The sequence below is a fragment of the Schistocerca cancellata genome, chromosome 11 (assembly GCF_023864275.1).
Source record: "Schistocerca cancellata isolate TAMUIC-IGC-003103 chromosome 11, iqSchCanc2.1, whole genome shotgun sequence".
Classification (NCBI taxonomy): domain Eukaryota; kingdom Metazoa; phylum Arthropoda; class Insecta; order Orthoptera; family Acrididae; genus Schistocerca; species Schistocerca cancellata.
The window spans coordinates 17029158-17272642 of record NC_064636.1 but is presented as its reverse complement, the minus strand read 5'-3'; the positions used below and the strand labels follow the sequence as shown (position 1 = coordinate 17272642).

At 42.2% G+C, this 243485-nt stretch overlaps 1 protein-coding gene across 1 annotated transcript; it reads left to right on the top strand.

Annotated features, from left to right (window-relative positions):
* The first annotated feature begins 51891 nt into the window (after positions 1-51891).
* On the top strand, positions 51892-233181 carry LOC126108830 (uncharacterized). The gene is made up of 28 exons (XM_049914194.1): positions 51892-52001; positions 61214-61499; positions 64361-64420; positions 65982-66074; positions 69391-69428; positions 73447-73797; positions 89842-90023; positions 91960-92164; positions 101768-102124; positions 107455-107633; positions 112175-112337; positions 113590-113874; positions 121435-121592; positions 127538-127799; positions 137832-138009; positions 152001-152063; positions 159984-160076; positions 165916-165953; positions 177858-178214; positions 186722-186900; positions 190022-190211; positions 196168-196512; positions 206480-206637; positions 219364-219712; positions 225654-225831; positions 230000-230065; positions 230781-230873; positions 233140-233181. Exons 1-28 carry the CDS (start codon positions 51892-51894, stop codon positions 233179-233181), a joined length of 5058 nt encoding a protein of 1685 aa, XP_049770151.1.
* The last annotated feature ends 10304 nt before the right edge of the window (positions 233182-243485 follow it).

The window sequence follows — 243485 nt, the reverse complement described above, 5'->3', positions numbered from 1 at the left end:
TGGCGTCGGTACTTTAACTCCTGCGCCCGGTGTCACCGCTGACAGAAGTGGTGACGGCGGTACTGTTACCGACAGTGAGAGAATCGCCACGAGCAGCGGTGCCGACGGGGCGGGCGAGGAGCAGCTGCTCGGTGACGGTGGCACCGCGAGTACTGCCGACACTAGGCCACCGTACTCCTACAGGACTCTCATTTCTATGGCCATAGTGCAGTCTCCACTCAGGTTGGTAACATTTCTGCAAAGTGCGAAATATCTTCATTAAAATACATTACACCATCCTTAATATGTTCCATCGTAGTTCAGCACAGTGCTCGGTACCTCGCACATACGATAGATATAAATTAGTGTTGCTCCGGTCATTGACCGTAAGTTTAGTTTGGTGTATTTCTGGATTAGTTTCCCTCGCACCTAATCTCATAATACCAGTGCAACTGCTCTACCTAACTCTGCACGGTCTGAGGCGCCTCGTCACAGTTCGCGCGGCTCCCGCTGTCGGAGGTTCGAGTCCTCGCACGGGCGTGGGTGTGTGTGTTGTCCTTAGCGTAATTTAGTTTAAGTTAGAGTAAGTAGTGTGTAAGCTTAGGGACCTATGACCTCAGCAGTTTGGTCCCGTAAGACCTTACCACAAATTTCCAAATTTGAACTTTGTCGACAGTGATGAAGATTTTTTTAATTTTATTTTTTTAATTTTTTTCCCACCAGTCTTCTGACTGGTTTGTTGTGGCCCCCGTGACCAACTTCATCGTGTCAGTTGTCCTCAGTTATTTGTCAAAATATTTAAATTTCTGTCTTTCCATACAGTTTGTACCTTCTACAGCTCTCTCCGGTACTATGCAAGCTATTCCCTCACGTTTTAATACTTGCGTGGATGTCCCTTCTTCTTATCGAGGTTCGTATCGTATTTCTCTCCTCGCTGATTTTGCACAGAAAATTCCCATTTCTCATCCTCTCAATCTATCTAATTTTCAGAATCCTTCTACAGCTCCACATATCAGTTGCATCCAGTCTCTTCTTCTGTTCTGGTTTCCCCACATTCCGTGATTCACTTCCGTCCGTGCTCTGCTCCAACTTACATTCTCAGAAATTTCTACCTCAGATTAAAGTCTATGTTAGATATTACCAGACTCCTTCTGAGCAGGAATGACCTCTTTGCCTGTGCTAGTCTACTTTTTATATCCTCCTTCCCCTCTCGTGACATATTTTATTTCCAGTGTAGCTGAATTGCTTCACTTCTCCTATTGTGTGGTCACCAAGTTCAAGGTTAAATTAATCACTCTTTTTTTTTTTCCTCATCTGCTGCTACTCATTACTTTCTGTTTGTCTTATGTTCTCATATCTAGGCCTACCCATATGATAATTTTCATTTGTGATCCCATCAGATACAGTTTTCACCAATGGCCAATGTCTTGATATGTGCCCAGTGCATCCACATCCCCATGTCTTTCATTCTTTTTAGATGTTCCTTCTTGTTGACTTGTCAGGGCACATCACAATTCCTTACTTCAACATGGTATCTAGTCTTTGGCACTTACTGTAATATCCTATCATTTGCATTTCACATCTGTATACAGCATTTTGGTTAAACATAGCAGACTATTAAGCCTTTTATACATGTGTCTGCAGCTTTCTCCTTTTGTAGCAAAAATGGCTCTGAGTACTAAGGGACTTAACATCTGTGGTTATCAGTCCCCTAGAACTTAGAACTACTTAAACCTGACTAACCTAAGGACCTCACACACATCCATGCCCGTGGCAGGATTCGAACCCGTGACCGTAGCGGTCGTGCGGTTCCAGACTGTAGCGCCTAGAACGGCTCAGCCACCCCGGCCAGCTCTCCTCTTGTAGCAATTCCTGTTGCTTAATGCACTTTTTGCTAGAAGGTACCATGTTGGCACTGATTGCTTTAATATTTCTTTTCTTTTTATGTATGTATGAGGGACAGTCAATTGAAATCTGAACATTAGCCATGAAATGAAATGGTTCCTTTCAAGATTCCTTTCAAAATTAGCACCATAAGTGTTAAGACATTTATTCCTGTGCCATAGCTGTCGGATGGATGTGTCCTGATAACACCCTTCAGCGATTTGGGTTGAAAACACTTCCACATTTTCTGTACAGCCCATATCTATCACCTTATGAGTTGCACATATTTGGCAACATGGAGAAAGACATACATGGATGTCAGTCAGATGAGGAAGTGTAAGAGTGTGTATGATTGTGGATTTGTTAGTGGCTAGCCATGTTCCACAAAACAGGAATTGACCTCGTCATAAAATACATTTGCTGATTACTTTTGAATGAAACCAGTCCATGGTCCCATTGTAACAGAAGTTGTTGTTTTAATTTGATTGTCCCGTATAATTGAAATAAGTCACCTTCTGAAGTTACTTTACAACAGAATGAAATTTTCACACTGCAGCAGAGTGTGTGCTGATACGAAACTTCCTGGCAGATTTAAACTGTTTGCTGGACCAACACTCGAACTCGGGACCTTTGCCTTTCAGGGGCAAGTGCTCTACCATCCGAGCTACCCAGCCACGACTCTTGCCCCGTCCTCACAGTTTTACTTTCGCCAGTACCTCGTCTCCTACCTTCCAAACTTCACAGAAGCTCTTCTGCAAAACTTGCAGAACTAGCACTCCTCAAAGAAAGGACATTGCAGAGACATGGCTTAGCCACAGATTGGAGGGTGTTTCCAGAATGAGATTTTCACTCTGCAGCAGAGTGTGTGCAAGTTTCGCAGGATAGCTTCTGTGCAGTTGCGAAGGTAGGAGACGAGGTACTGGCGGAAGTAAAGGTGTGAGGATGGGGTGTGAGTCTTGCTTAGGTAGCTCAGATGGTAGAGCACTTGCTCGCGAAAGGCAAAGATCCCGAGTTTGAGTCTCGGTCCGGCACACAGTTTCAGTCTGCCAGGAAATTTCATATCAGCACACACTCCGGTGCAGAATGAAAATTTAATTCTGGAAACATCCCCCAGGCTGTGGCTAAGCCATGTCTCCGCAATATCCTTTCTTCCAGGAGTGCTAGTTTTGCAAGTTTAGCAGGAGAGCTTCTGTGAAGTTTGGAAGGTAGGAGACGAGATACTGACGAAAGTAAAACTGTGAGGACGGGGCAAGAGTCGTGCTTACGTTGCTCGGCTGGTAGAGCACTTGCCCGCGAAAGGCAAAGGTCCCGAGTTCGAGTGTTGGTCCAGCACACAGTTTTAATCTGCCAGGAAGTTCCTTTACAACAACTGCCAAATTTCTTTGCTATCAGTGATTTCCAAATCTTTTGTGAAATAATTATACAAAGGGCAGTGGACCATTCATTGCACATAATTCATTGTCAGAATCATAGTTGGGCTGAAGGAAATTCGGGAAAAAAAAAAAAAAAAAAAAAAAAAACAGTTACCTTTTTTTGGACTTGATACAATAGCAGGATTTTGACAGGTGCTTGTGAAAAGTTGTGTCTAGAAAGTGAGTTCTAAGCCTTACACAGTGAAAGGGATGTTTTTGACAAATTTGGCAGCACTGCATTTAAGGACAAGGTGTTGGCAGTGTAACACACACTCATCTGTTTCAGTTGACTGAAAACTAATATTGTAGTGCCATGTTGAACCAAATGTGTCTATTCTAAAGCATGTCAGCTACAAGCTGGGGAGTGTAATCTCGTTTCTTCTTGTAAAGGTAAACCCGCTATCCAGATATTTAACAAATCAGAACAGTTCATGGGGTTGGTGTGATGAATCACAATAATGTGTACAAGTTTGAGGCTGTGAGTTTAAAGCTGGCAAAACTAATGTTGATGATGAACAAAGGAGTTGGTGTTCCTCGATCATGACTGATGAGATGGTGACTGGGATAAAAAATACAATTTGTGGCAACCATCAGTTGATTTTGGATGAGATGAAAAGAATGTTTTCAGAATCTCCAGGTCTCTTCTGTTGAAAACATTATTGGCACACAAGATTTTCAAGAGTTGCACACTCTGTGGCTACCAAAACAGCTCACAGATCAACACACAGTCAAAAGAATCAGGAATTTCTTAAGCACTTTGATGTGGAATGCGATCAGTTTCTTGAGTCTGTTGTGATTAACAACAAAATGTGGGTTGCCCATACACACTTGAGATTAAAAGACAATCAATGCATTGGTGATGTTCTACCTCACCATCAACAAAAGAAGAAGAAAAAAATCAAAATCATAATTTTTACCATAAAAACCGTAGACTGTGTCTTTTTGGATTGTATTTGTATTCGTCTCATTGAATATTTCCCTGGGAAGAAACAATGGTGTGTGGCACTGGAACAAGCTAAAAAAAAGACAAATACTGAATGAAAGATGGGAATGTTTACGAAGGGTGAAGGGTGTGTGCTCGTCGCACGACAGTGCACATCCCCCGCTGAACCTGTGTCGGCTGAAGCAACTCTCGGGTTCATCGAGTTGGAACGAACTCTTGGGTTCATTGAGTTGGAACGCTATCAATCACCTTGTTCACAGTCCTTATATGTAACCTTCAGGTTTTATCTTTGCACCTCTCCGAAGTCAGTTGCGAGTCGAAAAAGAATTTGTACAGAAAACGAGCTTCCGAGTGCCATCGATCAAGCAGTGAGCCAAATAGAGGGTCGGAAAGTGTCTTTGTGGGTGCAACAGTTTAATGAATGCAGAACATCATGTGACAACAAACCGAAACAACCTAGGGCTCGCACAAGCCGGTCTGACGACACGATCGAGAAAGTGGAGAGAATTGTTTTGGGGGATCGCCGAATGACTGTCGAACAGATGCCTCCAGAGTTGGCATTTCTGTGCACACAATCCTGCATGACGACCCGAAAATGCGAAAAGTGTCATCCAGGTGGGTGCCACGAATGCCGATGGACGACCACACGGCTGCCCGTGTGGCATGTTGCTGAGCAATGTTGACGCGCAACGACAGCACGAATGGGACTTTCTTTTCGTCGGTTGTGACAATGGATGAGACGTGGATGCCATTTTTCAATCCAGAAACAAAGCGCCAGTCAGCTCAATGCAAGCACACAGATTCACCGCCACCAAAAAAATTTCGGGTAACCGGCAGTGCTGAAAAAATGGTGGTGTCCACGTTCTGGGACAGCGAGGGCGTAATCCTTACCCATTGCGTTCCAAAGGGCACTACGGTAACAGGTGCATCCTACGAAAATGTTTTGAAGAACAAATTCCTTCCTGCACTGCAACAAAAACGTCCGAGAAGGGCTGCGCGTGTGCTGTTTCACCGAGACAACGCACCCGCACATCGAGCTAACGTTACGCAACAGTTTCTTCGTGATAACAACTTTGAAGTGATTCCTCCTGCTCCCTACTCACCTGACATGGCTCCTAGTGACTTTTGGCTTTTTCCAACAATGAAAGACACTCTCCGTGGCCACACATTCACCAGCCTTGCTGCTATTGCCTCAGCGATTTTCCAGTGGTCAAAAGAGACTCCTAAAGAAGCCTTCGCCACTGCCATGGAATCATGGCGTCAACGTTGTGAATAAGTTTACGTCTGCAGGGCGATTACGTCGAGAAGTAACGCCAGCTTCATCGATTTCGGGTGAGTAGTTAATTAGAAAAAAAATTGGAGGCCTTAGAACTTGAATGCACCTCGTGTTTGTGTACACACAAAGTGATTCCATGATTATGTTACAAATTTCCAGGGATGATGGATGACGGATTTGAGGTGAGAGGCCTTGGTCCAGAATCAACCAAGGTGAAAGTTATAAGCAGATATAAATTTCGATATGCTTTCGGCAAATCTGAAAAGTTTGGGTGATAAACCAAAAGTGCACAAATTGATGTTGCAAAGTTTGCTCATATCACATTCCGTATATTCTGTACACGCGTTCCTCACAGTAATTCAGAACGTTTCTGTGTAGTATGTTGTTTATTCCTTCATTAACTCTATATTAGTTTTTTAAATTTTTGTTTGTGTGTTTTCTAATCAACATTCTATAAAATATGTACCAAGTTGTTCCACAGCCGAGCAGCTGTGGCTCTAATTGCTGCTCCTAACTTTTGTTTGTTGAATTGTCTGTTGTCTGCCTGGTTTGAAGTGGTTCACATCAAGTCATCTCCTGTGCAGACCTCTTCATCTCAGAATAGTACTTACACTTAGCGTTCTCAGTTATTTGCCGGACGTATTCCAGCATCTGTCTTCCCATACAGTTTTTACCTCTCCACCTATTCTGTAGCGAACCCGTCGTCAATTCTTATCGGTTGACCTAATTTTCGACGTCCTCCTATTGCAGCACGTCTCAAATGCTTTGTTTCTCCTCTTTAGAGTTTTACCAAAGTCCACAATTCACTATTGTACGATACTGTGCTCCAGATGTACACTCTCAGAAATTTCTTCCTCTGATTGAAGCCAATTTTGTGGCTAGCAGAATTGTTTTTGCTGGGAATGCCCGTTTGCCTGTACTAATCTGTTTTTGATATCCTCCTTGTTTTATCTGTCAAGTGCTGTTTTGATTTGTGATGTCAAATAGTATAAATAAATAAAGTTAACTCAATACAATATTGACAAAAGTGCTTCTCATCAACTTCAAAGCAGGGAAATCTATATTTCTCGAGTTGTACGAAGTTGAGAGAGATAAGAGGATTTGTCGGATACACGTAGCGAAAGTGCCAAAAGGTGTGCTCTGCCCCTAGTCCCGACTCGGGGTTTTTTCTTCGGACGATCCTAGTTCTGATGTGTGATTTTATTTGTCCGGCAGGAAGGTGACGCGGTCGGAGATCTACGCGTACATCGTAGGCCGTTTCCCCTACTTGAAACGCAAGGGGAAGATCGTGCAGCACTCACTTAGCTGCACCCTGTCATCCAGCAAGTGCTTCGTTAAAGTACCGCGGGAAGCTGACGACAAGGGCATCTACTGGACGCTTGGTGAGTCCCGTGACTAGTAACAGAGTGGCTGGACATCACATCACCCCCTTTTTTATACTCATTGCATAAAAAAAAATAGTATGTTCGTGGACTTCCATCCACATCGAGGTATTAAAATGCCGTGCACCTTTGACCGAGCACTTCTCGGCCACTGTCAAGTGGAATAACTGCTAGTGGCGTGCTGTTGTTCTCTTACACAGTCTGGTTGCTGGTCTTGACGTCACTGGTGGCTGTTGTATTGCAATATACGGGCATACATTAAATCCTTGTTTGGTGTGCCCATCCTCTCTGTCTGGCTGCTGTTTTATTGCTGTAGATCCTCAGTGGTGTGTCTCTGAGGTACTATTATCAAGAAATTTTTTCTCGAATCTTCATCCCCGAATCTGCTCTGACGTGGCGACATGAACTTACAGAAATGGAAACCGGTGCACCGTGATCACCTCCACTGCACACTGTCGGGCTGATCGTACAATTGTTCTGTACCTGTACTGTGTGTCGATTAAATTTTCATCATTATGATTGCTTATTTTCAGTACAGAAAAAAAGCTATTCTTGAAGATGAACAGTTGTAACGGTACTTTGACTACCGCGCCTCCGTGCAAAAATACGATTTACGATAGCGTATGCAGAAGAGCACTGTGCCAGTGATAGATTTTTATAAGTAATTTTGATCCTCTTTCTTTCTTTCTTTCTTGTTTTTTTCTTTTTTTCTGTAGGTGCTTGTTTTTAACAACTAGTTTATTACTCTCTTGTCTTCATACGTTCAAGACGTGTATTTTTTGGCGCTGTGTTAGATATGCTTTTAAGTGGAAATTAAAACTATATTACGAAACGAAGTTATTTCAGTAGTGATTTGCAATGGTTATCGCCAAATTTATAAATTAATCCTGACAGTGACAACTTCAAGAAATTTTCATCAGACGGAGAACAAGGGGACTAGTGAACAATGAAAACAGGTCATCCTACAAGAAAATTAAGAAGTGTTCCAGACACAGCCATGAAGACTATATTATAATAAATACTACGTTTCTAACAGAATTATAAGGTAAATTTCAACTTATTTCTGATGCTATTTCCTTACAGTCGCTTTTTGTAGTGTTGCCGAGCCGGTCTGCCATTCACGGTCAAATTACACCACTATCTCATTTAGTAATACGAAGTCCGCCTTATCCGTAACTTATTCCATCAAAATTCAAAACCCAATCAGATCTTTTATTTTGTACTTTCACGGCAGAACCCCGAGGAAAGGAAACACTACACAGTGTAACCAGTTGTCGGCTGTCGGGCGTGTGTAATGTTGTGGGAACTTCTGGGGTGGTGAGGACAACACGGCACGCCCAGTGGACGTGCGTGCGGACCTTACGACAATCTTTTGGACTTTGAGAAAAGTGAAGCATTGGGCACAAGGGACAGGGGAGCCTCGTACTGACAGGTCACACACACAGTTGGCCATAGTGCAATCACTGCAGAAGGAGTGATGACGAGATGGGCTCAGGACACGCAGTATAACAACAAGAGCAGGCACAGGTTCTTTGCAAAAGGACTACACCGCAAGAAGTCATAGAGTTGTTTGACTGGGTCTGAAGAGTAGGTGGAGGGGAGCAGCCAAGATCTGGGTGGAGGTCACAGGCAGGGGATCAACTACAACCATTAGAAACAGTTTACTGGAAGCTGGCTTCAGATCGCAACTGGTCAGTTGTCGTTTATTGCTCACACCGTACCAAAGACGACAGATTCACACGGTGTAGAGCCGAGGTGAACTAGGACACCGAGTGACATTCTGTAGTGTTCAGCAATGAGTCACACTTCTGTGTGTTGTGGCCGTATGAACACCCGTGTGTCTGTAGACTGTCAGATGAAAGGTCACAGGAAGCACCAGTTCTCGAGACCCATACTGCTCCAACTCGAGGAACTGTGGTGTGGGGAGTTATTGTATACAATAACAGGACTGTTCTAGTTATTGTTGAAGGGAGCCTCTTGCTCGACAGTATGTGGCAACAGCGGTGAACACTGTTACCACATCCTTCGTGACAAAGGTAACAAATGGCAGGATTCCAGAATGATATTTTCACGCTGCAGCGGAGTGTGCGCCGATACGAAACTTCCCGGCAGATTGAAACTGCGTGCCGCATCGAGACTCGAACTCGGCACAGGTCCCGATTTCGAGTCTCGGTCCGGCACACAGTTTTAATCTGCCACGTTGTTTCAAATGGCAGGATAATGTGAGATCCTAACTCTGTAGTTATCAGAATGAATGCCGTGAGGAATGTACAGATCCCTGACCAGATTGCTTGCTTCCCAAACTTGTCATCTGAAGAGTGTGCCTGGAATCCAGGTCGAACTTCATATTGATGTTGTCGTTGAACATCAGTTCAGAACAGAATGAAAGTAAAATTTTAGTGCCCGTTAAGTGGTGAACGTTCCAGAAAGCTTGATAAATATTGGACTGGTGCTTCACGGTGTGACACATTTAATTTTTTCAACGTAATTGCTCCTATTGTATTGCCACATCCGTAGAGTAGTTTCATTAAACTACTGTTTTATGTTATTTGTCATTAGAGCCTCAGCAAACAGAACACAGCTTGTGATTGTTAACGGAGGGAAATTTCAGAAACAGGGAACTTTGGTCATACGCAAGTGGAGTGTTACAGGATCCTTGCTGTTCACTGTGTGTATAAACAACCCAGTGATTGACACGGGAAGCACCACGCGGCTGTTCACCATCGATTCTATTGTGTACAGAGACACTGCTGTTCTAGAAAATTGTAGCAGAAAGGAGGAACACCTGCAGAGGACCAACACTTATTGCAGGGATGGGCAAATGACAGCCAGTAAAATAAATGTAATGTATAGTGCATAAATAGACATAAAGACTCATTAGTGAATGATTATATAATAGCCTGAGAATCACTGGAACAGTTAGTCATGAAATATCTGTTTGGTATGCATACAGAGTGATTTAAAGTGGAACAACTGCATACAAGTAGTCAGGTGAGTCAGATGCCACACTGTGATTCATTGGAAGAATTATCAGGAAATCGAGTCCAACCACAAGGATATACCTTAAAAACTCCTCGTTTGACCAGTACTTGAACATTGTTCGTGTTTCTTGGACCCTTACTGATAAGATTGGTAGAAGAAAGAGAGAAGTTCTAACAAGACTGGTGCATTTCATCACAGGTTCGTTAAGAAGACGCAAAAGCGTCACAGAGATGCTACCCGACTCCAGTGGCAGAAACTGCAAAAGAGGCATTCAGCACCAAAGTGTGGTTTGTTCATAATATTCAGTGTGCGTACATTCTGTGAGCGTTAGCCGACATATTGCTTCCTCGTTTTGTATATATCGTGAGAAGATCAAGAAGGTGACATTAATTGATTCGAGTTGACACGGAAGCCTACTGACAATCGTTCTTCCTGTGAACCATTCTTGACTGAAACAGACAAACAGGGGTATATAATGCAGTGTCCAAAGTACCCTCACCACATATAATACGGTTGCTTGTTGAGTAAAGTTGTAGATGAAGAATTCAGTAAATATACGTACTGTGAGATTGGCACCAAGTAATTAATTTCCTGATTATTCTATTGTTTTGGGTTATGTCAATCAGGTCTATCAATTTGACAGTGAGATAAGCTCACTGGACAAATTATTAATCACAATCTTAAAAAGAGTTCTCTGGCGACTTTGGAGCACTTACTGTGGTGTAGAGTTGTAGAGTTGTAGAACTGGTAGTCATGTGACCCCCCACTGCTGATGTGTAGTATCGGTCTGTAGTAATATTTTGATCAGTATTTTTCACAGGTGCTACCGGACGTTTGACGACAGCTGCTGAACCCTGCTCTTCTTTCGACAAATTCTGAACATTACCTGCATAGGGTTCCATATTCGAGACATATCTGCCAACTGCATCGGACATCATGCGTATAAGGATGCCATACTTGCCCGGTTTATCCTTCATAAATACTTTGAAGGGGCAGTTCCCTCTAAACAAGCCCAGCATCTCATCAGTGGTGAGGTGGACCCTTGGTTTATACAGTAGTGGAAACCTATCATTCACTTTGTTAAAAACATTGTAAACTGGCCGACCCACTAGGTCCGACCAAAGATCGTATACACTGACAGAATTGTCCTTATTTTCCCCCATAAGTATCATGATTCCTATAAAGGCATACAGTTCTTTCTCATTAGTCAAAGTAACATTTCGCCTAACTGCCTCTTCATTTGAATGTTACAAGATCCAAAAAGCAATTATAGGCTATCCTGGTTTTCTCATGTTCTCATCCATTCCTGCAGTGTAAACACTTGTTCACAGATAGAAACCGAGAACAGTGAACACTGACAAATTGTCTGCAAATGTTGATTTACTTGTGTTTGCACCTTTTCAGTCTAGTGTGAACCAGGTGTGAAGTATGTGTGACAGTCCAGTCACAAAATTTTATCCACATCAAAGAAAATGGTTCTAAGAGGTCTACTCTGCATAATTTTGAGCACGAATTTTATGTAATTTAGACTTAGAAGGGTCTATTTTACTTCCAAAGTTAATGAAAGAAAGCGTGCATGGATTTGGGTGAATCCCAGCACTAGTTTCATAAATAGTGATGAAACAGACTGTAATTTTGCATGGTTATAACTGAGAAAACCAAATGAACCTGCACTTGGTCATCAGTGTGTGGTAGTATGACATTTTACTTAATGTAAACACAGTTCATGTAGAAGAAAATGTACATACTCAGTTAATAAGAGATTTGTGCTGCAATACACAGGGTGTTTCAAAAGTGACCGGTATATTTGAAACGGCAATAAAACCTAAACGAGCAGCGATAGAAATACACCGTTTGTTGCAATATGCTTGGGACAACAGTACATTTTCAGGCGGACAAACTTTCGAAATTACAGTAGTTACAATTTTCAACAACAGATGGCGCTGCAAGTGATGTGAAAGATATAGAAGACAACGCAGTCTGTGGGTGCGCCATTCTGTACGTCGTCTTTCTGCTGTAAGCGTGTGCTGTTCACAACGTGCAAGTGTGCTGTAGACAACATGGTTTATTTCTTAGAACAGAGGATTTTTCTGGTGTTGGAATTCCACCGCCTAGAACACAGTGTTGTTGCAACAAGACGAAGTTTTCAACGGAGGTTTAATGTAACCAAAGGACCGAAAAGCGATACAATAAAGGATCTATTTGAAAAATTTCAACGGACTGAGAACGTGACGGACGAACGTGCCGGAAAGGTAGGGCGACCGCGTACGGCAACCACAGAGGGCAACGGGCAGCTAGTGCAGCAGGTGATCCGACAGCGGCCTCGGGTTTCCATTCGCCGTGTTGCAGCTGCGGTCCAAATGACGCCAACGTCCACGTATCGTTTCGTGCGCCAGAGTTTACACCTCTATCCGTACAAAATTCAAACGCGGCAACCCCTCAGCGCTGCTACCGTTGCTGCAGGAGAGACATTCGCTAACGATATAGTGCACAGGATTGATGACGGCGATATGCATGTGGGCAGAATTTGGTTTACTGACGAAACTTATTTTTACCTGGACGGCTTCGTCAATAAACAGAACTGGCGCATATGGGGAACCGAAAAGCCCCACGTTGCAGTCCCATCGTCCCTGCATCCTCAAAAAGTACTGGTCTGGGCCGCCATTTCTTCCAAAGGGATCATTGGCCCATTTTTCAGATCCGAAACGATTACTGCATCACGCTATCTGGACATTCTTCGTGAATTTGTGGCGGTACAAACTGCCTTAGACGACACTGCGAACACCTCGTGGTTTATGCAAGATGGTGCCCGGTCACATCGCACGGCAGACGTCTTTAATTTCCTGAATGAATATTTCGATGATCGTGTGATTGCTTTGGGCTATCTGAAACATACAGGAGGCGGCGTGGATTGGCCTCCCTATTCGCCAGATATGACCCCTTGTGACTTCTTTCTGTGGGGACACTTGAAAGACCAGGTGTACCGCCAGACTCCAGAAACAATTGAACAGCTGAAGCAGTACATCTCATCTGCATGTGAAGCCATTCCTCCAGACACGTTGTCAAAGGTTTCGGGTAATTTCATTCAGAGACTACGCCATATTATTGCTACGCACGGTGGATATGTGGAAAATATCGTACTATAGAGTTTCCCAGACCGCAGCGCCATCTGTTGTTGACAATTGTAACTACTGTAATTTCGAAAGTTTGTCTGCCTGAAAATGTACTGTTGTCCCAAGCATATTGCAACAAACGGTGTATTTCTATCACTGCTCGTTTATTTTTTATTGCCATTTCAAATATACTGGTCATTTTTGAAACACCCTGTAAATAAAGTAAGACACAAAACAAAAAATATTTTAGACCCTCAAAGGTACACGTATCTTCACACAGGCCTAAGAAGATACAGAAGAGGAGCACTGCGCCACCCACCAACCTGTCACACAGTATGCCGTCAATGAAATTTGCAGAGAAAGCCCGCAATACTCTCTGGCCATCAGCCAAGTCGTGGAATTGTGTTATCACGAGCGTTCGACAATTTTTCTATTCGTCGGCTGCAGCTGAAGTGCTGAGTTCATGTGCAGAAGCGTTCCCGTGTAGTTGCCAGACTGCGGACTCCTTTCCTGAGAGTCTAGTGTGTGAGCCAGTCGCGTGCCTCCAGAAGAGGAGTCGTGTGTGTGGAGTGGCTAGTGCTGGAGGTCCTCGTGTCGCCTATTCATTCCACTCACTGCCTCTGCGGGTTTCACACGAGTGTGCTCGACTTATTATTGCTAACAGCACATTACGTGCAGAACTCGGTTGCAAACATACATTCCAGTTGGCGAGATCATCACGTACTCGTGTTTCCGCTACCTCTCTGACGACGAATCCCAGAACACTGTCGACGAAACACGGCGCAATTGTCCGTTCGAGTCTATAGTGGCAGAGCTGAGCGTCAGTGAAGGTCGAGGGTTTGTTTTTGAGCACACAGAGGTCACGTGCTGTGCCTTCGGGTGGGGGGATTTGACCGTCGGAGGGGCACTAAATACGATTACAAATCGCTCTCGTCAAATGTGATGGCAGTTTCGAGCTGAGATCTCTACGGGATGCCGCTAAAATAAGTCGGGAATGCTCCGATAAGAAAGAGGTGGAGGCAGTGGGCAGAATAGGCGAGCTGCACTGGGCCGATGCCTCACCGGGGGCCTCCGGACCGTCGGCCGTAATCCCTTCCAGAAGCACACGTTTACCCCATCCACTGGGCCGTCAACAGAGGAGTTCAGTGTTACAAAGGAACGAACTGTACACGAACCCAAAACTTAACCTGAAGACAATGAGCAGGAAACTCTGTGAAATGTTGCAACGATAGTGTCACGGTGCAGCTGATAATTGAAGAAAAATTTTGTCATTCTTTAAGATTTTACATTCGACGAAGCTGAATGTCTTTGTGTGTAGCTGAACGATATGCCCACTTAACGATTACTGTGTATGTCGATTGCAGATCCACGGTACGACAACATGTCGGAGAACGGCAAATTCCACCGCCTGCACACGGAGTGGCCATTCCGGCAGGGCCTCGCAGCGGCCGTGCCTGCACACGAAGTGCTGCGGACTGCCGATGCCACCACTGTCGGTGGGAGTGGCGGTATGCCGCTCCCTGCCTACCCACCCTATACCAGGTATGACAACCTTGTAAAGTGGTCGTATCCTCACAAACTTTATATGTCACATCACATTTTTATTAATCTACTAGCTGTACCCGGCCACACTTTGCTGTGGTTCAGTCACGCAAAGAACACGAAAGAAAAAGTGTACTTTTCTAATTTTCTGATATGTATGGGAATTGGATGTGCATCCTAATCTCCTCCTCTCTCCTGCCTCTGTCCATCCTGTCCTCCCCGTTTCTTTGTCCTCCTTCTTCTCCTTCCCCTTCCCCCTCTGTCTCTCCATTTTCTCCTTCCACTCCTCTCTCTCTCTCTCTCTCTCTCTCTCTCTCTCTCTCTCTCTCTTTCTCTCTCTCTCTTTCCATCTCCTGCTGCCCCTCTTCTCCCCTCTCTCAGTTCATCACCTCATTTCTGCTTTATCACCACAGTGATTGTCACCTAACAGTAAGTGATATGTGTATCAAGTTTGCTTGTAATTGGTCCAGTTGTTTAGGAGTAGATGTGGAAAAAAATCCCCCCCCCCTCTCCCTCTCCACCCACAGCACATATTTGCTTTATGTAGCTGCAATCATCCCAGATACATGACATTTTTGATCCGTCGTCAAGTGTTGACGGAAAACATTGGTTTTTCCCTGTTACAGTGAAAATTATTTTTATAGTGGAATTTTATGTGCCCATTGAATAAAGTAGTCCCAGATTAGTCTAGTGCAATGTTTGTTGCATCGATGTGCATTAACAGGGACAGTAAAATGTTAAGGATAACCAGTAGTCCAGCACTGCCCTGGCCAGTATTGTCTACTACCATCGAGCTTGCAGCGCAACATTCACTTCCGGATTGCTGTTTATTCCTCGTGTTTTACTGTCTCTGTCAGTTCGTACAGATAACACGAATATCGGACTAGACTAATGTGGGTGCAATCTGTTGAGTGCGTGTGTAAAAGTCCAACTTAAATGTACTCTTATTTGTGATGGCAAACGAATTGACACTTTCTATTGCTACTGGGTGTCAAATGAAAGATACGGCAAGCAGTAATTGTTTGGGATGATCGAGTTACACAGTTACAAAGTTGCAAATATCTGCCGAAATGCGGAGAAAATGCACCTCGTGACTCATAAGGGAGATAGCCGGTATAAGCTGAAAATATGTGTAATTAAAAGCCACTGCTCAGGTGCAAAATGTCAAACATCATCAGTCAAAGACAGAATTAATTTAGCTTTCCTAATTCTGGTCCAGTTTACGTCTCGTTCGTATATCGACGTTTACTGTACATATATTTTTCCTCGGTATCGTGAACTCTCTGTGCGTGCATTAGTACAAATGAATCTTCACAAAGTTTGTACACGAATTTTGCTAAATCAGGCTAGGCAGACAATAGAAGATTAGTACACTATTTACATGGTAATTATGGTCCACATAAATCTTTGAAGCACCATAGATCAGTTTAAGGATTCATACATAAACTGCAGTCAGTCTCATAGTAAGTAATATGAAAACGAAAATAATCAGTTTTGTAGTATATAATGTAATTGGATAGATAAAAAAAAATCTACTCACCAAGTGGCGGCAGGAGAACAAACGTACCCAAAAAAAGTTTTACGTATGCAACCTTTTGGAGAAAGCGGCTCCTTCCAGCAGAAGGGTTGAAGGCAAAGGAAGAGGGCTGAAGGAAAAGGACTAGAGAGGTTCAGGAAAAGGGTAAGAGCTCGGAAAAGTCACCCTGAACCCTGATTGAGGGGAGACTTACTAGATGGGATGAGGAGGAAAGACCCATCCTGTCTGGTAAGTATCCCCTCAGTCGGGGTTCAGGGTGACTTTTCCGAGCTCTTACCCTTTTCCTGAACCTCTCTAGTCCTTTTCCTTCACTCCTCTTCCAACCCTTCTACCAGCCACTGGCTCCAAAGCCTTGCATACGTGAAGCCTTTTTTTTTATATGCGTTTTCTCCTGCCGCCGCTTCACAATAGGTAATGTAATTAATCAGTGACAAGACGAAGTGTACAGTATCAATGGTTAGGAAACTAGATAATTAGTTGCAAATAAAAAAAAAAGTTTATTGAGAATAGCAAGCAAAGTAACCAAGGAAATTAATGAAAAGGCTAGCACTTTAGCTGTTAGGTGAGAAATAACATTAATTGTCAGAGACAGATACATATGTGACAGTAAATGTAGTTAATTAATGACAAGTAACGTAATAAACTATAAGTTTAGCCAATGCAGATGTGTGCGTGGTTGCTTGTAGCGGTCGTGAGCCAAGCCAACATGAAATACAGATTGTATGCCTTTAAGCGATGTTTGTATATCAATGTAAATAAATATACCTAAAAACAAAGATGATGTGACTTACCAAATGAAAGTGCTGGCAGGTCGACAGACACACAAACGAACACAAACATACACACAAAATTCAACCTTTCGCAACAAACTGTTGCCTCATCAGGAAAGAGGGAAGGAGAGGGAAAGACGAAAGGATGTGGGTTTTAAGGGAGAGGGTAAGGAGTCATTCCAGTCCCGGGAGCGGAAAGACTTACCTTAGGGGGAAAAAGGGACGGGTATACACTCGCGCGCGCACACACACACATATACAGACACAAGCAGACATATTTAAAGACAAAGAGTTTGGTGTGTAGGAAAAGGGAGAGAAGGAAACGTAGTAGGTGAATATGGATTGGGGCTAAGAAATGAAAGAGGAAGCCTCCTGGTAGAGTTTTGCACAGAGCACAACTTAATCATAGCTAACACTTGGTTTAAGAATCATGATAGAAGGATGTATACATGGAAGAACCCTGGAGATACTAAAAGGTATCAGATAGATTATATAATGGTAAGACAGATTCAGGAATCAGGTTTTAAATTGTAAGACATTTCCAGGGGCAGATGTGGACTCTGACCACAATCTATTGGTTATGACCTGTAGATTAAAACTGAAGAAACTGCAAAAAGGTGGGAATTTAAGGAGATGGGACCTGGATAAACTGAAAGAACTAGAGGTTGTACAGAGTTTCAGGGAGAGCATAAGGGAACAATTGACAGGAATGAGGGAAAGAAATACAGTAGAAGAAGAATGGGTAGCTTTGAGGGATGAAGTAGTGAAGGCAGCAGAGGGTCAAGTAGGTAAAAAGACGAGGGCTAGTAGAAATCCTTGGGTAACAGAAGAAATATTGAATTTAATTGATGAAAGAAGGAAGTACAAAAACGCAGTAAATGAAGCAGGCAAAAAGGAATACAAACGTCTCAAAAATGAGATCGACAGGAAGTGCAAAATGGCTAAGCAGGGATGGCTAGAGGACAAACGTAAGGATGTAGAGGCTTATCTCATTAGGGGTAAGATAGATACTGCCTACAGGAAAATTAAAGAGACCTTTGGAGATAAATGAACCACTTGTATGAACATCAAGAGCTCAGATGGAAACCCAGTTCTAAGCAAAGAAGGGAAAGCAGAAAGGTGGAAGGAGTATATAGAGGGTCTATACAAGGGCGATGCACTTGAGGACAATATTATGGAAATGGAAGAGGATGTAGATGAAAATGAAATGGGAGATACGGTACTGCGTGAAGAGTTTGACAGAGCACTGAAAGACCCGAGTCGAAACAAGGCCCCCGGAGTAGACAACATTCCATTGGAACTACTGACGGCCTTGGGAGAGCCAGTCCTGACAAAACTCTACCATCTGGTGAGCAAGATGTATGAAACAGGCGAAATACCCTCAGACCTCAAGAAGAATATAATAATTCCAATCCCAAAGAAAGCAGGTGTTGACAGATGTGAAAATTACCGAACAATCAGTTTAATAAGCCACAGCTGCAAAATACTAACGTGAATTCTTTACAGGCGAATGGAAAAACTAGTAGAAGCCGACCTCGGGGAAGATCAGTTTGGATTCCGTAGAAATACTGGAACATGTGAGGCAATACTGACCTTACGACTTATCTTAGAAGAAAGATTAAGGAAAGGCAAACCTACGTTTCTAGCATTTGTAGACTTAGAGAAAGCTTTTGACAATGTTGACTGGAATACTCTCTTTCAAATTCTAAAGGTGGCAGGGGTAAAATACAGGGAGCGAATGGCTATTTACAATCTGTACAGAAACCAGATGGCAGTTATAAGAATCGAGGGACATGAAAGGGAAGCAGTGGTTGGGAAGGGAGTAAGACAGGGTTGTAGCCTCTCCCCAATTTTATTCAATCTGTATATTGAGCAAGCAGTAAAGGAAACAAAAGAAAAATTCTGAGTAGGTATTAAAATCCATGGAGAAGAAATAAAAACTTTGAGGTTAGCTGATGACATTGTCAGAGACAGCAAAGGACTTGGAAGAGCAGTGGAACGGAATGGACGGTGTCTTGAAGGGAAGATATAAGATGAACATCAACAAAAGCAAAACGAGGATAATGGAATGTAGTCGAATTAAGTCGGGTGATGTTGAGGGTATTAGATTAGGAAATGAGACACTTAAAGTAGTAAAGGAGTTTTGCTATTTGGGGAGCAAAATAACTGATGATGGTTGAACTAGAGAGGATATAAAATGTAGACTGGCAATGGCAAGGAAAGCGTTTCTGAAGAAGAGAAATTTGTTAACATCGAGTATAGATTTAAGTGTCAGGAAGTTATTTCTGAATGTATTTGTATGGAGTGTAGCCATGTATGGAAGTGAAACATGGACGATAAATAGTTTGGACACGAACAGAATAGAAGCTTTTGAAATGTGGTGCTACAGAAGAATGTTGAAGATTAGGTGGGTAGATCACGTAACTAATGAGGAGGTATTGAATAGGATTGGGGAGAAGAGAAGTTTGTGGCACAACTTGACCAGAAGAAGGGATCGGTTGGTAGGACATGTTCTGAGGCATCAAGGGATCACCAATTTAGTATTGGAGGGCAGTGTGGAGGGTAAAAATCGTAGGGGGAGACCAAGAGATGAATACACTAAGCAGATTCAGAATGATGTAGGTTGCAGTAGGTACTGGGAGATGAAGAAGCTTGCACAGGATAGAGTAGCATGGAGAGCTGCATCAAACCAGTCTCAGGACTGAAGACCACAACAACAGTCAGTTATACAGGTTTTCAGTCTCTTCTTCGTTATGCTCATGCAGCTACAATACGTGGGAGAAGTAGGGGGGGGCGTCCATTGTTCACAGCCTGTGCATTTTCTACAAAGTTATGTTGATCATTGCAACTGGGCTATCAATTCCACATACCAAGTGTTCAATTCCTATCCCATTGCTAGACGTTGCAATTCCACATATAGTCAAACTGCCAGTATCTCTGTCTGTGATCACCAAAATTTTAGTGAAAATCTTGTCTCAGTTGTCTCACGGGGTCTTAATTTTCATGTTCTAGTATTAACCGAATTCTTGCAAGGAAACTTGGATTGAGGTAGCATCTTCATGTTGTACCGAGCTATCGTAACCAATTTGGCAGTTTGGTCAGACAAATTAGAAAGCAGGCCTACAAATCTCGACACTGAAAAGAGAATACATGACAGATATCGTAGGTGCCCCCACATCATTGAATGAAGATTTTGGGAAATTAATAAAGTTAAAAAAATTAAATATCTCAGAGAGATCAATCGTACCGAATGACTGATCGGAGAAGCAAACAGTGCCGGAGCCCAGAAGATGGAAATGGCACGTAAGCCCTTGAGGACAAGTATTACAAACATCAATATTTATCATTGCGCTGTGTGGCAGCTATAAAACTCCAATGCTATATTCAACATAGTACATTGCCACACTTGAAGTAGGAGAAATAGAAAGAATGGAACAAAGAGAGGGAAATAGTTTGAAACATTCAGGGACACACTGTAGATGAAAATGGCAAATAGAAACGCAGAAGTAATAAAGAAGTCTACGTAAAGAATGTCCGACTAACAGACGACGTCTGCAGATTGCGGGTGTCAGTTTGTTTGACCATGTGAAAAGAATGTGGGATAATAGATTAACTAAAATAATCTTATAATGTTTTGGTGACAGTAGGAACAAAAAGAGTGGATCAAAAATACTTAAAATGACTTGAGGTGGAGGAATATAACTGAAGGGGACATTAAAAATAAAGGGAAAAATTCAGAATGGGGGGAGGGAGAAGAAGAAGAAATTGCACTAGGTTTCAGTGGAAACTGAGGAAGTGTGGAAGAATCTTCACCCGGGAACAGCAGCAGCAGAAAGAGAGTGATGAAATACTGCTGGGAAGATCAGCTGAAGAACCTTATTTGAAAGAACAATTCCTATGGGTAATTGTTTTGTGAGTTCCAAAGCTGCCTGGAGTTGACACCTGAAAGACAATGAGAAACAAAGCATGGCTGAGGGCTTTATGATTCCAAAACAAATACATCATCAGAATTAGAAAATAAAGCAGATAATCGTAAATCTTCAAAATTTATTTATTCATTCATTCTTCATAATTACAACCTGTTACCTGGAAAACTAACAAAAGCCATACAACTCAGATGTTTTATGTGATAAAATGTGTGTATAATAATTACTATACCTGGTATGTACAGACATTACAAAATTAGAAAAAATGTGATACTATGAAAAGACTGAAAAAGATGTAGTACTATAATCGGAAAAAAAGGTTGTTTTTACTGCTGTGAAACGCTTAACTAACTATCCAAATATATTGACCGAGGAAAACGGGTGAAATACCAAGAAGTGGAGATGCAAATGACATGAAACCTCCTGGATTCAGAGGAAATGTGACTTTATTTCAGTGATTACAAAAATGAGTCAACTCTTCATAAAATCTGGCAGCGTGAGCCCACTTATCAGAATGACGATGCACCCCGTCAGCCTGGACGCGTGCACTTTTTTTTTTTTTTTTTTGGAATGGGTGTGACAGAGCTGTTGTATCGTCTCCTGAGACAAGCTGGCCCACAATTGTTGTAACTGAGCCCTGACATGCTGGGTACTGGCAGCTGAAGTCCAGCCTGGACCCACGTGTGTTGTATTGTGGACAGACCATTGCATGTTGCTGGCTTTGGGAGGATCTCAACATCACACAGACAGTTTGTACGGACATGACTTGTGTGGACAAATACTGTCGTTTTGAAAATTTGCACTACTGTAATGTTTCATATGCAGTAACATGTGAGACAGTAGAATGTCTGTGGCATACTGTTGTGTCATCAGAGTTCCCTCAATTTCTTCCAGCCGTGACCTGAAAGCAATACTTTTGTGCCTCCCTAAAACAATGGAAGAGCAGCAAGGGTCGGATCTCTCCCTCGATTGCCACCGTACTTGCCGACGGTGGTCATTTGTGGTAGTTCGGAACTGCAGTCTGTCACCGAACGCTAGGTGACGACGACGTACGGGAAGGTATTTCCCTAATCTTTCTGGATATTGTGGCTGCTCTACTTTCAGATTTACCAGACCTACTGGTTCGTTAGAATTGTTTCGGGTGCCGGAGTCTGCAGTGCCCGGGGACCGGTACTCTCTGCGTCTCTGTGGAGTGCACGGTCCCACGCCGTCTGTTCCGGAGTGCCCACACTGTCACAGGCATTTAACTGTCATTCGTCAGCCTTCTGATTGTATATAGATACTTAGAATATGGTCTGATAATGTGTAACTTTGCTGAAATGGATGAGAAAATCTCATTTTTAGTCTCTCCGTGATCTTAGGGAGAACTACTTACATTCTACTCGAGTCTCCCATTCGTTTTACCATCTTGTATTAACATTATCATTTGGATTCAGTTCCGAGTATCCTTTGTACTTCAATTTGAATGTCTTTCTGTAACGAACACAGAAATCCACGAATCTTTAACTGTTGAATGCTGTCTTTGTCACACTGAAAACAGCAGTGTCCCGTCAACTTCAATAATTCTGTTGCTCTCCGGTGTCAGCAGCGCAGGTCAGGCTGCCCCCGACTCGTCCCAGCCCGGTGACGGACGCTGCGAGAATGACACTCTGGTGTCGGACACGACATCTGCTGGCGACGCTGCCGTTCTGACGTCCGACTCTGGTGGCACCGCCGACGGAGGGGAAACCGCCGCGGGCCGTGCTGCCGACGGGATAGGCGAGGAGCAGTGCCGTAGCGTCACTGGCTCGGCCTCTACTGCCAAAAAGAAGCCGCTGTTCTCCTACACGGAGCTCGGTGCTATGGCCATAGCACAGTCACCGCACAGGTTGGTAGCACTGCTGCAAAGTAATAAGTACTTTCACAAAAATACATCCCACTGTAGTTTTGCACTTTCCACTGTAACTTACGCATATGTTAGACGTAAGTTTGTGTTTTTTCGGTCAGTAGTCTTAAAATGGTTTGGTGTATCTCTCGCTTTGTTTCACTTGTCAGTTATGATAACTCCTTTTTTTGTGAGTCATCAGCTTTCTGACTTGATTGATGTGTGCACCACGATTTTCTCTCCTGTGCCAACTTCTCCATCTCGGAGTAGCACTTCCGCCCGACCACCTCAATTATGTGTTGGAAATATTCCAATCTCTGTCTTCCCCTACAGTTTTTACCATCTACAGTTCCCTATAGTACCGTGCAAGTTTTTCTGTGTCTTAAGACACGTCCTAACACTCTGTCCTTTCTTCTTGTCGAAGTTTTCTACACGATTCTCTCCTTTCTGAGTCTGCGAACCTTCTCATTCCTCATCTAATCAGTCAACCTCCTTTTCAATATACTTCTATAGCAGCTCATCTCCGATGCTTTGATTATCTTCTTTTTCAGATTTCACACAGGCCATAATAACTTACAAACAATGCTGTTCTGCAGCTTCCTTGTTTTTTGTTATAAATCAAAAGAATAAGGCAGTACAGTATTGGCAAAACTGCTTCTCGTCAACCTGAAAGTGTGGAAACGTATAAAACAGCTATTTATGTCTCCAACTGTACAGAGTCGAGAGGGTTACGGTGACGTCCTGAATACTCGCAGTAAATGCACCAGAAATTTCTCACCACCCCTGGCTTCAGCTGTGGTTGTTCTTAGAATGATCTTGCCCGAGTGTTGTGATTTTGTGTGTCTGACAGGAGGGCGAAGCTGTACGAGATCTTCACCTACGTCATGAGGCGCTTCCCCTACTTCAGACGCAATCGGAAGATCTGGCAGAAAGCGTTGAGCACCACCCTGTCGCGCAACAAGTGTTTCATCAACGTCCGGCAGGAGGCTGGCAAACTGAAGGGCAGCTACTGGATGTTCGGTGAGTACCGGGGCCAGCGGCAGGGTGGCCGGATGTGATATCACTTCCTTTTCCTACACCCGTCACTAATGAAAAGGATAAATGGATGTTGGGCACTCAGTTACTTCAAGTGTTTAAAACACCACAAGCTTTTGTCTGAGCACTTCTTGGCCACTGTCAGTGGCTTGTCAATATGCACCTTCATATTTCAGCCGCTGGCCGTGTCGCCACTTGTATCTCTTTCAGTGCCACGTATGGGCTTGCAGTGAGTCCACATTCAATATTTTCACTTCTACATTGTAGATTGGCTGTTGCTTTACAGCCTTAGCTTCACAGTTGTGTGTTTGTGACTTGCAGTTATTAGGAACTTTTTGCTCGAATTGACATCCCCGGCTCTGCTCTGATCCCTTATATGCACCAATAGAGGAGGAATCTGTTATACCGTGTACACATTTGCATCTACATCTACATCTACATACATATTCCGCAATCCACCATACGGTGCGTGGCGGAGGGTACCTCGTACCACAACTAGCACCTTCTCTCCCTGTTCCACTCCCAAACAGAACGAGGGAAAAATGACTTCCTATATGCCTCTGTATGAGTCCTAATCTCTCTTATCTTATCTCTGTGGTCTTTCTGCGAAATGCAAGTTAGCCGCAGTAAAATGGTACTGCAGTTAGCCTCAAATGCTGGTTCTCTAAATTTCCTCAGTAGCAATTCACGAAAAGAACGGCTCCTTTCCTCTAGAGACTCCCACCCGAGTTCCTGAAGCATTTCCGTAACACTCGTGTGATGATCAAACCTACCAGTAACAAATCTATTAGCCTGCCTCTGAGTTGCTTCTATGTCCTCCCTCAATCCGACCTGATAGGGATCCCAAACACTCGAGCAGTACTCAATAACAGGTCGTATTAGTGTTTTATAAGCGGTCTCCTTCACAGATGAACCACATCTTCCCAAAATTCTACCAACGAACCGAAGACGGCTGTCTGCCTTCCCCACACCTGCCGTTACATGCTTGTCCCACTTCATATCGCTCTGCAATGTTACGCCCAAATATTTAATCGACGTGACTGTGTTGAGCACTACACTACTAATGGAGTATTCAAACATTACGGGTTTCTTTTTCCTATTCTTCTTCATTAATTTACATTTATCTATATTTAGAGTTAGCTGCCATTCTTAACACCAATCACAAATCCTGTCCAAGTCATCTTGTATCCTCCTACAGTCACTCGACGACGACACCTTCCCGTACACCACAGCATCGTCAGCAAACAGCCGCACATTGCTATCCACCCTATCCAAAAGATCATTTATGTAGATAGAAAACAACAGCAGACCTACCACACTTCCCTGGGGCACTCCAGATGATACCCTCACCAAAAATTAACAGGTTTATACTTCAATATTTCTATACCTGTATTATATGATGATAAGTTTTTCCTTATGCACACTTATTTTCAGTAAAAGCCGTCCCTATAGATGAAGAATGCTGTAATTACTTTATAGATGAAGAATGCTGTAATTACTTGATGGCTGTTGGGAGGGTGTTACAGCACTGAAACTTTTCAGGCAGGGAGGACAACGCAATATGCCCACAAGACATGCCCGTACTGCTTCTCGCCATCTTTTGGAGTTTGAGAAAGGGCAAATCATTGGCACGAGGCACATGCGAGCCTCATACTGGCAGATCACACAGACAGCTGGCTGCAGTGCAGTGACTGCAGCATGAGTGGTGATGAGATGGACTGAGGGCAACAGTGTGGCAACAAGAATAGCCATGGGTCGCTCCAGAAAGACTAAACCACCAGAAGTCTTAGGATTGTTTGACTGGATCTCACACTTCCTCCTCCCCCCTCTCCCTCCTCCCTCCCTCCCCACACCACCCCTCTCCAAGGGTGGAGCTCGTCAGCGCCTGTACCGGCATGGTGACCGTCGCAAAAGTTCTACTGTCACCTCTATGTTTGTTAGTGTTTGATTGAGGAGTCCACAGAATGCAGTCAGTGATGTTATCCGTACATGTGTATGGGCCCGTCGGAAGATACAGTTGGTCAAAAACAAACAACGGGTTGCAGTTTTGAAGGACAGATGGGAAAAAGTGCCAAGGCAAATGCAAAGGGAAGAAAACCTCTGCGACAGATCGTGCGAGGGTCAGATTGTGTTAGTGGATGGATATTGTACGTCAGAACCCTAAGTCGAACTAGGTTTGTCGTACAGTGAATCAGTCCTGTCCAGCAGGAACAACAAGGCCCCTCTCCTTGATAGGACTCATTCATTATATAACAAACCTAGCTATGACTTCTGGCACCAATGTGTGACACACAACCACTAATACAATCCGACCCTTACACGACCTGTCGCAGATGGCAAGAGACTGCTACTGCTCTTACTACCCAACCTAACTGTCGCAAAGAATTTTTTTCCCTTTGCACTTGCCTCAGCACTTTTGTCTCCTCTGCCTTCAAAACCACAACCCTTTGTTTGCTTTTGACCAACTGCATCTCCCGATGGGCCCGTATTGATGGGTAATCCTACTCAGACAGACGGATAACATCGTAGACAGCATCCTCTTAACTCCTCAATTAAACACTACAGACACCGATGACAGTAGAACTTCTGTATGGTACCCGTCCCATTGTGGGCATGGAGGGGCTCCGCCCTTAGGGGGAAGAAGGAGTGAGATCCAGTTGAACAGTCCTGACAAATGACCACCAGGAATCCTTATCTGCAGCTAAACAGTAGTATTTTGATTAACATTTCTCCCTCATTCACTTCCTGTTGTTGATACATATCCAGTGATGGTGGTATACCAATAGTAACTGGGTGAGTTTCTCCCAACAACCCAATATCTTCAGAAACAATGTGGGAGACTTCCCTCTTACAAGTGAACATGACACAGGCCTCTGATAGTGTTTAGCCAACTGAAGACAGCAGAAGTTGCTGAACCCTTTCCAGTCCAATGGCCCATTTGGACTGTTTACACCCAACAGGCAAGAATTAACTGGTTAAATTGTAAATGATGTTTTCCAGAAAATCATTAAGTGGTTCTCTGCAAATGGGCTCTCATTAAACTTTGACAAAACACAGTATATACAGTTCCACACAATAAATGGAATGACACCATTAATAAATATAGACTTTGATCAGAAATCGGTAGCTAAGGTAGAATATTCAAAATTTCTGGGTGTAATCATTGATGAGGGGTTGAACTGGAAAAAACACGCGGAGGATCTGCTGAAATGTTTGAGTTCAGCTACTTACGCTATTAGGGTCATTGCAAATTTTGGCGATATACATCTGAGTAAATTAGCTTACCACGCCTATTTTCATTCTCTGCTTTCCTATGGCATCATATTCTGGGGTAATTCGTCATTGAGTAAAAGAGTGTCCATTGCACAAAAGCGTGTAATCAGAATAATTGCTGGAGCTCATCCAAGATCATCCTGCAGACACTTATTTAAAGAGCTAGAGATATTCACTGTAGCCTCACAGTATATATATTCACTTATGAAATTTGTTATTAACAATCCGAACGAATTCAAAAGTAATAGCAGTGTACATGGCTACAACACTAGGAGCAAGGATGATCTTCACTACTGAAGGTTAAATCTGACTTTGGCTCAGAAGGGGGTAAATTATGCTGCCACAAAAGTCTTTGGTCACTTACCTAATAGCATCAAAAGTCTGACGGGTGGCCGTATAGCATTTAAAAGGAAATTAAAAGAATTTCTTAATGGCAACTCCTTCTACTCATTAGATGAATTTTTGGATTAGTAAGTGGGTAATTTCCCCAACCTCGACCAAAAAAAAAAATTAAAATATTAAGTGTCATGTAATATTTTGTGTAATGTAATATCTTGTATAGACACCTTTTATTAACCTGACACGTTCCACATCATTACGAAGTGTCGTATTCATGATCTATGGAACAAGCACTAATCTAAAAAAAATCTAAAAGTCTTTAGATATTTCTGCAATGTCCATGAAAGACCACTGGCTTGACATGGCACCATTGTGTAAACTACATCACAGGATGGCAGCACCAATAAGATTATGAGCATGCACGACATAAGAAAATGCAAAGAGTTGTTACAGCAGCAATTCTGCCAATAAAATTTAATTATTTTTGAGCTAAGTTTTGATTTAAAAAAAAAAAAAAACATTATTAGGGTGTATGAAATGCTTCATAAGAATTGTGTTTTTACAGGGAATTATGCGTATTACTTTCAGTATTACAAGATTGTAAACAAATGAGCCAACTTGGACTCAGTGGAAACATTAGTGTCTACTGGTAGGTAAAAGTTATGTTATGTAAGAAAACATTTCTGTTTGAATTAACCAGTTTTCTTTCCCTTTCCTGATGTCTAAATTATCGGCACTAGAGATAATGGAGACTCTGACAAATGGTGATATCTCTGATATCAAAGAATTTCAGGAAGATTTGGATGATTAAGTGACTGAAAACAGTGTGGAAAGAACATATGGAATAATTGAAGACGTAGTTGCAGTGAGGAAAGAGCCTAGTATAGGTTTGCTAGTTGAATGTGTTTCTCACTTCTTTAAACTTGATAATAATAAAATAGAAATTACCGTTACATACTAGAGCTCTTTGTAGTGGTGTTCCATTAGCCCAAAGACTGGAAAAACTACCAAATAAAAAAAAGAAATTGATAATTTTATGAGAGAAACATAATACTGATTTGGCCTCCAAGGATACTTGCTGTTCATCCTGTGCCTGTTGTTGATGTTAGGTTCGACCAAATTGGACACTGGTCTGTGCATAACAGTAACATACAAAGAAGGAAATTGTGTATACAGGCTAAATCACACTTTAGGTTTGCAAAATGTTATGTGGCAATGTGACTGCATGACAAAAAGTACTGAACTTTGTAAAATGTCACAGTAATTTTAATTTTCTTCCACTGAGGTACATTGTTTGTATTGGTTATTGTCAGTTTTTCCTAGTAGTGAAGGAAAAGGTATTAAAGGACTTGTTTCAAGCTTTTGAAATTGTGGTATGAATATTATTGACTATATTCAGGTACCTTTTCACCTTTTCTGTGTTCCCATGTAGGGAAAAAATTGCACTAATTAAAAAAAATTGAAGTTGTTAGCAGGAAATGGAGTGAATTACATTGCATTTCATTTAATTAAAAAGGCAAAGCACAAGAAAATGTAATTGTTTCATTCCAAGTGTGAATATACACCTGCTGTGTCAATTAAAATTAAAAATCTTTGAAAGATCGTGTCATTATTGTTGCTTATGCCCATGGTATCTGTAATTACATGGAGATCTATTGCTGTTTTATTAGTGATTTTTTTACGATAAATAATTATGGTTTACCCAGGATTACACTATCTGCCCTCTTAGCAAACTTGTGTGTTTCAGATTTCATTAATCATATTTTATTGGTACTTTCTTTGTTATAGGCACTTTCATAGAATTGTTAAAGGGCTTCACATATGCCATTGAAACATCTTTAAAAATAGCAGCTGTAAAAATGAGAAGCTGTCATTAATATAAATATCTACAGGTGCTAATAACAAGAGTGCTATGTTGGTCATTATTAGTTAGTGTTCTGCTGCTAAATTTCCTCCTCAATTGTTATAAGAAGTCAACAAAAAACATCATTGAACATGTGTGCAAATTTTGGAATAATGCTAAGAAAATCGTAAGTTTTCATTCACACAGTCTGCATGCATTTCATGCTTACGTACAAATTCGAGACACCTAAATTCTTTTTTTCCTAAGCCATTTTCATTACATTATCAAAACCAGTGCATTTTCCCCTTGCAAAATAATCCTTTCTGAATATCAGTGTTGTGCTTCATCTCTCCAATTGTGTAGTGCTGTATCCTGTTGCTGATTATTGCCACTGAAGACAACAACAGAGTGGTCATAGGCTGTGCTTGTTATCTCCTTTCTGTCCCTTTTCCTGTAGTGTTAATTGTCTGTGTACACTCATTTCCTCGTGTTCCGCTATTCAGTCCAGTGTAAACAGTAACATTCTAGAGAATTTGATTGATGAAATCTCAGATCATCACCTGAATCCTGGAATTATTTTGTCACAATCTTTTCATGAGTTTCCTATTTATCATCTTCAAGTGAAGTGTTGGGTTCACGTCCAGTTTGCTCCTTTACAGCTGCTGGACTGCGGACTCCTGTGATCACAGTGTAAGTGGGTGGTTCCCGCTTGCTACCATATGAGATATCGTGACTGGGGGTGGGGGTCCAGGCATCGAGTGTTGGTGCCGCATATCTGTTTTGCCTGCTTCCTCCACTGCTTTCGCAATTGAGTGTTCCTGACTTATTTTTTCGTGACGCCACATCCCCTGCAGAGCTCAGTCGGATACGACTGTCCTGGTTGACAAGATTGTGGTGTACTCGTGGTCCGTGGCTCTTTGATGACCGAATACCGGGACAACGTTGTTTCGGCACAGCACTGTTGTCTGTTCAAGTCTTTAGTGGCCGGGTTCCGCGTCACTGAAGACTACATTTGCCTTTGAACGGACAAAGGTGCAGTGATACGCCTTAGGGTTCTGGGACTCGACCGTTGGAGAGGCAGTGGAAATGCGAGTACGATACATTCTTAGTAGCCAGGAGAGCAGGTTTCTGGGGCCAGCATTAACAAAACTATGTTAGGAACATTCCAGTGAGAGAGTGGTGGAGGCAGCAGGCAGAATAGACGGGCAGCACCAGCTCGATGCCTGGATTCGTTTCACACCACCGGGGCCTCTCCACCATTGGGTGCAAAAGCTTTCCCATCTGCTAGGCACTGGGCGGAGGAGTCTATTGTCCAGAGGCTATAAAGGTAGGATCTGGATGCAGCCGTGACACTTCGCCTGATGGTTACAACTAGAAAATTCATTTGGCTGATAACCTCAGAAGATTACATCAAGCTTCAAGCTCTTATGTTCAGGGAGGGTGAATGCCCTCACATGTGCTCAAATGATCTGCCCACCAACTAATTACTTTGTTTGCCGGTTGCAGACCCGCAGTATGAGGACATGCTAAAGAACGGCAAATTTAGCCTGTGGCGCAGGAAGCGACCATTCCGCAGTGGCCCCCGTGGCCTTCACCGCCAACAGCAGCAACACGTCACCGGCCTGTCGGAACAGCCCCAGCTGCCGGAGACAGGAGGCAGTGGCGGCGGAGGCGGCAGTGTGCTGCTCCCTGCTTACCCGCCCTGTACCAGGTATGACAACAATTCACTACCGTTTAATGTTGCCATATCCTCAGCAACCTCAGATGTCACTTTATATTTTTAGTAATCTAAGTTTCAGTGACACTCTTTATACAGTATGAGTCCAAAATGTTTGAAGACTGGATTAATAAAACGGATAAGACTTTAAGGGTGTTACAACACAGAATGTTCATATGACCATGTGAAACTGTCAGAAAAATCGTTCTTTGAGATGTTATTCAATTTGCATGTCCACTTGGCTTGGATGTCAGTTATGTTGTCGAAACATTGACCTTTCATGTGAATATCTGTACTTTGTCATTTTGTGTTAGGTTCTTAGGTTCGTATTGATACCACCAGTTTCATCATCCGTGATGGTCTTTCCAGGAAAAAAAAGTTGTCTGCATTTTTATCAAGGTCTGGCGGGTGTGCACATGTCATTGTTTGTGGTCGGGAGTCAAGGTGTCCAGGAAAAACTTTGGCACACTTTTCCCTTCTTCAAAATGTTCTGGAGAATGTGTTGATTACTTTGAGATGTTGCTCCATTGTGATTTGTAACACTAAAACACACTACAGAAGCACATCCATTGCTTAACACTGCCTGCTGACAACTGAGTAGTTGAATGCACATTGTAGCGGAACTTTGAATTTCACCACGCTACACCCGTTCCCTCAGATATAAATTATACCGTCACAGCTGTATGAGGGCTCGACAGCAGAGAAAATATTTATAAAAAAAAATGAATGTACAAAAATTGTAACTCATTTTGTTTTCTGCCCACTATTGTCTCTTGTGAATGAAAGCTTAATTTAACTTATTCGCTAGTCGTGATATGATTCAGACTTAAAAACCTATTCGTTAGTCTTTGTCTGATTAAGACGTGAAAACTTATTGATGTGCAGACATATAGTATTTTGGAAGCTTGTATGAAATTTGGAGGATGGAAGCAGCCGTAAAATACATTGCATTCAAGATCAAGATGGTTGTAATTTGTAGACATTAGTAATTCCTGGACGATAAAATTTACTGCAAGATTTTGTAGCAGCTACGACTTTTTCGTGCAGAAATGAAGCAGGAGATTGTTGGAGAACAAGACCTGAACGCCGCACGACAGAAGACATGTTAACATGGTAATGAATGTACTCTTATCTACACCATTTCCCCTGTTAATCACATTTTGTTATTCTCTGTTCTCTTTCAAATAATTTTTGTAGTGGAAATTGGTTTGACTTTTGCTCAGAAATGCCACAAGGACCACCCCAATAATAGCTTTTCCGAATCACGAAGTTCGATAGCTTTTCTGTAATACGAAGTCCGATTTGCATTTCATTCTTTCCCTTTTTCACGGTCATTAACGATTTTAAAACCCCTTTTTTATTCACCATTTCTTCCCACATTTTCAACCTTTTCTTTTCTTCTGTTTTTCTTTTTTATTATCCATTACATCGTCTGTTTTTTCAGTTGTTAGTTCATGCTGACACCGTAGTTACTACGCTGTGTGACATTCGCCTGTTTTATTTCTTCGTTGATGATCCGCAGTGTTGATGTACTATGGTGGTATACTGACTGAAAAATGGAGGGGGAGGTTAGAGGCGGAGTTCAACACTGACTACTTTAAATGAGGAAATGAGGTAGCCAACAGTTGCACGGTTGCATTTCGTAGTTCTGTACTTTCATTGTTCACAACCCCCCCCCTCCCCCCCCTCCCCAATAATACACAGTTAAATGGCCAGTGCACTATTGGTTAACTTTCAATAAGCCTCATTAATAGTTTGCAGGCATACATCAGCATACTGCTATCATTGTTCACTGCTGAATATCTATGAGCAGTAAAAGCCTAACCACACAGTTCACAGTTCTTGCAGAATAACATGGTACGTATTTAACAGACACTGTCATTGTTCTAACATATGGCCTATTTGTTTGTACTTATTTCATGGTTAAGTTGATGCATTGTTGTTGATCTAACCAAAAATTGGGCCCTTATATATCATCACAATGATAGGCCCTGATATTATACAATGTTCAATGTTTAAGTTACAGAAATTACAATTGGAACATACTTCATTCAATTAACTTAATACATAGAAAAATTGTTTAAATCATGAAATTAATAGATATAGTTACGCAAACAATACTTTTGACAAAACTAGTAATTACTTAGGAATTAATTAAGGCCTGGCTTTGCTAACATGTTTTCAAATAGAGTCAAATAAATACTTAAAGAATGCCAGTGTTTTGTCTTCCATCCATTAGGGAATGATGTGATAAAGCACCCGAGACGAGCTGGCCAACAACTGTCGTAACTGGTCCTCGTAAAACTGGATACTGGCGCTAGCGTGCAGTTGACGCCCGACACGGTTAGGATGGAGTTGACGTCCGACTTGATCCCACGTGTTATTTCTGAGAGAGATCTGGGGTTTTTGCTGGCCTTGGGAATACCTCAACTCACGTAGAAAACTGTAGAGACAGGTGCCAACAGTGGACAAGTGTCATCCTGTCGGACAACAAAACGACATATTGTCGCGCGAAAGATAATGCGTGAGGATGCGAAATGTCCACGACGTACTGTCGTGCTATCGAGATCCGTTCGGAAACGACCGTCCGCAACCCGATCTCTCCCCAAATCGCCACCGTATCGATCGGCGTCTGTCGTGTCGAGTAGTTCGGAGCGGCAATTCGTCACCGAGCGCATTTCGACGTCATTCTTTGGCAGTCTGTACTTGTCAGTTGTGGGAGCACTCCAAACACAGCCTTTTATGTCGTAGTGTGACCTGAAGCCTACACACGGACGGTAATCGCCTCGTCTGGCTGCTGCTAGTCTCCGACAGTGTTACAGGGAGTACGGGTGACAGACGCAAACGTGAAGAGCTGCGATGTGCTTTTTGCAGAGTGGCCATCTTCACGTGTGGCGGTCAGACGCGATCGACCGGAGCCTCGACGATGATCGTGCCTACTCTCCCGTTTCGTATTGCCCGACAACGGGCCACTGTCGTGACCGAATGCTCCACAGTTCCAAATATTGCGGGATTTGACCAGCTGACTGAATGGAGATGGGCAGTGAGACTCCTTTCAAACTGTGTCGGGCACCTGTAACGGTGTGTTACATGAGTCTGCAGTATCTCCACGATAACTCGACATTTGACACGATTCACAGCCCGTAATACCCTACTGGGTCCGATAACGACACTAAATGTGAACACCACTTGTGCAGTCTGGTGGCAGTGCTGTCTGTCATAGAGAATTGCGACTCTAATAATTCACATAACCACTAAAAGTGTGTTTGTGTAAAAAGTTACAGTGGCATTCACCCGTGTCTCCTAGGTCCTTAACTTTTCTTGCCAGGCAGTGTACTTGCGCTACTTTCAGTACTACAGATTCAGTGTGAGTAAAATTGGTGCACTGCTGATAATAAATAATAACAATAATAATAATAATAATAATAATAATATTTGTCATCATCATCACTGCAACTTCTTTGAATCCACATTTCTATAATGGCTCACACCAACAGATGGGCAGTCTTGAAAGCTGTTTCACTCAGTGGTGGCTGATCTCATTTGCCTCTTGTCCACCTATATGGCGTGTTGTCTTGCCACGATGTTTGCATGCTGACATACGGTTGAATTCCTTCTGAAACCGTCCTTAGCTTTCCTAGATACTGTGACTGAAACACTGTCAGACGCGGAAGGTCTACTCGTTCCGCAGCACTGCTTCGCGTCCCATTGTCTACAGTGTCTGGGAACCGTTACCCGTAGCATTTCTGTGGAGGGGACAGTCCCACGATATTTGTCCAGAATGCCCACACTCTCTCAGGCACAACTGTCTTTCATCTGCCTTCTGATTTTGTGCCGATGTGTAACGTACGGACTGGTAATGTATAACTTTGTTCTATGGGTGAGAAATTCTCATTTTTAGTCTCTCCGTGAACTTAGGGAAAACCTTTTATCTTCTCCAGTTTGTGCTGAAAGTGCCCATTCATTCTGCCATCTCGTATTAACATTTTCATGTCGGCTTCAGTTCCAAGTATCCTTTGTACTTTCAGTCGAATGTTTTTCTTTAACCGATATAGAGCTCCCCGAATCTCTAATCATCGAATGCCGTCTTTGTCGCACTGAAACAGCACCACCACCCAGATGTCAGCTGACCTCGTGGCATCTGAAGTCGGCAGCAGTGACCCGGCCGCGCCCGACTCGACTCCGACCTCTGCCGACAGACGCGGCGACGGCACCGGTACCGCCGGCAGAGGAACCGCTGCGGACGGTGGTGCCATTTGGGCAGGCGAGGAGCAGTGCTCCGGCAATGCTAGCTCGGCCCGTACTGCCAGAAAGAGGCCACAGTTCTCCTATACGGAGCTCAGCGCTATGGCCATAGCGCAGTCGCCGCACAGGTTGGTAGCACACCTGCAAAATGATAAATACTGTCCTGAAAATACACTACACTAACCTCAATACGACTTGCCGTAGTTTGGCATTGTTTTGGCCACAATCACTTCCAAACAATGTTGTTCCCTAAAAGTACATTGTCACAAGTTTCTTCTCAAAGTAAGGCCCATGTCTGATAGTAGTAGACTTCTTTAGGCAAGAAGTGTTCTCTTTGACTGTGCTAATTTGTTTCTTATGCGCTCTTTGCTTTGTCTTTCGAGTATTATTTGGTTTCCTCGGTAGAAGGAAATCAATTTCACTGTCCCCCAACCTTATAAATAAAAAAAGTAAGGCATTACATTATTGACAGCAGTGCTTCTCACTAGACTAAATGCAGAGGGTATTGTGAATTGTCTGTCACCCAGAGTAAATTTGCCAAAAAGTATGCTCCACCTCTAGATCCAGATCTGGTTCTTTTTTGAATTATCTGGACTGAGCTTTGTGCCTTTGTCTGTCTGACAGGAGGGCAAAGCTGTCCGAGATGTACGCCTACGTCACGAGCCGCTTCCCCTACTACAGGCGCAAGAAGGAGTGGCAGAAGGCATTCAGCAACAATCTGTCACGCAGCAAGTGCTTCGTCAATGTGCCGCTGGAGGGTGACAAGCAGAAGGGGAACTACTGGATGCTCAGTGAGTATCACGGCCAGTAGCAGGGTCAAACTCCTTCTCTTTCCTTACATAAAGTTGCACACCATCAGTTTCCTGACAATACACAAACTGGGCATTACCTCACTGTAGGTGTGTAGGGTCATTCAGTATGTTGCGATTATGCCTCTTCCCAAACGATACGATGCATCAAATATTCCGACAGCCCCACCGTGGCATACAACTCGGAGCATATGGAGGAGTGAATCTTCGAACACAGATGGTTCTGTGATGTATCAGTTTTGTCTTTAATAATACCGTTTCAGCCAGTTATTTAGATTACTGTAGACCTGGACAGTATAAAAGGTATTACGTATGTGAGCTTTTGGAGCCAGTAGCTCCTTCTTCTGGCAAAAGGTTGAAGGGGAAGGAAGAGAGGTGAAGGAAAATGGTTGGTGAAGTTTAGGAAAAGGGATAGACTTTGGGAAAGCCACTCAGAACCCTGGGTCTGGGGAGACTTAGCAGACAGGATGAGAAAGAAATTTTTTTAATCCATCCAATTACATTATGTTTTCAAAAATGGAGTATTTTTGTAAATTTACGAGTTTTGGAACTCTTTTCAGTGAGAGAGAAGGTACTAGAAAAAGTAAATCTGGGATGTCAGGTCTCGACTCGTGCCCAATTGTCCGGTCGATAATAGTACACTGTGTTGAGAAAACTTGTGGGATAGCGACGTGCGTGTATGCGGACGACAGTAGCATCACGTACACGAGGTATAAAAGGTAACTGGTGTGAAAAGGTTTCCGAAACGATTACGGCTGCGTGACGGAAGTTAGCAGACCTCGAACGAGTAACGGTAAATGGAGCTAGACCCGTGGGGCATTCCATTCTGAAAATTGTTGTTGTTGTTGTTGTCTTCAGTCCTGAGACTGGTTTGATGCAGCTCTCCATGCTACTCTATCCTGTGCAAGCTTCTTCATCTCCCAGTACCTACTGCAACCTACATCCTTCTGAATCTGCTTAGTGTATTCATCTCTTGGTCTCCCTCTACGATTTTTACCCTCCACGCTGCCCTCCAATGCTAAATTTGTGATCCCTTGATGCCTCAGAACATGTCCTACCAACCGATCCCTTCTTCTAGTCAAGTTGTGCCACAAACTTCTCTTCTCCCCAATCCTATTCAATACCTCCTCATTAGTTACGTGATCTACCCACCTTATCTTCAGCATTCTTCTGTAGCACCACATTTCGAAAGCTTCTATTCGATTCTTGTCCAAGCTGGTTATCGTCCACGTTTCACTTCCATACATGGCTACACTCCATACAAATACTTTCAGAAACGGCTTCCTGACACTTAAATCTATACTCGATGTTAACAAATTTCTCTTCTTCAGAAACGATTTCCTTGCCATTTCCAGTCTACATTTTATATCTTCTCTACTTCGACCATCATCAGTTATTTTACTCCCTAAATAGCAAAACTCCTTTACTACTTTAAGTGTCTCATTTCCTAATCTAATTCCCTCAGCATCACCCGACTTAATTTGACTACATTCCATTATCCTCGTTTTGCTTTTGTTGATGTTCATCTTATATCCTCCTTTCAAGACACTGTCCATTCCGTTCAACTGCTCTTCCAAGTCCTTTGCTGTCTCTGACAGAATTACAATGTCATTGGCGAACCTCAAAGTTTTTATTTCTTCTCCATGGATTTTAATACCTATTCCGAACTTTTCTTTTGTTTCCTTTATTGCTTGCTCAATATACAGATTGAATAACATCGGGGAGAGGCTACAACCCTGTCTCACTCCTTTCCCAACCACTGCTTCCCTTTCATGCCCCTCGAATCTGGTTTCTGTACAAATTGTAAATAGCCTTTCGCTCCCTGTATTTTACCCCTGCCACCTTCAGAATTTGAAAGAGAGTATTCCAGTTAACGTTGTCAAAAGCTTTTTTCTAAGTCTACAAATGCTAGAAATGTAGGTTTGCCTTTTCTTAATCTTTCTTCTAAGATAAGTCTTAAGGTTAGTATTGCCTCACGTGTTCCAACATTTCTACAGAATCCAAACTGATCTTCCCCGAGGTCCGCTTCTACCAGTTTTTCCATTCGTCTGTAAAGAATTCGCGTTAGTATTTTGCAGCTGTGACTTATTAAACTGATAGTTCGGTAATTTTCACATCTGTCAACACCTGCTTTCTTTGGGATTGGAATTATTATATTCTTCTTGAAGTCTGTGGGTATTTCGCCTGTCTCGTACATCTTGCTCACCAGATGGTAGAGATTTGTCATGACTGGTTCTCCCAAGGCCATGTGTAGTTCTAATGGAATGTTGTCTACTCCCGGGGCCTTGTTTCGACTCAGGTCTTTCAGTGCTCTGTCAAACTCTTCACAAAGTATCTTATCTCCCATTTCATCTTCATCTACATCCTCTTCCATTTCCAGAATATTGTCCTCAAGTACATCGCCCTTGTATAAACCCTCTATATACTCCTTCCACCTTTCTGCCTTCCCGTCTTTGCTTAGAACTGCGTTGCCATCTGAGCTCTTGATACCCATGCAAGTGGTCTCTTTAATTTTCCTGTAGGCAGTATCTATCTTACCCCTAGTGAGACAAGCCTCTACATCCTTACATTTGTCCTCTAGCCATCCCTGCTTAGCCATTTTGCACTTCCTGTCGATCTCATTTTTGAGACGTTTGTATTCCTTTTTGCCTGCTTCATTTACTGCATTTTTATATTTTGTCCTTTCATCAATTAAATTCAATATTTCTTCTGTTACCCAAGGATTTCTATTAGCCCTCGTCTTTTTACCTACTTGATCCTCTGCTGCCTTCAGTACTTCATCCCTCAAAGCTACCCATTCTTCTTCTACTGTATTTCTTTCCCCCATTCCTGTCAATTCTTCCCTTATGCTCTCCCTGAAACTCTGTAAAACCTCTGGTTCTTTCAGTTTATCCAGGTCCCATCTCCTTAAATTCCCCCCTTTTTGCAGTTTCTTCAGTTTCAATCTGCAGTTCATAACCAATAGATTGTGGTCAGAATCCACATCTGCCCCTGGAAATGTCTTACAATTTAAAACCTGGTTCCTAAATCTCTGTCTTACCATTATATAATCTATCTGATACCTTTTAGTATCTCCAGGATTCTTCCAGGTATACAACCTTCTTTTATGATTCTTGAACCAAGTGTTAGCTATGATTAAGTTATGCTCTGTGCAAAATTCTACAAGGTGGCTTCCTCTTTCATTTCTTCCCCCCTATCCATATTCACCTACTATGTTTCCTTCTCTCCCTTTTCCTACTGACGAATTCCAGTCACCCATTACTATTAAATTTTCGTCTCCCTTCACTACCTGAATAATTTCTTTTATCTCGTCATACATTTCATCAATTTCTTCATCATCTGCAGAGCTAGTTGGCATATAAACTTGTACTACTGTAGTAGGCACGGGCTTTGTGTCTATCTTGGCCACAATAATGCGTTCACTATGCTGTTTGTAGTAGCTAACCCGCACTCCTATTTTTTTATTCATTATTAAACCTACTCCTGCATTACCCCTATTTGATTTTGTATTTATAACCCTGTAATCACCTGACCAAAAGTCTTGTTCCTCCTGCCACCGAACTTCACTAATTCCCACTATATGTAACTTTAACCTATCCATTTCCCTTTTTAAATTTTCTAACCTACCTGCCCGATTAAGGGATCTGACATTCCACGCTCCGATCCGTAGAACGCCAGTTTTCTTTTTCCTGGTAACGACTTCCTCTTGAGTAGTCCCCGCCCGGAGATCCGAATGGGGGACTATTTTACCTCCGGAATATTTTACCCAAGAGGACGCCATCATCATTTAATCATACAGTAAAGCTGCATGCCCTCGGGAAAAATTACGGCTGTAGTTTCCCCTTGCTTTCAGCCGTTCGCAGTACCAGTACAGCAAGGCCGTTTTGGTTAATGTTACAAGGCCAGATCAGTCAATCATCCAGACTGTTGCCCCTGCAACTACTGAAAAGGCTGCTGCCCCTCTTCAGGAACCACACGTTTGTCTGGCCTCTCAACAGATACCCCTCCGTTGTGGTTGCACCTACGGTACGGCCATCTGTATCGCTGAGGCACGCAAGCCTCCCCACCAACGGCAAGGGAATGCAATATTCTGAGATCCACAGTGTCAAAAGTGCGCAAAATACCAAATTCCATTCACTTCTGCTCACCACGGACAATGCAGTGGCCGACAGCCTTCACTTAACGATTCAGAACAGTGGTGCTTGCGTAGCGGTGTCGGTGCTAACAGATGAGCGACACTGAGTGAAGTAACCGCAAAAATCAATGTGGGACATACAGTGAATGTTTCGATTACTATTAGTTCAGTGAAATTTGTCATTAATGGACTGTGGCAGCAGACGACAGACGTGAGTGCCTCTGTTAACAGCGTGACATCGCCTGCAGAACCTCTCCCGGCTCTGTGACCGTACCGATTCGACCCTAGACAACCTAAAATCGCGTTTCGGTCAGACGAGTTCAGATTTCAGTCGGTAAGACGTGACATTACCGTTTGAGTGTAGCGTAGGCCCCACGGAGCCGTGGATCCGAGTTGTCAACGAGTCACTGTGCAACCGGGTAGTGGCTCCGTAATGGTGTGGGCTGTGTTTACACAGAACGGACCGGGTTCTCCACTCCAACTTAACTGATTGCTGGGTGTAAATGGGTACGTTTGGTCACTCGGAGACCGTTTGCAGCCATTTGTGGACTTCACATTCCCAAACGGCGACGTCACGTCACCTGGCCACAGTTGTTCGCCATCGGTTTGAAGAATGTTCTGGACAATTTGAGGGAGTGATTTCGCCACCCGTGTCTCCCGACACGAATCCCACCGAACATTTACGGGACATAATCGAGAGGTCATTGCGTGCACAACGTCTGGCGCTGGCAACACTCCCGCAGTTACGGACAGCTATAGCAGCACCGTGGCTCAGTATGCCTACAGGGGGTTCGAGCACATCGAGCTGCTGCGAACGGAGGTCGGACATGATATTAGGAGGTATCCCGTGACTTTGGTCACCTTTGTGTGTTAATGCGTAGAAGTCCACGTTTCTGGTTTTGCGACCTAGTCTGGCACTCATTTCTGATCTGCAGAGTGAAAATTCATAATGAACAAGTTCGTGATGATTACGCTGTGGAAAACCCTGCTTTCCGAGGTGGCAGCAGCCACACGGACAGACTGACACGCCTACATTCTTGCTTCGTCGAACATTTATGCACCCTATCACAGCACGACTGCCCCACCAGGTCAGCCGATCTTAATCCTGCAGGAAGTACCTGGGAATTCTTGCAGCAGAGAATCAAATCTGGCAGTAAGCATCCCCACAATAAAGTGAGTGCAAGCAAACTAATCGTCAACGAGTGGCTTCATCTGGTTATGGCATATCTGAAGAACCTAACAGGCTTTTTCCCTTGCCAATAGTGGACCATTATCGAGGCCGAAGGTGGTGTTTCACAGTATTATCATGGCGTCGTGTAGGAGTGACATATTTTTTGGTCTGGTTTATGTATTTTATTTTGTTGAAATATTTCATTGATGATATAAGTTTGCAGGGTTTCACAGGCATTGTTTTCGAAGGTATAATCTTCTAGGTTAGTATGCAGAGCTATAATCCACATTTGTTTCTTCTTACACAATTGACAGTTCAACATCTCTGCTAGGATCCCCTTCAGGATCCTCTGGTTTCCACAATTTTCTGGACACAGTCGAAGATTAGTGTTGAATTTTCTTTTAAAGTGGGGTTTTCCTGCACTTATTCTCAAGTACAGTGGTTATAATTGTATACAGTATACATTTTCCAGTCAATGTAAAACAAATAGTTTTTTCCTGTGAAAGTGGAAGCATCTGGTCACCTCCACACAGCTAGAATCTATGAAGTCAGGTTTGTCTTCGGCAGTGTATATAGGCAAAACTGAGAGGCAGTAAAAACAGATCAAAGAGGATGAACCCCACAAACAGCTAATACAAACTGTGAAATTTACGCTAGTGGAACATCAGCAGTACTGCATTCGAGATGCATGTACCACCAACATGGGGGTGCTACACATGGAATGCAATGTTTACAGACAGTAAGTCCAATAAGTGTTTGAGATCTCTAAGAATGAAAATAATTTAATTCGAGATGACGGCAACAGGCTTTCAGTTTCGTGATTTCACCACCGTCAAAGTAGGAAACACTCACCCGTGGTGTGGGAAGAATACATACAGTGCCCAGGAAGCCACTGCTATGGCACGATGATAATATTAAGGAAAATAATATCTCCCACTTCCCTTACCTGCAGTCACAGCCTATCCGACGATGATGGCGCACCGATAGGAGCCAGATAAATTTCTCCCAACAATCCCATCTATTCAGTATAAACATGGTGGAACTCCTTTTTACAAGCGAACTTGACGCAGATCTCTGACAGGGTTCAGCCAGCTGAGGACCCCAGTATGTCATTAAGTAAATCACAGCATGTCACTTGTTACAAACCGTGCTCAACACTGGAGTGTATCATTGAACGGTAATTCTCTCCATCTTAAACAATAGACAAATGCAGGTGAAGTACATTCAGTCAGTCACAGTTGGTTCAGATTCACTGTGATCGTTTGTGTTCTGCAGGTTGTTTTCAGTCTCATAGTGAACCATCAAAGGAAGTTTGTGTCCCCTCCCCTCGGGTGCAACTAGTACAGAAAGCTTTTGTCGGCTATCTTGATTACTTCTGTTCTTGATGTGATTCGGTTGAATGATTCAGGCATCTGTAGTGGGTGTAATGCTGCTGATAGCAAAATGTACATATCACAGGTGTTATTTTGTTGTAAGAGATTCGAGGCACAAATGTTGAAGGAAAAGAAATATCATTGTTGAAAAATTTCTGAAGCAGTCCCAAGTGCAACTGGGGATGTGAAAAGACAATAAATTCATTAGAGGCTTGTATCAGAAGTAAATCAAGTGAATAAGCTATGTGGTTCATAGTATTAAAATGGAATAGCAAGTTAAATGTCCTTGGAAGTAAACTAGTCTGGATATGTATCTATTATGGTGATTAAAATTGAAAATTTTTGAAATTCCTGATCATTTTCGTGACTTATGCTCATGGCATCTGTAATTATATGGCTGTCGTGTCTGAGACTTACAGGTTTCTAACGATAAAAATACTTGACCTGGCATTGTGATATCTACGTCATATCAGTACTCTGCCAAGCACTGTGAAGTACATGGCAGAGGGTACACTCCATTCTACCAATGTTAGTATTTTTTCCCCGTTCCATTGACTTGTGGAGTGCAGGGAGATCGATTTTTAAAATGACACTGTACATGCTGTAGTCACCTAATCTTGTGCTCAAATTCCCTGTGGGAGTGATATTTAGGGAGTTACTATACACACATCAAAAAAAGTTTTGCATCATCCAGGTTCCCAGAACTCCTGAAGATAGACGTTGACTGTGGATATTGTATGTTGACTGTTCAGAGATGTCACTAAACCTGCCCAAAAATGTAAACAGCCATGCATGAGCAATGCCTATTAGACGGAGGGGGTCCGACAGCTGATCAGTTCCAGTCATTCCACCAGGAAGGAGGTACACGGCTCATGTTCAACCATGTCTAGAAGTCAATACCACAGTTCAATCGCATCTGCATTGTTACTTTGTGCCAGGAAGGGCTCTCAACAAGGGAAGTGGCCAGGCATCTTAGAGTGAACCAAAATGATGTTGTTTTGACATCGAGGAGTTACAGAGAGACAGGAACTGCCAATGGCATGCCTCGCTCAGGCCGACAGGGGGCTACTACTGCAGTGGAAGACCGCTACCCACGGATTATGGCTCGGAGGAACCCTGACAGCAACGCCACCATTTTGAATAATGCTTTTCGTGCAGCCACAGGACATCATGTTACGACTCAAACTGTGTGCAATAGGCTGCTGATGCACAACTTCACTCCTGACATCCATGGCGAAGCTCATCTTTGCAACCACGACAACATGCAGCGCAGTACAGATGGGCCCAGCAACATGCTGAATGGACTGCTCAGGATTGGCATCACGTTCTCTTCACCGATGAGTGTCGTATATGCCTTCAAGCAGACAATCGTCGGAGACGTGTTTGGAGGCAACCTGGTCAGGCTGAACGTTTTGAACACACTGTCAAGCAAGTGCAGCAAGGGGGAGGTTCCCTGCTGTTTTGGGGTGGCATTACGTGGGGCTGATGTATGCTGCTGGTGGTCACGGATGGTGCCATAACAGCTGTACGATACATGAATGCCATTCTCTGAGCGATAGTGTAGCTGTATCGGCAGCATATTATCAAGGCACTCGTCTTCCTGGTTGACAATTCGCGTCCCATCATGCACATCTTGCAAACGACTTCTTTCGGGATAATGACATCGCTCAACTAGAGTGGCCAACATGTTCTCCAGGCGTGAACCCTATCGAATATGCCTGGGATAAGAAACTTCCTGGCAGATTAAAACTGTGTGCCGGACCGAGACTCGAACTCGGGACCTTTGCCTTTCGTGGGCAAGTCTCTACCAACTGAGCTACCCAAGCACGACTCACGCCCCGTCCTCACAGCTTTACTTCTGCCAGTACCTCGTCTCCTACCTCCCAAACTTTACAGAAGCTCTCCTGCGAACCTGGCAGAACCAGCACTCCTGAAAGAAAGGACGGGGTGCGAGTCGTGCTTGGGTAGCTCAGGAAGTTTCATATCAGCACACACTCTGCTGCAGAGTGAAAATATCATTCTGGATGCCTGGGATAGATTGAAAAGGGCTGTTTATGGACAATGTGACCCACCAACCACTCAGGAATCTACACTGAATCGCTGTTGAAGAGTGGGACAATCTGGACCGACAGTGCCTTGCTGAACTTGTGGATAGTATTCCAAGAGGAATACAGGCATGCATCAGTGCAAGAGGACGTGCTACTGGGTATTAGAGGTACCGGTGTGTACACCAATTGGACCACCACCTCTGAAGGTCTGGCTATATGGTGGTACAACATGCAATATGCGGTTTCCATGAGCAATAAAAAGGCCAGAAATTGTGTTTATGTTCATCTCTATTCCAATTTTCTGTACAGGCTCCGGAGCTCTTGGAACCGAGGTGATGCAAAACTTTTTTTGATGTATGTATATTGCCAGTCATGTTTGTGCCTTGTGGCAAACTATGTAGCAGAGATATCAAGTATTCTGTGTTACAGGTCATATGTATATTTCAGATTTCGTTAATTGTTTCTATTGGCGTTATCTTCTTTATTCATAAGTTGACAAAATTTTTAGAGTGCTTCACATACGTCGCAGCAGACATGAGAAACAGACATTAATGTAAATGTCTCCAGTTGCTGATATTGAGCACGTAAATGGTATCCTACATGTTATGTTGATCATTGGTAATTAGTGTTTTGCTTGTAAATTTCCTCTTCAGTTTTAATAAATTTTGTCCAAGGTTTGCTTTGTGTCTCTAATTGTATACTTCAGTGCTGTACCTTGTATGGCAATTATTAGTGCCAAAAAGTAATGCAACATGTCGTGTGTTATGCTGGTTATCTCTTGTTCTCTTCTGTCGGTTCTAGTTTAAACGCTTGTTCACGGATAGAAGAGAATTGTCTGTGAGAGCTCGTTTGCTTGTATTTGCTTCCATTCAGTCCATTACAAGCAAGGCTTAAGAAGAAACTGAAGAGAAACATAATGCAAACTAAAAACCTGCAATGACGGAAAAAGCAGGCTCGCTCAATTTATTTCGTCGACGAAATCTTCTCCGGTCACGAGTTGAGTCTCAGTATTGTGTCGTTACAACCTGTACGTGAGTTTTGTACCTCTCACCTTCAGGATTATTGTGGGTTGCTGTCCACTTTATTCTTTTATAACTGCTAGACCACGGACGCCTGTTCCGAGGGGCCCAAAGGACGGGCCAGTCGTTCGCGTCCGGAAATAATGTTGCGACCGGTGCTCACGGCCGTTCCGGTGCCGGGAGTAGTCCGGGGATCGAGTACTGGTGCAGCCTTTTAATTCTGCCCAATGCCTCCACAGCTTCCGAACAGTCTGTGCCAGTTTTTGCTAACACCACAGTCCGCGTAGAGCTCCGTAAGAGGAAACTGCCTCCGATGACGAGAGTGTCGTGCACTCGTCTTTCTCCACCTCTTCCTTGGCCGACTGCTAGAACGACATTGTTGCAGCGTAGCCTGTTTGTCTGTTTTTAGATAGGTAGTGGCCGTCGACAGCACCGACAGGGGCCACGCGTTTGCTTTTGCACAGACAGTGGTGCTGTGCCACACCTAGGTGTTCCAGTATTTCTCCACAAAAGTCACAGTGGAAACACGAGTTCAGTAATCTCGTCCACTGGGACAGCAGTTTCCTACCGATGTCTGCACGGGGTGCGGTGTCGGCAAAAATAGGCCGGGAACACTCGTGAGAAAACAGCGGGTAGAATAGGCAGGCGGCACTGCCCCCATGCCTCAACTCCCTCCACCACACCTGTGGATACCCCACGACTGCTGTGAAATCTTTTCTGGGCACCCGATTAATCCAGCTGCTGTTCCTTCGGCACAGTGGTCGACGGTCCGATGCCCGTAAAGGAATGAACTGGACATGAACCTAACACTTTGTCTAGAGGTGACAAGTTGGAAATACTTACAAATATTGTGACCACGTGACACAGTGACTCTGCCAATAATCCTAAGATGTACCACTGACCTACACTATTTCGCATTCCACGACGGCAAACGAGCTGGCGCCTGCTTCGACGAACTGCGCACTGAGTGATTACTGTGATTTGTCCCTCGCAGACCCGAAGTACGAGGCCGTGCTGGAGAAAGGCAACTTCCGGCACCGACACGAGGACCGGCCGTTCCCCGGGAGCCCGGCAGTGTCAGTCCCTCTGTGCCTGTCGGAACACTCACAGGTGCCGGAGTCCGGCGGTCACGGTGTCGGAGACGCCACTGTGCCGCTCTCCACCTACCCGCACTGTGCGAGGTAAGTACCTTCTAATGTGACTCCGTCCCTTAGATATCGCTTCACATTTTTTTTAGATCTAAGATTCATTAAAATTCTTTATACACTATCAATCCGACAAGTTTTGAAGCTGCGTTAATAAAAAGTGGAGAAAAGTTAAGACGGTGCTTTTAATGCTTCAGGTATTCTACAGTTTTGTCCACCCTGTGCCTCCTCCTCACTCACTGATTACAGTCCACAGAATATCTGCACATCCGTGAGAAACTGTCAGAAATGCCCTCCTTATGGTGTCGATCAACTCACACGTCGCATCACACGCGATAGAATTTCGCTTATCTTTTCAAAATGTTGGCGTTTAACATCAATTTCTTTGCTTTGTCTCATTTTGATGATACTAATTTAGTCCCCCGCAATGGGTATTTCCAGAAAAGAATTGTCCAGATTTGGCTTTTAAATCGAGTTCTCTCAGGTGTCCACTCACCTTCTTTTACGTTTGAGAGGTTGAGTTGTGTGGGACGAGCTTGTCACACACCTTTTTCTTCTTCAAGTCAATTTGCAGAATGTCTCGAACAGCTGATTTAGAGATTTTGCTCCACTGTCATTTGTGACACGACGACAGCTGCACATCCACTGTGTATCCCTGCCTGTCACAGCTGACTGGGCGAATACGTGACACTCATTTAAAGTTGCTCGTTCGAGCTCCCTCTGTAGTCACGGTGGCAGTATGGCTTATGTGCCAGGAATGAAACTGGCCTCGGAATTTGTTGACGGACGGTGTACATTTATCCTCGGTGTATCGGTATGACAGCACGCGTACCTAATACGTTCCAAATTGCCACACATAAAAACAGGGTTTTCCGGGGCTCGTACCTCGGGTTCCATTGATGATAAAAGGGTTGGGTGAAGTGTTTTGGATAGCTCTCGGGTGAGAGGCTACTTGCATACCCGACAGAAGGATCAGCTTAGTGACACCATCCTACAGTGTTGGCTCAAAGTATGAACATTACACACTTCCTCCTGCTTAGACAAATTGAGCAAGTCAGGTTGGCTCTTTTTGCATTTGATGTGGCCTACAGTGGGCTTGATGTGAGTTAGGTAGCACCATTAGTTTATGGGCAGTTTCTCAGAAAACGTTTAAGAAAGGATTTTTTAGTGTATTTTTGCCATCACCAGCAGACCAAAACAAAGCCGATGATTCCAAAATGGCTACGCACAGGAAATGGCTGAAACTTTTGCCATATATTCCTAAGGCTCTGATCTCAAACAACCTTGGAAATTTTTTTGGTATCTTCATTTCCAAGATACAGAGGTTGAAGCTTACCATATTTCTACATATAAAGTCTGGTATGAGGAAAATTAAAGAAAGAGAAAGAGGGAGTTAGAGAGGGAGGAGAGAGAGAGAGAGAGAGAGAGAGAGAGAGAGAGAGAGAGAGAGAGAGAGAGAGAGAGGTAGCAAATTGCTCAAATTTTAATGATATATTCTCTAGGCATTTATCTAAAAGCACCATATACCCATTTTGAAAAGTCTTTGTTACTGAGAATCGGCCCAAAAACTTGTCTTTTCAGTAGTAAAATGCAGCCGCAGATTCCAAGATGATTATGGCTGTAATTTTTACTATGTGTTTCTAAGACCCCAATCTCAAACATCCTTGAAAATTTTCTTCAAATCTTTATCCATTTCCAAGAATGCAGAGGTTCAGAGTTATCCCACTCGGACGTGTAAAATAGCCCTGTAAAGTATGGTGTGAGGTGAAAACATTGTTTATAAAGTGATATGACGTGGAGAAATGTGCTGTGAAGTGACTCCATTATCATTTGAGACCCTGTATAAAAATACAGTTAATTTGGTGTGAGAGAAAGGTGTGACGATAGTGTCATAATCGACATTGCCTGTCAATTGGTAAAGTTTGTTTCTTACACAAACACTGTGCGGGACATGATGCTAGGTACTGCTTTCAAACTTGTGCAACATAAGCAGAAATAGTCAGTGTTGAAAGTTCTCTTCCTATTAATGATAATTACATCTTCTCTCTCACACTATGACAATGCTGATGAAGGTACATAGGTTGTTTTCGTGAGGATTATTCCTGTGCGTCCAGATTTGCTGCAGTGGTTCATGATACGCATAGAAATAAAACACTTTTGTCTCATTGTCTCGTGAGCTATGTAATTTTTTTTTTAATCGTTTGACACATAGAGAACAAAAATGGATCCATACACCATGCCTACATTAACAGAAGAGCTGTGTTTCAATACTTGAAACAAGAGAGTTGTTAAAAAATCTCAAGGTGTACTATTTTTAATTTTTCCACCACTCTCTCGTATTACATTAATGCAGAGTAGTACAAATTAATATATGTTTGGCACATTCGACTGGCACCTGTATGAATTAATATGTCTTATTCGTCTATACAGATCAACCTTACAAGTACCTGCAGAATCCTCAGCTTGTAGTACTGAAGCACATTCAGATTTTTTTTGCGTGTAAAATTAGTTTTGCATTGTTTCAGTTTCACGTAAGTAAACTACCGAAATTTTACTGACCGATAAATTTCTTTTCATATGAGCGACATGCCTTGCTGCAGTAGGGAAAAGGAGGGACATGGCAGAAAAAGTCTCCAATTGGAGCACAAAAAAGGCTAATATTCCCCTCTTTACTTAAAGACTCTGACTGAAAAGTAGGATACCAGCTGCCTCATTCTATCTTCAACTCTTTTAAAAAATTTCCCAAAAATTTTGGCATGCGAATTTTCCACACATTTTTGTGCTGAGAGCGGAGAAGACAGTGGCAGTGGCAAAGAGACAGGAAAGAAACAGATACTGGAAGATAGTAGACAGTGGTCGTGGAGTAGAAAGCGCGAAGGAGACAGTGGCAGTGTGAGAGAACTTGAGGGGACACAGTGGCAGTGAAACATAGTAGACAGTGACTGAACAGTGCTGGGAAAACAGTGAAGGAGACAGTGCTGTGGGAGGAGGAAAAAGAGAAAGTGGAAGCCAGTGAGAACCAGTGATAATGAGAGAGAGAATATATGGCAATGACAGCCTTGAAGAGAGAGAGAGAGCGACAGTGACAAGAGACAGAATCAGTTGGAAGGAATGAATGAGATAGACTATGTGATCAGAAGTATCCGGACCCCCAAAAACATTCACTTTTCATATTAGGCGCATTTTGCTGCTGCCTACAGCCAGGTACTCTATATTGGTGACCTCAGTAGTCAATAGACATCGTGAGAGAGCTTCGAACGTGGTCAGGTGATTGGATGTCACTTGTATCATACGTCTGTATGTGAGATTTCCACACTCCTAAACATCCCTAGGTCCACTGTTTCCGATGTGATAGTGAAGTGGAAACGTACGGCACAAAACCGTACAGCCCGACCTCGTGTGATGACCGAAAGAGAGCACCGGCAGCTGAAGAGGGTCATAATGTGTAATAGACAGACATCTACTCAGATCATAACACAGGAATTCCAAACTGCATCAGAATCCACTGCAAGCACTATGGCAGTTAGGCGGGAGGTGAGAAAACTTGGATTTCATAGTCGAGCGGATGCTCATAAGCCTCACATCACACTAGTAAATGCCAAACTACAGCTCGCTTGGTGTAAGGAGCATAAACATTGAACAATTGAACAGTGGAAAAACGTTGTGTGGAGTGACGAATCACGGTACACAATGTGGCAATCCGATGGCAGACTGCAAGTTTGGCGAATACCTGGTGATCGTCATCTGCCAGTGTGTGTAGTGCCGACAGTAAAATTGGGAGGCGGTGTTGTTACAGTGTGTTCATGTTTTCCGTGGAGGGGGCTTGCACCCCTTGTTGTTTTGCGTGGCACTGTCACAGCACAGGCCTAAATTGGTGTTTTAAGCACCTTTTTGCTTCCCACTGTTGAAGAGCGATTGCATCCTTCAACGTGGCTGAGTACGTGTTCGTAATGCACGGCCTGTGGCGGAGTCCTTGCTTGAATCCTTTGGGATGTTTTGAAATGCCGACTTCGTGTCGGGTCTCACCGACCGATAACGATACCTCTCCTCAGTGCAGCACTCCCTGAAGAATGGGCTGCCATTCCCCAAAAAACCTTCCAGCACGAGATTGAACGTATGCCTGCAAGAGTGGAAGCTGTCATGAAGGCTAAGGGTGGGTCAACACCATATCGAATTCCAGCATTACCGATGGAAGGCGCCACGAACTTGTAAGTCATTTTCAGCCAGGTGTCCGGATACTTTCGATCGCGTAGAATAGTAGCAGCAAGAGAGAGAAAGAAGGAAACAGTGACAGGGAGAGGAGACTGTAGTAGGAGGACAGAACGAAAGGGAGTGTGGGTGTGGCATGGGAGACAACGATAGTGACACAAAGAGATAATATTAATGGGTTGGACCGAATGAGTGAGTGAGAAAGGGCGACTAGAAGTGTACGGGTAGGAGCGACTTACAGTGATGGTCTAGCAGGTGTGAGTGAGTTACAGTTAGTGGAGCTTTTTGGAGTTTGAGGTGACTCACCCGTTAAATAAAGCACAAATATCTTTGAATCCCAAAATTTTTGGGAAGAGGCAGGTGGTACTCCACTTTTCAGATTCTTTTAAATAAACATGGAGCATATTCATATCTTTTGTGCTCCTATAAGAGCATTTTTCTGTTGGTCTGTGATATGGGAGATAGTTTTAAACTTTCATAACTTCCCTTTAAAGCAGACAAGTTATTAGAAAAGCAGCCAGTGGGAAGCTGTTGGAAACCCCATCATTGAACCAAAGGAATTGACATTTGATGGTCCTCAGTATAACATTTCTGTGAAAATTGTGGTATGGACCTACATTGCAATTTTGGTACTGTGCAAGAGTTATTGTAATTAAGAGAGCAGGGGAAGTTGTAAAAGTGTACATCTTCTATGCCCAAATAGGTATGAAGATAATTATCAAGGTACTGATATTGGTAAATTTATCTGGACCTGCCATCCTCAAAGACAGAGAACTAAATGAAGTGAAGTGTACTGTGGTTGCTGTAATGTTTCAAGCACGGATGTAAATATCGAAGACTGTGGTAGTGGTGGAGTAATTAACCAACACCTTGTGGAAAACACGGATGGTAAATCGTAAGAAAGGTTAGCTTTTATGAAGATGTACGGTAGTATTGGAATCATCTCAGTTATGTATGTCAACACATCTGCCCCTCCCGTGGGTGAGAATTTATCCGCACCAAAAGAAGGCAATGATGGAGAGAAACTTTTGTAATTGATGACGGAAATTTGTTGTTGTACTTTTCAGTGTGTTAAGATAGGGGGTGAGGCTCACTGCTTCATCCCTTTTTTATACTTCTTCTGAGAAGTGGAGATGGTGGGTCAGCATCATCTGCTTCATCCCTTTTTTATACTTCTGTTGAAAAATGGGGTTTTTTCTTTTGCTTAAAATGAAAGCCCTGAAATTTAATGAAGCTTTTCTGCACATAAAAGTATGACTAAGTGTGATAATGTGTGACAAGATGTGTTAGTACAGGGTGTCTACGACCCGGGACAACCGGGAGATCCGGGAAAAACCCGGGAATTTTTTCATCCGGGAGAAAACCGGTAAAAACCCGGGAATCTTTTTGAGTTCCGGGAATTTTTCATTGTTTTAGTTTTCAGTTAAATTTTTGTGATTTTTGACTGGTAAGAACCAATACTCCAACAAAAAAATTTACTGCATCCCGCTTCTGCAGAATAATACTGCAGCAACAAATCATGAAAGAGAGAAAAATAAACGAAAATAAAAGAAATTGCGCCATATACAACAACAAAACACAGTGCTCATACAAGCGTCTGCCAACAGCAAAGTGTGTCAAAGGCTTTAGGACGACTGTGCAGTGCTTCTTAACAACAAATTACCTCCAATGAGTGTGACGTGACAATTTTTTACATTAGATTCGTTTTAATGCAAGATCTTTTAATGTTTCACACGTACGAACATGCGGGCTTCCTGCGTCATCGTAGCTGCGCAAGTGCAGTGACGCCTGTTATCTGGCGCTCTGTGGCAACTGCTGAAACGTACCTTTGTAATAGGTCATGGAAAAATATTGCGAATATTGCTTTGAAAAGCGTTACTTTCAAAGTAAATTTCCATTTATGTAAGAAAAACTATGTGAGAGAGTGTACCACGAAGTTCTTAAATCACAGAGCGTTTGACTCTCATTTAAAAATCAACTCTTTGGGGAAGACCATATGAAGAATTTCGAGCCCAGAAGATCAGACATTTACGTTGTTATTAAAAAATTTTACTGGCACATTTATGTGATGTATGACACGCAAAAAAGATCAACAATATATGTGGAAGCTTAGCTTCTCTTGCAGCGTATTAATCTTAGAGACCAATATTATATGTGATAGCTTTGCTTTTCTTGTAGCAACAATTGTACATTAATTTAAGCCATTAATTTTTGTTATTTGTATGTTCGCGCTACTTAAGAGTGATCTTGCTATTGGCTGACTACATCACGTGTCAAATGCTGTCATCAGCTGGCGAGATCAGGTGACACGAGCTGTGACTGGCTTACAAAAAGCGCGTCGCAATCTCGATTTTAATGCTTCGCAAAGTAACATGCGGTGTTTGGTGGAATTAGAATTTATACCTTCGTAACATGGAAATATGCAGTGTATATGTTTCTGCACATCAAAGATCTTTCCAAAACGTGTTTTTCCCCTGAGTTTCATTTTCTAAAATGTCGGGAAATTCTACGCCGGTGTATAAAACCATAAACCATAGAAGGATTGATAGGTGCCGAGAAAAAGTATACTGTCACTTAACATGGAAAAAATGTATTTTCACCCGGGAGAAAGTGTATTTTCAACCGGGAAATCCGGGAATTATTTTTCCTTGTCCATGTAGACACCCTGTAGTAGCACGAAGGCTAGTCGCTTCAGTCACTGCGAGCAGTAAGTAGGTGCACGAAAATTGTGCATTAATGATAATTCGAAATTGGGGGTCTTAGCCACATACCGTAAAATCGGCAGATTTTATGAAATGTCCCAAACTTTGACATATTCCCCGATCCTATATAAAAAAGTTGTGAGTATGAAGGCAAGAGGTTAATAATATTGCTAACTCGTTTGTTATTGAATGTTGAAATCGAATTTTTAATTTTTCTTAAAGCTGGAATTCACATATAATCTTAAAATGATAGTCATTTCCTACATAAAGACATCTGGCTGTGTAACTTTCTTCCAATACATTCTATTCCAGTAACAGTTTCAATTACCGCCATTACATTTCCTAGCACTTTTGTACAACAGATCGTACAAAGACAAGCATTTTCAAAGATATTAATTGAATGCTTCAAGTGAATTGCATACTTTTATAGTACAAAGTTTTAAACGCAAAAGCATCAAATACGGCTTCGCAAACTCGTGGGCAACGGTGGTATCTGCTCTGTTTACTTCTACGAGCCAACAGCACGGGGTATGTGATACGAGGTGAATACCACTGTCGTCACACAGTTCAAAGAATTTAAATTCTACTGCACGAGCAGCACAGTTTGTAAATATTTTGCTTTCGGGTTTGCTCGCCAAATCGACTTTCGATCACCCAGAATCTTTCCTCGAGGCAACTACTCGACATAGTGCGGTGGTGGCTGTCCGTTACAGCTGGCGAGCAACTGCCAGTGTCCACGGTCTGTTACGGGGGCCCCGTTTGCAGTTCTCTGATGCGTGACAGAGTTTCTCGCAGACAGACGACAGTAGTGTGTCTGTAGCTCCCTGCCACGAGCTTCGCTTTGGCTTTCCGTGGCAGGTGACCTGTGCGGTGCTGCCGACTGCTGGCTGTATGGTTGGGAGCTGAGGCAAAATTGTTAACTGTGTGCATTCTAAACTTTGCTGCAGTATAACTGTTGGATATCCTCGCTTTCCTCTACTCGTAATGGCAGAAAGTGCGGGGTTCCGGGCTGTTCTTTTAGAATTTTAAATCTCCAGTAGTGACGAGACTGAAGATACGAACTTTATCTTCTCGTGTGTCGAGCAGTGTACTGTTCTACAGTGATGCTGTGCTAGTGCACATTTATACGGTTATGCCGATGTGTATGACGATGGTGTTCGTCACATTGGTGTTAAACTGAGTCCGCACTGCACACGGTGGCCAGTGCGCGATGACCAGTTTTCGTCTCGAGTGCCAAATGAGTTCGTTCATTTGTTTAAAAAGGGAGTCCGACATTGTTTGTTTGTTTTGGCTGTACTGACGGAATCTAGGCACGTGCAATGCAGTCATCCTTAAACAGTTTTACAGAAAATATTTAGTAAAAATTTCAGTTTTGCATTACTTATAGCTTTATTTGTAGCTTCACGAAAATGTGCCCATCGTTTTGTTAGTGGTCATAGTTACTGTGATATTTTCATTTAGGTAAGACACAGCACAACGTTTGAAAAACTTTGCAACAAGTATAAGGGGTCGCTATGATTTTGCATTTTGTTGCATACTACGTAATATGTTACTGTGTATAAAATTTATCTAACTTATTGAACATTACTTTAGATTTGGATGGAGATCTCTACCAGTCACCAACCTGGAGGAAATTGGTTTTATGTAATGTGTTCATTTATATTTGCACATGCTAGTAATAAAGTCAGATTGAAATAGTCATTACATTCCTCATATCTCATAAACAACTTGAAATACCAAAAAAAAGATATTGGTAAATAATAGCACACAAAGAGCAGAGTATTTTGCCATACAGTTATTAATGTGAAATTTCATTATCTACCATATTACTGAAGTAACTGCAGACTTTGCGATGAGACGTTTTAGTTTTTAAGGGCCATCTGTAGCTTGTGAAATGAGAAATGTTATGGGTTTTATAGCATCATAAATGGATACGTAACACGTTTATTTTTGCACTAAGCGTGTGCTTTTTCATAAGCTATTGGCCTTACTTGTCCTCAGTCCCCCACTTAATAAACTCAGCGAACTGCTGTTTCAGAATTCTGTTTCATGTGCCTCTGCAAAATATGTTAGTGAGGTGATATTGTGTAAATCCTGCTGTGTTTTGGTAAAAGAAGTAGCTTTTAATACATTAACAAGAGATGTGTAGGCTTTACTCAGAATTAGTCACCCCTGATGCTTCTATGAAAGTTACAATTGAGTAATAAGTCAGGTGAAAATAAATCAGTACTTTTGTCACATTTTCAGCAGAATTCTTTTTAGACGCTAACCAAAGTCGAGGTGACAGTAGGTCTTTTTGGACGGTCACCATACATTTGCATAGTGCGAGGGCTCCACTTAATGTTTACAAAAAATGTGAGTACAGGCTTCCAGCTCTCGGCATTTCCCCTGCAGCGCGCCTACTTCTGGCCCGCGGCCCCCACCACTACCTCTCTCCCCACGCTTGTTCAGCCGACTGTGTGCCTGGCCGCCTTATTCTGTGCCCACTCTGTGTCGTCTTTGACCAATACGTGTCATTCCAGTCTCTCAAGGAACCACATATACATCTGGTTTCCTGAGGGTGAGATAATGTTGGACAGGAGCTAACAAATGCCACAGTTTTTCTGAAGTCCAAAAGATGTATCTTTTGGTTTCTCATTTTGTTCACTCGACTGGACTTGTCTTTTGCTGGAAAGCATCATAAATTTGTCTCCCAGAATCACCATTAGGTAAGAAAATTATCCTGAAGTGTTAAAACTCAGATGGCAAGCTGTCGAAGATCGGGAAAGACGTACGCTTTGTGAAACGGGGTGCACAGTACACTGTCACATTATGCAGGGTGGTGACTGCTTGTAGTATCCAAATGTAAGTGAACTGTTATCTGAGCTATACCCCAGCATTCCGTCAACTTTCCTTTCTGCTGAAATGTCCGGTGCGATGTGCCACGTCTCTGCTCCTTCACCGTAAACTGAATATTTGTACTGAGGAAATTTAGACACTGAAAAATTATGGAAAACATTTTGGTTCCGTGGAGCTACACCACAAAGATATCATCCACGTGCCACCAAAAATAAGGTGGTTTTGAAGCAGTTGACTGTAGTACTTTATCTTAAAAATCCTAATTTTGTGTATTCTCGGTCACCGAGACAGGAGACGGGCTTTCCTCATTCAAAGTACTCGTATAAATCTTCAATTGCAGAGCATCGCCTCAGTACAGGGCACAGAATTATGTACGAGAAGACATAGATTGTGTGTTCGTCTCCGTGTGCGTGGGAGTGTGTCGTAAAAAAGGTAATACACATTTTCACGACAGCTGACCTAATAAATACAGACTCAAAATTTTGGTTGGGTGCAGCACGGAACCCGACACTTGCCACCGTCAGATATACGGAGAAACAGTTTGTGAAATAAGTTACACCCCAAAGTAACAGAGGATCCATCCAGCTACCAGTGTCGCCTAGGCTCCCGGCAGCAATGTCTGCGTCAGTGTGCCAAAGACCACAGCCCGGTTTCTGGTCAGGTGCTGTGGATACACTCGTGTCACCTGTCTACGAGCAATTCGATTGTACGTGCGCGACTGTCGAATGCGGCCTGTGAAACGACCAGTCACGATCGGACACTGGCAGTTTCTGCTTGTCAGCCGTAAGGACCGGTCACCACCTGATGGTGACAAGCTGTTGTTTCAATAAAATACTGTGGGATACTCAAAAGTTGATCCGGTGGCTGCTCCTAGAGCCATATATTGGATACATCTATTACAAAAGTGTGAAGAATCACGGTAGGAGTGATAGTTTCTAATGGAATTATATTCATTGGCAATGCCAGATTGTCACTTTTTGACCTAGACTTGAGGCTGTGCAGCAGTTGAGGTAGATTGGCAGTACAATGTTCCCAAGAAGTTTGATATTATGGCAATGCTTTATTTTGTAAAACTTGTCGTAATATGTGGTTACAGAAATACTTTTTCTTTAATTGAGCTTATCAGATGGGATTATAGTAAATAATTTCATTCCTTCCCTGTAATACAAAGAAATGTGATCTGTGGTATTAGTAAATATAACACAATTGATAGGTATATTTTCATTTTGAACTTGGCACTGACAAAAAAGAAATAAATACAAAAATAAGGAAAATAGGTTACTTCAGAAATAAACAAACCAAAACTAATACAAAACTTGGCAGAAAATAAAACCTGAATTGCAAAAAATAACACCAAATTTAACCAGAAAATAAAAGTTCAAAACACCCATTAATTGTAGAAAAACTCTTTATGAACATGTGTGGGGGGGGGGGGGGGGGAACTGTAGTTACATGTTACTGGTACCGTCCTTTCCATAGTTAAAGTCCTGCACCCCAAGTTACACACACACACACACACACACACACACACACACATACGTATATCGAGGCAAAAATTTTAACACTGTTTCTCCCTCGGATAGGGATTACCTCAATAACAGCACACATTTAGGAGACAAAAGTCGTGGGACACCTCCTAATATTGTGTCAGACCGCCTTTTACCTGGAATACTGTAGCAACTCGACACGGAACGGACACGAGAAGTAGTCGGAAATCCCCTGCAGAAGTATCGAGTCGTGCTGCTCTGTAGCCGTTGACAATTGCAAAAGTGCTGATCTTGCAGGATTTTGTACACAAACTGACCTCTCAATTAGGTCCCATAAATGTTCAATGGGTTTCGTGTTAGTTGGTGTGGGTGGTAAAATTGTTTGCTCAAATTGCCCACAATGTTCATCAAACCAGTTGTGGCTCAGAGACACGTTTCAGAACATGACGTCCGTGAATAGCTGCAGACGATCTCCGAGTAGCAAATATGACAATTTCCGGTCAACGATCCGTTCAATTGGACCAGAGGACCCAGTACATTGCGTGTAAACACAGCCCACACCAAATGGAGCCACCACAAGCTCGTGAAATGTGCTCTGTATTTGAACCCTGTCGTCAGCTCTTACCAGTGGAAACTGGGTTGCTTCTGACAAGGCACAGTTTTCCAGTCATTGAGCGTCCAGCCATTATGGTGATGAGCCTGGGAGGGGCACCGCAGGTGATGTCGTGCCGTTAGCAAAGGCACATGCATCGATCGTCTGTTGCCAAAGTCTATTGACACGAGATTTTGCTGCCTGTGCTAAAGGATACATTGGATATACATCTCACATTGATTTCTGCCTTTATTAGCAGTTACAACTTTATGCAAATTCTGCTGCTCTCAGTTTGCAAGTGAAGGCTGGCGGCCTCTGCAGTGTCCTCCGTGGTGAGAGGTAATGCCTGAAATTTGATATTCCCCGCTCACTCTTGACACGCAGATCTGGAAATGTTGGATTCCCGAGTGATTTCCGAAATGGAATATCCTACACGTCTAGTTTCAGCAACTGTCCCTCGTTCAAAGTCTGTTAATTGCCACCATGGTGGCCACAGTCGTGTGGGAAACCTTTTCACACGAATCACCCGAATACGAATGACAGCCCTACCGATGCACTGCCTTTTTATACCTCGCGTATTCGATACTACCGCCACCTGTATACGTGCACGTCGCTACCCCGCGACTTTTGTCGCCTCGGTGTATGACAAAACATGGGACTCGAACATTCGTCTGCCAGATACGGCAGGAAACCCCTCGGTAAAAGAAGTGTGGTAGTACGGTACACGGGCCCACCCGCGTGTTGCCGGGGTGATTTTGTGCGTGCTGCAGAGGTTTTGGTCGGAAGCCCTTACCCTAACAACAACAACAACAACAACAACAACGACTAACAAAAATACTGAAAACAGAATTGACAGCAAGAAACAAGACAAAAGCTATAAATACTTATGCTATACCAGTATTGACCTACTCATTTGGAGTAGTGAAATGGAGTGACACAGACCTAGAAGCACTCAATACGCTTACACGATCACAATGCCACAAATATAGAATACATCACATACATTCAGCAACAGAAAGATTCACATTAAGCAGAAAGGAAGGTGGAAGGGGATTTATAGATATAAAAAACCTACATTATGGACAGGTAGACAATTTAAGAAAATTCTTTCTAGAACGAGCAGAAAATAGCAAAATACACAAAGCAATCACTCATATAAATACATCAGCTACACCATTGCAATTTCATAACCACTTCTACAACCCTTTAGATCACATAACATCAACAGATACAAAGAAAGTAAATTGGAAAAAGAAAACACTACACGGCAAGCACCCGTATCATCTAACACAGCCACACATAGATCAAGACGCATCCAACACATGGCTATGAAAAGGCAATGTATACAGTGAGACGGAAGGATTCATGATTGCAATACTTGATCAAACAATAAACACCAGATATTACAGCAAGCATATTATTAAAGATCCCAATACCACATCAGATAAATGCAGACTTTGCAAACAACAAATAGAAACAGTAGATCACATCACAAGCGGATGTACAATACTAGCAAATACAGAATACCCCAGAAGACATGACAATGTAGCAAAAATAATACATCAACAGCTTGCCTTACAACATAAACTTATAAAACAACACCTTCCCACATACAAGTATGCACCACAAAATGTACTGGAGAATGATGAATACAAATGATACTCGAACAGAACCATTATAACAGATAAAACAACACCACATAGCAAACCTGACATCATACTCACCAATAAAAAGAAGAAATTAACACAACTAATCGAAATATCCATACTCAATACAACAAATATACAAAAGAAAACAGGAGAGAAAATTGAAAAATACTTCCAACTGGCTGAGGAAATCAAGGACATATGGCATCAGGATAAAGTTGACATTATACCAATTATACTATCAACTACAGGAGTCATACCACACAATATCCACCAGTACATCAATGCAATACAGCTTCATCCAAACTTATATATACAATTACAGAAATCCGTAATTATTGATACATGTTCAATCACCCGAAAGTTCCTAAATGCAATATAACATATACCGTACAGTTAAAAGGAAGTCACGCTTGATCAAGGTCCGCGTCACTTTCCATTTTTGACCAGACATAACGTCTGAGAAAAGAAAAAAATAACAATAATAATAAATACATGCATATTGAACTCACTACACTTAAGTCAAGCTTAGCTGTTGGTGGTGTGCATTCCTTGTTGCAAATTTGTCATTCACAACTTGTAGTCTTTGATGTTTTGTGTCTGAATTCACAGAGAGAATGACCAACATTTTACCCCAAATGCATCGACCATCTTGTCTCACAATGAGACAAATGTATTATGAATTATGGCAATTACTTCTGAAATAATAAATAGTTCATTTACATTTTTCCCCTTTGTCTCATTTTCATTTGATTATCCGTTTTACTATTCCGTAGTAAATCCACATCTAGTTTCTTCCATTGCTGCCCTTGCAATATTAGTTTTTCTTTGTAGAATTATGCTTTAGTTACATGTTATTAGTTTGGTGAAGTAACTAAATCATAATTTTTTTTATGTCTTCAGCAGGAAATCGAGAAGTCATTATTAATTTTAATATACCCTTGAGTGACCCTCATTTCATTATCTTGATGTTTCAGACCTGCTCAGATTTGTGATGGAAGTGACACTGCTTCATTTGAAGAAAGTAATCTTCAGAATGTGACCCGCGACGAGTTGCTGATGGCGCAACAGATGTCGACACACTTCATCAGTTGTAGTGATCCGACACGTGACAGTGCTTCATTTGAAGAAAGTAGTTTTCAGAATGTGACCCACAACGAGTTGGTGACGGCCCGAGAGATGTCGACACACTTTATCAGCTGTAGCGCACCGACACAAGGAATTATCACACGAGAGGATAATGCTTTCTGCAGTACAGATAAAGTAAGTGTGATGGATCATAACTTTTCTGTATTCACCTGCAGTTTATGCCGAGAGGGCTTTTTGTTGAAATACGACCTTGTAATGCATGTGTCAATTCGTGTTGACAGTGTAGAGCCACTGTGATATGGTTGAAGATACTTGTGGTAGTGTAGACATACTTTCAGGTGTAGTGATGTAGGTATAGGTGAAGTGTACCTTACTGATTTTCGCCTTAACAAGCATTGGAGGATGAAAAACTATGACTGGACCCTAACCACACAAACATTTGCTAACACAAGGAAGGTATGTAGGTCTATGATTTGTACAATGATCTATTCAGTTCAAGAACCCTCATGTCGATTTCTTTCAATGCAATCACTGGTAACAGATCGCACGAACAAGCCACTAACTTTGGTCGTATATCACAGGTACGTTATTGTCAAATAAATGACTGCGTTCACTGCCAAAAGAAATATACTTTCTGCATCACAAGCATGTATGAAGCCATACAAATGTAGTGCATGTAGCAACCCCTTTTCGTTTGCTTGTTATATCTGTACACATGCTACTGCACAGTCTGGCGTAAAGCGACACAATGTGAAGGTTTTGAACAATCATTTGCTAGAGTTTATGACCTCGAAACCCATTCAGTAGTTCATTTTGAGTTGAAGCCACTTAAGAGTGATGTTTGTGGTAAATTGTTTGCTAAAGTTAATGAATGAAGATCTCATTTGGTAGTGCAATTTGGGATAGAATCACACAAACTTTTCTTTTTGTGGCCAATTGTTTTCTACACATGTTTCTGTCTCAAATCCTCCGTTGTAGTGCATTTTGTAATGAAGGCTCACAAATGTGATGATTGTGTGCTGGAGTTCATTCTTGGGTTCAGCCACTCGCAAGCAGGTATGTAGGATATTATTTAAGAGTGCTCTTGCAATAAGTTTCATTATCCAGGGATTTTACGTTGCTTCCCTCCTCCAAATTTCATAACAACTTCCTCAATATGTCTACACATTAAAATCAGATCGACACTAGCTATTAAGTTTTTTACGTCAGCATCAGATCACGTCTGCATCAAGCTTCCGCTCTCAAGAGACAATATGAAATGGATAGAAAAACAAAAGAGAGTTACAATTTTAGTATTTTCTCTGCCGTCGAGCACTCGTACCGCTGCGACTGTATAATTTATGTCTGAGGGGAAAGAGTGTAGCGCGGCGAAATTCAAAGTCCTGCTACACCAGGATTCAGAGGCGCACGTGACGCGTGGTGGTCTTCGTGACAGCGACTGTTTTCCTATCGTTCTCTTTCTCTCCACTCACAGATGTCTAGAACATGTTCCACATTTGTCGCTTCGGGAAGCTGATTGGCAGACTTTCTCCTCTGCAGCTTCTTTTGCAGCCTGTCGTCTGACGGATATCGACAGATTGGTACGGGATACTAGTGATACTATCACTCGTACTGCAGCAGCAGTGATACCCTACTTCTCCGGCTCGTCCCCACGACTGCCAGTACGACGGCGGTCTATAGATACAGCCACAGCTATCGGGGAACGCCATGGGGCACTTCGACAGCACGAGTGCCTCTACAGATAATTTAGTAGCATTCGAGAGACTCCGGGCGAATGTGCGGCTTTTAATGAAGAAAAGGAAGCAGTGTGTCGGAAGTGATACGTCTCGACTGTGCAGCCCACACCCTGTCATACCGAGTGTGGACTGAGCTCCACCAGATTTGCGGCCGTCCGCCACCGACTGCAGTTACCGGCATCCCGGTCAGTGGTAATATCTGCACCGATGCCGTGGTACTTGCCGGATGTTTGCGACACACGCCACTGAAGTGTCTGCTCGCAGTAGTTAACGTCCAAAATTTCCGAGCCCGGAAACACCTTACCGAGCACTGCCTTCTATCTTTGTATGCGTACGGCTCTCTGTCGTACAATGTCCCTTTTAGCGAACGGGAGCTTCACGGCGCTGTGGCAGTGTGTCAAGGTACGGTCCCTGGACCCGGCAGAGACCACGACCGAATGCTCGGACACCTTCGTGCCGACAGCGCGAAACGTATCCTCTGGCTTTTTAATCGCATTTGCCTCTCAGTGGTGAGAAGGTATTATTATTCCTGTCCTGAAACCAGTGAAAGACCTACATATTTTAAATAGTTACCGGCTACTGTCTCTAACGAATGGGCTGTGGAAGCTACTCGAACGAATCGCCAACTACTGTCTTTTTCGGTGCCTCGAAGCCGGAGGGCATATATCACGATTTCAAAATGCCTTTCGGGGTTTGCGGTCCACCACAGATCACCTGGTTTGTTTGGAACCTGCAGTGAGCAATGCTTCTGTGCATGACCTACATCCGATTGTGCTGTTCTTTGACCTACAGAGGGTGCGCAATACCACCTGGCGACATCACATCCTCTCTACACTGCACAAGTAGGGTCTCTGGGGCAGTTTACCCACGTTTATCGAGAATTTCTATCTCTCCAATGTTTTCAGGTCCAGATGGGCCTGACTGTTAGCAACCGCTATGTACGGGAAAGTGGAGTCTCTCGGGGATCGATTGCTAGCGTAATGCTGCTTGCTATCGCCATCGGTGGCATCATAAATACAGTGGGCCCCACAGCCTCTCTGTCACCGTACATGGGTGATCTTTGCCTTTATAGCTTTGCAGGTCTGTGCTCTTGTTTCACCCACACACACAAAACACTATACAGTGAATAATGCAGTTCGATGAACTGAGCTGTGTGTGTGTGTGTGTGTGTGTGTGTGTGTGTGTGTGTGTGTGTGTGGTATGAATGTAGTTTCAATGTAGTTTCTACATATATGTTACCTGCAGAAACACAATGATTAAAATTAATTTTGTTTTATTTTTATTATTGGCTTGTTGCAGATTGATGGACCCTCTGATGATGCACATCCCATTTGTGATCTGCAGAATGTTAAAGTAGAGGTAAGCAGCTGCTACATGTCAAGTTAATTCCTTGCTTGTCTTAGTAATGTTGTTTCTAATGTACATCTGATTCCAAATTAAATTGAAAATATGAAAGATAATTGTGTTTTCTGGATAATCAAATCTCATGCCGGTCCCTGTTTCATTTCTATTTGTAAAAAAAATAAAAGACTGAATTATGTTGTTAGATTTATAATAAATACAAAGAAATAATTTTTAATCTCATTGCATTATGTCATGAATTTAATGTGAGTTTAGTATTCTATGGTGTGTGTCAAATATAAGAGCACTGGCCATTTCCATTACAAGGCCCACTGCCCTATATGCACATGTTTTATTTCCGTTTTTGTATTAAGTAGACAGTAATGTTTTGTAAATTACCTGATTATTGATGTTGCATATCAAATATTACAAGATATCAATATTGAACAGAAATGCAGACAGACAATCTCTCACATGTCCTGATCAATCCCAAAATTTCGTAGAACACAGAGATTTTCCTTCCAAAGCTGGCTCTGTTAATTTCAATAATGGCTTTTAAGGATGCACAGAGAACATACTGAACAACGTTTTGGAGACAACAGTGGATTCAAAAATGCTTATCACATTGAAGGGAGAGTTCCAAAAGTATTCAGTTTCCTCCCAGACAAAACATCATTTGACGAAATATTTCAACAAGCAATCAAAGTTTTCAACATTTGTGTATGGTTAAAGCTTTGTCTGTGTGGATACTGAATAAAAATCACTAAGTTTTGAAAGCAGTAATCTATCAAATTTCCTGTGTCTACACGTATCACAGAAGGTATTAATATTTGTTTATAACTTGTTTTGCTCTGCACATTCCACATCAGTCTCAAATAGGTTTTGTTTCCAAATAATCAACAGACAAGCACACAGATGTTTCTTGAATAGAACATCTGTAGAGGTTTATATTGTGTATGGTGGCATCTATTGACATTTTGGGTCACAAATGGGAAGATCTGTATATGTAAATGAATGTGTTAAAGCACTCATTTTTTCAAATTGTACAAAAGGAATGTATTCATCTTTTACATGTTTTATGTGACTGTGCCTGGAAACAACAGATCTGCATAGTTTTTTAAGTTTTCATGAAATGACTAGAAAAACTGGCTCTTCAGCCTAAATAGACTTTGTTTCAATGTGGAGTTGGTTTGTTTTGGCCCTTGACATAATGTGTTATCAGGGATCATTTTCATTCACATTTGGTAGTACGCTTCCAAAATTTGACAGGCCTTAGTGTGTTTTTTTATGTGTGTGAATGATTCACAAAGCGAATTTCATTAATGGGCTAATAAAACCTGTCCCATTCCGTACCCATTACCCTTCACATTATGTGTGAGAATGGCTTAAGAGTGCAGATAGGAACTTGTTCTCCAACTGAAATGAAGTAGTATCCCATTTAAAGTGTTAATAATGCGGGAATCAGTTTGTATTTTTTCTTGTGTATTTTTTCTTGTCTTGGCTTTGAAATGAGAGCTAATGCTATATGGGGACATGTGCTTTAATCTTCAATTAACACTAATTATTTCCCTGTTTTCAGGTTGTTGAAGATCCATTAACAGTCCCATGGTTCAATGGGTGTTTTAAGGAGGATCCAGATACATATTTAGGAGTGAATGTCACTGAGAGTGAGGTAAGTTTTCAGTATGCACCAGAATTACGGTTTCATTTTAGTTGTGGGAGGTAATGTTTACTGTACGCAGTTTCAAGTGGGGAGCGTGCCAGGTGACTCGGACTGTCTCAGCAGGGTACAGGGTTGGCAAACGTGGTGTTCTGAAGCTGTGGCCGGTGGGAGTCAGTAGCCCTTCATAACCGTAAGCTTCGGGTGTGCTTCGCTAGCAACTGTACGGAGCTGTCGAGCATCGTAATTCCCAGAAGTAGGGATTTTGTTCTCGAGCTCCAACGTGGTTCAGACTTGTACCTACAGCCTGAACGTGATGATAGACTGGGTGGGTGTCGAGACAAAACTTTGGTCTTTGGACAACCTCTGTGGCACCTGCCACATACCAGCTGTACGAAGCTTTCTTGAGTATTCAGGGCAGACGCGGAGTCAATTTGAATTTGTTTACCAGCACATTAGTACAAAAGATTCCTGATTGAATAGGTGCATTACCTGAGAGCTGCCAATTGAAGAAGAGTGCTTTAAGTAGTCCACCGAGAGCATCTGGCCAAAACAGACTCCCTGATACCCGCAAGACTCATTACTTCTCCTCAGAATATCTTTCTCATTGTTACAAGAAAGGAGGGATCACTCGAGAAGGTGTGTTTTACTTAGTTTACTTAGCCCTGTAGTGCAGTTGTACATTGCAATTGACAGCTATTAACTTGTAGTGGTTAATAAAAAAGAAAAAGAGAAGAAAATAAAACGAAAAGGATGAAAATGTGGGAAGAAATGGTGAATAAAAAAAAGGGTTTAAAATTGTTAATGACCATGAAAAAGGGGAAGAATGAAATACAAATCAGACTTCATATCACAGAAAAGTTATCGGACTTCGTGATTCAGAAAAGCTATTGTTAGGGTGGTCCTTGTGGCGTTTGTGAGCAAAAGTCAAACCAATTTTCACAACAAAAATTATTGAAAGAGAACAGGGAATAACAAAATGTAACTGACAGGGGGAAATGGCGTAGATAAGAGTTCGTCCTTTACCATGTTAACATGTCTTCTTTCGTGCGGCATTCAGATCTTCAAAAATCTCCTACTTCATTTCTGCGTGAAAAGTCTGCTCCGAAATATTGCAATCGACCAGGAATCACTAATTTATACAAATCAAAATCATCTTGATACTGAATGCAATTCAATTTACTTTGCTACTTCCATCCTCCGAATTTCATAACAACTTCTGGCTAGGCGCACTCAGGTAGTTAGATTGGGGGAGGGGGGGGGGGGGGGGGAGTGAAAAGACTGCGGGTGCTCTTGTGCAATAGAAGGCTGTGGAGTGGGAAGAGAGAAGAGGATAGGTGGGGTGAAGGAATAATATTTTCCATTGTTTGAAATTATATCACTAAAAATCAAAAACAGGCTGTAACAGATGTTATACCGTATTTTCTCGAATCTAAGCCGCACCTGAAAAATGAGGTTCTAAATCAAGGGAAAATAAAATTTCCCGAATCTAAGCCGCACCTGAAAAATGAGGTTCTAAATCAAGGGAAAATAAAATTTCCCGAATCTAAGCCGCACCTGAAATTTGAGACTCAAAATTCAAGGTGAGAGAAAAGTTTTAGGCCTCACCTCCAAATCGAAACAAAGTTGGTCCATTATAATATGAGACATAATTTAGGTCAAATGAAAGAAGATACAGCAACAGTAGTTTGGTTCGAGTCGTAAGCTTAGCAGTTAAGCTTTACCAGGTAGCCATTGCTATGCGTCGGGCTCTCCGTCCGTATTTATACGGGTACCCTTCCTTTTTCACGTGGTTCATCTGGTTTGAATTGATTGCTTATTTTACTTTGATCTGATAAGTGCCGTTCTCTTTGTTATAGGTGTTTTACATCACTCTAAGCTGAAAATGCATTACTGTACTGTGTCATGCACTGTTTGTCGCTTTCTGATAATGAGTGTTTACGGCCTGTCGCCGCTCGCCGGATGGCTTGCTTTTGTGCGCGCAACCGCCACTTATAATTAAAAAACAAGAGAGAGGAATTGTCTCATAAGCGAAACAATGGCGAGAGACTGCTATTTGTTGGTACTTACACAGCTGCTTTCTTTGATAATGATCAACAAGAACCAAATAATAGACTGTGTATGATATACGATGTTCAGGACGAGAGTTTAGCAAAAAATTTTCTCCGTTTGAAAATCTTCGCAGACGCCTCTTTTTAGTACATTACATTCTGCACTGAAATTAGAGTCATCTTAGATTTAAAAAGCTAGTCAATTGCCGTGCTTCATTTCTGACTGTATCATTATTAGGCATAAGAATAATATGAATATAAACATGACACGATATGTGTATTCTTCCACATTTGCTGTTGTCTCATTCTAGTTTCGTAGTTCATTAGGCAGACAGGATTTAAATGGGATAGCTGCAAACACGAAAGAATACATGACAAAATGTTCATATTCGTATTATTCTTATGGTGAAGAGAATACTGCATGTGATTCACAATTCATAAAAGTTTTTATTAGCAACCATCTCTTCTCACAGGTAGGAAAAACTCGGGGCAGAGAAAAAAAGCTCGTCTTCCACCTTTTTTTTTAATACTGATGCAGAGGTTTTGGCGCCAGTATTTATCTTTGTGCCTGCAAAGCATGCCTGTGTAGCGCTACATATATTCGACGGCAGAAGTTAGTTGTGGCGGCACCTACCAACATTTTTCAGAACTTCCGCTTACTTTGCACTCGATTCTAAGCCGCAGGCAGTTTTTTGGATTACAAAAACCGGAAAAAAAGTGCGGCTTAGATTCGAGTAAATACAGTATATATTGGGGGAACATCTTGTCACTTTTCTTGCTCTGTGCCTGAGCTACACCATGTATTATCCTATAGGTCTGTAGGGTGGAATGCCACAATATATCGCAGAACCAGTTAAAAACACCAAATTATGTTGTTATGAAATTAAATACTTACATATCTAAGAAGGAATGTTTACCACCTGACAAATAACTTTTGTTGGTTGTAGTGGTGGTGGTGGTGGTGGTGGTGGTGGTGGTGGTAGTAGTAGTAGTAGTAGTAGTAGTAGTAGTAGTGACATATAAAGGATTTTGAGAAAGAGTAAAAAAGTGTGTTAAATCAGTTAACATAAAGTGCAAGTCATGTATTATATTGTGAGCAGTTCACATAATTTTCACAGTTTAATGTACATGCTTTGCTACTTTTGATACATTTTGTGAGTAAGCAATCTTGAGGAATAATCAGTTACCTTCAAGTGTTATTATAGTTTCTTTATTTCCTGTGATTATTGTAATGTCTCACTTAATTTGTGCTCTAAAACCATCTCTAATTGTTCCAGGAGGAAGCCAGAGGACGACACACCCCAGATGTTACACGGTAAAAGCTTTATTATTTTATTGACGCATTTGTTTTACCTTTATGCTTTCTTCCACATGCATCCAAATTGTCCTTACAAAATTATCACCGATTGTGGTAGCACAATGGGGTAAATGCTGGGATGGTTACTGTGAAAAGAACACCGCCAGTTTCCTCCCCATCCGTGCCAAATCCGAAGTGTAGCTATTTCTGTTCTGGTGTAACATCGAGCGCTGGCACGACGATCGAGTATGGAAGAGCAGAGAGAGCTGCGAGACGACTTCAGCCAATAGTCCGCTGACAGACCCCTCTCTAGGACTACACCGAGACAGGGGCGGCATGTAGGCTTAGAAAATATAAGGCCACTCCGTCTGGCTGCGGCCCCAGTTGAAGTCGAGCCGACCTACAAATGCTACGGCAGTGACTTAGAAACTGTATTGGTTCACTTGTATTATGAATTGTACATACTGAAGAGCTTGCTTACTTTTGTCTGTTGCCCCTTGCTTGGGAGACGTCAATATATCACAAAGTTAAGTATTGTAATCATTTCCTTTTGTAGTAAACTCCATTAATACGGTTTGCTCGAGTTGTTGTCTAGCGATCCAAGAAAGCAGCTTTCCTAGGCACCCTATATTAGATGAATGGGCAGAACACAACTTCTTTAATGACGTTTTTATTGAGAGGTCATTGAATCCTAATTTTTCCTCCTTTAGATATTCACTTTGTGTACAACATTACTTTACGGATAGAAAAAATATATTCAGTAATGTTACAGATTCATTTTGTGGATCGACAAGCATATTCTTGCTGTCTCCGTATCGTGTGATCTGTTGCTCCCCTTTCCAGTTCACCGTGTATGTGAACTGCTTTGCGAACATCCACGAACTGAATCATTTTGTCTGTGCGGTCTCATTTCTCCTTCAAATATGCCCGCCAACCGAGGTGGTGCAATGGTCAGCACACTGGACTCTCATACTGATTTAAATCAATGCCCGCTCAAAGCCACTGTCTGTAAATCCGTTGTGTCTTAACAGTCTCGAGTTACGTGTGATAACAGGAAGTTGCATTTTTTCACTGAGAGCGTGACGTAAAGATGTTATCCTGATGGTAATATGTGACCAACTGGAAAATTGTAAGATACACAGATATTTATTATTAGGTTTGTACCTGGATCTCCACTCCTGTGACATTATATAATGACATTTGTAGGACGTATATATCCCTCCGTCCCTTCTCGTCACACGTGGTGATTGGAGTTCACTGTCTGGCAACTTGTCTGCAACAGTCAGTTGTCGACAGATGTCTTCTGAGGCAGACTCTTCAAAATAAAAGTTTGACAAGAGTCAATCATCTGCACTGACATATGACGAAACTTGAGGCAACAACGAGTCTTATGTAATTTCTAAACTCACTGCTGAAGGTATTTACCCTTACATGTGTCATCCCATTTCATTTTTGCCATTCTTCCCTATAGCGCAGAACAGAAGATTCCACACAGTACACATCAAAAATAGTTCTTTGATGATGAATTCAGTATTGAAGCCAAATATCCCATTATCCTTTGCAGATGTTTTGTTTCTGGTGTATCCCGGCAATATAACTGTTGCATATTTGTGTTGTTGAATGTATCCTGATACATTGCATTGATTTTTACACTAAATCTATTATCCAAAGACTGTAATGTTTGCAATATTTATTAAAGTTGTCTAAGATGACCCTGTTAACTGCAGAAATTTAATACCTCATCGTTTCTGACCCCAACATTTTCTGTTTAATACTCTGCTGGCAAATCTCTTGTAATGTTGAATTCTAGCACAGGGATGAAGTCAACATCCAATCTGGTCTCTCGTATCCTTTCAGGAGCAAAGCTGGGGATGTTTCTTGACACAAGATTACATCAACAGTTCACAGACACACGTGCCACGTATGGGCCAGTATCGTTCTGTCGATAAATGGCACTGCAATAGAGGAAACACGTGAAGATGCGGGATGTTCGTGGCGTACTGTTGAGCCGACAGAGATAGGCTAAGATAGTAGCTGTGCCCTTAAGTCATATCCTACGGTTCCTCACATCACGACACCAGCACTTACGCTGTCGTGCCAGTCCCCAGCTCGCTGCCACACTCGCTGACGGTGGTCACGGGGGAAGCTCCGAATAGCAGTTTGTCGCTAAAACGGTGCAATGTCATTCGTCGGCAGTGCGAGCTTGCCCGTCATTATACCCCTCCAGGTGCAGGTGTTTGTTTTGTGGTGTTACTTGCAGCCTATACATAGGACAGTAATTCCCCGGTCCAGTCTAGTGGTACGGGATGACGCAAAACGTTACCGGCAGTTCCACAACTCGATCACAGATGGGAGTCTCAGACGTGAAGTGTTGTGGTGTGCTAGGTTCACAGTTTGGTGATCCTCCCGTGTCTCGATCAGATTAGGTCGACCAGAACCTAGAGATGGCGATTGTTCCTACAGTCCTGTCCCCGTGCAGTGTAATATCGCTCCACTGTCACATCTGAATGCTCCACAAATCTGGATGCTGTACAAATCGACGAGAGGCCGAATGGAAACTTTCAAACTCCGACACGTGCCTATAACTCTCTCTTACGCGAGTCCGTATTGCCTCTGTGGTCACTCGACAATTTAGGCCCCTTATATGCACTACCAGGGTTGGTATCAACTCTTAACACTGACAACACCAGTGCACCCTGGTGACCGTTCGACCTGTTCTAGAGAATTGCAATTCTTTATCATTTACGTACCTGCCAATAATATGTTTGTTACTTTGATATCATACTTGTCTTTTGAGAGCAGTTGCCTCCACTGCAGGATCCGTCTTCAAAACTACACCAGTCGGCGACCGGTGCCTGTGGAGTCTTCGAGGGTCGGGAGCATTTCCTCTGTGGAGATTGATTCCACCATTCACTGTAACTTCAGATCCACATTTCTGTAATCACTAACACCGTCACAGTGGACAGTCTCGAAAACTGCCATTTGGCGGTCACTGATGTCAGTTGCCTCTCGTCCGCTTGTATGCCGTGCGGTCTTGCCAGAATGTCAGCATGCTGACACGTGCTCGAATTTCTCGTGAAGTCCTCAGTGGCCTTCTCGAATACCGTGGTGTCGCACCTCGAGACGTACCGGTTCGACCGGCCGCTCAGCGCCGCTTTGGGACCGAGCGTCGACAGTGGACGGGGACCGTTACCCACTGCATCTGTTTGGAGCAGACAGTCACAAGTGTTCCTTCCAGAGTGCGAACACTGCTGCAGGCACCACCATTATCATCCGTCTTCAGATTTTGTACGGATACGTAGCACACGATTCGTGACCTGTTAGTTAATGTATCATTCTGCGTAATGGGTGGAAAAATCTCATTTTAATGTTTCTGTTATCTTAAGAACAACTCCATATGATTCCAGAATGAGATTTTCACTCTGCAATGGAGTGTATGCTGATATGAAACTTGCTGGCAGATTAAAACTGTGTGCCCGACTGCGACTCGAACTCGGGACCTTTGCCTTTCGCAGGCAAGGGCTCTACCGACTGAGCTACCCGAGCACGACTCATGCCCCGTCCTCACTGCTCTACTTCTGCCACTACCTTCATATCAGCGCACACTCCACTGCAGACTGAAAATCTCCTTCTGGAAACATCCCCCAGGCTGTGGCTAAGCCACGTCTCCGCAATATCCTTTCTTTCAGGAGTGCTAGTTCTGCAAGGTTCGCAGGAGAGCTTCTGTAAAGTTTGGGAGGTAGGAGATGAGATACAGGCAGAAGTAAAGCTGTGAGGACGGGGCGTGAGTCGTGCTCGGGTAGCTCAGTCGGTGGAGCACTTGCCTGCTAAAGGCAAAGGTCCCGAGTTCGAGCCTCGGTCCGGCACACAGTTTTAATCTGCCAGGAAGTTTCAACTCCATGTGTTGTAATACTCATTCATTTTGTATCTTGTTTCTAGTTCCAAGTAGTCTTTGTAGCTCAGTTTGAATGTCTCTGCATAATCGGCATAGAGCTCCTCGAATGTTTAACCACTGATCGATGTCTTCGTCCCACAGAGAAAGTACCGACGCCCCGACCTCGACCGGCCTTTCGGTCACGGAGGTTGGCAGTACTGGCCGGACTGCCCCCGACTCGTCCCACCCTGGTGGCAGCCGCAGACGCGGACACGACGCGACACCGTGGATGAGTAATCTCGGTACTCCGACCTCCGCATCCTGTGACACCACTGACACTAGTGGTGATTGCACAGATGTCAACAGCAGGGAAGTCGGCACTGGCAGTGTTGCCGGTGTGGCGGCCGAGCAGCAGCGTCTCGGTAATACAGGTTCTGCCAGTGCTGCCCACACTGAGCCGCAATTCTCCTACAAGTCGGCCATTGCTAGTGCCATAGCGCAGTCACCGCACAGGTTAGTACCACTGCAGTAGAATGCTAATTCTGTTCATTAGAATACCCTGTACCGTGCATGTGTGATAGATAGAAGCGTCGGTTTGATTTATTCCTCCAGTTGTCTCACTTGCAGTTAACTTTGTAATACGAGCGTAACTGCTCTATTTAACATTATCGACAATGATAAATATTTTTTATTTGTCTTCAGTCTTGTGACTGGTTTGATGTAGCACACAAAACTTCCTCTCCTGTGCCGACCTCTTCGTACCAGAAGAACATTTTCAACCGATGTTCTCAATTATTTATTCAAAATATTCCAGTCTCTGTCTTCCTCGAGAGTTTTTACTCCTCTACAACTTGTAATACGTGCAAGTTTTTCCCTGATGTCTTTACACTTGACATGTCATCTTGTCCCTTCTTCTTTCCAATGTTTACACCGTATTTCTTTCCTCACCAATTCTGCGGAGAAACTCCTCATTTCTCCTGCTATCAGTCTACCTTATTTTCAGAATCCTTTTATAGCTTCACATCTCAGATGCACCCATTCTCTTCTTCTTTTGTAGTTTCTCTACAGTTTTTGATTCACTTCCATGCATGCTGTGCTCCAAATGTACATTCTGAGAATTTCCTACCACAAATTAAATTGCATGTTAGACTCTCTCAGACTTTGCCTGTGCTAAGCTGCATTTTAAGCCCTCCTTCCTTAGTCTTTTGTGTGTTATTTTGTTTGCAATGTAACAGAAGTGCATTACTTAATCTGCATTGTGGTCCCCAATGTCGATGTTAAATTTATCGCTGTTTTCACATCTGATACTTCTCATTACTTTCTGCCTACTTTACATTCTCTTATCCACACCTACCCGTATGATGTTTTTCGTGCACCATCCCATCAGTCGCAGTTTTCGCCATTGACTCACGTTTTAATACGTACCCACCATTTATCAGACTTTTTTTTCTCATTAACTTGCTACAGGATGTCATAATTCTCTACTTCATTAGTGGATCTGTTCTTCAGCACTCCAGGTAATACTGCATCATTCACATTTTGGCATTTGTATCGAGCAGTTTTCTAAACTTTGCACTTTATTAATCCTTTTATGCTATATGTTAGCAGCTGTTTCCTGTTATAGAAATCCCTCTAGCAGTACGTAATTCTTGGCAGAAAGTGTCACATTAGCATTTATTGTGTTAATATTCCTTTTCCCTTTATGTTCTGAGTGTTTATAATTAAAATAACAGTCTTCCAAGTCCTGTCGTGCAGGCTGTACACATCACAGGATGCTGAAACATTATAGGTATGGTCTGCTTAGGGTTCCACCATCTTACACACTTTTACCTTCAGCTGGCAGAACTCCCCATTTCTTCTAGAAGGTCTTCCTGAAAATCCTCTGTTAATTCTTTCAACACTTTTAGGGCACCATTGACCATCGTCAGGGAATTCCATCGTGGAGGGCTCCACGGTGCGACACACGGCACTGTAGACCCTGTGGCTATTTGCGATGATACGTTTTCATCATAAGACGGTCTTTTTCTGCCACCTGACACCACAGGAGTACCTCTAACAAAAAGTCCAAACACAACAAACCCCAAAGCAGTTTGATACTCGAACTAGCCCTCATAACATGACTTCATTTCCTACCAACTAGCCACGATTTCTCAGTCATATAAGGTATTATGGGGTCAGGTGTTTTACAAACTTTTGAATTATTAATTTATGTCTCTATACCCTCACAGTTGATTAAACCGTGTGCTACGGAGTACGCTGAAAAAATGGTAGTTCCACTTTCTGCCACTAGGTGAAAATATGCACTGTAAACAGTCGTCGGAGTGTGGTGTGGATGCAGGAAAAGGGAAGAAATGATGAAACACATGCTAGCAGTGGTTCTGGAGTGTTTATTACAACGTGTCACAAGTTACGACGTGTGTTCGATACGGTCTCCCAACTCGGCAAAATGCTGCGCCCGTAACACTGCACAGTCGGCAGCTGCTTGCGGCGTATCTGTAGTAATCGGAGCGGTATGTCGTCGTATGCTGTCCTTGAAATCAGGAAGAGTAGGGATATATCATTGATAGACATGGTATTTCAGATATCCCCACAACCAGAAGTCACATGGATTTATGTCAGGAGATCTGGAGGTCACACATTTTGAATTTGCCTAGAAATGATTCAGTCATTACTGAAGGTTTCTCAAGGCTTAACTTCCACCTGTCAAGCGACATGTGGTGTTGCCCCATCTCGCACAAAAATAAGGGTACAGACACGGTTGCAGTCTCGCAAAGCTGGGATCACCTGTCGCACGAGGTCCTTATAACGTGCAGACGCCACCGTACACCTAACAGTACTGCGAGGTATCGTCTCCTCGAAGAAAGACGGTCCAGGAATGAAGGAGCTTACCAAACCACACCACGTAGGTACGTACGCTGAGTGCATTGGATGTTCCTGCACGACATGTGGTGGAACAGAACCCTGTGTATGATACTGCTGTGCATTCACAGTGCTGTGCAGAGTGGAATTTGGATTGTCTGTCCGAGGAAATTACCCAGCCACGTATCATCCATTGCAACACGGGCTAAAGAACGAAGGGCAAAGTCACGATCTTGTAGCCTTCTTGGGATTTCATTTGGTGCAGTTTCTGAAAATTCCCATGACACTGCTCAAACTCTGGCTGCACGGCCGGACATAGCTATGGTAACTTTGTCATCTACTGCCGAGGGAATGGGGTGCCTCTCTCTCACTGCAGCACCCTCTCATACGCCTGTTCCTTCAAATTTCTTTGTAGTATTCTTTAGCCCGTTTATTGATGTGGCACCTGTTTCTGTCAGTGACGTTCCCACAATTCAGCGCTGCTATTGCCGCCATTCTGATAAAACAATTTTACAAGCAGTGATGGTCTTTCTTCAGAGTAGCCATTGTGTCTTGTACAGAAAACTTCAACATTCTTAACCCTTTGCACCAGCAGTCACTTCACAAAAGAAATCGACATATGTCACCGAGTGACAAACAGCATACTGAAGTCGGAACAGGAAGCATTTCACACTGTAGTGTTTCCTTTACTCGGGGTTCTGCCGTGAAAATATAAAATAGAAAATCTGATTGGGTTTTGAATTTTTGGTGGTTTCAGTTACGGATAAGGCGGACTTCGTATTATTGATTGAGATAGTGCTGTAATTTGACCGTGCATGGCAGACCGGGTCGGCAACACTACAAAAAGCGACTGTACGGAAATAGCATCAGAAACTAGTGGAAATTTATCTTATAATCTTGTTAGAAACGCAGTACTAATTACAATATAGTCTTCATGGCTGTCCTCCTAATTCCCTTGTAGGACGACGTCTTTCACTTTTCTCCGTCTGTTGAAAACTTCTTCAAGTTGTCACTGTCATGATCAATTCACAAATTTGGCAATAACCACCTCGAATCACTATTGAAACAACTTCGCTTTGTAATATAATTACAGATTGAAATATACATTTTATTTGTAAACTCATTCTTTTTTTGTTACACTTGCAACATTTTAATTGTGGCAACTCGCTAGAATATTCAACTTAAAATTCATCTGGCATCCTGGAATAAAATTTACATATATTTCAAGATTCAAGACAGCCCTCTGTAGGAGGATAGTTTCATGGGAAGGTTGCTAACAACTTCATAAATACTAGTAAAGTCATCTCCTACAGTGGACTACACAAAATAAAATATGATAGACAAAATACATGTTTACTTAATATAATGTAAAATTTCCTATACCTAATAACGTTTCTGAGTGTAGTGTCCCCACTATTGCTGTTTCTAAGAGTGGTACCCCTCTATTACCGATTCTAAGAGCGGTGCCCCTCTAAATATCTTAGGATCCTACAAGTATGTAAATCAGTGTGGTAAGTGTAATATATATATATATATATATATATAATAGAAGGAAACATTCCGCGAAGGAAAAATATACCTAAAAACAAAGATGATGTGACTTACGAAATGAAAGTGCTGGCAGGTCGACAGACACACAAACAAACACAAACACACACACAAAAATCAAGCTTTCGCAACAAACTGTTGCCTCATCAGGAAAGAGGGAAGGAGAGGGTGATCCTCATTACCAACAAACACTGTCTGCCTGTGGCCATTCATGTGAATGGACAGTTTGTTGCTGGTCATTCCCACATAGAATGCATCACAGTGTAGGCAGGTCAGTTGGTAGATCACGTAGGTGCTTTCACACGTGGCTCTGCCTTTGATTGTGTACACCTTCCGGGTTACAGGACTGGAGTAGGTGGTGGTGGGAGGGTGCATGGGACAGGTTTTACTCCGGGGGCGGTTACAAGGGTAGGAGCCAGAAGGTAGGGAAGGTGGTTTGGGGATTTCATAGGGATGAACTAAGAGGTTACGAAGGTTAGGTGGACGGCGGAAAGACACTCTTGATGGAGTGGGGAGGATTTCATGAAGGATGGATCTCATTTCAGGGCAGGATTTGAGGAAGTCGTATCCCTATATATATTATAATGAAAAATATATATAAGTTCTTCCCAGTGTTACACCGTCCGGGTTATCTGGATACTTCCTACTAACACCAACCTATCCGAACTCCGGAGATGGGAACTTGCTCTTCAATATATCCTCTCTTCCCGTTATCCACCAGGCCTCAATCTCCGCTAATTTCAAGTTGCCGCCACTCATACCTCTCCTGTCATTCAACAACATCTTTGCCTCTGCACTTCTGCCTCGACTGACATCTCTGCACAAACTCTTTGTCTTTAAATATGTCTGCTTGTGTCTGTATATGTGTGGTTGGGTATGTGTGTGTGTGCGCGAGTGTATACCCGTCCTTTTTTTCCCCCTAAGGTAAGTCTTTCCACTCCCGGGACTGGAATGACTCCTTACCCTCTCCCTTAAAACCCACATCCTTTCGTCTTTCCCTCTCCTTCCCTCTTTCCTGATGAGGCAACAGTTTGTTGCGAAAGCTTGAATTTTGTGTGTATGTTTGTGTTCGTTTGTGTGTCTGTCGACCTGCCAGCACTTTCATTTGGTAAGTCACATCATCTTTGTTTTTAGGTATATATATATATATAGTTCAAGTCAGTCATGTTCCTATAAAGTTTGTGTAGTTCATCTCCTTTCTTTCATGAGTATCAAGAAATGTAAATAAATGTTGTACTTAATAAATAAGTAAATCTTCTTAGTTCTTGTCAGATAATTGCTGCTGCGTTCCATGCTGTATATCCACTCTGTACCCAGCTTGTGGTACCTGTAAAATTCTATTCATAAATAAATATGTGTGTATGTCTCTCCATACTGTCAGATAATCATGAATTATATAATGTCAAATATTTCATCAACATGTATAAATTTTTCTAAGGGAGGGATGAGAGTATGAGCCTCAACAGAGGACTGACGTTTTGTTTTCTCCTTATTCTCCTTTCTATTTAATGGTGCATCAGTTCAGTTCAGTAGATGAGCTTTAATTATGTCATTAGATGACTGCTAAATATGTTCTCTTAAATAATTCTTCCAGTCTGAAGTGTCAAGCCTACATAACTCCAAAAATTCCATTACAAGTTACCATTAGATTAGTGTTAAAATGTTATAGATTTAAATCTACTGCTATATTTCCAACAGTGGCTGCTGTAAATAATTCTTTCCACATAAATCTATACGTTCACCTTTAGTTATAAGAATATATAAGACATCACATAAGTTACTATCTCAGGCTTACCAATCTTTCAATAAATAATATTCTTTCCACTACTTTCATTCTGTATTCCATCGGTACATGTGATATAGCGTTCAAATCTAGTTTCTCTCCTCTCAACATATTCTCAATTACTCATAACATTCTCACCTACCCGTTATTCATTCTTCACAAAATAACATATACTTATTCCTCAACATTATATATGTATATTTTCCTCTTATTCATCACCACTTACTTTTTACTTCAACAACAACAATAATAATACCCTTTTCTCATCTTATATTCCATTTACCTCTCTCCATATTACTATTTATCCTCTTATTAAACTAAAATTACATTCACTCATCTCATTCAGTCACTCACATCACTCATATCAACATTACTATTATCACATGCCTCCTAAAGAAAAATAATTCTGTTCAGTTCTCTGCCTCCTCTAATGTGTATATGCCTCCTCTAATGTGTATATGCCTCCTCTAATGTGTATATGCCTCAATAGCAACTCCTCTTGTAACCAAATATCTTATTAGCTGTTGGATGGTTCACATTGCTTTCTAGACTTACCTGCATTCATTAGATTGTAAGTATCTGTATAACTTAAATGTAGGCTCATCATAACTGTATATCATATTAATTATCTTCTCCTCAGTAGCTAACATTTTACTGTATGTATTTTTTCAAATGTCTGTGTGGATGTAGACCTCTGGGTTTATGTGTTAATGGATATTCTAATGAATAACAGCCAGGGTGTGGAATATTTGCAATTCGGTATGGTCCAGAGTATAAGATCTGCCATTTCCTGTTTAAATGTTTCAGTTTTGTGGGTTTAGGATGTGTTCTTAGTAAAACTAACTCATCAACTTGAAATGTTTGTGCTTTCCTGACACCTCTGTCATATTTCTGCTTTCTTTCCTTAGCTTTGTCACATAATGTTGTGTAAGCATGTCTTACCTTTTCTTCTAAACTAACATGATGATTGCTGTAAATTTAGGTAGAGGGTCTGTCCATTCATTTCTTTCTGTTTTATCCATAATTAATTCAGTTGGTGTGTATCCAGTAGAAATGTGAGTTAAATTGTTCACTATTTGTTCAAATGGTGCTAGGTATTCTACCCATTTTGTGTGCTTCTCTGGTGTGTGTGTGTGTGTGTGTGTGTGTGTGTGTGTGTGTGTGTTCTCATAAACTGTCCAAATTCTCGAAATGTTCTTTCTACTGGGTTTCCTGCCGCGTGAAATCTTGAAATTAAAATATGTTTAACATTCTGTTCTTCAATAAAAGTCTTCCATTTTAAACTGGTAAAATATGCTGCATTATCTGTGATCATAACTTCAGGTTTTCCTATTCTTACAAAATAATCTGTTAATAGACGTCTGGTAATAGCAGTGGTAGAAACTGAACGTAAAGCATATAATTTTAAATACTTTGTGAAAACGTCTAACACAGCAAGGATGTATTTCATTCCTCCACATGCTTGTGGATAGGGTCCTGCAATATCTAAAGAAATTAGCTGTAATGGCCTCTTAGGTATGATTGGATGCAATTCATTCATGCTTGTGCGATTAGAATATTTGGCTTTCTGACATATGATGCATTTCCTAATATTACTCAATACTCTTCGCCTTAAATTTGGAAAATAGCAATATTGTATAATCTTATGTGTACATTTGGTTACACCATAGTGTCCCCAAGTTCTGTGTGTAAATAAAATAAAATCATCAACATGAGCTTCAGGTAAGCAAACACACCAATGCTGTGATTCAGGGTTTCGTCGGTGAAATAAAACTTCTTTGCGTAATGTGTAATATTTTTCAAGATGTGGGTCTGTTCCTGCACTTAATTTATTCTTTATCTGGATCCACCTGGGATCATTGTCCTGCAATATGGCTAACTTCCGGCACATGTTTTTGTAGTAAGGTGCAAATGTACCTTCGTACATGAGTAAAATTTTGAAATCTGATGTTTGTTCTGTCACATCTGAAAATTCTTGTAGGCCTTGTGGCAAATGAGATAGAGCATCGGCTATAATGTTGGATTCTCCTTTTATGTATATAATATCAAAATCATACTCTTGTAGTGATGCACACCAGCATGTAAGACGTGAATGTAATAACTTGCATGATAGCAGGAAAGAAAGAGCTTGATGATCAGTATAAAGCTTAGTACGTTTTCCCCATAGAAAGTAGCAAAAGTTGCGAAATGCCCATACTATGGCAAGTGTTTCGCGCCCGGTCACTGAATATGACTTTTCGCATTCAGTGAGCGTGCGGCTAGCAAAACTGATAGGTTTGATGACTTTTTGTTCGTTTTCTACATTAATTTGGAATAAAAATGCTCCGAGCCCGTAGGAACTTGCGTCCGTTACCAGGCAAAAGTCTGACGTCATGTCAGAATGACATAACAACAGTACATTTACTAAAGTATTCTTAATCTCTCCAAAATCTGTCTGACAGAACTCTGTCCATTTCCAAATATTATTTCTTTTGAGTAAAGATAGAAGATGTGCACTGTTAAGAAGGTGGTAGGGTACAAATTTCCTGAAGAAAGGCTTTGAGTTGTTTACGATTCTGTGGGGATGGAAAATTCAATTTTTCTTGAGTCTGGAAAAATGCCTTCAGTTGATATGATGTGACCAAGGAATTTGATTTCTCTCCTCCCTAATTTAGTTTTTGATAAATTGATAGTGACACCTGCGTCACAAAATTTAGTCAGAAGTTGCTTCAAAAGATGAACATGTTCTTCCCAAGTAGTGGTGGCAATGACAATGTCGTCAACATTAAACTGTGATTTGCAATAACAATTGTGGTCCAAGAACAGCATCTAAGGCTTCAATAAACATTCCAGCACTCACTCGTAGACCAAAGGGTAGAACACAAAATTGATAACTACGTCCCTCACATAGAAATGCAGTGTATTTACAGCTGTTTTTATGGAGGTTCACGTGCCAAAACAATGAGCGGAGGTTGATATTGGTTAAATACTGCACATTATGAAATTTTAAAAGTTGTTCTTCCAAATTTATAGGTCGTGTGTTGATTGGGATTGTGACTTTGTTAATTTATCATGTGTCCAGCACTAACTTTACACTACCATCCTCTTTATTAACTGCTAGGATCGGACTGCAATATGGTGAATGTGACCTTTCAAAGATACTCTAAGCTTGCATTTTTTCAATCTCTTTCAAAACTGCGGGTTTCTTTGACCAAGGAATATTATAATATGTTCTACAGTATGTTTTGTGTGGTTTAACATCCATCTCATAAGTATAGCCTCTAATAATTCCAGGTTTCTCCACAAATACCTCAGCAAATTGCTGCAAAACTTCAAGTAATTCAAGTTGTTGTTCCTTCGTCAGATATTCAGATTCTGTGCATTTCTCATATAAATCATTAGGTTTAATTTCCTGAGATACAGCTTCATTAAAAGTTAAATCACATATGTTTGTTGCTGGTGGATACACAAAATGTAACTGTTCAAATTTACCTTGTTTACTGTTTAAGTTTTTACCCTGTGTTAACTCTATTGTCAGTTGTTGTTGGTTTACGGTTAAATGACATTTCCCTTTTCCTAAATCTATGATTGCTTGATATTCATTCAAAAAGTCAATTCCTAATATGCAGTGCATAACTAATTTGTCTACTACCAGGAAACTGTAATTGAGTGGTATATTTGAAAATGTGAAGTTAATGAGAGCTTGAAATTTCACGTTCTTTGATTTCGTACTTGTGGCACTTATAATGTGACAGTTCTGTACTGGCAATGTTTGTATGTTCATTATTTGTTTGAGTTCATTATATAAGGACATTGAAATGACAGTTGCTGCTGCTCCTGTATCTAACATTACTTCCACTTCGTAACTACCAATCATAACTCGTGTTATAGCCTGAATAATCTTCTTTGTTTTACTGGTACTATTAAAATCTACATCCTGATATAATTCTTTTTCTATTTTCTTACTGTCGTTATATCGGAGAAAACAAATCGTCGGTTCCGTTGCGCTCTGCTCCTTATCGACCGTAACTTGATCGCTTAGCTCGGTCGTCGTTTGTTTTCCGGCAAATTCGGCTGTTGCTGCGGGTTGGATTCCTTGCTCAACTCAATAATATTTACATTTCAGTTGCTCGTCACCCAAGTATCAGCTGTTTGTTTGTTGACATTACCTCGCGTCGCATTGGGAGTTCCGTTACGTAGGAATTGAGGGTTGCAGTATTGCATGTGTCGTGGCGGTGGTCCATTGTGATTTCCCCATACATTATTTCGCCCGGGACTGTAACTGGTATTGTCATTACTGTTGTTCCTGCAATACATAGTTGGACGTTGTTGTATGTTGTTTTTCTGAAAATATCCTGGATGGTACCTGTTATCCTCTCTTCTTTGATCTCTATGATTTCGGTTCCTTCTTCTGTTATTGTTATTTTGAATATAACTGTTATTGTTCTGATTGTAATTACTGTTCGGATAACCATTATAGTAATGATTACCATTTCCCTGCCAATGCTGCGAGTTGTTTCTCCTAATATTGAATGGATTTGTCCCAGTGTAGTGTGAATTGTTTCTTTGAGTGTTTTGTTGTGATGTTGGAGGCGGATTCCAATAGCCTCTGTCATTTCTGTTGTGGGTACGCGAATTGCTTGGATGGATCGGATACAATTGATTGAAATTCCTGATCTCATCTCTGTAAACATCTATCTCATCATCATAACTGAAAAAATTCTTTGTTGTCCTCGAACACTCCTATTAATTTATCGCGGTAAGGAAATGGTAAGTGGCTTTTAAGTGTTCTAATTACATCTGGTAAATCTGCTGGTTTTGTCCAATATAATGTTTTGTCTAGGTAGCGTTCAAAGTATTGACGTAAAGTGTCTTTCTTCGGGTTGTAAATTTCTGGATTGTATACTTCTCGTTTTAAACTTTGCTGTGCTGTGATTGACCAGAATTCCTCAAGAAATGCTTGTTCAAACTGTTCAAATGTTAAACATCGTCTTTTCATTGCTGCTCCCCACTTAGCTGCTCTTCCACATAACAAATTTGTAACATATCGAATTTTGTCGGCTTCTAACCAATGTCTCGGGAAAATACCATCAAAAGAGCGGATGAAAACAATCGGATGCACTTTGTCTTTCTCATCACATGAAAATGTCTGAAAGTATCCATGTCGTACTAATGTTTCATCAGCTACTCCCGATGGTATTATGGGTCCTGTATTTTGTGTCAAACTGTGCATAGTATGTGGTGATGTCTGATAGTAATTTTGATCTTGTGGTAGCATTGAAAATGGTTCATTGGGATTTGTATCACTCATTGGTAATTCTATTTTCGGCTGTGTGCTGGGTCTAGCATTATTATGTACAGATAGCTTTTGTTTTTTGTTCTTCAGTCTCATATTGAAAATGTAGCGTTAGATATACAGTTTTCAATCCAAAATTTTTTTCCTTCACGTCCATGCAAATTATTTTATGGAACGTTAACTTTTTCCTTATTTTTTTATTTTGTTTATTTTATTTTTTTAATTTTTTTAATTTTTATTTTTTATTGATTTTTTATTTATTTATTTATTTATTTTTTTGTTAGCAAATTAATTTCCTCAGCAAGAAAATGAAAATTAACACAAATTAATAACAGGGCAAACAATATTGTTGTAAATTTCATGCACGTAACATTACAATTGAAATGAATGAGAATTAGTCCAAATTCATTTTCTGATGCTATTACGTATTATTGATTGAGATTGTGCTGTAATTTGACCGTGCATGGCAGACCGGGTCGGCAACACTACAAAAAGCGACTGTACGGAAATAGCATCAGAAATTAGTTGAAATTTACCTTATAAGTCTGTTAGAAACATAGTATTAATTATAATATAGTCTTCGTGGCTGTCGTCCTAATTTCTCTTGTAGGACCGTCTTTCACTTTTCTCCGTCTGTTGAAAACTTCTTCAAGTTGTCACTGTCATGATCAATTTACAAATTTGGCGATAACCATTTCGAATCACTATTGAAATAACTTCGTTTTGTAATATAGTTTTAATTTCCAGTTAAAAGCATATTTAACACAGCGCCGAAAAATACACGTCTTTCGTATGAAGACAAGAGAGAGAAAGAGAGAGAGTGATCAATTAGTTGTTAAAAACAAACACCTACGCAAAAGTAGGAAAAAAAAAAGATCAAAATTATTTATAAAAATTGGTCGCCGGTGCAGCGCTCTTTCACGTGCGCGATCGTAAATCATATCTTTGTATTGGTGGAGGCGCGGTAGTCAAAGTACTGTTACAAGAGGATCAAGTAGGTAAAAAGACGAGGGCTAGTAGAAATACTTGGGTAACAGAAGAGATTTTGAATGTAATTGATGAAAGGAGAAAATACAAAAATGCAGTAAATGAAGCAGGCAAAAAGGAATACAAACGTCTCAAAAATGAGATCGAAAGGAAGTGCAAAATGGCTAAGCAGGGATGGCTAGAGGACAAATGTAAGGATGTAGAGGCTTATCTCACTAAGGGTAAGATAGATACTGCCTACAGGAAAATTAGAGAGACCTTTGGAGAAAAGTGGATGACTTGCATGAATATCAAGAGCTCAGATGGAAACCCAGTTCTAAGCAAAGAAGGGAAAGCAGAAAGGTGGAAGGAGTATATAGTGGGTCTATACAAGGGTAATGTACTTGAGGACAATATTAAGGAAATGGAAGAGAATGTACATGAAGATGAAATGGGAGATACGATACTGCGTGAAGAGTTTGACAGAGCACTGAAAGATCTAAGTTGAAACAAGGCCCTGGGAGTAGACAACATCCTATTAGAACTAATGACAGCCTTGGGAGAGCCAGGCCTAACAAAACTCTACCATCTGGTGAGCTAGATGTATGAGACAGGTGAAATACCCTCAGACTTCAAGAGAATATAATAATTCCAATCCCAAAGAAAGAAGGTGTTGACAGATGCGAAAATTACCGAACAATCAGTTTAATAAGCCACTGCTGCAAAATACTAACACGAATTCTTTACAGACGAATGGAGAAACTGGTAGAAGCCAACCTCGGGGAAGATCGGTTTGGATTCCGCAGAAATGTTGGAACACATGAGGCAATACTGACCCCACGACTTATCTTAGAAAATAGATTAAAGAAAGGCAGTGAAAGGCTATTTACAATTTGTACAGAAACCAGATGGCAGTTATATGAGCCGAGGGGCATGAAAGGGAAGCAGTGTTTGGAAATGGGAGTGTGACAGGATTGTAGCCTTTCCCCGATGTTATTCAATCTGTATATTGAGCAAGCAGTAAAGGAAACAAAAGAAAAGTTCAGAGTGGGTATTAAAATCCATGGAGAAGAAATAAAAACTTTGAGGTTCGCCGATGACATTGTAATTGTGTCAGAGACAGCAAAGGACTTGGAAGAGCAGTTGAATGGAATGGACAGTGTCTTGAAAGGAGGGTATAAGATGAACATCAACAAAAGCAAAACGAGGATAATGGAATGTCGTCAAATTAAGTCGGGTGATGCTGAGGGAATTAGATTAGGAAATGAGACACTTAACGTAGTAAAGGAGTTTTGCTATTTGGGGAGCAAAATAACTGATGATGGTCGAAGTAGAGAATATATAAAATGTAGGCTGGCAATGGCAAAGAAAGCGTTTCTGAAGAAGAGAAATTTGTTAACATCGAGTATAGATTTAAGTGTCAGAAGTCGTTTCTGAAAGTATTTGTATGGAGTGTAGCCATGTATGGAAGTGAAACATTGACAATAAATAGTTGAGACAAGAAGAGAATAGAAGCTTTCAAAATCTGGTGCTACAGAAGAATGCTGAAGATTAGATGGGTAGATCACATAAGTAATGATGTGGAATTGAATAGAATTGGAGAGAAGAGAAATTTGTGGCACAACTTGACTATAAGAAGGGATCTATTGGTAGGACATGTTATGAGGCATCAAGGGATCACCAATTTAGCATTGGAGGGCACCGTGGAGGGTAAAAATCGTAGAGGGAGACCAAGAGATGAATACAGTAAATAAACAGTTTCAGAAGGATGTAGGTTGCAGTAGGTACTGGGAGATGAAGAAGCTTGCACAGGATAGAGTAGCAGGGAGAGCTGCATCGAACCAGTCTCTGGACTGAAGGCCACAACAACAACAACAACAAGGTTCATACTGTTATCAAGCAGTGGGCCAAGGAAAGTGTGGGAGGCTTTTTTGATGAAGGTATTGGCGAGGTCATCTGTAAGGTCGCAAAGTGATCTTCTTAAACAAGTGAGTACTCTTTAATTTTTCGAAATGCCTCATATTATCCTCGATTTAATGAAAACAGTTGATTGTGTGGTCTATGTACTCGTAACACTTTTATTAATTTGAAAATTGTGGGATTAGAGAAAAGATTCAACAATGGTTCATTTCATATCTGGAATGTCGGAAGCAAAAGTTTGTGCTGCACTGTTGACGAACAGAGTAGAGGTTTGATGCTGATTGGGGTGAAGTAAAATGGTGGTGGTGGTGGTGGTGGTGGCGGTGGGGGTGGGGGTGGGGGTGGGGGTGGGGGGGGGTGTCCACAGGGTTGTGTTTTGGATCTGTTGTTGTTCTTGGCGTATATCAATGATCTACCACAGAATACAGCACATGAATTGTAATTTTTCCTGATGATGCAAGTGTTATATTCCGAGACGTTATGTAATGTAAACGATGTTCGTAGAGCAGCCAGTGCACGTGGCTTTCACAGATCTGATTAATGCTTAACTGTGTTGAAACACAGCTTCTGACACAGAACTATTGTAAAAGCAAAATTTTACTGTCCCAAGATGATGAAACAGTTGAGGAAATAAACTGTTTTTAATTATTAAAACTTATGGTAGAAAGAAGGCTTACTTGGAAGTATCACATTCCATTGGTTGCATATAGAAACATAATGCTACTATCTTCACTATAAGAATATTCCCCATTGTCTCTAACACTGAAAAACAATGGTTTCTTTACTGTGCCTCATTCTGTTTTCTTATGTGATTGTATATTTTGTGGGAACTCTTTTCATTCACCAAAAATATTCTCAGTGTGGTCGGAGAGGTGTGCAGCTTCAGGTCACAAACTTTCTGTAGGCCGTTGTTGAAGTGTCTCAGAATTGTGACTCTGCCACTACTGTACATCATATATACACCATTGTGGGGTTTGTCGCTGACTACGTCAACTTTTTCGAAGGAAACTGCAACATTCATTCGGTGATCACCGGACAGGAAAATGCTGTGCCCTCGGACAACACCTCCGTAAGCAATGTACAGAAAGGTGTTTACTCTTCAGCAGGTTTCAGTTTAATTGGGCTTTTAGCAGAATTGAAAATATTTGGCAATAAATGCCAAATGTACTAATTCAGGTTGCAATGTTTTCTTGTGGCACAATCCCACATTTTGTACAGAGGTTCTTCACAGTACTTGAGATACTTTCTGTAATTTGTGTTGTTTATTCCTATACACTCACAGATTTTCTTCACATCTCATTAACTTTTCAATTCTTTTCTTTGCAAAGTTTCTCACCAACATTTGTTTTGTTTATTCCTATACACTCTCACAGATTTTCTTCGTGTCTCATTAACTTTTCAATTCTTTTCTTTACAAAATTCCTAACCAACATTCTCTAAAATATGTACCGACATATTCCACAGATACCGGCCTTCCTACGTTCCTCTCTTGTGCCGACCTCTTCATCTTGGAATGGTGCTTGCAGCCAACCTCGTCAGTAATTTTAATTCTTTTCTTTTCTTGGTTGAATCCCAGTTTGTGTCTTGTTCTAACTCTTGTTACCCTCTTGCACTGTGACTTCTTACACATGCCCAGTCTTCGTGTCAGTCCTTGGGAAAAAATCTCTCGTTTCTTATCTGGTCAGTACATCTAATTTTGAATATCTTTCTATTGCACCACATCTCAAATGCTTTAATTCAATTCTTTTCTGGTTTTCTCACAGACCAATACCACTGCTATGCTCCAGATGTACATTCTCAGACATTTCTTTTTTCAAATAAAGTCAGTCATGATCCTAGGAGACTTCTTTGTGCCAGGAATGCCCTGTTTGCCTGTGCTAATCTACTTTTATGTTCTCCTTGTTTCATCCATCAAATCTTACTTAGCTTCCACAGTAGCAGAATGTCATAACTTCACGGGCCCCAGTATTATAAATAAATAAAACGAACTAATGCAACATTGACAGCAGTGCTTCTCATCAACTTCAAAGTGGGGTAATCTATAAAACAACTATTTATTTCTCCTAATGCACAGAAACGAAAGGGTACGAGGATTTGTCAGACACACGCAGTAAAGGTGCCAAATCGTACTCTCTGCCACAGTTTCCGACTCGACGTATTCTTCGTACTGTAGAGATTGTGACGTTTGGTTTTGTTTGTGCGGCAGGAGATTGATGCTGTCGGAGATCTACGCCTACATCGCGAGTCACTTCCCCTACTTCGGAGGCAAGAAGAATAAGATGTGGAAGAACTCGGTACGCTGCTGCCTGTGGTACCACAAGTGCTTTGTCAAAGTGCCACAGGAGGCTGGCGACGACAAGGCCAAATGCTGCAACTACTGGACACTCGGTGAGTCCTGTGGTCAGTGACAGACTGGCTGGAAATGACATCAGCTCCATCTCTTTTTCTATGCTCGTCTCTGATAAAATGTTTGTGGGCTCCCAGATGCGTCGAGTGTTTAAAACAACATATGTTTCAGCAGAGCACTCCTCAGTTATTGTCAAGTGGAATGACTGCCTGTGGCTTCTAGGTACACCCTTATGTACTCTAGTGGTAGGCTGTGTCATTATTTGTGCCCACTGCGACACTGTAAACGGGCCTAAACTGACTCCACGTTTGACATGCGCATTCCTGCTTTACCGATTGGCTGTCATTTAATGGCCGTATCTCCACAGTGGTTGATTTCTGACCTCCTGTCGCAGGGAAATTTTTGCTCGAGTCATCGGCCACTGTCGAGTCCACGGGTTGGGTACTGGTGGTGCCTTTCTGTTCCACCCACTGCCTCCATTGCTTTCGTGTGGGACTGTTTGTGACTTACTTTTTACAACACCACATTCCAGGGTGAGCTCTGTCGGAAACACCTGTCCCCGTTGGCGAGGGTGTCACTCGCGTGCGATTCCACTGGCTCGTCAGTGACCGAATTCCAGATCGACGTTGATGCAGCACGGCATTTTTGTCTCTCAAAGTCTGTAGTGGCAGGGCACTGCATCACTGAAGGCCACATGTTTGTTTTTCTACGTACAAAGTTGCTGGGCCACAGCTATGGGTTCAGGAATTTGACCATCAAAGAGGCAGTTGAAACAAGAGTACAGTACAGACTCGTCAACTGGAATGGCAGCTTCCAAGTGAGGTCAGCAAGGGATGTAGCATTAGAAAAAATATCTCAGGAATGCACTGACGAGAAAATGACGAGAGGTAATGTAGCGGCACTTTGAATTTCGCCACGCTACACTCGTTCCCTGAGATATAAATTATACCGTCGCAGTAGTATGAGGGCTCGTCGGCAGAGAAAATATATTAGAAAATGAAGGTACTAAAATTGTAACTCTTTTTGTTTTTCTATCCATCTTTTGCCTTGTTAAGAGCGGAAGCTTAACTTACTTCTTAGCTAGTCTTGGTCGGATTAAGACGAAAAAACTTATTAAGGTGCAGACGTATTGTGGAAGTTTGTGTGAAATTTGGAGGATGGAAGCAGCAACATAAAATACATTGCATTTAATATCAATACGATTTTGATTTGTATACATTAGTAATTCCTGGACAATGAAATTTATTGCAAAATTTCGGAGCAGCTAAGACTTTTCACGCAGAAATGAAGCAGGAGATTTTTGGAGAACAAGACCTGGACGCCGCACGAGAGAAGACGTGTTAACACGGTAAAGGATGAACTCTTATCTACGCCATTTCCCCCTGTTAATCACATTTTGTTATTCTCTGTTCTCTTTCAAATAATTTTTGTAGTTTGCTCAGAAATGCCACAAGGACCACCCGAACAATAGCTTTTCCGAATCACGAAGTCCGATAACTTTTCTGTAAGTCCGATTTGCATTTCATTCTTTCACTTTTTCACGGTCATTAATGATTTTAAAACCCCCTTTTTATTCACCATTTCTTCCCACATTTTCAACCTTTTCTTTTCTTTTCTTCTCTTCATGTTTTCTTTTTTATTAACCACTACAGTAGTGGGCAGAATAGGTGGGCAGCACCAGGGGGCATCCACACTGTCGGCTGTGAAATCTCTTTCAGATTATTCACTCACCTGTTACGCTTGTGACATACGACTTTACGGTCTAGTAGTTTTAAAGGAACGAACTGGACACGAACCCGACACTTCGCGTGAAGGTGACGAGTAGGTAACTCTTCGAAACTTCGTACGCCACGGCTCGGCCGATAACCCGAGAAGATTTCGTCGACCTTCGAGATCTTACGTCCGGTGAAGATAACTGTCGCCGTACGTGCTCAGATAACCTGCCCGCCAAACAGTTATCGTGTTCGTCTCTTTCAGACCCGCGATACGAGGAGGTGTCCGAGAACGGCAAATTCCGCCATCGCAGCGAGAAGTGGCTGTTCCGCAGGGGCCCGGCAGCGCCACCGTCCGTGCGCCGAGTTCACGCGCGCTACAGCCGGCTCAGACACCCCGGCGACCGCCCGCAGCGGCAGCCGCTCAGTGGCCCGTCGGCTCACCCCCAGCTGCCGGAGGCTGCCACCAGGTGAGTGTCCGGCCCCACGGAGCTCCAGGCTCCTGCCGCCGCCGCCGTCAGTGTCAGAAGTGACCACCTTGTAGGTGCTGCCACATCACTCTCTCTCTACCCTGTAATGGATCTGGGAGATGTGTTATTTTCTACTGGATTTGTCGATACCAAATCTAATGAGGGAAGTTGTAATTGTTTTCTTATATTTTTGTCAGATATTTTTTCTTTTTGTGAATTGTAATTTGCCTTAATTTATGAGAGTGACAGCAATTGATTAATATTAGTAGTTGTGACAAAGAATATCAAAGAGACTGCTTACAAGGGGAAGCTTGTGTGTTGTGTAAAATGTCTTTGACACTGGAGTCGTCTTTGACTGTAGTCAGTCGGCAGTGAAGTCTTGGTGTGCGTTGACGGTGGAACAACGTGCAGGCCGCCGTCATAATAATTTCCTAGTCATCATCATTATCATCATCATCATCATCATCATCATCATTTAAGACTGATTGTGCCTTTCAGCGTTCAGTCTGGAGCATAGCCCCCCTTACAAAATTCCTCCATGATCGCCTATTCAGTGCTAACATTGGTGCCTCTTCTGATGTTAAACCTATTACTTCGAAATCATTCTTCACCGAATCCAGGTACCTTCTCCTCGGTCTGCCCCGACTCCTCCTACCCTCTACTGCTGAACCCACAAGTCTCTTGGGTAACCTTGCTTCTCCCATGCGTCTAACATGACCCCACCATCTAAGCCTGTTCGCCCTGACTGCTACATCTATAGAGTTCATTCCCAGTTTTTCTTTGATTTCCTCATTGTGGACACCCTCCTGCCATTGTTCCCATCTACCAGTACCTGCAATCATCCTAGCTACTTTCACATCCATAGCGTCAACCTTGTTGATCCACCCAGCTTTCGCCCCCATACAACAAAGTTGGTCGAAAGATTGAACGGTGCACAGATAACTTAGTCTCGGTACTGACTTCCTTCTTGCAGAAGAGAGTAGATTGTAGCTGAGCGCTCACTGCATTAGCTTTGCTACACCTCGCTTCCAGTTCTTTCACTATGTTGCCATCCTGTGAGAATATGCATCCTAAGTACTTGAAACCGTCCACCTGTTCTAACTTTGTTCCTCCTATTTGGCACTCAATCCGTTTATATTTCTTTCCCACTGACATTACTTTCGTTTTGGAGATGCTAATCTTCATACCATAGTCCTTACGTTTCTGATCTAGCTCTGAAATTTCCTAGTGAACAGGAAAAATGAATAATGTTACTACTTTTTTTATATAAACTTTAAGAAGAAACCACATTCAAAGAAATGGTATTTCAAGCACCAAAAATGAGGCAAACTCATTGAACCAGGTCATTTCTGCAGCCGACGAAACTGCATTGTGGAATCATACTTCCACTAGACGACTGAAGCCAAGACAAATATCGTCTTGTAAACATTTCAAGGAAAAGGTACTGTCACGAAATATGCTAAATACAGTATATAAAAATAGTGAGCATATTTCAACCCGCACTGTACCAGGTGCAAGAACATGTCAGTATCTTGTGACTTGACCATATCCTCATATATCAATTCACAATTTTATTAATCTCAGATGCATTATAATTCTTTATAAACTGTCAGTCCAAAAAGTTTCAAGACCGGATTAATAAAAATATGGATAATAGTTAAGATGGTGTTAAACATAGCCCCCACACCCCCCTTCAACATAATTTACGTATCATTCACATAACCAGGTGGAAGTCTCAGAAAGGTACTTCTTTGGAACGCTTTTCAACTCGCATGTCACATTGGCTCGAATTTCAGGTATCTCGTCAAAGTATGAGGGTTGTAACTTTGATAGTGGCAACTCTTTATTTACAGCTCATACAGAATATATGCGTGTTTCAAAGTTTTACTGACCTTCGAAGTAGTCACCGGCATCGTGTATAACCCGTCGCCAGCAATGTGGAAGTCGTAGGATGCTCTTAGCGGTGCCAGCGGTGTTGACGGTTCGAGCAGCACGGTCCTGTGCCCGACAAATTTGCAGCAGTTCTGAAGCGAATGCAGTGAAGCGTTTCCTTCAGTTTAGAAATCAAGTTGAACCCACGAGGGCTTAAGTCAGGGGAGTGCAGCAGGCGGTATAGCACTTAGCAGCCCCATCAGTCAAACAAACCAGTAACAGCTTGCACTGTACGTGCTTGAGCATTGTCCTGCAAAATGATGGTTAGGTCCTGCAGCAAGTGTCATCACTTCTGTCTCTATACTGTTCATTTTTTAACACAACCTACGACCAGCTTAGAGACGGAAGTGACGACACTTTCTGCAGGACCTGACCAGCATTTTGCACAACATTGCTCAAGCACGTACAGTGCAAGCTGTTACTGGTTTGTTTGACTGATGGGGCTGCTAAGTGCTATACCGCCTGCTGCACTCCCCTGACTTAAGCCCTCGTGGGTTCAACTTGATTTCTAAACTTAAGGAAACGCTTCACTGCATTCGCTTCAGAACTGCTGCAAATTCGTCGGGCAATAGACCGCACCGCTCCAACTGTCAACACAACTGGCACTGCTAAGAGTATCCTACGACTTCAACATTGCTGGCAACGGGTTATACACGATGCCGGTGACTACTTCGAAGGTTAGTAAAACTTTGAAATAATTATCTATTTTGTAGGAGCTGTAAATAAATAGTTGCCGCTATTAAAGTTTCAACCCTCATATTAGCCTTTGTGTGAATTTCTGCACTTTGTCATTTTGTAGCAGATTTCTTCACACATGATGATTTTTTTTCTCTCTCCAGGAAATAATTGTTTCTGTTCGGCATTTCAATTGATTCGTGGCAGGCTGCCGAGCGTCATCATTTTTATTTGGGAGTAAAAGTGTGAAGAAAAACTTTTGCTCGCCTTTCTTTTCTTCAAAACATTTTGGCGAATGTCTCAAACACAACATTTTTTGATGTCACTCACTTATGATTCGTTACACGAGGACAGTGACACATTATTGACACACGTGCACTTCTTCACACTAGCCACTCACAGCTGAGTGCAACGATTGGCACATTTGTCTGATCTTTTCCACGAGTCACGAGTTAAAAAATCGAATTGTAACAAAATATTTACCACCAGTGTTTGCAGTTGGTATTTGTTGGTAGAATGCTTGTCCATTGATAACCCCTCAGTTTTATTGATACAGATACTTTTCTAGTTTAAAGTGCTTCCTTGAACCTTTATGTAACTTGTCTGATGTAATGCTGCTACAATAGCAGGACTTTTTCACAACAAATTTAAATTTGCAGTAATCTTGCCTGTGGCTTAAACAAATGTGTTTCAGATGATATGTGGCATTCGTGAGTACTTAAATAATGATATCAACTCTTTTTCAGTTTAAAACTTTTTGATATATTATATAAGTGGTTTTGCTAATATTATGTAATATTATAATTATAATTTACATGGATTTGTTCAAATTATTTGCATCATAAATTACAGGGTTACATAAACAATTTTGTCAGCTAATAATCTTATACATTGTACAAATGAATCATTTTGAATTGTTGCTTATTTACAGCATACATTAAAATGTTAACAGTAATTTGGAATTTTCATGCACAATGTATTTTACAGGATAAGTGACTTTTACTCCCAGACATTTTTAATATTTCATATCGGTACTATTTACATGTGACAGTAATAAGAATATTTATTTGACAACATGTCCCCCCCACCCCCCCTCCCCCCTCTGCCCTGAGTCCTTGCTGTAGTAGCCTCAGAGCTCCATCCCTGACACATATGCAGAAAGCGTCACCGTAGTGTGTCCCACATTTCATCATCCTAGTCAGGTAATTTATGGGTTGTCAGGATATACCTGGAATTACAAATGGTCATCATGGCAAAACTGTGCAGACAGAGCATGTGTATAAATAAGATGAAAAAGTGTTTAATAAACAATTGCTGCCCAGGTACAAAGTGTCAGACACCTTTAGCAAAAGATGAGGTTACTTTCGCAACAAACTGTGACTTTCGTCTTTCCCTCTCCTTCCCTCTTTCCTGATGAGGCAACAGTTTGTTGCGAAAGCTTGAATTTTGTGTGTATGCTTGTGTTTGTTTGTGTGTCTATCGACCTGCCAGCGCTTTCGTTCGGTAAGTCACCTTATATACCATATTTATTCAAATCTAAGGCTCACTTTTGTTTACCATATGCAGTATTAGAAATGGGGGTGCTCATAAAATTCGATGGTGCATTACATTAAGGTACAAATTTTAATCTGAAATTCACTGGCAGCATCATTGAAATTTAGGAATTGTTCCATACATCACAATACATGGTTTTAATTTTCACCTTCTTTACATTATTGTTGGCTTATTATTGCATAGCGTGTTCGGTTTAGGTGTCTCGAAATGGAAGGCAAGCAGATATGCTGCTACTTTCAGGTATAAAATAACTCTTTATGCTGAAAAATATGGTAAGATGAGGGTGGGATTGGAGTTCAGTGTAGCTGATAGTAATGTTTGCTTATGGAAGAAACAGAAATTGGCATTATTTGCAACTACTGCTAGTAGAGAGAAATTCAGTGGCCCTCACAGGAAGATATTCTGATGTTGAAATAAAAGTTTTGGAATTCATCCTTGAAAGGAAGAAGAATGAGCAACCTGTGACAAGGGACACCATAAGAAGTGAAACAAAAGAGATGGTTGCAGTTCTCAATATACCGAGGCAAGAGTTTAAGGCTATATACTATTATATACCACCTTATTTATTGTATGTTACAGCATGTTTTTGAGAATTATTGTTGCTGTTTGTGACATATTTTCTGTGCACTTTTTTTCTGTTGCCATTTTCACTTTGCGAACATCGTGTCATCTGGATTGGCACATTTACACGTAGGTCAAAAATGGATTTCGTAATTGTAGCGAGACAATAACAGTACCCAATGTTGTGTGTTGTGTGTCGTCTTGTCAGGCAAGGAAGTGTGAGGGTTAAACAAGGAAACCTAGGGTTTATGGTCAGTAATAAGGTAAATATTGGAGCCAAAAAAAAAAAAAAAAAAAAACATGAAGTTTCTGGAGTGCAGAGGCTCTTTTTCCACCTGAAAGTAACGTTGCTGGACCAGAGTGAGAGATTTGGAGGCAAAAGCAATGGGTCGTTCAGAGCCTTTGGCATATCTGTGCGCTAGGACCGTGCCGAGGCTGTGCTGTGTGCCGTCAGTTGCCAAAACTGTGGCTTCTCCAGAGAGACCGTAGCTAAGCGAGGGGCGGAGAGAAGTTTGGATTTCAACATTTCATAATCACGTTTGTCCATTCTTGCGTAACAAGGCACGCAACAAGTGAACCATCATGGCCGCCCCTGGAGGAATTTACGGCAGTAGGCTATCTTCCCTAGCATTGACAATTGAAGGAACACAGCAATTTCATGCATTCATTCCCAAAAATTATTGGTGCAACACTTTTCAAGTGATGTGTAGGGTTGAGAAAAGGAGGTAACTACACCACAAACAAACTGACGTTACAAGACAGACTATGTCAACACTGTGTACAACAAAAATTAGTGGATTGGGTATATTTTAGAAAAAAGTGAAGAACATAAGGAAGTGAAAGTAATTTTTCTTCATTCATGTGGACCAGCTACATCATTCTCCTACCCTACATATGCAGATGTCCTGTCGATGTCAGTCGGGATGTTCTCACAAAAGTAAATCTGTGTACTCAGACTTGGAGAACATAAACTTAATCTGTGAAGGTCCAAGGTAGTTTTTTAAGTAATTGGTTTCAACTCCAAACTCAATATTTCCTCGGGTTTGTGTTAATTTATTTTTATATATAGTTGTTTAAAAATTATCATTAGTATGTGTTGCACTACGTTCAGCATTGTATAGATACCTATTATTCAGAAACAATTTTGTTTTTGTTCAAGCATCATGGACCAGAACTACTAAATCAATACTTACACCTTTTTCAGATCTTATTTAAATTTGTGGTTATAGGTCCCATTTGAAAATTTTTGTTTTACCAATGAATGACTTATTAGTTTACATTGTATAAAAGTCAAGTATGCAATCAACTTAATTTAATTATGGTAGTTCTGATATTTTGTAGTTACTGTTTATATCTTTCCATGTATTTACAACAGTACTAAGTATTTATCAAAATATTTTGAAAATTTTAAATTGTGTACTTTTTGGAAAAACTTTGAATTAAAATGTTGCTGCACATCAAAGGTCTTTCAAAACTTTTTTTTTTTATTTTCTTCTGGGTTCCTTCCAAAAGGAAAGTTGTCTTGAGTCATGATATAAAATTTAAACCAGAGATAGTTTGTAGCTCCCACAGTGATCAGTGATCACATTACCTTAGACATTCCTCGGCAGTCTGCTTCTGGAAGAAGTCAAAAGTTAAGAAAACTTTAATGGACTTGAATCTGGAGGAAGTCAGGAATCAGATGGCAATAACAAAAAATCAGCAGAATTCCTGAAAGCATCAGAATCTTCTAACGTACATGAACTGGAGAACAGAAGACTACGAAGAAAACCAGCCTGGATAGAAAATGGTGAGTTCTTGATCTTTTCAAAACTTACTGCTGGCGAACAAAAAGATCCAAACTGTTTTTCTGATGTATTACAGTCGAATGAGAAAGAAAATTGGATGCAAGCTATCAATGAAGAACTAGAATCACTAAAGAGAAGCAATACTTGGGTGTTAGTTGAACATCCTATGAATGCCAAAGTATTACAAAATCGTTGGGTTCTACGTCAGGAAGTTTCAGCTGATGGGAACACTTGCTTCAAAGCCCGATTATTTGCTAAAGGATATATTCAGCAAGCAGGAATAGATTATGAAGATACATTTAGTCCTGTTGCTCATTATGAATCAGTAACAAAGTAAGAGCATATGGACTATCAGACCAATTGTGTGATTGGATTGAGGAGTTCCTAGATAACAGAATGCAGCATGTCATTCTCAATGGAGAGAAGTCTTCCGAAGTAAGAGTAATTTCAGGTGTGCTGCAGGGGAGTGTCATAGGACCGTTGCTATTCACAATATACATAAATGACCTTGTGGATGACATCGGAAGTTCACTGAGGCTTTTTGCAGATGATGCTGTGGTGTATGGAGACGTTGTAACAATGGAAAATTGTACTGAAATGCAGGAGTATCTGCAGCGAATTGACGCATGGTGCAGGGAATGGCAATTGAATCTCAATGTAGACAAGTGTAATGTGCTGTGAATACATAGAAAGATAGATCCCTTATCATTTAGCTACAATATAGCAGGTCAGCAACTGGAAGCAGTTAATTCCATAAATTATCTGGGAGTACGCATTAGGAGTGATTTAAAATGGAATGATCATATAAAGTTGATCATCGGTAAAGCAGATGCCAGACTGAGATTCATTGGAAGAATCCTAAGGAAATGTAATCCGAAAACAAAGGAAGTAGGTTACAGTACGCTTGTTCGCCCATTGCTCGAATACTGCTCAGCAGTGTGGGATCCGTACCAGATAGGGTTGATAGAAGAGATAGAGAAGATCAGATGGAGAGCAGCGCGCTTCGTTACAGGATCATTTAGTAATCGCAAGAGCGTTACAGAGATGATAGATAAACTCCAATGGAAGACTCTGCAGGAGAGACGCTCAGTAGCTCGGTACGGGCTTTTGTTGAAGTTTCGAGAACATACCTTCACCAAAGAGTCAAGCAGTATATTGCTCCCCGCTACGTATATCTCGCAAAGAGACCGTAAGGATAAAATCAGAGAGATTAGAACCCACACAGAAGCATACCGACAATCCTTCTTTCCACGAACAATACGAGACTGGAATAGAAGGGAGAACCGATAGAGGTACTCAGGGTACCCTCCGCCACAGGTGGCTTGCAGAGTATGGATGTAGATGTAGATGTAGACATTAAAGTTTTGCTAGCGGTAGCTGCTTCAAAAAAAAACTGGTGTTAAAACAATTTAATGTGAAGACGGCATTTTTGAATGTAATACTTCAAGATTAAGTATACATGGAACAACCACAAGACTTTAAAGATAGTACGCATCGAGTGTGTCTCCTGAAACGGAGTCTCTATGGACTAAAACAAGCACCACACTGCTGGAACAAACGGTTTATGGGAGTTATGGAGAAAGCAGGTCTTCAGAACAGTGCTGCAGATCCTTGTTTGTTTTATCGCAAATGCAATGAAAAAAGACTTTATGTAGCTATTTGCATTGATGACCGCCTAATTGTTGACAGTGACGAAGAAGAAATAACAGCATTTCTGAACACTTTACAATGTGAATTTGATATAACATTGGGAACTCTTGACAGTTTTCTTGGCATAAAAATAAAACAAAATGAAAATGGAGCAGTTGTGATAAGCCAAGAAAAGTACACGAAAGAAATACTAGTAATATTTTGAATGGCAGAATCTAACATGAATTCAACTCCCATTGGATATGAAGAAAATGATCAGAATGAAACAGAAGTAATTTCGTCCTCCTTTCCCTATAGCGAGGCAATTGGATGTCTTATGTATCTCTCAATAGCAACTCGTCCAGACATAAGTTTTGCCGTCAATAAAGCTGCTCGAGCTATGAAAAAACCAACTGCTTCAGACTGGAACCGAGTTAAACGCATATTTCAGTATCTGAAAGTTACATTAAATTATGACATTAGCTATGATAGAGAAGAAAATCTGAGAATTTACAGTAATGCTGATTTTGCTGGAGACAAACAGACAAGACGTTCAAAAACTGGTACTGTGGTAAAGTACCATGGAGGGGTGATATCATGGACAAGTCAGTTGCAGAAGGTAGTGGCTACATCTACCACTGAAGTAGAAATCATTTCAGCAAGTGAAGGAGTCAAAGAATTAATTTGGTTACGTCGTTTACTAAGTGACTCAGTTGAAATGCCGGAACAACCTCCAACACTTTATATTGTCAATGTCAGTGCATTAAAATTGGCAAAAAAACCCGAATATCATAGTCTGTCAAAACACATAGAGGCTACGTTCGTGAAAGATTTCTGAATGGTGGAATTTTGGTAGAACATATAGATGGAAAAAAACCAGTTAGCTGATCTGCTAACAAAGCCACTCGAGCGAGTTCGATTTTTGCTGCGTGCAGAGATTGGTGTGAAGGAAGTCAAACAGTAACTCTTTGTTTTCATATGACTGATTTATTTATCCTTTTGGAGGAAGTGTCGTAAAAAAAGGAAAAATGTTTTTAGCGTTCAATGTAGTATTCCTTGGTATTTTCATGAAGTATGTTTTGTGTATATAGGATCTCCTTGGAGTTTTATCAGTTTCGTGCCAAATCTGTATCCTAAGGAAATATACCATTTTAAATGAAACTGTTTTCTTCAGACTTGATAATTTGCAACAGAGATAAAAAAAATAAAATTTGATATATATTCTTTAGTCTCTGCACCCATTATGAGTTCACCAAATTTTAGCAAAGCCTTAAATGGTGAGGTAAATTGGGTGTGTTGATTTGGCAAGGAGTGACTCATTCATTTTGACACCTTGTATTAATTTGTTTGTTTTGACCTCAGTTCCAAGTACCTCTCATACTTCCATTTGAATGTCTTCTTTTAAACAAGATAGAGCTTCTCAAATGTTTAATGATCGAACACTGTCTCTGTCACACCGAAACAGCGCTGCCACCGCAACTTCGACCGGTCTCCTTGTCTCCGATGCCGACAGCACTGTCCGGGCTGCCCCAGACCCGTCCCACCCCGGCAGCAGCCACTTAGAGGGCAGCGTCCCGGTGTCGGACGCGACAGTGCCGACAGACTGTGCCGCTACTCCGAACTCTCCATCCGGTGGCACCGGCAACGGCCGCGTCGACGGTGCCGGCAGCGACAGGAGGGCAAGCACTGTGGGCGGTCCTGCCAGTGGAGCGGGCCAGAAGCGGTCCTCTGACGACACTGGCTCGGCGAGTATCGCCCGCAGCAAGCCACCGTTCCAATACGAGGAGCTAATTGCTATGGCCATACTGAAATCGCCGCACAGGTTGGTAGCACTGCTGCAGGCTCGTGAATTCCTTCACGAAAATACGCTACACCGTCCTTCACTCGTGCCTCTTTAGTTTGTCACTACCCACGGTATATCACACATTCCTGAAAATACATTTTACCGTCCTTAACAGGTGCCGACATAGTTTGGCTCTACCCGTAGTATACTGCACGTGTGGTAGATATTAACTGGTGTCGATTCGGTCGTCAGCCGTAAGTTTGGTTGAAGTATTTTTCCTTTTGCGTCACTTGTCAGTTATCCTTAGCATAACTGCTCTATTTAACACCGTCGTCAACAACCGGGCTTTTAAACCTTAAAAATGGTTTTGCGAATTTAAAACTGGTAGAATGAATGGTCACAGGGAACAAAGACGTGAGCTTTCCTCAGTCGTGAGTGATAAGAGGGTGAACAAGATCAAAGAAATTATTCACAGAGACTGTCAATTGCCATTGGACAAGATGAACACTGTTTTCAGTGTACGGTAATTGTAGAAGCACAAGCTAAGATCACTAAAACACATTTTATTAGATGACCGGTTTCCGCAACTGCGTATGTACACCCCACTAGCGTGAAGATCACAACACATTGGAATGTCTGATGCAAAATTATTATGTACAAACACAAACATAACTACGTGGTGCCAGTTGCAAGTAGATAACACTTTTACATTTGTCGTGTCAGAGTATCACGATCTTTGTGGTAGTGTGATGTACGTATGTAATGTGAAGTGAATAGTAACACTGATTGTACAGGATGGGCGTACGGGCAGGCGGTGGGCATTGTGGAATAATAGGGTAATTTTTAGAGAAAGGCTATTTATTGGCTAAAGCATGTTGAACGGGACTACATAGGCCTAGGGAGGTGAGGGTGAGCCAGATCTTATAATTTGGCGAACATTGTTCGCGAAGCTACCAAAAGTTGTCTGCCACAACCTAAGTCCACAGTGCCGCAGCACCGGGAGAAGCGGGAGGTGTTCAGTGCTACAGGGCGCCCATCCGACTCGCGGGTGAGCAAGAATACAAGAGAGGGAGCCCGGCGACGGGCGGCCGGGTATGTTCGACGCACCACGCGGCTTCCTCCGCCCTGATTGGTCAGGACCGAGCAAACCGTGCGGGCGGCACGGAACTTTCCAGAGCGTTGCCTGCTAAGCGACGCCTGGGGCGGCGTTACCTCGTCGGCAAAGGTGTGAGGCGCGTGTCCGAGGTGCCCTTCCTCGGTGCTGACTTCCTGTTACTAGACCGTGGGATGAAAGAATTTACAGGCAGCTAACACTGTCGGCCGTGGCTTGGCCGCAATGGAAAAATGAAGTTACTGTTTGGAGGCTCATATAATAAAGCAAAATCCCTTATTGTCTGGCTCATCCTGTACATGATGGATAATGTATTGTAAAACTTCAAAAGTATAAGATCCAATGGCGGCTGCATAGCTCTTTCAAAACCGGTCATCCAATAAAATCCTTGTTTAGGGGTCTTAGATCGTGACGGTTTCTTGAGCTATCGTTATATGGTTTCAGAAATGTCTACACTTCTCTTTCATTTAATCATTATTGACACACACAGTTTTCAAAAATTGTGTGTCGGATGAAGACCGAAACGGTTCACAGATCAACACAAAGTGAACAGTACTGCAGTTTTGTGGGAATTTCCCAAGCGCCTCGAACTGGAATTCCTCAACAGTATTGTGACTGGTGATGAAACGTGGGTGGCCCAGTACACTCCTGAGACGAAAAGGAGACAATTAGTGCAATGACGACATCCCTTCTCACCGTCGGCAAAAAAATTTGGAACTGTTGTTGCAGCTGAAAGAAGCATTGCCTCTGGCGTTTGGGACCACATAGGGATTATCCTCACGTAACTGTTGCCCCGTGGCAAAACTGTGCTGTGTGGTACTGGCAAACTCTTAAAAATATACAGAGGGTGATGGCGAACACAAGAAGAGGGATGATAAGAGAGTGAGTGTGGCTTGTCGCACCCCACACAGCCGACATCAGGAAGCAACACTCTGATTCATTACATTGGAACACAAACAACCACACCACTCACAGCTCTTGTCTGGCACCTTCGGTCAGTCATCTTTTCATCTCTCTGAAGTTGTTCGTGGGTGGAGAAGGATTTGTGCCAACAGTGAAACTGTAGAGTTCCATCAACCAATGGGCCAAAGAGAGGGCAGGAGGGCTTTCTGATGAAGAAATCAGAAGGCTTATCACTCAGCTCACAAAGTACATTGAGAATGTAGACCACTAAGTCAAATAATATTGTTTGAATTTCAAAATTTTCATAAATGTGTTATCTGTTTAACTTTTAAGCACTTGAGGTCTCTTAATTTCTGGACATGCCTCATATTTTCCTTTATTTAACAAAAGCAGTTGATTCTGTGGCCCATGCAATACTTGGTTAAGTTCAAACATTATGGGATTAGAAAACAAAGCACAGCAATGGTTCACTTGACACCTGGAATGTACGAAGCAAAAAGGTTTTCATTCAGTGTTGCCAAACGAGAAGGAGTTTTGGATCTGACAGGTGTTAGATAAGGAGATTGGGGTTCTGTTGTGAATCAATTCATTGCTTTTGTTGGTGTATATCAAGCACCTGCCACTGAACATGTAACATGACTCAAATTTTTATCTTCGCAGTTAGCACAAGTGTTACTGTGCAAGATGGCGGATGTGATGTAAATTATACTAGTTGAGAGGACAGTCGGAAGCACCAGCATGTGACATTCAGAGGACAGATTGATGCTTAGTTGTAATAAACACAATGCATATAGTTTCAGACGTGGAATGTTGTAAGAGTGAAAGGGTGCAGAAACAGAATCCTGCTATGTTCACTGTAAGAATAATCTCCACTGTCTCTTTGACGCTGAAACACAAAGGCTTCTTTACTTTTCTTCAGTCTGTTGCCTCGTACGGTGTTAGATTTTGGGGCAACTCTTTTCGCTCTCCAAAAATATTCCCAGTGGTGGTTGTAAACGTGTGCTGTGTCAGTTCACAGACATTTTGTGGGCCATTGTTTATGCATTTTGGTATTCTAATTGTGGCATCCCTCTACATACAGAGTGATGATGTTACAAACATTCTGGGATGATGACGAAGGGTAAATGTGTCAATTTAAGGTAAGGGACCTCGGTCCAGAAACAACTGCGTCAAAAGTTACGACCAAAAATCATTCAGATAGCACTGGGGAGGTATGGTCGGTATTCAGTGATATGACAGGAAGAATCATTCAGAGGAAAAGAATATCTTCTATTGAACAACTGCTATGCCTAAACATTGACCTTTCTTCCTGGGACACCACATATTCTAGTGTCATTGGCATCAGAGTGTTTCTCACTTATGCCTTTCGACTTGGTTGTTTCTGGACTAGTGTCCCTTATGTCAAATTGATACATTTAACTTTCTCCCCTGAAAGTTTGACGCGTGTTCACAGAATCACCCCAAATATACCCCAATCGTGTTGTTCGCTAATGACAAGACGAGGCGTGGTTGTAAAATAACGGGACTGATGCTGTCACACAGTAAGTACGCATGCCCAAAGATGAACAACAAATAGCTGTGATGTGTGAAGCCGCCTTAGGTGAATGTGGCATCTCTGGTGTCTATAGACAAACCATTGTGGCTGTGGCCTTCATTTGTGCAAGAGCTGTTACTTTATTTTGCCAGAAAAAGAAGTATAGTGATAGAGCAATGGATTGTTGAGAAGTTCCACATGAAACTTCGAAGAACTGCTACCGAAACCTATCTGTTAGTAAAAGAAGTGTATGGTGAAGACTGTTTGTCATGTGCATCAGTTTTTGTGTGGTTCAAGTGCTTCCAAGACGGCTGAGAAGAGTTGAAGATGACTCGTACCCGGGATGCTCCTCAACATCAAAAATGGATGAAAATATTGAAAAAGTACATAACTTAATTTGATCTGACTATCGGTTGAGTGTTTGATGGACTGCTGAAACAGCGGGAATTGACAGAGAATGTGTGAGGTATATTTTACACAACCACTTTAATGTGGAGAAAGTGTGTGTAAAGCTGGTGCCAAAAATTCTATGATGGAACAGAAAGCAGCTTGTGAAAACATTTGTACTGACACTTTGAATACTGCTGAAACTGATCCTAATTTTGTGGAATGTGTGATGAATCTTGAATTTTCACTTACGATCCAGAAAGTGAGCACCTCCTGTACATTGGCAGGGCCCAACTTCTTAGAGAACGAAAAAAGCTAAAATGGGGAAATGAAGATTCAGAGTGACAAGTTTGTTTTCGCTGATATTCGTGGAATTGCATATCTTCACTGGATTGCTGCAGGTCAAATTATTAACCAGCATTACTATCTTGAGGTTCTTGCTCAACTCTGTCAGAAAATAAGGAAAAAACAAACCAAATTGTGGAAGAACGAGTCACGGGTTCTGCATCGAGACAAGGCACTGGCTCGTAGCACATTATCTGTTAAGAGTTTCCTAGCAAAGTAGGGGACCCCAGTGTTAGATCACTCCCGTATTCACCTGACGTAGTAGCAAAAGAAAAAGCTGCATATATTATCGAGGATCTCACAGAGGAAAGCTTCCGGCACTGTTTCAGTTGATGGAAAAGTAGAATGGCCTGGTTTATCGGTTGATTCAGGTGAGGGGCCCAAACAGAGGGGTCATCGGTCCAAGCAGATTAGGGAAGGATGGGGAAGGAAGTCCGCTGTGCCCTCTCACAGGAACCATCCCGGTATTTGCGCAATTTAGGGAAATCACGGAAAACCAAAATCGGAACACGGGTTTGAACAATCGTCCTCCCAAATGTGAGCCTGTGTGCTAAACACAATGTCACCCTACTCGATCACTTGGAGTGTTGTAGGGATAGAAGAAGGAAGTATATTGTGGGTGACAATAACTAAATATGTTTGTTTTGAAATAAAATACTTTAGTAATTGAGAACTTTTATCTGTAATATATTTTTTTATTCCTATATTCTCTCACAAATTTATTTGTCTTTTATTAATTATATTATATATTTTGTAATTGACATTCTGTAAAATATGTACTGATTTTTTCCAGAACCAAATAGCCGTGGTTCAAATGTCTGCTCTGAATTTTACTTTTGTGAGTCACCAGTTTTCTGACCGGTTCGAAATGGCGTGCACAGAGTCATCTACTGTGCCGACTGCTTGGTCTCAGAGTAGAACCTAAATGTCCAATTTCCTCAGTTACTTGTCGGATGTATTGCAGTGTCTGTCTCCTACAATTTTTGCCCTCTGTCGATTCCTCTCATGTCGCGGTGTCTTAAAACGTGCCCTACCGTCCTGTCCCTTTTCTCGTCAGTCCTTCGGTATGTTCTTTTGTCTGTCTGGCAGGAGAGCGACACTGTCCGAGATCAAGGCCTACATCGCAAGCCGCTTCCCTTACTTTGAGCGCAGTGAGAAGAGGTGGCAGAAATCGGTGCACTGCAAACTGTTCTTCAGCGACTTCTTCGTCAAAGTGCCGCTGGCGGTCAGGTACCGCAGGGGCAAACAGTGCAACCTCTGGATGCTCGGTGAGTCGAATCGCCGTCGGCGGGGTGGCGCCGCCTTCTCTTCCCTACACTCGTCCCTGATAAAAAAATAAAACTTTTTTAGACTTTCAGCTGCATCAATTGGTTAAAATGCCATGTGTTTTGGACCGAACTTCCTTTGCCATTTTCAAGTGGAATGACTGCTGATGGGTTGCTGGTACTCCCTTACATCCTATAGCTGCCAAGTGTGATGTCATTTTGTAGCGTGGCGAAGTTCAAAGTCCCACTGAAAAAAAGGAGAAAAGAAAAGGTTCAAAATGTGGGAAGAAACGGTGAATAAAAAGGAAGTTTTAAAAACATTAATGACGGTGAAAAAGGGAAAGAATGAAATGCAAATCAGACTTTGAATTACAGAAAAACTATTCGACTTCGTGATTCGGAAAAGCTATTGTTGGGGTGGTCCTTGTGGCGTTTCTGAACGAAAGTCAAACCAATTTCCACTACAAAAATTATTTGAAAGAGAACAGAGAATAACAAAATGTGATTAACAGGGGAAATGGCGTAGATAAGAGTACATTCATTACCATGTTAACACGTCTTCTCTCGTGCGGCGTCCAGGTCTTGTTCCCCAAAAATCTCCTGCTTCATTTCTGCACGAAACACTTGTAGCTGCTCCAAAATCTTGCAGTAAATTTCATCGTCCAGGAATTACAAATGTCTACAAATTAAAACCATCTTGATCTTGATTGCAATGTATTTTACGGCTGCTTCCATCCTCCAAATTTCATACAAGCTTCCACAATACTATATGTCTGCACATCAATAAGTTTTTACATCTGAATCATAGCGAGACTAGGGAATAAGTTAAATTTTCGCTCTCAAGAGACAATAGCGGGTAGAAAACAAAAAGGGTTACAATTTTTGTACCTTCATTTTCTTATAAATATTTCTCTGCCACCGAGTGCTCATACAGCTGCGACGGTATAATTTATATCTGAGGGAACGAGTGTAGCGCGGTGAAATTCAAAGTCCCGCTACAATTTGTGCCTACTTTAGTGCCGTACGTGTACACGGGCATAAGTTGACTTTACATTTGATGCACCCGATTCAGCCTCACTGATTGGCTGATGTTTTATGGCTGTATCTCGACTAAGGTGTGGGGACGAATTGTATATGATAATAGCACTGAGTTCTTAATTGCTGAAAGAAGACTGATGCTCGCCATTACTTAGCAAGAATGGTAAACTCTCATCGTATCCTTTATGAGCAGGGTAACAAATGGCACTTTCTTCCGCAGTTCGTACGAAAAACACCTTTGGTATTGTATGGATCCTTCGACTGACCTCCCCATCTTCCTTGCCCCCCCCCCCCCCCCCTTTTCCTGACCCCTCCCCTCCTTCTCCCCATAGAGCATGTCTGGGTGCTGGTTGCACCTCATAGTGATGTTAATAATGAACATCAGTTCTGAATGGAATGTAAGTTCAACCATACAATACCTAGTATGTGGTGAACGTCCCCAAAAGATTTGATAAATATCAGACTGGTGCTTGATAATGTAACAATTCCATTCATATCAGAATAATTGTCCCTGTCACATCTCCACTACAATACTGTATTTTGATTCAATTTTATGTTATTTGTCATTAGATTGGAAACTTCCAGCAAAGAGAATCAGCATGTCACTGTTGATGGAGGGACATTTCAGACTTGAAGAACTTTGGCATACCCCGAGGGAGAGTTAAAGGATTGTTGCTTTTCACAGTAGCTGTGAATGGCCTGGTGCGTTATGTAGGAAGCTCTGTGATGTTATTGGCCAATCGTCGGAAGAATTCTCAGAGTGTACAGTCCCTCCAGAAAGAAGGTAACTTACGAGGCCCTCTAGTTTCTAGTGTTGCCGAACAGGGAGAGCACATTCCACGGGCTGTCGAAGAAGAGCCAGGTATCGGCACGAGACGAGGGGCCCCACTGTGTGGTCATCTCCGAGTTCACTATAGAGGACATTTCACAAGGAGCTCGTGTGCCCGTACCGTCTTCAAAGTGTGCAGTGCCCGATACCTGCCAGTCACCTGCCAGGAGAGAAGTTTTGCCGACTTTTTGTCGCACGACCTGCCGATCTGTTGTTTGTCTCTTCAGTTTTTGTTTAGAGGCAACATTTGGAAGAGATGGAATAACATATTTCCACAATCAGCACATATGGACTGATCAAAATTCCCATGCTACACTACAGGCTAGACATCAGCATTAGTTCAAGATTTGTGTGTGATGGGCTGAAATTGTAGGTTACTGTGTGGTAGGGCCATATGTTCTCCCAGCGCGTCTAACAGGTGCTGTCTGCGGGAGCTTTATTCAGAACACCGTCAAAGATCTACTGGAAGACGTGCCCTCGCACATCAGAAGAGACATGTGGCTCATGCGTGATGGAGCTCCAATACATTTGTCTTAGCGTTCAAGATACACTGGTTGGAATCAACCATGACAGATGGCTAAATGGAGGAGGGCTAGTTCCGTGGTTTGCACATTCCCCCAATCTCAGTCCTTTGGATTATCATTTTGGAGGGGGTGGGGGGATGGGTGTACAGTAAACAACTGATCACTGTAGCAGAACCCCCCCACCAGATGCAGAAACTCGTCATCGATGTATTGACAAAGCAGCTGAATTCCTTCCACCACCCCCCCACCACCCCGCTCTCTCTCTCTCTCTCTCTCTCTCTCTCCCTCTCCCTCTCCCTCTGTCCCCCCCTCCCCGCATCCCCAATACCTCAGTACCTGAGACGCCTTTGATATACCTAAAAATCTCAGACCCAGGACATATGCAACTTAATTTTATTATCTGTTATATTCCTTTGGTTATTAAGACTATAGATATTGGTATCATTGTCCGTACGTAATTATATTCCTGATTACTAAATTCGTCATTAAGTAGCTAGCTATAGAATTACGACACTTGTACAAGCAATAATGAAATAATATTAGCAGTTCCTGAACTCACTTAATTCCAGTGTAAATAACATCATTAGTTAAAACATTTTTACTCATATAGCATCCCATATTTAGGCAAAGTAGCCAGTGTAATTCAGTAGAAATTATTATTGTATCTGAAAGCCCATGTTAAAACAAATCTCTATCTGCTATTCAATTACTCAGAAAGGTAAATCCTTAATCGTAAATTGTGAAAATCTGGTCAACAATAATAGATAGCTTTAGTTTTAATAATTGATAACTTATGAAAGAGGCATGTTACGAGCTGTTTTTGTTCAACCTGCAATGACTTTGAATGGAGTAACGCCTATGGTTGCCAATATGGCGACATGAACTGCAGGCGATTTTCTACATATTACAACTGTGCAAATATCCCACATTATATCTAATTCTGCAGTTGCCGTGCAAAATAATCCTTTCTAGATATCAAAGTTTTGCTTCATGTATCTGATTGTGTAGTGCTGTATCCTGTGTGGCAGTTATATGCACGGAGAAACATTAATGCAGCGTTCATAGCCTCTGCTGATAATCTCGTGTTCTCTTCCATTGTCTCTAGTGTAAATGCTTGTTCACACATACAAGTGGAGGGTAGTGAATGCTGGTGAACTATCTGCAAACGCTCATTTGCTTGTGTTTGCTTCCATTCAGTCCAGTGAAACTAGGCTTAAGGAGAAACTGAAGAGGAATATAATGCCACCTAACAACCTATAAGATGGTAACACAGGCTTTCTCAGTGAATTGTATCGATGAAATCTTCCGTGGTCATCAGCTGAGCTTCGGTGTGGTGTTGTTGCAAACTTCTGGTGAGCTTCCTACTCGTCAGTTTCAGGTGGAGTGTCTGGTTTGTGTCCAAGTTGTTCCTTTATTAAAGCTAGATGGTAGACTCTTGCACTGTGGACCAAATGTGTGGACCAGTCGTCTGCCTCTGGCGGAGATGTGGGGCATCATACCTGACACATTTTAGCTAATGCCACATCCCTGTCCTCATCCTCTGACTCTTTGACATGTGAATCCTGCAACCCATTAACACGACTCGGCCTCTTTGTCTGTTCGAGAACCCAGTGTCGATAAAGGCCACACGTTTATTTTTCAACAGTAAATGGTATTGTGATGCACATGTAGCTTCTGGGGTTAGACCGTCAGTGATGCAGTGGCAATACCAATATATAATTATTTAGTCAGCCGGAACAGTTTTTCCAACTGAGGTCGGCACGAGATGTGGCGTTAGCAGAAATATGTAAGTAACACACTGTGAAGCTGGTGGAGGAAGCAGAAAGAATAAAGTGGCAGCACCAGGACTTGACCCCTTCACCTTAACAGAGGTTTACTGACCAACACCTTCCATAAGTACACAATTGTCTCACCCCTTTGGTCCAGCTGCTGTAAACAAATGAACTGTATGTGAACCTAACTCTGTCTGAAGGTGACGAGTAAGAAACTTGTCTAAACATTGCAACAGCACTACGCCGCAGCTCGAGTGATAACGATGGTAAGCCGAGGAGATTTCGTCGACGATTGAGATTTTGTGTTCACCGACGGTGAATGTCCTGACGTGTGCTCGGCCGACCGGCCCACCAAAAGATTGCTACGTTTGCCTTTTGCAGACCCACGATACGAGAACATGTTCAGGAATGGCAACTTACAGCGGTTCCGGCACGTGAAACAACCCTCCTCCCGGAGTCGGGGTATCCGGGGCAAAGGTGGACGCGTTGGAGTTCGTGCCGTGCCATCCTGTGCGCCCCCACACTCTGCCAGATATGAGCACAGGTCAGTATCTTGGAAGGTGACCGTATCCTCAGAGATCTCAGCTGTCACATCAAATTTTTGTTAATCTAAGAATGGTTAAAATTCTTTATACACTGACAGTCCAAAATGTTTTGACACTGAATTAATATAAAATATGGAGAAAAGTTAAAATGGTGGTTCTGATACTTCAGGTGTATTAATTTGTGCCCCACACTTGAGTACCACTCACAAAACATTCATATAAAAATGTGAAACTGTTAAAAAAAGTTGTTCGTTGGCACGTTGTTAACTTGTGTGTTGCATTGGCTTGAATGTTGGTTAATTCATCAAACCATTGACCATTTATGTTATGTTCTGCACTTTATTGTTTTGTGATAGGTGTGTATCGATAACAAAAAGTTGTCTCATGGGATGATTTTTTTTCCAGAAAAGAATTGTTCGCAGTTTACTTTTCAGTGAAGTTGTGGTGGGCTGCCGTGCATTTTCATTTTTGTTAGGGAGTTGAGGTGCACAGGATGGACTTTGCACACACTTTATTACCTTCAAAACTTTCTGGCCTTGTGTATCAGACCAGTTCCACTGTGGAAATTGATTCCACAATTCACAGTAACTTCTTTGAATCCACATTTGTGTAAGTACTCACACCTCTGCAAAGGACAGTCCCGAAAAGTATTTCATTCTGCGGTCACGTCCACCTGTAAGGCTCGTCGTCTGGCCAGGATGGCAGCACACTGACTTGCGGTCAAATTCGTCCCAAAGTCCTCCTCGTCGTTCCGGAATATGGTGGCTGCACTACTGTGAGATGTGGTACGTCTCCTCGTTTCTCAGCACTGCTTTTGGTCCGAATGTCTACAGTGCACGGGGTCTGTTACCTACCACATTTCTGTTGAGAGCACAGTTGCACAACATGTGCTTCAGATTGCCCACACTATTGCATGCACGGTAGTCATTTGTATGCCTTCCGTGAAGCGTGCGGTATACGGTCCAGTAATGTACGACTTTGCTCAGTGGGTGAAAAAATTCCACTTTGTCTCTCTGTGATATTAGGGAGAACGTTTTATCTTCTCCTGCTTCTATACTGAAGCCTCCCATTCATTTTGCCAGCTTGTATTAACGTTTTCATTTTGGCTTCAATTCCAAGTAGGCTTCGTGGTTCCATTTGAATGTCTTTCTTCAACCAACATAAAGCTCCATGAAAATTTAACCCCTGAACGCTGTCTTTGTCACACTGAAACTGCACTGCCACCGTGACCTCGGTGTCCGATGTTGACAGCACCGATCCGGCCACCCTCCACTCGTCCCGATCTCGCGACGGCCGCTGCAAGGATGACTCTCCGACGCCGGACACGGTGCCAACTCTGGGTGACGCCGCCGCTTCGACCTTCGCCGGCAGTGGCACTGATATCGACAGTGGGGGAACCGCCGTGGGAAAGGCTGCCGATGGGACGGGCGAGGAGCAGCACCCCAGTGTTGCCGGCTCAGCTGGCACTGCCGAAAAGAAGCCGCCGTTCTCGTACACGGAGCTCAGTGCTATGGCCATAGCAGACTCGCCACACAGGTTGGTAGCGCTGCTCTCGTGAAAACGCACTACACCACCCTCAATATACCTCACCGTAGTTTGGCATTGTGGCGGATTACCTTTGTAGTGAAGGATGTATTGAAACCAGCTTCAGGTATCGCATACTTACATTCGTATGCGATCGTGACATCCGTTACTCTTCTTTTTTTCCCAGTCGATGCAAAAGTATAATACCGAGGCCAAAACTGTGCCCCAAAACAAAAACGTAAGCTGAATTTTACATAACTGTTATAAAATATCCTGTTCAAACGAGGTAGTTATCCACAAGTGTCATTGATTAAACCAATGGCTGCACCAAGCGTCTACAGTTTTTATGTTATAATGATATACAACATTCTTGTACTTAACACTTTTGATGTAGTTTTTCAGGAGTGTCTTAATTGGATGTAGAAATATAAGATTTTTCGATGTTCCTCCCACTTTTTTGTACATTCTGATTCAATTTTGGTGGGCATGTTTTTGTTTCTGTGCGTTTATCTCACTATCCAATATCCTTGGAGTGTAAGTTATCTCGGCCACATCCGCCATTTTAATTGATATACGACATTCTTCCAGGACGGTCAAGTTTACAACTACAAATAGCTCGAACAAGTAAACAGAAGAAAGAGATCTGTTGCTGTGGTAACGTGTCTCGTATGATGCACCACTTCGTTCCATTGAAAACTCGACCTTGCCATAAATGTGGTACACAACCTTTTCTGAGGAAGGTCTTAAGTTACATCTCTCCACTTCTTTCTGTTCCTTATCGGGCATTCTTTCTTGTCGACTTGCTAGAGGACAGCGTAATTCTTTATTAGATCGGCGCACTGGGTCTTAAGTACTCCCAGTAACCCCCTAACATTCATGTTTCCCACACATGTGGACTAGTTCTCTAAATCTAGGAATTAATTAATTCCATCATACTATATGTTAACAACTCTGTTCTTTTGTAGAAAGTCCTCTTTTTTATGTAGTTCTTGCTGGGCAGTGTCATGTTGGCACTGATTTTGTTAATATTTCTTTTCCCCTCGTTATACAGGTACATACTAAATTAATACTGTTTGTAAAGTTCTTATACAATTAGTGGCCACTGTCTTTGCTACCAGTATACCAGAAAGCAGGCGAACATATCAGTGCAGATAATTTGTTGACGGAATCACAGTTTGGTTTCAGGAGAGGAGTAGCCACAAAAAAAGTCATTTTCTTCCTTTTGTATATTAGGTACGATAAGGATTTAATGGTAGGTTGAGGAGAGTATGAGCCATGTCCAGAAAGTAAGAGTACTGAACGTCCGGCATTAAAAGGATTATTTGTTTATTTTTGGTTTAGTTTGCAACACTGCATGTTAGGGCAAGGTGTCAGCAGCATAAATCATGATCTTTTTTCTTAGTTTGTGCTGTGTTCAAATGAGTGTTTCATTCCAAATCTCGCCAGCTGTAAGCTGAGGAGTGTAATCCAGTTTCTCTCTGGAAAGGTAAATACACATTTCCAGCTGTTTAATGAAATGAGAACCATTTAGGGGATAGTGTGATAAAACATTGTGAGGCATTCAAAAGTGGTGTTGGGAGCTTAAAGCTGGTAAAATGAATGTTCACAGTGATCAAAGGGGTGGGTGTCCCTCAGTTGTGACTGATGAGATGGCGAACGAGATCAGAGAAATGATCATTGGCATCTGTCAATAGATTTTGGACAATGTGAACACATTTCCAGAAATCTCAACACCTCTTGTGCGAGAAGTAATTACTTAAACACTCAGTTTTCAAAAATTGTGTGCCGGGTGAATACCAAAACAGCTCACAGATCAATACAAAATGAACATAATCGCTCGTTCGTGGGAATTTTTCAAGTGCTTTGAACTGGAAGGTGATCCATTCATTGACTCCATTGTGACTGCCAGCAGAATGTGGGTGGCTCCTTACAATCGGTGAAAAAATTCAGAAACAACGGTTTCTGTTCGTAAAAACATGCCCTCTGTCTTTTGGGACCGTATAAGGATTCTCCACCTGGAATCGCCACACAGCAACTGTAAGATTTATTTTCTGGAACATCATCAGCCTTTCTATTACAGCTCTGATCTGGCACCTTCAGATTTAATCTTTTCACCTCTCCTGTGGTTTTAAGGAATTTTGGTCTTGAGTTGCAACAATGAGTTGCAGCCTTCCCTTCAAACAATGAACTAAAGGGAGGGTGGGAGGCTTTTTTGATTAAGATATCAGGAGGCTTGTCACTCAGCTCATAAAGTACATTGAGAATGAAGGAGACTAGTTCAATAAACAATGTTTCATATACATCCGTGATTTTCTAAATTTTCGTAAATATGTCATCTATTAATTTTTAAACTCTTGAGGACTCTTCATTTCTGGACATACCACATATTTTCTTTGATTTAATGAAGTGCGTGACACAAGTAATACTCAGTTAAATTCAGACATTACAGGATTAGAGAAGAAAGCAGAGCAATGGTTCACTTGACATCTGGAATGTATGAAGCAAAAAACCATCCATCGCTGTCGACGAACGGGAAAGAGATTTGGATCTGACTGGGCTCAGATAAGGGGTGATGGGGTGAGGGGCTTCTGTTGTGGATTCATTGCTTTCCTTGGTGTATATCAATGATTTGCCGATAAATAAGTCATGTGACTCAAAACTTTGTATCTTCGCAGATGGCACAAATGTTACTGTGCAAGATGGCGGATATGATGTAAATGATACTCTTTGAAAGGTCAGTCAGTAGCAACAGCATGTGGCTTTCAGAGCAGATTGATGATTAGTTAAGGGGCTCCGGAACGCCCTATACTTGCAATGTTAAAACAACCCTTATAAATTACATCTTTCCTCACAAAGTATTTGAGGTAGGAAGTTGAACTTTTTACAGATTATTTATTGGAATATGGGCTACAACTTAACACAGGGATTTTACAAAATTTTAGTCAGTTATTAAAGAAGATTTTTTTCAATTGTAATGAAAATTCACAACATTTTTTTGCAATTTTTTATTTATATATTCAAAAACATACAGTTTTTTGGAAAAAGGCTGTGTTAAATTATGCAGAAGGTACTGTGTAACATTTACTGAAAGTTTGAAACAAATATGTTTGGAAGATCCTTAGAAAACATGTAATTAGTATGAGAAAATAAAAGTTTTGGGAATCGAGCGACAAAGATTGGATTAACTTTTTAGTGCATTCCAGGTCCATAGGATGGATTATCTTCACCCTCTGCAAACTCCTCCTTCAGCTTCCTCTTGTTCCTCCTCCTGTTTACTCTTGCTTGTATTTCTAGACTCTTCAGAGCCCTGTCTGCAGCCCGAAGGCGTTCCTTGTCTAAAGCAAGCATCGCTCGTACCATGTTAGAACCTATCTTCATTCCCATATTTCTAAATACCTTGCACCTTACAATGTTGCCATCATTGAAAGTCGCAACAGCATCATACACACCAAAGTGAAGTGTTTCTATTCCAACAAATACAGTCTTGGGGATTCTCGACCATATAACACTATTTACACTTTCATTGGGGTTTTGAGTTTTTCCGTGAATACACTTTTTCAACAGTTCAGGTGCTGCTAAGTCTCTGAAAATAGGTTTTATCACCTCCATTATTGCATGAGGCAGACTATGCTTATGAGTGTACACTTCACCAGTTATCAATCCTTTGTTATATTTACACCAACTGTCTTCTTCTTTAGGACACAAGCTATGTTGGGGATTTTCATCGGTTGAAGCAGTATGAAAAAAAAGAGCCCAAACAGCCTTCTTCATTTCGTCGACACTTTGTGTATTTTGCCTAATAGCCATTCCATAATAGTTCTGTATTTTGTCAATTACACTGTCAGTTAACCTTCCCTTCCCATCCAACCCTTTACCATCACTGAGTTTTTGTTTTTTGTACGAAGCTTTCAGTCGCCGAAGTCTTGTTCCCATTTGCTTCTGTATGTGTCCAATACACTCAAATTTCTGCACTACAACATCATCACCATAGGGCTTCAGTCCTTGAACATGTTTGAAACTTTTAGAATCACCGTCACCAAGGTAATTAACATATCGCACTTTATCACACGCCTCAGAACGCTGGAATATACTGGCAACACCAGCCACTTCCATTCCTCCACTACTGCCACTATAGTTAGCTTTGCAATTATTTTCATGTGTACCTTTATATTTTTGTGGACATCTACAATACTTTGATATTACTGCTACATCTAAAACTTTCCCTGTATACATACTGGTGGCAGATACTACACCATGAAGAGATGTGTGTCCCCGTTTATGCCAGGTACCATCGAACGCTGCAGTCAAATCTCTGTTACCATTATTTTCCATTACTGCCTCTTCCACAGCGTTCTTCATAGATTCTATACAGACATCTTCTACTTTAGACCCTATTAATTTATTATAGGTCGTAAACTTGGTTGGGGGATTTGGAAGATTCATGATGCCACAGAAAATTGCAACTGCAGTAGCACCCTTACCAACTGAATGCAAGGAATAAACAAATCTAATGTTGTGTTCGTAGATTTTGCTACCATTTTCTTCAGTTGCAGTTACTGCAACACTGTTCCAAAAGGTGGTCATGTATGAACACTTATCACATTTCAGTTGTATTTCACTAGCAAGTCCTACGTGCTTTATTATGGAGAGTTCCAGACCAACTTCACTACAATGAATACATCTTACACAGTTTGAAAAAAATTCCTTTGAGAACCGACATATCAAATATTTCATTCACATCCGATTCGCCCATAAAACATTCATAGTTTTCACTCATTGAACCAAGCTTCTTCTGTGAAGTATTTTCTTTCCCACTTTGACTGCTATGGGCAGGTGTACTTGAGAGGTTAGGTTCACTCACTTGGTTATCGTCTTTATTGTTTACAGTAATAACACATACCTTTGGTTTTCCAACATTTCTCCTTTTCTTAAAAGCCTTCAGAGAATTTCTAATAACTTTACTTTTACTCATTATTATACTTCAACAAAACAGAGACTCAAGAAACAGAATTAATTACGAATATTTTCGAGATAACGACAGAGTAAATAAACATGAAACAATCGACAATCACACCAGCGATACATATTGAGCCATCACAGGTTAGTCACAACACATACTTTATCTCACATCACTAAAATGTGCCTGATGAACACGGACGTTAATAATAACACCATTTGACAGCAGTTTAACAGCGCCACAGTGGGTCGCGCCCATGTAGAACACATTTCAAAAAAAATTTAACAATAGTTGTAGTCTTCGGAATTGAATAAATTATATATCTATTAAAAGGTAATAGTCTGCAGATTCAGAAAACGCAAAAAAGTAAAAAGTGAACTTTTCATGATTTTGAGCCTTTCCAGAGCCCCTTAAAATAAAACACAATGCATGTAGTTTGTGACATGAAGCTCTTGCAAAAGTGAAAATTTTCTGTCCCAAGTTGATCAGTCAGTCAGTGAAATTGACCATTTCAATTTTTAGGACTTAGGGTAAATGGATAGCTTTCTTGGAAGTATCACATACCAGACCTTTTGCAGAAACTGAATGTTGCTATGTTCGCTGTACCAATAATCCGCAGTGTCACCGACACTGAAATACAAAGACTTCTTTACTTTGGCTCACTCATTTTGTTATAATTTGGATGAGCTTTCTACACCCACTAAGAATATTCTCAGCCTGAAAAAGAACAGTCACACAGATTGGCAGTGTCAGTTCACGAATTACGTGCAGGCCATTGTAGACGTGTCTCAGATTTATAAGTGTGCAACCCTTATCCGTATGTACTCCACCATTGTGTTTGTTGTTGACAACTCATTTAGCAAAAACTGTGACAGTCAGTCAGTGAAAAACAGGGAGGAAGTGATTTATTCTTGGGTAACACTTCCATAAACGCTCTCCAGAAAGGTTTATAGCAACAAAAACAATCAATTTTTGACAAAATAATTTGATTAGATAGAAAAAAATCTAATCACTGAGCAGTGGCAGAACACGCATAAAAGAGGATTGTAATTAGGAAAGCTTTAGGTGCCAGTGGCTCCTTCAGACAGAAGGGTTGAAGGGAAAGGATGAAGGGTGAAGGAAAAGAACTGGAGAGGAAAAGGGGTAGATTTCGGGAAAGTCACCCACAACCGTAGGTCGGGAGGGGACTTATCGGAGAGGATAAGAAGGAAAGACAGATTGTCAGGGACGGCATAAGATGAGATTTGAACACCTGAGAGTTTAAAGGTGGAAGACAGGATAATATGCAAGACAACAATTAGTCTTTCCTTCTTATCCTCTCCGGTAAGTCCCTCCCGACCCACAGTTCTGGGTGACTTTCCCGAAATCTACTCCTTTTCCTAGACCTGTGCGGTCCTTTTCCTCCACCCCTCTTCCTTTCCCTTCAACCCTTCCACCTGAAGAAGGAGCCACTGGCTCCGATAGCTTGCCTAATTACGCCCTTTTTTTACGTGTACGATCTGTCTCTGCTTGGTGAGTAGACTTTTTGATCTATCCAGTTAAATTATTTCTCTACAAAGGTCTGCACTATTCAGCAGTTTCATTTGCAGTAGGCATCCAGCGGATCTGGAAAATATCCTTAGTATACATAAACAGAATGAAAGGTTTCATCAAGGCCATCCCTTATATTCTGTACGGGACTTCTTCGTTGTAGTTGAGAACTTTTCTCTGAATGTGTTGTTCATTCGTATACTGTGCTCGTAGGTTATTTTCAATTTTTGTATCAGTCTTGTGAGTGGTTGGAAGTGGCTGACACCAGATTCCTCTCCTGTGCTAACCTCTACATTGCAGAATAGCAGCTGCACCCATCACCTTCATTTTTTCATCGACCTTTTCTAATACCTGTATTCTCGTACAGTTTTTACCGTCTACAGCTCCCTCTAGTACCATGGAAGTTATTCCTTGATGTCTTAACACGTGTCTATTATCTTTTGTCTTCTTGTTCTTGTTCTTGTTGTTCTTCTTCTTCTCAGTGTCTTCCATATGTTCCTTTCTTTGCCAATTCTGCAGAGAACCTCCTCGTTCCTTATCTTATCAATTCATCTCTTTTCAACATCCTCTTGTAGCGACACATCCCAAATGCTTCAATTCGCTTCTTTTTCAGCTTTCCCGTATGCCATAATCACTTCTATACAATCCTGTTCTTTAAAAGTACATTGTCACATATTTCATCCTCAAATTAAAGTGTATCTTTGATACTAGTAGACTTCTTTTAGCCAAGAGAGAAGCCCTCTTTGCCTGTGCTAAAATGATCGTTATGTCGTCCTCGCTTTGTCCTCGATGTGTTATTTGGTTTCTGTGGTATCGGGAAGTCATAAATTCGTTGTTCCCCAATGTTACAAATACATAAAGTTAGGCAGTGCAATACTGACGACAGTGCTCCTCGCCAGCCTAAAAGCGGGGAAACTTACAAAACAGTAATTTATTTCACTAACGGGGCAAAGTTAATTGGGGTAACGTGAACTGACTCTTATCCATAGTAAATGTGCCAACAAGTGCTCTCCCTTCTCTAGATCCAACTCAGGGTCTTCTTTGAATTATCTGGACTGAACTGCGTACTTTTGTCTGTCCGGCAGGAGGGCGAAGCTGTCGGAGATCTTCGCCTACGTCACAAGCCGTTTCCCCTACTACGAGCTCGGCAAGGAGGTCTGGCAGAAAGCGCTCAGCGTCAACCTGTCGCGCAGCAAGTGCTTCGTCAACGTGTGGCACGGGAGCAGCACCTACTGGATGCTCAGTGAGTACCTCAGCCAGAGCAGAGTGCCGGACGTGATGTTAGCTCCCTTACCTCTCCCTACACTCGTCGCCAATAAAAAGAAGACGGAAGGTTCTCGGGCCTCCGGACATGTCGTGCGGTTAAAATGTCCCGAGCTTTTGACTGCTCCTCGGCCACTGTCGAGTGTAACGAGCACTGGTGGCCCGCCGGTTCGCCCTTACGTACTGTGGCCGCAGGCCGTGATGTCCTTGTGCCCACCATAGTGCCGTATCCAGGCTTACGTCGAGTCTGCGTTCGACGGATCCGATTCGTTCTCACCGATTGGCTGTCATTTTATGACTGTATCTGCACAGTGGTGCATTTCTGACCTAAAGTTATCACCGAATTTGTCCACAGTCGGACATCCTCACTCTGCTCTGATAGCATTATACGAGGACTATCCACAAAGTACATTATGTTTTGGAATTAAAAATAAATAAAGTATTGGAAAATTTTTTTTATTGTATACAGATGAAAGCCACACTTAAATACTACTTTTCTACATAGTTGCCATTTAAATTAAGGCACTTATCGTAGCGATGGACGAGCTCGGAAATTCCTTTGTCGTAAAATTCGGCCGCCGGCACCTTCGACCACGTAATGACTGTCTTTTGGGACAGAAAAGTTGTGATTTTTGTGGATTTCCTGGAAAGAGGCACTACAATAAACTCTCTAAGGTATTTCCAAACTCTGCACAACCTCAGAAGAGCAACACAAAACAAGCGCAGGGGAAAGTTGGGCTCAAAGATCTTGCCGATTCACGACAACGCCCCGGCCCACACGGCAAATGCCAGTCGTGAAGTTCTCGAATCTTTTAAATGGGAGTTGTTTCCTCATCCGCCGTACAGTCCCGACCTGGCACCGAGCGACTTCCACTTATTCCCAGGAATGAAGAAGTGGTTGGCTATGCAGCGTTTTGATGACGACGCACAGCTTCGAGAAGAGGTAACCACGTGGTTGAAGGCGCAGGCGGCCGAATTTTACGACGAAGGAATTTACGAGCTCGTCCATTGCTACGATAAGTGCCTTAATTTAAATGGCAACTATGTAGAAAAGTAGTATTTAAGTGTGGCTTTCATCTGTATATAATAAAAAAATTTCCAATGCTTTATTTATTTTTAATTCCAAAACGTAATGTACTTTGTGGGTAGCCCTCATAGATACTGACAGCAGTGGAAACTGTTATATCGTGGACACCTTCAGCAAGCATTATCAGACTAATTCTCCAGTGTTTCAGTGTCTGAACTATATGTAGATTAGATTTATTAAATTTTTATCCTTGTGCATGCTTATTGACAGTATGATAAAGGGAAAAGCTTATCTGCAGATGAAGAATGGTGTAAGTAGCTGGTGGCTTTTGGTTATGTGCGACGTTACTGCAACTTATTCCCATATTTCGGACTTCGAGAAAGGACAAATCATTGGCCTGAGGAACACAGGAGCCTCGTACTGTTACGCTGCACACATTGCCGTGTTGAGTGCAATGATTGCAGAACGAGTGGTGAAGAGATGGGCTCGAGACAACATTGTGGCAGGGAAAGTAGGCACGGTTCTTTCGAGGAGGACTACACCGCCAGAAACTTGTCGGATTGTTTGACTGCCTCAGTCAGTAGAGGAATGACAACAGCTGAAATCTGTGCAGAGGTTACAGGCAGAGTGTCACCGTGAACAGTCGCGAACAGTTTACTGGAAGCTAGGATGAGATCGAGTTGCTGACTTACACAGTGTAGAAACAGTAAAATGTGGGACTAACAAGCATTCTGTGTTGTTCAGTGACGAGTCTCACTTCTGTCTGTGGTGCTCAGTCTGTCCGTAGACGATCTGGCGAAAGGCCGCGGTCGCAGAAAGCAGTAATTCTCGAGACTCGTTCCATTGTGTGGGAAGCTACTGTATCTGCTAACAGGGCCGATTTCATTGTTGTTGAAGGGAGGCTAATTTTTGGCAGTACGATTGTCATATACTTCGTGACCATGGTAATAAATGGCAAGATAATGCAAAACCCCACACTGCAGTTCTCATCAGGAATGCCTTGACAGATTTACGAATCCTTGACTGGCTTGCCTGGTCCTCTGACTTGTCACTCACAGAACAGGTCTGGGATGCGGGCCAAACTTCATGTGCATGTTGTTCGTGAACATCATTTCTGAAAGGGATGAAAGTTTAATCATTTAGTGCGTTTTGTGGTGAAAATCTCCACAAAGTTTGATAAATGTGGATCTGGTCCTTCATAGTTAACACATTCCATTTTATTGTGTAAGGGTCCCTATTACATCTCAACTTCCGTGTATTATTTCCATTCAAATACTTTATTATGTTATTTTACATTAGATTGAAGAGTCCTGGCAAGCACACACATGATGCTATCAGTGGGAAGAAATTTCAGATGTGAAAAATTTCAGGCATACCCCAAGCGAATGTTACAGGACCTGCCGAGGTTTGACATTTGTTGGAGGAATTGGCAGTTGACTCTCAGCGTAAATAAATGTAACTAATTGTGGATAAATAGACAGGAAAACTCATTATTGACCCTAAATAATGAAAAGTGTGAGTTCATCCACATGAGTGCTAAAAGGAATTCATTAAACTTTGGTTACACGGTAAATCAGTCTAATCTAAAAGCTGTAAATTCAACTAAATACCTAGGTATTACAGTTACGAACAACTTACATTGGAAGGAATGCATAGAAAATGTTATGGGGAAGGCTAACCAAAGACAGCGTTTTATTGGCAGGAGACACACAAAATGTAACACGCCTACTAAGGAGACTGCCTACACTACGCTTGTCCGTCCTCTTTCAGAATACTGCTGTGCGGTGTGGGATCCTTACCAGGTAGGATTGACGGAGTACATCGAAAAAGTTCAAAGAAGGGCAGCACGTTTTGTATTATAGCGAAATATTTGAGAGAGTGTCACTGAAATGATACAGGATTTGTGCTAAACATCATTGAGAGAAAGGTATTTTTTGTTGCGACAGAATCTTCTCACGAAATTCCAATCACCAACTTTCTCCTCTGAATGCGAAAATATTTTGGTGACACCGACCTATTTAGGAAGAAACGATCACCACGATAATATTAGGGAAATCAGAGCTCATACGGAAAGATATAGGTGTTTGTTCTTTCCACACGCTATAAGAGATTGGAATAATAGACAATTGTGAAGGTGGCTTGGTGATCCCTCTGCCAGGCACCTAAATGTGATTTACAGAGTATCGATGTAGATGTTGATTATTTTCATAAGCATTTGATGATGACCGATTTTGTGAACACAATAGGGTAAACAGTTTACAACATAAGTTATAACAGAAACTGTGACTTCTCGCTCTACGTCTTATAAACTCCCCCCCCCCCCCCCCCCTCCCCCCCAGTTCCCATTCCAGCACTACTCAACCGTCATTTCGCCACCACACCTAGTCTTTTAATTTCTTTTATTTTTATTAAGTTTTATTTTTATTTCTCTCCTTTCTGCTACTTACTCCCTACCCCCTCCGCACCTTCTCTCCTACCCTCCGTCTAAACTGCAACACTTCACTGTCTGCCACTTCCACCATACTATGCCTCCTCCTTACCCCCACCCAGTCGCCAGTCCCATCATGCACTGGTGCTGCTGATGGCAGTGTAGTTTCAGCTCTCTGAGACTGCAGATGTGTGTGCAAGTTTGTGTGTGTGTCTACTGCTGACAAAGGCCTTAATGGCTGAAAGTTACAATTGTGTGAATCTTTTTATTGTGCCTATCGCGGCTCAGCATCTCCGCTATATATTAATACCTGAATTGTTTGTTTTATAAGTCTTTTTGTTTACATTGTCAATTACAGTGTATTTTCCACGCAAAATAATACTCTCTGCATATCAACGTTTTGCTTCTCGTCTGTAATGCTGTGTGCCAATTATAAGCACCAAAAAACTTTAACACAGTATTCATAAGCTATGCTTGTTATCCACTTTCTTTATCATTTTTGTCTAGTGTGAACACTTGTTCGCAGGTACAAGCGAATGCTTGTGCACGCTGATGAATTATTTGGGAATGCTCATTTGCTTGTGTTCCCTTCCTTCAGTCCAGTGTAAACCAGGCTTAAGAAGAACATAATGCAGGCTAACAAGCTGTCAAGATGGTAATTCAGGCATTCTCATTGAATTCAATCGAGAAAATTTTCTCTTTTCTCGAGCCGAGTCCCAGTGTCACGTTGTCGCTACCTTCTGACGAGTTTCCTACTCGTCATCTTCAGGTGAAGTGTCAGATTCGTGTCCAGTTTGTTCCTTTACAGCTGCTAGACGGCATACTCCTGTACTGAGAGCCCAGTAGTCGGGGCAGTCACTCGCTTCTGGAGGAGAAGTGGTGGATGTAGTGGTTAATAAAAAAGAAGAAAAAGAAGAGAAGAAAAAAAAAAAAGAAAATGTGGGAAGAAATGATGAATGAAAAGAGGGTTTTAAAATCGTTGATGATGACTGAGAAAAGGGAAAAGAATGAAATGCAAATTGGACTTCGTATTACAGAAAAGTTATCAGACTTCGTGATTCGGAAAAGCTGTTGTTGGGGTGGTCATTGTGGCGGTTCTGAGCAAAAGTCAAACCAATTTCCACTACAAAAATTATTTGAAAAAAAAAAAAAAAAAGAAAAACAGAGAATAACAAAATGTAACTGACAGGGGGAAATTGCGTAGATAAGAGTTCATCCTTTACCATGTTAACATGTCTTCTTTCGTGCAGCGTCCAGGTCTTCAAAAATCTCCAACTTTATTTCTGTGTGAATAGTCTGCTCTGAAATGTTGCAATAAGTTTCATCGTCCAGGAATTTCTAAAGTATACAAAACCTTCTTGATATTAAATGCAATTTATTTTACATTGCTTCCCTCCTCCAAATGTCATAACAACTTCCACAATATGCCTACACATTAATAAGTTTTTTTCGTCTTCATCAGATCACTTCTGCATTAAGCTTCTGCTCTCGAGACACAATAGACGGATAGCAAAAAACAGGAGTTACAGTTTTAGTATTTTCTCTGCCGTCTAGCGCTAATACCGCTGCGACGGTATAATTTATGTCCGAGGGAACGAGTGTAGCGCGCCGAAATTCAAAGTCCCGCTACGTGGAGCACGGGGAGGGGAGGGCTTTGAGGTGCCCGGTTGTGGATAGCGTCTGTGGGTCGAGTACTGACACTGTCTGTCTGTTCCGACCTGCTACCTCCGCAGTATCGGGTTGTTCCTAATTATTGTTTCTAATGCCACATCTCGTGCACAGCTCAACTATTCCGGTTGACGAGATTGTCACGTGCTCGTGTTTCTGCTGCCTGTTTGCCGACCGAATCGTGTTGCGAAACATTATCGGTGCGGCACGGTACCTCGTCTGTTCTAGACCTCAGTGGCAGAGTGTAGCGACAGTGAAGGCCGTGTGTTTATTTTTGGAAGAACAAAGTGCTGTGCCGTGCCTGCAGGCTCTGGGAATTAATCGCCAAAATGTCAGTGTGAATGCGAGAACAGTCTTGTCAAATGTTACCGTGGTTTCCTACTGAGAAGTGTGTGGGATGTGTTGTTACCAAAAATACATCAGGAATTCTCCCACGAGAAAGTAACAGAGGAAGTGGCCGAAAAAGACAGCTGTCACCGGATCGACACCCACATCTACTCCACCCTACCGGGAGGCACCCCGCCTTCCACCAGTGATATCTCGGGTGGGGTCACGTGTTCGGCCTGCCTGCTGGGCCCCCAGCAGAGTCGTGTACAGTCCGGCGGTTATAAAGGAGCGAACTGGAAATTTATCCTACACTCTGCCGAAGATGACGGGTAGCAAACTATTCGAAACTGTGCGATGACGTAGTGCCGTGGTTCGGCCGATAAATTGCGAGACTTCACATTCGGTGAAGGCGAGTGTCCTGACGAGTTCTCGGACGACCCACGCACCGAACATTTACCGCGTGTACCGGTTGCAGATCGGCGGTACGAGGACATAATGGAGATGGGCAGATTACGCCGCCAACACGTCAAGCGGCCGTTCTTCGGGGGCCCGACGGCTGCGGTCGGCGCACGCCGAGTGCCGACTCGCCACAGCCTGCGGAAGCGTCGCAACTGGCGGCGCCACACCGGCCTGTCGGAGGAGCAGCCGCGGCTCCCGGAGTCCGGAGCTGGAGGCAGCGGAGCCGGTGCCGCAGTCGGTGGCACTGAGCCTTCCCCCGCATCTCCGATCTGCACCAGGTACGAGAACAGTTCGGATCCTTATAATGTGACTGTGTCCCCAGAAAACTCGCATTTTTATTAATCTGAGGTTCGTTAAAATTCTTTATTTGCTTTCGGTCCACACAGGTTCGAGACTGGACTAGTAGAAAATTCAGAATAGGTAAGATGAGGCTTTTAATTCTTTGCACTGTGTAACGCATACACAGCTCGTCTTTGTGTGCTCTTCTTTAAATCGCTGTTTCCATTGTGATTTCACTTAATTGCTTTGAAATGATTCACTTTCACATCAAAATCGATGTCACCTAAGTCACCGTCATTCTCATTTTCACTTAGACATTCCTCTAAAAGCTCAACAGTCTCTTCCTCAGAAAGGACTGTGCACGAAGAACTAGCCATTTCTCACCTACTAACTTGAGCATAATAATTACAACCTTTCCGTCAATACGATTTCTACAGTTTGACACCGAGTTAACACTGGCTTCCTTAGGTGACAGTACTACACAGCATTGATGCCTAGTAGAGTCAGATTCAAGAATGAAGTACAAGAGAGCTACAAAAAATTGTGTCTGATGAGGCTCAACAACGGAGTGGAAAACAAAACCCATACTGTCGACTGCTACTCATCGTTGGAGTTAATGCTTTTTATGTTCAGATGCTATCCCCCGCCCCCTCCCCCCCTGCCCCTGCCCCCCCCCCCCCCCCCCCCCCCACCACCACCACCACCCACCCTCATCTCCAACTTGAGTACAAGGCACAGATTGTTCATATGTCCATGTGAAATTGTCACAAACATTCTCCTTGCAATGCGTCGATCAAATCGCTCGTCAGATTGGTACACTATGTGATCAAAAGTATCCAGACACCTGGCTGAAAATGAAAATGACTTAAAAGTTCGTGGAGCCCTTCATCGGTAATGCCAAAATCCAATATGGTGTCGGTCCACCGTTAGCCTTGATGACAGCTTCCACTCTCGCAGGCATACGTTCAGTCAGGTGCTGGAAGGTTTCCTGGGGAATGGCAGCCCATTCTTCATGGACTGTTGCACTCAGGAAAGGTATCTATTTCGGTCGGTGAGGCCTGGCACGAAGTCGGCGTTCCAAAACATCCCAAAAGTGTTCTGTAGGATTCGGGTCAGGACTCTGTGCAGGCCAGTCCTTTACAGGGATGTTATTGTCATGTAACCACTCCACCACAGGCCGTGCATTATGAACAGGTACTCGATATTGTTGAATGAAGCAGTCGCAATCCCCGAATTGCTCTTCAACAGTGGGAAGCATCAATGTAGGCCCGTGCTGCAATAGTGCCACGCAAAACAACAAGGGGAGGAAGCCCCTCCATGAAATACGCAGCCACACCATAACACCACCACCTCCGAATTTTACTATCGGCACTTCACATGCTGGCAGATGACGTTCACCGGGCTTTCGCCATACCCACACCCTGCCATCGGATTGCCACACTGTGTACTGAGATTCGTCACTCCACACAACAGTTTTCCACTATTCAATCGTCCAATATTTACACTCCTTACACCGAGCAAGGTGTTGTTTGGCATTTACCGGCGTGACGTGTGGCTTATGAGCCGCACTCGACTGTGAAATCCAAGTTTTATCACCTCCCATCTAACTGTCACAGTGCTTGCAGTGGATCCCGATGCCATTTTCAATTCCTGTGTGAAGATCTGAATAGATATCTGCCCATTACACATTACGACCCTCTTCAACTGTCGGCAGTCTCTGTCAGTCAACAGACGATGTCAGCCTGTACGCTTTTGTGCTGTATGTGACCCTTCACATTTCCACTTCACTATCACATCGGATACAGTGGACGTAGGGATGTTTATGAGTGTGGAAATCTCGCTCACACACGTATGAGACGAGTGACGTGCAATCTCCTGACCACGTTCAAAGTCCATAAGCTATGCCGAGTGCTTCATTCTGTTCTCTCACGATGTCTAATGATTACTGAGGTCATTGATATGGAGTACTTGGCAGTAGGTGACTGCACAATGCACCTAATATGAAAAATGTATGTTTTTGGGGGTGTCCGTATACTTTCGATCACGTAGTGTACATATGTCGGCTGCGTCATCAAAGTGTTGACTCTTAATGTGAATTTATGCACTTTTTTTCAATTTGTGGTGGGTTCGTATTGATAACAGCAGTTTCGTCATCTGTGCTAATATTCGCAGAAAAAAACTGTTCTCATTTTGCATTTCAGTTAAGTTTTGGCAGATGTCAATGCACTGTAGTCTATGTTTCGAATCGAGGTGTGTGAGGCAAACTTTGCACACTCCGCTCTCTCCTTCAAAACAATCTGAGGAATTCCTTGAACATTTACGTCAGAGATGTTGTTCCACTGCAATTCGTGATAACAGTGTTCATGCATTACAACTATTTGTCCACTTTTTAACACTGCCTCCTCACAATTGACTGGTCATATGGACATCTGTTGTTTACAGTTGTAGTTCAATTGACATGATCTGTTTGCCAGAAACGATATCAGTCTTTGAATTTTTTGATGAATGATGTATGATTATACCCAGGTATGGCTGCATAGTTTTAAGCTCCCTTAACTCCTCCTGAAAGCAGACAAGTTATTAAAAAGCAGCCAGAGGAATGCTGTGGGCAACTCCAAAATGAAACCGTAGAAAATGACATTTTTGGTCCCCACTGCAACATTTCTGTGAATATTAAGGTACAGACCAACAGTGCAATTGTAGGATTTCACAAAAGTTTTTGTACATAAGACAGAGTATGTGCAATCGTAGAAGTGCACGTTTTTGTTGCACAAGTGCGCCTGAAGAGAGTTACGGAGGTAATACTATAAGTAACTATATCTTGACCTGCCATCCTTAAAGACAGGGAGCTCAATTAAGCATTCTGTGGGTGCTCTAATATTCCAAGCTTTTTGTAAATATGGTCTAAAATTTTATATAGGATAGTAGAAGCCTATGTAATTGAGCTGACATCTTGTGAAATGTTTGGATGGTAAATCAGAAGGAAGATAAGCACTTATGAAGATATACATTAGTATTGGAATCATGTTAGCCATGTATGTCAAGACATTTGCCCCTACCATGTGTGACCCTTGATAATCAATTGGTAACTCAAATTTGTTGTTGTAATTGCAGGGTTTGAGATAGCAGATGATAGTTTCAAAGATATTCCAAAGTAAAGGTGGCTGCTGTGAGATATCAGCATCATCATCTACATTCCTATTTCAAACTTCTCCTGAGCAATAAAAATTTTTTCTCTGCTTACTGATGAAAACCCTCTAATTTAGTGAAGCTGTGCCTCTACACACACAGAGACATATATGTATATGTGTGGATGGATATGTGTGTGTGTGCGCGCGAGTGTATACCCGTCCTTTTTCCCCTAAGGTAAGTCTTTCCGCTCCCGGGATTGGAATGACTCCTTACCCTCTCCCTTAAAACCGACATCCTTTCGTCTTTCCCTCTCCTTCCCTCTTTCCTGATGAGGCAACAGTTTGTTGCGAAAGCTTGAATTTTGTGTGTGTGTTTGTGTTTGTTTGTGTGTCTGTCGACCTGCCAGCACTTTCATTTGGTAAGTCACATCATCTTTGTTTATATATATATATATATATATATATATATATATATATATATATATATATATATATAAAAAAAAAAAGAAAGATGATGAGACTTACCCAACAAAAGCGCTGGCAGGTCGACAGACACACAAATAAACACAAACATACACACAAAACTCTAGCTTTCGCAACCAATGGTTGCCTCGTCAGGAAAGAGGGAAGGAGAAGGAAAGACAAAAGGATTGGGTTTTAAGGGAGAGGGTAAGGAGTCATTCCAATCCCGGGAGCGGAAAGACTTACCTTAGGGGGAAAAAAGGACAGGTTTACACTCGCACACACACACATATCCATCCAACCTGTCCTTTTTTCCCCCTAAGGTAAGTCTTTCCGCTCCCGGGATTGGAATGACTCCTTACCCTCTCCCTTAAAACCCAATCCTTTTGTCTTTCCTTCTCCTTCCCTCTTTCCTGACGAGGCAACCATTGGTTGCGAAAGCTAGAGTTTTGTGTGTATGTTTGTGTTTATTTGTGTGTCTGTCGACCTGCCAGCGCTTTTGTTGGGTAAGTCTCATCATCTTTCTTTTTAAATATATTTTTCCCACGTGGAATGTTTCCCTCTATTATATTCATATATATATATATATATATATTTAAAAACAAAGATGATGTGACTTACCAAATGAAAGTGCTGGCAGGTCGACAGACACACAAACAAACACAAACATACACACAAAATCCAAGCTTTCGCAACCAACGGTTGCCTCGTCAGGAAAGAGGGAAGGAGAAGGAAAGACAAAAGGATATGGGTTTTAAGGGAGAGGGTAAGGAGTCATTCCAATCCCGGGAGCGGAAAGACTTACCTTAGGGGGAAAAAAGGACAGGTATACACTCGCGCACACACACACATATCCATCCACACATACACAGACACAAGCAGACATTTGTATAAAAAGAAAGATGATGAGACTTACCAAACAAAAGCGCTGGCAGGTCGATAGACACACAAACAAACACAAACATACACACAAAATCTAGCTTTCGCAACCAACGGTTGCCTCGTCAGGAAAGAGGGAAGGAGAAGGAAAGACTAAAGGATATGGATTTTAAGGGAGAGGGTAAGGAGTCATTCCAATCCCGGGAGCGGAAAGACTTACCTTAGGGGGAAAAAAGGACAGGTATACACTCGCGCACACACACACATATCCATCCATACATACATGTCTTGTATGTATGGATGGATATGTGTGTGTGTGCGAGTGTATACCTGTCCTTTTTTCCCCCTAAGGTAAGTCTTTCCGCTCCCGGGATTGGAATGACTCCTTACCCTCTCCCTTAAAATCCATATCCTTTAGTCTTTCCTTCTCCTTCCCTCTTTCCTGACGAGGCAACCGTTGGTTGCGAAAGCTAGATTTTGTGTGTATGTTTGTGTTTGTTTGTGTTTGTTTGTGTGTCTATCGACCTGCCAGCGCTTTTGTTTGGTAAGTCTCATCATCTTTCTTTTTAAATATATTTTTCCCACGTGGAATGTTTCCCTCTATTATATATATATATATATATATATATATATATATATATATATATATATATATATATATATAAAAAATAATAGAGGGAAACATTCCACGTGGGAAAAATATATCTAAAAAGAAAGATGATGAGACTTACCAAACAAAAGCGCTGGCAGGTCGATAGACACACAAACAAACACAAACATACACACAAAATTCTAGCTTTCGCAACCAACGGCTGCCTCGTCAGGAAAGAGGGAAGGAGAGGGAAAGAAAAAAGGATTTGGGTTTTAAGGGAGAGGGTAAGGAGTCATTCCAATCCCAGGAGCAGAAAGACTTTGGCGGGATAAAATTGTATACTGGATTACGGTAAAAAAGGAGAGGTGAATAGAAAGTGAAACTGCTGGCAAAAACAGGAGGAGGAAATAAGACGACAGAAAAGACTACGAAATGTAACAGTGACAATAACAATAACAATAACAATAATTGTTTCTCGAGGCAACTAGTCGATATTGACAGGTGGTGGCTGTTTGTTACGGCTGGTAGGCAACAACTGGCACTGTCTGCAGTGTGATGGTCTGTTAGAGAGCCTTGTTTGCAATTTGCTGACGTGTGATCGAGTTGCTCCTAAAGAGATGACAGTGGCTTGTCTTGAATTTCCTACCAGTAGCTATGCCCTGGTGCTCCGCATGTGTGCCTGGTGGTCGGTGCTGCCACCGAGTGACAGTGTGGATCGGTGCTGCGCCAGAGTTACCTAAGTACGTTCGGAACTTTGTTGTAGTGTAAGTGTTGGAAATCGTTGTTTTCTTCTATACATAAAGGCAGCAAGTGCGTGGTTCCAGACTGTACTTAATTAGGATCTTGAGTCTCCATTTATTTGGTTACCAGCTATGTGAGTGTTGAATGCTTTCAAAGAGATAGTATCAACAGCAGTTGGGAGATATACACCCCATAAATTAATAAGTGATGGTACTGATTTCCCATGGTGCACAAAAAGGGTCAGATCACTGTTGCAGAAGCAATGAAAAAAGCATGCCAAATTTAAAAGAGCGCAAAATCCCAAGAGTGGTAAAGTTTTACAGAAGTTTGAAAGATAGCACATACTGCAATGCAGAATGCTTATAATAATTTCTACAATGAAACTCTGTCTCACAATCTGACAGAAAACCCGAAGAGATTCTGGTCATACATAAAGAACACCAGTGGCAAGACGCAACAATACCTTCACTGCACCATGACAACGGTGAAGTTGCTGATGACAGTGCCACTACAGCAGAGTTATTAAACACGGTTTTCCAAAACTCCTTCACCAAAGAAGACGAAGTAAATATTCCTGAATTCCAATCAAGAACAACTACCAAGATGAGCAACAATAGCTCCATATTTAGCAATAGTATACAACCACTCGCTCACAGAAAGATCCACACCTAAAGACTGGATAATTGCCCAAGTCACACCAATACCCAAACATGAAAATAGGAGTAATCCACTGAATTACAGGCCCACATCACTAACGTCGATTTCCAGTGGGGTTTTCTAACGTACACAGTGTTTGAACATTATGAATTACCTTGAAGAAAACAATTTATTTACACATAGTCAGGACGGATTCAGAAAATATCATTCTTGTGAAACACAACTAGCTCTTTATAGTCCTTAAGTTATGAGTGCTATCGACAGGGGATGTCAAATTGATTCCATATTTTTAGATTTCCAAAAGGCTTTCGACACCGTTTCTCACAAGCGTCTTCTAACCAAAGTGCATGTCTATGGAATATTGCCTCAGTCGTACAACTGGATTTGTGATTTCCTGTCCGAAAGGTCACAGCTCGTAGTAACAGACAGAAAGTCATCGAGTAAAACAGAAGTAATATCTGGCGTTCCCCAAGGAAGTGTTATAGGCCCTATTTGTTGCTGATCTATATTAACGACATAGGAGACAATCTGAGTAACCCTCTTAGATTGCTTGCAGACGGTGCTGTCATTTACCGCCTTGTAAAGTCATCAGATGACCAAAATTAATTGCAAAATGATTTAGATAAGATATCTATATGGTGTGAATAGGGGCAATTGGCCCTGAATAAAGGAAAGTGTGAAGTTATTGACACGAGTACTAAAAGAAGTCCGCTAAAGTTCGATTCCCCAATAGGTCACACAAATCTTAAGGCTGCAAATTCAACTAAATACTTAGGGATTACAATTACAAATAACCTAAATTGGAATGATCATACAGATAATGTTGGGGTAGAGAAAACCAAAGTCTGCGATTCATTGGCAGAACACTTAGAAGGTGCCCCTTGTATCCACCGTGAACATGCTCAATTTCGGTGACTAACTGAACTATATGGATCATACCCTCCACCATACAACATATTCCCTGCTCACGAAATCATCCTGACCTCAACCTACAGTAATTACTGTCCCCACATGCTTCACCCAACAGTTTCTGCTGCCCCCATTCTGTCACCCCCTACTACTTTATGTCACTTTCAGCATATGCCCCTTCCCACTGTAGGTGTGCCAGCCCATATACCTGCTACCACTCCCTCCCACATTCCTAGCTAGCATACTGGTTGCCTCCATCTCTGAGCTGTTAGCCACTCACCCCAAATCCCTCTCGCTGGCTTCCCTTTCTTCCCCCCCCCCCCCCCCTCCCCTCCAAAAATCTCACTCGCCCTTTCCACCCCACCCCCCCCCCCCCCCCCCCATCTGGCACAGTCCTCACCTCAACGTAGTCCATCTGCCGAAATGCAGCACACACATTGTGTATCCAGGGGCATAAGTGTGTGTGTGTGTGTGTGTGTGTGTGTGTGTGTGTGTGTGTGTGTGCGCGCGCACACGAATGGGTGCTCTAGCTCGAAAAAGGATAATTCTAACAGCTACCAATTTTTCTTTCCTTTTTGTGTGTGCCGATTGACAAAATAAAAATAACTGAGTTACAGGCAATTTGTTAATGTGGTGCACCACAGCATTAGTTGTAGATCTTTTCATCCCCTTGCTAATGTGAAACTGATGTTCAAGATTTCTAAACAAGTTCTTTCAGTTTGGATTGTAAGGCAAGTAATGAATGAATGATATAATTAATTCCTGAACATTCAGTGTTGTCCACAAATATGTATTAGTAATAATAATAATAATAATAATAATAATAAAGGAAGCTGCCTAAACACACACTGTTCCATGGCAGCTTAATTCTGTTTTATTTGCTAAGTGAGATCTTTTGGCGATGAATTTATACAAAATATGTTGCTGGCCATTAATAACATTTATGAGGGGCATTTGAAAATAAAAACTACTTACATGTTTGGGGTAGACCTCTTTTATTTTTCGACATAGTCTGTTTTCAGACTGACACACTTCGTCCAACGCTATTCTGATTTGTTGATCCTTTCCGAATAATAGGAATTGTCCAAGTCTGCAAAATAGCTATTAGTTGCTTCAATCACCTCCTCATTTGAATGAAATCTTTGTCCTGCCGGCCATTTCTTCAAATTGGGGAACAAATAGTAGTCCGAGGGAGCCACGTCTGGAGAATAGGGGAGGGGGGATGCGAAACGAGTTGGAATCCTATTTCCATTAATTTTGCGACCACAACTGCTGAGGTGTGTGCTGGTGCATTGTCGTGATGGAAAATGACTTTTTTGAGGTCCAGTCGCCGGCGTTTTTCCTGCAGCTCGGTTTTCAAATGGTCTAATAACGATGACTAATATGCACCTGTAATAGTTTTATCGTTTTCCAGATAGTTGATGAGGATTATCCATTGCAAATCCCAAAAGGCAGTGGCCACAATCTTTCCAGCCGAAGGAATGGTCTTCTCCTTTTTTTGGTGCAGATTTTCCCGTGGTAACCCACTGTTTAGATTGTTGTTTGCTCAAAGGAGTATAGTAATGTATTCATGTTTCATCCACAGTGACAAAAAGGCACTTAATATCCTACAGATTCTTCCTGAACAGCTGCTAACCGTCCTTGCGACACTTCAAACCATTCCGTTTTTGTTCAAGTGTGAGAAATCGCGGAACCCATCTTGTGGATAGGTTTCTCGTGTCCAATTGTTTATGCAAAATATTATGTACCTGTTCATTCGAGATGCTCACAGCACTAGCAATCTCACGCACCTTAACTCATTTATCATCCATCACCATATGATGATGGATTTTATCAATGATTTCTGGAGTCGTAACCTCCACTGGGTGTCCAGAATGTTCAGCATCACTTGTGCCCATATGCCCACTCCGAACATTTTGAAACCACTTATTAACTGTTCTAATTGAAGGTGCAGGGTCACTGTAATGTTTATCAAGCTTCTCTTTAATCTCCTAAGGTGTTTTGCCTTTCGTAAAGTAATGTTTAATCACCACACGAAATTCTCTTTCGTCGATTTTTTGACAATCACTCGACTTCCTTGATTCATACAAATGCCAGACAGAAAGAAATAGACCAATATGGCTGAAACTTGGTGTGCGTTCTTTCCAAAGATGCTACTAACCATACATGACATCGATACGCGCCGGTGGTGCCATCTCTCAGACTCTGCACGGACTTTTCAAACGCCCCTCGTATATACAGGTAGTCAACACAAGAACTTCAGATTTACATTTTAGTAGAGCAGATGTCTAGAGTATTGCTGAAAGTGGTTTACAGGGAGAGCAAAATCTGAGTTTCTTTTTCTGTTTGGAAACTGAATTCAGATCTGAATTAAATTGTTCTGGTCTCCATTTCCCATAACATTATGAACCACTGAAGTGAAATATTGTAATATTCTATGTTAAATTCATATCTGTTTTCTTTCGGTGCCTCTTTTGTAATAATAGTTATTTTCTGTGTGTAAATGTGTTTTTATCATATATTTTTAGTCTGGTGAAGTAACTAAATCATCACTTTTATGTTCATACTAATCAATTTACTCAGCAGTAAATCAAGATTATTACTAATATACTCGAGACTGGACTGTTTTGTGCATCTTTATTTGTTTCATTATGTTTCAGCTCTACTCGACTTTCTGATGGGAATGACAGTGCTTCATTTGAAGAAAGCAGTCTTCAAAATGTGACCCACGATGAGTCGATGATGGCTCGAGAGATGCTGACAAACTTTGTCAGTTGTCGTGTTGCGACACAAGGAATTACCACAGAAGAGGATAATTCCTTCTGCAGTACAAATAATGTAAGTGTGATGGACCGCAACTTTTCTATCTCAAACTGCCGTTCATGTCTACAGAGTTTTTCATCAAAATACATCCTCGTAATGCACGTGTTCATTAGTATTGATGGTGTAGAACCACAGTGAAATGGTTTTAGATAATGTGGAGAAGTGTTCCTCACTGATTTTATGCTGAATAAGCATTTGAGTATGAAAGACAATGACAGGATTCTGATACTCACTTATTTGCTGATAGTTTAGGTAAGTGGTTCTAGTGATTAGTGCAAAGATGTATTCAGCTGAAAAGACTGAGTCTCCATTTCTTTCAACACATTCACTGGTAACAATTCAATTCACTAACATTGATCGTGTATCATAGGTATATTGTCAAACCAGTAACTGCTCAAAAGTGATTTAAATTACGTTCTGCGTCAGGCACATATACAAAGCCGTGCAAGTGTAATGTACGTAGCAAATTCTTTGCTTTTGCTTGTTATCTCAAGAGACATGCTATCATGCAATCAGGAGAAATCCCACACAAATGTGGAGTTCGTGGGAAACTGTTTGATAGAGTTAGTGAATTCAAATGCCACCCAGTAGTGTATTGTGAGGCAAAATCACACAAATATGACATTTGCGGAAAATAGTTTCCCATCCCCGTTTCTCTGAAACCCCATGCTGTATTTCATTCAGTGATGAAATCATACAAATCTGACAATTGGGGCAAATTGTTTTTGGGAATAGGTAAGTTTGAATCCCTTTTGTCAATACATTTTGAAGTGAAGTCTCTTGCATGCAGTGTATAAATAATGAATTATTTAAGAGCACTCTTAATTTCGAGAGGCATATGTGATGCACACTTAACATATTAGAGACCCAGCCCAAGCATACTGTATTAGTCAAATCTAAGCCGCACTTTTTTTCCAGTTTTTGTAATCCAAACAACCGCCTGCAGCTTAGAATTGAGGGCAAAGTAAGCAGAAGTTCTGACAAATGTTGGTAGATGCCACCACAGCTAACTTCTGCCTTATAATATATGTAGCGCTACACAGGCATGCTTTGCAGGCACAAAGATAAATACTGGGGCCAAAACCTCTGCGTCAGTAAATAAATTAAAAAAAAGGTATAAGATGAGCTTTTTTCTCCTCCCTGAGTTTCGACCACTCCATTTTCATACATTATCCAAAGAAGTAAATAGAAATTCCTTATTGTTCATCTTCGAATGTAGCAGCCTTTCAAATATTCGTAGCAACAAAAATAAATATCTTTACACAAAAATACCAACAATGCACAAGGTTTTAGGATTTTTGCACGAGTTGATATGCTGGGGCTCATTAAGATTTCATGTAGTGGCACCTACTGCTTCGTGGAATTTTGTGAAGGGCTTGTTGGTGTTAGTGAGCCATAATGAAGCGCTTCCATTATAGTGCCAAATTCAAGAGGGAGTTATTTCTTTCGCGGAACAAAGTTCTAATCTTGCTGCAGGTCTGCGATACGGGATTGATGAGAGCAACATCAGGCGATGGCGACTGCAGAGAGACAAATTACTTGAATGTTCAAGTAGCAGGAAAGCATCTAGTGGGCCAAAGAGTGACCACTATCATGCACTAGAAGTGATTTTAAATGAATTCAGAAATTACTGCCTATGAATGCCGAAATTTTAAAAATTAAGGCACATGAAATTGCTAGAGAGCAAAAAATCGAAAATTTTAAGGCTAGTCCCAGCTGGATTGATCTGTTTATGAAGCGCTCGGGTTTTTCACTTCGGAGGTGAACTTCAGTTGCACAGAGGCTGCCGAAAAATTATGAAGAAAAACTTGAAGAACTTCAGTGCTTCATAATTAGGCAGCGCACAGAAAAGCAATACCTTCTTGGTCAGATAGGAAATGCTGACCAAACTCCCATATATTTTGACATGCCATCAAATTTTACGGTTGAAATCAGGGGATGAAAAACAGCGGACGTCCATCATGCTTGCTTGCACAACAGATGGACATAAATTACCCCCATTCATAGTTTTCAACCGAAAGACTTTACCAAAATTGGAAATGTTTCCAAAAACTGTAATTGTACAAACAAACAAAACTGGGTAGTTTTCAGAGGACACGGTGCTGGACTGGATTAGGCGTGGGTGGAATCGTCGCCCTGCCAATGCTCGGTTTATGCAGTTTGTTGGTATTAGATGCCATACAACACCTGCAGTAAAATGAAAAGTAGAGGAAAGCAAAATGGACTTGGCAGTAATTCCAGGCAGGATGACGTCAATTCTGCAACCACTTGACGTCTCTTTGAATAAACCATTTAAGGACAAGCTTAAACGCATGTACACAGACTGGCTTTCAAAAAGGACAGAAAACTGACATCGACAGACGTGTAAAACGCGCAAGTTTGTTGCAGGTGTGCCAATGAATTTATGGTGCACAGAAGTGTGTTCCAAATCAGACTGTGCAACAAACATGTGCAACAAGCACTTAAAAAATGTTCGACCTCCGATGCACTAGATGGTACAGAGGACGATGCTCTGTATGAAGAAACGAGCAACAAAGAATTGAGTGATAGTGTTTCAGAATCATGACTGATATTTTAAACATTTTATTTAAGATGTACTACAAACATAATAAAATTTTGTTTTAAATTTCAGCGTTTAATTTCTAAGTTATTTTCATTCTTATTTTGTAAGTGTTGCTACTCTGCATTGCACAGGATAGAAAAGCATGGAGAGCTGCATCAAACTGGTCTACGGACTGATGACAACAACACACTCTGTGTTTGAAGTCATCTACTACGAAAATATGACTGGCAAGTCTGTTTGCGATGTTTGTCAATATGGCCAACTCTACGTTCAGAATTTTTTCCTACCTGTGACATGAGATGGTTGCTAATAGGAACTTTTATGATTCGTGAATCACATGTTGTCATGCAGTATTCTCTTCACCATAAGAGTAATACGAATGTAAACATTATGCTGTGTATTCTTTCATGTTTGTTGCTATCTCATTTAAATCCTGTGTTCCTAATAAACTACGAAACTAGAGTGAGATAACAGCAAACGCAGAAGAATATACGTATCGTGTCACGTTTATATTCATATTATAGTGATACAGTCAGAAATGAAGCAGGGCAACTGACTAGATTTTTAAATCTAAGATGACTAATTTCTGTGCAGAATGTAATGTACTAAAGAAGCGTCTGCAAAGGTTTTCAAAGGGAGAAAAATGTTCGCTAAACAATCGTCCGGAACATCTTCTATCATAAGTAGTCTATTATTTGGTTCTTGTTGATCATTATCAAAGAAAGAAGGAGTGTAAGAAACAACAAATAGCAGTCTCTTGCCATTGTTTTGCTAATGAGACAATTCCTCTCTCTTGTTTTTTAATTACAAGTGACAGTAGCGCGCACAAAAGCAAGCCATACCGCGAGCAGTGACAGGTCGTAAACACTCATTATCAGAATGTGACAAACAATGCACGACACAGTACAGTAATGCAGTTTCAGCTTAGAGTGTCGTAAACACCTATAACAAAGAGAATGGCACTTATCAGGTCAGAGCAAAATAAGCAATCGATTCGAACCAGACGAAGCACGTGAAAAAGGAAGGGTACCCGTATAAATTCGGACGGAGCGCCTGACGCATAGTAAAGCTTGACTGCAAAGCTTATGACTCTAACCAAACTACTGTAGCTGTATCTTCGTCCATTTGACCTAAATTGTGTCTCACGTTACAACGGACCAACCTTCTTTCGATTTGGAGGTGCAGCCTAAAACTTTTCTCTCCCCTTGAATTTTGAGTCTCAAATTTCAGGTTTGGCTTAGATACGGGAAAATTTATTTTTTCCTCAGTTTCGAGTCTCATTTTTCAGATGCGGCTTAGATTCGAATGCGGCGTAGGTTTGAGTAAATACAGTAGTTCAGGCTGCAACTTGGCGTTAAAAAGGCTGCACCCGAGCGTAGGTCAGGCTGCGATTTTCTCGACAAGTGAGCCACCCGTCACTCGAGAAATGGGCTCGTCGTGCACGAGAACGGTGTACAGATGTCTCGTGGCCTGCCTCTCTGCCGGTGCAGCCTTCTGTTGTCAACTTCTGGAGTTATTTCGAAAGACACATTTGCGAACATAACAGCTGCTGTCACAAATGGCTGAGCTAATATGCTCACATTGACATAATTTTGTGTGATACTCATTAGATTTCACAGTTTGCTGTAATTCTGCTACAAATACATCACCACGTGTTCGGTGTGCAAGTTTTGAAAGTTCAAGAGGAAGAAATTGAGCAATAACTCACCTCACACTTTTTTCTCGGGACAATATCTGTCGTTATTTTAAAATCTGCAATGTTTTGAAATCGTAAAGTAAATACCGAAAAAAGATATTGAAGCTTGGTCCTTTTTTAGTATGTATTTCTCTTGAAGATACATCAGTTACATATTTGCCAGTAATGGTGTAGAAAAACTTCATAAATAGCCGGTTTCCTAGGCCCTACGTGCTTCTAACTGACCAGTCTCCAAAGTGTTAGTACGTATCGTGCAACACTGGCCTCGAAGGTCACCTGATTTCTCAGTATGCGATATTTGTGGACGAGAGGTTTTGTGAAAGACCTCGTGCGCGTTCCATCTCTTGCAGCAGCAGCAGTGAATGCAGTAACTGCGGACATGCTTGCAAAAGTGTGGGGCTTGTTTGACTGTCATCTGGCTGTTTGTCATGTGTCCACTGTAGAGTACACTAAACATCTGTGACAGGGTATGGAAAATTTGATCCTAATTGGTATGCATAATCATGTAAAAGATAAACCCTTGAAAATTGGGATGGTTCTTTTGAAAACAAAGCTTTCTAGCCGTATGCGTTAGCTAACTTCTACTCTGAGTTTCGTGTAGAAGATACAGTCTGTTGACACTCAATTAATGCTTTGAAAATGCGCTGTGTATGTAGCACCAATGTATTTCTCATTTACAGACACGCTTTATTACTCTTACAAGTCTACCTTTTATTCCTTCTTTGTTTCTTCCATTGTCAGTTACTTACATGCCCTTGTAAGAAAACTCGACTGCTGCATGCATTGCCTCATTTCATAATTAGATTCCCGCAGCATCACCTGACTCAATTCAGCTACACCCCATTACCATTGTTTTGCTTTTATTATGTTCCTCTCATAACGTCTTTTCGAGACATCCTGTTCGACCGGTGCTCCGTGCCCTTTCGTGCCATTGACAAAATTGCAGTGTCATCAGCAAATCTTACACTTATCATTCCTGTCCCCTAAATACAAATTTCTCCCCGGTTTTCTTTACTGCTTGCTCGATGAACAAATCAAAGTGCGTAGGGGTAGGATACCTCTTCGTCTCGTTCCTTTCCCAATTGCTAACTCTTTGATGTCCTCGTACTCTTATAATTGCTGCCTGTTTTCTGAACTGCACTTTATCCTTTTATAGCTCCAGAATTGTGAAGAATGTATTCAGCGAGACATTGTCAAAAGCTTTCTCCGAACATACATATGTTTCGTATGTGGGTTTACATTTTTCACTCTACCTTCTAATATATGCCATAGTCAGCATTGTCTGTTGTGTTCCTACATTTCTCCAGAACACAAATCAACTCTTCCATGATCAGCTTCTACCAGTTGTTACATTATGTACAGTGGCTAAATTGTGCTCGAGAAATGGAGGCCGTACTCGAGCAAAATTACAACATTATTTTGTTAATGATTGATCGAGCTCATGTTCATTAGAACAGCTCGGTAGATCGACAGAACTGTCATTATTGGGCCAGTGAAAATCCAAAGCTAATGCGTGGGAGATCATTACGTAGTCACGAGGTGAGTGTTTGGTGTGCTGCAACCAGTGCAGATGTTATCGGTCCATACTTTTTCCGAGGCGATAACGGACACAGTGTAACTGTTATAGTTACGGAACATTGTAGGCAGATGATCACTGAATTATTCATACCTGAACTAAGAAGGAAATGTATTCCTATACAGTGAGTTTGGTTTCAGCAGTGTTGGGCCACAACTCACACAGCAAGAATGTCAGTGGAAGCTATTCGGAATGTTTTTTGTGGTCACGTCATTTCCCGAGTTGGTGACATTAGTCGGCTTCCTCGTATCCCAGACCTGTCCGTGTGTGACTACTTTTTGTGGTGCTACACAGTCTTTCAAATTGACAGTGTTGGAAAGCTTGAGAAGTGCACTGGTGAAAACAACTGTCACATGGAGGATGTTGTTTTCAAGCATTAATTTTGTAAAATGGCAAAATCATTTGGCTATTATTATGTAAATACATTTTTAAGCACAAATTCTTCTTCTTCTTCCTCTTTTTGTTTTTTGCCTCACCAAGTGCAAGATGTGTGAAAAAAATGTTAATGTATCCAACAAAACTGCATGTGATCTGGCAAAGCTGTGTTACTGTACTTGTGTAGACCAGTGTGTTCATCCCTTCCAGATGCTCAGTCCAAGTTTCAGCTTTGTACAGTTGTCACACGGTTTCTGAGAGCGGCATCAGTGAAGGTGTGATTTTGTTGTGTGTTACAAAAATGGAACAGCAGAATTTAGTACATCATCCCATGAAGCTTTGTGTCAAACATGGGAAACTTGCGAGTGTGGCCTTCGAAAAGTTTAAAAGGCCCTGAGGGAACACCATTCCTTATCGAGAGCACAACTTTTTCACTGGCATAAATAGTTATTGGAAGTCTGAGGACATGTTGAAGGTGAACTTTGCTCAAGGAGATCTACAACTTCAAAAACCGACCAAAACGTCGAACGTGTGCTGCTCTTGTGAGATAGATCCTTTGGGACAAACTGTCAGCCGAGTGTTTTACAGAGATTTCCTCAAAAGTCTCCGAAAGAGGGTGAATACAGTGAGGGCAGCCATTGTGACAATTGACTGCTGCATCGTGACAACGCCCCGTATCAGACGGCCACACCTGTCACAGAATTTTTGACCTCGGAAGGCATTCCCGTTATTCCACAAGCCTCTACTCAAGTGATCAGAGTCTTTTTCTTTTCCCAAAACTGAAGAAGTCTTAAAACTTTCAGCACTGGTACCGAGACTAGGAACAGTAACTCTGCTGGTACAGGGCTATTACAAATGATTGAAGTGATTTCATAAATTCACTGTAGCTCCATTCATTGACATATGGTCACGACACACTACAGATACGTAGAAAAACTCATAAAGTTTTGTTCGGCTGAAGCCGCACTTCAGGTTTCTGCCGCCAGAGCGCTCGAGAGCGCAGTGAGACAAAATGGCGACAGGAGCCGATAAAGCGTATGTCGTGCTTGAAATGCACTCGCATCAGTCAGTCATAACAGTGCAACGACACTTCAGGACGAAGTTCAACAAAGATCCACCAACTGCTAACTCCATTCGACGATGGTATGCGCAGTTTAAAGCTTCTGGATGCCTCTGTAAGGGGAAATCAGCGGGTCGGCCTGCAGTGAGCGAAGAAACGGTTGAACACATGTATCTGGACATGCTGGAAAATTGGCTCATGCCACAACTGGAGACCGACAGCACCGACTTCATCTTTCAACAGGATGGTGCTCCACCACACTTCCATCATGATGTTTGGCATTTCTTAAAACAGGATATTGGAAAACCGATGGATCGGTCGTGGTGGAGATCACGATCAGCAATTCATGTCACGGCCTCCACGCTCTCCCGACTTAACCCCATGCGATTTCTTTCTGTGGGGTTATGTGAAACATTCAGTGTTTAAACCTCCTCTACCAAGAAACGTGCCAGAACTGCGAGCTCGCATCAACAATGCTTTCGAATTCACTGATGGGGACGTGCTGATTATCGACTCGATGTCTACCGAATCACTAAAGGGGCACATATCAAACATTTGTGAATGCCTAAAAAAAAGTTTTTGAGTTTTTGTGTGTGTGCAAAGCATTGTGAAAATATCTCAAATAATAAAGTTATTGTAGAGCTGTGAAATCGCTTCAATCATTTGTAATAACCCTGTATATAGCTGCCAAAGGAAAATGCTTTGAAGAGGACTGTATAGTAGTTTGAAAAAAATTAAAATTTGGTAGATAAGAAATTAGTTACACGGTTTTTCTCACACACCTGATAGCAGGACTCCAGTAAGGCAAGTACATCCTCTCCAACTTGCATCTGACCATCCTCATTGTCTTAACCTATGTTGTATATCTACATATATATTCTATATTTAAAAAGAAAGATGATGAGACTTACCAAACAAAAGCGCTGGCAGGTCGATAGACACACAGACAAACACAAACATACACACAAAATCTAGCTTTCGCAACCAATGGTTGCCTCGTCAGGAAAGAGGGAAGGAGAGGGAAAGACACAAGGATTTGGGTTTTAAGGGAGAGGGTAAGGAGTCATTCCAATCCCGGGAGCGGAAAGACTTACCTTAGGGGGAAAAAAGGAGGGAAAAAAGGACAGGTATACACTCGCACACACACACATATCCATCCTCATATACACAGACACAAGCAGACATTTGTAAAGGCAAAGAGTTTGGGCAGAGATGTCAGTCGGGGCGGATGTACAAAGGCAAAGATGATGTTGAAAGACAGGTGAGGTACGAGCGGCGGCAAATTGAAATTAGAAATTAGCGGAGATTGAGGCCTGGCGGATAGCGAGAAGAGAGGATATGCTGAAGGGCAAGTTCCCATCTCCGGAGTTCTGACAGGTTGGTGTTAGTGGGAAGTATCCAGATAACCCGGACGGTGTAACACTGTGCCAAGATGTGCTGGCCGTGCACCAAGGCATGTTTAGCCACAGGGTGATCCTCATTACCAACAAACACTGTCTGCCTGTGTCCATTCATGCGAATGGACAGTTTGTTGCTGGTCATTCCCACATAGAACGCTTCACAGTGTAGGCAGGTCAGTTGGTAAATCACGTGGGTGCTTTCACACGTGGCTCTGCCTTTGATCGTGTACACCTTCCGGGTTACAGGACTGGAGTAGGTGGTGGTGGGAGGGTGCATGGGACAGGTTTTACACCGGGGGCGGTTACAGGGGTAGGAGCCAGAGGGTAGGGAAGGTGGTCTGGGGATTTCATAGGGATGAACTAAAAGGTTGCGAAGGTTAGGTGGACGGCGGAAAGACACTCTTGGTGGAGTGGGGAGGATTTCATGAAGGATGGATCTCATTTCAGGGCAGGATTTGAGGAAGTCGTATCCCTGCTGGAGAGCCACATTCAGAATCTGATCCAGTCCCGGAAAGTATCCTGTCACAAGTGGGGCACTTTTGGGGTTCTTCTGTGGAAGGTTCCGGGTTTGAGGAGATGAGGAAGTGGCTCTGGTTATTTGCTTGTGTACCAGGTCGGGAGGGTAGTTACGGGATGCAAAAGCTGTTTTCAGGTTGTTGGTGTAGTGGTTCAAGGATTCCGGACTGGAGCAGATTCGTTTGCCACGAAGACCTAGGCTGTAGGGAAGGGACCGTTTGATGTGGAACGGGTGGCAGCTGTCATAATGGAGGTACTGTTGCTTGTTGGTGGGTTTGATGTGGACGGACATGTGAAGCTGGCCATTGGACAGGTGGAGGTCAACGTCAAGGAAAGTGGCATGGGATTTGGAGTGGGACCAGGTGAATCTGATGGAACCAAAGGAGTTGAGGTTGGTGAGGAAATTCTGGAGTTCTTCTTCACTGTGAGTCCAGATCATGAAAATGTCATCAATAAATCTGTACCAAACTTCGGGTTGGCAGGCCTGGGTAACCAAGAAGGCTTCCTCTAAGCGACCCATGAATAGGTTGGCATACGAGGGGGCCATCCTGGTACCCATGGCTGTTCCCTTTAATTGTTGGTATGTCTGGCCTTCAAAAGTGAAGAAGTTGTGGGTCAGGATGAAGCTGGCTAAGGTAATGAGGAAAGAGGTTTTAGGTAGGGCGGCAGGTGATCGGCGTGAAAGGAAGTGCTCCATCGCAGCGAGGCCCTGGACGTGCGGAATATTTGTGTATAAGGAAGTGGCATCAATGGTTACAAGGATGGTTTCCGGGGGTAACAGACTGGGTAGGGATTCCAGGCGTTCGAGAAAGTGGTTGGTGTCTTTTGTGAGTCACTGTACAGTATATGGCAGAGGATACATCTTGACAATATTACAGATTTTCTTTCCTATTCATTTTGTATACTGAGCAAGAGAAAATGTCTGTCTGTATGCCTCCTAACTGCTCTTACGTTGTTCTTTTCTTCCCCTGCAAGATGTACTAATGTGGTAGCATACTGGTTGAAGAGTCTGCTTCAAGTTTGGGTTCTATAAATCTACCTGATATCATTTCCGGAGAACTGTGTCATATTGCTTCTGAGGATTCCCATTTAACTCCCACCCACTACAATTCTCGCAGCCCATTTCTGAATTTACTTGATAAGTACTGCAAACACTTCCAAAATTTCCCAGAATAATATGAAAAATTTCCCCCTTTTTTATGGATTGAATTGCATTATTCATCTTGCCAGTGTCATTATGTGTGTCTTTCTTAAAAAAAAAAAAGAAAAAAAAATCCTCATCCTTCCCCTGTATATGTTTTTGGATTCTCCCACTCTCCTTTTCCACTGCTGTAGTTTTTTCTTCATATTATTCATACCACATTACATTTTTGTATCTGCTTCTCTCTTCACCCAACAATCTCCTCTTTAATTGGCAGAAGGTTTATCAGTGTTCTATCTTTGGCTTCGTACTCTCTCACTGCTCTGCTTTCATCTTTGCCTCCCATCATACTTGGGGCAGATTTTCTACTCTCTACCTGAGCTCTGAGTGACATGTCCTTAATTTCCAAACTTCCTAACTTATTCCTCTTCATCCTTGAGGAAGATACAGCAATTATTGAAACTGGGTACTTCTTTTCCTATTTTTAAGGGTTTCTATTAGCACATGATTGGAATTTTGCAAATATGCTTGACAAATTTTTGAGTGTCTATTGTTTTGGATATCTTGAGTCGTCTTTAATAAATGATTTGTTATAACAGAGGTATCAGGCTGTAACGAGTAAACATTCACCTTGTGTCTTAAGCGAGTGATTTATTATAGCTGTAATATCACGCTGTAATGAATAAACTTTCTTCTTATGTAATATTGCGATATAAATGACAATGCAAAATAATACTCTACGTTGCCTTTCTTTTTTTCTTTTTATGTAAAATGAAGGAAAGGCAACCACTCACCTATAGCTGACTGGTGTGTGACACATAGAAACACGCAACAGAAGACTACCTCATTAGCTTTTGAGCTTTTGCTCTTTCTCTAGTGAGAGAACACACATTCACACACACAAATACACAGACACTGAATCGCACGTCTGTTGCTGTGGCGAGACTGACTGCCGATTATTGATAACAGCTGTCTGTGCCGATAGAGGTGAGGTGTGTGTGGAGTAAAACTCACGACGGGAATGGGGGCTCGCGGGATAGTGAGAGGCAGGTCTTTCAACAGGTGACTCGGCATTTGCACAACGAGACAAATGGAGTTCAGAGGGTAGTACACATAAGATGTAGGGAGAACGAGAGTGTGTAAAGGAGGGGGGTGGGGGGAGGAAAAGAGAGGCATGTGGAGATGAAGAGGTAGACAAGGAGGGAAGAGGGAAAGGGAGGGATTGTGGTAGGAGCAGGCAGTACATGATGTAGGTTGAGAAGAAGTGGTGTGGATGCAAAACAGAAGGGAGAGAGTGTAGAGCGAGGCGATGGGAAACTGGTTAGCAGAGGGTAAAGCCAAGGGGATTGTGAGAGCACCGAATATGCTGGAAATAGAATTACCACCTGCATAGTCCAGAGAAACTAGTGCTGGGTGGGAGTATCCAAATGGCTCATATAGTGAAGTAGCTGTTGGTCATTTGTGTTGTGGTGCACAGCATGTTCACAACTGTGTGTTCAAGTTTGGGTTTGCCACACTTTGGCAGTGGCCGTTCATGTGAGTAAGCAATTAGTTTCGTGTCGTGCCCACATAGATTCCTGTATAGTAATTGCATCATAGTAAATAAATAATGTGGCTGATTTTGCCCTCGGCCCTGCCTTCTGTAGGGTACGAAAAGCCCATGGCCGGACTGTTGTAGATGACGGTAGGTGGGTGTAGGTGTCAGGTCTTGTACCTGGGTCGACCGCAAGGGTGTAACCGGTGGGGTGGCTGACTCGGAGCGGGATTGGAATACGGGTGGATGAGGATATTCTGTAGGTTGGATGGGTAGCAGAACACAACTTTCGGTGATGTGGATAGGATATCGCCCACGTCAAAGCGTGACGAGGGGTAGTCAGAGCCCTGGTGAAGGACGCGGTCTAGTGTTTCGAGGCTGGGGTGATACTGATTGACCAGACGAGTGCTAATCGATGGCTGGTTAACAGATTTTCTGGTGTCAGAGGAGGAGATAGCATGGTAGATCTGTTTATTGATGAGCTGAATAAGAATACTGTCCAACAGTAAAGACTCTGGTAAGTAAGTTTAGCAATTCCAATAACTGTTATCTCCACAAGTGCTTATCGATAACTTTTCAGAGCAAAACCCCTGCCAAGTTTTCCTAACAGTTGTTGGAACCACAAAAAAAGTTGTGGATCCATTCCAACTGCAACATGCTGCAGTTGCAGAAATGTTAGCAATGTTCTCAATGATGTGAAGTGAGTTTTCTGTTTCGTACCAAGTAATATTCTTTGTATACTTGCATAGGTTTCCCATAGACATATTTTCATACTTACAAAGAGAAAGACAAAAGCCATATATGCACAGATTAAGATTTCTGAAAGTTTGATGTGTAGGCCTTGAAATCGCACAATAAACAGCTAATTTTACGGTTCCTATACTTCATATAATAGGGAGCACTGTAATTTCGAGTGATACCTGGGAAGTCCAGTATTGGTAGAAGCTTGACTTTTGTGTCCATACACACACATGTGCATGCTCACACACACACACACACACGCTCACACACACACACACACACACACACACACACACACACACACCACACATGTACGCACGCATGCACACACGTGTGTACATATGTTCTGTCATCAGTCATTTGCAACTGTATTAATGCAGTTTGCAATCTCCCCCTCCGTCCTTCTTCCATCTATTGTCCACATTAAACGATACCCAGTCCAGCTAATTAATAAGCAAAGTTTTTTATGAAGATTTGGGAGGAATGAAAATTACAATAAACTTTGAAAGGTTACTTATCTTGTCATGTTGAGATGGCTCCTGTTCTTCTTGATAGGAGTCTGATTCCTGAAGCTGAAAATTTAACGTCAGGTCCTCACGATTGGTTATAACTAAATAAATTGGAATTGTTGCAGAATTTTTTATGTGAATATACTTTCCACTGATTTTCTCGCTTTTTAGTATATCGTACAGAGTTTTGGTTTTACACATTAACAAAGCAGAAATTACATTCTCTGCATCTATTATACAAAAATACATCCGATCACATCAGATGCAAGCTTACGACTCTCTCACTCTGTGGAAATAACAATATTCCAAATGGCTTACAATTTTTCGTAACAAATGAATTCCTAATAGTTTTCATTATATTATTAATTTTAATATTATTTCATAAATGAATCCAGAAGTAAACATGCTAAACAGTACATGATTGTGTAATTAATAATAGAAATTTTAACTGTGCAAGTAATCTGTAATTTCAAATGTTTCTAAGAAAAATAATTTTTACTGTACATTCGGAACTAGTACTTATCGATTATAGCATCGAAACTAAAATATTTTATAAAGAAATTCCTTTTCATAAATTTTAGGTTGAAATATAATCTACAGTGTATAAAATGATATGAAAGTTTTCAGAAAAGGAACTGAGATAATATTGACCTGTCCAAAATTTGAAAAATAATACAGATATCGACAATTACTGTTGAGGAAAACTATGCTAGAGGAGGATGTCCCATTAAAAGTTGTTGCAAATATCGAAGCTCAGTCACAGGAACTGATTTGTTTACTATATTATATTTTTTTAGTGAGCAATCATCACGTAATGAACGATACGTATATCACCATCAGAATCACAATGATGAAAAATTAATTTTGTTTAATTTTTCTCATTAACTTGTTGCAGTCTGAGGCACTTGCTGGTGGTGGTCCACTTACCGTCAGTGACCCGCAGAGTATTAAGAAAGAGGTACGTAGCTGCTGCAGGTCAGTCTCGCTTCTCTCTGTAACGTTGTTGGCAGTTGTCTAATTACAGGCTACAGGAGCTGCAGTATACTCTTTACATGTGTCATTTCCATTTGTGTAATAAATAGAATGTAATGTTGTGGAAATTATCTGATCATTGATGTTGCAACATTTCAATACTAAACAGAAATGCAGAAAGAAAATATCTCACGTGTAGTGATGAATCCTCCACACTTACAAAGTGGAACATCAGCAGAGCCATTTTTAGCTTTCATGCTACTGCTCTCACAGCACAATTACACACACACACTCCCACACACAATCATAGAGATACCTACGTAGAACTCACCATGACCAGAGTGATACTACTTGCCTTATACACAGTATTGGTGCCAGCTGGATGAGGATGCTTGATCCTTGTTCTAACTGTTGAAATTCTTTTTCTGAAGAAATTGTTAGTTATCACTCCAACGAAATTGCATTCTGGTGACTCCCATTCTGCCAATTCTGTTACCTTCTTGTTGCTAGGTTTTGAAAACCGGACAGAGTGAAATAAAAAACAATCAAGTTCGTATATTTTGGAAGGTATGCAGAGTTTTCCGACACTGAAAGTGTGTAAGAAGTTGGTACAGCGGGCACATCGTGTTGTCGTTGAGATGTTAAGTAAATCGTCAGACATTAGAAAATGTTTTCTGTAGGAATGTACAGGGTTATTACAAATGATTCAAGCGATTTCACAGCTCTACAATAACTTTATTATTTGAGATATTTTCACAATGCTTTGCACACACATACAAAAACTCAAAGTTTTTTTAGGCATTCACAAATGTTTGATATGTGCCCCTTTAGTGATTCGGTAGACATCGAGTCGATAATCAGCACGTCCCCATCAGTGAATTCGAAAGCATTGTTGATGCGAGCTCGCAGTTCTGGCACGTTTCTTGGTAGAGGAGGTTTAAACACTGAATGTTTCACATAACCCCACAGAAAGAAATCGCATGGGGTTAAGTCGGGAGAGCGTGGAGGCTGTGACACGAATTGCTGATCGTGATCTCCACCACGACCGATCCATCGGTTTTCCAATCTCCTGTTTAAGAAATGCCGAACATTACGATGGAAGTGCGGTGCAGCACCATCCTGTTGAAAGATGAAGTCGGCGCTGTCGGTCTCCAGTTGTGGCATGAGCCAATTTTCCAGCATGTCCAGATACACGTGTCCTGTAACGTTATTTTCACAGAAGAAAAAGGGCCCGTAAACTTTAAACCGTGAGATTGCACAAAACACGCTAACTTTTGGTGAATTGCGAATTTGCTGCACGAATGCGTGAGGATTCTCTACCGCCCAGATTCGCACATTGTGTCTGTTCACTTCACCATTAAGAAAAAATGTTGCTTCATCACTGAAAACAAGTTTCACTCTGAACGCATCCTCTTCCGTGAGCTGTTGCAACCGTGCCGAAAATTCAAAGCGTTTGACTTTGTCATCAGGTGTCAGGGATTGTAGCAATTGTAAACGGTAAGGCTTCTGCTTTAGCCTTTTCCGTAAGATTTTCCAAACCGTCGGCTGTGGTACGTTTAGCTCCCTGCTTGCATTATTCGTGGTCTTCCGCGGGCTACGCGTGAAACTTGCCCGCACGCGTTCCACCGTTCCTTCGCTCACTGCAGGCCGACCCTCTGATTTCCCCTTACAGAGGCATCCAGAAGCCTTAAACTGCGCATACCATCACTGAATGGAGTTAGCAGTTGGTGGATCTTTGTTGAACTTCGCCCTGAAGTGTCGTTGCACTGTTATGACTGACTGATGTGAGTGCATTTCAAGCACGAGATACGCTTTCTCGGCTCCTGTCGCCATTTTGTCTCACTGCACTCTCGTGCGCTCTGGCGGCAGAAACCTGAAGTGCGGCTTCAGCCGAACAAAACTTTGAGTTTTTCTACGTATCTCTAGTGTGTCGTGACCATATGTCAATGAATGGCGCTACAGTGTATTTATGAAATCGCTTCAATAATTTGTAATAGCCCTGTATATGGGGTAGGTGATACAGAAGGTAAACTAATTATGTGACCTTTGTTCAACACTACTTATTTTTCTCATATTTTGAAGCCCTGCAGTATCAGAAATAAATCAAATACGCAGTGATATGCAGCTTTATATTTACATCTAAGCTTTGAAACAAATAAATGAATGGTAACTGACCGTTCAGTGTTCACTGTACATTCACGAAAATGTTGGCATGTCAGGATTGCTAAGTGACAAACTGTAAATGTCCCACTCTGCACAAATTCATAATGTAAAGCATTATGTGGAGCACGAGGTAATTTCCAAGCGTGCTAAGCGTGATTTTTTGTAACAAATTGCAACCTAGAATGTAGAGTGTGTTGTAATTTGCTTGCAGGTATTGTTTGGAGCATAGGGTAATACAGATATTACATAAGCAGTTGTCAAGATCAGTTAAAAATTAAATCATTATCGATATCAAAACATAACAGTAGGAATGTGGATGGCCATTTGTGATTTATGAAGTTACTACTTTATATAACATTGTGAGATTACATTGTTTCTGCCAGTAAGTCACCTTTCAATAGTAACGAATGTTTTCATTCATAGTGACACGGTAGCATTGTTAGCTCAAATACTCAATGCCCAGGCAATGATTCTTTCTGCCATTACAGTAATATAGTCACTACTGAGGACTGTTACTGTTCTCAATCCAGTTGTTCCTTCATGGAATTCTAAAAACAAAGATGATGTGACTTACCAAACGAAAGCGCTGGCATGTTGATAGACACACAAACATACACACAAAATTCAAGCTTTCGCAACCAACGATTGCTTCGTCAGGAAAGAGGGAAGGAGAGGGAAAGACGAAAGGATTGTGGGTTTTAAGGGAGAGGGTAAGGAGTCATTCCAATCCTGGGAGCGAAAAGACTTACCTTAGGGGGGAAAAAAGGACAGGTAGGCCCAACCTCCGCCTTTACAAATGTCTGCTTGTGTCTGTATATGTGCGGATGGATGTGTGTGTGTGTGTGTGTGTGTGTGTGTGTGTGTGTGTGTGTGTGTGTGTGTGCGCGCGCGCGTGAGTGTATACCTGTCCTTTTTTCCCCTAAGGTAAGTCTTTCCGCTCCCGGGATTGGAATGACTCCTTACCCTCTCCCTTAAAACCCACATCCTTTCGTTTTTTCCCTCTCCTTCCCTCTTTCCTGATGAAGCAACCGTTGGTTGCAAAAGCTTGAATTTTGTGTGTATGTTTGTGTGCCTATCGACATGCCAGCGCTTTTGTTTGATAAGTCACATCATCTTTGTTTTTAGATATTTTTTTTTAGATATATTTTTCCCACGTGGAATGTTTCCCTCTGCACAGACACACATATCCATCTGCACATACACAGACACAAGCAGGTGTGTGTGTGTGTGTGTGTGTGTGTGTGTGGGTGTGTGTGTGTGTGTGTGTGTGTGTGTGTTTTCGAAAACTGCTGGGAGGTATATTAATTGTTATTTAGTGCCCTGATGGAATCAACTTTTTTCCTTCATAAGGAATGTTTTGGTGGGCCTGTGGTCTCGGAAAATCGGATCACTCAGAAAGTTGACAATGCTCATTCTTATGAGTGATTTACCATGTTAACTGTGGTGTCACCGCCAGACACCACACTTGCTAGGTGGTAGTTTTAAATCGGCCGCGGTCCATTAGTACATGTCGGACCCGCGTGTCGCTACTGTCAGTGATAGCAGACCGAGCGCCACCACATGGCAGGTCTTGAGAGACGTACTAGCACTCGCCCCAGTTGTACGGACGACTTTGCTAGCGACTACACTGACGAAGCCTTTCTCTCATTTGCCGAGAGATAGTTAGAATAGCCTTCAGCTAAGTCCATGGCTACGACCTAGCAAGGCGCCATTAACCATTTCTAGAGAGAGTCTCACTTGTATCATCAAGAATGCTGTATACAAATGATGGATTAAAGTTAAGTATTCCAGCAGCTACGTACTTTTCTTTATAGAATTCATTATGTATCGTGTTTCAGACCTAAAGCAAGCCTGCGTGAGTTGACGCGTGCATTTCGACCTCCTCTATAAATTAGTGTACGTTGTGTTGGCTAATCTGCCGACACAACATTAACTATGTTGAGTAAAGCCATTTTTGTGCATGTGCTGTTATTTGTTGGAAATGAACATTAACCTCACATTATTAACTAGAAAGAGATCAAGGTTTTATATGTAGTTCCTCATAGTCCACAAGTCTGTCCTGTAAGTGACAGTCTATGACTGGTTACTGATGACGATGTGTTGTAAATGAAAGTATTAAGTGACTATACTAGGATAGAGACTGAGGTAGACAGAATTTGTATTTAGTGTGACGAATAGCAGCTTGCTCTAAATGTAGCAATGCTGATGAGTAGGAAAAATAATCCTGTAATATCTGAATACGGTATTAGTAGGTCCGCTGCTCGACACAGCTGTGTCGATTGAATACGTAGGTCTCACATTGCAAAGCAATATGAATTAGAATGCGCACATAACATTGGTTGTTGAGAAGGCAAATGGTTGACTTTGGTTTATTTGGAGACTTATAGGAAAGAGTACTGCATGTATGTAACAGACTGTGTACATTCTGGCGTGCTATTGTGTTTGTTACTGGTAGGTCCAATCAATATGTGAGTATTACAGAAATGATCTGTGAACTCACATAGGAATACCTGCAGGTAAGAGACATTCTTTTCATGAAACAGAATTGAGAAAGCTAAGACAGACTAAGGAGCGATTCTACTGCTACTGTTGTACATCTCGTGTAAAGATTGCAAAGACAAGATAAGAGAAATTATGGTTCGTACAGTGGCATATGGACAGTTGTTTTTTCCTCTCTCTATTTGCAAGTGGAACAGGAAAGTGAATGCCTAGGACTGGAACAAGTGCGCTCCAGAATCCTGGTGGCCTGCAGAGTATTTATGTAGACACAAAAGCTGGCACGAATGTGATCCTGGCTTCCGGTTTTTGTTGAGCTCTCTTGAATAGTCACAAGGTATGTGCTTGCCTAGGTTAGTTGTGACGGTTACATTCTTCAAAGGCTGTTTGCAGCTAGATCTTGTCCACTAACTGCACAGATTTTGCTTCCAAAGGTCGACACTCGTGAAATAGCTATGTTAAATTCATTAATGATTAGTTGCACGGAGAAAATCATGAACGTTTTTGGGGACATTAGTAGGTGGATTCAAAAGTGATTAATACATTGAAAGGAGAGCTCCAAAGTACTCAGTTTTCTCCCAGACAAAATACTGTTTTATAAATGTTTTGTAAATAAAAAATGCCTTTACTTGCTGCACTGTATTTTATTCTCCCAAACACGTTTTGCCTTTTTTAACTTTAACGCAACATCAATGGGATCTGTAATGACACAGTTATGATACGCTTTTGTTTTGATATGTATTATTCGTATATTATAAAACTGTTCACTTCTCACTATCTATTTTTATTCTTTTATTTACTCGTACGGCATATACAAAGGCAACTATTCGTACATTAATTACAATATACTTATACAACTATGGAAACAATACTCTCTACAGATGCTCTTATAATAGTATACAACACCACAAATACTTTCGAGCCACTTTAACGCCGAGTCACTGAGTCTGTGTATGTCTTTCAAATCACCATCATATCCGTACACTTCACACACGAGTAAATGGTCCATTGTTTGGATTTCACCACTCCCACATTCAGAGCTGTCTGACAGGCCCCATTTCTTCATTAGTTGTTTGCATCTGCTGACACCTGTTCTTAGGCGGTTCAAAGCTGTCCACGGTTTCCTCGGAAGGTCGAGTCCTTCAATCTTCTCATTGGGGTCGTCAACCGTATTGCAGTTTTTGTTTGCACTTGCAGCCCGTAGTTCCTTCCAGGTTGTTTTTGAGTTGAAGCCTCGAAGTTCTTCGCCGATTTTCCAGAACGCTGTCCTGGATTTAAGCCTGTTTGTAGCTGTTAGATCTCTGTGGATAGGGAAGTCCGGGTTGTGTAGGATTTTTTGGTATGTTCTTAGGGCTAGCTGTGATCTCCTGATTTCAGGGGGCTCTGTGTTGGCTAGGACGGGGAGCCAGGCTCAGCGGGTGGCCCTGAGTGTTCCCGAGATTACTCGCACTTCAGCTACGTGTGCACTTCTCACCAGACCGGTGGGCAGTATTCAGCTACTCTGTAGACAAGAGCTAGTGCTGATGTCCTCAAAGTGCTCGTCCCACATCTCCGTGTCATTCCAGCCAGTTTCGAAAGGATAGCGTTGCAGCATTTTAGTTTCTGTTTTGTGTCTTCTGGGTGTGCGTTGTATGTTAGGGTGCGATCTGGTTTCACACCCAAGCATTTAGGCTTATCCTTGTGTCTGATCTGCTGTCCATCCATAGAAAGCTGTAATTTTCTGTGTGCTTCTCTGTTGTTAAGGTGCGTTATTGTGCCGGTTGTTTTGTTGGGGTTTGGGTGTAGGTGTCACTTGGTGTAATATGTGTTCAGGACTTCCAGGTCTGCATTCATTGTTTTGTCGAGATCTCTGAAATTTTTTACTTTGATACGCGTTCTCCAGGTTGTCAGAGTATGCAAATTTAAGTGATTTGGTTTGTGGCATGTCAGCTGTATATAGGTTGAGGAGAACAGTTGCTTGTGCCGAGCCCTGCGGCAGACCGTTATTCAGAAACACGCTCTTGCTATTCGTGCCGTGAAGTGAGACTTCGATTTTCCTGCCTGTTAACACATTCTCGAGTAGTGTGTAGGTCTATTTGCATTTTTTGATTCTAGTCAGCTCGAACAGTAGCCTTTCGATCTGCGCTGTATCGTAAGCTGATGTAAGATCTATGAGGACCAATCCAGTTTCCATCTTGTTTTGGAAACCTTTCTCTATGTAGGTTGTAAGGGACAGCACTTGATCGCAACAATGTCTGTTTGCCTGAAAACCGGCTCGGTACGTTGGAAGGTTGGTGCCAATGTACGGAGTTAATCTAGTCAGTAATAGTCTCTCGAATAATTTTTGTCTACGTCAATAAGTGATTATTTACAGTTCTTGACATTTCTTTAGTTGGCATCAGTGTTTCCTCTCATTTTGTCACATGGAGATCAAACTACTGCTCTATTTACTAAACATAAGCACGTTTTTGTATTTCGAACATTTTTCTTTTTATAAAATATTTTAACAATCAAACAGAGTTTGGAATATTTGTGAAGAGTTAAAAATCCTTGTTGTTATTGAATAAAGATCACCAGGTTTTGAAAGCAGTAGTCTGCCAGTTATGCCACGTCTTCTAAAATCACAAAAGGCATTAAAATTTGTATTTGTAACTTGTTTTCCTCTACATGTTCCAGGTTAATCTCAAATAGCTTTCATTTCCAAATGACTAATAGGCAGGTACACAGATATGTGTTGAGTAGGACATCTGTGCAGGTTTATGTGCATGTCCTGGACTTTTGCACTTGGCCGTATTGTGGCACTATTAACCACTGGCATCTGTTTCTAAAAACTTAGTTTTCCATAGTGTGCCAAAATTTTTAAGTTTTTGTTGAAGGACTAGCAAATCTGGCTCTTCAGCTTAAGTAAACATTGTTCCAATGTTGCTTTTTTCCCAGCCAATGACATAGAAAGTGATCTTGCATAGTTTTCATTCGGATTTTGAAGTAAGTTTCAATAATTAAATTTCGTGTAGTGACGTAACAAAATATGTTGCACTCCATGTCTCCATTACCCTCCACATTCCACAGGAGGATGGCTTAAGAGCACAGAGAGCAACTTGCTGCTCACCAATGGCGATGCAGAATTTTCCCACGGAGAGGAGTTTTAACAGTGCAGGATTCAGGCTTTGCATTTGTTTCTCGCCGTTTCTTTAAAATGAAATCCTAGTACTGTATGGGGACCTGTGCTTATAGTTTCAATTAACACTAATTACTGTCCTGTTTCCAGGTTTTTGAAGATCCATTAGCAGTGTCAACGTTCAGCGGGTGTATTAAAGAGGATCCAGATTTACATTTTGAGGTGGATGCAGCTGACAATGAAGTAAGTTTTAACATATATATATATCACAATTCCAATATAACAGTAGTTGTGGGAGGTAATATTTTCTGTGCGCATAGTATTTGATAATGTACACATCCCTCCTAGGTAGCTGCAAGTGTCAAGTGCGCCATATAATACGGACAGTATCGGTGGTGAACAGGTTCGGAAAACTTGGACTGATGGGATTCACTAGTGTTCCGTAACTGTAAGCTTTGGCCGTGCTTTAGTAACAACTCTACTGAGCTATCAAACATTGGGTTTCACAGCTCTAAACTGGTTCAGCCTTGTACATGCAACTTCATCATCATCATGCACTGGTTGCTTGTTGAAACAAACAGTGGTTTTTTGGGCAACCGCTGTGGTACCCGCCACACCCCAGCTGTATTAAACTCGATCAGTTAAACGAGGCAGAGCACGAGTTGATTTGTACTTTCTTAATAGGTCATTAGTACAAGATTATTCTGAGTCAATGAATCCTTAAGATTCCTTATCGGATTAAGACATTGTTTGTGAGCATCCAGTCTAACACAGGCACGACATCCTTCTAGAGTTCTGTCACGGGCTGACCGTACCGCATCAGAGGCAGCCGTATCATATACTGTCTTGTAACCCCTCCATTTTTATCCCGACCTGATCTGATCGAATAGCAGCCCCTCATTTATTATTAACATGACCGTGAACCTAATGGGGCTGGCAATCGGAATCGACTGCTACGGAAGTTGTTACTTTCCAGTTCGTCTTGTTCAATACTATAATACTGAATGTATGGGAATAAGGAACACCAACACAGTTTTACTAATTACGAAAGTTTTACTAATTATAAAGATACTTCATCACTTTCCCAGTATTTATTTATTATTTAGGGGTCTAACCAAGGTGATGATGACACCCTTCTTGGTTAAAAACCCTGTATTCCAATAATGCCCTACACACACACACACACACACACACACACACACACACACACACACACAGCATTCCCGCCAACCACTCTGGCGCATCTTGACACTTGCTCTCGCAACACGTCACAATCGATTGTTCACCCTATCGACCTGCGCTGAGTGAAAAGTTATAGTAAGGACCTACGGACCCCTTACAGGCTGTGCTCAACTTGTGCACAGCATTATACGTGGGGATGACCACCGACCCTATGTCCGCTCCGACGAATAGCCACCGCAGAGCTGTGGCCGGGAGCAGAGTTGGCCACACAGTGGCGGGACACAGTACCGTGTGGATCTTTCCCCGAGCACCGGCTTTTCTGTACCACACAGATGGGAGTTATCACTGCAACACACCGTTCACCCCGTAATCCGCAAGCCACCTGACGATGTGTGGCAGAGGGTACCTTGAGTACCTCTATCGGTTCTCCCTTATATTCCAGTCTTGTATTTTCTTTGAAAGAAGGATTGTCAGTATGCCTCTGTGTGGGCTCTAATCTCTCCGATTTTATCCTCACGGTCTTTTTGCGAGATATACGTAGGAGGGAGCAATATACTGCTCGACTCTTCAGTGAAGGTATGTTCTCGAAACTTCGACAGAAGCCTGTACTGACCTACTGAGCGTCTCTCTTGCAGAGTCTTCCACTGGAGTTTATCTATCATCTCCGTAATGCTTTCGCGATTACTAAATGATCCTGTAACGAAGCGCGCTGCTCTCCGTTGGATCTTCTCTATGTCTTCTATCGACCCTACCTGGTACGGATCCCACACTGCGGAGCAGTATTCGAGCAGTGGGCGAACAAGTGTACTGTAACCTACTTCCTTTGTTTTCGGATTGCATTTCCTTAGGATTCTTCCAATGAATCTCAGTCTGGCATCTGCTTTACAGACGATTAATTTTATACGGTCATTCCATTTTAAATCACTCCTAATGCCTACTCCCAGATAGTTTATGGAATTGACTGCTTCCAGTTGCTGACCTGCTATATTGTAGCTAAATGATAAGGGATCTATCTTTCTATGTATTCGTAGCACATTACACTTGTCTACATTGTGATTGAATTGCCATTCCCTGCACCGTGCGTCAATTCGCTGCAGATCCTCCTGCATTTCAGTACAATTTTCCATTGTTACAACCTCTCGATACACCACAGCATCATCTGCAAAAAGCCTCAGTGAACTTCTGATGTCATCCACAAGGTCAATTATGTATATTGTGAATAGCAATGGTCCTACGACACTCCCCTGCGGCACACCTGAAATCACACTTACTTCAGAAGACTTCTCTCCATTGAGAATGACATGCTGCATTCTGTTATCTAGGAGTTCTGTTCTGTCACTGTTTCAAACCACATCTTCTTATCATGCAGTGCACGAACTCACCAATGCTGGTAACTCTGTGTAGTATTCCTATGCCATGTACCTCCTTCCTCTGTCCCCAGGCCGTCAGCCAACCTTCCCCAACCGTCCCTCTCACGCCCTGCCTTGTTTCTCTCCTCTCCCATCCCACCTGACACATCCCCTCAGCCAGCGTACCTGCCAAGCTGCAGTTCTAGCACTGTGTACTCAGTCGGCATAACTGCACCTTGTAGCTTCACATGTGTGTGTGAATGTGTGTGTGTGTGTGTGTGTGTGTGTGTAGGGGGTGCTCATGCACACTCGTATTCAAAAAATGGTTCATCCAAAAGCTAACAATGTTTTTATTATATCCATAATTTTCTGTGTGTGACTTACAACAGAAGTGACTGAAATTTATGTCCTACCTTTCTGTAAGTTTGTTTGATCTCAGCCATATTTGGCACAGTATTATTGTTGCTTTCCTTTGGTCATTTCTGTTATTTATCCATTTTAATGGAATTTGTTAGCTGTATTTTAATGACTAAACTTTGCAGAAACCAATACGTGATGAAGATGTGCCCTCCTGGGCTGCACGAGGTGTATGCTCCCGATTAAAACTTTTTCGCTACATTTTTTCAAGTCTTTACGGTGCCGGATGTCTGTAATCTGACATATCACACCGTAAGAACACTCTTAACTTGACGCCAATGGTGTGTTTGAGCGAAATGCGATTGGCATCCCTGCACGTGGCAATGTCTAAAGTGTAACTGTCAGAAGTTCATCGTTGTACGTGAGTCAGTTATCGTTCAGTGTCGTTTTGATAGAACACTGTGTCGCACAGTTCGCGAATTTCGAGATGGCAGAGTTGGAGGACAACATGTCTACATTAAATTTTTTGTGAAACTCGAGGAAACCTCTACAGACACACATCAAATGCTGCAGGAAGCCTATGGTGCTGACAACGCTCTTGACAGAAACGTGAATGAAACTGTGGGTGCCAGTCCGAGACTGATCATCTGAGAAATTGCAGAAGAATGTAACATTTCAGTTGGATCGTGTCTTCGAATCCTGACAAAGCACCTGAGAATGCGTATCGTTGCCGCCAAGTTTGTCCCACGGCTAACGAGTCGAGACCGGAAAGACCTTCGCCTCACAGCCTACGAAGAGCTTTCGGGTCGCATGAGTGAGACCTCGCGTCATCCCTGTCGGTGCGTGACTATTGCACAGAAAACAAAATCTTTGTGTTACCTCATCCTCCCTACTCTCCAGACATTACCACTGTGGACTTTGTTCATTTTCAAAATTGAGAGCCCCATTGAAAGGATGAAGACTTGTAACAATAGACGAGATAAATGAAAATTTGCAGACAGCACTTCGCACAATGCAGTGAGAGGTGTACCGAGGCTGCTTCTTGAAGTAGAAATGGCTTTGAGAATGGTGAAGAAATTGTGTAGGAGAGTAGTTTGAAGGAGACTGTGCACAATAAGTTAAAGATAAGCATAGAAAAATTTAGTGGACAAAGTTCCAGAATTTCTTGAACAGACCTTGTATTATCCTGCAGAATGCAGAGTGGTATGGAAGTCAAAAATGTTACCAAATTAATTTAAAACACCAAATGAAGTTACAGTGAAATGAGATATGTATGTATTGAATAGAGGGTTTCTACCAGCTGAGAAATAATAATTGCTGCTGCTGTTAGTAGTAGTAGTTGTAGTAGTAGTAGTAGTAGTAGTAGTAGTATACAGGGTGTTACAAAAAGGTACGGCCAAACTTTCAGGAAACGTTCCTCACACACAAAGAAAGAAAAGATGTTATGTGGATATGTGTCCGGAAACGCCTAATTTCCATGTTTGAGCTCATTTTAGTTTCGTCAGTATGTACTGTACTTCCTCGATTCACCGCCAGTTGGCCCAATTGAAGGAAGGTAATGTTGACTTCGGTGCTTGTGTTGACATACGACTCATTGCTCTACAGTACTAGCATCGAGCACATCAGTACGTAGCAGCAACAGGTTAGTGTTCATCACGAACGTGGTTTTGCAGTCAGTGAAACGTTTACAAATGTGGAGTTGGCAGATGCCTATTTGATGTACGGATTAGCAAGGGGCAATAGCCGTGGCGCGGTACGTTTGTATCGAGACAGATTTCCAGAACGAAGGTGTTCCGACAGGAAGACGTTCGAAGCAATCGATTGGCATCTTAGGAAGCACGGAACATTCCAGCCTATGACTCGCGACTGGGGAAGACCTAGAACGACGAGGACACCTGCAGTGGACGAGGCAACTCTTGGTGCAGTTGACGATAACCCTAATGTCAGCGTCAGAAAAGTTGCTGCTGTACAAGGTAACGTTGACCACGTCACTGTATGGAGAGTGCTACGGGAGAACCAGTTGTTTCCGTGCCGTGTACAGCGTGTGCAGGCACTATCAGCAGCTGATTGGCCTCCACGGGTACACTTCTGCGAATGGTTCATGCAACGATGTGTCAATCCTCATTTCAGTGCAAATGTTCTCTTTACAGATGAGGCTTCATTCCGACGTGATCAAATTGTAAATTTTCACAATCGACATGTGTGGGCTGACGAGAGTCCGCACGCAATTGTGCAACCACGTCATCGACACAGATTTCTGTGAACGTTTGGGCAGGCATTGTCGGTGATGTCTCGATTGGGCCCCACATTCTTCCACCTACGCTCAATGGAGCACGTTATCATGATTTCATACGGGATACTCTGCCTGTGCTGCTAGAACATGTGCCTTTACAAGTACGGCACAACATGTGGTTCACGCACGATGGAGCTCCTGCACATTTCAGTCGAAGTGTTCGTATGCTTCTCAACAACAGATTCGGTGACCGACGGATTGGTAGAGGCGGACCAATTCCGTGGCCTCCACGCTCTCCTGACCTCAACCCTCTCAACTTTCATTTATGGTGGCATTTGAAAGCTCTCGTCTACGCAACCCCGGTACCAAATGTAGAGACTCTTCGTGCTCGTATTGTGGACGGCTGTGATACAATACGCAATTCTCCAGGGCTGCATCAGCGCATCAGGGATTCCATGCGACGGAGGGTGGATGCACGTATCCTCGCTAACGGAGGACATTTTGAACATTTCCTGTAACAAAATGTTTGAAGTCACGCTGGTACGTTCTGTTGCTGTGTGTTTCCATTCCATGATTAATGTGATTTGAAGAGAAGTAATAAAATGAGCTCTAACATGGAAAGTAAGCGTTTCCGGACACATGTCCACATAACATATTTTCTTTCTTTGTGTGTGAGGAATGTTTCCTGAAAGTTTGGCCGTACCTTTTTGTAACACCCTTTATAAAGGAAATTGAGAAAAATAGTTACAAAATCAGGTAACCTAAAGTACAAGTGATGTATTATATTTTGAGTGATTTATATAATTTTCATAGAGTATAATGTACAGGCTTTGCTACTTTAGATACATATTGTCAGTAAGTCAGAAGTAATTCATTATGTGCAGGTGTTAGTATAATTTCCTTAATGTACTGTAAAGTCTCACTGAATTAGTTTATCTGAAACCATCTCCAATTGTTTCAGGAGGAAGCCACAAGAGGACATGCTTCAGATGTTACACGGTAAAGGCTTGATTATTTTACTGACACATTCATGGTTTCTTCCACATCAATCCTGACTGTCCATTTGAATTTATCACTGATTGTGGAGGCACAGAGAGGTAAATGATGGGATGGTTCCTGTGAAAAGAACATGGACAATTTCTACCCCATCTGTCCCTACTCCAAACTTTTGCTGCTTGTCTACTGACATCGTTGTTGATGCTGTAGAATGTTAACCTTCCTTCCTTTTGATATTAACTTTACATACTGGTTTACAGTGTACATAAAAAATAAATATCCAGTAACTTAAAAGGTTCTAATACCACCAGTAACTTTCCTCTTGGTAAGCACATCCTTGCCGTCTCTGTTATTTTGTATAACCCATTGCTTTTTTTCTCCAGTTCAACATGTTTGAAAGCTTACTTTAAGTCATACTTTATCTAATCCATCTATGTAGATGTAGATGTATTTTATCACTGGCATTAATTAGCTGTCTTATCTCAATCACCGAGTTCAGAAGTTCAGTACGTTGGCCCCACATAATGCTGCCCCAAAACAGCAGGGAACCTCCACCTAGCTGCACTCGCTGGACAGTGTGTCTGAGGCGTTCAGCCCGACCGGGCTGCCTCCAAACACGTCTCCGACGATTGTCCGGTTGAAGGCATATGCGACACTCGTCGGCGAAGAGAACGTGATGCCAGTCCTGAGCGTTCCATTCGGCATGTTGTTGGGCCCATCTGTACCGCGCTGCACGGTGTCGCGGTTGCAAAGGTGGACCTCGCCGTGGACGTCGGGAGTGAAGTTGCGCGTCGTGCAGCCTATTGGGCACAGTTTGAGTCTTAACACGACGTCCTGCGACTGCACGAAAAGCATTATTCGACATGGTGGTGTTGCTGTCAGGGTTCCTCCGAGCCATAATCCGTAGGTAGCGGTCATCCACTGCAGTAGTAGCCCTCGGGTGGCCTGAGCGAGGCATGTCGTCGACAGTTGCTGTCTCTCTGTATCTGCTCCACGTCTGAACAACATCGCTTTGGTTCACTGCGAGACGCCTGGACACTTCCCTCGTTGAGAGCCCTTCCTGGCGCAAAGTAACAATGCGGACGCGATCGAACTGCGGTACTGACCGTCTAGGCACGGTTGAACTACAGACAACACGAGGCGTGTACCTCCTTCCTGGTGGAATGACTGGAACTGATCGGCTATCAGAACCCCTCCGTCTAATAGGCGCTGCTCATGCATGCTTATTTACATATTTGGGCAGGTTTGGTGACATCTCTGAACAGTCCGAGAGACTGTGTCTGTGATATAATACCCACAGTCAGTCTACTTTCAGTGCTGGGAAACGGTGTGATGCGAAACTTTTTTGATGAGTGTATTAGAGTCAGTGTTTTAAACAGCTGTGGAAGATTTGCAATAAAATAAGACAGAAAATATAGATAGCATTCTTTCAAAGTTCCTGAAATCATTGGGTGAATTGCCAATCAAATGACTGGTGCAGTTGGTGTGTTGAATCTATGAAAAAAGAAAAGAAAAGAAAAAATCCACTCGATCCCGAAGATAGCAAGGACTATTTCACAAAACTCCTGAGACTTCATGCACCCAAGTTTCTGATGAGAATAATATCCAGAAGAATGGAAAAGAATAATGAGGAGCTGCTAGATGACAATCAGTTTAGCTGTTGGAAATTTTGAGGCACCTGGGCAGCAGTACTGAAGTTGCGCTTGATAATAGAAGCAAGACTTACAGCAAATCGAGAGACTTTCATAGGATTTGCCAAAATGAAAGGAAAATAAATGGTTGTAAATGTAAAACACTGGAAGATATTCAAAATACTGAGAAAAATAGATTTAAGGTAGGGAAAGCAGGTAGTATACAATACGTACATGAACCAGAAGGGAAAAATAACATTGGGATATTGAGAATGAAATGGTTGAATTCGAAAGTGTGGGAGACGGGGATGCAGTCTTCCTTTTCTAGTCTTCACTCTCTGTATTGAAGAAAAATGATGAAATGAAAGAAAGGTTCACGAATGGAATTAAACTTAAGGGTGAAAGGACATCAGTGATAAGATTCACATTCGACATACCTCGGTGAAAGAGAAGAATAATTGCAGCACTTGTCGATGACAGTAACAGTCTCGACGAGTAAAGAATACGGATCGAGTGTACGACCAGATAGTCGTCCGGCCGTAACTGTGGGCTCTTCGATTTCTCCGGGAGATAGCTCATTAGAATTACAACCTACGAATTACTAGTTCGCTTTATTACGTGAATGCGTGAAAAGGTTTTATTAACTCCGTACAATTCTATGCCGCAGGAGTTAACAGCTGTCATTGACCATTAAACATCACTCGATGCACTAATTAACAAAGTCTTCTCTCGAAGTGCGGTGTTCGAGATTTACAAAAGAACGTATCCGACCGAGATTCGGACGACACTTCTGTCCCACTTGACTGTGTCGACTGCACCGGCTCAGGTCGCGAACTGGGCAGAGCGTTTCGGAGCTCGGCTTCTGAGAGAGCGTTGCCCCGCCGAGAGGGAGGGTTCATTTCCTTCGTCCACTCCCGTTTGTCTCTGCGGACCGTGGCGAGATGTTGCTAATGTTGGCGGCACCGACGCGCGTTGCCGACTTCGGGCGATACCGCATCGAGAGTACACTGAAGAAAGGTGCGAGTAATGGGGGACCGCAGGAATGAGAATAGCAACAAACTTAACACTGAGACTGGAGTCCACGAAACTGGCGGAGCTGAGCAGTCAAGCAGTTCTGCAACCTCCGCAGCTAAGTAACGGGAGACAAGTGAAAGAAGCAGTATGTATAAAGCAGATTAGTATGCCACAGAGAACATTTCTGGCCAGAAGTAGCATTGTTGTTCTTGTGGTCTTCAGTCCTGAGACTGGTTTCATGCAGCTCTCCATGCTACTCTATCCTGTGCAAGCTTCTTCATCTCCCAGTACCCACTGCAGCCTACATCCTTCTGAATCTGCTTAGTGTATTCATATCTTGGTCTCCCTCTAAGATTTTTACCCTCCACACTGCCCTCCAATACTAAATTGCTGATCCCTTGATGCCTCAGAACATGTCCTACCAACCGATCCCTTCTTCTAGTCAAGTTGTGCCACAAACTCCTCTTCTACCCTATTCTTGTCCAAACTATTTACTGTCCAGGTTTCACTTCCATACATGGCTACACTCCATACAAATACTTTCAGAAATGACTTCCTGACACTTAAATCTATACTCGATGTTAACAAATTTCTCTTCTTCAGAAACGCTTTCCTTGCCATTGCCAGTCTACATTTGATATCCACTCTACTTCGACCATCATCACTTATTTTGCTCCCTAAATAGCAAAACTCGTTTACTACTTTAAGTGTCTCATTTCCTAATCTAATTCCCTCAACATCACCCGACTTAATTCGACTACATTCCATTATCCTCGTTTTGCTTTTGTTGATGTTCATCTTATATCCTCCTTTCAAGACACTGTCCATTCCGTTCAACTGTTCTTCCAAATCCTTTGCTGTCTGTGACAGAATTACAATGTCATCGGCGAACCTCAATGTTTTTATTTCTTCTCTGTGGATTTTAATACCTACTCCAAATTTTTCTTTTTTTTTTCCTTTACTGCTTGCTCAATATACAGATTGAATAACATCGGGGAGAGGCTACAACCTTGTCTCCCTCCCTTCCCAACCACTGCTTCCCTTTCGTGTCCCTCGATTCTTATAACTGCCATCTGCTTTCTGTACAAATTGTAAATAGCCTTTCGCTCCCTGTATTTTACCCCTGCCACCTTCAGAATTTGAAAGAGGGTATCCCAGTCAACATTGTCAAAAGCTTTCTCTAAGTCTACAAATGCTAGAAACGTAGGTTTGCCTTTCTTTAATCCACCTTCTAAGATAAGTCATAGGGTCAGTATTGCCTCACGTGTTCCAATATTTCTACGGAATCCAAACTGATCTTCCCCGAGGTCGGCTTCTACCAGTTTTTCCATTCGTCTGTAAAGAATTTGCGTTAGTATTTTGCAGCTGTGGCTTATTAAACTGATAGTTCAGTAATTTTCACATCTGTTAACACCTGCTTTCTTTGGGATTGAAATTATTATATTCTTCTTGAAGTCTGAGGGTATTTCGCCTGTCTCATACATTTTGCTCACTAGATGGTAGAGTTTAGTCAGGACTGGGTCTCCCAAGGCCGTCAGTAGTTCCAATGGAATGTTATTCTGCTCCCGGGGCCTTGTTTCGACTCAGGTCTTTCAGTTCTCTATCGAACTCTTCACGCAGTATCCTATCTCCCATTTCATCTTCATCTACATCCTCTTCCATTTCCAAAATATTGTCCTCAAGTACATTGCCCTTGTATAGACCCTCTATATACTCCCTCCACCTTTCTGCTTTCCCTTCTTTGCTTAGAACTGGGTTTCCATCTGAGCTCTTGATATTCATACAAGTGGTTCTCTTTTCTCCAAAGGTCTCTTTAATTTTCTTGTAGGCTGTATCTATCTGACCTCTACATCCTCTAGTCATCCCTGCTTAGCCATTTTGCACTTCCTGTCGATCTAATTTTTGAGACGTTTGTATTCCTTTTTGCCTGCTTCATTTACTGCATTTTTGTATTTACTCCTTTCATCAATTAAATTCAATATTTCTTCTGTTACCCTAGGATTTCTACTAGTCCTCGTCTTTTTACCTACTTGATCCTCTGCTGCCTTCAGTACTTAATCCCTCAAAGCTACCCATTCTTCTTGTACTGTATTTGTTTCCCCCATTCCTGTCAGTTGTTCCCTTATGCTGTCCCTGAAACTCTGTACAACCTCTGGTTCTTTCAGTTTATCCAGGACCATGTTATAGTCCTGGGTGGAGATTTTAATTTGCCGGATATAGACTGGGAGACTCAAACATTCATAACGGGTGGCAGGGACAAAGAATCCAGTGAAATTTTTTTAAGTGCTTTATCTGAAAACTACCTTGAGCAGTTAAACAGAGAACCGACTCGTGGCGATAACATATTAGACCTTCTGGTGACAAACAGACCCGAACTATTTGAAAAAGTTAACGCAGAACAGGGAATCGGCGATCATAAAGCGGTTACGGCATCGATGATTTCAGCCGTAAATAGGAATATTAAAAAGGGTAGGAAGATTTTTCTGTTTAGAAAAAGTGACAAAAAGCAGATTTCAGAGTACCTGTTGGCTCAACACAAATGTTTTGTCTCAAGTACAGATAGTGTTGAGGATCAGTGGACAAAGTTCAAAACCGTCGTACATTATGCATTAGATGAGTATGTGCCAAGCAAGATCGTAAGAGATGGAAAAGAGCCACCGTGGTACAACAACAGAGTTAGAAAACTGCTGCGGAAGCAAAGGGAACTTCACAGCAAACATAAACATAGCCAAAGCCTTGAAGACAAACAAAAATTACGCGAAGCGAAATGTAGTGTGAGGGGGGCTATGCGAGAGGCGTTCAGTGAATTCGAAAGTAAAGTTCTATGTACTGACTTGGCAGAAAATCCTAAGAAATTTTGGTCTTATGTTGAAGCGGTAGGTGGATCAAAACAAAATGTCCAGACACTCTGTGACCAAAATGGTACTGAAACAGAGGATGACAGGCTAAAGGCCAAAATACTAAATGTCTTTTTCCAAAGTTGTTTCACAGAGGAAGATTGCACTGTAGTTCCTTCTCTAGATTGTCGCACAGATGACAAAATGGTAGATATCAAAATAGACGACAGAGGGATAGAGAAACAACTAAAATCGCTCAAAAGAGGAAAGGCCTCTGGACCTGATGGGATACCAGTTCAATTTTACACAGAGTACGCGAAGGAACTTGCCCCCCTTCTTGCAGCGGTGTACCGTAGGTCTCTAGAAGAGCGTAGTGTTCCAAAGGATTGGAAAAGGGCACAGGTCATCCCCGTTTTCAAGAAGGGACGTCGAACAGATGTGCAGAACTATAGACCTATATCTCTAACGTCGATCAGTTGTAGAATTTTGGAACATGTATTGTGTTCGAGTATAATGACTTTTCTGGAGACTAGAAATCTACTCTGTAGGAATCAGCATGGGTTTCGAAAAAGACGGTCATGTGAAACCCAGCTCGCGCTATTCGTCCACGAGACTCAGAGGGCCCTAGACACGGGTTCACAGGTAGATGCCGTGTTTCTTGACTTCCGCAAGGCGTTCGATACAGTTCCCCACAGTCGTTTAATGAACAAAGTAAGAGCATATGGACTATCAGACCAATTGTGTGATTGGATTGAGGAGTTCCTAGATAACAGGACGCAGCATGTTATTCTCAATGGAGAGAAGTCTTCCGAAGTAAGAGTGATTTCAGGTGTGCCGCAGGGGAGTGTCATAGGACCGTTGCTATTCACAATATACATAAATGACCTGGTGGATGACATCGGAAGTTCACTGAGGCTGTTTGCAGATGATGCTGTGGTGTATCGAGAGGTTGTAACAATGGAAAATTGTACTGAAATGCAGGAGGATCTGCAGCGAATTGACGCACAGTGCAGGGAATGGCAATTGAATCTCAATGTAGACAAGTGTAATGTGCTGCGAATACACAGAAAGATAGATCCTTTATCATTTAGCTACAAAATAGCAGGTCAGCAACTGGAAGCAGTTAATACCATAAATTATCTGGGAGTACGCATTAGGAGTGATTTAAAATGGAATGATCATATAATGTTGATCGTCGGTAAAGCATATGCCAGACTGAGATTCATTGGAAGAATCCTAAGGAAATGCAATCCGAAAACAAAGGAAGTAGGTTACAGTACGCTTGTTCGCCCACTGCTTGAATACTGCTCAGCAGTGTGGGATCCGTACCAGATAGGGTTGATAGAAGAGATAGAGAAGATCCAACGGAGAGCAGCGCGCTTCGTTACAGGATCGTTTAGTAATCGCGAAAGCGTTACGGAGATGATAGATAAACTCCAGTGGAAGACTCTGCAGGAGAGACGCTCAGTAGCTCGGTACGGGCTTTTGTCAAAGTTTCGAGAACATACCTTCACCGAAGAGTCAAGCAGTATATTGCTCCCTCCTACGTATACCGTATTTACTCGAATCTAAGCCGCACTCGAATCTAAGCCGCACCTGAAAAATGAGACTCGAAATAAAGGAAAAAAAAATTCCCGAATCTAAGCCGCACCTGAAATTTGAGACTCGAAATTCTAGGGGAGAGAAAAGTTTTAGGCCGCACCTCCAAATCGATACAAAGCTGGTTCATTGTAATATGAGACACAATTTAGGTCGAATGAATGACGATACAGCTACAGTAGTTTGGTTCGAGTCGTAACCTTAGCAGTTAAGCTTTACCAGGTAGCCATTGCTATGCGCAGGCGCTCCGTCCGTATTTATACGGGTACCCTTCCTTTTTCACGTGCTTCGTCTGGTTTGAATCGATTGCTTATTTTGCTTTGATCTGATAGGTGCCGTTTTTTTTTTGTTATAGTTGTTTGCGTCACTCGTAAGCTGAAAATGCATTACTGCACTGTGTCATGCATTGTTTGTTGCATTCTGATAGTGCGTGTTTACGGCCTGTTGCGACTCGCGGCATGGCTTGCTTTTGTGCGTGCTACCACCGCGTACAATAAAAGAGAGAGAGAGAGAAAGAGAGGGGGGAATCGTCTCATTAGCGAAACAATGACAAGAGACGTTACATACACTACTGCTTTCTTTGATAATGATCAACAAGAATCAAATAATAGACAGCGTATGATAGAACATGTTCTGAACGAGAGTTAGGCGAAAATTTTCTCCGTTTGAAAATCTTTGCGGCCGCTTCTTTATTAAATCAAATTCTGCACAGAAATTAGAGTCATCTTAGATTTAAAAATCTAGTCACTTGCCGTGCTTCATTTCTGACTGTATCACTATTAGGCATAAGAATAATACGAATATAAACATGACACGATACGTATATTCCTCCGCGTTTGCTGTTGTCTCACTCTAGTTTCGTAGTTTATTAGGCAGACAGGATTTAAATGAGATAGCAACAAACACAAAAGAATACATGGCAAAATGTTTATATTCGTATTATTCTTATGGTGAAGATAATACTGTATATGATTCAAATTTCATCAGGTTCCGATTAGCAACCATCTCTTATCACAGATAGGAAAAAATTCAGAACGTAGAGTTGGCCATATTGACAAACATCCCAGTCAGTCTTGCCAGTCAGATTTTCGTAGTACACTGAAATTGTGCTACATTCAAAGATGAACAATACGGAATTTGTATTTACTTCGTTGGATAATGTATGAAAATGCAGTGGTCGAAACTCGCGGCGGAGAAAAAAAGCTCGTTTTCCACTTTTTTTTAAAAAATTATTTACTGACACAGAGGTTTTGGCGCCAGTATTTATCTTTGTGCCTACAAAGCATGCCCGCGTAGCGCTACATGTATTTGACGGCAGAAGTTAGTTGTGGTGGCACGTACCAACATTTTTCAGAACTTCCGCTTGCTTTGCACTCGATTCTAAGCCACAGGCGGTTTTTTGGATTACGAAAACCAGAAAAAAAGTGCGGCTTAGATTCGAGTAAATACGGTATCTCGCGAAGAGACCATGAGGATAAAATCAGAGAGATTAGAGCCCACACAGAGGCATACCGACAATCCTTCTTTCCACGAACAATACGCGACTGGAATAGAAGGGAGAAACGATAGAGGTACTGAAGGTACCCTCCGCCACATACCGTCAGGTGGCTTGCGGAGTGTGGATGTAGATGTAGATGTAGATGTAGAGTCCCATCTCCTTAAATTCCTACCTTTTTGCAGTTTCTTCAGTTTTAGTCTACAGGTCATAACCAATAGATTGTGGTGAGAGTCCACATCTGTTTCTGGAAATGTCTTACAATTTAAAACCAGGTTCCTAAATCTCTGTCTTACCATTATATAGTCTATCTGATACCTTTTAGTATCTGCAGGGTTCTTCCATGTATACAACCTCCTTTCATGATTCTTGAACCAAGTGTTAGCTATGATTAAGTTATGCTCTGCACAAAATTCTACCAGGCGGCTTCCTCTTTCATTTCTTAGTCCCAATCCATATTCACCTACTACGTTTCCTTCTCTCCGTTTTCCTACTGACGAATTCCAGTCATCCATCACTATTAAATTTTCGTCTCCCTTCACTATCTGAATGATTTCTTTTATTTCATCATACATTTCTTCAATTTCTTCATCATCTGCAGAGCTATTTGGCATATAAACTTGTACTACTGTGGTAGGCGTGGGCTTCGTATCTATCTTGGCCACAATAATGCATTCACTATGCTGTTTGTAGTAGCTTACCCGCACTCTTATTTTTTTATTGGTTATTAAACCTACTCGTGCATTACCCCTATTTGACTTTGTGTTTATAACCCTGTATTTACCTGACCAAAAGTCTTGTTCCTCCTGCCACCAAACTTCACTAATTCCCACTATATCTAACTTTAACCTATCCATTTCCCTTTTTAAATTTTCTAAGCTACCTGCCCGATTAAGGGATCTGTCATTCCACGCTTTGATCTGTAGAACGCCATTTTTCTTTCTCCTGATAACGACGTCCTCTCGAGTAGTCCCCGCCCGGAGATCTGAATGGGGGACTATTTTACCTCCGGAATATTTTACCCAATAGGACGCCATCATCATTTAATGATACAGTAAAGGTGCATGCTTCGGGAAAAATTACGGCTGTAGTTTCCCCTCGCTTTCAGCCGTTCGCAGTACCAGAACAGCAAGGCTGTTTTGGTTAGTGTTACAAGGCCAGATCAGTCAATCATCCAGACTGTTGCCCCTGCAACTACTGAAAAGGCTGTTGCCCCTCTTCAGGAACCACACGTTTGTCTGGCGTCTCAACAGATACCCCTCCGTTGTGGTTGCTCCTACGGTACGGCTATCTGTATCGCTGAGGCACGCAAGCCTCCCCACCAACGGCAAGGTCCATGGTTCATGGGGGGGAAGAAGTAGCATACTAATATCAAAAATATACTTTAACGTGCGGAAGGAATGGGCAGTGCCCGGGCACTGTTGCCTGCAGTTCTCCGTGGAGCACACCCTCCCCGTAACGTGAGCTGCCTTCCAATTTTGTCCAGACATGTAGCCTGTGGTCCGTGAACTGTGAGATAATGTGTTGCACTGCTTAATGGATGAATAAAAATTCATTCGTATTGTAACTAACCTGTTTCTATGGGTTATTACGTTAAGATTAGTGTCGCCACTGACGATAGCCATACAACTAATCGAAGGTTTGGCTGAGTCGGAAAATAAATTAATTTGATCACAGACCAAAAACTCATAAAAATACATACGTCGTGATATTGCTCATAGGGGATGCGATGTAATTAATAGTATTGCCCGTGCACTGTTCACGAGAATCAAACATTTAAAATAAAATAGAAAATGAATGAATACTGTGCATAAGATCAGCTCCCAGCAACACACCTGAAAATAAGACTTAATCTAAAGCAAGACTTAATCTAAAGCATTTGTTTTAAAATAAAAGGGGAAACTAATCACTGGACCTGTGCGAAAGGAAACACTTTGGATGTGCTAACGGGAAAATTAAGAGGTGAGTGGCTTAAGTGCAAAAACGTAACCTCGGACACACAAGAGAATATTGTAGATAAAATCATTTATTCCTAAGATATGGATATGAGGCATGTAAACAATTCCTGGTAACGTTAATTCCTAAAACATTAAAGAAAAGCATCGATACATTCACTGTTAGAATCTACAACTAAAATCAAGGGTGTGAATCATTCATACAACTGCTGTTGCCTGATAACTGATCGCAATAACTCGTGAAACGGTACACGTTTCGCAGTACACCTGCGTGCCCATGTTGTTTCTGGAGATGCAATTTCTAGGTATCGTGGCCAAGTTGCAACAATATCACATCACACAATCATGAACAGTTAACATTCTCTAAAACAAACATGAGATTGGACAGTTAGTGATGCCAGTAGCTGAACAAACTCTAATATTCAACCACGTTGTTGGCTCCCCACGGACGAAAGATACACAGAGCGAGGAAAATTTACGAGAAGGTAAAGCTATTAATATTTAGAAAAATAAAAGCGTATACAGGCACAGCTGAAGGAAAACAGACATTCATACAGAAGCGAGTGCTCACTTCTTATCGACACCTTTGTGTGGCGCTCTTCCGGCGGATCCAAGTGTGCTACAGAAATTTTATAATTTGCCAAAGTTTTGCATTCCTTGCTGCGACAAGGCAAAGCAATCTTCCAGAGTTGAAAAGCGAGACCGAAAGCTAACAGCTCTCCCTTCGGCAAGTAACAACGCGCCACGCGGTCAGTCTAACTCACCCTTCTTCGACTGGAGCACAGCGGTGGACGCTTCCCGTACCGGCGGCAGACTGCCTCCCGCTTCTTCTCCAGCCTCTTCCACGCTCCGCGTAGCCCGGAAAACCCAAAGATGCCATTTCCGCCACCAACCTAACACAGGTGGATTTCTCACAAGTAGCGCAAACCTCTTTGCCGACTTGACCACTACGAGAGTTGACTATTCTGTACAACTGCTGCTGAATCTTTACGACTATCGCAGACTTTCTGCAGCAGACTACGCCACCGTCTAGCAATGTGACACACAACCACATTCGTTCAATCACACCACTATGAGAGTTATGAGGAAAGAGAAACAGGGAAAAGAAAGACAAATGCTAGTGAAAATGGGCTACCGGACTAATGAAAGGTGGCTACAGGAGCCTTTCAGTATTATTTTCCTGATCTTATGGAAAACTCCATATATTGTTCTCTCTTTAGTGATGTTTCAGATTAATTTTGCATCTTGTATTACTTATTTGTTTTGGCCTCAGTTCCAAGTATCCTTTATAAATTAGATCGAATGTCTTTCTATAAACCGCACAGAGCTCTTCAGATGTTTAACCGTTTAACACCGTCTCTGTCCTACCGAAACAGTGCCGCTACCCTGATGTGGACCGGCCCGTCGGCGTCAGAGCTCGGCGGCTCCGGCCCGGCCGCCCCCGACGTGTCCCTCCGCAGTAACAGCCACGGCGAGGACGACGTCCCACTGCGGGACGTGACGGTGTCGACGGACGGTGCCGGTACTGCGACTTTCGTGTCCTCTGGCACCGCTAGCAGTAGTGACGGTGGCGCCGACACCTGCGCGGGGAGAGCCGCCGGGCGCAGTGCTGCCGGGGGGGCGCGCGAGGAGCGCCTCCTCCGTGGCACCGGCTCTGTCGGTACGGCCGACAGTCAGCCGGAGTTCTCCTACAAGGATACCATTGCCGCTGCCATAGCGCAGTCACCACACAGGTTGGTACTGCTGCTGTTTCTCATTCAAATACTCTGCACCGGGGCTCACCAAACTCCTTTCACAGTTTGCCGCATAACTGACAGAGTGACGAGTGTGGGCTACGTCATTGTTCTGTGCAATACTTAAAAGCCAAAACAAAAGCTCTGCGAAAAAAGACAAAAAACAAAATTTGGCATTCATTGTGTAGCGGTTAGTAAAAAAGAAAAAGAGACGAAAAGAAAAGAAAAGTTTGAAAATGTGGGAAGAAATGGTGAATAAAAAGCGGGTTTTAAAATCGTTAATGACCGTGAAAAAAAAGGGAAAGAAAGAAAGAAATGCAGATCGGACTTCGTATTACAGAAAAGCTATAGTTGGTCCTTGTGGCGTTTTGGTCCTTGTGGCGGTGGTCCTTGTGGCGTTTTTGACCAAAAGTTAAACCAATTTCCACTACAAAACTTACTGAAAAGAAACAGAGAATAACAAAATGTAACTGACAGGGGGAAGTGGCGTAATTAAATCATTCTTTACCAGGTTAACTTGTCTTCTTGTTTCGTGCGGTGTCCACGTCTTCAAAAATCTTCAATTCTGCGTGAAAAGTCTGCTCCGAAATCTTGCAGTAAGTTTCATTGTCCAGGAATTTCTAATGTACACAAAACCATCTTGATATCAAATGCAATTTATTTTACGTTGCTTCCCTCCTCCAAATTTCATAACAACTTCCTCAATATGTCTACACATTAAAATCAGATCAAGACTAGCTATTAAGTTTTTAACATCAGCATCAGATCACATCTGTCTTAAGCTTCGGCTATCAAGAGACAAACGAAACGGATAGAAAAACAAGAAACAGTTGCAATTTTAGTATTTTCTCTGCCGTCGAGCGCTCATACCGCTGCGACGGCACGATTCATGACTGAGGGAACGAGAGCAGCGCCGCGAAATTCAAAGTCCCGCTACAGCGCGACGAAATTCAAAGTCCCGCTACACGTGTTAATCGTGGGTGTGTGATACGTAATGCATAAAAGAGAAAGACAGCCAACATATTTATTTATTAAAAATGTTATCAAAGAAAGTGACAATAGCAAAAAGATAGGTACATCAGATTTACGTGTGCATAGCCGAATCTCACAAACTAAGCAGCTAAAAACTTTGGTTATAGTTGTGTAACAGACGTTTGGCTCCTATATATTGTTTGGTTTGCTGTTACTTGAGACAGTCGGTTTAAAATTTACATTGTCCAATCTCTTTCAAACTGCTGAATTTAGATACTTCATTTATGAAAACGGTTGCTCATGGATGTAAGTTGTTCAAACACTGATGTAATGCCAGTGGCGGATTTCTTCAGTTTCGGAAATTCAGCATCACACAAGCAGCGGTAAAACTCAACAGATTTTTCCTCTCTGTGCTTCTCTTTAAACAACGCACCTTTCTTCTTCATCTTCTTCTTCTTCTCTCTCCTCTTTTTTTTCCCAGTGAGCTCTGACTGTAGATCAACTGCCACATCATCAAGTTTACAATCAAATAGAGTCTGGAATAGTAGAACATCTCTCTGAATGTTGTCAAGATCTGAAGATCTGCCAAAATTAATGCTTCTACTATTCACAAATCCCCCCCCCCCCCCTCGGAAAATATAGGTTGACATGTTGACATCCTCAGGGCTCGTAGCACAAATGAGAATGAAAAAGTTTTCTCCTTCTCATTGTGCTTCAAACAATGACAGCTTTGCCGAAAACCTTTTAACGATTCTGTAGAAATCACAGTCGAGGTTATCCTGTTCCTGAATTTTCGAGTTCAGTTCATTCGTTCGGAATGTGATGTCGACCAAAATATACGACTTCGAGAACTGGCCAGGATCTGATAGCTGTGGATCAGCTCTCGTTTTCAGTGAGAAAAACATTTACTTCGTTTCGGAGTTTGTCAAAATGAAATGAGACTTCACCACAGCTGAGCCAGCTCACTGCTGTTCAATGAAGTAAGTCACGGAATTCGGTACCTGTTCCGTTAAGAAAAGCCCGGATCTGACGGTGATCGAGCGTGTGCTGCCGAATGAATTTTGTACGAGATACAGAGGGATTTGACAGTCTGTACGCAATGTGACCCGAGAATAGATTCTCGTGTACGAACGTTTTCCAGTCTGTATGTCAGGTGTCAGCAAAGGGCGAGATTTAGAGATAGAATTCTAAACTCTCTGAAGCAGGCGCAAAGCTTCTCGCGGTGTGTGGCTTAAAAAATTCCGAAGGGAGTCAGAGTGATTCACCGTACACGGATTCAGCTGCAGCAGCTCCGATGTCAGGCTTAACGGCTGCACACAGTCCTAGTAACACCGATAGTAAGTCATATGTGTTTCATGTTATGTTTTATGAAGCCAATTCGAGTACCATTAGTGGGCCAGATGAACTGACTTCACAGGACGGATCTGGCCCTCGGGCTGTAGTTTGGAGACCCCTGCTGTACACCACAGTTCAGCACTGCCCGTGGCAGCTTACATATACGGTATGTGTAAGTTGGTGTCGTTTTGGTCATCAACTGTAAGTTTGGGTGACATATTTCCCTATTTGTTGCACTTGCAGCAAAATTGGCATAAGTACTCTACCTAACATTATCTACAACTACGATTGTGTTTTTTTTTTCCCACCAGTCTTCTGACTAGTCAGTGCAACCCCTGACCCCTACGACTTCCCCTCCTACATCACTCTCTTCGTCTCAGATGAGCACCGTAGACCAAAGTCCTCATTATTTGTTTGAAATATTCCAATCTCTGTCTTCGCCTACAGCTCCCTCCGCCACCATGCAAGCTATTCCCTGTTGTATTAACACACGTCCTATCATCATGTCGCTTTATCTTTTCAGTGTTTGCATTGTATTTCTCTGCTGCAGAAGAGCTCACCATTTCTCATCCTATCGGTCCAGTGTGTGTGCCAAATGCCGCGGCCGCGAGACGCGCAGGCGGCCGGGGAGGCGTGGGGAGAAAGGCAGTGGTGGGGCGCCGCTCCGAGCACTCTAGGGAAAGAGCCGAGTGCTGCAGGGGAAAGTGCCGTTCCAAACTGGTGCCTGTGCTCACACTTTTTGTAAATATTAAGCGGGGCCCTCAACACCCACACTTGTGTGGTGACCGTTCGGAAAGAGATACTGTCACCTCTGCTTTCGTTAGTATCCGAAAAGAATTCCACCGCAAATGCAGAGGTTCATTTTCGTCTGCCTCGTTAACCATTTGTGACTTCCAGAGAAGCATTGTGAGTGGTGAATTTTAAGTAAAACCTACACATTTCTCTGGTTGCCTTGTCAAATTTTGCTTCTTTAACGTAGCAGAGTTCACAGTGCCTTACTTCTCTAACGTGCTGTGCAGCCACAGTTGCGAGAGAATTCTGAAACGGTGATTTATTAAGTTTATTAATTGAGGGACTGAGGAAAAGTAAAGTCAGTAGCTTACAAAGAAGCACATCCTCGGTACAAAAACATGTGTAATGTGCTCACTTATATTGTTCCAAAATTATCATTTCCCATTTCACCAGCTGTCGATGGCTCTTAATAATTACATTCTTTCACGAAAAAAGTCTGTAGTCATTGGAATAACATTGTAGATAAAGAAGTTTCTCGTAATAAGGATATTGTGAAATACTCTCCTCTTTGTGTTGCTAACATTTGCCAGAATTTCTTTTCGGTATCTGAAACTGTTTATGTAATAAGAGAAATTTTTTTTTTGGTTAATAGTTTTAGGGCACAAAACTGCTACAGTCATTAGCGCCCGATCTGTGACTTAGGAAAAGGTAAAAAAACAAAACTGGAAACCAGCAGTAATGGGAGCGAAACTCAAAAAAGTGGGGAAACCAAAGACAGAAGGAAAGCTTAAAAAACCACTATAGAAGGGGGTTTTTTCTCCCCCAAAAAGAGCTTCAAATGACTGATGTCCTCTCACTGGCACTAATGAACTCGAGAACGCGATCGGCTGAGCGCGTGTCATCTGCTAAAATGGAAGATATATCAGGCGACAGCTGTATACGGGCGTGTAACGGAGTAAAATAGGGGCACTCGAGTAAAAGGTGTCTCACCATCCACAGCTGAGAGCAGTGGGGACAGAGTGGGGGAGGATCGCCACTTAAAAGATGTCGACGGCTAAAAAGACAGTGCCCTATCCGGAGTCTAGTTAAAATTACCTCCTCCCGACGACGCGTTCGGGAGGAAGAGATCCGAGCACAGGGAAGAGCTTTCACGTCCCGCAATTTATTATGGGGAAGCGTCGACCAATGTGCGTGCCATAAAGAGCAACACGACGACATAAAACACTCCGTAGATCGGCAAAGGGAATCACGCGAATAGCTGGCTGAAGAAGAGGGGCTGCAGCCTTGGCCACTATATCGGCCACCTCATTTCCACGGATACTAACATGTCCTGGGATCCAGAGGAATGCCACAGAGACGACCCCCAAGTGGGCGAAGTGGAGGCAGTCCTGAATCCAGTGGACCTGGGGGTGGACAGGGTAGAGGGCTTGGAGACTGAGGAGAGAGCTGAGAGAATCTGAACAGATAACATACTGTATCCGCTGATGGCGGCGGATGTATTGGACGGCCTGGAGAACAGCGTAAACCTCCGCAGTATAAACCAAACACTGGTCGGGAAGCCGGAATCGATTGGGGGTGTTGCCAACAATATAGGCACTCCCAACACCAAACGATGTTCATGAGGAATGTTGCGGATATTTCACTCTGGCTTTATTGCTGACTTGGCACAATAGCAAATAAGCACGCTACATCAGATCAGTTTTCTCGAGATTGGTGACAGAGAGATACCTCTACCCAAGTTTAAAGAAAAATTCAATATGTTAGCAAAATTTCATCCGCAACAACATATTGTGTTATATGCACCAAACACAAAATCGTAGTGACATCTGTTTTTCGTTGTACACTTTTCTGAATTTTGCGCAGTGTCTTACATTCGCATAAGTGTCACACTGACTGTGACCATTAATGAAAGGATATAACAACAAAAAACATCAATTATTGATGAAGTTATTTCATCGGGTAGATAAAAAAATCTACTCACTGAGCAGTGGCGGAACGCACACGTGGAAAAGGCTGTTGTGATCGGAAAGTTTTAGGAACTAGTGGCTCCTTCTTCCAGCAGAAGGGTTGAAGGGGAAGGAAGAAGGGTGAAGGAAAACGAAGGGGGAGAGGTCTAGGAAAAGGGGTGGATTTTGGGAAAGTCGCCCAGAACTGTGGGTCAGGGGAGACTTAACGTACGGGATGGGAAGGAAAGACTGGCCAGAAAGCTTGCCAATCACAACAGCCTTTCCTGTGTGTGTTCTGCTGCCATTAATGAAATGATGAGCACATCGGAATGAACATGTTGTTGTTGTTGTTGTTGTGGTCTTCAGTCCTGAGACTGGTTGGTGCAGCTCTCCATGCTACTATATCCTGTGCAAGCTTCTTCATCTCCCAGTACCTACTGCAGCCTACATCCTTCTGAATCTGCTTAGTGTATTCATCTCTTGGTCTCCCTCTACAATTTTTACCCTCCACGCTCCCCTCCAGTACTAAATTGGTGTTCCCTTGATGCCTCAGAACATGTTCTACCAACCGATCCCTTCTTCTAGTCAAGTTGTGCCACAAACTTCTCTTGTCCCCAATCCTATTCAATACTTCATCATTAGTTATGTGATCTACCCATATAATCTTCAGCATTCTTCTGTAGCACCACATTTCAAAAGCTTCTATTCTCATTTTGCTTTTGTTGATGTTCATCTTATATCCTCCTTTCAAGACACTGTCCATTCCATTCAACTGCTCATCTAAGTCCTTTGCTGCCTCTGACAGAACTACAATGTCATCGGTGAACCTCAGAGTTTTTATTTCTTCTCCGTGGATTTTAATACCTACTCCGAAGTTTTCTTTTGTTTCCTTTACTGCTTGCTCAATATACAGATTGAATAACATCGGGGAGAGGCTACAACCCTGTCTCACTCCCTTCCCAACCACTGCTTCCCTTTCATGTCCCTCGACTCTTGTAACTGCCATCTGCTTTCTGTAAAAATTGTAAATGTGGTTGATAGGACAGTTATTATCATCAGCAGGTATCTTTTAGACAAGAGATTAAAGCTTAGTTATTACGAAATACAGCACATACAGTTTCTGACATAAGAGCGAGAGTTTAGTGCACTGAGCTGATCAGACAGTTGGTGAAATGACTAAATTAGTATTTCAGGACTTAGGGTAGTAGATGGAAGGCTTTGATGGAAGAAAGTTGTGGCAGATCTCTTTGCACTCACAGAGTTTATTTCCAGCCTGGAAAATGTACAGATCCACTGTGTCAGCTTGCGAGCTTTGCGTAGGCTGTTGTCGAGGTGTCTCAGAATCTTTACACTGCCGTCACTGAACGTATATACTCCGTCGTGGGGTTTGTTTGTTGACAGTGTCAGCCCATCCAGAAGGAACTGCAACATTCATTCAGTGATCACTAGACAGAAAGAATCATTTGCTCTCGGGTAATATTTCCTTAAGCAACGGACAGAGAAGTGTGTGCTGTTCAGCAGTGCTCATTTTCAACAGGCTTCCAGCAGAACTGAAAATACCTGGCGGTGAACCCCAAGTGTTGATGCTGATGTTGTGGTGTATCGAGGGGTTGTAACAGTGTAAAATTGTACTGAAATGCAGGAGGATCTGCAGCGAATTGACGCACGGTGCAGGGAATGGCAATTGAATCTCAATGTAGACAAGTGTAATGTGCTGCGAATACATAGAAAGATAATCTCTTATCATTTAGCTACAATATAGCAGGTCAGCAACCGGACGCAGTTAATTCCATAAATTATGTGGGAGAAGGCATTAGGGGTAATTTAAAATGAAATGACCATTCAAAGTTGATAGTCGGTAAAGCAGATGCTAGACTGAGATTCATTGGAAGAATCCTAAGGAAATGCAATCCGAAAACAAAGGAAGTAGTTTACAGTAGGCTTGTTCGCCCACTGCTTGAATACTGCTCAGCAGTGTGGGATCCGTACCAGATAGGTTCGATAGAAGAGATAGAGAAGATCCGACGGAATTCAGCGCGCTTCATTACAGGATCATTTAGTAATCGCAAAAGCATTACGGAGATGATAGATAAACTCCAGTGGAAGACTCTGCAGGAGAGACGCTCAGTAGCTTGGTACGGGCTTTTGTTGAAGTTTCGAGAACATACCTTCACCGAGGAGTCGAACAGTATATTGCTCCCTCCTACGTATATCTCGCGAAGAGACCGTGAGGATAAAATCGGAGAGATTAGAGCCCACACAGAGGCATACTGACAATCCTTCTTTCCACAAACAATACGAGACTGGAATAGAAGGGAGAACCGATAGAGGTACTTGAGGTACCCTCTGCCACATGCCGTCAGGTGGCTTGCGGAGTATGGATGTAGATGTTAAAAGCCAGCTTGCAATGTTTCCTTGTCAGGCAATGCTTAGATCCGGTACAGAATTTCTTTGTAGTACTTAATATTCTTTTTGTGATGTATATTGTTTATTTCTACACTCTCTTACAGATTTTCTTTATGTTTCATTAATTTTTTCAATTCTTTTGTTTATAATTGTGTTGTATTCCAATTTCAGTCTTGTTCTTACACTTCTTACCCTCTCTACAATTCCTACGTGTACCCTGATGTCTCAATACATATCCTATCATCCTGACCCTTCTTCTCGTCGGACCTTTCTGTACATTTCTTTCTTCATCGATTCTGCAGAAAACCCCTCCCCATTTTCTATCTCGAGAGTCTCGTAATTTTCAACATCCTTTTATTTTACCACATCAGAAAGGTTTTGATTCTATTCTTTTACAGTTTCCTAACTGTCTGTCACTCATTACCAAAAATGCTCAGTATTCAGCCCCCCCCCCCCCCTCCCGCCATTAACACCAATTTAGGTGCTAGGTGATTTTTGTGTGCCAGGAATGCCCATTTTGCAAAAACAGACATAATGTCTGGTTGGGATAACAGCAATCAGTGATTTTATAATGTTACTTATAATCAGTCTTCATTGCAAAATTTTTTATTCATATGACCCGTTTCGGTTCATTCAGAACCATCTTCAGATCTGATATTTCAGTTACAGGAGTAATCTGTCCAAATCCAGCAAATTTCACATGCTGCGATGTGCAATCAAGACTGATTATAAGTAACATTATAGGAATGCCCAGTTTGTCTGTACTATTTCTCTCTCTCTCTCTCTCTCTCTCTCTCTCTCTCTCTCTCTCTCTCTCTTTTTCCCAGCAAGTGTTACTTTGCTCCCAAGGTGGCAGAATGTCATAAAGTCGCGGTTCCTAGTATTATAAATAAATAAAATCAGACAATACAATATTGACAACAGCACTTCATATCAACTTAAAAGCAGAGGAATCTGTGAAACTACTATTTATTTCTCCAATTGTACAGTGTCAGTAGGTGTATGAGGACTTGTTGGGCATACACAGTATATGTGCTGAAATGTGCCCCTTGCCCCTAACTCGAATTATCCTGTGGATGATCCAGATTGTGACACGTGCTTTTGTTTGTCCGGCAGGAGATTGACGGTGCCGGAAATCTACGCCTACATCACGAGTCGCTTCCCCTACTTCAGAGGCAAGAAGAAGATCTGGCGGAACTCGGTACGCTGGTGCCTGTGGTACCACAAGTGTTTCGTCAAAGTGCCGCTGGAGGGTGGTGACGACAAGGCCAAGGGCTGCAACTACTGGACACTCGGTGAGTCCCTCTGTCGGTGGCGGAGCGGCTGGAAACGACGTCACCTCGATCTCTTTTTCTACACTCGTCTCGGTGCCCTCCTCGTACACACTTACGTACTCCAGCTGCAGGCTGTGTTGCCATTTGTATCTGCTGTAGCACTGTATATGGGCCTACATTGCCTCCACATTCGATGTGCTCATTTCGGCCTCATCGATTGGCTGTCATTTAATAGCCGTATCTCCACAGTGTTGGCTTTCTGTCCTGTTATCAGAAAATTTTTGCTCGGATCGACATGCCTGACTCTGTTCTGACCTCATTATATACACTAATGGGAGTGTATAACACTTGCTTGCTGTGACACAAACTAGTGTTACCCTCTGGGAGGGTGCGTGTGTCTAAAGGATGAGGGTATTGGACAGTAATTTTGAATATATTGTAATTGATAGAAAAAGTAAACAGGCTTTTACTTTGGGGATAATTAAAGTAGTAAAGTTCATATACAAATGAAAAACTGAACGGTTGCCAGCCCAAATAGGCACATTGATTTGAAATATTGTGTTAAAGGAAAATGAATATTAGTTGTTGTAGTGACTTTCATTAAGGTTCCCTTTGTATAGCACACTGGATACATATGAATAAGGGACAATCTAAGTTGTGGGTAGCAGTAGTTATCAGTAATGCACAACCAGTAATCATAGAAAGCAAAATTGTACCTCGCTCATAATAATAACAGTTACAATCATGATCATTACATGACTCAGTACTGAGATGTTACTGCAGGAAGCACTGAACTAAAGTTGGATATGGAAAGGTTTCTGACTAAACTAACATAAAATTACCACAAATAAAATTAAATAATACCACAGTTACACTGCTTATACTCCCTTTTATAGAACTGTATCAGATTTCTTTACTAGTTGTAATTTGTAATGTGCAGCCCGTAAAAAGCATGCTAAGGACAGCTGAAGCTGCAATTCAGTGTTAAGTGCACTACTCCCCGCATTTCACACTTACGTACAGATTCAGACATCTAAATTCATCGTTTCCTAAGCCTTTTGCTTACTTGATCAAAAACAGTCCATTCGCTGTACAAAATAATCCTCTCGACATATCGAGATTTTGCTTTGTGTCTTTAGCTGTATAGTGCTGTATACTGTGTGCCAGTTATAAGCATAAAAAAAACAATAATGCAGCATTTGCGGACTACACCGGTTATTGTCTTTCTCTTCATATTTGTCTCGTGTAATCGATTGTTCACAGGTGCGAGCAAATGGTAATGGACAGTGCTGAATTTTCTGTGAATGCTCATTTGCTTTGATTCATTTCCATTCATTCCAGAGTAAACCAGGGTTAAGGAGTAACTCAGAGGGACATGATGGGCTCTAACAACTGACCAGATAGGAGTACCAGCTCTCTCTGAGAGAATTTCAGTGACAAAGTCTTCTCCGGTCACCTTGCAAGTCCTGGCGTCACGTTACAACCTTTAGACAAGTTTCCCGAGCCGTATCGGGCGAAGTGTCGGGTTCGTGTCCAGTCTGTTAGACTGCAGACTCTTGTGCCGAGACCCGGTGGGTGGAGCACTGGTGCCGTGCTGCCCACTGCTCCTGCCGGTTTCACACGAGTGTGTTTCCGACTTATTTTTGCCGACACCTCATCCCGTGCGGAGCTCAGTCGGAAACAACTGTGCAGTTAACGAGATCGTCACGTGTTCGTCTTTCCACCGTCTCTTTTGCGAGTAAATCCCCGAACGGTGTCGGTGCGACACGGGACCTTATTCCGTTCGAGGCTGCAGTGACACCGACGAAAGGCACAGGCAGTAGTGGCGGGCCGTGCCTACAGTTTTGGGGATTTGACCGTCAGAGAGGCAGTGAAAGTGCAAGTACAGAACACTCTTGGCAATCTAGGTGGCCATTCCCAACTGAAATCTGCACGGGATGTGGCATTAACAAAAATACGTAGGGAACGTGCCGATGAGAAAGTGGTGAAGGCAATGGGTAGAATGGGGCAGGCAGCATTGGCCCATCAAGCCCTCTGCAGCTTCGGCCGTGAAACCTCTTCCGGAGACGTGTGATTGACCCACCCGTTAAGCCATCGAGAAGTGAGTTTACAGTGCGGCATTTGTAAAGGAATGAACCCGACACGTCACCCTGTAGTGGCTAATAAAAAAGAAAAAGAGAAGAAAAGAAAAGGTTGAAAATGTGGGAGAAATGGTGAATAAAAAGGGTTTTTATAATCGTTAATGACCGTGAAAAAGGGAAAGAATGAAATGCAAATCGGACTTCGTATTACAGAAAAGCTATCGGACTTCGTGATTGGGAAAAGCTATTGTTGGGGTGGTCCTTGTGGCGTTTCTGAGCAAAAGTCAAACCAATTTCCACAAAAATATTATTTGAAAGAGAACAGAGAATAACAAAACATGATTGACAGGGGGATATGGTGTAGATAAGAGTACATTCATTACCAAGTTAATATTTCTTATCTCGTGTGGTATTCAGGTCTTGTTCTCCAACAATCTCCTGCTTCATTTCTGCATGAAAAAGCCGTAGCTGCTCCAAAATCTTGCAGTAAATTTCATCGTCCAGGAATTACTAATGTCTACAAATTAAAACCCTCTTGATCTTGAATGCAATTTATTTTACGGCTGCTTCCATCCTCTAGATTTCATACAAGCTTCCACAATACTATATGTCTGCACATCAGTAAGTTTTTACGTCTTAATCAGACCAAGACTAACGAATAAGTTTTTACGTCTGAATCATACCGAGACTAGCAAATAAGTGAAGTTAAGCTTTCCCTCTCAAGAGACAATAGCGGGTAAAAAACAGAAAGAGTTAAAATTTTTGTGCCTTCATTTTCGTATAAATATTTTCTCTGCCATCGAGCGCTCATACAGCTGCAACGGTATAATTTATATCTGAGGGAACGAGTGTAGCGCGGTGAAATTCAAAGTCCCACTACAACCTGAAGTACTAGGTGGGAAGAGTAGATAACTCGGTGAGACGTAGAAACGTCACGAATCGGCCGATAACCCGACGAGATTCCCTCTACCTGCGAGATATTACGTTCCGTGGAGGCGAATGTCTTCGGGTGTGCTCGGACGACTCGTCTGCCAAACAGTTCCCGTATTATTCTGTTGCAGACCCGCGGTACGGAGACACGTCGGAGAACGGCAGATTTCGCCACTGGCGCGAGGAGCGGCCATTCCGCAGGACCCCGGCAGCATCGGTGACCGTCCGCCGAGATCGCACGCGCCGCAGCCTGCGCCAGCACCTGCAGCGACGTCACACCGGCCTGTCGGAGCGTCCGCAGCTGCCGGAGACCGCCACCGGGTGAGAGTCCGGGGCCCTCGGAACTCCGAGCTCCTGCCGCCACCGCTATCTCTGGTGGCAGAGGCGACTCCCTCGTGCAGCTCAGTACCTTGTAGCGTGACCGTATCCTCGGAAACCTTAGATATCGCGTCACATTCTTATTAATCTGAGATTCGTTGCAATTTTTTATACATTGTCATCCCAAAAATTTTATTGGTATGATGGTGCTTTCAATACTTCAGATATTCTAAGTAGTCCCCTCCTTTTGAGTACAATGCAGAAATCATTCATTAAACCGTGTGAAACCCTCAGAAAATTTCTTCTATCAGATGTTCAAATTGCGTGTCACATTGGCTCGAATGTCTGGTATATCGTCAAAGTTTTGTTGCTTTGTGTGAATCTCCACACTTTGTCATCTTGTGGTAGGTTTCTGCTGAAAACGTGAAGTTTTGTCACGTCATGACTTTTCCTAGAAAAGCATTTTCTATGTTCCGCATTTCGTTCGAGTCGTGGCCGGGTCTGACATACTGTTGTTCTAGTGTGCAAGTCAGAGTATGAAGGACAAGCTTCACACAAAATTCTCTCTTCTACAAAACAGTCTCGAGAATGTCTTCGATAGTTGATTTATTGGTGTTACTCCGTTACAGTGTGTTACGATGTCGACACACTACACTCACGTGTGTGCAACTTACGACTGCCTGCTACAATGGACTGTGTGACGAGGCAGCTTACGGGTCTAAGAAGGATGATATAACAATTCCCTCTTTGCCACATGTTTGTTAAAAAATGGTATTGTAACAAAATATTTACCGCCAATGTCTGTAGTTAGGCAACGGCCTTGCCGCAGTGGGTACACCGGTTCCTGTGAGATCACCGAAATAAAGTGCTGTCGGCTGTGGCTGGCACTCAGATGGGTGACCATCCAGCCGCCGTTCGCTGTTGCCATTTTTCGGGGTGCACTCAGCCTCGTGATGCCAAATGAGGAGCTACTCGACCGAATAGCAGCAGCTCCGGTCAAAGAAAACCATCGTAATGACCGGGAGAGCAGTGTGCTGACCACATGCCCCTCCTATCCACATCCTCCACTGAGGATGACACGGCGGTTGGATGGTCCCGATGGGCCACTTGTGGCCTGAAGACGGAGTACTAATGTCTGTAGTTGCAATTGGTTGGTAGAATGCTTGCCTATTGATAATTCCTCAGTTTTATCGTTACAGATACCTTTCCAGTTTAAAGTGCTTCCTTGGACCTTAACATAACTTGTCATGTGTAATGCTGCTTTGACGGAAGGTGTGTATCTACTTTCTCACAACAACTTTAAATTTCCAGTAATCTTGCGTGCGGCTTTTATAATACACATGAATTGGACAATAGATTAAATTCCTAACCTCTTAAATGACAATGTTGACACATTTTTGGGTTGAAAGTTTCCAATGTATTCACAAAATGAACTGACACAGACTCTACATCACAGAAACCGGCCACTAACTAAACTTAGCTAGCACGGCATTTGCTAGTCCACACTTATATAGTGAAGTGCCAAAGAAACTGTTATAGGCATGCGTATTCAAATACAGAGATATGTAGACAGGCAGGATACAGTGGTGCGGTCGGTAACACCTGTATCAGAGAACAAGTGTCTGGCGCAGTTGTTAGATGGGTTACTGCTGCTACAGTGGCAGGTTATCGAGATTTAAGCGAGTTCGAATATGGTGTTATAGTCAGGGCACGGGAGCGATGGGCACAGCATCTCCGAGGTAGCGATGAAATGGGGATTTTCCCATACGACCATTTCACGATTGTACCACGAATATCGGGAATCCGGTAAAACGTCAGATCTCCGACCTTGCTGCTGCTGGAAAAAGATCCTGCAAGAATGTAAGCAACGACGACTGAAGAGAATCGTTCAGCGTGACATAAATGCAAACCTTCTGCAAATTGCAGCAGATTTCAATGCTGGGCCATCAACAAGTGTCAGTGTGCGAATCATTCCATGAAACGTCACCGATACGGGCTTTCGGAGCCAAAGGCCCACTCGTGTACTCTCGATGACTGCACGACATGAAGCTTTACGCCTCGCCTGGGCCTGTCGACAGTGACATTTGACTGTTGATGACTGGAAATATGTTGCCCGGTCAGACGAGTCTCGTTTCAAATTGTATCGAGATGACGGACGTGTGCCGGTATGTAGACAACCTCTCGAATCTGTGGACCCTGTATATCAGCAGGGGACTTTTCAAGCTGCTGGGGGCTCTGTAATGGTGTGGGGTGTGTGCAGTTGGAGTGATACGGGACCCGTGACATGTCTAGATACAACTCTGACAGGTGACACGTAAGTAAGTATTGTGTCTGATCACCTGCATCCATTCGTGTCCGTTGTGCATTCTGATGGACTTGGGCAAGTCCAGTAGACAGTGAAATGCCCCACAAGTCCAGAATTGCTACAGAGTGTCTCCAAGAATGCTCTTCTGAGTTAAACACTTTTGCTGGCTACCAAACTGCCAAGACGTGAACATTATTGAGCATATGTGGGATGTCTTGTAGCGTGCTGTTCAGAAGAGATCTCCAACCATTCATACTCTTAGAGATTTATGGGCAGCCCTGCAGGGTTCATGGTGTCGGCTCCCTCCAGCACTGCTTCACTGCGTGCTCGTGGGGGACCTACACGATATTAGACAGGTGTACCAGCTTCTTTGGCTCTTTGGTGCACTCCCGTAATTATCTCAGCCTCAACCTATGGTAACATACTGTCCCCACACAGCTTCTGTAAAGTTTGGAAGATAGGAGACGAGGTACTGGCAGAAGTAAAGCTGTGAGGACGGGGCGTGAGTCGTGCTCGGGTAGCTCAGTCGGTAGAGCACTTGCCCACGAAAGGCAAAGGTCCCGAGTTCGAGTCTCAGTCCGGCACACAGTTTTAATCTGCCAGGAAGTTTCAGCTTGGTGGTAGCCATGCCAATGTCTACATAACAGCTGGTATGTGATGTGTCGTTTCACACGTAGCTTTCCCTTTTATAGTATATGTTTTGCCAGTTACAGGGCTGCTGTAGTTGGTGGCAGGACGGTGCACAGGGCGAATCTTACCGTGGGGACGGTCACAGCAGTAGGAGCCGTAGGGTAGGGAGATGGGTACAGAAGGAGCGTAGGATATTTTGAAGATTGATAGGGTGATGGAAAGCTATTCTAGGCATGGTGGACAAAATGTCAGATAGAATGGACCTCATTTAAGTAGGTCATTGATACTTTCATGAAGAATCAACGGTTTCAGGATTAATCAGCTTTTAAACTAGGTGTGGAGGGGGGTTAGGGTAAATTACACTACTGGCCATTAAAATTGCTACACCACGAAGACGACATGCTACAGACGCGAAATTTAACCGACAGGAAGAGGATGCTGTGATATGCAAATGATTAGCTTTTCAGAGCTTTCACACAAGGTTGGCGCCGGTGGTGACACCTACAACGTGCTGACATGAGGAAAGTTTCCAACCGATTTCTCATACACAAACAGCACTTGACCGGCGTTGCCTGGTGAAACGTTGTGATGCCTCGTGTAAGTAGGAGAAATGCGTACCGTCACATTTCCGACTTTGATAAAGGTCGGATTGTAGCCTATTGCGATTGTGGTTTATCGTATCACGGCATTGCTGCTTGCGTTGGCCGAGATCCAATGACTGTTGGCAGAATATGGAATCGGCTGCTTCAGGAGGGTAATACGGAACGCTGTACTGGATCCCAATGGCCTCGTATCACTAGCACTCGGGATGACAGGCATCTTATCCGCACGGCTGTAACGGATCGTGCAGCCACGTCTCGATCCCTGAGTCAACAGATGGGGATGTTTGCGAGACGACAACCATCTGCACGAACAGTTCGACGACGTTTGCAGCAGCACGGACTGTCAGCTCGGAGACAATGGCTGCGGTTACCCTTGACGCTGCATCACAGACAGGAGCGCGTCCGATGGTGTACTCGACGACGAACCTGGGTGCACGAATGGCAAAATGTCATTGTTTTGGATGAATCCAGGTTCTGTTTACAGCATCACAATGGTCGCATCCGTGTTTGGTGACATTGCAGTGAACACACATTGGAAGTGTGTATTCATCGTCGCCATACTGGCGTATCACCCGGCGTGATGGTATGGGGTGCCATCGGTTACACGTCTCGGTCACCTCTTGTTCGCACTGACGGCAGTTTGAACAGTGGACGTTACATTTCAGATGTGTTACGACCTGTGGCTCTACCTTTCATTCGATCCCTGCGAAACCCTACATTTCGGCAGGATAATGCACAACAGCATGTTGCAGGTCCTGTACGGGCCTTTCTGGATACAGAAAATGTTCGACTGCTGCCCTGGCCTGCACATTCTCCAGATCTCTCACCAATTGGAAACGTCTGGTCAACTGTGGCCGAGCAGCTGGCTCGTCACAATACGCCTGTCACTATTCTTGATGAACTGTGGTATGGTGTTGAAGCTGCACGGGCAGCTGTACCTGTAGACGCCATCCTAGCTCTGACTCAATGCCAGGCGTATCGAGGCCGTTATTACGGCCAGAGGTGGATCTATGCACCCCAATTGCGTGAAAATGTAATCACATGTCAGTTCTAGAATAATATATTTTTCCTACGAATACCTGTTTATCGTCTGCATTTCTTCTTGGTGAAGCAATTTTAATGGTCATTAGTGTACATCCAGCGAAGGCTGAGGTGAGAATGGTGATGTGTTACTGTAAGGAGAGCAGTATGGGAGGAAACATTTGACATGGAATGTATGAGAACTGTCAAAATTTAAGTACTGTTGTCTGTTAGTAGGTTAAGTATGAAGATGAGATCAGTGTCAAGGAAAGTGGCACGGGATTCGGAATAGGACCGTGTGAAATTTAATTAGAAGAATCTATTCAGAGTTTCCAAAAACTGTAACAGGTTAGTCTTACCGTAAGCTCAAATGGCAAAGATGTCATCGATGTATCTAAACCAAACTAGGTGCTGAAAGCTTACGGGTCCCAGGAAGCCCCCTCCATGGAAAGTTTGACATAGGAAGGAGCCATCCTAGTTCCCACGGTTGTGCCCCTTTCTGTTTATATGTCTGCCCTCAAAGATAAAGTAGTTGCTGGTAAGTATAACATTGATTAACGTGAGCAGGAAGGATGTCACAGGTCGGGAATCAGGTAGGCTCTGGTAGAGGCGGTGTTCAGCTGCAGACAGACCGTGTACATGTTGGATGTTGCAATAGCCACAGGTGGCATCAATGATGAATAGCACGGTGTGCGGTGGGATTGGTACGGGCAGATTTCAGAAGATCTAGGAAATGGTTGGTGCCTTCGATATTGCAGGGAAATCTTTGTAATATGTGTTACAAGTGTTGATCAACAAAGCCAGTTATATGTTCAGTGAGTGCTTTGAAGCCAGTAACTACGGTATGGCCAGGGTGATTGGGTTTGTGGGACGGACAGTCTCAAAAAGCTGTCGTATTTAGTGGTCACCGATCTCAGTTGCCCCGTTTACACCTGTAAGATGTGTCGTCCCGCCAGGATGTTGTCACGCTGGCGCGCGATCGAATTCGTCGTGATGTTCTCCTCGAACTTCCCGGGTACTGTAGTTCCCCTACTGTCAGCTGCACTGATTCGACTCGTTCCTCTCGTAACAGAGTACTCACTCTGCCACGGGTGCAACCGTCGTTCGTCTGCCTTCTGAATTTGTACAGATAACGTAGCATACAGTCTGTGACCAGTCAGGTAATGTGTAACTCTGCTTGGTGGATGAAACAATTGTGTTTTTAGTGTCTCTTTGATGTTGGGCAGACTTTTTATGTTCTCTTGCTTCGACTGAAGTTTCCCGTTAATTTTGCCGCGTTATATTAATATCGTGCTTTTGGCTTCAGTTCCAAATATCCTTCGTACTTCCATTTTTTCTTTAACCGGTATAGAGCACCACAAACCTCTAACCTTCGAACACTGTCTCTGTCACACTGAAACAGCACCGCCACCCCGTCAGTGAGCCTACCGGTCTCCGACGTCGGCGGCACCGGCGAGGCCGCCTCGAACTCGTCCCGACCCGGTGACGGTCGCTGCGAGGAAGACACTCCCGCGTCGGACGTAACGACGTCTCCGGGCGGCGCCACTACTCCGACTCCCGTCTCCGGCGGCGGGTACGGCGACGGCACGGATAGCACCGGCGGGGGAACCGCCGTGGGCAGCGCTGCCGGTGGGGCGAGGGAGGATCGGCACTGTGGTGACGCTGGCTCAGCCTGGGCTGCCAGAAGGAGGCCGCCTCACTCCTACACTGAGCTCAGCGCTATGGCCATAGCGCACTCACCGAACAGGTTGGTAGCACTGCTGCAGAGTGATAAATACCTTCACGAAAATACACTGTGCCATTCTTAATACATCCCACTGTAGTTTTGGCACTTCCCACGGTATCTTACACACATTGTACATCTACGTGACGTCTACATCTACACGATTACTCTGCAATTGACATTTAAGCGCTTGGCAGAGGGTTCATCGAACCACAATCATACTATCTCTCTACCATTCCGCTCCCGAACAGCGTGCGGGAAAAACGAAAACCTAAACCTTTCTCTTCGAGCTCTGATTTCTCTTATTTTATTTTGATGATCATTCCTACCTATGTAGGTTGGGCTCAACAAAATATTTTAACATTCGGAAGAGAAAGTTGGCGACTGAAATTTCGTAAATAGATCTCGCCGTGACGAAAAATGTCCTTGCTTTAATGACTTCCATCGCAACTCGCGTATCATATCTGCCACACTCTCTCCCCTATTACGTGATAATACAAAATGAGCTGGCCTTTTTTGCACCCTTTCGATGTCCTCCGCCAATCCCACCTGGTAAGGATCCCACACTGCGCAGCAATATTCTGACAGAGGATGAACGAGTGTAGTGTAAGCTGTCTCTTTAGTGGACTTGTTGCATCTTCCAAGTGTCCTGCCAATGAAACGCAACCTTTGGCTCACCTTCCCCACAATATTATCTATGTGGTCTTTCCAACTGAAGTTGTTCGTAATTTTAACACCCAGGTACTTAGTTGAATTGACAGCCTCGAGAATTGTAATATTTATCGAGTAACTGAATTCCAACGGATTTCTTTTGGAACTCGTGTGGATCACCTCACACTTTTCGTTATTTAGCGTCAACTGCCACCTGCCACACCGTACAGCAATCTTTTCTAAATTGCTTTGCAACTGATACTGGTCTTCGGATGACCTTACTAGACGGTAAATTACAGCATCATCTGCGAACAACCTAAGAGAACTGCTCAGATTGTCACCCAGGTCATTTATATAGATCAGGAACAGCAGAGGTCCCAGGACGCTTCCCTGGGGAACACCTGATATCACTTCAGTTTTACTCGACGATTTGCCGTCTATTACTACGAACTGCGACCTTCCTGACAGGAAATCACTAATCCAGTCGCACAACTGAGACGATACCCCGTAGGCCCGCAGCTTGATTAGAAGTCGCTTGTGAGGAACGGTGTCAAAAGCTTTCCGGAAATCGAGAAATATGGAATCAACTTGAGATCCCCTGTCGATAGCGGCCATTACTTCGTGCAAATGAAGAGCTAGCTGCGTTGCACAAGAACGATGTTTTCTGAAACCGTGCTGATTACGTATCAATAGATCGGTCCCTTCGAGGTGATTCATAATGTTCGAATACAGTATATGCTCCAAAATCCTACTGCAAACCGTCGCCAATGATATAGGTCTGTAGTTCGATGGATTACTCCTACTACCCTTCTTAAACACTGGTGCGACCTGCGCAATTTTCTGATCTGCAGGTACAGATCTGTCGGTGAGCGAGTGGTTGTATATGATTGCTAAGTAGGGAGCTATTGTATCAGCGTAATCTGAAAGGAACCTAATCGGTATACAATCTGGACCTGAAGACTTGCCCGTATCAAGCGATTTGAGTTGCTTCGCAACCCCTAAGGTATCTACTTCTAAGAAACTCATGCTAGCAGCTTCTGTAGCCGCAAGTTGGCACGTTTCGACCAGCACTTTCACCCGACATCCTGAATTATTTGTCGGAAATATTCCGATCTCCATCTTCCCCCAAAGTTCTTACCGTGTAAGTTGCCTCCAGTACCATTTCCCCTGGCGTCGTAACATGTGTTCCGTCATCCGCCTTTATCTTGTTGTCAGTGTTTTCGACATGTGTCCTCACTGCACTGATTCTGTGGAGAAACTCTTTGCTTCTCATCTTAACAGACCACCTAATTTTGTACCTCATTCTACAGCCCCACGTCTCAAACTCGTTGATCCTCTTCTTCTCTGGTGTCTCCGTAGCCAGTTATTCATTGCCGTACAGTGCTGTTCTCTAAATGTACATCCTCAGAAATATAGTCCTTAAATTGAGACCTATGTTTGGTAGACTTCTTTTGTCCAGAAATACTCTCTTTGCATGTGCTTGTCTGCTTCCTATTTCTTACATCTGTCTGTGGGTGTATTTTTACTTTTTTCCCCCCCCTCATTCTTTCTTTCTTCCCCCCCTCCCCAATGATTTATCTGCGATTTCACATCTGCTGCTCACCATGACTTCCTGTTTGCCTTGTGTACTCATATCTAGGCCTACCTGTGTATTGCTGTTCGTGCACCATCCCCTCAATCAAAATTTTCACAAAAGAGCAATGTCCTGTTTGTTCTTTATTGTTGACTTCTTAGAGGACATCGTAACTGCTTACTTGAGCAGTGCAGGTGATCTTCAACACTCCCTGCATCCCCTATCATTCGTGTTTCACATCCGTACGGAGCAGTTCCCTAAACTTAACAATCTGTTAATCCATTAATCCATTTCTGCAGTGTGTTAGCAGCGTTTCCTTTATATAAAGTCCTTTTGTTTTGTATAATCCTTGCTAGAAAGTGTCACATTGGCAATGACTGGGTTAATATTTCTTTTCTCTTTATGTGCAAGGGTGTATCCCAAAGAAACCAAACTAATTTTTTGGTGGTCAGAGCTCTTGAAGTAATGTGTTTTGCCACTGAGAGTGCACACAGCAAACATTCCATAGTCAGTAAGCTGAGTGCCGTCGCTGAAAGAGGTGAGGACTAGTTTCAGCAGAGTTTGTCAACAGTTGTTTTGTCTGAGTGTTGTTTTTGCAATGGATGATTTTTGTGAACAGCGTGCGGCAGTAAAATTCTGCCTTTTGCTCAGAAAAAATGGAACAGACCGTGAAATGTAAAAAAAAATGTTTATAAGGACAATGCTACAGGGCAGTTTCACCAGTTTTGAAACAGATAAACCAATAGAACATCATTGGTTTACCTGTTTCAAAACTGGTGAAATGTCAGTTGATGATTAACCTCTTTCTGGTCATCCTTCTATGGCCAGAACAAATGAAAATGTTGAGAACATTTGTGCAATCATCAACAGAGATCGGCGACAGACCATCGAAGAAATCGTGGAGATGTTGAGAGTGAGTTAAGTTCAGTGCGGCGGATTGTGACACAAGATTTTAGAATGAAAAGGGTGGGTGCCAAATTAGTGCCACGACTGCTGACTGTTGAACAGGAACAAGGTCACGTGGAAGTATGGTCTGCAAGAAGAGTCCCAAAATGATACAACCTTTTTTTTTTCCAAAATTATCACAGCTGATGAAACTTGGCTCATCAAGTGAAATAAAACATGAAGACAATGCTGATTTGTGTTTTTGATGTGAGAGGAGTCATCCATTCAGAGCTTGCTCTGCAAGGGCAGGCAGTTTAACTAGGCTTTCTTCTTGGAAGTTTTGAAAAGATTCTGCAACATTGTGTGGTGGAAGTGGCCTGATTTGTGGTAGTTGGGTGACTGGTTTTTCCAGCATGACAATGTCCCTGCTCACACAGCCGAGTCTGTACAACTCTTGACAAAAAATGGTATGGCCCCCTTTCCTCAACCCCCATACTCACCCATGCTTACCCCCACACAACTTCTTGGTTTGTTTTCTAGCATGAAAAACTGACACAAAAGGAAAGTGTTTTGCTGATGTTGCTGATGTGAAGAAAAATATGGTAGAGGTGCCATCGAGCATCATAAAATGCAAGTTTAAACAAAGTTTTGAAAATGAAATAAAAGATTAGACAAGTGGAGAGTACTGTGAAGGGGATTGAAGGTTTGTGCTTAAAAATGTGAATAAATAAGCTCAAAGTAAATAAAAAATAAGTTCAGTTTCTTTTGGGTATCCCCTCGTGTATATAATGAAATAATACCGCTTATGAAGTTTCTATTTGATTGGTGACCATGTCTTTGCTGTTGTTGATTTCCAATGTCTTTGAGCTTCAATATACAAAAAGGCAGTGTAACATTTCAGTGCACATAATTTGTTATCGAAGCGACAGTTTGGCTTCAGGAAAGGAGTATCACAAAAAATGCCATCTTTTCCTTCTGTTCATGAGGCACTATCAGTAGGTTCAGGAGAGTGATAGGCATGTCAAGAAAGTAAGAGTACGGAACCATTGACACCCAAAGGGATATTTGTTTCTTCTTCGTCTTCTTCATGGATGGATCACTTAGGACCACGTGTAATTAACATTTGTTGGACTTTCTTTTCGCCCAGTATTCCTTCATAAGCAACGAATGGGCTAGCTTTCGTTGCGTAGACCATGTATGTCGGTTAGTTTTTCTCTCTTCTTCCTGAAAACCCCCTGTGTTTGTGATTTTTCTGATTTCATTTCTGTCGTGTAGATTTGGAGACACCACGATGTATGTTTGTACCAGTTCAGTCTTGTAGTTTTGTTCTTTAAAAATGTATGGATTTTGTGCATTAACCTGTTTGAGTTCGTTCTTTCTAAATGCCCCACGAATTGATTCTTCTCATGCACATTGTGTCTGTTATTTTGGAGATATTTTTATATATTTCTGCACTGGGTTTTGGATAATGCACACCATATTTAGTTCTTGGTCCTAGGATTTTCCTGAGCTTAACCAGACTGAAATCTCAATTTCAGTCACAAACACAGACCAAATAAATCATCATTGATATTTGTTTATTTATTTATTTATTTATTATTATTTTTTTACAGAGTTGATGATATTGCATTTAAGGGCAAGGTGTTGGCAGTGTATTACAATTTCATTTTTCTCAGTTGACTGATAACTCTCCTTTTAGTGCCACATTGAAATAAGTGTTTCTATTCTGAATCCTGCCTGCTGCCAGCTGAGAAATGTAATCCATTTTTTCATGGAAAGGTAAATACATCGTTCCAGCTATTTAATAACACCAGAACTGTTTATGGAGACAGTGTCATGAATCATTGTGATGCATACAAATGGTATTGTGAGTTAAAGCTGGCAGAATGTGAGTCCATGGTGTACAAAAGAGTGACTTTCAACTGATGACTGCAGACTTAAATATAAGGTAGTTGTAATAGTTTCCACAATGAAACTTTGTCTCAAAATCTGGAAGAAAATTCAAAGTGTTTCATGTCGTATGTAAAGTATGCTAGCAGCAAGATACAATCGGTGGCTTCTTTGCGGGATAGCAGTGCAAATACTATCAGTGACAGTGCTGTCAAACAGAGTTACTAACCACAGCCTTCCGAAATTCCTTCACCAAAGAAGATGAAGTAAATATTCTGGAATTTGAATCAAAAACAGCTGCCAACGAGTAACTAATAAGTAGATATCCTAGGATTAGTGAAGTAATTTAAATCACGTAATAAATGCATATCTTCCAGTTCAAACTGTATAAACTGTATACCAGTTAGGTTCCTTTCAGAGTATAGCTCCATACTTAACAATGATACACAATCGCTCGCTTGACAAAAGATCCCTACCCGAAGAAAGGAAAGTTGCACAGGTCACACCAATATTCAAGATAGGTAGTAGGAGTAATACACTAAATTACAGACCCATATAATTAAGATCTATATGCAGCTGGATTTTGAAATACAGTCAACATGGATTTAGAAAACATTGTTCTTGTGAAACACAACTAGCTCTTTACACACGCACAAAGTGCTGAGTGCTATTGACAAGAGATTTCAGATTCATTCAGTATTTCTAGACTTCCAGAAGGATTTGACACTGTACCACACAAGCAGCTTGTAGTGAAATTGCCAGTGCTTATATCGTCTCAGTTATGAAACTGGATTCATGATTTCCTGTCTGAGAGGTCACAAATCGTACTAATTGACAGATAGTCATCAAATAAAACAGAAATGATTGATGGTGTTCTCTAAAGTAGTGTTACGGACCCTCTGCTGTTCCTTATCTATACAAAGGTCTTAAGAGAGAATGTGAGCAGCTGTCTTAAGTTGTTCGCAGATGATGCTGTCATTTGTTCTCTAGTAAAGACATCCAAAGATCAAAACAATTTAGGAAAGAGATCTGTATGGTGCAAAAATTGGCAATTGATCCTAAATAATGAAAATTGTGAGATAATCCACACGAGTGCTAAAAGAACCCATTAAACTTCAGATACACGATAAATCAGTTAAATCTAAAGGCCATAAATTCCACTAAATAGCTATGAATTGTAATTATTAACATCTTAAACTGGAAAGAACACAGAGAATATGTTGTGTTGAAGGCAGACCAAAGACTGCATTTTATTGGCCGAACACTTAGAAAATGTAACAGATATGCTAAAGAGACTGTCTACACTACACTTGTCTGTCCTCTGTTGTTGTACTGCTGCACGGTCTGGGATCCTTACCAGATAGGATTAGCTGAGTACACTAAGAAATTTAAAAGAAGAGCCGCATATTTTGTATTACTGCGAAATAAGGGTGAGAGTGTCACTGACATGATATAGGGTTTGGGTGGACACCATTAAAACAAAAGACTTTTTCGTTGCAGCAGAATCTTCTCACGAAATTTCAATCGCCAACTTTCTCCTCCAAATTTAAAAGTATTTCGTTGGCGTCAACGTTCATAGGGAGAAACAAATATCATAGTAAAATAAGGAAAATAAGAGCTCACACAGAAGGATAAAGGTGTTTGTTTTTTCTGCGCTCTGTTTGAGATTGGAATAACAGAAAATTATTGTGAAGGTGGTTCGATGAACTTTCTGCCAGGCACTTAACTGTGATATGTGGAGTATCCGTGTAGATGTAGATGAGATGGTGAATCAGATCGAAGAAATGGTTAGTGGCACCTGTCGATTGACTTTGCACAAAGTGAACGATTATTTGTAAGAATCTCCACATCTCTTCTGCACGAAATCATTACAAACACTCTCGGTTTTTGAAAGTTGTAAGTGAGGTGGGTAATGAGACAGACCACAGATTGACATCGAATCAACAGAGTTGTCTCTTCACGGGAATTTCTCGAATGCTTCGAACTGGAGAGTGATGAACACATCGACTCTGTTGTGAATGGCGACTAAACGTGGGCGCTCCCTCACAATCGATGGAAAGAACTGTGGTTTTGACCCAAAAAAGCATGGACTGTGGGTTCTGGGACTGTCGAGGGATTTTCGTCATCAAATTTTTGCAGTAGGGGAAATAAAGTTGTCCGGTACTGGAAAACTCTAAAAAAACCACAAAGGACGCCTATAAGAACAAAAGAAGGCTGTAGTTGGTGGCAGGTGTCTGCTTGTAGAATGACAGTGCATGTACCCGCAGGACCAATGTCTCAAAGCAACTCTCGAATTCAGTGAGTTGGAACATTGTCAGCCACTTTGCTCAAAGCTGTGATCTGCCACCTTCAGGTTTTTCATATTTTCACCTCTCTTAAGGGTGAAAAAAGGATTTCTGTCCAGAGTTCCATCAAACAATGGATCAGAGGAAGCAGGAAGTTTTTTTGACAAAGATGCCAGGAGGCCTATCCCTCAGCTTACAAAGTGCATTGAGATTGAAGGTGATTACTCAATAAAACAGTGCTTCATGTCCATATGTGAACTTCTCAAGTTTCATAAATGTGTTATTTACGGTCGCAGGTTCGAATCCTGCCTCGGGCACGGATGTGTGTGATGTCCTTAGGTTCGTTAGGTTTGAGTAGTTCTAAGTTCTAGGGGACTGATGACCTCAGATGTTAAGTCCCATTGTGCTCAGAGCCATTTGAACCATTTATTTGATTTATACTTGACTACCCTTGCTTTTGGTCATGCCTCTTATTTTCCTTGATTTAACAGAAATGGAACATTTGTGTAAGTTGTAACATTACGATGTTAGAGAAAACTTTCAACAATAGTTCACTTCATATCTGGGATGTAGGAAGTAAAAAGTTGTCCGCAGTGTTGACAGTCCAGTAAGAAGTTTGAACGTGACGGGGGTCATTTAAAGTTTGGGGGGGGGGGGGGGGGGGGGTGCTTGCCCCCAAGGTTCTGTTGTGCGGATGATACAAGAAGATAGTGGACACGATGCAAATAATATAGTTGTGAGGCGAGTCAGTAGCCTCAGCATGTGTCATTCAGAGAACATCCAGAATGAGATTTTCACTCTGCAGCGGAGTGTGCGCTGATATGAAACTTCCTGGCAGATTAAAACTGTGTGCCCGACCGAGACTCGAACTCGGGACCTTTGCCTTTCGCGGGCAAGTGCTCTACCAACTGAGCTACCGAAGCACGACTCACAGCCGGTACTCACAGCTTTACTTCTGCCAGTACCTCGTCTCCTACCTTCCAAACTTTACAGAAGCTCTTCTGCGAACCATGCAGAACTAGCACTCCTGAAAGAAAGGATATTGCGGAGACATGGCTTAGCCACAGCCTGGGGGGTGTTTCCAGAATGAGATGGTTCGCAGAAGAGCTTCTGTAAAGTTTGGAAGGTAGGAGACGAGGTACTGGCAGAAGTAAAGCTGTGAATACCGGCCGTGAGTCGTGCTTCGGTAGCTCAGTTGGTAGAGCACTTGCCCGCGAATGGCAAAGGTCCCGAGTTCGAGTCTCGGTCGGGCACACAGTTTTAATCTGCCAGGAAGTTTCATTCAGAGAACATATTTTCTGTTGTGCGACTCTTGTAAAATCGGAATTGTTTTGTTCCAAAATGATCAGCCACTTGGTGCAATGGACCATATTAAATCTCCAGGGCATAGGGTAGATGGAATGCTTTCTTGGAAGTGTGACATTCCAAATATACAGAAACCAAATGCTGCTATCTTCACTATAACAATTGCACCACACAATTTATTCCCCGATGCCTTAACACGTGCGCTATCATCGTGTCACTCCTTCTTATCACTATTTTTCGTATGTTCCTTTCTTTTCAATTCTGTGGAGAACCTTCTCATCACTTGTCTTATCATTCCACCTCATTTTCAACATCGTTCTATAGCACCACATCTTACACGCATTCTTGTCGGGTTTTCCCCACAGGCAGTCACTTCGATACAATGTTGTTTTCTAAAAGCTCAGTCTCTGAAATTTCTTCCTCAAATTAACACCCGTGTCTGATACTAGTAGGCTTCCCGTGGCCACGAATGGCCTCTTTGCCTGTGCTATTCTACTTTTTACACTGTCCTTGTTTTTTCTACATCAAGTATTGTTTTGCTTCCACAGTAACAGAGTGTCATTATTTCACGGTCCCCAACCTCATCATTACCCACCACCGTAGCCGAGGTCACTCACGCGCAACTGTGTGGTGGCTCCTGACCCGGAGGTAAGTCGGTTCGAATCCTGGTGGTGGAAGAAATCTTTACTGCCAATATTTTGCTGGCAGGGGGAGGGGAGGTGGCTGTATAAAGTTTCTGATCACCAGACTTTGTGTCAATCTCCTGGTTTAAATACCAGTCTCTCCACAGTGTCTCGTGCAGTGAGGACACGTGATGCACTCGATGACGAACCGTCCGTCGGACGGGGACGTTAAGGTCGGCAGCCCCTCAGTGCTCTCGAAGAGGAGTGGGCTGTGTGCTGGCAAGGGGTTTCTCTCTCTTCCTTCTCTCATCTTCTCCAACAGGAACATAACATGACACACACACACACACACACACACACACACACACACACACACACATTACAGTCACCTGGACTTAACAGGTGCACATACACACAAAGACCTCATATTTCACGTGTCTGTGGGTGCGAAGGATAGGGAAAACTTTGCCAATTAGGTGGCTGAACGTGCCCTTCAGAGTGTCCCAGCCGTTCGTGCTGTACACCTCTACTTTACTTTTATCTTGTCAGTAAGTAAAATCAGGCAGGGCAGCAACTATAACTGTGCTTCTCGTGAACCTCAAACCCTGTAAACCTATAAAATGACTGTTTATTTCTGCCCTTGTGAGTAAAGAGGGGTAATGTAAATTGTCAGTCGCTCCTTGTGAATGTGCCGAAAAGTGCCTTCTGTTCCTAGTTCCGACTCGGGTTCCTCTTTAGATGCTCTGGAGTGATCTTTTGTGCTTTTGCTTGTCCGACAGGAGGGCCAAGCTGTCTGAGATCCACGCCTACATCATGAGCCGCTTCCCCTACTTCACACGCAGGAAGAAGATCTGGCAGAAAGCGTTGAGCACCATCCTGTCGCACAAAAAGTGTTTCGTCAATGTGCCACAGAAGGGCGGCAACTACTGGATGCTCGGTGAGTCCCGCAGCCGGTTTCAGGGCGGCTGAATGTGACGTCACGTTCTCCTCTTTTCCTACACTTGTTGCTGATAAAAAAAATTAAAAGGTTCTTTGGGTTTCGGTCACGTCAAGTGGCTAAAACACCGTGAGCTTCCGACTGAGCGGCCCGTGTTAAATGTAACCAGTTTTCGTGGCTACAATTCAACTACTTAAGGTGTTCACAGTCGACTATTGTGAATGGGCGTGGAGCTCAGGTTTGTTGCTATATCTCCAACCGAAGTAATATCACTTACCACTTATATGTGTGTCAGGCAAATTACATCTAGTTAATCAAAAAAGTAATATAGCCGAAAAAGTCAAAATACATTTAAAACGTGTTTATTGTATTGTAGATTGACACAGGTTTAGTACCTAAAACATAATGTACGCATGGCTCACCTCAGCTACTGCAGTTGCACCTCGTATAGCTTCCAACAGTTCCTAATATGTACACATTGGTTCAGCCAAATTTATTTGAATTTTCGATCAAAATTTCAAGTCTTTCACAAAACTGATTATAGACTTTGGTCTCACAAATCATCATAGTGGTTGTGGAACAGTTAGCATCTCGGGATATCACAATTCTCATATCAAAATTGTGTGAAATGTGCATCCATAAAAATGTCTTAATTATTTGTATTAATAATTTTACAAATATGCAGTAGATTTAATTCCTAAAATAAATCCTTTGGTTTACAATTGACTGTTTCATACTGACTATCAGTTTTGTACTTATGAATTCCACAAATGATAAATTGGGATTTTGCTTACATTGTTTTTGAGATATTTTTAGTTTGTAGTTCAGTATCTTAATAAATTATTATAATTCCTTTTAAGTTGACTTATTTTCAAACAGTACAGTAATCCAGTAACTTTACAGTAAAAGCTCATGCATTTATGTAACTTCGTGTAAACTATACGAGGTAGTACACATTCATCAGTACGGTTGAAATTCTAGCATCTGTTAAATATTGTCCTATCTGCTACATTACACTTCGCCAGTGCCAAGTGGAGTGAGTACTAATGACCAACTATTACTGCCGGCTGTGATGTCACTTTTGACGACTGTAGTACCGTTTATAGAGATGCGTTATCACCACAGTTGATGCGCACAGTTCAACTCTACTGATTGGCTGTTGTTTTAAGGCTGTAGTTCCACAGTGGTACGTTTCTGATTTACAGGTATCGGGAAATTTTTCCTCAAATCGACATCCCCGACTCTGCTGTGACCTTATTATATACACCGACCTTATCATATACACTCACAGAGAGAATACCAGTATACTGTGAACACCTTCACCAAATACTGGCAGACTGATCCCAGTATTTCTATGCCTGTGCTGTGTGTACATTAAGTTTTCATCTGTTTGCATGCTTTCCTACAGACGAAGTGCAGTGTAAATAGTTGGTGGCTGTAGTGTGCGTGTAACGTTATCGGAAGCAGGGTTGACGTATTGAGTTGCCATTTACTGTTTATCATCACTGATGCCGTACCACAGACAGCAGTGACTTGCACAATGTAAGTGGAACATTTAGTGCCATTTTGTAGTGTGCTGTGATGAGTCTTGTTTCTGCCTGTGGTGCTGAGATGGACACCAGTCTGTCTGTAGGTGACACGGTGAAAGGTCAGGGGAAGAGGCGATTCACGAGACCCGTACCTCGCCAACTCGTGGAGTCGTGGTATGGGGAGTTGTCCTGTATGATAAGAGGACAGATTTGTAATGAAGAGGCTGATGCTTCCCATTGTGTGGCAAGAATGCCAAGCACTGTTGTCATACTCTTTGTGACCAGGGTAGCAAATGCCAGTATAATACAAGACCTCGCAGTGCACCTCGAATGCCTCGAGGAATATACGGATCCTGGACTGGTTTGCCCAGTCCTCTCATTTGCCACTCATAGGGAGTTCCCAGGTGCTTGTCACACCTCATATTGGTGTTGATGAAGAACCTCAGTCTCTAATGGAATGGAAATTTAATCATTTAACACTAATTACATGATGAACATCTCCAAAAAGTTGGACATATTGTAGTATTCCTTTGCGGTATAACATACTCCATTGTCCCTATTGAATCTCTTCTTCCATACAGTATTTTCACTCAACTACTGTTTCATTTTATTTGTTGTTAGATCGAAGACTTGCAGCAAGCAGGGCTCAGTATGTCATTGTCAATGAAGAGAAATTTCAGACATGAAAAAACTTCAAGCATACCTCGAGGGAATTTTACAGGACCATTGCTGTACATAATATGTACAGGGTGAGTCACCTAACGTTACCGCTGGATATATTTCGTAAACCACATCAAATACTGACTAATCAATTCCACAGACCGAACGTGAGAAGAGGGGCTAGTGTAATTGTTTAATACAAACCATACAAAAATGCGTGGAAGTATGTTTTTTAACACAAACCTACGTTTTTTTAAATGGAACCACATTAGTTTTGTTAGCACATCTGAACATATAAACAAATACGTAATCAGTGCCGTTTGATGCATTGTAAAATGTTAATTACATCCGGAGATATTGTAACCTAAAGTTGACGCTTGAAACCACCGACGTTCAGTTACGTGTTGTAACAAACATGGGCCACAGTCGGCGAGCAGCATCTGCAGGGACATGTTTACGATGACGACCGTGTTTACGAGTGTGGCTGTAGTGCACTGTTGTGGTATGGTCTAGCTGTCGCAGTGTCCGCATGTAGCGCTTGCTGCTATTGTTATTCTGCATTCGTCTCCGCATGCAGACCAACTGTAGTACACCGTGTTACCAGACGTCTGTGATAGTGTAGTGTTTTAGGAACTGTGACCATGGTGTATTCGAACTCTGAAAAGGCGGAGATGATACTCATCTATGGCGAGTGTCGACGAAATGCAGCTGAAGCCTGCAGGGTGGATGCAGAACGGTACCTGGACAGAGAGCATCCAACGTGCCGCACATTGCAAAACATCTACCGCCAACTGTATGCAACAGGTATGGTCGTAGCACGCAAACGGGTCCGTAACAGGCCCGTCGCAGGAGAAGCGGGTGCAGTTGGTGTGTTAGCTGCTGTTGCCACGAACCCACTCATGAGTACACGGGACATTGCGAGAGCCGGTGGACTGAGTCAAAGTAGTGTCATGCGCATACTGCATCGCCACCGCTTTCATCCGTTTCATGTGTCGCTACATCAGAAATTACATGGCGATGACTTTAATCATCGAGTGCAATTCTGTCAATGGGCATTAACAGAGAATGTGTTGCAGTTCTACCTGTTTACCGATGAAGCGGGTTTCAGAAACCACGGGAAAGTGAATCTACGGAACATGCATTACTGGTCCGTGGACAATCCTCGCTGGCTCAGACAGGTAGAGCGACAGCGACCGTGGACTGTATATGGTGCGGAATCATTGGCGACCACGTCATTGGTCCTCACTTCATTGCAGGGGCCCAAACAGCTGCAACATACATCGCATTTCTACAGAATGATCTGCCAACGTTGCTCAAAAATGTCCCACTGGAAACGCGTCAACGTATGTGGTATCAGCATGACGGTGCACCTACACATTCCGCAATTAACACTAGGCTGACCCTTGACAGGATGTTCGACGGGCGTTTCATAGGACGTGGAGGATGCATAAATTGGCCAGCCCGTTCTCCTGATCTTACACCTCTGGACTTCTTTCTGTGGGGTACGTTAAAGGAGAATGTGTACCGTGATGTGCCTACAACCCCAGAGGATATGAAACAACGTATTGTGGCAGCCTGCAGCGACATTACACCAGATGTACTGCGGCGTGTACGACATTCATTACGCCAGAGATTGCAATTGTGTGCAGCAAATGATGGCCACCACATTGAACATCTATTGGCCTGACATGTCGGGACACACTCTATTCCACTCCATAATTGAAATCGGAAACCATGTGTGTATGTGTACCTCACCCCTCATGGTAATGTACATGTGCGTCAGTGAGAAATACCAATAAAAAGGTGTTAGCATGTGGACGTAATGTGCTGTTCCAGTCTCTTCTGTACCTAAGGTCCATCACCGTTCCCTTTGGATTCCTACGTAATTCGGTGCTCTCAGATACACACGATCGAACAGTGGAGTGGTACTCAAGTGTCAACTTTAAGTTACAATATCTCCGGATGTAATTAACATTTTACAATGCAACAAACGGCACTGATTACGTATTTGTTTATATGTTCAGATGTGCTAATACAACTAACGGGGTTCCATTTAAAAAAATGTAGGTTTGTGTTAAAAAACATACTTCCGTGCATTTTTTTATGGTTTGTATTAACCAATTACACTAGCCCCTCTCCTCACGTACGGTCTGTGGGATCGATTCGTCAGTATTTGATGTGGTTTACTAAATATATCCAGCGGTAATGTTAGGTGACTCACTCTGTATATGTCACCTAAAGCTTAACATTGTAAGCTCAACAACACTTTTTGCCAGTGGTTTTATTCTATACGGTACTCACAACACTAAGAAAATTGAAGCGAAGCGCAGGAAGCCGTGCAGAGGATCTATGCTTGGTACAGGAATTGGCAGTTGACGCTCAATGTAAATAAATGTAACTAATCATGCATAAATAGATGGAAAGAACCATTTTTGAATGATTACACAAGTACCAATCAATCATTTGAAAGCAGTTACATCCATCAATTAATTGTGCGTATGCACTAGAAGCAATTGAACTGTCGATCGGGCCTCGGAGACCGTACGCGTTCTCTACATTCCTCTTCCAGTGCTCTCTGTTCCTGGCCTTCGTAGTCCATTCTCCTTTACTCGGGTCCACTGTCATCGCGTCCTCGGCGATGTCGTCCATCTGTCTGGTCCGTGGCCTTCCTCACTTCTGTCTGCCCCCTATGGATCCAGAGAATGCTACTTTAGGTAGTCGTTCCTCCTCCATCCTAATTATATGTCCGGCCCACATCTGTCTCCTCCTCTCATCCTTTGGCTAATATCAGCCTATTGATACAGCTCCTCCAGTTCCTGGTTTTTAAGTATTCTTTACTCCTGCGATTCTGAATCTCTCTTGGGTCCAAAAATTTTCCTTAATATTTTCCTTTCAAAAACTAATAATTTTTGTTCATCTGCTTTTCTAGATGTGAAGCATTCTGACCCATAAAGAGCTACTGGCAGAATTATACTCTGATATAGCCTAAGTTTGAAGCTTCTGGAAACATCTCTACCGGTAACACATCCCGTAGGCCAAAATAAGCTTTATTCGATGCTGCTCTCCTTACTTTAATTTCAATTTCCATTTTATTCTGTTCATTGATGATGCTTCCCAAATATTTGAAGGTGACTACTCTTTTAAGTGAGATCATCAACTGACAGTGGACTGCCATCATTGGGTGTCTTGGTCACGACCATGTACTCTGTTTTATTCTCATTAATTTCTAATCTTGCTTTCCTTGCAGTGTTTCTGTAGGAACTTGTCACGAGTTGTAGCTCTTCTTTGTTTCCACCTATTAGAACAATATCGTCCACATAAGCGAAATGATGTATTTTATTCCTACCCATCTTTACTCCAACTGAGTTTACTTTTTGGCACTCTCTATCTGTCTGTTCTAAAACCAGATTGAAAAGTATTGGAGTTAAAGCATCTCCTTGTCTAAGGGCTGTTCTGACTTCAAACTCCTTTGCACTCCTGTGTCAGTCTTTACTCTGCAGTAGATTTCTTCCAAGCACATCTTTACTAGGCATATTAACTTTCCAGGAAAATGAAAATCTTTGATAACCCCGGTTATTGTGCTCTCTCATCTACACTGTCGTAAGCTTTTTCAAAGTCGACAAATACCGTGTCGATGTCAATCCTATGTTCCCGTGCTTTCTCAGTTATCCTTTCGAGTGTAAAAAGGTGGTCACTAGTTGACCCGTCTCTCGTAAAACCACACTGATAGGCACATATAATTTCTTCAGCTAGTGGTGTCCAGTCCAGAAGACCATTCTTTTTTAAAACGGGGCAGATTACGGCCGTTTTCCAGTCGTCAGGCATTTTCTCACGTTCTCACACTTTCCTTATCAATTTCGCAATTCTTTGTATCGATTCTGGCCCTCCATTTTTTTACTGGTGGAATGCACTCACTCCGTCTTCAGGCCACAAGTGGCCTACCGGGACCATCCGACCGCCGTGTCATCCTCAGAGGAGGATGCGGATAGGAGGGGCGTGGGGTCAGCACACTACTCTCCCAGTCGTTATGATGGTATTCTTGACCGAAGCTGCTACTGTTCGGTCGAGTAGCTCCTCAATTGGCATCACGAGGCTGAGTGAACCCCAAAAAATGGCAACGGCGCATGACGGCCCGGATGGTCACCTATCTGAGTGGCGACCACGCCCGACAGTGCTTAACTTCGGTGATCTCACGGGAACCGGTGTAACCACTGCGGCAAGGCCGTTGCCACTAGTGGAATGACTACATTAAAATAATTGCCAGTTAGCCAAATGCCAGACTGAGATTCATTGGAAGAATCCTCAAGAAATGCAATCCACCCACGAGGAGGCAGCTTAAAAAATCCTCACCCGAGCAATACTCGAATATTCCTCATTTGCCTGTCACCCTTACCTGATAAGATTGATAGAGGAAATAGAGAAGAGCCAAAGAATAGCAGCAAGTATAGCCCGGGTTCATTTAACAGGCGAGGACGTATCAGGGAAATGCTCACCAACTCCAGCGGGGGACGCTGCGAGAGAAGTGTTCTGAATCACACTGTGGTTTCCTTCTAAATATCCGACAGCAAATATTCCTAGAAGAGTAATTTTTCCTGTGTATATCACGCGAAAAGATAACGAAGGTGGAAGTAGTTAGTTTCGAGCTCACAGAGAGGCTCACCGACAACCGTTCTTCCCGCAGACAATTGAGAACTGGAAAGGAAAAATGGAAATTGTCAGTAGTGACAGTAGTACCCTCTGCCAGAGGGTGGTTTCAGAGTAGAGATGTAAATGTAGATTTCAGTGAGCATTCATACTGTGAGGTTGACTGCAGGCAGTTCACTAATATTCTGATGAACTGAACAATCAGATAAGCTCATTGTAAAAATTCTTAGTTGTTCTCCGGTCATTGTGGAACCGTTTATGTGGTGTAGAACTGGTGGCCGGCAGTCATCTGATCCTCCGTTGCTGACTGAAGTTGTGCCAGTGAAGTGGTGTGTGCGTGTCAGTTGGGTGTACAGAATTGGTGCAGTGAGATGTCGACACGGATACGTGGCAGAATAGTGGAAAGGAGCCGTCGTCTCTCGGATGTGACCGTGACCGGACCGTGAATGAAGTTCCTAGGTTCGTCGATCTACCAAAAGACTGTGTACAGTGTTTGCAACTAACAGTGTACCACTCACAGCCTGGGCAAAAGATACTAACTGCAAGGATGGGACACGTGTATCACACCTTGCCCGTGACAGCTGGTTGCAAACCTGACAGGAGTTGTCCCTATCGATGATTGCAGGTCCACCTCCACAAGTTTACGGCCGAATATTACTGAGGGAACTGCGTGCAGTGGACATCTGTGATGGGTACGTCACACGGGGCCATTTCTCACGGCAACACGTAAAGCTGCACGCCATCAGTGGTCCGACGACACAGAAACCGGTCATTACCTGATTGGAGGTGTCTAATGTCATCCAGTATGTTGCAGTTAATCCTCTTTTCAAATGGTATGTGGTCCGTCAAATACTCCAACAGCCCCAATCAGATGTCCAGCCCACAGTGTGTGGAGTGCTGAAGTTTAAAATGCACGTGGTTCTGTGACATTTTGGGGGTGATTTTCATAACACAATGTCAGCCCACTTATTTAGATTACTGTGGACCTGAACAACATATTGAATTGGTTACTTGTTTCATACATTGTTGGAATAGTTTGCTCTGCCGATCATTTAAGAGTTTTGGAAATTTGGACAGTAGTATGGAAAATAAGTCTGCACCAGCAGGTCTCAAGTTGTGCCCGGATAGTTCAATCGGCAATACCGTTAGCGCACAAAAGGTGAAGGTTTCGAGTTTGAGTCCCAGTTTGGCACACACTTTTGATGTGCAGAGTGAAATCGTAATGAACAAGTTCGCGATAATTGTGCTGTGGACACTCGTCCCTTCCAAGATGACAGCAGCCGTGTGCACAGGGCTACGTGCGTACGTTCTTGCTCAGTCGAACATTGTGCACACTATCACCCCCTGACTGGCCTTCCAAATCACCTGGTCCTAATCCCGTATGAACTACTTGAACATTTTCGGAACAGAGGGTGATATGTCGCTATCGACGTGCCCACAGTTTGTTAAATCTAAGGGATGTTAACCGACAGTGAATGAATTCAGGTGGATACAGAATACCTGAAGCAGCTTGTGGCCTCTCTCCCTCACCAAATTTAGTCTATTGTCAATGCTAGAAGTGATGTTACATTGTATTAGTGTTATGTTTTCTGGATGGATTAATTTTTTGTCTTATTTGGGTATTTTATTTATTTTTTTCAACTTTGTCAGTGATAATGTAAGTCTGCAGACACCGATTGCCATTGTCATTTGATGTATAATCTTGTAGGTTGTTAAGCCACATCATGTTGCTCTTCAGTTTCTTCTTAGAGTATTGAAATTTTGACGACTGTGCTGGGATCTCCTCCAGGATCTTCTCATTTTCCCAGTTAGCTAAACACTGTCAAAAAACAATGTCGCATTCTCTTGTAAAGGGCGATTGTCCTGCACTTATTCAGAAGGTCAGTGCGTATAATGGTATGCAGGCCAAATTTCTCTGTTAATGCCAAAACAAGTTTTTCAAATGGAAATCGGAAGCACCGGATCACCTCCACACTGCGCGAGTCTGTGGAGTGAGGTGTGTATGCAGGAGCGTGTATATAGGCGGAACAGAGGGGGCAGTGAGAACAGGTCAGAGAGGACACCACACGTGACTAATACAAAGTCTGAAATCCGCGTCAGCAGAACTGGGGCCAGTGTACAGATATCGACAACGTACAGGTTCTAGCCGAGGAATGACACATTTATAGAAAGAAAGTCCAAGAAGTGGATGAGATACAGGGTGGTCCATTGGTCGTGACCGAGCCAAATATCTCACGAAATAAGCGTCAAACGAAAAAACTACAAGGAACAAAACTTGTCTAGCTTGAAGGGGGAAACCAGATAGTGCTATGGTTGGCCCGCAAGATGGCGCTGCCATAGGTCAAAGGATATCAACTGTATTTTTTAAACTACGAACGCCTATTTTTTATTACATATTCATGTAGTATGTAAATAAATATGAATGTTTTAGTTGGACCACTTTTTTGCTTTGTGATAGTTGGCACTGTAATAGTCACAAACATATGGCTCACAACTTTAGACGAACAGTTGCTAACAGGTAGGTTTTTTAAACTAAAATACAGAATGTAGGTACGTTTGAAGATTTTATTTCGGTTGTTCCAATGTGATACACGTACCGTTGTGAACTTATCATTTCTGGCTGTTGCAGTGTGATTACATGTAAATACCATATTAATGCAATAAATGCTCAAAATGATGTCCATCAACCTGAATGCATTTGGCAATACATGTAACGACATTCCTCTCAACAGCGAGGAGTTTGCCTTCTGTAATGTTCGCACGTGCATTGACGATGCGCTGACGCATGTTCTCAGGCGTTGTCGGTGGATCGCGATAACAAATGCCCTTCAACTTTCCCCACAGAAAGAAATCCGGGGATGTCAGATCCGGTGAATGTGCGGCCACGGTATGGTGCTTCGACGACCAATCCACCTGTTATGAAATATGCTATTAAATATCGCTTCAACTACAAGTGAGCTATGTGCCGGACATCCATCGTGTTGGAAGTACATCACCATTCTGTCATGCAGTGAAACATCTTGTAGTAACATCGGTAGAACATTACGTAGGAAATCAGCATACATTGCACCATTTAGATTGCCATCGATAAAATGAGGGCCAGTTATCCTTCCTCCCATAATGCCGCACCATACATTAACCCGCCAAGGTTGCTGATGTTGCTCTTGTCACAGCCATCGTGGATTTTCCATTGCCCAATAGTGCATATTATGGTGGTTTACGTTACCGCTGTTGGTGAATGACGCTTCATCGCTAAATAGAACGCTAAATAGAAAGTGTGCAAAAAGTCTGTCATCGTCCCGTAATTTCTCTTGTGCCCAATGGTAGAACTGTACATGACGTTCAAAGTCATCGCCATGCAATTTCTGGTGCATAGAAATATGATACGGGTGCAATCGATGTCGATGTAGCATCCTCAACACCGATGTTTTTGAGAGTCCCGATTCTCACGCAGTTTGTCTGCTACTGATGTGCAGATTAGCCGCGACAGCAGCTAAAACACCTATTTGGGCATCATCATTTGTTGTAGGTCGTTGTTGATGTTTCACATGTGGCTGAACACTTCCCGTTTCCTTAAATAATGTAACTATCCGCGAATGGTCCGGACACTTGAATGATGTCATCCAGGATAGTGAGCAGCATACGTAGCACACGCCCCTTGGGCATTTTGATCGCAAGTCATACATCAACACGATGTCGACTTTTTCCGCAATTGGTAAACGGTCCATTTTAACACGGGTAATGTAATCATGAAGCAAATACCGTCCGCACTGGCGGAATGTTACATGATACCACGTGCCTATACATTTGTGACTATTACAGCGCCATCTATCACAAAGCGAAAAAAGTGGTCCAACTAAAACGTTCATATTTATTTACGTACTACACGAATATGTAATAAAAAATGGGGGTTCCTATTTTTAAAAAAACGCAGTTGCTATCTGTTTGACCTATGGCAGCGCCAGCTAGCGGGCCAACCATAGCGCCATCTGGTTTCCACCTTAACAAGCTAGGCGAGTTTCGGTCTTTGTAGTTTTTTCGTTTGATGCTTATTTCATGAGATATTTGGCCCGGTCACGATCAATGAACCACCCTGTATATAAGAATGGAAGTGATTTCAATAGGAATGATGGCTATAGGCCTTCAGCTTTGAGACAGGAGAACTCCTTTTTCCAAGTGACACTAGTCTCTGATAGTGTTCAGCTAGCTGAGTACAGGGAAGGTGCTTTATTAAATCCTAGCAGAGAGGTCGAAATGTCGCTTGTTATAACCCCAAATGAGACCAGAGTGGCCAAAAGTGAGTGAGCATCGGCGAAAGATAATTCTCTGTGCTGTAAACAGTACAAGTGAAGTATATTCAGTCACGTTTGGTTCACATTCGTTAGTGTTCATTTCTGTTCTGCAGGTTGTTGTTGCTGATAATGAGAGTGTAAATGCTAGCCTTTCTTCAGGTTGTGCTTGTCAGTGATAATTAGTTTTCTACTTTTAAATTTGCTCCTCAGTTGTAATGTGCAGCACGTGAAAAGCACTGACTGGCATATGTGGGAAGTTTCGAAATAATGCTAAGGAAATCAGAAGCTGCAATTCAGTGCCAAATGTTGCGCACAGATTCGTACACCTAAATTCTACTTTTCCTAAGCTATTTTGCTTACATTGTCAAAAAAATTGCATTCACTGTGCAAAATAATCCTCTCTGGATATCAAAGTTTGTTTCATGTCACAAATTGTATAGTACTGTAACCGGTGTGCCAGTTGTAAACACCAAATAAGCACTAATGCAGAGTTCATAGGCTGTGCCGGTTGTCTCGTGTTCTCTTCCATTTCTTCTAGTGTGAAAGCTCATTCACAGATACGAGCAAATGGTTGTCGATACTGACGGATTGTCTGTGAACGCTTATTTCCTTTCGTACACTTCTGTTAGGTCCAGTGGAAACGAGGCTCAAGAAGGAAGTGAAGAGGAACATAATGCAAACTAACAACCTGTACAGTTGAGAGTGCAGGCATTCGCAGAAAATACGATTGATGAAACCGTCTTTGCTCCCAGCAGTGTTCGTCACAACCTTTCAACGAGTTCCCTGTTCATCAGATTCGTGTCCAGTGCATTCCTTTACAGCTGCTACACTGCAGACTCCTGAACGGGTGGGCCAGTCACTTGCAGGCCTCCGCTGCTATCACACGCGACTGTTCCCGGCTCATTTGTTCTGACATCACATACTACGATGAGCTCAGTCGGAAAAAAATCTACTGTGCTGCTGGATGAGATCGTCACGTGCTCGTGTTTCCGCCGCTTCTCTGATGACTGAATTCCAGAACAGTGTCGACGTAGTACAACACCTTCGACTGCTCGAGTCTGTAGTGGCAGAGCTACACGTTCATTTTCGAGCAGACAGAGATGCTGTAACACGCCTGTGACCGTAAAAGAGGCACTGGAAATAAGTGTACAGTCCGTGGTGGCGGTTCCCAACTGAGGTGTGTACAGGATACGGTGTCGGCAAAAATACGTCGAGGACGCTCCGACCATAGTGCGGCAGAGGCAGTGAGCGGAATAGTCGGGCGGCAGTGGATCGGTGCCCAGATTTCTTGTGTGCCCTGGAGGCCATTCCGGCATCAGTTGCAAAATCTCTTACAGAAGCACACGACTGGCCCACCCGTAACGCCTTCGACAGAGGAGGCAGTGGTCCGGTGGTTATAAAGGAATGAACTGGATGTGGACCCGATACTTTGCCCGTGACGGTGAGTCGGTAACTCGGGGAAACGTTTCACACCGCCGTTCGGCTGATAACCCTAGAAGATTTAATCGACCTTAGAGATTTCACGTTCAGTATAGGTGATCGTATTCGTATGTGGTTGGACGATCCGTGTCCCAAACGATTACTGTGTACGCCGGTTGCAGACCCGCAGTACGAGGAAATGCTGGAGAGAGGCAAATTCCGCCGACGGGGCAAGAAGCGGCCGTTCCGCGAGGGCCCGGGAGCGTCGGTAGCTGCTCACCGAGAGCCCACGCGCCACAGCCAGCGCGTTCACGGCAGCCGCCAGCCGCACCGGCAGGAACTCCGCACCGGCCTCGCGGAAGACCCGCAGTTGCCGGATGCCGCCGTCGGGTCACCGGTCGGGCTCTCGGAGCTCCAGGCCGCTGCCGACACCCCCGCTGCGGGTGGAGAAGGTGGCGACGGGGGCGGTGCTGTCGTGGGCGGCACTGCGCCACTCCCCGCCCGTCTGCACTACGACAGGTACGAGAACCAGTAAGTACTCTGTGATGTGACCGTATTCTTAGAAACCTCGGATGTCACCTCACCTTTTTATTTATCTAAGGTTCATTAAAATTCTTTATGTACAGTCAGTCAAAAAAGTTTCAACGCTAGATTAATAAAAAAAAAAAAAAGTGGAAAATTTTTGGTGGTGGTTTCAAATGCTCAAGGTGTTTAATATGTTATCACTCCACTACGCTCGAGCACAGTGCACTCGAGAAACTAACAGAAATATCGTCCTTCGGGGTGTCGATCGACTTGCACTTCGTATTGGCTCGTAATGTCAGCCGTGTCATCGGAGCGTCGACTCTCGAAGTGAATTTCTGCGCTTTGTCGTTTTGTGGTAAATTCGTACTGATAACACCAGTTTCGCGATCTGTGATGTTCTTCCCAGAAAAAAAATTGTCTACCTCTCGCATTACAGAGAAGTTCTGACAACTGTGCACGTTTTTTTTGTTTGTGTGCGGGGCTAAGTTTGTGCCCACTTTTGTCTTCCTCGAAACATTCTGGAGACTCGTCTGATTTGTGTCACGTGGACACCGGAACACGACAGCTGCGTGTCCGTCACTTAACACTGTGTGCTCACAACTCACTGGTGAAATGCACGTCTGTTGTTTACAGTTGTTAATTCTATTAGCCACTGTAGTTACTGTGCCGTCATCACTTATATGCCGGGAATCGAAGCAGTCTCGCAATTTTTCGACCGACGGCGTACGTTTACTCCCAGTGTCTCGTGGTACGGCTGGATAGTTTGAAGCTTTCTGAACTCCTCTTAAAGGCAGGCAACATTACGAATCGAGACGCAAAGGACTTCAAGACATTAGCTGCCGGTAGGCACCGATTTAAATCGACAGGGAAAGTTGAAAATCTGTGCCGGACCGGGATTCCGACCCGGGTCTCCCACTTACTGGGCAGATTCTCTGACAACCGTACCGTCCGGACGCTGTGGTCACCGCAACTGCACAGACTGCCCCAGCGTGCCTCGTCACTCACTACTGCCGTAGTGCCCCTTGCCCGTTGCCCTCGTTACTTGTGGCGTTTTGCCAATTCCCGTAAGGGGTCGAGTGTGGTGTGCGTACTCACCGAAGTGACCGACTGGTCCTCCTCGCCGTAATTGTACGGGGTTATTCTAAATGGTGGATCCATTTTCGAAGCTTTATATTTATTCAAATACAGATTGAAAATGAGCAGGCTTTACACCAATGAAAAGAGTGTGTAAATCTTGTTCATTTTGGGTTTGTACTTGAATAAATACAAAGTTTTGAAAATGCGTCCATCATTTAGAATAACCCTGTATATGTGGTATCTGTTCTATCTGCAGCATCAACATTGTGTCTGTCATTTCTGCAGAATCAAAATGGTATTTGTTCTTTCGGACATGTCCGAAAGATCAGATACGACAAACATATAATTGAAGCAAGGATGGCCAATGATCTCTTCAATGCCAATGCACACCGAGCTCGAATTCTTGTAGGAGTCACCAAAATGCCGTGAGTAACGAGGTTAATGGGCAAGGGGCATTACATCAGAAATATGTGGGTAAGCTGAGAATTTGGGTCTGACGGGAGGCGTGCAGCTGCGATGAGTACTGTGTCCGGACGGTTTAGTGGTCAGCCCCTCTGCCTAGTAAGCGGGAGGCACAGATTTTCAGCTTGCCCCATTGATGTACACCAATGCCCACTGGCAGCCAATGTTTTTAATTCCTTTGTCTTGAAGTTATTAAAAAACAGCCAATGGAAAGCTGTTGATCCTGGGTTAATATTTCTGTGAAATTTATGGTATCGACCAACAGTACAGTTGTAGTATCTCACTAGAGCGTTTGTACTTAAAAGAGAGTAGGGCACTTGCAGAACTGTGCGACTTTTCTCCCCAAAAAGGTTTGAAGAGAATGAGAAGTTACTAATGTTGGTAAATTTATCTGGACCTTCCACCGTAAAAGATAGACAACTCAGTTAAGCATACTGTGGTTGCTATAATATTTCACATTTTTTTGTGAATATGGACTGTAGAATTTTAGAAAGGATAGTAGAAATCTGGAGTAATTTAACTGAAACCTTGTGAAATGGATGGATGGTAAATCGAAAAAAATATAAGCATTAATGAAGATGTCCTGTAGTATTGATATCATCTCGGGTATGTATGTCCATACATCTGCCCCTCCCATGTGTGACCCTGGATTAGTACCAAAACAAGGCAGAGCTGGAAAGTAGTGTGCTAATTAATGACTCAGATTTGTTGTTGTACTTTCAGACTGTTGGGACAGCAGATGATCTTGCATGTATTGCAAAGCCTTGAACGTAGTGAAGCTGTGCCTCCACATAAATATATGTTGAAGCATGTTAATGTGTGACAGTACATACTTTTTAAAATACCACGTATTCAGTAGCTATTGGAAATGTTGCTTTTGATATGAAGTAAATAGTACGAGGGGGAGTTGACTCAGTTATTGTGAGCAGTAAGTAGGCAGAGGAAAATCTTGCATTAACGATAGCGCGAAATTGGGGGTTTTCATTTCTGGCGTGCGTAACGGTTTGTTGTCAAACATCCACTGCTACCAACCTGTCTACTTTTAAAAATTACATTTTCAATAACTCCAAACAAAATTTAATTTTCAACAGTACAAGTGTTTTTTAACATCGTGTATCTGATCTAATTCTTCATTTAAAATATTATTTTCTACAGGGCCGAACAGTGCATCTGATTGTTTGTGCCCTAGTTCTACAGTAATTTTTTTTTTTTAGTTCTGTAACCTGGCTACTGAAGTTTGAAATCTTTTTCCTCTTTTTTTTTTTTTTTTTTTTTTTAACTCATTGTTCTTAATATGAAGGTTACTGCCCTAAGATTAATTTTGATTACTTAAATCATTACTTGACACCTTAATTCTTTTTCTAAGGTTTTGTTGCATAAAACATTTTGGTTTTTCGACAAAATATTAAGTTGTATACATTGTTTAGCTACCAATTGTTTTTCCATGATGAGCAGTTTCACCTAATATGTCAACAAAAAAATAATAAAAAAGAGTCATAATTCACACAACCTTACTAATATTTTTAATTACTGCACAAAGAAAAAATGTGAATGTCACTGTACGTACCTATTTTTGTGTTTATGATACCAATATTTGTATAATAGAGGGAAACATTCCACGTGGGAAAAATATATCTAAAAACAAAGATGATGTGACTTACCAAACGAAAGCGCTGGCAGGTTGATAGACACACAAACAAACACAAACATACACACAAAATTCAAGCATTCGCAACCAACGGTTGCCTCGTCAGGAAAGAGGGAAGGAGACGGAAAAACGAAAGGATGTGGGTTTTAAGGGAGAGGGTAAGGAGTCATTCCAATCCCGGGAGCGGAAAGACTTACCTTAGGGAGAAAAAAAGGACAGGTATACACTCGCACACCCACACAATTCCATCCGCACATACACAGACACAAGCAGACATTTGTAAAGGCAAAGAGTTTGGGCAGAGATGCCATAATTCAGAAATGTGTGTCTTGACATAGTAATTGAGAGACTCCTCTGTAGCACACTAATTATGTACTCTACAGGAGTTCCTCATGACAATTTACACAATTTTAAATTGGTCTTTTGCTTTTTTTTCCTCTCCCAACATTGTTAAACTACACACATACCACTATTTTGATTATAAGTAGCTTTTGCTCAAGTACTCAATGGAACCTGAAAACAGTGTATATATAGAATATAAAATCAAGGTCACCACACCATTAATCAGTGTATTACTTCCCATAGTAAAGATTTCATTTAGTATTAGAGGACATAGAGTGGCAGATTACAACTTACTGTCAGTGACAAAGAGTACATAAATCACTAAATCAACAGAAAATCTCTTCTGTTTGTTCTGACTGCAGCAGTTTTCCTATGGACTATGAATTTTTCATGCTTGCCTTGATTTTGTTAAATTGTTAGTTAAAGACAGAAGGAATTTTTCTTGACAGACTTAAATATGCTCTAGTAAAATCCTCATGTGAAAAAATTACCAAAATGAGCTGCTTACCTTCAGAAGCATATTACTCCGAGCCTTTGCCAAAAATATCATTAGGAAACTATCAAACAGTAGACTGCTGACCCATTATTCAGTGTAATATGTTGTAACTGCTTACCAGTGTCTGTAAAAGTTTTAAAATGAAAAATCGAAATAGGAGAGACAAAAATTTGTTTAATTATCTGTGTGTCCCATGGGTTGTAATTGCAATTTCCTACTGTGATGTGGAAGTAGATTATTTTGTAATTATAGTTCTCTTTCTCAGTGAAGAATATGGAAACACACTCTGAAGTAGTGTGATTGTTTTAAGCTAGGATTTATTTATTTATTTTTCTCAGATTAAACAAGAGGAGTGTTCAAATTCCCCCGCAGCTACACACATTTGTGTTTCTGGAGACTGGTTAAGAGTAATCTAAGTATGGTCTTTCTGCAAAAGGTTATTGCCAATATTTTTACTCTAGCCTATCGAAATCCACATGCGGCCTCCGTCTTTTATAGTTACTTTGTTAACGCGAAGTTCAGCTGTACTTTTTCTTCCTCCAAAACATTTTGTACATATACTAAGTATTCCTCATTATATTCGCTTGATAAAAAATCACAGCCTCTTTTAGCATTTGTGGTTGTCTCCTGGTGCAATGCAGTTAAGTAAAACAAAATAGCTGTTCAGCAAAATGTGCAAACAAGAAATCAGGCAGAATTGATAACTGCTTATTCTGTACCAAACTCATCAAAGAGCTTTGAATCTGAACTTTATTCCCTGTATATTACTTCCTTCATGTCATTTGCAGCTAACAGTGAGAATTAATGAAGACGTACTGTGATTTATATAACCACAAGAAAAGACACTTATTAATATCCGTATGGACATACTTCCTTGTCCTGGAGAATGGAGTTGTGTTCTGCATTCCAAGGGAAGTATATTTGACAATATTATAAGAAAATGGAAATTCTTGTGATTTGGAAGGAAAATCTTAAAGAAGCATGCTATTGCTTACATTCTGTTCAAAGTTTTAAAATTATTTTTATCATTGTCACAAGTGACAGTGTTGGATATAGAGACCTGTGCCTTCTGGCTTGCAGACAGCTGTTGTTATATGATAAATATCAGTGAAGTATTGTAGCAGCTTTCCTTCTCTTACATTCCATCCTGGATTTTCCATTGTATTAATTAATTATGTTTGATAATATGTAGTATAAGTGGGGCTTTCCTTTGACATAGCAGTGATTTAAAATATTGTTGCTTTAATATTAGCCTGTGTAAGGCAGAAATAACAGTGATGCCTTATTGCCCACAGCACATACATAGAAGTAACAGTAATTTAGTTATAGACAGTTTGTTAATATGGTACACCACAGCATTAGTTGTAAATCTTTTCATCCCTTTGCTAATGAAAAGCTGTACTTGTTAAGAATCCCGGAATAGGTTATTTCATATTGAGTTGTAAGGCAACTAATGAATGAATAATATAATTAATTCTTGAACATTCAGTGCTGCCCACAAATATGTATGCAGTACAGGAAACTGTATAATCATTCATCGTTCGATGCAGCTTAATTCTGCTCTGTTTAATAAACAAGAACTTTTGGCTATGAATTTACACATATATTTTTGACTGTTAATGACATTTGAGTACAAGTAGTCTACACAAAAAATTCAGATTTACATTTTAGTGCAACACATGTCTCCGGTATTGCTGAAAGCTGTTTATCGAAAGAGTGAAATCTGAATTTCCTGTTCTCTCATGAAATCAGATTAGGATCAAATTGTTTCAAGTTTATTTTCTTCCCAATGCCTCTTTTCAATAATAGTTATTTTCTGTGTGTAGATACATTTTTGCAGCAAATCAAGAAGTCATTGTCAATATACCTCTGACTTAATTGTTTTGTTCATTTGTATTTATTTAATTATGCTGATGTTTCAGGTCTACACAAATTTCTGATGGGAATGACGGTACTTCACTCGAAGAAAGTAATCTTCAAAATGGTACCCGTGATGAGTTTGTGATGGAGCAAGAGACATCAACACACTTCATCAGTTGTAGTGTTCTAACGCAAGGCGTTATCTCTCAAGAGGATAATTCCTTCTGCACTTCAGACAATGTAAGTAACTTTCCTGTTTTCACCTGCAGTTCATGCCGACAGAGCATTTTGTGAAATCACAGACTTATACCACATATGAAACTTCCTGGCAGATTATACCACATATGTTAATTCACATCGATTGTGTAGAGCCACCATTACTTGTCAGTAGATACTGTGGCATAGTGTTTCTCACTGCTTTTGTGCTGAATAAGCATTTGAGTACGAAAGACGATGACAGGATTCTGACTGCACACTCATTTGCTGACAGTAGGAAGGTATGTAGCTCTGGTGATTTGTGCAAAGATGTATTCAGATCAAAAGACCATTGCCTGCTTCTTTCAATGCAGTCATTGGTAACAATTCATGTGAGCATGTCGCTAACATTGAACGTACCGTATTTACTCGAATCTAAGCTGAACTTGAATCTAAGCCGCACCAGAAAAATGAGACTCGAAATCAAGGGAAAAAAAATTTCCCGAATCTAAGCCGCACCTGAAATTTGAGATTCAAAATTCGAGGGGAGAGAAGTTTTAGGCCGCACCTCCAAATCAAAACAAACTTGGTCCATTATAATGTGAGACACAATTTAGGTCGAATGAATGACGAAACAGCTACAGTAGTTTGGTTCGAGTCGTAAGCTTAGCAGTTAATCTTTACCAGGCAGCCATTGCTATGCGTCAGGTGCTCTGTCCGTATTTATACGGGTACCCTTCCTTTTTCACGTGCTTCGTCTGGTTTGAATCGATTGCTTATTTTTCTTTGATCTGATAAGTGCCATTCTCTTTGTTATTGGTGTTTACGTCACTCTAAGCTGAAAATGCATTACTGTACTGTGTCATGCATTGTTTTTTGCATTCTGATAATGAGTGTTAACGACATATCGCCACTCATGGCATGGCTTGCTTTTGTGCACGCTACCGCCGCTTACAATAAAAATAAAAGAGAGAGAGAGGAATCGTCTCATAAGCGAAACAATGGCAAGCAGCTGCTATTTGATGTTACTTACACTGCTGCTTTCTTTGATAATGATCAACGAGAACCAAATAATAGACTGTGTATGATAGAAGATGTTCTGAACTAGAGGTTAACGAAAATTTTTCTCTGTTTGAAAATCTTTGCAGACGCCTCTTTAGTACATTACATTCTGCACAGAAATTAGAGTCATCTTAGATTTAAAAATCTAGTCAACTGCCGTGCTTCATTTCTGACTGTATCACTATTAGGCATAAGAATAATACGAATACAAACATGACATGATATGTACATTCTTCCGCATTTGCTGTTGTCTCACGCTAGTTTTGTAGTTTATTAGACAGACAGGATTTAAATGAGATAGCAGCAAACACGAAAGAATACATGGCAAAATGTTTATATTCGTATTATTCTTATGGTGAAGAGAATACTGCACGTGATTCACAATTCATAAAAGTTCCTATTAGCAACCATCTCTTCTCACAGATAGGAAAAAATTCAGAACATAGAGTTGGCCATATTGACAAACATCCCAAACAGTCTTGACAGTCAGAGTTTCATAGTACATTGAAATGCTGCTACATTCGAAGATGCACAATACAGAATTTGTATTTACGTCGTTGGGTAATGTATGAAAATGCAGTGGTCGAAACTTGAGGTGGAGAAAAAAAGCTCGTCTTCCAGCTTTCTTTATTTTTAATTTATTTACTGACGCAGAGGGTTTGGCGCCAGTATTTATTTTTGTGCCTGCAAAGCATGCCTGTGTAGCGCTACATGTATTCGACGGCAGAAGTTAGTTGTGGCGGCACCTACCAACATTTTTCAGAACTTCCACTTACTTTGCACTCAATTCTAAGCCGCAGGCGGTTTTTTGGATTACAAAAACCGGAAAAAAGTGCGGCTTAGATCTGAGTAAATACGGCCATAGCAGTAGTGCATTGTGGCACAAAATCCCACAGATATTAAATTGGTGGCAAATTATTTGCCAACCCAGTTTCTTTCAAACCCCATAGTGCATTCTGTAATGTAATGGCACAAATGTGACGGTTGTGGCAAATTGTTTTCTTGAGTGGGTAAGTTTGAATTCCAATTGTCAATACATTCTGAAGTGAAGTCTCTCACATGCATTGTTAGTAGGAAGTTATTTAAAAGCCCTCTTAATTTCAAGATGCACGCACTGGTGCAATCTTAATGGACCTGTAGCTTTACACAGTGAAATTTATCCATAATAGCTTGGTGTACAATAATTTAATTTCTGTTGTTCATTGTTGGAACATCATAGCAATATTTCTGATAGTGTGGTTTATTGTGTGCGGTTAATATGCCCTTCAGTGCAACAGAAAAGTACGTATTTTCACTGTGGAACTTTAGTTTTGTGACAAGGCTTTGATTTTGTCAGCTTTGGTTTGGGTGCAGGAATAAAAAAAATATTAGAATAATACTTACCACGAAGCTTGTGTCCACAAATTGTCACGTATTTGGAAAGCACCACTCGAGCGAATTTGAGCTTGCCCTTTTCTCACGTGCTATCCTGTGACCCGTGGATGAAGGATAACAGGCAGATACTGTATTCTTAGATTTCAAGAAAGCAGTTGATATGTGTCCCATTTCTTCTTCTTCTTCTTCTTCTTCTTCTTCTTCTTCTTCTCCTCATGGCACTACAACTCTTGCCAGTTCTTGCTGTCTTCAACAAGTTACCTCCATTCTTCACCCCCCATCCCCTATCCTCTGCCTCCTTTGTATTGGCTATACTAGGTTGACTCATGGTTTTTTACAGTGGAATTTGTCATCGTTATCTTCAGTCGGAAGACAGGTTTGGTGCCCTCTGTGCTGGTTTATTTTGCTTAAGGCTTTTGGCTTTTCATGTCTGCATAACTTCTGCAACCTACATCCACTTAAACTTGCATACTATAGTCAAGCAGTGTTCTCCCACTACAATTTTTATCCTTAACACACACACACACACACACACACACACACACACACACACACAGAGTCACCAAATTGGTGATTCCTTAATAACTGAGGATGTTTCCTACTAACTTATCCCTCAGTTTTGACAAGTGGCATCTTAATTTTTTTCCTCCCCTATTTCATTCTTCATCAGTTGTCCAGTCTACCCATCTGATCTTTACCATTCTTCTGCAGCACACACTTCAAAAGTTTCTATTCTCTCTTTGTCCATACTATTTGATATCCTTATTTCATGTCCATGGTAGAATATGCTCCAGACAAATACTTCTAGAAAGGACTGCCTAATGTGTAAAAATTTCTCAAGAGCATGTCTCTAGTATGAATGATGTAGGAAGTTAGGGTGAATTTTAACTTACACATTGAAACTAAAAGTTTAGCTTCACGCCAAGTGCGAGCAGCTGGTTCACGTGGTTGTCATCCGGGATCCGCCTTGTGCTGCTCACTCTTTCAACACACCGTATGCGTCGAGATGGTGATAACACGACAAAAATAAAACTTTTCACGTTCTCTCTATATCTGAGGTTGACAAATTTCTCACTATTAGGAATGCTGTCTCGCTATTGCAAGTCTTCCTTTTATTTCCTCTTTATTTTTGACATTGTAAAGAACTTAAATGACAAAACTTGTCTGCTATTTTCATAACCTAATTTCATAATCAGATTCCCTCAGCATCACTTGACTCAATTCAGCTATCCTCATTACTTGCCCCCTCGTTCCATCCAAATTTAAATTCCACTTGCATTTCCTTCACTACTTGCTCAATGTACAAATAACTAAGGTGAGAGAATACATTCCCATCTCACTCCTTTCTCGACTGCTGCCTCATTTGTCTCTCCTAGTCTTGGAATTACATTCTGTTTTCTGTACATGTTATGGAAACTATTTCTCTTCCTGCAATTTAGTCTTTGATAACGTCAGAGTTGAAAAGAATGTATCACATTAAACATTGTCAAAAGCTTTTTTTGAAACTGCATGTGTTTTGTTTGTGGGCTTACGTATTTTAATTTAGCTTCTAGTATATATCACAGTCAACATTGCCTCTCGATAGTCTAAATTTCTCCAGAACCGTTGGTGCATTCGTCAAAGCTCAGTCACAGGAACCGAATTGTTTACTGTTTATTTACTTATTTATTTTTTGTTATGTAGCAGTCTCCATGTAATGAATGTAGTTTCTGCATATATATTACCTACAGAAGCACAGTGATGAAAATTAGTTTTGTTTTATTTTTTCGTTGGCTAGGTACAGACTGATGCATTTGCTGATGATCCACTTACCATTTGTGACACACGGAGCATTAAGAGAGAGGTATGTAGCTACTACATGTCGAGTTCTGTCAGACTTTTGCTTGTCTCATTAAAATTGATGTATGTTATCTAGTTGCAAGCTACCTACATGGATGACAGTGAATGGATAGACGTGCAGTACTCTCTACATACAGGTTTCATTTCCTCTTGTGTAATAAATAGACAGTAATGTTGTGGAAATTACCTCCCGATCATCGATGCTGCAGTAATGAATATTATGGGATGCCAGTGCATAACAGAAATGCTGAAAGACAGTTCACGTTTAGTGATGGGTGCGTGGCACTTAAAAACGGGTAACATCGACACTGCCATTTTTAGCTTTCATGCTGTGTGGTTACACAACTCGTACGCACGACACTTGAATACGGCAATCTGTGACCACAGTGACACTCACCGCTTAGTACGCGGTAACGGTGCCAGTTCTACGACTCGAGTCTCCTGTTCTGCGTGAATTTAAACATCGGTCTAATTGTAGACATGGTACAGAAAAGAATATTTACAGGTAAGGTAAGGTGTTGTAAACTGTGTGTTTATGATGATTCCCCTTCCAGCTGCTGTGAAGTGAAAATGCAGAATTTTCCCATTTAAAGAAGTTTTAATAATGCAGGGATCAGGCTTTGCATTTTTCTCACCTTTTCTTTAAAATGAAAGCCCGTTAATATATGGGAACACTTGCTGATAGCTTCGGTTAACACTAATTATTGTCCTGCTTCCAGGTTTTCGAAGATCCATTAGCAGTCACAGGATTTGGTGGCTGTATTAAAGAGGATCCAGACTTATGTTACGGAGAGGGTGCCACTGACAATCGAGTAAGTTTCCACGTATATGTACCGGAATTCCAGTATAATCGTAGTTGTGAGATGTTACTGTTCGCACAGTGTTTGACGAGGTACACGTGCCTCCCGGGTAGTTTACGTGGCTAGCACGCCAGGTAATCCAGACAGTCTCAGCTCGATACAGGTGTGGCAAACTCGACATTCCGAGGCTGTCGACTGATGAGCGTCACTAGTCCTTCCGAACCGTAAGCTTCGAGTGTGCTTTAGTAACAAATATACAGAGCTGTGGAACATTGTGTTTTCCAGGACTAGGGATGTTTTTCCTGAAGTTTTTAAATTGTTCAGACTTGTACATGCAACCTTTACATTGTGGTGGGCTGGATGGCTATTGAGACAAAGCAACCCCTATGGCACCTGTCACGCTCCAACTGTATGAAACTTGCTCAGTTAAGCAGGGCAGAGCACGAGTTGATTTGCATTTTCTTAGTAGGTCATTAGTAGGAGAATATTTTCTCAGTCAATAAATCATTAAGATTCCCGATTGAGATGGTCTGTTGTTTGAGAGTATCCAGTCTGACTGACCTATAACATTCTTCTCCAGTTCTGTCTCGGACTTACCCTATCCCATCAGAAGCAGGGTCACCACGCCATATACCAGCTGTGCTACCACTTCCACCGTCTACTCGAACAAGTGGCCACAGCCAGACTGTGTCAGAGAGCCGAGCTGACCGTCGAGTGGCAGAGCACGGTGCCGAGCAGAATGTGCTCGATTTCAGTGGCTCGCGATCCGTGCCGCGGGGACCTCCGCCCGAGCGCCGGCTTTTCTGAACCGTGTAGGTGGGAGTTAACATTGCGACCCGTCTTCCGGTCCCGTGATCCTCTCGGCTGCTGACCACCTGCATACACGTTCTCTTTTCAACATTTCCCCCGCCTCTGTTCTGTGGCTCTCTCAATCTATTCCCCAATGTCATCTTATTGTGCACTGCACGAACCCTCTGACTCCGGTACACGTGTGTCGCATTCCTATCCAGTGCACTGGTTCGGGAGGACGACTGTACGATCCCGCATTCTACCGTCCCGATTTAGGTTTTCTGTAATTTCCCTAACTTGCTCCAGGTGAATGCCAGGTTATTTTGAAAGGGCACGGCCGACTTCCTTCCCCGTCCTTTCCTAATCCGACGAGATCAGTGACCTCGCTGTTTGGTCTCTTCCTCCAAACGACTCGACCCGACCTATCCCGTGTATGTGCTGCCTCTCCCCAATCCTCCCTCCCTCTTCCTGACACAACCCCAACCAGAGTACCTGCCAAACTGCACTCATAGCACTGTGTACTCGGCCGACGTAACTGCGCAGTGTTGCCGTGTGTGTGTGTGTGTGTGTGTGTGTGTGGTGTGTGTGTGTGTGTGTGTGTGTGTATGTGGTTCCCCCCCCCCCCCCCCCCCCCCCAAAACTCCTCATACCTAACTTACAACAGAAATGGCTCAAATCTATCTGATATTTTTATGTACATTGCATTTCAGCCATATTTGCTACACTTGTTGATTTCATTTAATAATTTCTGTTACTTATCAATAGTAACTGTATATGTTAACTGCAATTTAATGATTGAAAGTTGCAGGAACAATATGTGATTAAGATGTGCCCTCGTGGTCTTCATGAAGTGTATACACCTGCTTAAAACTATTGCACTGAATTTTTTTCAAGTCTTCGCAGTGACATATTTGTGTAACCTCACATTGAGTCACAGAAACACTTTTTGACTGCCTGTGGCCCACAGCTCTCATTTATGTAATAACAAATGTTGCTTATATGGGGGGGAGTGCATCTTCTCACTTTTCTCGCTCTGTGTCAAAGTTGTTCCACGTATTTTCTTGTCAGTGCGTAGGGTGATATCGAATGCTGAAAAATGTTGCAAAATGAATGTAAAACACCAAATGAAGTTACAACGAAATGAAATTTGTGTTTGTTGAATATGAAGTTATTACCAGTTGACAAATAATAAGTAGTGCTTTTATTAGTAGTAGTGCTTTTGTTAGTAGTAGTAGTAGTAGTAGTAGATTAAAAAAAATTGAGAAAAAAAGGAATCAGTTAACCTAAAGTGCAGATGATGTATTATGCTGTCAGTAGTTTACATAATTTTCACATTTTATAATGTACATGCTTTACTGCTTTTGATATATGTTACTAGTAAACAATCTTGAGGAATAATCAGTTATCTACAGCTGTTAGTATAGTTTCCTGTATTTATTGTAAAGTCTTACTGAATTAGTTTATCTGAAACCCCATCCAATTGTTGCAGGACACAGCCACAAGAGGACACACTTCAGATATTACACGGTAAAGACTTGATTATTTTACTGACACATTAGTTTTACCTGGCAGTGTTGGGCCTTCTTGGTTTGTTCCACATCAATCCTGACTGTACATTAGAAACTCTCATAGATGGTGGTGTCGCAGACAGGTAAATGCTGGCGTCCTCTGGCAAGAATGTGGCCAATTTCTACCCCGTCCGTCCCTACTCCAAACTTGTGCTTTTCTCTACTGCCATTGTTGTTGACAGGCCATAGAATGCTAACCTTCTCTCCTTTTGATATTTAATTTACAAGTAGGTTTATAGTGTGCATAAAAAGTAAATATCCAGTAATGTTTGAGATTTAATATAACCAAAACTTCTCGCTTGGCAAGAATATCCTTGCTGTCTCTATTTCTCGTGAGCCACTCCTTTCCCCTTTATTTTGCAGTGTTTGCTTCTAGTCAACCTGTGTGTAATTCACTTTTCTTGTTTTATCTTCATCACTGTCTTATCCCAATCTTCTTAGGAACTTCTACATTGACAAACTGCCTATTGGCTTCTGTCCCGGGTTCTTCGGCCGACATTCATCTAATGATTTTTCTGACGTTTCGCCAGCACGAGTGGCTGGCGTTGTCAAAGCTTCACCCTCCATTGCCGGTGGTGAACTGGAGGCGAGCTCGCGGGCGCAGACTATATGTACCTGGCGCGCCAACGTCCGAGGGCTTCTCCGCGGTCATTTCCGGTGCGGTTCTCTTCTTGCTACCTGCGACGGTCGTTCGCTGCAGTACGGAAAGCCAGGATCCGTTTACCTTAAGGCTTTCCTCTTTCTTGTTGAAACTGTTCGCGTGTTTTTGTATTTCTACAGCTTCTCTTAACAAGCGCGTGTGATAGTGCTTCTCTACAGCTAGAACTTCCGTGTCGGCGAATTTTATTATGTGGTCGGTCCCATTCAGTGCGTGCTCTGCCCCGACCAATTTCTCCACCTGCCCCAACCTGCAATGTCGCTTGTGCTCTTTGATCCTGGTGTTAATTGATCGTCCAGTCATTCCGACATAAACTTCTCCGCATGTGCGTTGTATACGGTATATTCCCGACATTTCAAGTGGGTCTCTTTTCTCCTTCGCCGATCTAAGACGCTCTTTGATCTTCCTTGTCGGTTTGAAAATCGTCTTTACGCCATGTTTGCGCAATGTACGGCCGATTCTGTCCGAGACTCTGGGAATGTATGGCAGAAAGGCTGTACCCGACATTTCTTTTTCTGGTTCCTTACTTCGCCGAGTGTTTGGCTCTGTTGCACTTCTAATATAACTTGTGGAGTACCCATTGCTCCTCAGAACAGTTTCCAGGTGTTGCATTTCTCGTTTGAAGTGTTGCGGCTCACATATTCGTCCTGCTCTCATTACGAGCGTACTAATCATGCCTCTTTTCTGGCTTGGGTGGTGGTTTGACAGTTTGTGCAGGTATCTGTCCGTGTGTGTCGGTTTTCGACGTTCGGACGTTGGCGCGCCAGGTACATATAGGCTGCGGCCGCGAGCTCGCCTCCAGTTCACCTCCGGCAATGGAGGGTGAAGCTTTGACAATGCCAGCCACTCGTGCTGGCGAAACGTCAGATAAATCATTAGATGAACGTCGGCCGAAGAACCCGAGACAGAAGCCAATACGCAGTTTGTCAACAAGTGGCCACAAAAGCCTTAACAATTTTGAACTTCTACATTGTCACTGTTTGCAGTAGTTCAACACTCTGCATTAAACATATTCCTGTTTTAGATTAGTTAAGGTAAATTCCGTTTCTGAATGTATGTGTTACTAGTATTTAACCATCCACCTACCATCATATTTCTCAGATGTTAAATAAGTGTTTGTGCAAACACCATACCCTCATAAAATCAAGTTCATCAATTTTATCTTTAAGATTATAGTTATAATAAAATAATTTTTGCAGACCTGATTATTATATAATAACGAGATTGCTGCATTTATTCACTAAGAGTGTGATGTGCGACATACACAGGCATTATCCTGAAGACGATGTGTGAGGAACTGCAAAATTATACTCTCCACTTCCACAGTCGAGCACGGGAAGAAGAGTTCGTGGCAACTGGTACTGACAGATGTTAACTGTTCCACTAAAGGTACAGCCATATTTGAGACAATAAGGAGGGTTTCCGGGAGAGAAGGGAGGCGCCTCGTGGCCGCCGTGGGAGTCTCCGAACCGCCCCTCGAGACATTGCCCGAGCTGTGGTCGCCTACTTTCCACAGTTACTTCCATTGCCACAGCCACTAGCAGTCAGGATTCAGCTTTTCAAAGCTACAGAGTGGCTGCTGAGAGGTGGTGCAGGACTTCAGTGTCACCACTGATGGAGAGCACAACTGTGGGGAGCTGGATTCTGCGTCTCCTGCAGCTGGTCGCAATAGGATCCGATGTAGTAGTTACAGCACCTCCCAGGGCGGAGCATAGAAATTCTCCTCACCTTTTTTAACCTCATTTGTGCATCGGGCCAGTTTTCCGACTTCTGGCGATAGGCAACTTTAATATCACTTTTAAAATCCAGGAAGGACCCACATATTAGAGCAGTTATTGTAATATTGTCGTCACTAGTTGTGTGGGAAAGACCTCGGAGCAGATGTTCAACTGCTGTCTTTTTGTCTGCGTCTTAGACTCTAGGCATCTGCTTTCAATGTGAGTTCACGAGGTATTGCTCCAGCTTTGATGTCCCGACCCCCCTGGAAGTGGCTGTACACAACCTGCACCAGCATCGTGGTGTATTTTTGGAATCGAGAAGGTCTACAATACTACATGTAGGCCTGTTATTCTTGAACAGCTCTGTGAATGGGATTTTTGAGGATGTCTTCCCTTCCTTATATCGTCCTCCTTCTGACCGTACTGTTTTAGATATCAAGTTGATGATGTCCTGTCGGATTGCTTTGAGCAGGAGAACAGTGAGTGTCTTTCCAGGTAGTGATTTAAGCACGACTATTTTTGCCGTAGCCATTAATACTATCACATCAGTAGTTAAGTGTCCTGTCCAGTATTGTTTGTTTCTTGGTCTACATTTACATGGTTATTCTACAATTCACACTTAAGTGCCTGGCAGAGGGTTCATCAAACCATTTTCATACTACTTCTCTACCATTTCACTCTAGAATGACGTGTGGGAAAAAGGAACACCTAAATCTTTCCGTTTGAACTCTGATTTCTCTTATTTTATTATGATGATCATTTCTCCCTACGTAGGTAGGTGTCGACAAAATATTTTTGCATTCGGAAGAGAAAGTTGGCGATTGAAATTTTGTAAACAGATCTCGCCGCAAAGAAAACCACCTCTGTTTCAGTGACTGCCACGCCAACTCGCATACCGTATCAGTGACACTCTCACCCCTATTGCGTGATAACACCAAACGAACTGCCCTTCTTTGCACTTTTTCAATGTGGTCCCATACCATGCAGCAATATTCCAGCAGAGGACGGACAAGTGTAATGTCAACTGTCACTTTAGTGGGTTTGTCGCATCTTCTCAGTGCTCTGCCGAATATTATCTATGTGGTCTTTCCAATTTAAGTTGCTCATAATTGTAATTCCTAGGTATTTAGTCGAATTGACAGCCCTTGGATTTGTGCGTTTTATTGCATGCCCAAAATTTATCAGATTTCTTTTAGTACCCATGTGGATGACCTCGCACTTTCCCTTGTTTAGTGCCAACTGCCACTTTTCGCACCATACAGAAATTCTCTCTAGATCATTTTGTAATTGGAATCTATCATCTGATGATTTTACTAGACTGTAAGTTACAGCGTCATCTGCAAACAATCTAAGGGGGCTGCTCAGATTATCACCTAGATCATTTATGTAAATCAGGAGCAGCAGAGGGCCTATGACACTACCTTGCGCAATGCCAGATCTGTTCTACTTGATGATTTACCGTCTATCACTATGAATTGTGACCTCTCTGAGAGGAAATCACGAATCCAGTCACACAACTGAGACTATACTCGATATGCATGCAATTTGGTTAGTAGTCGCTTGTGAGGAACGGTATCAAAAGCCTTCTGCAAATCTAGGAATAGGGAATCGATCTGAGATCCCTTGTTGACAGCACTCATTACTTCATGTGTTGCACAAGAGCAATATTTCTTGAATCCGTGTTGGCTATGTATCAATAAGTCATTTTCTTCAAGGTGATTTGTAATGTTTGAGTACAGTATATGCTCCAAAATCCTACTGCAAATTGAGGTCAGTGACACGGGTCTGTAATTCAATGGGTTAGTCCTATTTCCCTTCTTGAATATTGGTGTGACCTGTGCTACTTTCCAGTCTTTAGGAACAGACTTTTTGTCAAGTGAGCGGTTGTATACGATTGCTAAGAAAGGTGCTGTTGCGTCTGCATACTCTGAAAGGAACCTGACTGGTATACCATGTGGACCGGAAGACGTGCCTTTCTTAGGTGATTTGAGTTTTTTCGCAGCACCTAAACAGCTGTTCTGGTTTCGAATTCTGGAATATTTACTTCGTCTTCTTTTGTGAAGAAATTATGGAGAACTGTATTTAGTAACTCCGCTTTAGCGACACCATCATCGGTAACATTTCCATTGCTATTGCGTAGCGACAATATTGACTGTTTTTTGCCACTGGTGTATTTTACATACGACAAGAATCTCTTTGGGTTTTCTACCATATTTTGAGACAGTGTTTCATTGTGGAAACTATTAAAAGCATTTCGCATTGATGTCCACACTAAATTTTGAGCTTCTTCTTTGTTTTGTTTTGCTCCTTGAACCATGCAACAACAACTAGTTAGTTGCAACTGACTCTTCAGTGGTTGCATAAATTGGCAGAAAACAAGGGTTTTAAGTAAATAAGAGTTTTAAATAATCAATCAAGAAATCTGTGTGTATTCTTTTTAACTACATCTGCATACATATTTGACAGACCACCGGGCGGTGCATAGTGGAGGGTACATTGTACCACTACTAGTCATTTCGCTTCCTGTTCCACTCGCAAATAGATTGGGGGAAAAATGACTGCCAAAATGCCTATGTACAAGCCCTTATTTCTCGCATCTTATCTTCGAGGTCCTTACACAAAAAGTACATTGGTCACAGTAGAACTGTTCTGCATCGGCCCCGAATGCCGGTTATCTGAAGTTCCAAAACAGTGCCTTGCGAAAAGAGCGTTGTCTTCCCTCCAGTTCACGAAGCATCTCCATAATACTTGTATGTTGTTTGAACCTACTGGTAACAGATATAACAGCCCACCTACCTCTGAATTTCTTCAGTGCCCTCCTTTAATCCAACTTGCTGGGGATCCCAACCTCTTGAACAGCACTCGAAAATGTGTCCCAGCAGCATTGTGTACTCCATCTCCTGTATCGATGAGCTACACTTTACCTAAATTCTCCCAATAAAACTAAGTCGAGCATTCACCTTCCTGACTACCAACTTGATACGGTCGTTCCATTACGTATCGCTTTTGCAGTGTTAGACCTAGCTATTTAATCGATGTGATTGAGTCGAGCTGCACTCTACTAATGCTGTATTTGAACTTCACAGGATTCGTTTTCCTACTTGTCCACATTAACTTACATTTTTCTACACGTAGAGCTAGCTGTCATTCATCACACCAACTAGAAATTTTGTCTAAGTCATCTTGTATACTCACGCAGTTACAACTCCTTCCTGAAACCACAGCATCATCAGCAAACAGCCGTAAATTACAGCGCACCCTGTCAGTCAGACGACTTTTGTTTATAGACAATGAAAGCAGTTCTGTTGCACTTCCCTGGGCCACTTCTAATGATATCCTTGACTCTGATGAACACTCGCTGTTACTTAAAAAATCTTCAGGACACTTGCATATCTGGGAAGCTAAACCATTTGCTCAGACCTTCATCAGTAATCTGCTGGGGGCCGCTGTGCCAAACACTTTCTGAAAATCTAGAAACGTGAAATCTGCCTGTTGCCCTCGACCCATGGTTTGTAGGATTTCATGTGAGATGAGTGCAAGCTCAGATTTGTGCAAGCGATGCTTCCTAAATTGGTGCTCATTTGTGGTCAGAAGCTTTCCTGTGTCGAGGAAATCTGTTATATTGAAACTCAGGATGTGTTCAGGAATTCTACTGCGTACAGATGTTAAGGACACTGGTCTGTAATTAAATAGGTCAGTTCTTTTATCTCTCTTACATACAGAAGTAATATGCACTTATTTTTCAGTCACTCGGTACTTTTTGCTGTGGTAGAGATTTGCAATAAATGTGAGATAAGTTAGGGGCCAATGCCAGAGTGTACTCTCTGTAACATTAAATTGGAATTCCGTCTGGACCTGGTGTCTTATTTGTTTTCAACTGTTTCAGTTGCTTTTATATGCCACGGATGCCTATTTCTGTATCTTCCGTGCAGTAGCCTGTGCGACAGTCAAATGACGGTGTGTTTGTACGCTCCTTCTGTGTGAATGATTTCTTAAACTTGAAATTCACAACTTCAGCTTTCCATTACCTATCCTATATTGCCACCCCAGAATGGTCAACGACTGAATAGACAGAAGCTTTCGACCCACTTAGTGATTTTACTCCTGACCAGAAATGTCTCCAGTTTTTGGAGGCTCTTTGGCTAAGGTATGGTGTTGGTAGTTTTGTACAAACTTTTGCCTGTCAACATATGTTTGCTAAGCATTTTCCACTCACCGGCAAATCTACTGAATTGGAAACATGTTCCAACAGTACATTCTTTGTCCCTTAGTTTTCTCACCATTTTTGTGGATTTATGCTTTGTCTTATTAAAAACTGTTTGTGTTTAATCCACTGTTCTTCCTATGTAAGTGGATATTGCTTCTTGACAGCAATTAACAGACTTCAAATGCAGAATGTTAGTTGGAGCTTGATGCACGGGGTATTTCATTTCAGAAATGGTTTGAGAATTCAGTATTCCACAATTCACAGTGTCGAGAGTCTGCCAAGAACCCCAAATTTCAGAAACTATCTCTCACCACAGACAGTGAAGTGGTTGACTGCATTCACTTAACGACTGAGAGTAGCAGCATTCGTATAGAGTTGTCAGTGCTAATAGATAAGCAACATTGCATGAAATAACTGCATAAATCAATATGGGGAATATATCCATTAGGTGAATGCAGGGTTATAAATACAAAATCGAATAGGGGTAATGTGGGAGTAGGGTTAGTAATGAATAAAAAAACAGGAATGCGGGTAAGCTACTACAAACAGCATAGTGAACACATTATTGTGGCCAAGATAGACATGAAGCCCACACCTACTACAGTAGTACAAGTTTATATGCCAACTAGCTCTGCAGATGATGAAGAAATTGACGCAATGTATGATGAGATAAAAGAAATTATTCAGATAGTGAAGGGAGACGAAAATTTAATAGTCATGGGTGACTGGAATTCGAGTGTAGGAAAACGGAGAGAAGGAAACGTAGTAGGTGAATATGGATTGGGGCTAAGAAATGAAAGAGGAAGCGGCCTGGTAGAATTTTGCACTGATTACAACTTAATCATAGCTAACACTTGGTTTAAGAATCATGATAGAAGGTTGTATACATGGAAGAACCCTGAAGATACTAGAAGGTATCAGATAGATTATATAATGGTAAGACAGAGATTTAGGAACCAGGTTTTAAATTGTAAGACATTTCCAGGGGTAGATGTGGACTCTGACCACAATCTATTGCTTATGAACTGTAGATTAAAACTGAAGAAACTGCAAAAAGGTGGGAATTTAAGGAGATGGGACTTGAATAAACTGACTAAACCAGAGGTTGTACAGAGTTTCATGGAGAGCATAAGGGAACAATTGAACAAGAATGGGGGAAAGAAATACAGTAGAAGAAGAATGGGTAGCTTTGAGGGATGAAGTAGTGAAGGCAGCAGAGGATCAAATAGGTAAAAAGACGAGGGCTAGTAGAAATTCTTGGGTAACAGAAGAAATATTGAATTTAATTGATGAAAGGAGAAAATATAAAAATGCAGTAAATGAAGCAGGCAAAAATGAATACAGAAGTCGCAGAAATGCGATTCACAGGAAGTGCAAAATGGCTAAGCAGGGATGGCTAGAGGCCAAATGTAAGGATGTAGAGGCTTATCTCACTAGGGGTAAGATAGATACTGCCTACAGGAAAATTAAAGAGACCTTTGGAGAAAAGAGAACCACTTTTATGAATATCAAGAGCTCAGATGGAAACCCAGTTCTAAGCAAAGAAGGGAAAGCAGAAAGGTGGAAGGAGTATATAGAGGGTCTATACAAAGGCGATGTACTTGAGGACAATATTGTGGAAATGGAAGAGGATGTAGATGAAGATGAAATGGGAGATACGATACTGCGTGAAGAGTTTGACAGAAGACTGAAAGACCTGAGTCGAAACAAAGCCCTGGGAGTAGACAACATTCCATTAGAACTACTGACAGCCTTGGGAGAGCCAGTCCTGACAAAACTCTACCACCTGGTGAGCAAGATGTATGAGACAGGTGAAATACCCTCAGACTTCAAGAAGAATATAATAATCCCAATTCCAAAGAAAGCAGGTGTTGACAGATGTGAAAATGACCAAACTATCAGTTTAATAAGTCACAGCTGCAAAATACTAACACGGATTCTTTACAGACGAATGGAAAAACTAGTAGAAGCCAACCTCGGAGAAGATCAGTTTGGATTCTGTAGAAATGTTGGAACACGTGAGGCAATACTGACCCGGGTAAAATACAGGGAGCGAAAGGCTATTTACAATTTGTACAGAAACGAGATGGCAGTTATAAGAGTCAAGGGGCATGAAAGGGAAGCAGTGGTTGGGAAGGGAGTGAGACAGGGTTGTAACCTATCCCCTGTGTTATTCAATCTATATATTGAGGAAGTAGTAAAGGAAACAAAAGAAAAATTAGGAGTAGGTATTAAAATCCATGGAGAAGAAATAAAAACTTTGAGGTTTGCCGATGGCATTGTAATTCTGTCAGAGACAGCAAAGGACCTGGAAGAGCGGGATATAAGATGAATATCAACAAAAGCAAAATGAGGATAATGGAATGTAGTCTAATTAAATCGGGTGATGCAGAGGGAATTAGATCAGGAAATGAGACACTTAAAGTAGTAAAGGAATTTTGCTATTTGGAGAGCAAAATAACTGATGATGGTCGAAGTAGAGAGGATATAAAGTGTAGACTGGCAATGCCAAGGAAAGCGTTTCTGAAGAAGAGCAATTTGTTAACATCGAGTATAGGTTTAACTGTCAGGAAGTCATTTCTGAAAGTAGTTGTGTGGAATGTGGGCGAGTATGGAAGTGAAACGTGGACAATAAATAGTTTGGACAAGAAGAGAATAGAAGCTTTCGAAATGTGGTGCTACAGAAGAATGCTGAAGATTAGATGGGTAGATCACATAACTAATGAATAGGTATTGAACAGAATTAGCGAGAAGAGAAATTTGTGGCACAGCTTAACTAGAAGGAGGTATCAGTTGGTAGGACATGTTCTGCGGCATCAAGGAGTCACCAATTTAGTACTGGAGGGCATCGTGGAGGGTAAAAATCGTAAAGGGAGACCAAGAGATGAATACAGTAAGCAGATTCAGAAGGATGTAGGTTGCAGTGGGTACTGGGAGATGAAGAAGCTTGCACAGGATAGAGTAGCATGGAGAGCTGCATCAAACCAGCCTCTGGACTGAAGACCACAACAACAACAACAACAACAACAACAACAACAACATCCATTAGAACAGTGCAGCAAAAGTTGCCTTTGATGGACTTTGGCAACTGACAACTGATGCGAGTGCCTTTGCTACCACCACAACATTGCCTGCAGTGCCTCACCTGGGCTGGTGACCATATCAGTTGGATCTTAGATGACTGGAAAACCGTGGCACAGTCAGGTGAGTCCTGATTTCAGGTGGTAAGAGCAGATGACAGGGTTCAAGTGCGGTGTAGACCCCACCAAGCCACGGTTGTCGATGAGGCACTGTGCGAGGTGGTGGTGGATCCGTAATGGTGTGGGCTGTGTTTACATGGAGTGGAGTGGGTCCATTTATACTGACACTATCCATCCCCACAGTTACACAGTGTTCAGACAGACAAAGTACATCAATCTCTTTCTTATTTTTGAGATCATCTAAACACACTAACAGCTCATGTACTTTATATTTTATCCCCCTGATATTTTGATGAAATAAATTGATACTACCCATAGCTGTATCCCTATTTACTGTACACGAAGCTCCTTTTATTCTATTTTTCTCTATTGCTGTCTTTCTGAACTTTGACTTTAACCTAAAAAACATGTTCGCCATTTTAGCCTTTCCCTGATCTTAGGGAGAACTCCGTACGGTGTTCTATGTGAACTGAAGTTTCCCATT

Coding starts and splice junctions, on each gene's coding strand:
- LOC126108830 (XM_049914194.1), top strand. CDS start 51,892: ATGTACGGTAGTATTGGAATCATCTCAGTTATGTATGTCAACACATCT. Junction 52,002..61,213: donor AATGATGGAGAGAAACTTTT/GTAATTGATGAC, acceptor TTGATGTTTCAG/ACCTGCTCAGATTTGTGATG. Junction 69,429..73,446: donor CACACCCCAGATGTTACACG/GTAAAAGCTTTA, acceptor TTCGTCCCACAG/AGAAAGTACCGACGCCCCGA.